At 36.1% G+C, this 219,150-nt stretch overlaps 1 protein-coding gene across 2 annotated transcripts; it reads left to right on the top strand.

The window, feature by feature from the left end:
* The first annotated feature begins 16,742 nt into the window (after positions 1-16,742).
* Positions 16,743-195,517, top strand: FMN1 (formin 1). Of its 2 annotated transcripts, XM_086462891.1 has the most exons (19): positions 16,743-18,657; positions 50,074-50,249; positions 61,658-61,775; positions 71,779-71,811; positions 82,884-82,945; positions 105,522-106,297; positions 107,872-108,022; positions 119,224-119,311; positions 129,145-129,206; positions 129,962-130,050; positions 134,678-134,807; positions 135,893-136,039; positions 139,502-139,561; positions 141,590-141,710; positions 155,384-155,476; positions 178,211-178,262; positions 181,442-181,591; positions 194,304-194,388; positions 195,473-195,517. In XM_086462891.1, the coding sequence occupies exons 1-19, from the start codon at positions 16,743-16,745 to the stop codon at positions 195,515-195,517; spliced, it is 4,353 nt and encodes a 1,450-aa protein (XP_086319017.1). The 2 variants fall into 2 exon arrangements, with proteins under 2 accessions (XP_086319017.1, XP_086319018.1); XM_086462892.1 differs by lacking the exons at positions 16,743-18,657; positions 50,074-50,249; positions 71,779-71,811 and adding an exon at positions 58,179-59,576.
* Positions 195,518-219,150: the final 23,633 nt, after the last annotated feature.

The following is a 219,150-nucleotide window of genomic DNA, read 5'->3' as shown; positions in this document are numbered from 1 at the left end:
GCCAATAAAGAATTTAATAAACACACCAGATGTTAACGAAGCTCAGCAGAACCAAAAGTGATGTTTTCAGGAGGCTGTGAGGCACAGCGACAAAGGTATTTTGTTGCCAGGTTTCTGTGTTAGGAAGGGTCTTAAACGTGGATGGGAATCACAAGACCATTTCTTTCTCCCAATTGTGCCTGTTACTAGAAATATTTTAACCTTAACTCTGTTACTTCCAAATTGTCTCTATTGTTTTCACCTAAGTAAGTTGTTCCAAAGGCCTTTTGCTTCCTTTATGGAGGTGCCTTCCAGAGTGGAGTATTTTCAGTGGAGAATCACAGGAAGATCACTTGTAGAAAAACAACGTTCAGACCGATAACCCAGGTCTTTTTCTTGCTCCATCTAGAATTCTGTCCCTTGAAGTAGCTGGGTATTTTATGACGTAGTTTAGGAAACGGGCTTCTGTTGCGCTTTACCTCGTCAAGCAGACTTGCGGGGAGGGGGTGGGGTGGGTGTCCTTGTCCCTAGCGCCGCCGTTGGAGCGGTGTCCGGTTCGCTCGAGGGCGTCCCGCAGTTACCGCGGGGAGCGGGAGCTGCGCGGCGGGCCGGGCTGCGCTGCCAGGAGAGCGGACTTGGCGGGTTACGCACAGACCGTTTGTGACAAAAGCGAGCAGGCTCCAGCCTCGCCGCGTCGGCTCCCCGGGCACCCACGCTCCGCTGGAGAGTCTGCTTTCCGACGCGTGAGGCGGCAGGCTCAAACGGCGCAGCGCCCGCCCCTACCGGCGGCCAGGCACCCCTCGGCCCGCCGCCTCCCTCCCGCAGGGGGTCGGGCACAGAGGGCCGCCGGCCCGCACGCGCGTGTTCGCGGCGGGGCCGCAGGTGCGGACACTCCGCCGCGGAGCAGCGGCGCAGCCCGAGGATTGGTCAGTTGCCCTGTCAGTCCTCCCGTGTCGCCTCCCCCGACGGGAGGGACCGGTGGGGCGGGCGGGCGCGCGCGCGCGGCGGGGGCTCCGCGCTGGGAATGAGCCGCCAGGCGGAGGCCGGGGCGGCGGCGGCCGAGGGGAGGGGGCGGCCGGGAGCAGCGGGGGGCAGCTGCCGCCGAGCAGCCGCCCCGCACCCCCTGCCCGCCCCTACGCCTGCGGCGGCACCGGGACCCAGCGCTCCGCTCCGCGCAAGGTAATACCGCTCCCTTGGCTTGCCGCCGCTCTCCCCGTCTGCCCCCTTCCCTGCGGTGGCTCCTGTCGCAATCGAATGGATTAAAAAACGAGCGCACTGACTGCGGGGAAGGGAGCTCTCTAGCCCCGTTAGCGCCTCGTCGGCTCGCGCGCCGTTGATGTATAAATAGCCTCTGCGGGGTCACCAGAGCCGGGATCTCTTAGTTCTCTGGCGGTCCTGGGAAAGTCAGTAGCTTTCCTGCCTCCCCCTTTTCTCTCGGCGCTTTTAACGTAAGTTGTCCCTGGGTTGCTTCCCCCCGCCCCAAAATGACCCCTAAATCTGTGTGCGGTTTTTCCTCTGCTCTAACGGATGGGGTAGGCACAGCGGAGTGGAGAATGTAGGTTGTCATAGTTCTGTAGCATTTGATGGATGCAAATGTCTTCATGCTATCAGGAGGGCAGATGAGTGGAAAACACGTGATTAATATTTACAGCGTTCAGACAATCTGTTAGTCTGTATGGTAAAGCTGATGGGAGCCACTGCTGCTGATGAGGCTACTGAGCAGTTACTCTGCGTTAGAACACATTTGTGTGACGACGTTTGCAAATCTCTGTTACGCGGAGGAGAAGGACACATACTGGCATTGTGGAGAAACCCTTTTCTTGCTGTCTGGCACAGCCTCCTTTCTTCAGCTGCGACATCAAATCACATTATGAGACAACTGCTAGAGAGTTGGTCTGGGAACTGTGTATACTTGCTCCTTCCAGCTGTCCCACTGTCTTGTCTTGTGATAACTTGTTTTTCCAAGAGCGTAGCAGAAAACATAATGGGTCCTTACTTTCTTGGAGCTTCACAGAAGATTAATATTTTAAAATTGCTGAGAAATCATAGAGAATTTTGATTAGGTTCCTAATTTTAGTTATTTATTTCCATCCATCCTTTGAATTGTTCATAACAGTTTAATGATTATTTTACTTGTAGAAATGTCTTGTGCAAGTGTTATTAAACCATTATACATTTAAAGATATTTCTGCAAGTAGATCAGTAGTATTGCTATGAAGTTCAGGTAAATCACTTACGCACAACATTCTGAATCTTTCACCTTTCAGGTAGCTTGGCCTCTGCTTGCAGGTGAATTGGCTTGTTTTGGTAAGTCGCAGCAGAAGCAGTTCAGCCGCTTTGGATTAAATGGAGAGAGGAAGAGAGAAAGAAGAAATGCTTTTTGCATTGCTAAAAAACCCAAGCTATCAACCCGTAACATCATTAACGTAATCTGAAGGACTGCGGACAGAATGTCTGAGGATAGAGGGTTGCTGTTTGGGGTGAAATCAAACCATCTTGTGGAGTGTCTCTTTAACAGTGGAAATTAGTTTTGGCTTGAGTGCAGCCTATCTCATTAAAAGTCAAGTGCCGTGAGCGTGCGTGTCCCCTTGTGGTTTTTTTATAGATGTGTATGTAAGGTAGGCAGCAGCTACACAGGCACAAGTGACTTGATCCTGTAGTAAGCAGTGAACAACATGGGAATGTTTCCCTAGTATTTTGCAACTTGTTAGGATAAGACTGAAGTAGAGGCGTGGGTAAAAATGTATTATCTAAGCAGAGGTTATCTTACATAACAGGTATTTCCAGAAAATTTGAAATTTTCCTTTCAATTTCTGTTTTCAGTTTCTCGTATCTGTAGAGTGAACAGTTCCATCTGTCAATCCTTATTCATGTAATTTAAAATGAACTGTTAATACTTTTCAAAGAAGAAAACAATGTGTTACTAGAAGATAATGACAAATTGGAGAAAATCTCACTCTGAGAAAGCTTAGCAACTAGAAACCAAAGACCTTTTCCTTTTCTGGAAGCTATAGCCAGATATCAAATAGGAAATAGGGAAATGGCTGCTTTTCAAAATAAATGCCAAGGTAATGAATGTCAAGTTTACACTGACGTTTGTCAGGATGTAAAAATACGGTGAAGAGCCAGTTCTGTCTGGGATATGAAGAACTACTGGTTTTGTGTGTGTGTGGTTTTTCATTAGTTGTTTGGTTTAGTTTTTTGTTTGTTTGTTTGTTTTAACTAGGAAAAGAGTAATATCCTACTTTTTCTCTGGCAGAAAGAAAAAAAGATAATTTTTCCGCTTTGTTTAAAACCAACTCTTGATGATTTGCCTGTGTAAAGAAGCATGTAATCTTGGGCCTTTACAATATAATTTAACAAGGTGATCCTTTCCGAAGCTTTGATCCTGCTTTAACTTGCACACATAAAAAGTTTGACAGTGGAATCAAGAGTCAAAAGCAGCCTTTATAAATGACCCCAAATGATACTCTCTGGAGAGTGGACAAGAGTAGGAAAAGGAAAGTCAGAACAACCGTAGAGGTCTTTGTTACAGCTCTAGGGTGGGTCGGCTTTTCTGCTCTTTACTACAGTATTTAGGAACTGAATGAGAAAAAGGTTTCCAAATGCCTCTGTGTTTCTCTTTTCAAAAATTAGTTTGCATCCCTTTCTCCTCCCAGTCTTCTGACATCTAAGAACATTTGTCAGCTTTTAATTTTGCTTCAGCTATTTTGGCATGAAATAAATTCTTCTTCTAGCTTTGATTTCATATGACTTTTGAAGTACATAATCCAAATGTATATTCCATTAGCTTTTAGGTATCCCAAAGAGCACCAAAAAGGCAGGAAATTGCCCATCATGGAGTGATCAAATATATATAACTCAATGGAGTCTGAAGCTTACCTGAGTATAAATGGTTTCTGCTGTTTCAGCGTGTTTTATGTATTTATGTATTATTCCTTTACGCCAACTCCTCTTTTGATTATTAGTACACATATCTCATTGCTATTGTTGCTAGTTGTGACCATCCGTGGCTTTTTGCACATACTTGGAGACAGTAGGAGCAAAGACTGCGTTAATATTTTAATGACCGAGCACAACAAGTCGGTCGTTGTGATTTTTGCTGAGTTTTTGATCTGATTGTATGCCTAATGATCAGTTCAGCCTTATTCTGTGACAGTGGAGCCTGTAGAGCCTAGAGCCGCCTGCAATGGGAAATGAGGGAGGTTTTTTCTCTTTTTGCCATGATCATTTAAAGCCTTATGCAATTTCATAACATCTTTCCAGATTATGTCTGTGATTTTGCTTCCTGCTAAGTGTTGCCAGAGTAGAGATCCGGTATGTACAGCAAGTCTCGGCACTTCTGCTGAGAACAGGACAGAAAGCGCGCAAAATATACTGCATGATTTCTTATCCAAGTAGCTGTCGCCTAGTCATATGGATACTGCTTCTTCCCTTTCCATGTAAGGTTGAACCTCTAATTATTAGTTCAGACATTCAGCTTGAGTTTAAAATCCAGTTCTATGTGGTGATAATGGAGGGCTTAGTACCTCCACAAGACCGTATATATTTTGTTGAGTTGGGCCCTTAGAAAATTATGTAAGACCTGTAAATACTTAATATTGAATTGCTTCTGTCCTCTGTTTAAAGAGTCATTAAGTCTTAGAAATTATTTTAAATGGTACTACCAAAATCTTGAAGTAAAAATTGATATTTATTACATCAAGATTTAAGTTGACATTTTTCTCAAAGTCATTCTTTCTATCCTGCTGTATTTTAAGCTTATTACACTGAAATACTGTGTCTTCATGGTTTAATCTTCCTGCTTTTTTCCTATGCAGGTTGTCTTGTTGCTGAAGTTAGAACTGCCTTGGGGGAATCTATGCAACCTGTTCAATCTTAAAACAATTTGAGTTTTATAAATATTTATAAAACATTATTATTGGTAGAAGTGCATTTGCCTGTTGACAGACTTGCTGAATTTAATAAACATTCCATGTATGGTCTTCCATGATAGGGCACCTACCAAGAAAATCACAATGACACAGAAGCAATTAACCATTTTCAAGACTTTTTTTAGTGTTAATTGATTTGCACTTAGGGCCGATTAAAGAGGTTAAACGTTGTATCTATAAAAACTAATACTTAATATATTTATTTGTTTGACAGGCTTTTGGAAAACCTATAATCTCTCCTCTCAGATGGACAGCGATTTGGTTTATAGCTTTTTGTCGATTGTAGTCATATGTCAAAACGTTTAGCTATGTATGAAATGCTGCTAGCAAAAAGTTGCACTGAAGAAGACAAACGCAACCATAGTTCTCTGCTTTAAGACTTCCTTCTTTGAAGTGTTAATATGATCATCACAAGTCATTACATCCCACTTCATCCAGTACAGCCAAGATTTATGAAACTCGAATGATAAATAAAGTTTTTGAAATGACCCAAAATTCCTTAAGGCTAAAGTAATTATAAGATCTCTAAAGTTTGGGAAGGGGAAAAAGTTAAAAATCTTCCTGAGTTTATTATCAAAGTTTGCATAATTTTTTGAAATATTTTAAAATATGCATAGTTAAAATAGGTTTGTTCACTTGTCAAATACATTGTTTCAGAAAATTGTTCTTGACTCCTAAGAACTTAATGTGGGACAGCACCTTTGATCTTTCATTGCAGAAAGATATATTCAAAGCTTGCTGGATTTTATGGAGGGCTGTTCTAAACATAAAATGTTGTTATGAGAGAGGTTTTTAATTGCTGTTATTATTCTTTTAAATTCCATTTCTCTTCGGTCTTCACTACTGAAGCTTCCTTAGAATTTATACCTCCTTCTGTGGTTGGTCCAAACTTTTTGCAGCTGGAATTACTTTCCTTGCTCATGAAGTAGCTCAAAGATTTGGTGTAACATAGCCTTTTAGTTTTCTTCTCCTTTGCTTTTCTTAAATACTGTATTGGGTTTTAAGTTCAGAATACATGGGTATGTGAGATGTGTCTCTGAAAGGGATGTTTATCGAAAGACTTTTGATCTGAAAAGCTGTATACTAAATGCTTCATTTAAATATCGTCATGACACTAACAAGCATGGACATGCAATAATTAAATAAATAGAACTCTGGTGTCTTGGTTTAGTGAAACTAAAGATGCCAAACAATACAAAACAGAAGAAGATGCAGCTCTTCCTGAAGAGTTTGCTGTCCAGATGAGCAATATTAAAGCTTTTGGACGAAGATTAACAAGAAGACAATTCTTTTCTTTAAAAAGTATTTAATTCATGTAGGTTTTCTGTAGAAATATCCTGTACTTGCTGCCAGAAGTGGAAACAAGCTACTATATATCCTGTAAAACGTACCCATTGATAAAATACTAAATAAAAAATGTTTTATTTTATGGGAGATTATGTATCTAGGTTAAAACTGGGAAGAAGTCATGTGTGCAGTTTATGACCCAAGTCTGACGTGTAGAAATATGATCTTGAAAGTTTTTATTATTTTGTTCACTATCAATGCCATTTTTTTTGTTTTACTTTTCCTGATGATGAGTATCTTTCTATTGAAATATGTAATGATTACATTTTAGACATGTGACTAGAGGTCTGTACAAACTGCTTTGGTCTAGTATGGCTTTTTTTTTGTTATTACTTGAAAATTAGCTGACTATTAACTAGTACAGCTTTTCATTAAGACTTCTGTATCCTGAGGCAAAGGATCTTTCTTCTTGCCTGTAATTAATTTTCACATCACTATATGAATTCAGCTGAGTTGTTAGCCACTTGTCTCTGTACACATATCGAGGAATAGTTTTCAATTTTAAGTTACAGGATTTTATTCTGAGTATTCATCTTTGGTACAAAAAGTTGTAGGGGAGGATTATTTGTTTGACTAAGGTGTGTGTATATATATTGCATTAATGCATAATTAATAAGGCACAGAATACCATGTAATGCTGTTGTTGAGGAATAAACCCTGTCTTTATTTTAAAATGGGTTAAAGAGTTCTAACATTGATTTTCATTTCCAGATTTGGCAAAATACTCTTTTCGTACCAACAAGGAGAGTTTGGGGTATTGTTTGTTTGCTTGTTTATAAGTATCTTTTGAATCCCTTTGAATCATAGCGGTTTGTCTGTTTATCCTGTAGATATGGTGACAGCATAAGTCAAGTTGCTGTGATAATATTGTACACGCTACCTTAGCCCTCTGAATTTTGGACAGATATACTCAAGGGATTTTAATTTTCCTTATGTGGTAAGAAATTAAGAAAACATGGTCTGCCGTGTGGTGCGGATGTCTTTGGTCTTCGTTGAGGAAAGTGGAAATTGTTGTTGCTGAGTTGGACTGGCAGACCTAGGCCAGGAGGGCAGCCTCATTCTCTGAAGTGCTGTAGTACTTATTAGCTCCAAGAGCTTCCTTTAGAAGAGAAGATCTAAGGGTCAGTGTTGGTGCTAGAAACAAAATCTGTCTGGTGTTTCCTGTATCATGCAAAATGGAGCTTCTTCCTGCTTCATCTGTCATGTAAAACAAACTTGTTTTTCTGATATTCAATTTAAAAAATCAGCAGGACTGATTACTACCATCTCTACTGAAGTTGTTCAGGCATTTTTCATTATAAGACTGTCTTTTCGTTTATAACGTTGTGACACTTCAGTTATTTCAGCTGCAATTCTCCTTGCCAAATCTTGCCACCTGAAATGTTTCTCCATAGGAAAATCTCAGTAAAAAACTAAGGCAGTTGTTTTTGCAAGGAAAATTGGAGGAATGGGGTGAGAAATGACAAATGTAATTTTGATCATGTTATAATCTATTAAACCTATTTAATATCTCTAAATTCTGTGAGAGTTGCTGTTGCCATCACTTAGAAAAAAAAACTTCCTTATTTATAAGGCTATGAATCTTGGGAATGACATTTTGCTTCAAATCCTGTACGCCAAATATGTCTTTATCTGGAATGCGGTATTTTTAGTGATGCTTCCTTGCAGTTTGCCTCTTCTGCAGTCAGAAAACTGTTCCACTCCAAAGTAAAAAAAACTGGAAGCAAGATGACTGACTCATCAGTTCTCTTGGTTCTTTTCCCTGCTAAGTGCCCAGGAGCAAGCCAGAGAATGTAAAAACCTGAGGGAAGTGCGGGGAGATTTTGTTTGTTTAAAAGCTGTACTACTTGAAATATTCTGTTTCAAACAGGCTCTTACTGTGTTAAGAGTGATTTCTTTGGGCCAAATGTACACATTGCCTCTGCTCTTTCTCTCCTTTAATGTCTGCTGGTTTACTACTTGGTATGTTAAAGACTTTTCACAGTTATGGTATCCATTGCAGAATTTTTTATTGGCAACTTCTTAAAGAGTTAAATGGGAGAGTTTGTGACGGAAATCTCATTTGGTAACTTGTTGCAAATTAGTCAACTTTCTCAAGCAGATTTTGAACACATACATCCTGTGATGTCGTTGAACTCTGCCAACACAGTTTCAGAGTAAGGAGGACATATTATGTGTCATCCTTTTTCTCTTTTTAACTTGCTGACGCAGTTGTGTCAGAAAAAAACAACATATTGCTTTGCTAAATTGAAGTAGGCTACAGAAGGTTGAGAACATTCATGTCAATCTCTTTGTGGGGGTAGAGGTCTTGTTGCTTTCTGTAACTAAAGTTGCAAAAGCTGTATTAGCACAGATAAAATATTAACAGGAAAAAAATCCACTTATACAAATTATTTTGTATGGTTTTTTTTCTGAATTACAGCAGGTTATATTCAGAATGTACTGCAGGTAGAAGACACAAACATGTTACTTGCTATCAGAGTTTGTATTAGCATCCGCCTGTGCTTCCAGTGCACGCACTTTTCTGTTTGCCTAGTCATAATACTGTTTTCTTCTCCAAGAATCAACTCATACTGTAACTAAACTCTTTAAAAGCAGAATTATGTGTCTTCAATCACTAGTAGGTCCATAGAGTTATTTCCTTCTTTGTATTCAAAGTTCAAAACTACACCTGTCAGGAAATTATTTTCTTTTGAAAGTTATTTATGAAAGAAATAATACATTATATTTCTTGCTCAACCTGCAGTTTAATAATAAAACTCTTATCTGGATTTTTTTAAAATAGAAGTTTTAAGTATTACATGCTCTTTTCTTTCTTTCCCTTTCTCTTTTTACTGTAAAAGATAGGAGTGTCATACAGGATGTATGTTATGTATTTGTTATTTATTTGTTTTCCATCTGTATTATTTTTTTCTAGTGTTGAAAAATCCAATGGCAAAAATGTAGTTCAGTGAAATTCTATGATACTTTTAAGTTGGGATTATTTAGAACAACTGGAATGTTGGAACAGCCTACAGAGCTTTTTTAAAAAAAATTTATACTAAGCTATGCCATAAAATGGGCTTGAGGAATTATGGGAATAATCCTATAACATTTTACATATTTCATATCAGGTTTCTAGATATGCTTCATGCTGCTTTTTTTTTTTTTGTTCTTTTTCTGTATTCCTGTGCTCTCTTCTATAATAATGAATTAATAAGCAAAATTCAGTTCAAGTCTTTGACCATCTTAGTATTTCTGTAACCATGAGCAGAAAAGTGTTTTAACTGAGATTTCTATTCTGTGATCTTCATCCAGTATCATTGTTAAAATGTACAACATCACCTTTTAGATAAAATGTGGGTATTATAAAGCCTATAGTTTTCACACTTTTGAAGATAATGCTCTCCATAATCTTGTGTATAGTTTCTTCTTTTGTTAATAAACAGTGATGAATTATTGCTCATAGAATGTGAAGACAGTGCTAAAAATAATTTTATTAACAAAATTGTGAAAGCTCCAATGTATTTTCGTGGCATAGAGGTCACGAGCAAAGAGTAGGGGTATTATTTGTGTGTTACTGTTAGAGATTTCAGCGAGATATTTAGTCTAATTGGAAGACAGGTAAAACACTCTGTGAACTTTAGATCAGGAAATCTAAAAGTTCCTGCTATCTGGAAATTGTATTTCCTTTTCATATATGTTCCATCTATTCTTATCCATGTTACGGTGGTTCTAATATATAAAGGGTACTTTTGTCAATCATTACCCTGCATCCATTTCTGTGACTCCTATTGTGTCGACCATTTCTGCTGCTACCAAGCAATTTACCAAGGCCATCTTGTGGCCTCAGACAGCTGTGTGAGAAAGCAGAAGCATTTGTTTGTGATTCTTTTTCACATATACCATTTTTATGAGGAAGCAGTGGAGTGAAAATGAGACTTTGTAGTAGCGGAGCTTAAGTGTCCTGGTCTGGTCATATGTTGATGTTGTACTTTGGAAATCAGGAAGAAACCATGAATGTGGTTTGATTAGTGGATGATTAAGAGCATAGTTTACCCCTTTATGCATTAAGTTTTGTTGTTTCAAATACTATATAAGCTGCCTGGTCCATCTGTACCGTGCTAGTGGCCATTTAAGAATAGCTTGGAAGATGTATTTGGCTCTAATGCATCAGGAGTGCTGGGTAACCTGCAGTTTCTATTAGTGTTGCAAGAGCACCATTAGTTCATCTAATTAGCTCTAGCTTCTTAATGCTTTGTGAATCAAAAGATTCTGCCTAATATAATTTCCTACAGATCTGAAATGAAGTCTTATATTTGCATACCTTTTAACCATAAGCAATGGGAAAGTTCCTTACAAAACATTAAAATCTGTCATTCCTGCCTACAGTCAAGGCTGATCTAGTAGGAAGAAGTTCTTCATGCTGGTCCTGCCGAAGCTGCCACATGTTGCTACAGAAGCCGTAGTCTCGTAAAGCTATATTGGCTCGTTTTTGTGGCTGTTGGAAGAAAGATGGCGAATTATTTGACCCAATATTTTGCTGGAGGTACAAAGACTGATATGGTAACATACATTGAAAATGTCTTTGAAAATACAGGTTTTGAAAGATACCCTTATGATATTTATTACTCTTTACGCTATCCTTTTAAATTTTTTTCTGCTTTTAAAATAACAATTTTTAAATTCCCTGTTCCTTGGTTGAAAGGCTTATATGCCTTCTCCCCATGTGGCTTTTGGAAAGGGATCACTAACAAGTTAGTGCAGATAGGTGGAGCTAGTTGTAGATCTTCTTGGAGAAGAACTACATGGTTGTAATAGGGAAAAAAGTCATTTATGTCTGGCATTTAACTTAGATAAATTGTATTGGATGTCACTTGACTCAAATCATAGGAGCAATAATCTGAATAAGGGGACTTTCTTGGTAAGAGTACAACTGAAAATATTTGTCTGGATTTGTGATTTTGTAGTGAAGAAAGTCACTGTTTTAAAAATATTTTTATCACTTCAGAAGCTGAACTATTAGTGAAGTCAGTAATTTCGATATAATTCTAGGTTTCTTTCAAACAATTTTTGAGACCAGGTGGTGTAATATATGTATTTTATGTTTGTTTCCCAACGTGACTAATCAAATATAATATAAATGGTGAGCGTAGTTCTAAACCCCAAACTATCATAATTGATTTTTTTCCATCCCTTGTGCACTAAAAAGATAATATGCTTATTTACACCTATTTTAAATGAGACAGTGGTCTATAAAGGACCAGGAACAGGTATGGGGCAGTTTGGCTTTTGAGAATTATTTGTTTCCAGTAAGGCACCATCATATTATTGAGTCCATCCAGAAACTTTTAAAAACTATTTTAATTAACTTTACATGCCATGTGTAGTTTATCTTTTTTTAAGTTATGTTTTTAGATTTCAAGACATTTATGTTTCCTAATCTTCAGATCACAAAGACAGTGTATTCAGAGAGCTGGGTTTCAGATTGTTTCATGGACTTGCTCCTGTGTTGGATTAATTTGAACAGAATGACATAGTCAAAGACTGTAAAACGTGCAAGGCATTTTAACATGCTTTTCTGGTTATTTCCAATTTATTAATCTATTTGTTTGTATAGTTACTACATTTTGCATTTGTGCTTAAACATTGTTTTTGGTATACAAAGCTCTGCATCATGGATTAACAATGACTTTCAACCTTATGTTCTGTCTTATCCCTTTATGTTTCATCTGAATTTGTTGGCAAGACTCTAATATGCTTTAATACTTCCCTTGTGCCATTGCATGAGATCTCAAATTTAATAAAGCAGTTCTCTGTCTGGTGTAGACTCTGTTTCTTATTTCTTAACAACTCTGCTAGTGTAGTTCTGTACTTGCAAAGTGTGGTGTTTTAAGCTACCGTTGCTAACTTTATGTGGTGGTGTTCAGACTATTACACAAATAATTAAATACTCTGATTTTGTGATTATTTTTTTTTTCTTTTTTGGTCACAGTTCAGTAAGTACGAGGTAGACTTACACTTGGGAAGTTCATGTTGTTACAAAACTCGCTTGTTTATGTGTAAGCTGCTGCAAGGAGCTGTAAAATTTTGTTTTCACAAAGAAATAATCACTTTTTATCTTTCTGCTGATAACATTTTTAAGTCGAGTGATAGTTTGAAAGAACCTCAGAGAAACATGAGAGTTTAAGCAGGAGAAGAAAATGATGGAGTTTGTCTCTGTCAAAGAAATTATGCTCAATAAACAAATATTGTAGTTTCGTTTCAGTTTCTTCTAGCTTATGTGGAGGACCCTTCTTCTGTACATGATTTACTACCTTTCCTCTACCATGCTTTTTCTGGTTTGGTGTGTTAATTAGCTAGGTACATGGCACACAAAGTTAGCCATAGCATACTCAGGAACAGATTGCCACCTAATAATCAGACATCGGGGCGAGCTGGGAAAGTAAGGAGTTCCAATTCTTACTCAAAGATCAGGGAAAGGAGGAAGACCATCTACCATGCTAAACAGCAAACAATGTGTCCAGTACAGGGAAGGAACAGCAGCAATAGAGACTTGGCTTTCTAAGAACAGCAAAATGGATGGATGTGTTTGCCTTAGACTTTGAGGAGCACTACGTCTGTGACATTTGTTATTGTTAAACTAAAAAAAATAAATCCAGCAGCAGAGCAAGTTTGCTTCTCAGCCGCCTATTTAACAATTTCGGTTACTCTTTGGATTTTTTAGCTAGCTATCTCTGAGTAGCTGTTTTTCTCCTTAAAATATTTCTTACAACCTGAATCCCACTGCTTTGAAAGCTGCATGAGAGAAAGAGATAGCAACGATGCTGAAGATTGCTTACATTCCTCCACACTATACATTCTGCAGTTAAAATTTTAAGTTGTCTTGGATTAATGTGCATTTTACTTAAAGCTTTGCCTGAATATGGGTTCAATTGACAAAAATTCACTCCCTGTAGTAAGGTTTGCAAATGGAAGTAGGATTCTAAATAGATTGAAAGGTGAACAGAAAAGTTGGGGAACTAGTGTTCTAATTAAGTTTGAAAGTCCTGAACCAGTTTCCCTCCTTAACATAATTCTCCTGATAGTTTCTTACAATGTTTCTGCTTGTAGAGCAGGGAGTTCACTTCTTTGTTTTCTGATGGAAGATTATAAGAAGGCTGAATAAGGTGCTGAAAGGCACTGAAGAGAAAAAGCATTTCTTAGTAAAGAATGTATCTATTAATAGAAATAAGCTTCAGAATGCCACTAAAAAATGCAGCAGTACATGGTATCACGTTATCTTTTAAATCAATTAAAACTTTGATACTGAATATTTTGTTGGCCTAACAGTAACAAAGTGGCTTTTCTGCTATTGCTCATTACTATTACTGGTTTTCTCTAAAACTTAGTTTTAATATGATTTACTTTCAAAGTATGCCTAAATTTTTCATCATAAGGAGGGGGATTAAGTTCTGTTCAAGGTGATTCTACATTTTAATGTGTCAATAAGTGTGCACCAAATGCAGTGTTTAGTTTGGTGTAGCTAAGAGCTCTAATAGGGTGTAGCCTTTAAAACAGGTCTAAGCTGGCACGACAGGTTGCTGTTAAAGATGGTAAGATTAAAAAACTCCCAAACTTCAATAGATTTATTTGTTTCTAACTGAAAAAGAGCTTTTATTTGCAATATGAGCTGTAGCTTTCATTTCAGTAATGTAATGATTCAGAGCTCAGAGTAGATTAGGAAAGCTGCTTGTATTTTGGGAGGAGCATAGCCTAGCAAATTGTGTGGCAGAGGCAAGAGCTAGCTAATTCTCTCTTTTACATGAATATTCTTTTGTCCAAAAAAAAAATTTAAAAGCATGCATGTTACCAAGAGTAATGTACTCTTAAGAATTGAGCTGAGTTGCACCTGATGATATCATAGATGTCATTTGAGGATATTAACTTTGATCATATTATCTGGGTCTATAGTTTCCGTGATGCTATTTCCTTGTAGTCACCTAATTGTATTTCAGTGAGAAAATGCCATGTCAGTTGAGGTGAAACAGAGGAACACACAAAATAATTCGGACTAATTTAACACTAAGTTTTTTCTCTAGATAAAACTGTGAAATACATATAATACAGACTGTCTTATTCCATGTATTAAAAACCAATTCCCTTTCTTCCATTGCTCCTTTCCTTTTATTATTTTCTAAATCAAATGCATTTGCAAGTAACTTTGATGTGATGAATCATACTCCTTAAGTCAATACTAATAGATTTAGTCTCCTTGGGATATCCACCCTTGCTTTACCTGGGTTTTTCCCAGTTCCCTGTTCTTTCTTCTTCCTAGTTTAACAGCCATATGTTGCCAGTGGACCAAAATACTGACTGTGCCATCCATTTCCCTGACTAATAACTCCCTTCAAATTCTGCTCCTCAGTAAAATTTTCCTGTAAGTAAAAACTGACTCAGCATGCATTAGCTGGGACTGCTGAGTATTCAGTTATGGAAATGTCCACAAGTTACCTAGCTCATATTTGTTGGAGCTCACCACAGTAGGTGGCTTGAGGGGCAATTTGGTGCTATGACTAAGCTGGTTTACAGGTAAACTGCTACCATAAGGGCTGTTCCCTACTGCTTGGGTGAAGACTGAGTAGGTTCAAGACTGCTCTTGTGATGAAAAAATGTTCTTTGATGGTTGTTATTTCTGTATGCAGAACCACTCTTGGTTGCATCTGCCAGTGACACACCCTGTGGCTGCATGATCACTCAGTTCTACACTAGAAACGCAGCAGGCTTGCAAAGCTGGAGACAAGAAAGGCTGGAAGTGAGGGTGCTCTTTTTGGCAGTACTTAGCCTTGTCCGTATTACGAACTCCAAACTCAGACAATGAGTTAAAATAAGAATAAAAGATTTTCTGAGATGCTTGTTGGTCTATGAAACAACAAGCCAGTCTTCAACTGAAGTACTGCCTAAAGGTTTTGCACCTTTCCTACCTCTTCCTATACCTGTATGGAATTCTGAAAAGTGCTATGTAACTATTGACTGTTGGTGAACAGAATTAAGAAGATGATCTGACTCTGTTGGAAGTTTGTTGTTACTCTTAGTCCCTCTCCTTAGGATATCTCCTCTGTCTTCAAGAATTGTGTGTGCATATTAAGAGTATTCCTGGGATGAAGAGTGATACTACTCAAAGTAAACAAAGTTTGGAACTATTTAGAGAACATTATAAACATGCAGTGCTTTAACATAATTTAGATTAAAATCACTGCAATAAGTGACTACTTGCTGGTAGAATAGGATGTTTTGGATAAATGCTGCTTGCTTCTTGGAGTTAGAATTCACTAATTATGATAAATTATTGGCATAATTTTATATGTGACTCCCTGCATAATAAAAACTGATACAATTCTTGTATATTGAAAAAATATGTAAAACTGAAATGGGTGACATGGCAATGTGACAGCTTCCTTCTGCTGTATTTATGCTTTGAAAGTTGAAAACTGAAATTCCTGCATTTTTCAACAAAGAGAAACCATGAAGCAGGTGCTCTCCAGCTTTGCAAGCTGCTGGATTTGCTGCTGAGCTTTAGATCTTTCCCTGATGCTTATGCATTTCTTAGTGACTGCAGACTTCCCTACTTTAATTGTGGTAGCAGAGTTCCTTCTGGATAAAAAGCTAATTTAGTGCTCAAATGGAGTAAACCAACTTCTGTCATAATGTATCAAAAGAATGTAAATATATCCAATCGAAAATACAATGTGATGCAAAGAAAAGGAAGTAACAAAGCTCAATAAACCCGCCTGTAGTAGTACAATCACACTATTGTGTGTCAAATCAAAATAGATTTGTATAGTACCTATATGCTAGCCAAAGTAAACAGAACCTTTTCTTTTTTCTTCTTGGAAGTTTTATTGATGTCATGGTAGTTTCACAGATAAATATGAGAAGAAAATGTTTACCTGTTTTGTTTTTCAAATGTTTTCTTGGTAAATAAAGCAGTGAGATCTAATTACATTGTGATGGTGTTATGTTGCTGGTTGTGCTGACTCAGTAAAAAGGCAACATACATGCTTGAATGGTTCTTTTGACTAAACGTTCAACAGCGAGTTAACTTTTAACATAGAGAAGGCAATAGGTTCCAGCATTAAATAGTAAATTCTGTTTGAAATGGGTGTTTTAGTGAACATCTTGTAACCTTATGGAACAGCATTGACTGAGAAGCCTGGAGACAGATGGATGATGTATGAGAGAAGGATTATGACTCCAACTATCAGTCTTAGCAATGCCATCCTTTTTGTGTCAGATTTTTCAAGGTAAAAGATTTGTATCAGAAAATACTGAGAGAATATTGTGCTTCTGCAGGCTTGTTATTTGTCATATTAAATTTGCCATAATCAAGTTTGACAGGCTTCTCTTTATTTTTTCCAGCAGACAATATTATTGTTGAAGATTAGTCAGATGCCTTCCGTCCGTTCCCTACCTCACATGCTTTGTCATGCAAGCTTTGAAACACTTAGCACATAATTTAAACGAATGACTAACTTGGCAAGCATAATGGAAGGCACGCATACTATCCTTCAATTGCACAAACCCATTATGGAGCTTTGTTACGTCAGCTTCTATCTTCCAGATGGAAAAGTCGGAGGATTTACTTACAAGGGCTGTGTAACTCTGGACAGAACCAGTAAACGTTTCTGTAGCTGCTATCAAGTAAGAGAGAGGTTACAGATGGAGCTGAGAGAACAGCCATATGAAAACTTTGGAGATATTATTTTCAAGCAAACTACCACGAAAGACATTCTTATTGAACTGTACAAACTAACTGCTGAAAAGGAAAACCGATTATCCAGTCTGTTGAGATCACATCGTATTCTGGGCCTTGACACAGGACATCAGGAGGGAAAGCGACAGGGTGTTTCTGAAGTCCTGAAACTTAAAGGTGATGATTACTCCAGTTTTACACATCAGCAGGAGTTCTTTCTGGATTCCACAAATAGAAACCATTTGAATCACAAAAAAATGAGGAAATATAGAAGCAAAGAGAGCTTTGAGGAGTTCAGACACTGGAAAAGGGGAAGAAAGACGTATGAACAACATCCATCTTTACTGAGTGCGCAAGACATGCAACTGGGAAGTAAGAAGGTGCTCCCCACAAGATTTCCTACCAGGAGTTTTCCCAGTTCCTTTTCTGCCTCCAGTTGGCTAACAGTAAAAAGTAAGGATGATTTACCAGTAGACAATCGTACACAAACAGAAAGGTGGATGGAAGAGGGGTATTTTCTTGAGAGCAACAAAGCTGTGAAACTGGATGTTGACTTACCAAGTTCTAGCTCAAAAGACAACAACGACATGGTTGCAGTTGAACTAGTGGATAATGGAGAATGCATTCCCGAAGTTACGAAGGTAAAACAGACTATCACCTCGGAAAAGTCATCTCAGGACAGTCTATCTAACAAACTTGAGACATTAAGTAAATCTGCAGCTGCTAAAAGCTTGATGAGTAGCAAGTATACGGAGCCAGTATGCAAGGAGAAATTGGGAATCACAGTTGTTGCAGAAGTACAGGATTCAGAAGCTTGTATTAAAAAAGTTGCCAAACCCTTTGCAGAGTCTTCACCTGATTTTCACAGAGATAAAGAAACCATTTCTCCTGTTCTCACAACAGTACATAATGAGTTTACATCAAGAACTGATGTATACTCCGTAGATGAAGCTGCTGGAGACTCTAAAAACACTGTGCTGCAGGAAAAGGAGCAAGACGGCTCTGGTTTGCAGTACAAAGCAGAGAGAGTGCATATTACTGATGAGTCATGCAACCTTGTGGGAGCAGTCAATAAAGCTCTTCTGAAAGTTATACGGAGCGACAGTTTAGATGAAGCTGCAGAATGGAAGAGACTGCAACAAATTACAAAAGTAGACAGAAACCTACCAGGCTCAATATATGAGAAAAGAACCACGGTATCCCGGGGAAGCAGCAAGCATTTATTTTTGAACCTGCCTGGAAATGAAAATCCTGATATTTCTCAGACAAGTAATAGTCTTAAACTGGAAGAGAAAAGGCTGCATTTACCCACATTAGTAGCAGTGAGTAATGTTTTTAGTAATTCATATCCACTATCTAATACACACAAACAAATGTCACCTATTCCTTCTCCATTATCTTCGAGACTGCCTAGCCCGCAGCTGCATCATCGGATTCTCCCATTACCAACGCAGAACACCGAGGACGAATCTATGTTCAGTGACTATGGCGCTGGGAGACATGGTGATATAAACCTCTCTTTCAGTGATTTGGAGCCACAGTTTTATCTGAAGTTTTCTGAACCTGGAGAATTGGGATATACCTCCAGACAACCAGGCCTACATCAGAATGCAACTGCAGGGCATTTCGAAAAGCGCACTGTACAAGAAAAATTAAGTACTCAGACACAGAACAATTTCTGTCCAGGTCAGTCCTGTTTCATGCATTTTTAAACTAACAGAATTGACTAACCATGGAAGTATTGGAGTGGGTTTTTTTTTTAATACTTGCCTTTAATAATAAATAGTATGTTTGCAATTAAAGTATTTTTCACTACTTAAAGGCTGAATGTAAAGTTGTTTAATTTTTTAAACAAAAATTATAGCTATGGAAGATTTCCTATCAGATGTAGGGTTTTTTGTCAGCTTATATTCAGTCATGTTGTTACTGAATGACCTCTTAACCAAAGTTAATGAAATATTTTTCTATGTAAAATGAAAAAAAAGTTTACATGCTTATTTTCCTGCTTTTCCTGTGCTGTGTTCTAGTTTGTCAAAATATTATGATAACATTTATTATCCGAAATGTTCATTTTGGTTTGTTTGGCTTAACTGATAGAATGTCATATGGGCAAGCTAATTAATGTTGCCTTAAGTATAGGACTGGTGTTTTAACCATTTAGCTACAAGAGGTTGATGTAAATTCTGTAACAACAAAAGCCTTGTTTTTAAAAGGATTGCATGCAGGAGTCATGTTACAATGTATTTGAGTGCAGTGCCTGGGTTTATTTATAAATATATACTGTGAACATAAAAATGCATAAATATAGGGCATGCTGAATAGCTATCTTTGTTAGCTAGAAAATCAGAATCTATACTCTTCATTTTTTCTCTAAGAAACAGGAAGTCTGGAGGACATAATTCTACAGTGGTCTAGATGTGGCTTAGGCTGGTCCCTGTGTGTTATAGGGAGGGCTGACAGTGCAAAGTGACATGATTTCACTATAAAAGGGAAAGGGGTGCTATTTTGCAGCCTTTTCATGAAAAATAGCATAACTTTCTAGTCTCACTTTAAAAGGGAAACTAGAAAAAAATATGGAAAACCCTTGTTGATATCTGTATTTCTTAGATTTACCTGGACTCGAGCCTCTTGTGTGATACATCTTCCTACTCCCTCCCTGCTTCCCTTTAAGGTGTGTTTGGGTCCCTTGCCATACCTTTGGCTGATTCAGCTCACTAAAATGGCAAGAAAATATTCTCTCTCTCTTTTTTCTTTTTCTTTTTTTTTTTTTTTTTTCTTTTCCCCCAGAAGGAGAGGTGTGTAGGGATGTGAAACAATTACCTTAGCCAGAGGACGCTGAATATTGCCTATGAGGCTTGCATTTATGCCTACTACTTCTAGAAGTTGCTTTAGTTCTGCTCAAGACTAAATCAAATTTAGAGTGTTGTTTGGTGAGTTGACAAAGCTGATGCAAGCACTCATTGACAGCAAAAAAGATGGGTGCTGTGCTCTTGTTCTTTCATTCCTTTCTTGGCTCCTGTTGTGCTGTGTTGTCCTACCCCTCTCATTATGTCTTATACTCATCGTACCTTTTGGTGAGCTGGTTTAGCTCACGGAACCAGCAGAAAATGTCACCCCTTTATAAGACTAAAGTAGCACAGCCAGTCTTTGTCTCTGTGCTTTGTATTAGTATTTTTAAAATTAGTTTATCATTTAGGATCATTGGATGTGGAACTGTACCTGTTGTGCTGTGCTCTTGTACTGGTCTTGCCTGGGATAGAGTTAATTTTCTTCATAGTGGCTTGTAGCATGCTGTGTTTTGGATCTGTGATGAAAAAAGTGTTGATAACACAGTAACGTTCTAGCTTGTGCTGAGCAGTGTTTGCCCAGCATCAATCCCTTCTCTGTTTCTGACCACCCCGCCCCGCAACCCACCCCAGTGAATAGACGGTGGGATGTGCCATAGGCTGGGAGGGGACACAAGTGGGCAGATGACCCAAACTAACTCAAGAGGTGTTTCCTGCCATATGATGTCATGCTCAGCTATAAAAGCAGAAAGAGGGGGCTTTGGGGGGAGGTTAATCATCTTTTGCTAGGGAACTGGCAGGGCATCAGTCTACCCAGGGGAGGCAGCGAGTGATTGCTTTTGCATCACTTGTGTTGTTTTCCTTTCTTCCCTCTTCTTCCACTTACCCTTCACTTATTAAACAAATGTTGTTTGTTTGTTTGTTTTATCTTGACCCCCAAGTTTTCTCATTTTTATTTTTCCTTTCCTTTTCCCCCTGTCCTGCTTGGAGTGGGGGGGAAGTGAGTGAGTGACTGTGTGGTGCTTATCTGCCCACAGGGATTAACCCACAACAGCTCTATAAGAAACAAAACAAGAGACATACACACAAATAGCATCTGTTAGCTGAAAATCCTGGCTATTAAGTGGAAGCATCTTTGTGGAGAGAACAAAGTGCAGACAAAACCAGACCTTAGTTCTTGTTTACAGTTACCTTGCGACATTAATACAGATAGAACTACAACTTTCTGAAAGACGTAATACTATTCTGGGTTGGGTTTTTTTTTTTTCATTTTCATGTATGATTGCACATGAGCATTATTCTTGCTGTGTCAGAAAATTTGTAACTTTAAGGAAAAGTTTCCTACTTTGCCGGCATATACAACACTGTAGGTATGTCTTTGGATCTGGGATAATACTACTTTCCATTTTGTTCTGAACTGGGGCTGGAATCATTGGCAGAGCATTGGGAGTACCACTCTTCTGTAAACTGTCATAAGTAATAACTAACTGACCATGGTGCAGTGGGGTAAATGATGACTAAATTTGGAGGTACAATGTAAGTGATGTTAAGATTTACAGCTGTAAATTTGCAGTCCTTATCTGCAGTTTGATCCTTATCAGATTCTTCCCATGTGTGAAGAGGAAATTGCAAGACTAGTGTTTAGATTTGTCTTTAATGGGGTGCTATTGCAAAAGGATTTCTTTCAAATCTAGTCTGTTACTAAGTTGTGTGAGTATCTACAATGAATATTGGAGAATTTTGGTTGACTGTCAGGTTGGTCGAAGGATTTATCTCCTGTCAAAAATGCTGGTCTTACGAATGGCTTTTCAAAGTTGTATTACTGTCACAGTTTGCACTGCTTCACATTGCAAAACATTTGGAGTCTTTTATTACCTGTGTAACTTTGTATTTGGAAAACTTCATGAATGGGTTAAAATATTTTAATTTGTTAGTTTAAATAATGAATTGGACTCATTATAGAGCTCTACACGTACTTTTAATTCTCTATTCTGATTGTTTTAAATCATGATTCTTCACCCTCTTTCTGGATAATTGGAGAATATTCCTCCAGTCAAAACAGACACATATAGCTAAGGCAGAGTGGCTTTATTTCTGTACCTCCACTTTTTCTGCAAGTTCAGTTTCTTTACAGCAAATATTTATGACACAAATCTCATAGTTTCATTATGCAAAGTTCTATCAGTAAATCACCTGAAAGTACAGTTTTCTGGATCTTCCTGATGAAGTACAACTGCTCGCCATGGGAACAGACCACAGCTTTTATCTTAGAAATTAATAGTTAATGGGGAAGAATTTATAGTTCAACAATAATTATTTAGCAATTTTCTCTGTAAGTGGGACTGGGAATTAACATTCCTGTATTTGCAGGTAATAGTTCTGTTTGAATTACCAAAATTGTAAGTAAAAGCTTTAGAATAAATTAAGCCTTTCAAGAAATAAACTGTTCAGCTTCAAGCAGAAAAAACAAAAGTACAAACACAAAAACTTCTCATAAAAAAGACATTTGTTAAATCCTCAGAAAGATACTTCCTGCATTTCTGTAGGAAGTTCTTTCTACTCTAACGTAAAATACATTATGCTTCTGTAGCCCTGGAGAAGCCAAGCTTGTTTTTGAAACAATCCTCTGATCTGAGTATCTGTCTCAGGGAAAGATTTTCTGAGACCTTTTAGTTCCTGACTGTGCTTCTCTCTCAAGTTGTTCACAGTGGTGGAAAAAAATACGGAACAGTATTTTTGCTGCTTTAGTGGGCTGAACAGTTCACTAATCTTCAGATTATTTCTCAAATCATTTTGTTTAATTGACGAGTAAGATGTATTCCCAAGAGTTCCTTGTAATATATTCTGGATGTAATTGTAGCTGCACCTATCCTTGCTGATTATTAAATGGAGAATGTTGTGTTTGCTTGTTACTGCCAATGAGAATTTTATGTCAGTAGTTCACTTTCTGTTAGAAAGTATTGAAAACGAGCATTCTGGCAATTTTATGTAGTTGACAAAATTTATGCACTGCCATTTGAAAACATGCCAGCTGCTAATGGCTATTTCTGGGAGATCCATTTTACAGTCTTAAAATATAATTTATTAAAATATTAAAATAAGTACTTCAACTTCTAAAGGACTTTTTACTATAATATGGATAAATACTTGTATAAGTATTATTCTTAAATTGGTCTAAGATCATGAATCCTCATATTTTAGTCCTCAAAGGTTTCTAAAGGAATGAAAAGCATGAAATTACATTTTTATTTCTGTACTTCAGTTGCTGGTGGCTGGAGAAACAGTTTTCATAACTGTGCTCTGAAGTCTGCCCTGCTCCTTAGGACTTCTAACTGCCAGGTAAAACTGGCTTTTCCCAGTTTTCCTGGGTTCATTTGTGTTTTCAATGTAGACATAGCTTGCTTCCATGTGACCAAGAATACTCTGATTCTACAAATGTAGCAGTTATATAGTCTTCTACATGTCTATTTGTATTTCCAGCATTAAAGTAGCAGGTTGAAGTATCCACATGAGTAAGCCTTAGTTTTTAACTTGTTTGGGTGTATTATCATTAACCTAATCTATCGCACTGCCAGCGCTAGAAGACTTGTAGTTGAAAAATGGGATACAGGCAATGTTTTATCCTAGATATTTAATCAAGGTAGAAAAAATAATGAATATAAAGTTACTATTTGAATTTTATTTTGTCTTTTCCTAACTTAACTAAGCTGAAAAGGGACAAATAAATGCAGTTAAGAGAAATTCAGTAACAAGCCCTTATGATGTGTTGCTGAACCATGACTTGGAAAATGGAATTTCGTATAAACAGAACTCTGTTTGAAGGCTCTTATGACAGGAGACAGATATTATTATATTGTTTTTGATGTTCCTTTTATGAGGAAGGGAAGGGTTTATAAATATCTTCTCTAATTGAAGTGGTTCAGAGAATTGCTAATTAGCATTTTAAAAGCACTATAGTGTTCTGTCCATAACAAGTATGCACTTCGTGAGGTTAGTTTGCATATAGATCACATGGAAACATGATGCATAGTTTCTCACAGGTAATTCACATGAAAGTAGTGCACATGAGCATGTTGCTTCACTAAAAACAGCTTATTCAGAGTGTGCATTCTTTGAAGATGCTGTGAAGGAGTTAAGAATTAAGAGACTAGGGTAAGAACGGAGTTGCATAGAAAGGAAAAGAGAATAAGTCATTGAATCTCAGAATCATTTAGGTTGGAAGGGTCCTCTTATCCATCATCTAGTCCAAACCTGTGCTAAAGCAGGGTCACCTAGACCAGGTTGCTAAGGCCCCTGTCCAGTAGGGTTTTGAATTTCTCCCAAGTTGGCGACTGAACAACTTCTCTAGGCAACCAGTGTCAGTGCTTGGTCACTCTCACAGTAAAAGAGTGTTTTCTTATGTTCAGGTGGCATTATATACATTTTAAGTTGTTCCTGTGATACTGTTAGCCTTTTTTTTTTTTTTTTTTTTTTTTTTTTTTGCTGCAAGGGTGCCTTGCTGGCTCATGTTCAACTTGATGGCCACCAGGACCCCAAGGTCCTTTTCTGCAAAGCTATTTTGCAGCTGATTGTCCCCCAGCATGTACTGGTGCCTGGGGGTGTTCCTCCTCAGATGCAGGGATTTGTACTTCCCCTTGTTGAACTTTGAGGTTCTTGTCAGCCCATTTCTCCAGCCTGCAGAGGTCCGTCTGTATGGCAGCACGACCCTCGTGTGTGTTAGCCACTCTTCTCAGTTTTGTCTCATCAACAGGCTTGCTAAGGATGCACTCTATCCCATTGTCTGGAAAATGCTGAACAGTATTGGCTCTGGAATTGAGTCCTGGGATACACCACTAGTTTCATGCCTAGTTTCAACAGGAATTGATGCCACTGATCACAACTCTCTGGGCCTGGTCATTCAGCCAGTTTTTAATCCATTTCAGTGTCTACTTATTTAACCCACACTTGTCAGCTTGTCTATGATGATGTTATGGAAGACAGCGTCAAATGCTTTACTAAAGTAAAGGCAAACAACATATGCTGTTTGTTCTCGCCTCGTCCACTAAACTAGCTAATAGTCTCATTGTAGAAGGCAATGGGGTTGATCAAGCCTGATTTCCCCTTTGTAAATCCATGCTGACTGTTCCTGATCACCTTCCTGTCCTTCATGTGTTCAAAAATTCTTCACAGGAGGATTTTCTTTATCATCTTCCCAGGGACTGAGGTGAGAATGACTGGCCTGTAGTTCCTTGGATCTTCATTCTTGAAGATAAAAGTGATATTTGCTCTCTTCCAGTCTTCTGGAGCCCCTGCTGATTGCCATGACCATTCGAAGATAATCAAGAGTGGCCTCACAATGGCAATGGCCAGCTCCCATGGCACTTGTCGGTGCAACCTGTTTGACCCCATGGATTTCTGTGCATCCAGTTTGTTTAAATGCCCCCTAACCTAGTCCTCCTCCATCAATGGTAAACCTCGCTTGCTGCAGAGTTTCCCTCTGATCTCAGGAGCCTGGGATTCACGAAGGCAGGTTTTACTGGTAAAGACTGAGGTGAAGAAGGCATTGAGTAGTTCAGTCTTCTTCATGTCATTTGTCACAAGTTCCCCTCCTCTGTTCATCAGTTATTTAATTGAAATTTTTTTGTGGTTTTCCAAACTTCAGTAGTCTTATCACAGTTTTTCTAAACAAAAAGCAAGCTCATATGTGCATCAAATTTATAAGATTAACTACGATAGTGAAGGTCAAAAGTTTGGAATCAAAACTTGAATCATATAAGTCCTGTCAATCTATTTTGATTGTTTAAAGTTACTGCTTTCCTTTTCTGACTAAGAAATGATTCTGGGGATTACAACCTGGATCAATAGTAATGACATTTTATGTTAAATCTATTAGTGTCCTAGTAGAACCAATATAATTTGGTACTGTACACACTTGTGGGGTAGCAGTCGTGAGTTCTGTTTTCCATCAGTGTTTTTCCTGTGGATTATCATATGTGCAAAATTCAATTACTGTGTCAGTGTTGTCAATACCATTAACTTCTATTCCAAGCTTGTTTCTTTTTGCCCATTCTAAAACCTTGATGTGTCCTAATATCTTAGGGGAATTGTGTTACCTAAAGATTCAGTATAGCTAAAATGGGGGTAATGATTTCTGAGACCTTTCTAGATATTGGCTGAATCATAGTAACACCGCTATCCTGACTGCCACTTTGCTCTGTAAGAGAGACATCTTTGATACGGATTTCTGTTGGTCCTTCTGTAGACTGTTGCAGGCTGTATCTAAAATTTTTCAGTTAAGTCTGCATGCCCTTTCTACATCTGTAATCTTGCAAAGTTTGCTGCTAGTATGTCCAACTAAAATCACAGTCAATATATAGCTCTTTAATGGATCTTTTTTTGCCTGTTATTCATCATGTAGTCTATTACGATTTCCTTCAAGGACATCATCGTATTTTCTCTATAGAGTTTTACGACACATGGTAATGATAAAAGATCATTAATACTTTTTCCCAGCAAAGCCCAAATGCTTTTCATAGTAGTGTAAACAATATAAGGAATGCTGCATTGAAACTGTAGATCTATGGCAGTTTGAAGTGAATGTAGACAGGACTGGGAGTTCAAGACAGTCTCTGAGTTAAAAAGACCCTCTGAAGACTGACCTTGATAGATGCTGTGAACAAATAGCTCCTGTTTTAGTTGATTGACTTCCCAGCACAACACACTTAAGCAACAGTTACATTTTCATCTCTCTTTGTAACATGTGACTTTTCAGTCAAAGGCAATCAGTGAGGGGAAACCAAGTGAGTTAAATTGGAATGAGAAAACAGAGACAGCTTAATGTTTTATGCTGGTCATAGATTAACAATTTTCTGTTTCATGGCAGGGAGAAAAGGCCAAAACATTCACACTGGTTTACAGTTTGTGCACTCAGTTTAAGAGACTTACTGTAATGAAATAGACTTTTTTCATTGGTATAAAAAGATTTCTTAAAGTAAAATACTGGCATAATGTGGAAGTTGTCATTTATTAAATCCATATGTATTCTGTTGGCCATTTAAAACAAGTCGATAGAAGTGGTTCAGCTGACATTTTTCTTGATGGATCAAGATGATCTGTAACCTGAGATCAAATTCAAGTATTTACCTCTGTAAGTATAAATGAATAATGTATACAGCAACTTTTAAAAGTTATAATAGCTACTCTTTGGTATTTTGTCTCTGAAAAGGTGACATTGCTCCAGATCCAGCTTGTGAAAGTGGTGAAAAAATCCTGCCTATTCCCTGCTAAAAATGTGCTCTGAAATACATGCAATGAGGATGAATAAAGATGCAATTTATGTGTTTGGTATATCATGTCAGTAAATAATATTTCATGATTTAGATGTGACATTAAATCTATAATAATACATTTAAATAATACTTAGAAGTAGTGAATATTATTTAGGAGTCATAGCGTTAAAATACGCACCTAGTGGTTTAATGATGTACTTGATTGTTTGTGTCAGAGGAATTTTTCTTCAGGATTAGAGTATGACTGCCTTTACATTTAGATTACGGCAGCCTCTCATTTGCTCCCAGTGTTTAGGATTTTTCAGAGCATAGTCAAAGATCTCTTCAGGATTGTGTGCTACATTGCTGTGATCAGTGAAAATAGGACAGAGAAAAGTAGAGAACTGTGGGATGTGTTTTACAGGAGGAATTTTAAAGGCTGAGTGAAATTACTCTTTACCAGAACAAGAGGTAAGGAAGGAAATATAAATAATTCATAGTCCCTCACCTGAGTGACATTCTTGATATACTGCAACTTATAGAGTCCTATGTGATAAAGATTTAGATGCTTTGTAATATTCTACCTTTTTTTAAATTTGTGTTTTGGAAGTGTTAAATGAAAAGTGCTATTTTTTTCATAAGGTTTTCTATTACAATGAAGGGGTATATGGGACATTTTTGTATTTTGGATACAATGATGTTCTCTGAAATAGTCCTAGGTGATCACTTAGCATTTCTTTGCTCTCAGTATGCGATTTACTGATTTTGATTTAGATAATTCAAAACTACAAAGATTAAGAGTATAACTGAGGAATGGTTTAGCTAACGTGTGACCATGTTTACTCTCATTTCTCTTTAGTTTGTTGGAAATTTAAGCTGGAAACACTTCGTGTGTACTTGAAAAGACTGACTTTATGGAGAAGGGTATTCTGAATTACTATTCTATAACTTCTTCAGTGATTTCTGTATTTTTATGAGTACCTTATGAGTAGAAATTATTTCCTGATTGTCATCCTCTGTAAATGGGAACCTCTTACCTCACCAAAACCACTAAATATTTATGAATAGAAAACAGTCCTTATTACATATGCAAACTGAAGTAGATTGGTTCTTGTTCTCTAAGCTTCAGTGTTTCTATTACAGAAACATCAGTGAAAATAACAAAACTGTAGTACAGTACATTCTTACTTCTAAGAATATATGAACTTCCTGATTATTTTTGAGGGAGAAGTTGCAGAAAGGATAAAACTGGTTGTTCGCATTCCTTTTACCTCCAACGCTTTGCATTTTTCAGCAGCTAGGCTCACAGCCCTGACAGCCCCAGGCGGCCTCCCCAGCTGGAGGGGCACACCCTCTATTCCCAAACTGCTCCCTACAGCTTTAGGTGTTATTATCTGCAAAATACCGGGTGCCTCTGTGTGACCTAAGATGTTAATCATGCTTACCCCATATACATAATTTGTATATGGGATCTGGTCCATATTATCAGTGTATTTATAACAAATAGCTTGATTTCCATGTCTGGAGAAACTGAACACTACAGCCACTAAGGCAGACTTGTCTAAAAGCTGCAGAATTTTCTTGAACTTATTATACTAAATGGGGAGTACTAGTCAGCAGAAGTAGTTCCAAATTCTTTGGGAGAATTACTAAGAAAAAAACACCTTCTTTTATTTCATGCAGCACTGAAGTCAGTGTTTTTTCAGCCCCTTGACTAGCATTTTGTTAACATATACTTGAGTCTGATAGTTAATGTTGTTATAATAAGTGAAATCTAAAGCTTTGTTTAGTCCTTTGGTGATGGTAAAAGCTTTGGGTTTTTTCTTCCCTGTGTTAACTTAAGATATATTTATAACTTGTAAAGCTGCTGGCATTGAGCCGTTTCATCTCACAATAATTAAAATCAGGAGGTTATGTTGTCAAAGTTTCTTCTAGAGTATGCATTGCTGTTAGTAACGTAGTTGTCGATATGCTGTAAACTTGAGCAAATTAGTAAACACTAATTTCTGATTCTTCAAAATGTTAAGAAATTTAAGTAGTTAAGTAAGAAAAATTTGTTGAAAACATGTTTTTAAAATAAACACTATTTAATTTTGAACAGCATATATTTTTAAATAAATTTCTATTAAAATGATGTCACAGTTATGTATAAATTTTAAATAGCCATTACAGTTTAAACTTGAGCATATATTTGCTAGCTATACTAATTCATGCCAGTCAGGTTTTTCCTTTTTTTTTTTTTTTTTTTTTTTTTTTTTTTTTTTTTTTTTGGAAAATGCCATCTTTTATAGGAATAAAACTAAAGAAAACCACCCACCTCCCCCCCCCAAATCATCTTTTTTTTTTTTTTTTTTAATCACCCTTCTGAAATTTATTTTCTAGGGGAATAATAAGACCCAGCTGTGGTGCATTGACCCTGACTGGATGCCAGGTGCCCACCAAAGCTACTTTATCACTCCCCCTCCTCAACTGGACAGGGGAGAGAAAAATATAACAGGCTCATGGGTCGAAATAAGGACAGGGAGATCACTCAGCATTTACTATCATGGGCAAAACAGACTCGACTTGGGAAAAAAGTGTAATTTATTACCAATTAACTGAGAGAGGAGTAATGAGAAATAAAACCAAATCTTAAAACACCTTTCCCCCACCCCTCCCTTCTCTGGGCTTAACTTTGTTCACGATTTCTCTCCCTCCTCCCCCTGTGCAGCGTAGGGGTACAGGAAATAGGGGTTGGGGTTAGTTCATCACACTTGTTTCTGCCGCTTCCTCCTCCTCCGGGGGAGGACTCCTCGCATGCTTCCCCTGCTCCAACGTGGGGTCCCTCTCATGGGAGACAGTTCTCCATGACTTCTCCAGCGTGAGTCTTCCCACAGGCTGCAGTTCTTCACAAACTGCTCCAGTGTGGGTCCTTTCCACGGGGTGCAGTCCTTCAGGAACCAACTGCTACAGTGCGGGTTCCCCGTGGGATCACGTCCTGCCAGCAAACCTGCTCCAGCATGGGCTCCTCTTTCCACAGGGCCACCAGTCTTCCCACAGGGTCGCAGCCTCCTTTGGGCACCCACCTACTCCGGCACGGGGGCCCTCCACGGGGTGTAGGCAGTCATCTGCTCCACCGCCCATGGGCTGCAGGGGGACAGCCTGCCTCACCATGGTCTTTACCACAGGCTGCAGGGGAATCTCTGCCCTGGCGCCTGGAGCATCTCCTCCTCCTCCTTCTTTACTGACCTTGATGTCTGCAGAAATGTTTCTCACCTATTTTCACTCCTCTCTCTCTCTGCAATTACTGCTGCGCAATAACTTTTTCACTTTCTTAAACATGTTATCACAGAGGTGATACCACTGTCGCTGATGTGCGATGTTAGTACACACTTCTTTATTTTTTCACTTTTTTTCAAAAATCTCTTCGTTTTTAGCCTTCAGTCTTCTATCTTGTCAACTAATTTATAACCTGAGAGGCAGTGTTCCATTTCAATATTTTTCCTATTTTTTTCCAAATCATGGGGGAAAAAAAAGATATTCCTCATTTTGTGGCTTAGTTTGACAGTCCTGAGGGTTTTTTCTCCAGTGTATAGTGATTAACAAAAGAGGACAAGCCTAATAGCCCAAAGAGCCGTATTTTCCATCTCGTCAAGCACTGAATGTTTGTCCATTCCTTTTCATCAGGGTGACTGGATAACATTTAAACTATTTCACCTTGCAACTTAGACAAAAGATTTGTTTCCATTCTACTTAGATTTTGGTGGCCAGTAAGAACATTGAGTTTAAAGACTTTGTTCAAAGGTTAGCAGAAAATGGGTTATAGTTTGAAGCTATTTCAGTTTTCCAGAATGACATGAACTTAGCGAGAGGTATCTCTTTTGTTAAAGAGCTAGCTTTGTGATAGTTAAGTCCAGTGAGATTACTTTCTTCTGTAACAGCTTCAAAATGAAATGTTCTTTTATCCAGAACAGGCAGAAGTCTGGTGTTTTGTTGTTTTTTGTTTTTTTTTTTCTAAAATTAACTTATATAGTGGTTTTTTTTTTCCTGTCTTCCATGGTATTTTTGGCCATACTCATTTACTTTCAAGTCTTACTTTTTTTTTCCGCTGTGCGTAATCATATTTCAGAGTAGTGCAGATGCTTTGTATGAGAGCCGTCACACAGGGTGAGTTTGCATTGCGTGCCTGGTTCATGCTAGCAACCCACTGCTTTTCCGGTTTGGTCTATGAGACTCACTGAATGGGTACTCACACAGCTCAAAGAGTAGCTGGAGCTTGAACAATTCTTGCGTGGTTACAGTTGCTAAGATATGTCTGTGTCTGTACAGACCTCATACATCTGTCAAAATCTTCATGGCAGGGCTGGCATTACACAGCTTCTCTCACCCCAGAGAGTTACAGTCATTCCACCCTTGTGGCACAGCACAAGGACCTTAAGCTTTCTTCATGTGGGTTAGGTGTGACCATAGACTCAAAGAGGATTTCAGGCTGTGACATAGCCTGGGCTTAAGGCATTAATAATGTGGATGGTCAATGAAGCAGAGCATAAGAGCAGGTTCAATTAACTTTGTAAACTAAGTTACAGCTCTGTCATCAGAGGGTTGAGTTCTCTTATGTGTAACTCTTATTGAAATTGATGTTAAATGTACAAATTGGGTTGACAGCTGGGTGTTTCAGCAGAACAAATGAAAGGTTTCTTGGAATTCAGGTCTGCTTTAGCAGCTTTGGCTGCTAAAAACAACATCTAATGATACTAATATTTAAACAGCCATGGCTTTGAATAGTCATGAAAATATTTCCACTCATCCTTTTTGTGATATACAGCATACTGCTTTGCTTTCTTCCTCAACAATCATCCTTACTACACTCCCACAACCCCTTCATCACTTCTGCTTTATTCCTTTTACTTTTCTCCTTCATGTGATTTACGCTTTCCTACCTGTACCTTTTGAAAGAAGAAACCTCATACTCCAATTGTTCTCAAGGAATTATCTCTGCCACCCATTTCAGTACCCGGGGCAATTACCTGTAAGATCATGAATGAAGTGAAAGGAAGGAATGCTGAATTACCATTACCTCTGAATGCAAGATCTTTGGAATGGATGCAAAAGTGTACAGAATCAGAAAAGCAGAGTTTTAGATGCCCTAGAGTGTCTGAGGCACAGGCACAGAGCTGACAAATCTGACCCGGAATGATCAACTGTGTTAATTTAAGCATCTAACATTAATATAGGCAACTGAATATCAATAATTGTATTGTAAATGATGCTTTTCATTGTAGCAATATTGTTAACTTTCATTAAGCCAAATTAATCAAAATTGGATTTATTCTTCAGAAAAAAAAGAGGTTTTTTTAAAAACCACACCTGAATTTTGGTCTAGAATACATTTTAGTACTTCATAGTCTGTCTTTGTTCATTGTTCTAAAAATTGAACTCTATTTAATTCTGCGTGCTTTCTTCTGGGAACTACCTGTGTTTCCGTGTTACATTTCTAGTTAAGTATAATTTTGTCATTGTCTCTGTGTCAGTGTAGTAAGGCATTTCATTTGACTTTTGACTGTAAAACTTAACAGACTATGTTGGGATTTTCTGGAAAATTATTTTATGGCCCTCAGCCCACTGAAATAGCATCCCCTTTTTTAATCCTGGTAGAAAATTTGATGAAGTGAAACTAATTGTACTTCTTGGTGACAGAAGTGTAGGGCTCAGGAGAACAAACCGCGGAGGTCTTTGGCCGATGTGCAGAATTTGCATAACAGGTTTAGTGTTACAACAGAACTGCAAGCAACAGAAATTAAAGTAAGTTATGACTCTCATTTGGTTCCTTTGGCATCTACATGTTGAAGATGAAAGAATTTTAAAACATAAAGTATACCTTTTGTATGAGTCGGAAATGTAACCAATAGCATTTTGCTGTCACATTCGTATAGCGATGTGCTTTAGCATGGTGGACGTTATAGCTGTGCCCTGAAAGTGAAAAGCACCCTTTTCAAGAATGGTACTGAATGCATGCTTAACTTGAAGCGAGACTGAGAGCAAGTATGTGCTTATGATCGATCTAAATAGGAATGCTTTCCAAAACAAAATTGTATGCTAGATGGCCAACAATTGCTAAATTGTAATTTTATTTTTAAAGTAAATGTAATACTGGCAGCCTTGAGGTTGCTGGATGGCAGTAATGACTGGTATTCATATCTGGTTCGTTAGCATGCCAGTGAAAAATTTCATGTGACAAAAATCCATTTGGCTAATGAACCACCTTTTAATTAAACCTTGAATTTTCAAAAGAATACAGGGTTTTTTTGGGTTTTTTTTGTTTTTTTTGTTTTTTTTTCCTTAGTAATGTAATATAACTGCATGGAACAGTTGCAAAAAGGAATTAAATTACAAAAATATTTTCAAGTGAATTAAGCAGACTACTTGTTTGGTGCTTAGACATCTAAGGCTATGTTTTGCTCTGCCAGACCTGACTGAGGCCAGTAAAAAAGGCCAGGGTACATAACGAAAAATGTTTTCTTCTGTTTTGTAATAGAACCCTTTGGGTTCAAGAAAGCCTTGATAAAGCTAAGATACTTGTAACTTCTTCTGGTGTTTATACAGTTATTTTGATGTGCAAATGTTTTTGTACATGCAGGTAGTATCTTGCAGAGTTACACAATCAGCCACACGCTAAGCCTGAAAAAAATTCTTTCCAAAAAAGCACTTAAAAAAGTTGGCCCCAGACTTGGCTGGTTTTAACGTGTAGATGTGTCACAGTTGAGACTGTGAAATATTGCTTGTCATTTTGACAGATACTTGTTAAAATGTGAGGAAATACAGACTGTGTTAAAAAGAAATTTAGGCAGTAAATACTGATGTAAAGTTCTACCTCTTTTTTTCATCATTTCTGATGAGTAGTTTTAAGATTGCTATAATTAAACAGTCCTTTATGGAATCTTACTGTAAAATGAAGGAAATAAGTGGTGTTAGGAAGTAGCTATTCTAGATAGCATGTTCCCTCATGACTTCTGAAACCTCCTCATTGTACTGTTCTCCTTTCATTCCCCTCTTCTTCACTATCCCAATGGTTCCTCCAGTCCTAGTCACTCTTCGTCACTGTCTATAAAACTAATGTTGCTGTGCCTGAGGATGCATTATCCGGATATCTGACCTGACCTCTCTGAGGGGCAGGAATACTGCTCTAGCCTATGTATATCATTTCATTCTGTTTGGGGAGAAGTGCCGTGAAGAACTGGAGAAAGCACTTACTGAGCAGTAAAAAGGCAGGTGAAATTGAAGGAAATAAAAATGAAGCTATGCACAAAGGAAATACAATTTCACTTTATATATAAAATGAAGCTGGCCATTACCTTTCAGGAATGAGATCTTTGAGTCATGACAGATAGTTCCATGTAAATCTTTCTTGAAAAATCAAAAGCTTTTAAAAAATCAAATTGAATGCTATAAATTTTTAGAAAAGAAATAAAAACCAAAAAACATTTTGCTGCTTTGAAAGATCCTAGTGGTCTTAAGCTTCAAGTATCTTGCAGTTTTCATTTATTTGTCTGAAAAAGCATATAGTAAAACTGGGCCATGATCAGGGAAGGACAACAAGATGCTTTAAAGCACAAAAAAAATTGTCATGTGAGGAATAACAAAATAATCTCTTTGGCCTGGGAAAAAAAAAGAGATAACTGACAAGATTTATGATAGAGATTTTAAACCTGTGAGTGGCTGGAGAGGTTGGATAGGGCTTGATTTTTTTGTTCTCTTTCCAGTACATCAGCTGAAGTGCACCCAAGCATGTTTGTAGGAACCAAGTTCAGAAGAAACAAAATGAAATAGTCCTGCATGCAGCGTGTAGCTGAGCTGTGGAACACTTTGCCAAAGGGTACTGCAGAGTCCAACATTTCCATCAGCACAGGAGACGCCAGGAGTAGAAGTCTGCTGAGGATTACTGAACAGCTTGCCCAAAAACAGTGTCGGAGTTGTGTGTGGTGGGAGGACAGGAGAGTACATGGAAGAAGTATCATGCATACACATTTGTGTGTGCATGTTCTTACACAATTCCTTAGGCATAGGGCTCTGTTAGATGTAGGACACTGAGCTAGTCAGACGTTTGACTCTTATTTTTCTTTCTTTTTTTTTCTTTTTTTGTAAAATTAAAAAAAAAAAAAAGTGTTCCCGGTTAACAGTACTGCTTATACTGATTGTTATCTGCTGTCTTGTTGCAGTGATCTAGTACTGTTTAGGAATGTTTTGCAGTGTGACCTTAATCTGAAAAGAATTCTGTTTCTCAGAAAGGCAATCAGTTCCCAGAAATACTGTTAGGGATAAAATAAAGATTGTTGGACAAATTATTTTGGGGAAATATTTAATTCCATGTAGTTATTATTTCATTTTATATTTTTACATCTGATCCTGGGGAGAAAGGAAAGGGAAAAGCTGAGGCAGTGCAGTTTACCCTTATGAACATTTTACTCACTTTAGATTGTTTTATATTAGACTGTTCTAATATTAGTCAATATATAGTATTGAAAACTTTATCTTGCTGAGAAGCAACACTTATTTTTAAGGAACTATGTATAGCTTTCTTATCATGTAGATCAGAAGTAGTTTATAACTGTTTTCTAAAGTTTTTCTTCGTACTACAGATCTCTCTCTCTTTAATCTCTGGCCAGCTGATCATGTTTCATCTACAATGGGCTTTAGACTTGAGTCTGGAAAAGGTCTGATATTACAATACAAGCATGTCTGTAGGGAAGAATTTCAATCCTGTGGCAAGTCCTAGGTCAGGTAGAAATAAAAGGAGGAACCATTTGCTTTCCTACATTATGCTTTGGTCTGAATAAACTTATTTTACTTAATGTTGTTAATTTTTACTTGAGTTAATAAGCTATGATATGTGTTATCTTATTACACCCACCTACTTCCTGAGTTCTGTACAAATGTTATGTAGCTTGCAGGAGGCAAATATGATTAATACTATTTTCTGAATATTTAATGTAGAACTTCTCCACTGCTCCAGTTATGACAGGAAATTGTGAAGAACGGGACTGCCAAGGCATATGTTGAGCCAGGATTGAAGCTCTTGAAAGATTGTCATAAAATGTATGTTTACTTTCAGTGAATATATGTGATTGCTGTATCTTGACACTCAATCAATACTAACCTGATAGGTCACTCATATGCATCAAAAGGTTGAGAGTAGAATGGATATGGTAACTGTACAGCATCTTGTCCGAATGCAGAATTTTCAGTTGGCAACAATTTTAACAGTTGAAAAAAAGCCACTCGTGGATGTCACTATAAATTAGTCTCTTGAGCTCATAGATGTTATTCATGTAGAGTACATCTCATGTTTACAGAAAAAAACAAGATGCCAGGAAAAGCTTAAATGTAAAGGAAATGGTTTGAAACTTAATTTATTCAAAGAAAGCGAAAATACTTCAAGTGATCTATTATCACTTTCACACCCCCTTGTTTTAATAAGGGAAGGTATCTAAATAGGTGGCATAATTCATTTTCAGAAGTACTGTTCACCTCTGCCTTCTTGTGAAATCTATGAAAGCAGGGAATATTCAACAGCTATGAAAACGGGGAAAAAATTCCAGTGGTTGTGTGTAATGATTAAGTCAGAAATGGTACCAAAGAAAAGGAATAAAGAAATTAATTATTTTTCTGGAAGTTCATTGAGAAAGAAGACAGCCTATGGATTGGTTTTGTTCTAACTGCTTCATTGTCCCATGTTTAATACAGGTAACTCTTGATTACCTGAGGCAAGTGGGGCTTTGGAATGCCTTAGATAAAATAAAAGCATGGATAATAATAAAATAATGTAAAATAGGCTATTCAGTATTACCATTTAAGTTTAATGGAAAGAAGGATGCAAAACAATGTCAGTGACACAGCTCAGATTCTCATACGAGTGCTGACTGGAACTGAGAAAAACACATATTAGTGCTCCATGAATATGGCTATACTGCTTTCCTGACATTTTGGATGAATTGAAGCCCAATTGTGAATCATGGTGTGCCACAGTAAAGATAATCCACGTGTTCAATTGTGAGTTGACTGTGAGTGTATCCAAAAATTGTATCCTATCCAGAATCTTTTTCATTGGTGATTGGATTTGAACATTTGTGAAAACTCAGTTCAGAGGATTTGCAGGACTGGTGATCAGTTCCCTTTGCTTGGTCATCCAATTTTCCTAAGATTGCAAAAGTCAGTATAGGTCTGTCTGTGTCTGTAAGTTTATTTGGTGGCATTTCAAACATCATGATGACAAGATTTAGTTGATAAAAGCATAGCATGGCTTTCGAGTTTCTGTAGGATCATGATGCACTAAAAAGCCATTCAGGGATGCCTGCATTAAAAAAAAAAAAAGCTGAATCTTTTGAAAGTTTGTGTGATGCAGACCAACTTAGGTTCCTCATGACTCAGTCAGTAGTGACAGTGGGTGTACTGATGCCAGACTTGTTTACAAGTGAACCAAAGTAATCTTTCTATTAGCTGCTGCCCTTATGCTGAGATGTCAATACTGAGTATCTGACCATTGCAGAGATGTTCAGTGCTTGCTTTCTGCTCTTGCCTTGGTTAAGCAGAAAAAGTAGGTATAAGTTGTCACAGGACATGTAAAATGGCATAGCTATAGATCTTTGGGAGGTGAATTATCAAATAATTTTAGGTGTCAGACTTGTTTGCTTCTTTTATAATTAGATGTGAATATTAAGTGTCTGCTTTTGCAGAAGAGGATGGAGATTGCTTAATGTGACTCTGAACTGTGTGATCCTACAGTTACATAAATGCATTTTTACTAGTCTTGAACGTAATTTTCACATATTTATTACATTTCAACTTAGATTGAGTGATGAGTGACAGTCTTGTTGACTTTCTACTTGCAGTACTCGCATGGTTAAATGTGTTGACGGGCAAATTCTTAATATCAGGATTGATTTTTATTGCTTATAACCTAAGGAATCTGCCCTCCCAGATAAGTACAGCTGTTTAAGCTGCTTGATTATATATTTTGCCAAGAAAATCTGAGTGGTACTTATGGTAGTTACAGTACACTAAAATCTTCTTAATTGGAATCCTTTCACAGTCTGTTTCTTCTCCTGAATCTCCATCACCTTTCTCTCTCACTGTCTTTTGTCTTATAGCTCTCCCTCTCCTTCTTCCTCTCATCTTAATCCTTGACCCTGGACAAATTTCAGCCAGCTCCTCCATTTACTACTTCCTCTGCTTTGTCTCTCTGTTTGGCATCTTGACTGGCTCGAACACTGTCACTGCCCCATTTCTTCCTGCCTTCTGTTCACTCACATCTCTCGCTCCTTGTACCGAGAAGTTTCAGTGTTTGTTTGGAGACAAATAATGTAGGTCCTTCCCCATTAAAAGCAGATTATTCTTCTCTATCTCTTTCAGTCAGTAGCTGAGCCTGACCTGTGTTACGTTGTTTGAAATAAGTTGCCTCTTTCTTTTTTAAAGCTGTCAATTCTTGTGTACTTTGTTTGCTTAGCATTAAGCGCACTGGTAAGCACAAAATTTTAGTTGATTCTATAGATTAAAGCCTCCCACCTATAAAACTCTGTCACAACTCTATGTGCTAAATTACAGGGTTAGGACATAAAAAGATAGATCTTAAAAAAAAAAAAAAAAAAAGAAAAACAATAATGTTGAAATCCTGCAAAAAATTTTTGACCAACCTTTCTCTTTGATTTGGCAGTTCCTATGTCAATATTTATTTTGGTTTTAAATATTTAATACAGAAGCATATCATTATTATAATTAATTCTATATCTTTCTTCATTGGACAGTATCTGTTATCACTTTCCAGGAAAGCATCAAGCTAAAATGCACTACACTTAGTACCTTTTCATTTCTTCTAGATTGTTGTGTATTAATCATTGCTTATAGGAGTATATACTGAGGACCATTTCTGTAAATTAATAGATAGCATTCCTGCAGATGTGAATTTGGGACTGTCTGTAGTAGGGATAGGACAGGTTACACATTGGGTTGAAGGCACATAAGATGATATTTTGTTATTTTATAAGTATTGCTGTAGACTACAGTTGGAGCTGCTACTGCTGCCTGTCATGTGCTTTCAGTTCTTATAAATTCATCAAACTTCAATAATTTCTGATAAAATTATACATCTTGTGTGCCTATCTTAAATAGAGGTTTTTAAAATATCAGATGAAATTGTTTACCTACTTCCAAGAAACGGGTTGGAGAAAAATGTTGGTTTACAACCAAACAAATTGTTGTATTTAAAAAAATAATTGAAGGAAACTATTAAATTTTTCTGGAATATATTTTTGTCAGGAATATATTTTTAACTTTCCATCAAATGTGGCTAAGTAACGGGACTTCAAAAAGAAAAATCATTTGCACGTGTCATTGAGTCTTATTCTTAGCATTTTTTGATAAATACTACATCTGCAGGGGCCATGCTCCATCCAACCTGCGCCATTTCTTCCCATCACCACAGCCCTAGGCAGTGTACAAGAAGCTGTGACCTTTCTTTAGATGAAAGACAAGAGCTGGAGTAGAAATGGGGAAAGGTAACCAAGAAAAGGAGACAGTGCCTAAGCTCATTCTTGAATTAACAGCTTGGTGATTAACTCCCAGAGGATAGATTGACACTGTGTAGGAATGCAGGAATATCCAAGTGGTGTGGAGTTCAGCAGCTGCGCCTGCAGGAAAATATAATAATTTATGTCTGGAACCAGTACAGCTATATATTATAGCTGTGTACCAGAGTACAGCTGTGCAGGGCTTGTTAAACAGAATGCAAGGCTGCATTGAATAGCTGTACTGGTAGTACTATTTGTTAGTACTATTAGCTATTAGATTAGTAGTTTTGATGCCACTGTCTCAGACATCCTTGCAGTGGGATGTAGAAAATTAGTGTAACAAAACTTTTTGTGGGACCTTACAGAAGAAAACAATCTCACAGATCTCCATGTAAGTGGATTCTCTAAGTTTGTTCTGCCCACTCACAGCATGTTGTCACTCTCACTCAAGATAACGCGTATGTTAAAGCAGTCTGGCCAGCATTACTAAGGAGGTTATAGAGAACAAGAGACACCAGCTGTCAAATCCTCACTACATCTCTTGGGTTCTTCTAGACTGGTAACAAAACAGGTTTTTTATCCCTAAAAAGAGGGTTTTATTACCTCTAAGAATCAACGGTTAGTAAGGCGTGAGCCCTATACCACAAAATCTTCTGTATTTTGTCTGTCGTGCATGTTAAGCTAGGTTGCTGCCCATCATCTTTGTTTCCTAATTTTGGGTATTTTTTGGGCTATCTTGTGTCTTTCTGTTGGATAACAGGCAAAAGAATGTCACATGCAATGCAGTGTTATTCCATGAGGAGGAGAAACAACAGCACAGGCCATGTGGTGTAACTCTTTTGCCATCCTCCACCTGTGATCAGAGTGTAGTTTTCCACTGATGAATCATATGCACCACAGTCTAGATATAAATAACACATTCAGTGTTAATTAGTTTTGTTGCTGTCAGTAGCGTCTCTGGTTATCTATACAGGCTATTCTTTTAATTGTTTCTTCTGGTACTTTTGCACATTTCTATCCATACTTCATTAATTTCAATCTCAGTACTTGTACTAATAACCTTTATGTAATAACATTTGTGCAATGTAGAAGTGACCTCTGCAAATAGATTCATCAATATTAGAGCTTATTTTAGCAGTTTTCAACATTTTAAAGTGTATTGTAAAAGATGTAGATTATTTAAAATCGATCTTATGTCATGTTTTATCACTTATCTAATGACCGAACCAAATCTTGTCTGTGGTGAATTTGTCTTTCTGATAGTCAACAGAAGAGTGAGAGTCAGTGGGTAAGAGGAAATATTCTAAAAAGCACATGAGAAAAGTAATGTAAACACTTGAAGTCATTAAATAGCTTATTAAATTTACTTAACCCGCTGATATTGTGGTCAAGGACTCTTGTAGCCTCTTCTCCTGGCTTGCTGCCTAGAAGATGTTAGCTTTCAGCTGTGTAGCTTTTTGTCTGGATTTTCTATATACCTCTTTATTCTCCTTATTGCACTAGCCGCAGGTTTCTGATCTTTTCAAAGACTACTGCTTGCAAGTCAAATCTTGCTAAACAAAATAAGGAATATAGAGTTTAAACATCTATCTCCTCCTCCACATTCTTTGAGCTCACTGGCTAAAGACACTGTTGTAGAAAGACACAGTGAAACACTCCCCAGGTAGCAGACGGCAATTACGGTATTAGGAATGCTTCAGTTTTTGATAGTTGCCTTGAGTGTAATCTGTATCAAATATGATAGGTATTATGAATGTCTAGAAATTACTTCAAGTAATGAAAGAAACAGTTGTAAACTGTTTTTGGAAAATGATCATTATTTATTTTAGAACCCCACAAGACATTTATCATATGCTTAATACCAAAAGCATATGTGAATTGTTATACATTTGGGCCTTGTGTAGTATGTAATTTTTGTATGTCCACAAAATGCTGACTTGGAAAATGTTATATAATTAATATATGCTGACTGGATATTTAAAGAGATTACTTTGGGTATTATCCCAATCTGGAAGTTACTGTGAGCACTGAAATTCTTTGGCATTAAAAATGAGCATTTCGCTACAAGTTCCTGGCATTGCAGCTCAGAACCTTGGCCTGAACATTGATTGTGGGGTTTGGCTGTGGACACATGAAATTCCTTTGGGAATAGCAAGAGATTCAGAATTTGGACTGAAGTGCCAACTGCTCCCTGTGTTATGTCCTCCTGGGTTTTTTTGTATCTTTGTTTCTTTGCTTATAATGCCAGCTGTGCACACTTGGAGAGTATCCTGCTTGCATCTGAAAGCAAGATTTGGCTGGAAAGTGACAAGGCAGGTCCTGCTCATTATTTGCTGAGAGTAACTAAACTTGTTAAATTTGAGTAGGTGCTGAAGCAGTATGCTGAATGGGGTCACACTACTCAGTAGCTTGGAGGACTGTATCTTGATTCAGCAAATATATTCTGTACTTGTTACTAGAGTTCCTGTTCCTCAGGTTTCTTGAGCATTTGTTGGATGGTTACACAGCATTGAAACTTGAGTATGGTTCTAGTGGAAACTTGAATATGGTTCCTATGAAATATGGTTCCTCCTGGCAACTGTGCTAGGGCACATGGAAAATAAGGAAGTGATTGGTGACAGCCAACGTGGCTTCACTAAGGGCAAGTTGGGCCTGGCAAATTTGGTGGCTTTCTACGATGGGGTTACAGTGATGGTGGATAAGGGAAAAGCAACCAACGTCATCTACCTGGACTTGTGTAAGGCATTCAACACTGTTATGCATAACATCCTTGCCTCTAAACTAGAGAGACATGGATTTGATCGACAGACCACTTGGTGGATCGGGAATTGGACGGATGGTCATACTCAGAGTCATGGTCCACAGCTCGAAGCCCAGGTGGGGGATCAGTGATGAGTGGTGTTCCTCAGGTGTCAATATTGGGACTGATTTAATTTAACAACTTTGTTGGCAACATAGACAGTGGGATTGAGTGCACCCTCAGCAAGTTTAATGATGACACCAAGCCGTGTGGTGCGGTTGACACACTGGAGGGAAGGGGTGCCATCTGAAGGGACCTTGACAGATTGGAGAGGTGGGCCTGTGCAAACGTCATGAAGTTGAACAAGGCCAAGTGCAAGGTCCTGCACCTGGGCTGGGGCAATCCCAAGCACAGATACAGGCTGAGCAATGGGTGGATTGAGAGCTGTCCTGCAGAGAAGGACTTAGTGGTGCTGGTGGATGAAAAACTGAATATAAGCCAGCAATGTGCGCTCGCAGCCCAGAAAGCCAGTGGCATCCTGGGCTGCATTAAAATCAGCGTGGCCAGCAGGTCGAGGGATGGGATTCTCCCCCTCTATGCCTCTCTCATGAGACCCCAACAAGTACTGTGTCCAGCTCTGGAGTCCTCAGTACAAGAAAGACCTGGACCTGTTGGAGCGAGTCCAGAGGAGGACCACGAAGATGATCAGTGGCTGAAGCACCTCCCCTATGAGAACGGGATGAGAGAGTTAGGGTTGTTCAGCCTGGAGAAGAGAAGGCCCTGGGGAGACCTTACACCGGCCTTCAAGGGGGCCTACAGGCAAGGTGGGGAGGGATGCTTTATCAGGGAGTGTAGTGGTAGGATGAGGGGTAATGGTTTCACAGAATCACAGAATGGTGGTGCTTGGAAGGGACCTTTGGAGATTATCTGGTTCAATCCCTCTGCTAAAGCATGCTTATCTAAAACAAATTGCACAGGATTGCATCCAGGCAGGTTTTGAATTCAAGCTGCAAGAAGGTACATTTAGATTAGACATAAGGAAGAAGTTCTTCGCTGTGAGAGTGGTGAGGCACTGGAAGAGGTTTTCCAGAGAAGCTGTGGCTGCTTCCTCCCCAGTGGAAGTGTTCAAGGCCAGGCTGGATGGGGCTTGGAGCAACCTGGTCTAGTGGAAGGTGTCCCTGCCCATGGCAGGGGGTTGGAATGAGATGATCTTTAAGATCCCTTCCAACCCAAACCATTCTGTGATTCTGTCATCTTTCTGCTCATGATCTTGCTCTTTTTTTTTCTTTTTTTTTCCTAATCCGAATTGTACTAGTTCTTTTACACAAAGTTAGTGATAAGTATTCTCATTTTTGCTATTCTGGGTTTTTGTCTAGAATAAACAGACTGAGGTGGTGGAGAAAAGCATATGAAGTATATAAATTACTTTAATGTAAACTCTTAAAAATATTATAACTCAAATTCAATGTCAGCAGTCTAAATGGAAAGTTATTTTAATACAAAATCATGAAATTTATGCAAGTAATTTATAGGATTTGATAGATGTTGCTAATCTTTCTTAGGTTAGTGACCATTCCGAAGCATATTATATTTTGAAAAGCTTTGAGTTGTATTATATGCTCTTGCTTTTGATACATTCTCCATTGAGAAGTTGCACAAATATTTTTTTTCAAGAAAATAAATATTTTTGAATTCTTCCAATTCCTGTTTAGTGGTTGAACACTCAAATTTTCTAAGCCAGAGAGTTTTATCTTCATTGGGTTTTTTTGTTGTTGTTTTTTAATGTTCAAGGTTCATGTCAAGGCTATGGATAATCCTCCTGTGGGACTATACTGTACTTTGAGTTTGCACTTCAGAATAACACACTAATCTTTATTTGCTAGCTAGAGAGGGAGGTCTTAATTTTACTTGGCAATAGATTTCTCTGTTAATAATTGGATGGATTTGAAGAGACTTAAACATTTTTCTCTACTATTAGCAGTACTAAATTGTATTTACTGTTTGCTGGGAGAAATAGGACACAGCCAAAAGACAATTGATTGTTTTGGATATTGGTAGTCCAGGAGCTTCTAGCTCTCTGATTGTAACAAGGGCCCCAGTCCTCAACTGCCATGGCAGGGTGTTGCTGTTCCAGGGCTTTGTTCCTACACTCACTGCTTTTTGGGATTTGGTTAAAAAATTGTACTCGGTACTGTGCCATTCAGGCTTCTTTGTTAGAGCAGTGTAGCAAGTAGCAGGCTTAACGTTTGCTCTTTAAAATCTACAGTTTGTCATAATGCAAAAAAATTCCTTAAATGTCATGTGGAAACACACAATCTTCAGCAAGCATTTTGCTAAACTGCTTATATATGAATCGCCTCATGCTCCAATACAGTTTAAATAGAAATATAGGAAATAGGGGAGAAGATAACAAGAAGTCGCATATGTCTTCGTTCCCAAAGGTAGAATTTAGCATCTTTTTCTAGTTTCTCTAGTCTTGCACTTAACTACAGATTTTCTTAATGTTAAGAGGATTAATTAGTCTGCCTAGTGCACAATGTTAACTTTTCTGGGCAGAAAGCTACATACTGCTTTACATTCTATCCAATACAACAGAAAGAACGGTATTGATACTAAGATTTCTTTTCAGTCTTCTCTTGAGTCTCTAGCAGAGCAAACAGTTTCTTTCTGTTTGCTTCCTTCCCATAAAGGAAATCTGGAAAATGAAAAGGGAAGGAGGAGGGCTCTATCTAGATTTTTTTAATTCTCTTTCAGTTTTTCTTAATTTTCTTCCAATTTACTCCTATTTCTTCAACTTCAAAACAGATATTAACTCCAGAAAAGCAAATCGTATTGTCCTCTGTGTCAGCTACATACATGGGAATATTTGGTACAGAATTTATATGTTTTTACAGAATTAATGTCTTTATGTACTAACAGATCTGAGATATCACAGATGGCATGTGCATGGAACTGTGCAATACCATTTTCCTGCAGATTCTGAAATGGCTGAGACTACTTAAATTGAGATTTATTAAATTGGTATCTGTAGCAAGAAAAAAGAAAAGAGAAATTTTAAACAGGAAAAATCACGAAGCATTTACTGCTTGGTTTATGATTTAGAAAGAAATAGGTCAGGTAAAAGGGATGGATCATGAAATTTGAGGTGCACACAGCAAGAAACAGTTTTGGTGGGATCTGCATATTTTGGATTTCCATATTTTTAAAAAATATGTTGACTCTTCAGCTGAGGTTACCCTCACATTCCACCAAATGCTTCCAATAACATCAGTCAAGCTTAATCCATTTGGGGAAGCGTGCCTTTTGTAAACAAAAGATTGTTTAATGTGCTGTGACTTGCTGATGTAAGACCTTGCAACAGCTAAATCCCTACAGTAATATAATTGTCTTCAGTTAGAATTACTGTAAGCACTCTAAATGTACTTCTGATGTTCAGAGTGTTCAGGTCTGCTGTCAAAATGGTGCCTTTAAATGAGCAACTTTGACACTTAGACTGTTTCAGTTTTGTGGTCCACTTGCTGAATAAATCTAATTGGTTATTTAATTTGTTTGTTTCTAAAACAGACCTAAAACCTTAAAGGTCCATAAAACTTAGCATTCTAAGACTTGTTCTCAAATTCTGTACAAAGACTTAACTTTTATTTTATTTACCTTTGTTTCACTCCTTCCAAGAGGCAAGCAGTGAATACAAGTATCTAACTAACATAAAGTTTTCATTATTCATGCTTCACATATAAAAGTGTTTGTAACATTTAATCAAATAGGCAACAGAATTGTAGATAACATAGGAATCACCATTCAAAAAGAGTAACCACTATATTTTCATCACGTGTGATGTAACAATCTAGAAAGAATGGAGCACAGTTAAAAGATTAATATATAGAATGACCAGTGATCAGGAAACAGAAGCTAAAAAGACACAGTGTAAACATTGGTCTCAGACTTGAGTGTGTTGTGGTTAAGTAAACCGTGTTCCCACAGGGAATGGATATTATGACCCATCCTAATTCCTTCGACTAACAAAAAATAAATGTTTGAGAAGCTGATTTTTTTTTTTCCTCAAGTTCTTTTTCCAAGACAGCTGAAAAAACACAAAGAGGCTTTCTATAGAGAGACTGCCTAGAGAAAACAGACTATGTCCCATAGAAACTGTAGAACTGTGGATTACACAATGGTAACTTAATAGAAATGCATTACATATTAGCTAATACATCTGTTTGCTAATTTAAGAGATTGTTTTTAAAAGACTTTGTATGACAAGAATGTGTCATTTGTACAAAAAGACATGCGTAATTACCTTATAATTATGGAGGTTCAGCATCGGACTAGACAGTTTAGGACATCCTGGATGCACTATTTATTATCACAGTCTGATGATATGACCATGTCTGTATCCCTCAGGTTTCAGTGCCTCATTTGTCTTACCTGTAAATTTGTCAAGATAAAAAAAGTTGTTTACTTACAAAGTCTGCATGGTAAAAATTGACAAGGAAGCATTAAGTACTCCATCTTCCTGCATTTACTTTGCTCAGTCTTCCGTTCCCTTGGGACAATAGGTGGCAGCAAATATGTATTTGGGCAGTCTTCTTTCTACGTGCAGTGTTCATAGGAGGCACTACCTAATTGGTATAAACTGCAAAACCTGGAAGACAGTTTGAATAGCAACTGGACTCTCTTGAAAGTCTTTTTTTGAGAAGGGAAAAAAGAAAAGTTGTCAAATCAGTTAAGTTGGCTAAATGATAAGCATATGCATTTTAAAACTTCCTAAATTTAGCCTATGATTGAATGGAAATATACACATGTTTACATATAAATGGATAAAATATATATAACCTTTTTTTAAAATACACACTCAGATATTTTAAAACATTCATTATAAATTTATGTAGCAAATAAACCTAGTTCAACCACAGTCTCTGAAATTACAGAAACAATCTAAATTTCCTCTTGGTGGATTACACTGGGTTGCCAATTCAAAAACAAACAAACAAACAGTTGTTTCCTGAATAAGTGTAAGTAGCAGTAAAATCCATCTGTTGGAGCTGACAGAATGGTGAACTTAAGGGAAAAATATGGCCAAGTATTTAAGAATTTGCTTAAAAAAGAGATAGTTAAAGTTCTGCTTTCATATTCCACTGTCTGCTGAGGTGGATGGGTCCCTTACCACAGAAGTGGTTGTATGCTAACGGTGCATACAGGTGAGAGAGAACTGGTTCAGGGAAGAATGGGGTCACCAGCTAGCAGGGTAAACTCATAGATAACAGAACATTAAGTAATAATTGGAATAGAGGGTGGAGAATAGAGGCTTGGTAACAAACTTGGGAGCAGTCTGTCAACAGCAAAAATACCATAAATTAATATGATGGTGCATAAAATTAAATTTGGATGAAACATGAATCTCTACAGCTGAGGGAGATACTCATTTTTCTAGTAGCCCAGAAAGCATTTGGCAGGGCCAGTGGTTCTTAGCTGTGCCACAGTTAATTACGGGAAATACTAGCTGCCGCAAGAAGAAATTCTGAATGTGACCTCTTGCTACAACTCTGTATCACATATGAATCAATGAAGATCGTTAGAGTAACCACATTATGGGTAAAATTCACTGCCACATAGGAAGGAGTTTTCTCTTTAGCAGTAGCTGACCTAGAACAGACATCTTGAAAAAGAGGGGACATAGGTAAAAACAATTGTTTCAAACTGTCTGCAGAGTGCAACTGTAGTCAAGCTTTGAAGTATCAGAGGTAATGCTGCATGGGGTGGGCAACCAGTGAATAGGTAATTAAAAACCAAAATGAATTCCCAAAGAGCATTGAATTAAAAATGGTAGTATTTCCGGGGTTTTACTATGTATATTTGCATTTTAATGCTATTTTAATGCTACATTGTTTTATGGAAGCATGTATGGGTTTTATAGGTTATATGACAAGATTCTAACTTTTTTCCAGTGCAAAGTCAGTTGGTACCCACAAAAACTGTAGCATTGGTATGTGACAGAAATCAGGAAAAAGGCTAAAAGCTGGCATGATAGGTTTGCGAGCATGATAGAAATAATGTCCAATTACTTTTAAAATGGTGATTTGTACTTTTTCCTCTCCAGTCACCTGGAACTTTCTTTATATTTTCCACATGTTATAATCATGTAGAGCGGCCAGAGGTAACTGGGCTAATTGTACGGAGCAATAAAGATGAGGTCAAAATTCAACTGATACATTTTACTCAGATTATTATACTACAAAGCATATTTGTATTTTTGAACTTAAAGCTTTCTAAATATCAGAATGACTGCTACAATGACGTAAGGGCCAACAAGAAAAACAGTTTATCAAATATGTGAAAATATACAGAAAAGCAGTGATTCAGAAAGTCAGAAAGCAAGTCTCTCCTTAGATACCTGATCTTAAAGATGGCATATCTGGACCTAAGTATGTCCTAAAATACATGGTCCTGAATATCTTGATATTCATATTATATGCAGTGCATAATTTCAAAAAGTGTCAGGTATGTGTAATGCTCTTTTTGCAGAAATGCTGTCTTTTGATAGAATCACATTTTGAGATTGTGCAAATAAGAAGATGAGTTTATTCACACAGTAGTAACTGATTTGTACTTTGGATTGTTGGCCATTTTTCCAAGTGTTTTACTTTACTATGCTTACTGATACAGTGTGGCACCTAAATTATTTGGAGCTATAAGCTTTCAGAAAGTTTAAAAATCAGCCTATATTTAAGCAAACAGGCCTACAGATTCCAATCCTCATGTCTCGCTTTTTAACATAGTCTTTTAAAATTAGGAAAAATGCAAAAAATGAAAAATAAATTACAATTTTGTAAGTGCAGTTGCTTGTATAAGCTACCATGTGTAGCAGCCAGGAATTGTTCTAGTATCTGAATTTTCCAGTAGAATGTTCCAAGACGCATGTGTTTGTGTGTATGAAAGAGGGTATATACCCTAGGGAATATAAAAAGAAGTGTATATATCCTATAACATGTCAGACATTACACTTTAGAGAACACACTGACTTTGTGGAATTCATTGGTTTTCTCATGGTTAAATTACAGGCTGTCATGCAGCAAAAGACTTATTACTGTTTTGAGGAACTAATAAACCAGTGGTGCTGCAAGGGGAAGGGAGAGTGCTGGGCGGTTGTAGTGCAGGGCATAGAGGCATGTGCTTTTGCCTGTCAGGTTTTGCTCTTACTTCTCCCAATAAATGCATGCCTGTTTGTAACTAAACTGTTCCAAGACTAGGTTGATACTATGTGTAAGGTTACTGGAGCAAGGTAAAGTATCAAGTATCACTTCTGATTGAAGACTGCTTTTTATGCCTTTGGTGTAAGGGAGTAACATGGATTGGTGCAGTCCCCACTAAGGCTATGTTTAGCCAATGTCAAAAAATTTGTCTAATCAGTCTGTTGAGCTCTGAAATATGTGTGTGTAACACACATGTTCAGGAGGGCAAGTAAGAGTGCCTTGGCAGAGGAGGTGAAAACTCAAGCACCTTACATACTGTGTGTGTCCGTTTATGGGGAAAGACAAGCAGCCCACTTTTTTTTTTTTTTTTGCTAGATCTGTCCCACAATTTAAGTACAAAACCATTTTTTTCTGAGTGAAAACAAAGTATGTACCCCATTTATGCCGTTCTGCTTTGTTTTAAACAAACAGGAGAAAAGTAAGTGCCTATGTTGGAAGTGTGTACTAGAATTTCAAAAAGATACAGAACTTTCTATATGCAGGGATTATCTGCAGATGCATACTTATTTTATTTCATTTCACTTCACTTTGGCATTCCAGCAGAGTCTGCTTTAAAGGATGACTTCACTGAACAGCTGACTAATTTGGATGTGGCAAACAGAGATGAAGATACCTGGGTTTTGGATTGCAGATTGGGGCGCTCAAACCCATTTGCTCATTCAAGTGAGAAGGAGAAGATCAACAGAAATGTGTTGCATTTCAGTCTGGAACTGAATGTAAGTAAGGCTCTATTCATGCTATATTGGGTTTCAACAAGCATTTATTATATGCAATTACATTTCTGGTATGCATTTATTTCTGGTATGTCTAAAACCATGTTCCAAAATATCTGACAAACTGCAAGTTTTGGATGTGATACAGTTTTCCAGATGGTTTGTGAATCAATGTGCCTGTAAGCAGCTAAACCCGAGAGCAATACATACAGAAAATTTTTAAATTTTAAATTAGATAAGTAGATTAAGATACATGATGTGTCATTTCTAAACTCATGATGGGCTTTTAATTTAAATTAGTTGTTTTCCGGGAAATGGACTGCAGGAGCTAGGAACTAGGAGACAACAAGGATAAGAATAGGTACTAGGAAGTTTCAAGTTAGCAAGCAGTGTGTGTATGCATGTGTGTGAGTGTGTGCACGCATGTGCGCAGCCCAGAACTGCTGGGAGCCACGCTGTTGCTTCTCAGTGTCTTGGAGCAGCTGAACTGTCACCAGAGTCAGACTGGCCATGAATTGGACAGGAAAAGTTTCTAAAGTTCCTGGGATGTAAGACACTGAAGCTTCATATGGCAATCTGAGAGACTTAAAATGAAACACTTGCTCAATATAGCCCAGCGTAATCTATAGCTGGAAATACTCATATGCTCCCAGGATGAGCAGTAACCAGCCTACAGACAGACATGTTTTGGCAGTAGTTTTCAAAGTGGAAGGAGAAGGGAAGAGAATGTAGTAGAAGAGGAAAGAAGCATGGAAGGGATGGAATGGTTGAAAGGAAATGCTTTAAAAACTGGACAACATAATGCACTTTGTGCAAAGAAACACTAACACAGATTTGTGTAACAGTGACATCTATTGATAGAAATACCAGAATTGACTTAGAAGTACATTTCACATGATTTTAATGATGCTTACACTCACCATTGCTATTCTCTTGAGCTTGTTATAAAATTAGTGTCTTGTCCTAACCTCCTTTTCCTAAAATAATTGATTAAAATGTCAGCGTAGTACTGTGAAGGTATAGCTTTATCTTTGTAATAAAGTTGTTGAGATTAAACCACATCACTGGACAGAGAAGAACTGTGATGTTGTTGTTATTGCTGCTACAAATATATGCTACAACAGGAAGAATCCAGTGCCTGAGGATACCTTGTCTACGTTTACAAAGTCCTTGTATAGAGCAGGAGTTCCAAATTAAAAGCCATTTAAAAACAACAATTTGAGTAAAATAAGAGGCATCTAAGATTAGTAAGCAGTTTGTTTCCATTTTTCTTACTCTTTCTTAAGCAGCATTTTCTGTCTAAAAATCTAATTGACTGCAATATCAAAACTGGAATGATTTCAGTTTCTTGTAGTTAACAAGGAAGAATATTTATTCCACTATTTCTAAAAGATTCAGAACAAAAGCCTCAAATTCTATAAAAACGGGGTGCTTAGCATGATAAGATAGATAATGGCCAAAGACAGGCTGCATGAGTTGCTCTGGTGACAGCAATCCATTCCCAGACATTGTCTTCCCTGTGCACTCCTCAGACCGGAGAGCAAAACAACTGTGGTCAAAAACCGTGCCTGTCTCTGAAGAGCAACTGAAATGGACCAATTTATTTACTCAGTCGCACTACATCCAGTCATGCCATCTACAATCCTTTCTTGCTGTTGGAAGAAGAAGTTTAGCCTGACTGATCAAAAAGTTAGGCATACTGGTTTAAAATGCAGTTATATTCATAATAGTGACAATGTGAAAACCAAAGCTTTTTTATTTTTAGTAGCTCTGCTTTCTATAGATTAGGATCATCCTTACATAAATGTATAATACATTTGTGTATGTGCATATATAGATATACTAGTGCTTGTTTATGTTATTCAAAAGATGTTTCTATGTTTCTATTAGTTGAAAGGAGGCAGATAAAGTAGATGAGGGAGAAAATGAATGAATTCTGTTCTGGCAGGAATTTCAAATGCACAATCTGTATCAGAAGCCTGAAAAAAATTCCTGCATTAGATTTTAAATCTTAGTTGGAGCATGCTGTGTTCTCATTCACAATCCAGCATAGAAAAGATACAGAGATACGGAAGGTAATGAAACAACAGAAACGCAACTCCACCCTAGTCTTTATACAGCATTTCATCTCGCATAAAAAAGCACATAAATGAGATGTGAAAATGCAGCAAAAATAACTATTAGTAGCTAATAATTAGTTAAGAAATTCTGGTAAATTATTTGATGTGACTATGTGGATTTTATTTAATAAAGTTTTTTGTTTAATCTTTGAACTATTATATTGTACTGTAGATGGGGAGCAAAATGCCTGTTGAAATGAAAAGAAGGTGAAAAGAGAGCAACCTAGAAAAGGAAAGCACAAAGGGAAAAGATTAAAAATTCATCTCCATTCTTTGTTACACTAAGTGCCAGCCTTTGTGCCTTAACACACAAAGATCTTGCTCAGTTTACTTACACAGTTTACAGTGATCTTCAAGTCTTTGTTGCTTGTACCTCTGCTTGTTTTAACCAGGACATCATCCAATACATCTCTTCTACAAGCTCTGCCTGAGAACCACCATTGTTTTTTCATATGATGGGTTTTACAGGCTAATTGTTCCATACATTTATTGATTCAACATGCGCGCCTTCAAAAGAGTAAACTGGCTTTCTTAACGTGCTTTCTGGTTTTATAATCATATAACTTTTACAATCTTTTTTTTCAAATTCTCTCAAGTAGTCCATATCTCAATGTCAAGCAGAATTTTTGATGTTAAAAAGCAACTTACATTTCTACAGCCCCCTATATCAAATGTGTCTGTTCTGCACTCATTCTGCTACCATCATGTAATGCTGAATTTTGATAAGAATTATAATATCTAGTAGCCAGTCAATTTCACCTCTGTGCCAAGATAATGGAGCAGATCCTGCTGGAAATTATGCTAGGGCACATGGAGAATGAGGAGGTGATTGGTGACAGTCGACATGGCTTCACCAAGGGAAAATCATGCCTGAAAAATTTGTTGGCTTTCTACGATGGGGTTACAGTGTTGGTGGATAAGGGAAAAGCAGCTGACATCCTCTACCTGGACTTGAGTAAGGTATTCAACACTGTTGTGCATGACATCCTTGTGTCTAAACTAGAGAGACATGGATTTGATGGACGGACCACTTGGTGGATCAGGAATTGCCTGGACAGTTGTACTCGAAGAATCATGGTCAACAGCTGGAAGTCCAAGTGGAGACCAGTGACAAGTGGTTGATATTGGGCCTGGGGTAATTTAACATCTTTGTCAGCGATATGGACAGTGGGATTGAGTGCAACCTCAGCAAGTTTGCAGATGACACCAAGCCATGTGGTGCAGTTGACACACTGGAGGGAAGGGGTGCCATCTGAAGGGACCTTGACAGATTGGAGAGGTGGGCCTGTGCAAACGTCATGAAGTTGAACAAGGCCAAGTGCAAGGTCCTGCACCTGGGTTGGGGCAATCCCAAGCACAGATACAGGCTGAGCGATGGGTGTATTGAGAGCTGTCCTGCAGAGAAGGACTTGGTGGTGCTGGTGGATGAAAAACTGAATATGAGCCAGCAATGTGCGCTCGCAGCTCAGAAAGCCAGTGGCATCCTGGGCTGCATTAAAAGCAGTGTGGCCAGCAGGTCGAGGGATGGGATTCTCCCCCTCTACGCCGCTCTGGTGAGACCCTACCTGCAGTACTATGTTCAGCTCTGGGGCCCCCAGTATGAGAAAGACAGGGCCCCCAGTGTAAGAAAGACTTGGACCTGCTTGAGCAGGTCCAGAGGAGGACCACGAAGATGATCAGGGGGCTGGAGCCCTCCCCTATGAGGACAGGCTGAGAGAGTAGGGGTTGTTCAGCCTGGAGAAGAGAAGGCTCTTACAGCGGCCTTCCAGTACTTAAAGGGGGACAGGGCAGAGAGCAGGTCTGTGTCAGCTAAGCTTCAGATCAGTTCAAACCATCTGAGCCACAACCACAGCCTGCTGCTTCACGGGGCTCTTCTGAAGCCTGACACAATTTGTGCATATTTGATCCTATGATTATTTTCAAGAAATTATGTGAAGCTTTCTTAGTTTAAGGCTCTTTATGTTGAAAAAAAACAGTAGAAAGTTTGATTTCGATACAGTTTAGCCACTTGGTTGTTTTGTACAATGTGTCTTTATGGCCTATTCATGTTTCTCTGGTTTGCTGTTACGGTGATCTGAAAAGGCAATCTGAATAGATAGAGGGCCAGGAAGTCTTGAGCCCTGCTGTATGACAGTGATAGAAATCAGATTACTTTATTCTGGCTTATTGCATGTTTTCTTCAAAGCCAGTTTTAAAACCTACTTCAGGGGAGCTCTTAGACAGCTCAAGAACAGAACTGGAGTGAGTTGTAGGTGTGACTTCTGTCTGTGATGAAATGTAGGTCAGAAAGGGTGTGGATTATTAAATGTACTTTAAACTGTAAGGAATTATTGTCCTTTTGTATAATTAGTGCATTGACTGCCCTGAAAGTTGCTATGACAGGTTTTAGGGGCTTTTCTGAGGCACCAGAGAGTTGTCAGTTTTATTAAGTAGAGAGACTTGTAACATTATCATGACTGATTTTTTTCCTAGAGATTTTGAAGTTGTTTCTTTTTTCAGATGCAGTATTACAGTCTGTTCAGAGAGACTTTCCTTGTAAGATAGATCCACCCAGCATTAAAACACTTCTGCCAACAAGCTGTCTCAGTCTCATTTGCACATCACAATACAATCACAGAATCACAGAACCACCTTCTTGTGGAAAAATATTAAGAGCACATATCAATGTATGTAGTTTACCCAGAAACACACTATTGGATAAGTACCAACGTGTATTTCATTATCGGTTATCCAGTCCCTCAACAGGAGACTGTCCACTGGGATGATCACTAGACTGCGAGAAACAAGTCCTTACAAAGCGTTATTTGAGGCTGGGGGTTTCTGGGCTGCATGGTGAATTTGAGAGGCTGGCTGGCTTCCAGTTTTTAATCATTTCCCCAGGGGCAGATGTAGAGGTGAGCTCCTTTGTTCATCCTAATGCTCAAAAAGCTTAAAAGTTTCTTCTCGCTTCCTAGAGTTCATTATCAAGAGAAGAGGTACATATAAAGCAGCATTAATTTCTGCAGGCTTGTGAGATTACCTCTGGCTGTATAAGGTGTATTTCTTCTTCTGGAGTTATAATTGTTTGGTGTTCAACTCTGGGTTTTCTAGCATCTCAGTACATTGCATAACTTCGGCCTCACACTCAAAGCACCATCTTTTCCACTACTAATTTAATCAGTCTCGTAAATTTTGTTGGGGTGTTGTTTAGACATAAAGTATGGTTTTCCTGCTTTTAAGTCTGCTTTTAAACTAAGCTTTTCATACATACTATTAAAATCTTAAATAGTTATAGTGGCTATTTTCAGTAACCTGCCTATGTACAATGTTCGTAGGACTGTTACAGCTTGGTGACCCTCGATTATTGCAGAGAAGTTTTATTCTAAGTATGAGTTGTCATTAATATAAACAGATAAATAAGTAAGTTGGCATAATCTGAAAAAGTATGTTTAGTTTAAAAGGTACCATGTGGTTGTTCATATAGGTATATTTTTTGTTAGTGAACAACGAACTCTCCTTGAAAAATATGATTCAGTGTTTATCCATCATAAATTAACCAAACCCAAAATAAATAATCAAGGCATAGCCATAGAAATTATCAGGACAATGAACAAGTGGTTGAACATAAAAATAGACATAAATTTAAATGTAGAACACTTTGGTTCAGTAGGGTCACTTTGCCTCAGTTATTTTGTCATAAAATGAAATTTAGAATTGCTGTACATCTCCCTTCAAGAAATCCTGTCTTAGGGGAAACCACCTAAGACAGGTGAGGCAGTTGCCTTCCGCTCGTCCTCTTAACCCTGGGATTGTAAGAGTAGGTTGGCATAGGGAATAATAAAGACTCTGTGTCTCTTTCCTTATGTAGAGCTTCCTTTTGCGGTATTAATTTATATTAAGCCTAGAAAACTAGGGGAGCCATGATCTGTCAGTCCTTGGCACCTGATGATTAAGCATGGCAGAGAAGCAGGTCCCAAGCGTACCCCAGGAAATGGCAGGCAGTCGGGCAGAAGTCATTGTTCTGCGTTAGATCAGAGATAGAGATGGGAACGATTCCAGTGCCCTGTCTATAGGTATGCATGCAACCTGGAACTGAAAAGGTGTCTGTAAGCTTCATCTGAGAACTTACTATTACAGTATGATTTTCAGGGAACTTTATTCCTGCAGTAGCTACCACTGACTTCTGCTGTTGACTTTATGATCGTTTATAGAATATTGAAAAGGTAAACACATGCTTTTTGTACAGTGTACAATTTTAAACATTAACCCAAAAGTTAGATGTGTTGGGATACTTTGTTATTGCTTGTTGTCTGTAATGTTCAGCTTTTCAGTAAATGTTTTTCAGTGATTTGACTTAGTGGTGTGATCTGCAGCTGATTTCCCTGTGAAGGACAGCTTTCCCCAATTGCTTGTTCAAGATTACTCATCACAGCTAAATGGACGACTGTAGAATGACCTTCTAACTTGGGTGCAAAGAAAAGAATAGTATCTTTGAATTTCTAAGCTACTAACGTGGAGATTCGACTAAACAAACTTCTTAAAAGGCCGAGGAATAGGAAGAGTATAAATTCATGCAGATTTGCAGTGTCTGTGGTTCCAAAAATAAGAAAAGGAACAAAAGCAAAGACTTTTGACTGGACTCTGATCTGAATGATACTGACTTTCTGAGTATCAAAGTTGCTTAAGAGTATTTTTCACTTTCTTTATATGTGTGTATGAAAAAAAAAAAAAGTATGTATTATCCCTGACGGCTTCTGTCAATACTGTGTTATAGAGCCTAGAAGACTTCCTTCAATTGTTTTTGCCAGTATTAACCAGAACAAATCCCACCCACGTAGCATTACCGTGGCAATAGGATGAAAGTTATCCGAAAATTGCCCCAGTTTGAAATACTCCAAGCTGGGGTGCAGGGCAGACGGGGAGCCTGCCTGCGTTCTGCAGAGGGGACTGGGCGCTCCCGAGGGCTGGCCGTGTGCCCTGCCCGCCGGCGGCTCCCGGTGGGGCTGCGGCGGAGCCGCCGGGAAGTACCTGTGCGCGGCCGGCAGCGCCGGGCCGGGTTAGGGCAGCCGTAACGTGAAACCAGTCCTGTCGGTTTTTGTTCGTGGCCCCGGAGGCTGGAAATCTGCATTCCAGATGAAACCTGCAGCAAATCGGAAGAGAGCCTCTTTTTTTTCCGCCTCCTTCGGCTTCGGGGGCGCTCCCCGAGGCTGCTGCGGCCGGGCGGGACCCGGGGACCCTGCCCAGGCGCCGGGTGGTGGCACCGGAGCCTTCAGATTCGGTACTTTGGACTTCCGTGGGACGCGTTTTGGGGATTATGGATTTACAAAAGAAGATCTTTACCGAAGCGGAAAGACTATGCAAAAGAGTCCGTCAGGCATTTTCAGCTGAAACCCACTCGCAGCTCCCGTCCTGGGACGAGGAAGTCGCGAAGTGCCGGTGCGGCCGGCTCCGCCCGGGAGCGCTGCGCGGGTAGCTGCTCCGCGGCACGGAGGAAGTGGTGCGGGATCGCCGCCGTCCCGGCAGGAACCATTGGCCGAGTTTCCCACCGAGATTTGGGCGCTGGCACGCTCGTCTGCGACTAAGGGCCCTTTGTGTCGAGGAACCGGTCACCGACGCCGCTCAAAACGTGCTTTACGGTGGGTCCTTGTGCCGCTTCCGAAGCGGAGTCGGGAGGCCCGGCTGCGGCCGCAGCGCTGGGCCGAGCGGCGGGGAGCGGCGGGCCGGGGCCGCTGCCGCTGCGGGGCCGGGCTGGGCCGCCCGGGGCATGCGGCGGGGGGTGCCCTAGCTGCCGGCAGCGCTGCGGGGGCCGGACCCGTCCTGCGCTGCGCGCAGCATGGAAGAGGAGGACGCGGTGCGGGACTGTCGTGAGCCTGCGGACCTGGAGAGTCCAGCGGGAAGCCAACCTGGTCTCTTCACTACATTTTCTGTGAAAACACTTCTTGGGTTTACAACTAACTTCGAATCTGCAGCTTCCGAAGAAGAAACAGTGCTCAAAGCGTTTCGACCTTTGCACACCAATATAAACGCTCTTGCTAACACCTGGCATGAGAGGAATGATAATGATTGTAATGACGACTCAGAAAATGAGCGCGGGGTGAATAGTAGCAGTGGCCAAGCCGAGCCAACGACTTGCAGGCAAGCTGACGCTGACCTGGGACTGGAGTTTGCGGAACAAAATGAGTTACTTCTTCACCATTTAAAGTTTGTACAGACTTCTTTGTCTGAATCTGACAGTGAGGACAAGGATGCTATTCTTGTACAAGGTACTCTGGTTCATGCAACAAGTGATACAGAATCAGACACAGAGAGTAAGGACCTAGACACTGATGAAAACAATACAAGCGAATCTGGGCTAAATAATGTTGGCTTGTCTACTCAGGCTTTGGACAATAACAATGAAAATAAAGAAGAGTCAGAATCAGAAGGGCACAGCAACAATGATGCCACTGTGGGTACAGATGACATTGAGTTACACCCACCAATTTCTAAGCAGCTCCCGAAAGAGCTGGATGGTATTTTGGAGCATGACTCCAATGGAAAACACAGAATGTTAATGGATGAGCAGTTCAGTCGCTTGCTTGCTGCAGGGGAATGCCCTCAGGAACTTCCAGATGAAGAACAAAGACCTTCAGCTGATAATACATCGCTCCAAAAAACTGCACTGGCTGAAAAGACTTTCCAGCTGCCTGCTTTCTTTAGTGGACTACGTGTGAGGAAAAAGGGACTAACCACAGAGGATGGGGAAACTGTTACAGAAATTAAACCAAGGGAGAATGATTTAGCTCTGCTTAAATTACGACAGCCTGTTAAGAAATCCAGTATTACATCAGGTTTGACCACTAAAAAAAAATCGGCTGAACCTAAAGCAAGTCCTACTTTCCTGGAACAACTCTCTCACTTGTTAAACATAGACGTCTCCAAGAATGAAGATAGAACCGAGGACTCTGGTGAGGGATCTGGAGAGACCGAGGATAGTGATGAAGCTCAGGAGATCAAAGCCTCCAGTAGAACAGAACCACGATTTCGCTCTGAGGAAGTAAAATCAAGCCCCGCTGAATCTGCACTGGACGTCTTTAAAGCGTTATTCACACGGCCTCCCAAAAAAGAAACAACTGCAGATACTTCAGAGCTGGAAGCTATAAAACGCAAAATGAGAAATGAAAAAGAGTCCTTGAAAGCTGTATTTGAAAGGTCAAAATCAAAACCTGGGGATGGACCATCAGACAAATCTGTAGGTTGAGTTGCTTTTTCTTCCTAAGATCTGGAAGTAGATGCATAAAAGTAATGTCTTGTTTAAAAATTATTGGTGGGGACTTAAGGTCAAAATGTCAGAGCTGACCTCTTCTTTTGGCAATCTCAAATTTTGGATTCCCAACTGAAGAAATCTTGGGGCTAATTCATCAAAATTCTTGATCATCTGCAGTCATAGCAGAATTCAGTGAGAACAGCATTTCCATTAGAAGTGAGAACTTAAAAATCAGTTTCTGATTTTAACAGATCATCACAAAACAGTTGCCCATATGTTAAATATGGATTTAAATCAGTTTGGTGCTGCAAATATTTACTGTAGTATTATTTAATAGTTTCTCAGTCTCACTCTGTTTTCTTTTATTGAGTTTTTTATTTTTAAAAGTAATACTTTATTTTACCCTTTAGGAATAATTCTATGATAAGAGCTGATACAAGAAGAAGTTATGCATGGTATTCAACTCAAGTTTGTCCAAGACACAGAGTTTTTTTTTTTTTTCTTGCTTGCTTGCATATACCTACCTTTGCAAATACTGATAAGCGTTTAACCTTATCCAGGTATAACTCAGTGGTTCCAATTAGACGACTCAAGTTATGGATTATATAAGAATTTGCAAAGTTAATATTCTTAAGCATATGGCAATTTACTATATTTTTAAGAAATGAAAAAAATATGCCAAGTCTTTATAGAACCATAACGATAAATGAATTTGAATGTGATTTGAAGTCTTTAATTAAATGAGTAACCCTAGGGTTGGGGGAACCCCAACCCAAGATTCTTACAGGTACATTTTTGGCAGATATAATCAGTCCAGAAGATTGTTCTTGTTGGCCAAAGGGGGAGTTACCTGAATGATTAAATTTTTGAGATTGGACCCTAAACCTAAACTACTGAAGTTAATTTGCCGTGTTGGTTGTACTCTCTTTCAAATTTGTATTCTTACAGAAAATTAAAAACTAAAAAAAAATCTTGACTGACACCTGGGTAGACCAATAATACCAGTTTGTAATAAATTACCTACGTGGAGGAGAAAAGAGGTACTAATTGGCTGTGGCATGTACAGCACTTGCAGTCTGTGTGTGCCCTTCCCGTTCCTGACGTGTTTCTTCCTGCTTACACCAGGCCCTGTGCTGTGCTGGCGTAAGCGTTTGTGTGGCTCACAGCAAACCTATTTGGGAAGCTGCCATCACACACCGTGAGGGAGGAAGCACATGAGTCAGCAGGAGTGGCTCTTACAAATGTCTGCTTAACGTCTGGTCTAGTACAAATGTCATTTTCTCAGGGCAAAGCCAGAGTAAAAGGGTCTTGCCTTTCCTTTTTCCTCGCTCATGTGGGCCATTTATGGGGCCACTTTCATAAAGGGTTTTGCTGTTCCTGCAGTATGTCTGTGCAATTTCTTGTGGTAGCATGTTGTATAGCAGATTACAGAAATGTTAGAGATGTAAAAAAAACAACCCCGAACAACCAAACATAAATCTCTAAAAGAATGCTTATTTAATGTTGGTCTCCCCCCATTTAAAGGGTTATTTTAGCATTCCAGTTGACAATGCAGTCCCATTAACAGCTGCAGCAGCACTTTGATGTGGCAGTTATTACGTGGTATGTGGACTGAGCAAGCTGCTGGGGGTGGGGCAGGAATGTCATAAACTAGCTCTGCTTCCAGAAAATTATATTGTCAAATGATGTCTTAGATGAATTGCACTAGTGTTTACTTGTAAGAGGAGCATAGATGGGTCTTTTCGCTCTGAAAAGAAGATACAGGAAAAAAGCTTAGTGTTCTTGACCACCTCTGTGGTTCACCAAAGGACAGACACTTTCCACACTGATGTGAACAGTTTCAGCAAATCACTGTATGTCACATGCATTATGTTATTTTCCTCCTCAAAATTGTATTTCTACGCTGATTTCTTTGTATCCCTTCCAATCATCTGAGCACTGTTGCAGTCAGTAGAATGAGGCAGAAAACCATTCAGGAGTATATATGTAGAGCTGAGCATGGCGGTTGCTGTTTCGTAACCGATTGATACTGCAGACTTTAATTTTTTCTTGCGTAATTTTAACAGCCCGACCTGAGTCCCTCAGAGCAAGATGACAAGACTCCAGGGAGACTCCAGACTGTCTGGCCGCCACCGAAAGCAAAGCATGAAGAAGTAAAAGTAGGATTAAAGTACACAGAAGCAGGTAAAACAAAGAGGTGAAACGTTTGCAGAAATTAGTTTCGGACATATTTAATCTTGTTTAATACAGAGATGGTGATAAGTCACAGTATTTTTTTATCTGGAAAAACAGACCTTATGTTTTGGATGTGTTGTTTACTGTTACTTGTTAAGCATCTGATTTTTAAATATGAATGGCTAAATCTGTGTTGAAATCTAAATGCTTGCCTCTACAAGTTCTTGAGGAAAGGAGTGGGGTTTTTGATAAATTAGGTTATCCATTTCTAATGGAATTCTGTTCAAATGAGCGACAGAATAGTGAGAGGAATGGAAACCTGATTGCCTTTTCCATTGCCCTAGAATGCGGGGAGCAGTGACCTGCTGGACTCTAGGCTGGCTGCAGATTTTCTTTGGGTCGTGTCTGGAATAAAAGTAATAAATACCATTATTTCAACTTGTGTATAAACAGGAATACTCATATCTGCCTAGATCACTTTTATAGCTAGCCATGTGTATTGTCTTATACAAATGTATGAGAGGGTGTGTCTGAAGCACAATGCTAACTAGTTATCAGATAAGCTTTGCACAGAAAAATATTTCTTAAATTTTTGTTATTTAGATAAATACTTACACAATGTATTTACAAGGGAAAAAGTGATTATTGTGGCCATGGCAACTGTGTTTCAGATTTGTATTCTTAAATATAAAACAGGAAGTACTTATTACCGAAGAAATTAGTCATGAACTGTGGAATTGTCTGAAATATCAAAATGAAAGGCAATAGACCACCTGTTCTTTACCTGGAGACTTTAGAAAATACCACCTAGAAAGGATCAAGTGGAATTAAAAACCAAGCTTTTGTACTACCTTGCTGTGAGAAATTGTACAGGGTACTGCTGTATGGTTCTTTCCGGTTCCATCGGATATCCATTTGGCCCTGTATATGGGAGAGAATAAATAGGAGTAGTGGATCTACTGCTTTGTACTGTTTAGCGTATTACTTCTTTCTCCTTATTTCCTCAGTTTTCTCTGCCTTAATCTTTTTTGTAAAGAGGGCATGATACTGGGAGCGTAAAAGTTGTTGGAAGATTCGGAAAAAAAATGGTTCTAATATAGACAGAATTGAATTTACAGTATATCTGATTGGTCTGAGGTGTGGCGGTCTATCACTAGGTGACCAGGACAGGTATTCAGCTGCTGAGGAGGAGTGCGACAGGCTCTTTCTGTTTCTCTTAGGTTCTTATTATAGGCTACATGCCTGCTGTATTTAATTTTACCCAAATAAAAGGGTTTTTTCTCCTAGTGACTGTAATCATCTGTGGCAAAAACATATGCTGAAATAAAGGAAAGGAAACTGAATTAACAAAAGCTCCAGATTCTACTACTTGTAGAGAAATTAGGTCATGCTTTCCTGAAATTTGAATAGGAAGGACAGACTGGCTTAGAGCCCATGTAAATTGTTTCTCTTTTGTTACTGTGATATTTTGGGTGGCGGTGTCATCAACATGTTGATGGTTAGTTTGCTAAGTCAAATTTTTATACAGACCAGATTCTGCAGTTCATTAGTCACTCCAGCGTCTGGCAGAGAGAGGGATTCGAATGAAAACAAACTGCTGGTGAGTCAGCCAGGACGAGACAGAAGCGGTGCTTTTAAAGGAACTAGGCAAAGACTATATTTGCAACATATGTTAAGAGTGCAGTAGAGTTACAGGTGTGCCTTGGTTATTAGCAGGTTTGAGTGTGTTTCAGCTGTTCAGGGGTGCCCAGAAAGCAGTTGTGGCAACAAGGAGACTGTAAAGGTGTTGTAGGTTGCATATGATGGATCAGTTACTTCTGCTTTTCTGAGTACTAGGGTGACTGTTCTAAAGCACTAAGGAGCGAATTTATGCAGTCTCCTGCAAGCAAAGGAAGGTACTGTTCATGAGTAGTGCTGATATAGTTAAAACCCCAGAGTTTGTATTCAGTGTTGGGGGGCGGTGTTTGTGGGTTTTTTTAATGAATATGAAAGTGGCAATACAGCATTATTTCTAAGCTCAGTATCTTCTCTCTGACAGTGGTTGGCACCTTCAAAGTGCATGTGTATACTGGCATTTCCCCTCATGCCCTTTTCCATCCAAAATTCCTTCCCAGCCACCAGTACCATAAGAACTTCTTGTCCATGATGTGGGCTTCTTAAAAATATGACATAAAGCAGGTTAATGATCACTATTAAACTGACTGGTCTCAACCCATCTCAACCTGAAACCCTATTTCATACTGCAGTGTCTTATCTTGACGGCTGAGATCGAATGAAAAATTATTGATTGCAGAATAGAGTTCAAAAATTGTGTGTGGCAGGAATGTTTGATTCCAGTCTTCCTCCACTGATGTTCCTGAATAAATGGTAACATGAAAGTGCTGAAGTGACTTGTTTTAACTTTCAGTCAATGATTTATGTTAGTGTTTTAATTTCTGTGATTAAGAGTTTCATCTCCCAAAACAATAGGAATCTATATACAAACAATACTAACAGTAGGCTGACTTAGGTGATTATTCATTTAGCACAGCTTTATTTTAGGTTTAGCAAAATAAATCTATCACAAGTGTGATCACATCCAAGGATAAATTTGTGGACGTAAGTCTTTTTATTTCTAACAGGGTACAAGAATGTGTACTTATTTTGTGAGGTAGCATAGATTTTTTTCATTTGTCATGAGAAATTAGTATTTAAAGTAATGCTGAAAATTTGAAAGTTGGAATACTACAATTCTGCACCAAGTCTTTGATTTACTTCCTTCATCACCATGCACTATGGCAGCTATGACAGGAAGGTAGGGATATAGAGGGAGAGGATTCCTGGCTTTTTGATCTTTTCTCACCTCCTTGCCATGTTTTTCCTCATTGCTCTTGTTGCCTAGTGGAAGCAAGAAATTCAGGCTTAATTTGGCCTACGCAGCAGACATGACAGTGACTCACAGCAGCTTGGAGGAGTAGCTAAATCCCTCCTGAGGCTCGTAGTCTGGCTTGATGTGTGGGAAACCAACTGAAAAGCAAACGGACATAACAAGGAACATGTGTGTAGGGCTGACTAGGCCTGTTGGAAATATTAGAAGAGAAAGAAGTTAGTGAAGAAATATAACTCTGCAACAGGTTTTTTTCATGCCTTTGATAACATCTTGTGTAGTTATAGTATGGTCACCCCCAACATCCGAATCCTGAGTTGTAGCTTTTCAATTAAAAGGATATTACAATATTTTGGTGTATCTTATGTTCTCTTAATCCTTTAATTTCTTTGTTTCCATAGAGTGACTGCGTTGTCAGCTGGTTCTCTGTAATTAGCACAAGCTGCTTACATGGTTCTCTAGAGAAACTGGAACTTCTTTGAAGTGTGTCAGTCTAAAATGGCTGAAGTCCAGAAAGTCGACAGTACATTACACCACTTATATTCTGGAAGACTAGAAAAAGGGTATTTTAATTTAGAGTTATAGGTTTATTCCATGGAAATCTTTCCCATGTAATCAAAGACATTTCTGTGCATATTTCTCTGGTCCTGAAGTTCTGATCTTCTGTTTTCAGTAAAAGTGTCTTTTTCTTTTTCCTCCCTGGTTCTTAGAGAGATTTCTCCCATCATTTAAATCATTAAATCTGATAGAAGAGTGGATGCACCAGCTATTATGTATGGTGAAAATATCTAGCCAGGTAGAGGAGACATTCATATCTGTATGGAGTGAACTCATCAGTGATACCAGATCACACAGAATCCACATATAATGAATGTTTCAGCTGCTGCGTGTGACTAGATCAGCACTTGCAGCATCTCATGCCCAGCAAAAGGAATTCAGACATAAGTTCTGTTGCTCATAAACTACTTAAGTTTGAAGAACAGTCTCAACATTAAGGTGGTATAGAACCTGTAATTCCTATTTAAAATGTATTTTTAGCCATTAGGATCAAAATAGTTCTCTTACATAGAACAGAGTTTAGTCTTTTGCTTAAGCAAAATGGAAATTTAAAAAGTGGTGAGTGAAGTATTTAACATTCCTGCTGGAAAAAATTGTTTAAAAAAAATCAAGTTGAAACATTAATCCACTTAGTGCTTTTTTCATTATTTTTTTTCTTGCTAATTCAAATATCTGTATTTAACATGAAAAAACCCTGTTCTGTCATAGTCTGTCTATTCATCATCCTTAAATCTGCAGCGAGGTAATGCTGTCTCTATGGTGCCATAATTTCTATAACAGCAGTCTGGGATGCTGTAACCACAATTTTCAGGGTAAATAAGAAAATCGGGAGGTGAGTGAGAGAGCTCTTATTAACAAAAAGTGTCTAAGTAAATGGTGAATAAAATAAAAAGTAATGGCAGAGGTTTATTGCCATTCTCAAACATATTAAAGCCTTGGTACCCTGTGCTCTGGGTTCCCAGCAAGAAAATCACTTCATGGTCATGATGTAAATGCAGAGAATAACCAGCTTATTTGAGAGAAAGAGAGGCATAGCGGTCTGAACAAATTGCTGAGAGATAAGAACATGATTTCTTATCTTTCTTTAACGTAAACTTCCTTTGTGGCCTTGAACAGTTTGTGTTTGTCTCTAAAAGAGACATAATGCTTGATGTTGTTAGTATCCTGAAGGAAGTTATTGTAACAGAGGCTGCTAACAGTTGGTTTCATCTTAAAATAAAAAAAAAAAAAGAAGACATTTTCTGAGCAATTTCAGTTTATTTGATTTCACTGTGGTATTTGGGGTTTAGTTCTGGGATCCTATTATAAAATTTGTTGTAATGAATTAGACAAAGCAGGACTACAGCAAACAGGATTACACATTGGTTGAAGATAGTGTTTTTGTGATTTAATGGTCACTGATCAGTTTGATGTGACCTTAGAGTGCATGTGGGCTGCAGAGAGGTTTTGTAAATTATTTTACTGCATTTATTGTGCAGCATGGCAGGCGTATTTGGGCATGCTGTGTTGGTGTTTCATATTCTGACAAATACACTGGCTTTTATTAAGAAGCCGAGTTTTTTATTACCGGTCAGATTGTTGTAGTCATATCATATTGCTCTAGAGTAACAATGAAATTTTCATCCCTTACTTACACTAACTAAAGCTGTAGTTTTATGAATTTTGGAGGTATTGGGCATAGTGCTGCTTGGAAATATCTACAGTCTCAGACAAATGGGTTGTGCATGTGCTGATCAATACAGCAGCCGCTTTTCCAGTTGTCTTACAGCCGTGTCTGCTAAGATTTACCTACGAAATATTAAAAAAACCCTCAAAGCCAACCAAGCAACAGAAACTTCCTTTGCTTTTCTCACTCCACCTTGTCTAATACTGTCATTCATACTGTGCCTCTTGAGGTAGGAGCAAAAAGATAGGCACCTGTTAATGCTGAAGATTTGTTGTTAAGATGCTTTTATGTTTCATCTCCAGCCCTTTTGTTACCATCTGGAATGGCTTCAGGAAAGTTGTGAGACCTTTCCAAGCTTCAGTTTACCCGTCCGTAAAATTGGGATAAGAATCCTGAACTATTTTTCAAGCCAAATTCAATTAATTTTCTGTTTATAGGCTATTAGCATTAGATAGAAATGCAGAATGGAAAAGAATACTAACTTCCTAAACCTAAAGCTGTGAAAAATTAACACTTATAGTATGATAAGTGTGCCGAAGGCTGTGTGATGAAATGTTCATGCCTTCCTATACACTAAGGATTATATTGTTACAAAGTGAGAGGAAAGAAGAGCTACGCTCTGCTTTTTCAGTAAAAGTCCCTTCTTTATTTCCATTATGCATACTGTCTATAGAAATGTAGTCCTTTTAGGAGACCTATTGTTTTTGAGTCTGGATGCACCTGTTGCAGCAGATGCCTGACAAGGACATGTTTTACAGTATACAAAGCCGTATCTAGATGCATATGTCTGTGTAGCCCTAGGTACCAGCGTGCTTAATAATTCATATCCAGAACAACTTTGGTCTACTCCAAGTAGAAACTTGATTTTTAAACTGCGTTTTTCCTCGTGAGAAGATTAATCTATTATCTGAATATAATGAAGGCAACTTCTGTGAATTATTTCTTTTACTGTAGATTTTATTTTGAACTGCAGGCACCGCTCTGGGTGCTACCAATGTGACGTTGCAAAGGCCCAAAACAGTCCCAGGGTTTTACGAGATGGTTCTTGTTACACAGCTGAAACACAGTGAAAGAGCAATTGTGTACAGCACAAGAAGAATGACTTTGTATTTTATTTCCATGGTTCTATTTCAAAATATATGAGGCCCTTTGTATAACAGCAATGCCTTTGACTTTTATTGAATTCACTTCACTGTTCTCCAGTCTCACTGTCCATGTGATCTGAGGTTCTATTGGCGCAGCATTTGAACATGAGAGACTTAGATACTAGTCTAAACGAAACCCTGAATCTGAACATCCTGGTGCTTTCTGAAAATTAGCACCTGGATTTAGAACTGCTTTTTGGATTTCTTTTGGTTAAATTTGGTATCATCCCTGCCAAGTTTGCCTCTTCTGCTATGGCACAGATATGTACTCTTATCTGTAAAAAAAAGCCAACCCTATTTATTGTACATTTCTTAGTTTTATATATATCCATGTTTTCAGTTTGTCAACAGTTCTAAACTTGAGAATTGCTGAGAATGCATGGGGGAGGTGGTGTGCCTATGTGTATGAATGTGTGGTGTGCCTACACTCACCCACATATCCACCCACACTTGAATAAATATACACTTATGCTGCATGTATAGTATACATGCATTCTCAATGTATGCTTACTATATATAGTATACAGTGATTCTGAAGGTGTTACAGATCTAGAATGAGTGCTTTGTGTTTTAAATCTGTGCTAGATGAAGTAGATAGAGTCATCAAAGAAATTCTGTAATAAATTTGTTCCTCTTGTTTGCCCTTGTTCCTCTTGTTTACCCTGTTGCATTGGTGAATGTGATCCTGTAACAGATTGGTTTTGCAAATATGAAGTAGGATGTTTGTTGAGAAAAAAACCATGTTGAATGTCCCCAGCAGCAGTACCTCTGATGTTGTGTTCCTGGGAGGGTGAAAATGTCAAGTGAAACTATTAATTTCTGCTATCAGGTAAATGAACTGTAGCTGTAACCTCTCACAGGGGAGGAATGAGCAAGTAGATAAGTTACTCAGGTGACTGCGTCTGAATAGTGCTTTATATTGCTTTGCAGTCAGAAAGACTAAGAGCTATTTTCTTCACTTCCATAACAGAGAATCGAGGGTTTGCTGGTTTTTCCTTCAGGAGACTGCTTTTCTGTGGGTATCATTCTGTTGTTCTCAGGGAATTCAATGAGTGTTGTGAAGTTACTTCATTTTTTTGTAATAAGTTAGCTCTTAGATCTTCTGCACTATCTCAATATCCAGACAGTATTTAGATACTGGACTATTGGCTTGTTTGGGACACATTCTCCACGTGTCCCTCTCCATCTGTCTCCCTTCCTCACATCTTCTATATTTCCACCAGAATCTTTAAGGTGCTGAAAAGCATTGAAATTTTAGGCTTGGAGGGTTCTTCTTTCCCTTAAAAGTCTGGGAAAAAAAATTAAGTTGAAGTGAAGGATGTCTGCTCATTTCCCAGCTTGGGGAATTGACATGCTCATATGTGTTGAATTATGGGGCTATAAAAGAGTTCAGGTTCAGTGGGAAGTAAAGATACAAGGACAGGAGTAGATGGAATGGGGTGAGGGAAGAAGGATTAGAATAATGTGTCAAAACTATGTTCAGTATTGTTTTAGCCAATGCCCTATCCCTAAAAATAGGTAATTCTAAGAATTTCTTTGAGCACAAATCAGTTTTAGTTTCCTGGTTCTAAAAGAATGCTTAAATGCAAACCTTGTTTGAATTGGTGTTCAGGTTTAAGGAAGGCTGTCTGTCAACTTTTTGTAAACCTAAGCTTTGGGCTTTCACTGACCAGTCATCTTGTAAAAATGTGTAAGCCACAATTTGTCTGCTTAAAATGTTGCATTCATATAGCATTTCAAATAAATGTCTGTATTTCTCCCAGTGTTACTTCTGTGTGAAAATTTTGCTTTCTAAATGCCATTCCAAGACTGAACAAATAATATATTTTGAAAGTTGCTCATGACTATGTTTATCAGAAGAAAAGCCTGAACATTTGCTGCTTTTTAGGCCTGTAGCCTGTAAAAGCCCGGAAGGTCGCAAGCATGGCCTGTAAAAATAAATATGTAAACAAATAAAAAAAGGTGCAGCAGCGGTGAGTAGAGTCCCTTCTGACACCTGGTGGTTAAAGAGGAAACTAAACTACATGGGGAAATGGAAGGGAAAACAAGACTAGTAAAAGCGAATATTGAAAGTGATGGGACCAAGGGTTACCAAGGAGGGAGAAAAGATTAAGAAACCCTCACTGTTCTGAAATTTAATGAATCAGCTCAATTAAAAGTTAATGATTTCCTTTATGCTACAGGGTGTGGTACATGTGGAGAGGTGGATTGCACTCAAGTTTTCCAGTTTTTGTTCTCTAATTACTTTTAAGTTGTGTTAACATTATTTTGCATGTTTCCACATACTGAGTTTAATGCGTAAAGACCAGCAGTGGTTTTATAGGTCATTTATCTTGAAAGCTTCAACTTTCTACTTGAAGTTTTGAGATCATGGCAGGGAAGGTTCCTAAATTGCTTATGCAAATTTTGAGGAATAACTCGTCTGTTTGAAATGTGAGTTATGGAGATTTCTGTGGGAAAGGTTTTCATATAAGATTTTATTTAAAATTATTCAAGTAGGTAAGTTGTTTTATTATCAGAGAAGAAAAGGGAATTTTCACACAGCAGAGTTTTGGACACAAATAGAATAATACTGAATAATAGTTGAGTGTGTGTGCTTGCTTTTTGCCACTGTTTTGGAGAATAAAATTGCCCTTCACAACATTGTGACCCACTGTATCCAGTATTCGCAAAGCTGTAGGTTAAGTTTTCAGGTCACCAGATTTACCAGTGAATGCTTCTCCCTTTTCTTTTAGAAATGGTGATGAACAGTGCAGCTCGCTCAGTATCATGACAAAGATTTACATCAGCGTGTATTGTGTGTATATTTGTAAACATTATTACTGCTCTGTATTTAGATAATTTCTGTGTGATAATACAAAATGTATGTTAAGCATTTGCATAAATTACATAGGTTGTCAAAAACATCCAGATTTTATTTCATGTTCGGTTTTCTATGCATTCAGGAAAAACATGCATTCTGTAGTGCGTATTTTCTTTGCAAAACAGTGAAGCATGCCTCATGCTTTTACTAATCATTAGTAATATCTTATATGCTTTATTTCTACAACCCTGTGGCGTATGTCATACATTGGCCACTGTTATTGCACAGTCTGTAATTTTTTTGAAAAATGCGTGGTTTAGGAACAACATAAAAGCAAACCAAGGAATTTGTGAAAGCATTCCCACCCCAAACTTGTGTCTTGTAATCAGATTGTATGGAATGAATCTGTCAGAAGAGGCTGATACCTCATACCTTTCTGATCTGCATTGCTCTCCTTGCCTTACCAAGCAACACAAAAAGACAATAATGAGTGAGCACCATTGTTATTTCCAATTGAAAGTCTTGAGGAATGAACAAAATAAATTATTTAATCGTTCTACAGTGTGTGGTATGCAATTCTTTATATACCTTGACTGAGAGCTTTACAGAGATATTTGCAAGTTTGTTTTCATAGTGAGTGGCCTATGGTTAACTAAGGAATGTCCATGGAAGTTTTTACATGGTAGAAGTTTATTTAAATAATTGCTATTTGATTTTTATTTCATTTGATAGACAGTGCCAATATCTAGGAACGCTTAAGAAATTAAGCAGTTCATAAACAGCTGGTAATTTTTTGCTAGACAAAATGATGTAAATGGGAGCTGAGAATACTGACTGAGGTAAATGTTTGTAGTAATGAACAAAAAGTAGGGAGTCTGCCAGACTCCCTGCTAGGATATGTATTTAATGAATGTGAAAATATAAATTCTTCGTGTGAAGCTTAAATACAATCTTACTTATGCTTTTGTCTCTAGCTCACGTAAAGCTTTACAAGGAGGCACCACCAGGTGGGTGGAACAGTGTAATGTTGTCCGTCTGTGTCTAGTCTTTGGTCTCCTTTGTTGCTGTAAAGGCAATATTTACCTTTCCTTGGTGGAATAAAAATGGTAAAGGCAGAAACAGCAGTATCTACCACTGTTTAAGACTAAAAATTTAGTGAAGACTACAGAAGTTCTGTAATACAGGTGAGGAACTGTTTTCAGAATTCTAGCTTACGTTACTTCAGTTTCAGTGGCCTCCAGCCCACTCAAGTGAGTGGAACTTAGGTTGATTTCTTTGACTTTCAGGTCCATCCCACAATACTATGAAATTTTGCAAAGTTAACATTTGAAGTCTGATCAGAATAGCAGCACAATTGGGAACTGGTGTATTACTTTCTCTTCCTCTTTTTTTTTCTTTTTCCCCCTCATTTCTCTTGTCTATGAGCAAACTCCAGGTAAATGTAACCCATTTTAGAGATAATGTACTGTGCCTAATAATTTGGCTGGTTATAATTTGGCAGTGCTTATTCTAGAAATCTTTGAAGCAAAGACTGTAGGTATAGTGAAAATTGAGCTGGAAAAGTTCTTTCTGAGTTGGCGGGCTATGGTCCATTGTGAGGTGTATCTTACATAAAACTGAAGTATTATCTGAATTTAAGCAAAAAGACAAGGTGAAGTGAATTAATAAATTACGAGAAATATTGCAGCAGCAAATTTTTACTGATTTGAATAAATACTGCATATAAAAATGGGTACTGAAGCTTTTTGTACAAGAACTAAGTTTGCGCTGTTTACTAGTTTAGTACTACTCACTTCGGAAGGATTAAAAAGGTGATAGCTTTTTACTTTTCCATAACCTTGATGAGTTTGGACACATACACTGGTCCTTATTCAAAACAAGAGCAGTTTAACACTGCCAAAGAAATACTATAATTCCCATTGAAAACTGTGGGAGGGCTAATCAGATGCTAACTGATAACACCATTAGCAATGAATCAGTAGGGATGTCTTTTGAAGGAAAAGGAGATTTAATTGTGCTTTAAGAAAGGGAATGAATGATAGTAACCTGATTTATGGAAGTTTATTTCAGATATAGCCCTTGCTGTGTCTTTCTGTATTTTCTTGCTCAGTTTTGTATCCCACCAAGAGCAGGACACACAGAGCCCTGGCCATTGTTGGATTTCAAACGAAGCTTACGAAGCTTATTTTGTACAAACTCTTGTGACTTGGCAACTCCTTTTAAGCAGCTCTTTTGCATTACTGAACAATTGTCAAATGTGTGATAACTAACTGAATCTGAGTTGGAACTCAGTTTATTTTAAAAGAGGGTTTTCTGATACTGTTCCTTTTTTTTCTACAATGGCTTGTCACTTCTGCAATTGCTTGCTGAAGTAACAGACATAACTCAATAAGGCTTGTTTCAAAGCATTTTTATATTTGTGTGCATGTGGGAATGAGAGAAAGCTACATCTTTGGGAGGGTCCTTCTGTGACAGCTGAGATAGCAGGGGGGGTTTGTGGTATTTTAGGTGAAGACTTACTAGTTTCATTCTGGTGTCATGAAGGTGGTGAACTTTTGTACTTTTTGTAAATGTGCTGCTTTTTTGTATATTGAGTTTAAATGATCCGGAACTTACATAAAGTACTCTGAAATTTTGGTCTACCTTCTTTGCTAAAATAAATATTTGAATAAAGGCTTTTTAAAGACATCATCAAATGATGAAATAACAACTCCCTAGTGATTAAAACATACTTTCTGAAAAATAAGTTGTTTCAGAGTCCTCCTTTTTGTGTAATGTATTGCCTCAGTGTTTCTAGCCTGTCTTCTCCTTTATTTCTTTAAGTTAAGAAACTGTCATTATACTGGGTATGGATGATCATTATTTGTTTATTCTTTCATCAGTTTCCTGTTCTTCTGCTTTTCAAACAATTACAGTTTGGCAATCTGCTGAGTTAAAGCTTTCTAAAGATTAAGATTTGTTTTCTTTTTTTTTTTTTTTTATCCATTTTTGTAGTTGAGTTAGGAATGCTAGATGTTGTTGTTGAATATTCAGTGTGATTATTTTAAAAGACTTATAAACAAACCTTATGACCAGAGTAAACTCTTGGTGCATTATATCACTGAAGAACAAGTTAGTCCTTAATTCTACCGTGAAACACCATGTAGATGATGATGCAAGTGGACATCATATTAGAAGAAATAAATCCAAAGGACTTTGAAGTCCCGTCCTATTCCCTTTGAAGTTTCATAATGAGAGGCCTCTCATGTTTGTTACAGTTGCATGAATACTTCTTAGGCAATAAGTGTTCAGATTTTTGCATTGATTAAAGCAACCTATATTGGATTTTTTTAGAATTCCCCTGCACATACCATCAATGATCTTAGGGCAAAAAAGTTACATTGTCTGTATAAACTGTCATTAAGTGGACTTCTGAAGAGTCTGGTCTGACAGACTCATGTCTCCCTGACAATTCAATTGCTAGCATTTCCCATTTCCCTCACTCGAAGTAGGCCCTGGCTTAGAGGACTGATGATGCTCTGGAGGTCCTAGAAACACTTAGGTTTGTGGATTTACAGGCCACTCGTGCGTTTTACTGCCTGCTTGGAGGAAGGGCAAATGAGCAAGCTGTTATATTTGCCCATCCCATTAAAATCTCATATTTTTTCCCTCCGTTCCAGTGGAACAAATAAGTGAACAACATGTTTGAATTGTTCATGGAACAGAAAAAGAAAATTCTACTACTCATTTCTACCCTAAAAAGTTGCGGTTCTGAGGTGAAGGAATTTGGGCGTACACAACTTCCTGAGCGCAGCAAACAGTGTTTACTGATTGTACAGATACATGGTTCAGATTTTGAAGGTCTTCTGAGTTTGTAACTAGAAAGATTAGAAGTGTAATTGCTTGAGAGTTCCTCTGTGTTTTAAAGAAGCCAGCTCAAACTAAACCCTCCATTCAATATCCTTAACACTTTGCTATCCTAGCTCAGCTTTCTCTGTAGAAACCGTAAACCCAAACAGGCCCACAGAAGTTCCGGGTGTGTTGCCTGGAGACTGTGTTTATCCTAGAAGGTCAGCATAAATGCTAAAGCTGAACAGTTTGAGCAGTAAATACTGGTGGACTCATTCAGATATCAAGGGCCTAATAATACTAGAATACGGTGCTATTTTAGATATGTGTTTTTTATGGTTGTTAAGGGTAGATTTGAGCAGTCCTGTGTTATACATTTTATTTGCAAGATTAGCTTTGAGGGCCAAAATTTTAGAAAACACAGTGCTGTAAAAATTAGTCCAATGTATTGAATAAATCTTCCTTTGTTTTGGATTATTCTGTGTTAAATTTTAAAACATAGTTATAAAATACAATAGCTATTAAAGAGTATGTGCTTTTTATATAACTTACATCAGGATAACCTTTCTCTATTGCCTTACATTTTCCTCCATATGTAAGTTTTGGTATCTGTCGACTTTTTGGGTTCCAGGTACTTTGGTTTTTAAATTGCTGTTCAAGAGAATGTGAAGAAAACCTTCTGTTTATGCTTTGCTCCAGCAGATGTGATGTATAAATGGTGGTAGGCATTTGTCTACTGTTTTACAATACATGATATTGTTATTTGCACACAGTTGATGTCTGTGATTCTGTAACGAATTCAGTTTCTGCCACCTTAGAGTGTTTTAAGCCCTTTGTTCACCTCTTGTTCGCCTTTATTATTCACCCATTTTTAATTGTTTGGTTTTGCTTCTTCAGCTTTTCCATTGTGCTTCCACAATAATTCTCTTATCTGTGTACATGCTGTGATGCAATTACAGGACAGAGTTGCTTCCTCCTTGCAGTAGGTGTTTAGTTAAAACACAATATAATTTTCTTCTTGCAACCCATTGCTTTAACTGGAGAATTTTAAATGTTGTAGTACCTTATGATAAAGAAATATTATTAAAAAATCCTTGCTTTTAAATCCAGATTTCTTTTCCTAATATACTGATGTCTTTTTAGTCAATGTTATCTTGATATGATCCATATTGCCAACATAGTTTAAAATCATGAGGCAGACTGATACCAAATCTAGAAGTTAGCTAAGAAGAAGGTTATCAGGTTTGCACTGGTTCTGTCTTTGCAATGTTCAATGCTAAAATATTTTTTTAAAATCAGATAAAATACTAAATTATAATTCATTTTTCCTGCAATTCTGTGTAGGCAGAACCAAATATATTATGACTGAAAGTAGAGTTATGGTACTTCATAATACTGAATTTGTCTGTGGGGGGCAGAACAGTGTATCAATACCCATAAATTGGTGTATTATAGTTGGGCTTCAGGAAAAAAAAAAAAAAAAAGGTTATTAATGGAGTACAAAACTGCCACCTAGTGGAAGTGGCTAATTTTACAGTTTCTCAATCTCCAGATTTTCAAGAAATTGGAGATCTTATTTTCTTGTCACCAGAATGTGTAATGAATTTACTCATCATTGAAATTATTCCAGATTTTTTTGTTTTAATCATAATTATATTTATCTATAGCATAGAATAATATTTCAAACAATACTGTTTCAAACAGTTTGATATTGTCAGCAGACTTGCTGAGGGTGCAAACCCTCTGCAAATCTACACACTGCACTTCTTCATAAATGAACTGGAAAAGTGAGGCTTGAAAAGGGGAAGCTTGCAGCTGATACGAAGTTAATAACAGTAATGAAGATAAAACCTGAATGCAAAATTAGCACTCTCTCATCAGAGTGCAACCTTTTTTCATGAGAATTAAAAAAAAAAAAAAAAAAAAAAAAAAAGGTAAAACGATCTAAGATTGAGGTATTATGCAATATTGAAAATTTAGAACCATTAAGATGTGCTCTTGAGGAAAAAATCCTAAATACATGTAGAGAATAATGAACTCTGATCTGATCATTATTCTTTGAGAACAAGACCTTGATGGTAAAACAGATCTTGGGAAATGTCAGCTCAGTGCTTGGTAGTGATTGAAAAGCAACTGAAGTGGTAGGAAGTAGAAGGAAAGAAACAGAAGATAAAATCTAATCATCATAATGCCTTTGTATAAATGTCCACATTTTGAATTTTTTGGGAAACTGTAGTTTTGTCAACTCAGAGAGGGTACAACAGAACTGTAAAAGGTTCAGGGAAGGACGGCAACTTTGATCAACAATATGGAACATGTTGCTTTTGAGGAAAGCCTGTGTAGACTATAATATTCTTTCAACTGGAGAATAATCAGTCAAGGAGGCATATGATGGAGATCTCTAAAATCCTAAGAAACACCAAATGGGTAAATGGTGAACAGTTGTTCACTGTTTCTTCCAGCAGAGGAACTGGAGGCATCAAATGAACCAAACAGGTGCAGATTCAAAATAAACAAAAGGGTCTTTACCTAAAGTGCCATTAATTCTGTGCTGCAGAATGTCTGTTTGCAGGAGTTTTAAAATCAGCAATGCACATTCATGGGAGAGGAATCCACCTGCAAACTATTAAATATGCAAACAACTTTTCTGGTTTACAAAGTTCCTGCATTGCAAATCAGGTTGCTGGAAGAGTGCACTGGAGAAATCCCACTACCTTTTTGCCAGTTCTTAATTTTTTACATGTCAGCAGTGTTTTGGCTACTGAGACAGGACAGTAGGCAAAATAGGCTTCTGGCTTGTCTCAGCAGAGATACAGTTTTGTTCACTGTGAAGCCAAATGGTTTTTATTTCACAGTTGCACTGCTCTGCACTGTGGCAGTTCTCAGTTTACCTTTTCAAGGGCCTGTAGAAATAAGAACAGAAATAGACTTTGCATTGTGCACCCAAACCTCTGTAAGTTAGGAATATGTGACATACGTAATCCCAAAGTAAGATGGTTTGCTTAATTCACTACACTTTGGAGTGTCTTCTGGAAACTGAATCAGTTTCTGGTAAGAACTTCAGCTCCTTTTTTCCAGCATTCTGCTGCTTTAATGGTCTACAATGAGCTTATCTTCCCAAACTAGGTATTTTCTTTTACTTATGTTGCTGGTTTTTCTGCTGTTAGGCTTTAGTGCAGCTATTCTGTAAAATCCGATTGATTGGATAACCCCCAGGTACCTTCACTGGGTAATAACTATTCCCCTGAAAGTGATCTGGATAGAACTTAGAACTTGGAAAAGTGATTTGATCTGGACCACAAGCATCCCTCTGTCCTGCTTCTACGTGAAGAGAGGATCTTCGCGGTTTAATGTTGGTGTAAGTTGTGCACTGGATGCAAAATACGAATGGCAGGTCCTAGAGGCAGAAAGTATGAGTATAAAGGATGAAAGCGCAGAAAAGTAGTAGTGGTGGAGGGAAGGGTTGTTTTGTGATCATTATCGTTCTCATGATAATGAAGTCCAAGTAGAGTTTTCGTCTTATCTTATAGGTCTGTATGATTAGCAAGACTGTGTTGGGTACCTGTCTTATCTACCGACTGTGGCATGGAAATTTAAGTTTGACAGTAAGGAGATTTTTTTTTTTTTTACTATTGCTAACTCATTTATTTTTCCAACAACAACATAGAAAAGGGAAGCCTTGCACTGTCATGTCACCGTGTATCTTTAGTTTTCACCAAGGCCGCTATCCAGCTTCCTGTGTACTTTAACAATTTTCATGTTACTTGAAAAAAAAAAAAAAGCTATTTTGGTGCAACATTTACACTAACCTAGTATTTTAAAATACATTGCTAACTACCAGCAGATGTAACAAATACTTGTATTTATTTAAGACTTTATATTTTATACCGCTTTATCTTGCTAAAAACATGCAGTTTTATGACAGTTTGCGTTAGTTGCAATGGGTTATAATTATTGACTGAAGGAAGCATCAAGACGTGTAAGTAAAGAGTATGCCTGAATGGGCAACAAATTCCATCATTTATTGAATTTTTCTTGGGATGGAGTCCTCTTAAAGGAAAAAGTAGTAAATTAGAAATAGCAAATGAAAATTAAGAGTTAGAGCTGGTTGTAGCTGAATCTCTGCAGTGAGATTGTTTACTTTTTTGCTTTGCCCTGTGTAAATGTCTGACATTTTAAATTGTTTTCTCAATAATGAAATCCTAATTTGCTTGTGGTCATTTTTCAGGATAGGAGCACTTGCTGTCTGATTTGTGTCTGATTTGTTTGTTTCAAAAGTCCTTCAGTAGTATCTGCATTAGGGATATGATTTATGCCCTACAGCCACTGTCTTCCCAGCAGGCTGTTTGGAGACCAGGCAAGGACAACAGGATGTTTGCACAATCAGCCTTCTGTTATCTGGTGTAATCAAAGACTTTAAAACTGCGAAGGTACAACCTCTGTGACATGACACAAACTAGGCCATGTGCTGGGATGGAGTACAGCAAAGAGTCACCTTGTGACACAAGATCAGTTTGGATCTATCCAAAGTAGGGTGTAAAGAAGAGGGATCCAGGCTCTTTTCAGTGGTGCCCAGTGAAGGGCCAGTCTGAGCACACACTGAAACATGGAAGGGTCTGGCAAAAGGTCAGGAAACACTTTCTCACTGGGGGGTGACTGAGCACTGGCACGGGTTGCCCAGAGAGGATGAGGAGGGTGGAGATTTGTGCAAGCATTCAAAAGCTGTCTGGACATGGTCCTGGGCAACCACCTCTAGGGGTGTGGTTGGACCAGATGACCTCCAGTTGTCCCTCCCCAACTCAGCTGTTCTGTGATCTGAAGATTCATTTCTGTGTCTGTCTTGAAGGTCCTCAAGGCATTGCAGCACCAGGAGGTGGGAGGGCATAGGATTCAGTTGCAACCTCACATTTCAGTTGGTTCTGAGACCTATCCACATATGTTCATGGGTCTTAACTAATGAGGCTGGATGAGCTACAATGATTATGTGAGAATCAGGCTGGCTCCACACAGAGCTGTATCAGATTTCTTAAACCCTGGCATAGTTAATTTGTAACCTAGACAAATCACACTGATAATTTAGAATATACAGTATTTCTGGACCGTTTCTGTAGTCTAGATGAAAATGTTTTGCAAGTTAAATGGAATTTAAGGACTCAGTAGTGTTTAAAGCCTGACCTATATTTTTTTTTGCAATACCGTTCCTTCCATTAACATGACATTATTTTTTACTTTGCTTTTGTGATCTTACCATTCTAAGCAGCATCCCAACACCATTGCATAAACTTTATTAGTGTGCTGCCAGTATATTCAGAAACTGATTTTTGGAATTATATGGATGTGATTATTCTTTCTAGTCCAATTCTTCAGTGTTTTAATGATTCAGATTGCCATCTCTGTGTGCAGGATATTTTCTTGAGATGTTGACTATCCATGTAGATTTGTACTAAATTAAGGTGACTTCTAAAAAATTATGAAAAGAATAGACATGTGTTACTTTATATTATATAAAACTGTAATTGTGATGTCATTTTTTTTTTAATTATAATATCTTACACAGAAAAATAAATGTTTGCTTGAGAAAAACTAAAAAGGTACTTTGCTGGATGTCAGCTTCTATCCAATAGATCGTTTCTTCTAGTTAAAAAAGAAATATAATGGTAGAAAGAAACAAAAGAAGCTTATGCTGTAGAATGTCAGTTTATTGCATAGTAGACAATCTATTAAACATGTTACAGTATATCGATTTATGATACCCTTCCTTTTATGCAGTAGCAGTGTTTTGAGTAATGAATTAGGTTTATTAATTCTTATAATCTAGTATTTCTAAGCATATTTTTAGGAAATAAGTAAACCATAAGAGAATTGCTACTCCCTGTCTTGCTTCTGCTTTAGAACAGAGATTAAACAAAGCAATCTTTAGAACAAAGATTAAACAAAACAGTCTCTAGAACTTATTTTGAAGCTTTCAGCTAAGAAAAGTAATGAAAAACATGTGCCAACTTAAATAATTTAAAATGATGGTATGTTGCAAAATGTCTGTCACAAAAATGACATTGTAGATTAATTTTTAAAAAATTATTTAACTTTTTATACTGTGTTAGTTTTCATCCATGGGGGTTCTTTTGTCATTCCCCGACTGCGCAAACATTTGTGCCCAGATAAGAAAATAAGGAACAGAGGGTTGAGAATGGGTAAACACGGTGAAAAATCTGCTTTTGGTACCAGCGTGGGTCTATGCAAGCGTATGTGAACTGTGACTCTCTTACCCAAATCCCAAAGAATGTTAAGCATTGGGCAATCCCACATAGAAAGTAGATCTTTTGTTAAGATAGATCTGTAGATCTGTATCCTTATGTTAGCCAAACTAAGAACTGATTGTTAGCAGCATTTTCAGGACCTGTTGTTGGCTTCAGTTATCATGTGACCATAAAGAGCTAAACTTCAAGTCAAGGATGTTCGTGAGGTTCATGCCCTGGAAACTGAGTGCTGAACCAGCTGAGGTGCCAGAAGGGTCACCACTCTTTCTGGGGACCTGAGGCAGCTGTTTGTTAAGTCCTGTTTAGGTGAATTGATAAGCAGAGACTGTGTCCAGAGGGAATATCAACCAGTCAAAGAATTAACAGCAGAAAATCTGGAATTCTGTAGACCTAACTGGTTGTGATTCCAGCAGAGCAGTCAGGCAATTTTCCTATGCTGGAAAGCTCTAAGTAGTGACCCATTAGAGAGGACAGAGAGTTTAGATAGATACTATCACTAGTTGGAGTCATCCAAGTTTTTTATTTTATGTCTTGTAAAATACCAATTCATTTTCCTTTTTATTTTGTGTATCAGGTCAGTTGCTTGCGTATGGCTTCACCTACATTTGAAAAAAATAGCTTTGCATTAACAGCTTCCATGTCATACAGATTTCAGGGTGATGACCAGGTTATCTTTCCTTTCCTCTTTCCTCTATGTGCTCTCAAGAGAAAAAAAAAGAAGAAAAAAAAAGAAGAAAAAGGAAAAAGCACCTAAGCACTGGGATATTTTACTGATCTGGTGCTTCAGTCCATGCTTTGATGTTCTAATGCTGTTTTATTGATTCTGCTGTTCCAGGGACCATACAAACCTGTTGTGTTAGAGAACACTGACAGTAAAATTTAAAGTCTTTGGACTATTTTCAACCCTTATTTAAAATAGGATTTGATTCCTTTTTTAGTTGAGGAAGCAGAAGCCAAGCCAGGAAACTGGAAATAGACTTTTGTATGAATTTTGATTTGGAAGCAGATAGAGATGGGGCTTTGATGGTCTAAGAAAGAACTCCAGTTGCTTGTTTAGGAGGGCTGTAGCTTCTGGGCCAATGTCTTACAGCAGACAGCCTTCTCTTAAGTCATTACATGGCTGTAATGAAAGGTTCATCTTTCTTTGTCTGGCCAAATGTAGCATAGTGTGGATTGAGGGAAACCATAGTCTGACACCCAGGTTCTAGAGGTCTATTTGATGGATCTACACCATGTAGATTGTAATTAACATTGCAACCATCACTAAACCTGTGTAATCAATGCCCAGCCTCCTCATTTTTTCATTGCCAATTTAAATTTCTCTGGCTTCAAGTTTCATGCTTTCAATTTTGTTGTACCTTTGGATTTTATTACACTCTTGCTGAATGGAAGAGCTGTTTAGTACCCTGTGAAGGTGCGTAAACCCCGATATTAATCTTCATATGGTAGAATTAATACAAAGAATTCATTGTATCTCTTGCTGTTGGGTAATTTTCCAGGTCTTCATTTGTGTTTGTGATTGCTCTTTTATCCAGTTTGCCTGTGTCTAGTGATTGTATGTTTTTACAGTTCAGTTTAAGTCATTGTATTTAACGAATGTTTTGCTGAAATTCAGGGGAGTGGGTATGCATGCATGTGTATGTCATTATATCTTTATCAGCTCTATGTTTATCTGCAAATCTAAGCAAAACAAAAGTTTCCTCTTGTTACTTCAGTCTGATGTATCTTCCCTGCATTTTCCTCTCTCAGCATGGAAGACCTCTTTCCTTTATCCTCTGCTTTCGGAAACACCATGGAAAATCTGGTCATGCGATCTTAGAAAATAATGCTAATTACTGTGTTCAGATTTTCTTTTCCATCACCATTGTTAAAGGTCTTTTATTTGAGAGCCTACATCTGCATTCTGGACCTGCTGGTGTTTTATGAAATATACTATGCCGAAGATGGCACATTGTTTTCTGACTCTAATAGAATGTACTTTTTTATTTTTACAGAGTACCAAGCTGCCATTTTACATTTAAAGAGGGAACACAAAGAAGAAATTGAAACATTAAAGGTATATTTCTGTAATGATTTTTTTTTTCTTTCGCTGACTCTAGTGCATTTTAAAGATTTAAGTAGTGCAAACATACTTTCCATCAAATGTTAAGAATTTGTTTCTTTCTGAAGATTGTTTTCAGTTGACTGCCAACTCAGTTAAAATTAATCTAGTTAAAATCCATACATGCATTCATGTATGATGGCAAGAAGCAGCTTTACATGTTTTCCCTTTGTAGGTTTGCATATTGTTGTACTCTTAATTTCTTTCTTCTAACGCAGCAGTGCAGTACTTTTACATTTGCTTATTATATTAGGACACTGGCATTTAACTACTCACTCTTTCTCAGTGAAACATACTTCTGTAGAAGCAGTTTTCTGTAATTTTAGGCTGAAAAATAAGCATGGTAGATCCATTAGTGAGACTCTCTGACATTTTGTATTCATCACTATTGATGTCTGGTTTTGTAAGTGTAAACTTGACCAACTATCTAGTTGTCAAAATCAGAAATAACAAAGTTTAATATTAGAACTCGCTTTCCCTTGGCATGATTGACTCTGCTAAGCAAAGTGAAACGTTACAAGGAATTGTTTTTATCATAAAAGCAGGAACTTAAATGGTGGTATAACTTAAAGTGAATTTGTTGAGCAGTCCTAGTTTAAAGAAAAACTAACAGTATCTTCCTTTTCTTGCCAGTTGTGATATATTCTTAGGCGTAGCTGCTCTTTGTTCTAATACAGGTCTATATGCTAAATCCTTGGTATGCAAGTCATCAAGTACAAAACATTCTGTATTTTATTTGTCTTCATTAAGGCAAATAGAATGGAAAAAAAACAAAGTTACTAACACAAGAAGTCTGATAATCCAGTATATTGCTCGTTGGCCATGTCATTAGGCAGGTCACATAGCAATCATCAGATTAGTACAAGTACATATTTGTATTACACAGAGTATTTATGTCTTTGTGTCTGCACAAAGGCCAGGACATAATGGGCATAAAACCTGTGAAGTTGAGGAAGCCCAGTGAGGTCTTTGAGTAGACAGGGGTGGAATGATGGTAGCAGCTTGTGGAGTGGACAGGACAGGCAAAGAGTCTCTGCTGTGTGCAGCATCTCTTAAAATTCAGCACAGGGAAATGCATGCTAGCACTAAAGTAAATACAACAGTAATTCACAATACATATTATTAACAACTCTTACAAAGAATAGCGTAACTCCCACACAAGAACATAGATGGATGCAAGGGGAATTTATTCATTTTGAGAGGGTATTTCAGAGAATACGTAGTCTCAGTGAGAGAGAAAAATGTGTTTGTGCATTTCCAGCAGCCGTGGAAACAGTAGAGGTGGAGAAGACAGGTACTGGCAGGCATCCTTGAAAAATCTTACATCTCTCCAATTTCATGTTTTCATTAAAAGAATGTTCATCTTGCACATTTTGTTTTTCATAAGAGTACATCTGAAAGACACTGGAGGAGTACGTGCATTTATTTTCTGCTGATAACTTTGAATGATATAAACATTCTCTTTTAAATCAGATGATTATTTTTTATCTGGATCATTTGAATTATCCTCGAATATCATGTCTTAATGACTAATTGTGTTTATATGTTATATTGTTTAGTAGTAAGGGAGTGAGTGAGTTTCTGGAGTGAGTGGGTTGTTTCCAGAAAAGTGAAATTGTGATGTAACTTTCAGCACCATAAAATCTCACTGTTTTATATATGTATGTAAATATAATTAAAAATGAGCTAAAATGGAAATATTTGCTGTCCATGATTAGTGGAAGACTTAAGCACTCTTAGCAGCAATGTTCTCCAGATCATGTTTTCTTACTGTATTTCATGCAGTTGGTGATTATATTCATGTTTGATACTGTTTTATCTTACACTATGTAGTTCCAAAGGCAAACCAGAAAAGGGAATATGAATGTTTTCTAGGCCTTTTAGGTAATGACAGTGAAATGTAAGGTCTACATCATGATGATCAGAAAAATAATTCATTCAGAAAAATAATACTTAGATGTATTGTATGCAAGACATAATTCAAACAAGATTTTTGGATTTCCGTTTTGGAGTTACTCATAAGTTACTGGAGACTTTGCACATATTTCTGTCTGAAAGTTTATATTCCTGAGATACAATGTGGTTTTTCATTTTACAATGTTGAAGGAGATAAAAACTTTCTATACCAAAGGCCAGTTGAAGCAACTATCTTGTCTCCAGCAGTGACCAGCAGTGGGTGCTTAGAAAACACATATAAGAAAGTGTAAGGGTAGAGCCTTCTTCCTGTGTGGTGCTTTTTGTTTTGATTTGGGGGGAGGTTTTGCAAGTCTCAGTGTCTCCATTGTCTCCTCCTTGTTCCTTGCACTACCACTGCCTCTATGCCCCTTCTTTAACAGTGTGCTGCTTGATTTTTGGACTTCAGCCCAGCCTGGTGTAAGGCATCAGGTTCATAAAAGATGCATAATGACTAAATTACTGAGAAATGTTACACTAGTATACCATTTCCAGCAATTAGTGTTTTAAGGGTTTCCTGAAATGGAGTCTGCACAGAGGTTATGGTATATAGTACTGATGAATAAATTATAGTATCGCATGCTTCTGTGACTTCTGAATGCCATGCCATCTGAGGAGTGTTCCTGTTCTTTTTCTGTATGTCCTTGACAATGAATTCCTTGTACTAGAATGTGACCCATCACAGATGCATCCTTTTTGTATGTACTGTTGTTTTGGAACTCTATTTCTCTTGAATGTGCAGAATGACATGTGAAAATTTCTATATAGTGGCAGAGAAATAAGCTAAAAAACGTTTTGGCTGAAAATATTGAATTCTTATGTTATTAATATGTCCTATGTACAAAGAGTCCTCAGTTATTAATTTTGTGAAGAGAATGTCAAATCTTACTGCAGCATGTTATTTTTTATAGTGGGTGAAATCTGAGAGTCAGATACTGCTGCATAGTCCTGCTGCGTTGGTATATCATAAATTGTTAGTTCTGCTTCTAAGTTTTAGTAGTTTTCTAAATGAAAGGGTGTCATTTCAACCTTTTTTCCCCTCCTTTTTTTATGGCCTGTCTACTTCAAGAGGTTCTTTCTCCTGTGTCCCTGATATTCAAACATTTTAAAGAAAAAAAAAAATTTTCTCTGTATTACTTTGTCTTTAATGTCAAAGGGCCTTTTCCTGGGTTTTAGGATTCATTTAAAAATTACTGCTTTTCCCTGAAATCGCTTCAGTCTGTAATATTTAAATATAACAGCAAAGGGACATGTTTTTTGTTCATTCTTTACATTAATAGCATTTGCAGTGGTAAAAAAGGAATGCATTAGAGAAAGCCAGACATTGTCTGTATACTCCTTTGTGGCTTTTCAGTCTTTGAAGGAAGGGAAAGAGATACTTTAAGATTAAAAAATACGAATTACTACATACTGCTGTACATATGGAACTTTATGTTATAACATTTCATATGGGAACATATAGGGAAGTAAAATTGTGTCACAACTTAATGCAAAACTTGTCTCATTTTGTTCTTTAAGGGTATAACAGAAAAATAAGACGGTAGATATCCCAACTATTGAAAATGCTTGGGTTAAATATGATTTTGCACTGTGCACTGGAGGCACCTACAGACAGAAGTTTCTCTGAACCAGGTTGTTTGCAAACTGATCCACATCCTGTGTCTTGTATTTATGAAGAAGGTTGATCATCATACCTTCTCTGTGAAAGACTGGGAGTGAGACCCTTATTCTTTGTTATTCCTAAAACGTCTAGAAAAATCTTAAGGAGCCCTGGAACTTATGTGTAGGGAAAAGTTCTCAAAAAAGTATTAAACTGTCCTCTGAAGGTGAAAGTAAGCAAAGTTATCCAGAATCTGTCCCTTGAAACCTGCATATAGCTGCGTGTAAGTGTGAGGTCTGTTTACTCTTCAGGAATAGAAAGTGTCCTGTACTTCTGTACTGTTTCTTTTGGAAGTTATTTTTTTCCTTGACTATGTGAATGAATTTCCTAATGGATTTTTATTCTTTAAGATTTGTTATTGCTGTGTTAATTTCCTATAAACTTTATATGGAATACCGAAAGTGCAACCAGAGCTTTACCCACGCCACCAGTTTGAAAGGGTTGGTGCTGATTCTGTAGACAGTTGAAGTTGCAGCGAACATAGCAGTCTGGGAGGATATAAAACAATCACTGGATAGGGAGGGTGAATGAGAGTATTGTGTTTACTTTATGTGGCTGTCTTTATGTTATCACAGAAACTTGAAGCTTTGTTTCTTTATTTGATGTCGCTTGAAAACAATTCTAGTCAAGTAGCATGTATATTAATTAAATTAAGATCACGGTGTTTATTACACCAAGTCAATTATTGATGAATTTGTATCATACCATATTGCATAACAATCAGAATAACTCATAACATCTCTTAATGGGTTGATTAATGTACATAATTAAACTGAATCATTCACATGAAGATAATCCTTAGAAAGGGTAATATAGTAGAAATAAATACGTAGTTTTTACCCATTTACCTTTGAATACTTGTACCAGTTGCTGTGTTCAAAGCATTTCTTGAATTTTTCACCTATTATTTACAAAAAAATTAATGATCTATTTTTAAGGGAAACTATTCTCCACTGTTGATTTTTTTACTCTTCCTTCTCTTGCCGCTAGATGTCAGCTCAGTCGTTCCGAAGTTCCCAAAGCATATCGCAGCTTCTCTATATGTGTGCAAGTTTCATACTCCCTTCTAAACTGTGAGAGTATGTGTGGTGGTCACATCCTGCCCACTGTTTGTGGATCTGGCACATTCTTAGTTTTAGGTCAGAAATTAGCTTGCACATTATGGAGCTAGAATTGAAGTTGCCCAATAGAAAAGTAGTAGCCGTCTTCAGCTTAATAGCGTTTTCCCTACAGCACCAAGTCTGCAGTATCTAGTAACCAATTAAGTAGATGGCAACAATTTAACATTAAATCAAAATATTGTAAATGGACTGCTGTCTTCTGAAAGGAAGGAATTAACTTGAAGGCAACATTCTGATTGAAGTACTTAATAGTGAATCCCACACACAGCTGCACAAGGGTGCACATACTTTTTTTTTTTTTTCTCCCCTGTAAGTTCATTTGATAGAACGAGTAAAAAAGTTAGGCTTTTTCTCTAATTTCTCCTTCTTCCCTTTGGCATAAGGGCACCAAATAGCCCATCATTTTCAGTGGGAAGTTTGATACTGCTTTTGGAAGATGGAATCAAAGTCCTAAGCTGTCCTATAACTGTACCTTATGCATGGATCTTCCTCTCTGATACAGGTTGTTAGGCTTCCACCAACTCACTACATCTTTTACTTGTTCCCAAACTGAGAATAATAATGTCTTTAGCTATTAATCAGAGGTTTGTATAATAGTACTACTATATATTATGTGATGCACATTAAATAATATACTCTATAAGAAATAATAATATATATTTTATAACAATAGGATATAAACTATAGATAGCTTGTAAATTATGCGATAAATAGTATAATAAAATAATACTTCTACCTCTCTTGAAGTATCTCATTGCAAGTTTTAGAAAGAAATACCTGTAGTTGCATCTAACACAGTTGTGACCATATTATTGAAACTTAAGTAATAGTGAACAGTAATGTAGTTGGTGTATAACTGCCTGTGGCATTATGAAAGAGCAGACTGGCCTCATTTAGAGAAGAATGTATCATGGGGTGTTCATTGTGACCTCTGTGGTCTCCTTAGTAATGTTTGCATTTTTGCAGAGGTTTCTAGAGCTGAAATGTAGAAGTGGGTAGAAAGTTGTTTCCTTTTCACAGAACTTGCTTAACTTTGAAAAAAATTTTGTATCATAAATTGAGATTGAAGACCAGTGCCTCAAAGTGCCACAGAAAAAGACTGAAAAATGTGGAAGAAAAAGGAGTATGAAAGGGAAAGTCATAGCACCAGTCAAAATTGTCTGATGATTTCAAAAATACTCATTTTTATTTTGTACGGAGACCACAAAGGCAGAAAAACATTTTCTCAGTTACTGAGTGACGTAATAAAGCTTTACCTGTGTGACGACCTTTCCATTCTTTTACAAATCTGTTTTTACATCTCTCATGCTTTACAAGTCCTTCCCTGGCCCTTTGTCTTTACACTTTCCCATTCGTTTTCTTACATGGTCAGTGTGCTTCAATTTGTGAATGCTCCCATAGCTCTTTGATTATAACATGGGTATAACAAAAGGTGCTGCTTCTCACTGCTAGATTTTGAAATTTGAAATGTGACTGTGAAAGGTGATAGTGAATAGTGTTGAAAGCTGTTGTATGCCATAAGGCTTATCAAAACCCCTCTTTTATAGAAGTGGGTGATTTCACTTTTATTTTGAATTTTAAAATGTCTTTTACTTATAAGTAAAAGTTAAATTTCATTTCAGCCTCAGAAAGAACATCGGAAATTAGGTGCTTTAACACCAAATCAAAACTTTTTAACACATTTGAATTTGTCTAAACCTTCTCTTTTGTGGACAGTCTATTACAACAACCTGGATTTTTTTTTAACAGATCCAACTGAAAAATTTTTGACTTGGGTGCTCTTAGGTGGGGATCTTTGTCATTACTTCCTGGAAAAAATAAATTTTTAAATATTTTTTTCTGCCTCAGTTTTGTGTGCATGTGTGAATCCTTGCATAGGGATTTCACAATTTGTCAGAAGTAACTATGTTTTGAAATCTAATATTGAAATATCGAGGCCAATGACGAACAGTGTTGAAAGCTCTGGTATGCCATATTACTTAACAAAACAACATTTAAGAAGTGGATAATATGCTGACTTTTGGTAGTAACATTTTTCTTCAGGATGTTGAGAGTGTTGTTTTTAACCTTTACAAGATGAAATGCATCTGTAAGGTGGCTAGCTGCTTTGTGTGTTCTTCACTGTATTTTCATGTCCCAGCATGCACAAATAGAAGAAAATCTGTGTCATGTATGCTTCTGTCTGGTGAAGTGGAGCTACAGCTCAAAGGAGCAGCCAAGGTCAGCAAGGGTTTATTAGTCAGTCTTTTCTAATGAGCTGACCAGGCTTTTCAGCATTTCCATGTGGTGTTGCTGATGAAGGTCTCCCAGCTTGTGGTCAATTATTGGTACTACTCTTGCCTAACTTGAAATATTTCAGGCTTTTGTGCTTAGCTGCTAAACGTATGGGTTCACCACTGTGTGTGAACTGTCTGTCTTTATGAATCTTCTTCTTGGCTACTTTTTTTCTCATGAAGGAATTCTCCTTGTTCAGTGTGGACCCTCTGCAGTGCAAGACAGTGAAAATATAAAGATTGAGAAAAGAATTAAAAATCTGAGAAAGAAGAGAGTGAAATCCTGTAAAATTGCATTACAAAACCAATTTCAGTACTTCTAAAGCTCCCAGACAATGGGAGCAAGATTATCTTTGAAGTATGTATTTCCTGAAATAGAAAAATCTCAGCAGGAGAAAAATCACCCTGTAATGAAAAATTTGCATAGCCAGACTAGGGAATGATAGTAAAGGACAAGAGCGATGAAATGGTAGCTTTCTACAGGGTGCATACGAGCATATGAAGAGCTAGCAAGAAGTGCTTTAATCTCTACAGAACCACTTGTTGACAGTTGCATTTTCATTCAGAAAGGAAGCTTGGAACATTTCTTCGTGGTGTATGAAGATATTCCTCAGTTTAGTGCTTAATTATGTTTTAAAAACTTGCACATTATGATTCCTATATTCATTTCATACTCTATAATAATTCTTGATGAAGTTTTAAGTATCCCTGCTGTGCTCTGATACTGACATTAAGCAAAATTCTCCCTCCTCTTCTCCTCCATTGTCTTCCTGTTTTCCAGATTTTTAATGCAACGGGTGCTTTTCATCCTTATTTTCCTTTAATCATAGGTTTCACTGTGATTATTTTCTTATCAGATAGCTCGAATATCAAGGAAGTCTTCTTTTCTTTTGTTGTGTTGGGTTTTTTTCACTGCTACTTGCCTGCCATGTCTTACATTGCTGCTCTATTGTTTTCATCAATACCATTTCACTGTGAGAACTTGGGATTGTTTAGACTTCATGTTAGCTGCAGAATGCTTTTAATTCCACATGTTGATCCAAGGATTCTCCTGTTTATTTAAGAAGTTACCATAGACCTATTCCGTGTATTGGATACAGTGAAAATCTCTTTAACTTTGTTTCAACACATGGACATGGACATGGTATTACATAGTTAAAATGTGCGTAGAGATCAAAATAGTTTATAGCCTTAAAGCTTCAGCAAGACTGAGCTTCTGCTCAAATCTAATCACATTGCAAAACACTCTGCTTAATTAGAGCTAAAATGTTACTCTTTAAAAAAATTCGTTAGAAAACCCTGCATTTATCATAGTTTGTGAAAGTCAATTTATCCCGTCACCTTGAGTAAGTATGTTATGTACTCAGGAGAATAAAGTAGAACACATACAGTGAACATGATAACATTTTATTTTGACAGATTTGGAAGATCTCTGTAACATAGGAAACAATTGTCTACAAGAGAAATGAAATGACATGTGATCATGGGAGTATAAAAGCCACTAAAAATTGAGGAGTATCAATGTTATCTTACCATTTTGATTTTGAAAACAAGTACCCCATGCCTCCTTGCCAAAATGATCTGCTTTTTGAAATTTACTATACCAGATGTTTGTTTGAATCTAATAATTATAAGCCATTTCTCTGAACAAAGTACATAATTTTCTGTAATTTAAAAATACTGGCTCTAATTTTCATGTTTGTAGAACAGGGACAAATTTGGCAAGGATGAATCACTTTCCTGATAGAGGGAAAATCTGTCTGAAATTGGAAGTTAAACTTTTGAAACAAAACTAGGTTTTCTCATATGCAGTAGAGACTTAGACTTTAGCAGCTTCTGACTGCAAATCTAGTCCTAGTACTTACTGCATCTTCTGGTTATGACAAAATTTATAATGTGCCATTTCCACAAAGCCACCGAAGACACTGAAGCTGCCAAAGTTGTTATAAAATAACACTGGAGCAAAACTAAGTTCCATTGATTAATGGGTGCCACAAGTCACTCTTGGTTAGGTGGGGATCACCCTTCCAAGGATGCTTTGAAACTGAAAGCTAGGAGCCTGTCTTCTGACCCTTGTTTTGATGATGAGGCAATGTGAAAGAAAAGTCACTGGAATTTGAAGCAGACTATAAGAGCTGGAAAGATATATGGAGATGTGAGAGGTGGAGCTTTAGGTAGAAAATAGTGAGTAGAGATATTGGGACGAGACTGGCAAGGAGTAGTCTGGAAGTTAAGACAGAAAACTGTAGGAGGTAGATTGCAGAGACTTGGGTCTGGGCATCACGGTGCAGTCTTTACTTAGAAGCAGACAATTTCCCCCAGTGTCTGTCCTAGAATGAATGCAATCTATTCAGTATTTGATTTTATTTTTGTTGGTCAGTGAGTAATACTCTCCCTTGTTTATTAATCAAAATGGGATCTGAATATAGATAGTTTCATAATGGATTTTCCAGTGTCACAAGTTTTAATTTGTCAGGATGTTTCATATGTATAAATTGGATTTTACAACATATATTCAGATAGGCATGTATTATTGTTATTCATATTTTATGCACAGAGATCTAAGGTATAACAAATTTATTGGGATGCTTATGTTTGCATATATGTTCATATCACAGTTCATTTTTAACTAATCTTGCAACTATAAATTGGATCCCAGAGTCTTAGAAAATAAGGTGTATTATTGATTACCACTTGAGAAACACTGACTAAGATGACTTATGACTCATCCTGCAGGAAGTTCGCAGTTTGAGCAAGTATAGAATCTGCTTTTCCAGGTCAGCATTATCATGCCTTTACTGTCATAATGTTGTGTCTCTTCCTGAGGTTCCAGGCTTTGTTCATTATATACCTTTCAACTTCAGCACATACAATGCAGAAATCATAAAGACTTGCAGCTTTTTCATAGTGCCGTTTTTAATTATTGTCTGGAATATTTCCCATCATGTTCACTGAATGAGATACTGGTTCTGTCAAAAGAAAAATTTTCTGCGTCACAGTTCTACATGGAAATACTGATGAAGAGGGAGAAAATTTAAGGTTGCTCGCGCAACCACAGCTGTAATTTTCCCTTTTGAGTGATTGACCAAAGCTGGTTTTTTAACACATTGTTGTATGTGCAGTACTTTCTTCAAATTCTGTAATGGGAACACCTAGAATAATGTGATGATGCATAATTAGCATGTAGTATACATTAGTTTAAAGTAGGTATGTCTTTGACGCAATTACAGTCATTTCCATAATTGATGTTATACTTCTGTTTATCCAGATGGAATCTCTGGAGTTCGTAAGCTGTATCTTAGATAAGTGTACTGGTATCTTTACCTGCTAAGTGTAGCATAAACAGCTCCACAATGTTAAAAAGACTACTAATAAACACAGTGTTGGGTTTTCTTCTACATGTTACCTGATTGGTGAATATTTAAAGACTGTCATCTGTTTTTACCACTAACGTTTATGATAGCATCTGAAGAATTGGAAGCTTCCTAGTCAAACTAAGATAGAAGTCATGAAAGATACTTTGCCTTGACAAAGATATCTGCGGTTTGAATGTTCTCTTTAATCATTGTCATTGAGGCAAGTGTTATACTGTCAATATGAAAAAATCTTTTCTATAATGGCGTAGTGAGGAAAGGAATAGATTTTTATTTTTTTTGGTCCTTCTATAGAAAATGTGTAACTTAATGAAAGCTGTTGTTTTCTGAATGTGAAGCTGAATGTGAAATTAACCTCTGCCTTCATTTCCTTTGCTATGGAGAAATAGGTAGTATTTTTGTAGTATAATATATTTTATGTTGAAGGACGGACTGTTTCACCAAACAATGCATTTGTTTTGATGTGTTGAGATCCCTCTGTATAACACATGAGGAATGTGATAATTGTAAGCATCAGAAAATTACTGTGTATGTGACTCTGTAAAGTAAAATTGAACCTCTGTAGTTATTTTGGTATCTGGTGATAGAAAGGCCCCAGAAAATTAATTTCCCTCCATAGCTAGGAAGTGAATGGCTTGCTAAACCTCGAAATCTTTTAGTTGTTTTCACTGCACGTGTGAACTCTCTGTATACTGGTGGAGAGGCTAGGCATCTCCTCAGTGTAGGTATTCTTAGAATTTTTAGACAAAAATTATGTTCATACAGGGTGAAAATCTTCAGTTTCTAAAAGTGTAGAGTTACTTTGTTTTATTCTCATAGCAAACTCATAGCGCTATTTGGCTGAATATTTCCTATTGAAAACTAGTATTCATTGTTGCCCATTATCCTCCTATACATACGTAACTTTATCTTTGCTTGCTGTTTTTCATGTGCTGTACTTACACTGCTTTTTGCTTCGACTTTTACTTCAACCAAATAATTGGTTGCAACTTAGCAGAATGTGATATATATCATTACTTTCCTGTGTAGTGACAAAGCTTTCTTATAATGGCTTAATCTTGGAGTCTGGTTGCCAAAGAAATTAGTTTTTTAGACTGTGAAGCAATGTTGACAGTATAGTCTGCTTTCCTCTCCACCCCCTCCCCGAAAGAAAAGGAAGAAAAGAGAAGAAAAACAAGGTTGCATTACAATTCTGGCAACATCAGCCACACTAATAAAATCAAATTCAATGTTGTTTTACGACTTAGAATTTATGTGACTGCACAGGATCAAAGGATTTGTATCCCACTGGACTGCAAGGTCTATAGTTCATGGCAAAAAAACTCATCAAAAAGAACATTTTAGTAGTAAGGCTTTTCATTTTAATCAGCCACAGTAATAAAAAAGCTGTTAGGTGTCCAAAAACATTCTCCCAAGATCAGAGACAACTTGCTCTCTACTACAATCAGTTTTCTTATTGGATCCATACTACCTCTGTAGTTTTTGTCATTGAAACTTCATCTTCAACTTGTTTTCAGCCATTTTTTGCATTGTTTTCACATTTTACATGCCAAATCATTATATATATCAGTAAAAGTAATGATTCATATAATTTCCCTGGCAAATGAGAACTACTGTAACTTCTTTAAAGTAAATGGTCATCAAAACAAGTGATTAAAATAGATTAAAATAGAATTTTAAATATCAGTCTATTTTTTTATATATTGTATTTTAAAATATTTGAATAGCATTTTTTTTTCTGCTTGGATATAATCTTCTGAACGTGACCACAAAGCATAGGTGTTAGTATTTTTATACCTATACAGACATAGAAACCTAGGCTGTCCTAAGACTAAGGTAGCAACTGCAAGTAAGAAGCAGAATAGGGAAGGAGCTACAATGTTTGTGACAGGGAAGACTGTTGACTAGAAATGAGCTGTCATGAGCTGTGTATTATATAGCAAAATTCTCCAAGTGAGTTAATTTGTGTAATCTAAAATGGCTGGATGGTAGTTATGAACAGGGAAAGTACTGAGGGGAGAGTATGTGTACGTGCAGGAAACAAAGCCTAGATTAATGTAATTTTACAGAAACATTTACAGGGCAGACACAAGGCAATCAGGATGAAGGAAGCAAACTTTAAGGCAACCTGGAAATCACTCTGTGAGGAGCATGGAAAAGAGGACAGACCACAAGGTCCACAAATATGGAAGAGAAAATGCTGAAGCTTAGAAGAATATAGGATTGTGTGCAGTCCATAATGCAAGGGGTGGTTTGTATCTTGTGCGGAATACATGGTCCTGGTCGTGAAACAGCTACAGATTCTTGTGTTGTAGATCTGCTTTGCATGGCTGGTCATACTCTTCCTATAGTGACAAACGCGGAGGTGTGTTCGTTACCTTTATGCTTATATGGTCACTGAAAGCTTAGCACTAGTGTGAAAGAATGAGCTGATTCAATTCCCATTCCCACTATAATCCATTGTCAGCAGACTTACTTAATAAATTCCAGTTGTGGATTTTTTTTTTTAAACTTATGGTACATATTTTATTTTAAAAAACCTGAAACCACCCTGCTATTTCTTATTTATTGCCTTTATAGAGCCACTAGACTCGATATGTACAAATGCAGTGGCCAAAAGCTTGCAGATCTTCTGACAGGCACTTCTCATTGGAGACAGGCACACAGGCTTTGTGACTGGAAGGGTGGTAGCCTGGCTATTATTGATTCTGGGTCCTGGAACATGGTAAAGAGCAGAAAGAGAAGACAGAAAGCATATATAAAGAATCAAATTGGTAAAGAATGGGATTTCATTTAGGAGAAGAATCATTTTATAGTAATATAATAAAAGTGAAGCGTGACAACAAGCCTATAATGAATACAGTCATTTCAGTGACATGTTTCCCATGTAGTATACAGTTGAATATGCATAGAAAATGAAATAGGAAAGAGGAAGGGGAAACCAGCACTGGGAATTGCTAGGAAATGGGTTCAGGGAGCCAAGCAAAGGGGTAATACGACTGACATACTATACAGAGGGAGGAGAATGAACAGTAGCTGAAGATGTTAATAAATGTTTCTTAATTTTGTGTGCAGAACTGAGTCTATAGAAAAGAAGTATTCAAAATGTGTTATAAATGGAAAAAAAAAAAAAAGTCTGAAGTGACATGAAGAACATGTTACTGACTACATCAAGGATAGTTTTGAGTGAAACTGGAACAATGAACTGGAAGAATATTAGAAACATATAAACATACAAGAAAATGTAAGAATATGTTAATTTAAATACTCACTATAAAAATGCCATGCTTGATTTGAATGTTTTTGCAGTAAATAGGGTAGATATTATTATAATACCTTCAGTTTCTCATTGATTTTTGGTAGTCTGATAAGTGCAGTTTGCTGGTTTTGAAGTTTTTCTAACAAGGAATAATAAATACCAGAAATAACAGCAGATGGAGTACAACACATAGTGCATTTCTCAAAAATAATTTTTCCTTAGGTTGCCTTTGAATACCTACTTGCATTGAGTATATTACTTCCTCATACATTCATTCAGTTGATTCATTTACCTGTTTGGTTTTTTGAAGTTAATCTTGGTTAGATGGTGTTTCTTCCAGACAGGACAAGGAAAAAGATGAAATGAAGTGTATCATACCAGGTATTTCAATACAATCAAAAAGGTGAGAGAGGGAAGAAGTATTAAAACTTCTTTACCATCTCCTTCCCTTTATACCAGTCTAGAAATACAAGTTTTTACTTTATGTTGTGTTTATCTGGATTGGTGGCACAGGAAGGAGAAATTAATGGGTGAATCAACCTGGAATTTTGAATGACATCACATTGTTCTTTCTGGTAGATAATTCACATGACTTGTGCAGTTATACTGACAGTCCTTTTTTACATTAGTCAGACCTTGTATAAACTAATATACATGAGTCAGCTGGTGTAAACACAAGTCTTGTAAAGGTTGGACACATTAACTGCATCAAGCTTTCCGTCTTCTGTTACACTTTCTGTAACAACTTCCTTAAGCTCACAGTAATGTGCATTTTATATTGAAACAGAGCTTTTAACAACTTCACTCGTTATATGAATATGCGTTGTTTAAATATAGCAATCTGTTAAGTATGGCTATAAAATATTAAGGAAGGAAGGAAATTGTTATGGAAGATGCATTCTGAGCCATTGTAAATGCGTAAGTGATATACTCAAATACTTAATTATTAAAATTTTTAGTATAGGATATGCAACTTGATCATCTAGGTTTCCTTGTCATAAATAGAGATTTTGACTCTTCTATTTTAAGTAGTTCAGCTATTAAAGATCTGCTTTTTATGCAATTTAATACAGTGTTGAATAATTGTGTAACTTAGTTGTTGGAAGAATAACTTTTTTTTTTTTTTTTTAATGTGTAGTCAAGTAGCTACATGCTTGGTGTCTATTTATACGTTTTACTTAAGTGTAGTAACCTGAGATTGAGGACCTCTTCATGGTATAGCCTTGTAGAAATGGTAATTGTTCAAAGAATCACAAATCAATCTTTACAAGTAATTGCAGATGTTGCTAAATCAGAAGTTGTGTTTCATAACTTATCAAACATGATATGTATTTTCATGGTAAATCTTTGAATTATCAAACTTGAAGTGAATTAGTGCTTAAAATGCTACGTGAATTTTAAGCCATTTATAGTCCTATATATAAGTAGCCATGCACATGATATTTTTTTTAAAATTCTGTATGTTGCCATGTAACGGGGTATATTTTAATGATGTCTATACCAATAATTTTGTACTCCAAAATTACTGGCTATAAGGCTGTGTTTCCTTCTTAACTACCCAAATGCCAATAATTGTTAAATAACTATGTATTCAAAAATATATAGAAAAACAATGTTCTGTATACCCGCTATAGTCAAATTTCCTCCCAGCTGCTTTTGCTACATTTCCTCTATAAAACTATGTATTTAATGTTTTTAAATTAGAAAGAGAATTGGGCTCTGTATACATAGCCTATACAAATATTTAGAGTTTTGGGAATGTTAGAGAATTGTCAATCATTTGGCTTACTTTTTCCTCTGAGGTGTAAGAATAAACTTCACTGCGTACCATTGAAAATGGTGATATACCGTATGTAACTGATTATATTTGTTGAGGTATTTGTTGGAGAGGAATTTTGATTTTTGTGTAAATTGGCAGAGGTTTGTTTTTTTTTCATTGAGAAACCCTTTGCTAAATCTCTGATTGTTTTTAAAATTTAAAACAAATGTATGTTTTTTCAAGAACAGAGATTTAACAAAAAAAGAACTTTTTTCTTTGTCAACACAATACAACAATAAAAAGCATGAGCTCTTCCAAAAACTGAAGATGAAATTACTTAGAATAAATAAAACCAAAAAATCAGAGGCTGGCTGGGAAAAAATTGTTTTTCCTCTCTTTTCTGTGTTTTCTATGCACAGTACTTTGATGGTCAAAATACTATTAAGAAAAAAAAGCTGTAAAGTCTATAAAAATAATTTTCATCGGCACCTCCAGAATTCTTAGACTTTTTCATTTCTTTCTCTCTTCTTTTGTTTTTAACACCCCCACCCCCTGAGCATTTCCACTTCTAGAAACCATATTCTTAGATAAGTATCTGCTTTGTTTCCATTTTTTTCATTTTCATGACTTGGCGTAAGTAAATAATTAGATGTAACAATCAGAGTATAAAGTCAGAGAAGGGAATAAAATCGAGCTCACTTTCTCTCTACTATGTTGTTTTTCCAGGCTAATTAGAGTAAAAACTAGTAAAAGTGTGTGTTTCTCAGTTAAAGAAGAGGTCCATCTCTGATATACAGAGAACAGCTTTGTTCATTAAAGACGTGCCATTTTTACACAGTGCTTTTCAGAGTAGAATTACACTGTAAACACTAGTCAAAAATGTTATGCATTAACAGTAAAGCATTAACTTGCTAGTTTCAAAGCCAAAAGTTCTGCATATTGCTTGTTCTGAACAGTGTTTCAGAGAACGTTTTGTTTAGTCTTACTGTTACACTTCGTAGAGTTTTTTAAACATTTATGGTGCAAATAAGTGTTGATAAGTCAAGGTTGCATTTAATTGACTATATAGACTATAATGGACCATATTGACTGTATTAAATGAGACTGTAGTCTTTCCGTCACCTATGAGAGCACAGAGAAAAGCTGTCACATTGGTCTTGAGATTTATCTGTGTCAATCCATATTATCTTTTCAAAGACATTTAAACAACCTGGAGGTTACATTCTGAATGAGAGGATTTAGTCTTTTTCTTTTGTGATTAATGGCATGCTCTATCATCTGAGACTGTAATGGATAGTGGAAGCAGGGTACACTGATTCAATTTTTGGGCTTTTTCTTCCTTTGAACATATGCTTCATACGTTCCTGAGTCTCACGGGACCAAGGCTGAGCTGTTGGCATTATTTCAGAAAATAGATCTTGCCTTTTTTCTCTATGTTGTGTCAAATCACTCAGCAGGTGCAAAAAGGAAGTCACGGGAGTCACATGGCAGAGGGCTGGGTGTAAGGGGAAGAGACAGGAGGACATCGGAAAGCCATTCCAAAAACTCTTCCCGTTTACAGTGTATCAGTATTTTGGATATTTGCATAATCATCTTTGTATCATGGCAATATCGCGTGTTTTAGTAAGAGGAATGATTTTTTTTTTTTTTAGAGGTGGCTTCTATTTTACCCATTAAGAGTAGTATATTTTTAGGAAGAGAGTGATACAGGTGTTCTAAGCTTATATGTAAACATCTGTGTTTAAGAGGACTGGGTCAGCTGGGATCATTTGCTCTGATGAGGTGATTTTAATCAAGGAAAATGGATCATGCCCATTCCAATGGGAGACACCAGAGATACCTTGAGAAATTAAAGAAACTCATTTGTGAGTACAACTGTACCAGTGAGGCTTGAATAGCAAATAGATGTGGACCTTATTTAGTCAGAATCAGAGGTGCAAAAACTCTGAAACCTGAGTTCCAAGCAAGGTCAGATTGGGAAGCAAAATAAGACTTACCAGGAGGGTGAAGCAGAGAGCCTAGGGAAGAATGGAGAAAGAGTTACATCAGCCAGGAAGGCTAGTTCTAGAGGTCAGAAAAACACAGGATTAAAAGGACAGTTGGCAACACTCAAGCTGAATTACGTCTTGCAAAGCAAATTTAAGGGTACAGTGGAAGTATTCTTCAGCAGCAGAAACAGAAAGAAACTAAGGAAACAAGGGGGGCATTATCCAGTAAGTGTGAGGTGGAGACAAAAGGCAATATAGATTGAACCTAGAAAATTAATACAAATGAGCTGCCCCGAATTTCAATAGCAGTGATCATGAACACAGGGACGGCATTTTCCCTTAACTGAACGTATGCACAGCTTTTAGTAGCTGAACAGAGCACAAGGATTGCTTGTTCGCATATGACATTTCTATTTATATATTTTTAATACGGAGTTGTTGACTCATGATCACTTTGTGATATGCTGACCTTCGCAGATCCTTTTCCCCGAGAATTGCCGTACTACTGATCCATCCCTTCAGTGGCAATGTACGCTGCAGTCCTCTGTTTTTGAATTGTAGCATGTTTTTTCATACCACTTCCTTGTGTGATAAATTTATTATGAATTCTGAATTCTAACAGTGTTCTTCACCATACTAGCGTAGCATTGTTTTCATATTTAATATTGACAATGAATGCAAGAAAAATTGTTCTGAGGTAAGACAATTCTTTTTCAGTAGCATATTGCTGTGTGGATTAAGCTTAAGATACTCAGGAGGTATTTTCAAGTTTATGATTAAAATCTGATTTCAGGACATTAAGGCTTTTACAGTGAGTATGTTTATATACTTAACATTTTCTTTTGAGGTGGTCATATAAAGAGGAGATAGTAATAAGGTTTTGTGGAAACATACCTGCCTCTAATCTGATATTTGTAACAGTACTCTGGAGAAAATATATCTCTGCTGTCATAAAAATTTAGGAAGCTGTAAGTATCAAGTCTGTATGTGCATGTGTGTGTACAGGAGAGGGGGGAATATGTGATAAAAGCTAGATAATGTCACTGACTGGCTGACAAGAGTCATTGACACAATGAGAAGCCAGAGATCCTCTATGTCCCAAGGCCTGAGGGCTTAATTTGTTATATTGTCTGAAAGAGTGGATTAATGCTGCAAGAAAGTGAAATGGTCAGCAGAGTAGAAAAAAGTGTTCCTTGCGCTAGTTTGTTGCGTGTTGAATCTGCATGTATAATCCCAATTTCTTATATGAATTGTGTTGAGAAGTGGGCAACCAGGCTTCTAAACAAGTCAGCAGAGTGGCAAATGCATTTTTCAGATGAAAAAAAATGTTTTCCTATATGTCTAAAGCGTGCTGATGAACATCTCCCAAATTGTTCTTCTTAATGTCTTGCTTCATTTTATACAGAAATTTATACATTTTACTCTGATAGGTTTCCAAGTCCTCTGCCCTTTCTCAGAATAAATCGTGCTCATTCATGCTGCATAGGGTGGCTTTCTAAGCTTTAGTTTACAGCTTTTCTCCCATGTCTTCAGTCCCTCCAGCCTTTTTCCCACACCTTCCCTCCCTCAGACATCTTGTTTCCTGCGGCATTTTCTTTTTTTTCCGTTTCATTCTGCTTAAAATAGCTGTAACCAAACTATTATATTCTGATGATAGCCTTCGGTCATTGTTCATCTTAACAGCAGTTCCCAAAGACTCTAGGAGTCTGGTGCATGATGTGACATGAAAACAGACTCTGTATATTGCCAATATGTTAGCAATAATTGCTGACATATTCGGTAACAAGATACTGAACAATTTGAACAGTATCTATCCAGCCAAATAATTTGAACTGTATCTATTCAGATCCCTATAGATTTGAATTTAGCTAAAAATTGGTTCTTCCTGGAAGCCACAGTATTATTTTCCATTTGAAATTGTGAGATGGAAGTAGTTGTATTATATTACTTTTCAGTATGTTAGATTTGTGTATAATCATGTGAAGTGTAAAAAGATTCCGTTGTTCCTACCCTTTGTTTTATGAATTGTAAGGAAGAAAAGATTTGGCTGGATATGTACTGTATCACCAATTGCTGTAGCAAAATTTAGTGATTTATCCTTATAATAAAAATACTAACTATAAATTCGATATATAATGCATCAGAAGTAGGATTCTGAACCACTGCAAATCCCACAAGTTTTAACGAACAACCTATTTGTAAAGTCAGAAATCATCTTGTGTAACAAATGGTTGTATTGACGAGAAGGTTACATGAAAATTTATTTTAGTTTAAACTTAGTTTAATTATTTCAGTTGATTAGATAATTTAGTTTTACTTTGGGTTCTCCATAGGCTCCTTCAAGATTTGTGTATTGAGGTCTAGTGATTATCAGTAAGCATTCTGCAGCCTGAATTCTGAGATTTCATTCTAACAGGCAGTACCACGTAAAAAGTTTTAAGCCACAGACAAATGAAATTTGTATTTTTTTTTTAAATTATTTTTAGTTATTGACTTACATTCAGGAGTCAAAGGTGCCTAAGTTTAGTACACACTGGTTTTCTTTATTATTTAATAGTACATGTTGATAAGACATGTAACTAGTCCTTAGTGGTATAATAAAGAAAATGTAATAGACTTTGTACATACTTGTCGTGCTACATGACAGAAAGAGAATCTTTAAATTCTGCTTGTTTAGAATGACTGGATGCTGTTTGATCGCCGTTTGATTTGTTATAAGATTTTTAGAGCATTTCATCTCTTTTGAAGAAATATTTGCCAGGAATCAGATGTTTATTAAGAATATGTATGTATTGTTTGTGTTTGTGTGTATATATATATATATATATATATATATATATAGTATGTATGAATAGCCATATTCTTGAAAATTTTATTGAAAATACTATCATAGTTATATAAACTGAAAGGATTTCAATATTACTTATTTTGGTGAACAAGATTTGTTTTGAGATGTAAGGTAATTAAAAGAAAAACTTGCTTTATTACCTACTGCTCTTTTATATTGCAGTCAGTGGGGTAAAATTGATCTTTTTCATTGGTGAGATATTCAACACAGATTCCCAATGTGCTGTTTTTGTTAAACTTGCTTTTCTTTTTTGTGCTTAGTAATTTTAGCTTTAATTCTTGTTTATGTTAATAGTTTTATTATTTTTATTAACACAAAATAATTCTGAAAATGTGAAAGAATGGAAAGCAACTATAACCTGAAATATAATTTAGAGTTTAAATCACCAATTTTATATCGTAAATTAAAGATTGAAGATCTGTAGTTGAAAAGGTGCGTAATACTAACACAGTTGCTTTTATGCCCAGTTAAATGTAATAAGTAGTTTTGTTAAATACTGTGCCTGTTTTACAGTGTGTTTTTAAGGTGACTTCAGATTTACAGCTGGGAAAAATGTTGAAAGTTCAAAGTAAATTGTTCTGTCAGGGAGTTTTTGATGTCAAATAGGGGCAAAATACTATGATAAACAAAATAGCTAAATTCCCTGAGGCAAACTTACTTCGTTACCTCATTTATGGATCAGTATTCTCAGTATAAAAAGAAAAGTGATTGCTCTGGAGCAATTCAGGTGGCAGAAAATCTTGTGATAGTTGAACTGAATAATGAAGCTGAGCGACAACAAACTTTGATAGAGTAAAAGTAGGAAAAGCAAAAAAGCCAAGCAAAAAATGTTGTATTTGTTTTACATATTAGTCCTAATTCTTCTATAAAACTAATAGAAATTGGGTTGTTTCCAATACAAATCTCTGTTTGATTATCTTTGCAAGACTTTAAACTTGATTTCCCACCTTCACACTTGCCAGTTAAGAAAAGGAGCATTTTGTGTCCAATATTTTCAGATTGTTTACTTTGGACTTGTTCTCAACAAATCGATTAAAACACAAGGTGATCATGCTGCTATAAGAAATAGCATAGTGTTTGCATATCTATTCAAGCTTCTTTGTACGACATAAAATTAGAGTATATTACGCTGCTGTATTTGCCATACTGAGCTACACATGCACGACCTGGATGCATATTAATTAATGCTGTAAACTGTTAACCCTGACCTAGTACTCGAGTTGGAATGATAAGTGGGGAGTGCTATGTTCACTTCTGACCAGCACTGTGTGGGCATTTTCTACATGTAAATTGCTGTGCCTGCAGAAATTTGGGAAAATCACAGCTGCTTCTGTTGGCTTCCCTTTGTACAGACCATGGAAAATGCTCTTTCAGGAGTCATTGCCTTGCAAAGAAACGAGATAACACCAGTCAGCTGCCTGATAGTAACATGGCATAACAGAAGATAGCTTGTAGGGATTTAATAATCTGGAATAGCAGTATTGGATCAGATTATTTGCAGGAGATATTTCTGTGTCAAATGTTTTGTATTTTTCTGACATATGGTAAGAAAAGTGGGGGGTTTTCTTCCTTACTTACATCTATTCTTGAAAGATTGCGATTTGCTTCTACCTCAGTGAAATCCTCTTGATCCTCTTTGTTCTAAGATTTCTTTTCCTGAATTGTAGGTTAAAATGTATCTGATAGAAATGAAGTTTTAGTCTAATAGTAAAGATAAATTTGAAGGAGAATTTACATGTTCCTCTGTGAATGTAATTGATGAGAACACTTTTAATAGATTGAGAAAGTGTTTTAGTTTATTTAATGTTTTATCTGGGAGGAATTTCAGCATCTGTTGTGTTTTATGTATTTTTTACTTCCTAACATGTTACTATATATATGACATATTTATTAAATGAAGTAGTCAATAAAGTACAAGTTGTTAAGTACAATCCCATTCGAAAAACATACCTTTTTTCCATAATGAACTATTAATTATTGCATTCAGCAATTAAAAAATAGTAAGTCTGCCTAAAGACAAAGTGCAAGTTAGAATTTGCTAAATTGGTGTTCTGCATATTTACTTATAAGATATGTTTTGCTGAAACACACACTACTTAAGTTTCTATAAAAATTAGTAATTGTCTAATTATGTAATAGCTTGCAATAAAGCCATTTAGAACTGGAAAAGTGAGGTGTTTCTGTCCTTGCTTAAAGTGAGAACATAGTCTAAATATGAAGCTTTTACTAACTGCGAAGTAAACCCTTTGGAGAAATATTTGCACTAAGGGATTTTTTTTTTGTTGCTGTTCTGCAGTCTCAGTTTGAACTCAGGGTATTCCATATTCGTGGAGAACATGCTGTATCAACTGCTCAGCTTGAGGAAACGATTGCACATCTGAAGAATGAACTTGATAATAAATTAAACAGAAGAAATGAAAAAGCAAAGGATATTGGTGTTTCTACTGAAGATGATAACCCACCAAAGACGTACCGAAATGTATGTATTCAGACTGACAGAGAAACTTTCATAAAGCCCAGTGAAGAAGAAAACAGAGCTGTGAAAAGTAACCAAATAGTACCCAAAAAGCTTAATATTTCTTCTTTGTCGCATAGTATTTCTGCCCAAAGTGAAAATAAGGACAATTCCAATGTACAGTCTTCAGAAAGTGTTATATCTTGTCAACCAAAACAAATGCCGCCTCCACCGCCACCACCACCACCACCTCCTCCTCCCCTTCCTGATTCTTCACTACCAGGTTTAGTTCCTCCACCACCACCTTTGCCAACAGGTCCGACTTCACTGACATCTCAGTTTGGATCTGGTCCACCACTGCCGCCTCCGCTTTCTGAAGGCTGTAGGAGTTTTCAAGCACCACCACCACCGCCACCACCACCACTTCCAGGGCTGGGACCTCCTGTTCCTCCTCCACTGCCTGGGTCTGGGTTACCTCCACCCCCTCCACCTCCTGGGCCTGGGTTCTTTTTTAATAGCACTTTATCTTCAAACCAAGGTCCTCGAAAACCTGCCATTGAACCCAGCCGTCCCATGAAGCCTTTGTATTGGACACGGATACAGTTACAAGGTAGCAGGTAAAATATGTTTATTTGGACTCTTGTTGCTACTTGTAGACCATGATTCAAGGGTATGTATGCTATTTAAGACTTAATAACAAAAAATTAGCAGTCTAGGAATGTGTCACAAAATCAGTGTAGAGGCATGGAATTTACGTGTGTTAAGAAAAAAAATTGAATCAGTTCTAGAAGTCTAAAAATAGATCATAAAAATTATTTTAAAATATTAAATCTAAATTAAAATTGTATGCATTATAAATGAAAATTATGTGCATTATATTTTTGTGGTCTGCACTAGAACTGGAAACTTCTTCAAGGGTTTGCTGCTCAGATCAGCAGCTATCCAGGACTTCTTGTTGCAAAGCCAGAAAGAATCCTTCATTCTTCCGTGTGGCTGACACTACGGCTAATATAAGGGAAAGTGAAGCTGCAGAGCTCTAAGCATGTCCTGTGACGCAGAATGTGCTGCATCAGCAGATGCTAATGGAAAAGTTAGAGTTCTTTGAACATTCATGATAGTAAATGTACAGTTGAGTATTAAGTAGGAAGAATCCTAAATTTGAAAAAGAAATTAATTAGTTTTGGTTCCCCTTAAATTAGTAGGGAAAATTACATTTTGTTGCATGTTGCATCTAATGGAAGTATGTTTAGTGATGTCAGCCATTTGTATTTTATAGGGGTTTTCATCACTTTTTTATTGCAAATAATTTCACTGCCTTTTAGTGACATCTGCTGGAAGACATGGGCTCACCTTCTACTGATAGACAGGGAGGACCGCTCAGAAGTTTTTTCCCACATATATATGTTCCTGAAGCATTGAAATTTTGAAACAAGGCTCATTGAGAATTGAAGTGCTGTGTTTGCAGCACTGCAGCCTTTCCCCCAAATCCAGATAAAATTAGAGGATTATGTAAACAAGTTCCAAAGTGTTACAAAACTAAGTCTGGTCTTAGAAAGCAAAAAAAGAAGGAAAGATAATTCACATTTAAAATTTACGGTTGGTTGAATGGAGCAGAATATTGATTAGTCTCCTAAAATATAGGCCACATAATCACTCTAAGTTTCTCAAAATTGCAACAAGGATAAATATGAGCTTACAACATCTGCAGCTAACGTAAAGTGAATCAAGTCCTGTACAAACGACAAATATGCTTGAATAAATTTTCTTCTCTATTTGTTGATATTGTTTATTTTTACAGGTCTAAATAGATTACTGGGAGTTTCTCAAATAGATGTTGTTGAAATACTCCTAATCAGGGTCGAACTGGCAGAAATCTGTCAAGATGCATTTGCATAAGCTGCAGTTGTAATATTTGGTTGTTGTACAAAAACTGTACAATACAAATAAAGCATATTGATGGTCTAGCAGGCATGGATAATAAATAGCTAAACTTTTTGGTACAGCCTTCTGCAAAACATTTTGACTCCTTACAAGAGCAAGGTATAGGGAAGGAATGCTGTTTGTATAGCAGCAGTGCATGTTGCTTTGAGTTTTAAATCTGTTACGGATTTTCATCTATTATGGTTAGATCCAATAAGGTTTTTCATAAATGTTTATTGGTAATTTTTTTTTATTACCTTTCCCTTTATAGGAAAACTGCTATGCCAACATTATGGGAATCACTAGAAGAACCTGATATACTTGATACTACCGAGTTCGAATATTTATTCTCCAAAGACACCACTCAGGAAAAAAGAAAACCATTATCAGAGACTTACGAAAAAAAAACCAAGGCCAAAAAGGTATCTGTTGTTTCTTTGTATTTGCTTTTTTGTGTCACTGTTCAGTTTTACATTTTAAGAAAACTTCCCTTTGTATTTATTGTTGAATGAACAGATAATACATTTGTAAATCTCATTTTAAAGCAACATAGGTGGATTGCTGATTCAACTCTTGCTTGTGAATGTGGAGTTATTATTTACCTTGGAAGACTTCTTGCTTTTGAAAATGGAAGTTCCACATCCTAGTGAGGCAGAAAAAATATTGTATAGGAGAGCTGAATGGAAGTTCTAATACGTATCTAAAAGTGCCAGTATTTCAGGCCATGTCTGCCCTTGACCTGATTTATAATTAAAGGCTGTCATTAAGTTACTCTTCCAAACCTCTTAACCATTGAGATTAATTTTACTGGAAAAATAAAGTGTAAAGCAAGATAGGACTGTTAGATATTTTGAATAAGGAATGCTAAAAACTTTTTTTCTGGTATAGCTAAAGAGCTGTGTCAGGAAGGGACAAGACAATTGTGTCTTTAATGGCCAGAAGTTTATGCAGTAGCTGTCATTACCGCAGGGCAGGTGTCTGCCTCCATGATCCGTAACAGAGAGAGCTTGTACTTGTCAATTACTATGTGCAGATAGGACAAAGAAATGACGTTAGTATTTGCTGCAGGAGAAATTTTAGGCTGAATAATAATCGATACTATTTTCCTAAAACAATGCGGATATATATTAGAAACCAATATAAATATATACTATATTGTAAATGTGTTTGAGTTTGCCTGCTTGGAACCACAAGAGGGCACTTTGTACGTGATCAATGCTATCTACCTTTTTCAGTTTTATGATCCATATAATGTGATATATACACACATAGATACATACCAGCACAATCAGATATTTCAAAACGTCTTTGATCATGAACTTCCTGTATTGTGTCTTTGCACAATAGTTAATGAGAAATGTAAATAAGGGTATAGTATTTATAAAATTAATACTCATGTGATGCAAAAAATGAGAAATGGAAAATGGGGCCAGGATGGGGGCATGCTGGCATTTGTAAACACACCCTAAAGAAATTATTGCTTGTTGCAGTCCTTCAAACATTAGATTGAAGTTGGACATGGATATCTCTGTGAAAAATACTTTATTTGACAAATACTTCAAGTGCATGTGGCATGCAGTACTCAGCTGTATCTGCAAATCCCATTAGTTCCCATTTCTTATGCCCTCTCTCAAAAATTTGTTTTTACATTTCATTAACTTACCTCTTTCAGAAATAATTATTTAATAAGAAGTACAGGTTTCTAAAGAACTTTGAAGAAGAATTTAACCAATGTAACTTTAATAGGGAAATAACATGCATGGATAGTTACCTTTGTATTTCAAAGTCTCAGCAGTTGGTTCACTCACTCAATAGGTGAATATACCTATTTCTCCTGGTGTTTGACAGTAAACCGGATAGACAATTAGACCTGTATTCTGAAAGAAGTAATTGCATTATTGTTTTTCCTAGCTGCTTTGTAAACTAACTTATTTGCTACAGCAGCACGTTTTTTTAATGATCTCTCTTAACTTTATCCAAAATTGTATTGGATAATAATTACTCTGTACAATATAGAAAATAACGGTGTAATAGTAAGTACTATTTCTTGTGAGAAACCAATGTGTTCTCTTACAAAGTTATCTTCTTTATGTCACTGTTTTGATATTAAGTGTAAAATTATTGTAAGACTAGGGATATATTTCCTGAAATTAATGAAATGAAAAAAGTTCCTTTAAAGTATTGTGTGAAAATACAAAAATAAATCCCCTAAGAGATAAATTAAGAGTTATATTTATTACTGTGTCTTTAGTTTGGTAAAACTTAGAGATTATGATCATGGTGTTAGAAACCATGGGAATTGTAGGGCTTGCTGTGAAAATGTCAAAAACTCATAGACAACAATATTAAACTTTATGTCTTTCAAGTTATAGAATGGTCAATTTAAAAATAAATTGGTTGATTTAAAAATTAAAAATAACTCTGCTGTGAGAATTCAAATGAAATTTGAATTTAATTGAATATAGAAGCATTTTCTTATTGTATATCCTGTCTTTCCACTTTTGTCTCTTAAATGACTCGTAGTAGCAGTTAAAAATTCTACAGACAGTTGGTCCTCTTAGATTGTCCTGTGTTTTTCTTTCTCTCTCTGAAAGCCCAAGAGTCTGCAGGCTGGCTCCAATGGATCAGTCTTGGCGGGCTGCATGAGATACAGTAGTACAGAGGCATTTTGTTTAGCTATAGGAGGGTTTATTAGTAGATAGTAACAGAAAGCTCCTGTAGATTGATGTAAAACCATCAGTTCTGCTGGCTTCATTTGTGCTTCCTCATTCTTCTCGCCTCTCAACATTTCTTGCTTTGTTTTCTGACAATTATATTTATCTGCTGGGGTTTTTAACAATGATCTTTTTCTTTTCTTCGGTACAGAAATTTGTGCTTGTCTGGTCTTAAGAATGCTGCAAGTGTCACGATGTATGGAGTTGTATAGTCTGGTTAAAAGTGCTCTCTACAGACATTAAGACACACATATGAATCTTATGAGGTTCCTCATATATTATAATTTTTAGCTGATGCTGTGTCATTTTGTATTGCTTTGTAAATTCCTTTCTCATGTTCAGTAAAAAAGCCTTCCAGAGCAAGATATAGGTAGAGCAATAGAACCTGGAGTAGTAGTTTGTGTTTGGAACAGGTAAGCTATTTTATTTAATAGTATGTGCTGACCTATTCACTGCATTAAATCTCTTCTCTGCACAAACTTTGTCCTATTTCATACCATCTTATACAAACTAAGTTTCCCCTGCTTGATGTTTACACAAATGACAGACTAATAAGTGGTGCAGAATTGCTTATTAAAACATGATTACTTAATGCTTTTCTCCTTGAATGAGAATTACATCAGTGCCTCACAGTCAAGTTCGTTGTGTAATTGGAAGAAAGATTCAAATGTCTTTCAAATTAGAGGGGAATTGTTTCTCATTTAAGTGGGTCTCCTTTATAAAACTAAGGAGACTTTAACAATTAGTGGCCTGTTGAATTGTGACCGCTTTGCCATCTATTTATATTTCTCTTCTAGTTCCAAATAAAATACTGTTCAGTTTATTCTCATAATTATTATTTGTGTGAAACCAGTCAGAATAATGTATGCTTAGCCTGAAATAAGTGCTTCTATGGAAAGCATCACATTAAGCCTATAGAAATTTCACTTTATCCGTTTCTTACCCATTTGTCCACGTAGTAGACACCTTATGGCAACACAGATTAAAATATTCACTGTATGCTGTGCTTTTGTTCCTTACAGCTGATAGACATCTGCCATTTTCAGCCAGAAATATCTAAATCTTGTCCTACATAAATGGAATGGATGGTCTGTTTTGCAGTACCATTTGGCAAGTTATGCTCAGAAGGGAAACTTCTGAGTATATGTTTATATTCAGAGAGAGAGAGAGAGAGAGAGACTCATATATATGTAAAATCTACTTACAATATAATAAATAATTTATAAAATAAGCATTTATAATATAGAATATATTTGTAGTCATACTTAGTGTCAAAGTAGGAGAATACATTGAGGATTCTGTGGACGTCCGTGCTTTGGTATTTTCACTTATGACCTGGATAATGGAATATTAATTCTGCAGCCACCATGTAGTTGTGAGAGGCTTCAAATCTACTTGAGCAGATCCTTTAGGAAGCTTTCATGTATCAGAGATATGGTCTAAAATACAGGGATAAGCACAAAGCTAATAGAGTTAACCACAGTTAAGGATATTCAGATACATAAAAATAAGAGGAGGTACAACTGACCAACTAACTAGGTAATAGTTTAGTAGAAAGGATCTTGGGATTATAACGGCTCACAAGAGGAACATGAATTGTCACATCATGGTACTACTAAAAATGGAAGACAAAACTCTAACAGATCAATAGAAGTACGGCTTGCAAGACAATCTATTCAGCCATGTCTCAGTTAAGAGCTGCATCTAGATCTAGGTGCTACAGCCCTTCATTAAAAATGTTTATTAACTGTCAAGAGTCAAGAAGAGTGAGACTGATGAAAAGTGTAAAAGGAGTCTCTGAGGAAGAAATTTGATTACTATGATTGTTTAGTCTGGAAGAGAGAAGGACACAGTGTCATCAAGTGCATGCAGCTTCTGCAAAGAAAAATTATGCAAAGCTTTCTAAGAGTAAGGATACCGAAGGAATGCAGAACGATTTTGGCTAGGGAAATTATGTTTCTGTATTGGGAAATCTTTAAGAAAATTTGTTTAGAATGATGCACATGTAGTTGTTTCCGTCTTGAAGTGCAGAAATGCTTTGGATAGCACTTTGGGTGCCTTTCCAACGTTATAATTCTGTTACTCAATTAAAAAGCATGAAGTCCACTTTCTGTCCATTGACTTAGGGATGGAAACAGCCGACTATCCTGTTTTCCAGAGTGGAAGCACTTTGATGATTCCCAGATTCGTTGCTTTTGTGCCTGCCTGCCAGAAAATTGCTTATTGATTGAGTTACACTAGTTTTTAGAGACTATTATCCTGACATGAGGATGAAATTATTAGAATTTTAAATTGAACTGTTAAAAAAAATAGGTATTCTAACAAGTATGTGGGGGGAAAAAAAGGAAGGGAAGTTCCAGCAGCAGTGGTAATATAATTTGTTAAAGGACTGCATAGAGGGTAATTTTATGTATTTTTAGGCATATGATAACAACTTTTGGAAAAATGTAGTACGTTCACTTGATAGTGATTCAATGTAAAACTAATACAGTTTAAATGAAGGTCAGATACACCTTTCTGGTACATTTACATATTCTTGAAGTTTGTTGTGGTAATGCTTAACTGGGCTTAGAAGCTCTGCAAAGTGTGTGGCTGCTCATGCTTCTTCAATCATGCACTCCTTTGGAAAATTTAGCAGCTTTGGAAGAACCTCGTAATCTTTTTCCAACCCTACATCCTCTGAAATATTTCAGGAAACCCTTACTCTTGTGCGTTTATCTGCTCCGCATATATGCAATCTTGTAAGTAAAAAGTTCTATAGTATTATGTAGGCAGTGATTAAAATAAATACTCTAGTTTTCTAGTTATGTCTTGAGAGTAGAATATATCTTTTCTGGATGGGGTGAATTTGCTGTCTAGATTAATATATTAGTTATGTCCCAGTAATAGAGCAAAATAGTGTGTAATATATTTAAGAATTAATAAATATAATTCTTTACTCATAAGAATGCTTTTGAAATGTAAGGCTAAACGCATTATAATCTTATATGAGGTAATACAATGCAGTGATTTTTCAGATGTGATATCTGTGAAATGGAAAACAGACTATTAGTTGCATCCTGATTTTCCCAGAGACTCTAGATGGATAACTAATCTATAGTGGGATTTATTTCCTACAATAGTTCTGAAGTGGTTGAATTTGCAGCAGGCAAAGTTGAAGTTACTGGACAAAAATAAAGAAGTTCATTAGCACCTGAATATGAATCAAATAAATTTCTCTCTGGTTTTGGCTAATACGGTTAGCTTAATCTAGATATGTAAATCACTGGTATGATGCAGCTTGGCAATATACATTGGATCTGAAAGTATTTATGCCATGTAAGGTGTTGTGGTCTTTAGTTAAGCTTTTCAAATGCACGTAGTTGGTCCCACTTTCAAAATTGCTTAGAAGTTAACAGCTTCTTGGAAATTTTGAAAATTCTTGGAAATCACAGGTTATTTTAGTACATACTTCGATTTAGGTATTGAGTCTATTGGACATTTAGACTTTAAATGCCTTTTGAATACGACATATTTGTAACTCCTATTTTTAAAGTATCACTGACATGCTTGTGAAAATGTAACTTAATCTAGACTGTTTTCATCGTAATTTCTATATTTTCTTACACTTAGATTTCAGTTGTAGCATTCTGGACATATGATTTCTGTACCTATTGTACTAACACTCATTAAAGCATTTGTCTAGGAATGTATGTTTTATTTGAAAAATATATTGTAAGTTATATTTGTGAAATTGTAAATGGACTTCAACTATAAAGTTATATGTATCAGAAATGTTCAACTGTAAGTAGATTCAGTACAGTACCATTAAGGTCCATAGCTGTTTATGAAAATAATGAGTACTGAAACCAGTTAGCATATTAGAACTCTAACCAATTTTTCTGGGGAAAAACAAACAAAGAAACAAACCAAACCAAATATCGCTTGTTTTCTAAAGAACTCAGCTTTCAATAGATAAAAATAAAACTTGAAGGACTCTGAAAGTCTTCCATAGATGTTTCTGTGTCAGATGAAGAACCAAAATTTTACATGCAAACAATTGTGCTTTCATTCATTCTAAACCATTAACATTTCTGGTCTGTACAGATCCATGCAAGCTGATAGGCACATGTAATTATTTTCAAGCCATAGGTTCTCCCTTTCCTGTTTGCAGAACCGAAATATGTTCTTGTAATACCAAATAGAAGAAAGGCAAAACTAGGACATATATTTTGGAATGAAATACAAAACATGATTCATTATTAAGCTGTGATACCCTGTAAGCCTGAAAAAGAGGTAATTTAGGAAAGAACATTCTTTTGCTGTGATTTATTCCATATGCGTTCTGTAGCTTCATCACTGGACTTACACATATTTTGAAGTTGCATTAGTTTTTCCAGTATATTTGAGCACTTATTAGGAACTTATCCTCAAAAACTCAAGTATCCTCAAAAACTCAAGTATGCTTCTATACTTTTTCAAGAAGCAGGATAGTTGGATGTTTGTGATGCCACTCTGTCTTCATCCTACAAAAAAAAAAAAAGAGTAAATGTCAAGTAATTTGTGTCAGGTGTATGCTCCAAATGAAAGTCCATCAATCATTTTTGGCCCTTTAGTGCAATGATTATCATTTCAAAGACACAGGAGGACATTAAAGATAATGGCTTTTCTGTTGTCTATTATCTCTAACAGACTTCATATAATTATTAACATGTGTTCTCATTTAAGAAGAGTGTCAATATTTTGAGTGAATTGCATTTTTTTAACAGAAAGGGATATGTCTGTCAGCAAGTTTTTTGTCCATCTGACTAAATGAGGAATTACAATTAATGAATTTTGTGTTTCCGCAAGAAGGGCAGATATTGCAGAAAACGTTGGAAGCTTTGCAGGATTGAAACACAATGACTGCCTTCAGCTGTCTGCATAAGATAATAAACAGTGTTCAAACTTGAGTAGAAGTAGTAAAACTCTAGTGCGTGCTCTTCTGAGGCACTCTCACTTTCTTTTTATTTTTTGTGCCGTACTGAGAAGAATGAATATGGCATTTCCTTGTTTACCACAAAGCTGTGAAGTCATGTAGGATATGGAAAGTATTGATAAAGGGTAAATATCTACTTTGTGGCTGTGTTTTGTTTTTACAGTTTTGATAGGATTAAAGATACTGAAATAACTTCCTTACTAGCTCATTTCTTACCTCTTATTTTATCCTGAGAAATTGCTATTTGCTTGTCCTTTAGCAAAAGGCTAAAAATAGCGGGGGGTTTTCATCCAATAGGATTGCAAATAGAATTACGTGTCTCCTAAAATATTTTAAAAAAATATTTAAAAAATATAAAGCTATGATTCATCCATGTTAAATAATAATTAAAAAAACACAGTTAAATTTGGCTCTCCTTTGAGTAGGAATAGAAGAGATAATGTCTAGTCTTAGCTTCTGAGATTTCATTGGTAACTCTTAGGGTGTTTATGTCGAATGTCTTGAGGGGCGTACTTAGTTACTTCTTGTGCAGGATACTCTTCCTCTGTTTGAAGAGGGTTTCAGCAGACTTCTTACAGGTCCAGGCTGTTGACTTCAGCATAAAAATTAATGAGTGGGAATGGAGGGAAACACCGTGATATGTAGGACAGCTTTTTAGCTTATGGTTTCTCTCAATAAATTTAAATATTATGGAAAGAATCCATGCACCAGCAGGAGGAAGGATTTAGCTTTTAATCACTAAAGTAAACTGAATCTGTTCAGATTTCAGCACCAGTAAGTGTCCTGGACAGAACGTAGACATTACAGTTAGACAAAACAGTGAAGTCTGTTGTGTAATATTTAATGAAATACATTTCTGGCTACATTAGAGAAATACCTTTTAATGGGAATGACAGAATAATTGATGAATGTATTCAAGGTTCAGTATGTCTCCACTTTTAAATTAGATGATAAATATTTGAAAGGAGTAGAAGGGACACTTGCATACAGCAAATCAACTAACTTAATAACATTTAAAAATAGTCAGGGAACACCACATAGAGCAAATAATGTTATGGATCAGTGAACTGAATGAATTGTCATTAAGCCAGAAGATGCTGCATCCATTACAGTCATATATTCATAGTCTGGAGGAGTGGCAGACAGCTGGCAAACCCTGCCAGCTGGCATAGCAGCATCAGCTGGCGTCAGCTGGATTTTAGCTGCTTACCTGTCACTGCCAGCTACAAGCAAGTCCCAATATGCTGAGAGGTGATCAGTGATTTGTCTTTTAAAAGCATAGACTAAATAGTTCAATACAGTCTTTACAAACTTCCGTTTTATTTGCCTTACGGTTTTTAAAAAATGCTGATTTTTGTGTGTCTCCTTTCCATCTGGACTTCACACACATATTTAATTCCCTGTCAGTGACTTCCCCAGAATAACTCTAATTCGGGAAAAAATTAAGATCTCTGAAAACGTGTTCTCTGTGTTACTACTGATTATATATTTTTGTTGCAAAAATCTTTCAAGTTACACTTTGGATCTAAACATCTAAAAGCAATACTTAGCATTACAGCTGTGATTTTAGAGTAGTTTTAGGCCCAATTTAAGCTATTCTGTTGTCTTGTTGCTCTATTTTTGCTCTCTAATGGATAAAATATTAGCCTTCAGTTACGCATTTCAGTTAGTTGAAGCTATTTCAGGTAGTCGGAGTCTAGTTTGATGCCTGGTAATTGTGACCATGTGTACATTTGTCTCAAATGCTTGTGAACATACAGTTAGTTGGCCATCTTAAAATGTGAATCTCTGGTTTAGCTTTTAAAATTATACAGGGTCTTTAAAATTTTTTTCACTAATCTTTTAAGGAGGAAGTCTTGCTTAGCAATGTGAGCTAGTTTGATCATATCTGGAGAATGTATTAGCACTTAGAAATACTTTAATAGAATGATTTCAAATGTCATATTGTCTACAGCAGATATAGTCTGGAAAGGTTTTGCCTCAAACTAGGCATGTCTAATGGGATTTATGACAACCTATGAATTTGCCCCTGAACAAGGTCAACTTCGAGGTCAGTGAATGCTATACAAATTGCATACTTCTCAAGGCTGTAATTATCCCTGTAAGAAGTTAATGTGCTGCGAAGTTCAGCATATTCATGTAAAGCTTCAGAAATGACCATGATACGCTGAACAGTTACTTACATTTGCTCTGAAAAATCACAGTCAACAGGATGTGATGCTTACAGGGTATTCATTTATGGTAACTTGTAGCCAAATCATCTTGTCTGCTTGTGTAGTCAGGAGATAAAGAGCCTGAATTCTTTCTCGTTTGAAGAAAACACTTTGAATGGTATTGCTTTCTTAATATCGGGCAAACGTGCTTTACATATAGGCTGAAAAAACCTCTCAGGATAAATTTTATTTCCCATTTTGGCAGAAATATGCAACATCTACTTTAACATAACTTCGTTAAATATTGAGTCCCTACAACAGGGACATAAAATATCTGTCAGATCTTTGTTGAAGGCAACATGTCTTCCAATTTGTTTATCTATTGTCCAATTTCAGCAGTCTATAAAGAAGAACTAACATTGGATTTTCAAGTGAAAATGTTACTATCATTTCTCTTTTTCCTGTGTTTTTCAACAACAAATCTACTTTTATGTAGGTGAATGACTAAGTAGTTGAACAGTTAAATATTCCTAAATCCCATAAAACTTAGGTAAGAAAAGTTTGTTCGAGTTAGTGTAAATTTGGTCAGTCTGTAAAGTGAGCATCTATAGGAATATTACAGGGATAAGGGATAACAATTACTTAAAGTTTTTAATATTATTAATTATCCAAATATTAGTGTCACCCAACTATTAAAATTAAATTTGGACACATAGATCAAATATTGTTCAGATACTAGGAACATAAATTTAGGGAAAACTTAGTTATTAGGGGAAACTTAGCTATTAGTTTTGATTTTACATATGAGTTAGTAATTTAAATAGTATTTGTTCATCAACACTATGAAGTAAGCCAGATGCTTGGATCTGAACATTCTTACTTTGAAGAACTTAATGTCTGTATTGCATTTTCAGATGTGCTGCTGTCATATCTTCCTTATGACATAAATCAAAATCACAAATACCAACAGTCCGAACGTTGTGGGAAGTTTGTTTTTGACATTTCTGACATCTGAACTACACTTCTAGAATTCTGATTGTTTACTTTTCATTACTCTATTTATGGACTGATCCACATTGGTATCACTAATTTCAACCAGCCAAAATAACTTCCTCAAAGTTTCCTTTCTTCCTTTTTCTTCTCTTTCCCACCCGACATCTGAAAAGATTACAATCTGAATGTCAGTATATTATACTAACAAGTGTCTGTCAACCAAATTGTGAACAAAATCCTCAAATCCTTGTGAAGTGTCAAGGTGTGGAAGAAGCGCACTCGGACAAGAATGAAAGAAATCCTTTCAGTAGTCCCTAGTGTTCCAGAAAGAGTGTTGATAGGGCATAAGAAGACAATTTTCCAATTCTCCTTGGTCAGGAATTGATCCTTTGTCAAAAAGACTTAAATGTTCACAGTGAAATATAAACTAGCAGACAAACTAAGGAGCTTGTGATATACTCAGTGTGTCTTAAATAGTTCTGACCTTATCACCTTAAGAAGGGGGAAAAAGTATATTCCAGAATAAATATTTTATGTGCCTTTTTTTTTCTTCTTAATAGCATCCTACAAGTAAGAGGTGATGTTCTTTACTAGACCTGGTGAGAATTCAAGCTTACATTTATCAGCTGTTTGTTAAGTTGCAGAGCATAAAGATGAAGGTCTCACTACCACATTTAAATAATAAAAAGGTTTGATGTTTGGGGGGACATTGAGTTGAATTCACAAATTAACTTCTGTCATTAATGTGAGTGAATCATTCGTAGAGTGTTCATTTTATCTCAGATCATTTTGCATCATCTTTCTAGATTATCAAATTGTTGGATGGAAAACGGTCTCAAACTGTAGGAATTTTAATATCCAGTTTGCACCTGGAGATGAAGGATATTCAACAAGGTAAGTGTTTCTTACACTTAATGTATCATATCGGCATGGACATTTTCTCATAGCCCCCTTCAGAGAATTTCGTATATTACAGAATGTGCTTTGAATGCAGTCCTCCTTAAGTTATCAGGAGAATCATTCTTCCATTATTTTCCAGTGTATATAAAAGTTTCACCTAAATAATCAGAATTGAATGTAGGTACAACTCCTTCTGTACTGTTTCAATTTGCATATCATTTTCAGTACAGTGTTTTCTCAAAACTGTTTCTTATCCCTCCCCTACAGTTCCCTCTTTTTTCTTAAGTCCTCCACTGACAAAAATTAAATGGAGGGCTTATATATAAATCTTTTGGGCTTCAAACATGCAGTCAGTATTTCTTGAATGTTTAAATTTTTCATTAGCAGTATAAAAGCACATCAGTTTGGGAGCACATCCCAAACTGATGCAGCTACCACATAGCAATCAGAAAGATGATTACTGGATGGCATTTTTCAAAGTGTAGGGCTACTCAGTGTATAAATTCCATTATTGCTAGAAATTATTTGTTTGCCAATACAACTGTAGAGAAACACAGATTTTCAGAACACTGGGGTAATTCAGATTCTGCTTATGTTCTGGATTTAAAAAGATATTGTTTAAGAATATTGTTTATTTCTTTTTCACATTAAAAAAAGGAAAATATTCACCATTTAAAACACAACTGCTGGAAGAATTCAAGTTAATGTCTCCTTTCTGCTATTGTTTTCCCTCCATCACATGCAAATACTGGGTAGGGTGTTGAGATGCTGCTGGCATTGATTATTATTAATTTCAGAAGAGCCTTTGAGCATCTAGCACTTTAAAAGCACAAGGGCTTACAGATGTCTCTTGGGATGGAGGGAAACAACAAAAAGAAGGAATAACTTTGTGCCTGCCAGTATTGTGTGAAAGGTATCAGAATGTGATGTGATGGAAAAAAACTGCTGTTACTAAAGGTCTGAATAATTTGCTGGCAGGAATTATGACAGAATAGGGTAGGATAGCAGCTGTATTATAAATACTGGGTAGTATTCTTAAATATCTTCAAAGATGTTTTCATGACTTTTTGTTTTCCATGCCATGATGTTCTACTAAAATAGAACATCTGTCTGTCTGTCTATCTGTCGTTTGCTGTGCTTCTATAGCTTTTGAAACCCTCTGGACAATTTATACCAAATTTAAGAGAAAATAATGCCAAATGTTTGGGTATGTATACACTAGCATTTTAGCTTGGATTAGCAGTGCACTTTTTAGTCAAATCTACCAGTTGTCCCCTTTGCAGTGTTTGCATTGCAGAGCAATGTAGAGCAGTCTCAGAGTGCACAAACATCCTTCAGAATCAAATTAAGTGAGAAGATGCGCTTTAGGAGCACACCAGCAGTCTCCACCTATAGCAGGCTTTAAATTCTGCAGGATCAGATGAGAGGTAGTTAAAACTCCCTGAAATGTGTATAGTGTGAGCACTGGATCCCCAGTACCAACTGTTGCTGTCTACAAATCCATTTCGAAAGACTTCACTACTTGCAGTTGTAGACATAGCTAATGTAGTCCTACACGTTTAATGAAAATTTGAGTATTGGTAGAAGAGAGACACCAAAACAAGTGCTGTCACTGAAGGAAAGTTTATAACTCATCACCCTCTCTATTCTGAGGTAGCAAATGACTGGCCTGTCACCACATGTGTTGCTCAAGGCGGCAATAAGATATGCTGCCTCTTGCTTATGGAAACAGCTAGGAGATACAAACAGGATTTGGGAATGCTGTTAGTGGAACTTTTTTTAAAATATATTAACAAACAGGATGAGAGATTCTAATCAAGGTCTGTGTGCAGAGACTATCTGGGGAAAAAAAAACACAACAGTTCACGAAACTCTGGGAGAGCATCTGTTCTGTAGAGAGGATCTTTAGAAATGCATAGTGCAATGAAGACAACAGTAGAATTATGCTTGTTTCTCTTTTAGTGTGTGTTTATCCCCTAGTATTTTGTTTAATTTAAATCTGTGTGCAGTCCTGTCTATCAGCAGACAAATTCTTTGAAGACCGCTATAGACATACTGGATGAAAAAAATATCATAATAAGCTAAATAGCTCATGACAACACCTAACCAAAAAGCGTAGGATCATGGGGTGATGAATGTCAAAGTTCTTTTTTTTAAACAAAGTGAATTTACGTGAGAAAGAAACATGAAAATTACTCTAAGAAACATGAAAATTAAGCACTCATCCCTTTTTCCAAGCCAATTTCCATTGCATAGTTCAGTATGTGGAAGACAGGGAAGAGAAAAGTTAATGATCTTTGGCAGCTTGCAACAAAAAGTGGAGAAACTTGAAGAAAATCAAAGTCAAAATGGAGGAAAAAAAAAAAAGGTGTCTAATTTTATTTCAATTTTTTCTGACCGTGTTTGTTGAAAAGCCACGTACAAATGAATTTACTGTCTGTGTATAGTGAACTGGTTACTCTGCCTTAAGTACCAGAATACAGAAATACAGATGTAGAAAAACTGTACTCAAATGAACTGCCCTATGCATACAGATGCATGCAAAATTGTAGAGAAGACAAAACAAGAGTAATCACAAGAAAAATTACACCCTTCTTTAAAGTAGTGTGAGATTGCTGCATCTAGAGGATTACCCTCTCAAATTAAAGTAAATAGCTTGGCAGCATAGTCTGTAGACAGCTTAGCAGTGCAAAACAAGCAAGTGACCATATCTGGCACCCAGATGTTTCACTTTGCATTTGATAATAAGCCAGCTACCACACTTCAGGAAGGGAATCTCCCACACATGTTTGAGAAAGTGAAGTTCATCCTTTGCAGATAAGTTTAAATTCATGCTGTATCTGAGTATGGCCTAGGGAGAAGACAATGTAAAACTGAATAATTATTTTGGCTACTGTTGGTATTCTGTGATGCAGAGGGAAAGTTAATACTATGGTGCTGCACCTGTCCTAGTACTGAGCTTTTTGGTAGGTGGAAGAGGAGAAGAAATCCTGGGTGCTGTAATGTTCTGAGAACACTAGCAAATTTTATTGGTGAATCTAGTTCTGAAGAGAGTAATATAGTTTCTGATTAGACCGCTATAAATATTCATTTCCTGAGCAGAAGAAGAAGACAGAAAGTCTGTCTGTCTTAATGTGCTATATAGGATCTGTGTTTGTATTTAAAAATCAAATAGCAATAATCAAATTGTTCATAGCTTTGACATGATTTTCAAGGCGTCTTCTCTGCATTTTTTTAAAACCTTTCTAAAGAAAAGATGAGGACTAGTGGGGATCAGCTGTTAGGTAAGGAACATGCTTTAAGACTACACACTTAGAGAAGTTATCTCCATTTTGTATCAATGCACTTCTGTCTTTGCCTGTCACTGTTCACCTGAAATATTACAGCTTGAGAGACAGGCTTGTGGCTCAAGACTTCTTGTGTGGCTTTGCTGTTGAAATATTACAACTCACTCCACAGTGAGGTGTTTCAGTGCTGTTTGTAATGGGAAATGCTGATTATGACAGTATGCAAAGACCCTCTGTGGGCACCGGTCCCAACTTTTTACAGGATAACATTCCAGCCGCTCAGGCAGTTCCCAGTGTAGTAGCTAGCAACAGCAGTATACTGGAAAACACGTAATAATACTCTTTGCAGCCTATGTCATCTGTGCTGGCTCCTCATAAGCTACTGAGATCTTTGTTCAAGAGTAAACTGGCAAAATTGTGGCGCAGCCCAGATGAAAAAAGAAGTTTTAGTTACAGAAAAAAGGATGCAGAGAAAATGTAAAAGCCCATGTCCAAAAGAGTGATTCTCCCAAATCCCTCCCTACCTCCATAATACCTACATTTTGCCACTGAATTTTTGGGACACCAGAAATTCTGCTTCTGTACGTTGCTGGAAATAGTTAGCTGTCTAATGTCCCTGATTTCCATCAGGAAGCATAAACTAGGTGATCTCATAGTTGGTGTATTTTCCTTGGGACCAAATCTGAGATGCAGTAGATCACACCAGATGCACACTTTATAGCTTATTGCACTCTATGTGGCAATAAAGTGCCATACTACTCTACTAGAACAGCCGCAGGCTTTGCTAGTACATTTACCAAGGCAAGGGTTTAACACTATAGCACTGCAATGCTGACAGAACTTAGCCTATGTGGCAAGAGGGTGAATTTAACGCTGTTCCTTGGCATTGAGACTACTTTTAATGCTAATTTAGGTGGGGTTTTTTTTGTTTCCTAGATTTTAAGCAAGTAAATATAATGTCTGAGAGTCCATTTATTAAATCAGAGTGGCACTGGTCAACCTGTAGTAGCATGTATGGGGACTTGGTATGTTTATTGTGCATTTGGAACATTTTTGTGTTCACCAACAGAGTAAATTTTCTATGCAGGGGCACATTAAGCTTTGAAAAAATTAGAGAAATATATCTGATCATACTTAGATGGGATAGATTAGAATGGATTTTGTTAAAAGGCTTGGGTCACACCATCTGCTTTTGTAGATTCACTTTCATTGTTGGTGGTTTTTTTGATTGCTCCTTGGTTGTGGAATATACTTTTATTATAGTGTCACAGTAATGATATTCTGATGGCAAGTAATGCAAATAACTGTCATGCCATTATGCATCAATTTTTTTTTTTGCGTGGCATTGTAGGAGGAGACCAACTTTCTAGAAAGGACACAGTTATACTATTGTACAATGTCATCAACCGGTTGAAAAGTGTTTGATTGGTCTTCTCCAACTTTGTGATTTACCCTCCATTGTCCACATATTAGAGTAAATAATTGGAAGAATGTGAGCAGCAGATTAGCTTACCCAGACTGATGATCAGTCCAATAATCATTCTAGTTCTATATTATCTTTCTAATCATCCAGGGATTTCTATGTGGTCTTCCTCTAAAGAGAGGCCATAGAAGTTATATAAATAGGTTGCATTGTCTCAGTGCAATTTATGGTGTATGGCACATGTAAATTTTAGAGAACGGTATCATTGATAACCAGGCACTTTTCATAGCATCTGAAAGACTACATTTTATATGTATAAGGCGAACTATTCCAAAGCAACTCTAATCTGCAGACCTCAGTGTGCTCAGAATTTCTGAATCGCAGTTTGTGTTTTAGTTATATCATGCAGCACAAATAGTTTCACAGCTCCTTTCTCTATTATATTTTGGAAATACTTCTGGTTAAACGCTTTGGAATATTTCTTACTTGCACTATATGAAAAGAGTTTTGTTCGGGTTTCAACTAAAATACTTTGCAAGATGGAAGTATAGATTATAAAAGTTTAAAAACTGTTGTTCCAAAGTTGTGTGACTTTTCCGCCTACACAGAATGTTACATGTATGCACTCTATATATATACTGTATATTATGCATGAAGTATAGAGATAGCTGCATACCCATCTTAGAAGATGGGAAACAATTTTCTTTAAAAGTTTTTTTCTTTGTTCTGGAAAATTCACAACATATGTTTTTGTGAATCTGCCTTGGGCGTCCAGCCTGATGTGAGTAGGTTAACACTAGTGCCAGAGTCTTTTGCTTGTGACTTCTTGCAGCAGTTGAGCTTTCTTAGTCTTCTGAATCTATGTTGTACCCATGGTGCTTCTTTGTAATGTATATTTTAATATTTTTTGTCTTGCGCAATAGTTAAATCCTGGAGAAAGCCTTTAAACAGTTTAGAACATATCAATTTCTCAGAAGTAAACCAGAGTGATTTGGATATTTTAGGCAGTTTTGCCAAGTAGGGAGTTGTATTTAACAATCATTGTCATTTTTTAGTTGACTAGATCAGTCACAATCTAATTTAGATTTCCCAGTGACAGACTTCATGTTCCAATGAAGTCAAGCCTTACTCAGCAGAATGTACTACATAAAACAATAATGTGCTTCCAGATCAAATAAATGTACCTTTGGCAAATTCTTTTTATTTAAATAACATATTTTGATTTTATCATTAGGGAGCAGTTAAGGTGAGTGTTTCATATTTCATAGTTTAATTGTCACATTAAGTGGTTTGATACTGCTGAGTATATGTAAGCTCTGTCAGCAGGAATTAAATCCTGATTTTGCCAAAATGTGTTTAGTAGGAGTGAGGCTGTATATCAGAGTCAGCCTTAAGACTGTTGGTATTTAAGCTGGTTAAGAAGAGAGGAGTATCATTTTCATACTTAACCTCTTAAGTTCTACAGTTGTATGTAGACTGCACACAGTATGCTTTAAATTCTCAGCTGTTCTTTGGTTTACATTTTTCAAGTGGTAAAACAGAGCATGTGAAAAATATGTACAGCAGGGAATCTGTTTTTTACAGTTAGATTCATTTTTAAAAAGCAAGTCTGTTATAAAAAGCTTTGGTACAAGTTTATATTCGAAGCAATACTCTTAGTATGTGAAATGTAGTTGGCAAGTATTTTTATGTGTGCCTGTTAGTTTGAATGCATGATGCTGATCTGTTTTTTGTCCTAGCTGACGGTTATTATATCCTAATGGGTGCAACCCTGCACTAATGATCCTTGTGTATATAAATTCTTCTTGTTGTGAGCAGACACCATACGCCACATAAAAATGTTTGCCTCAATTTCCCTGCAAAAAAGGATCTCAGAAACCAGACTTGGCCAAGTAACAGATTTTTTAAAGGTAGAGGAACCCAATAAAATTACCAGCTTTTCACAGCATGAGTCTACTTCCTTTCAACATATTGTGAGGTGTAGGTGAAATATTCTAACTGAACTGACAGTGTAAGGAAGACAGCTAACTAGAAAGCAAGATAAAAGTAAAAACCACCGATGATGATTGATATTGTAATAGCTATTAATTGTTTTGGAGCCTCTTTTGTAGATTTATGATACTTCATCTATATTACTTACACTTACGTGAGTCTTGGTATAATGAGAGTCAATGCGATAAAGTATCATTGTTAAATTCACTGCATCAGGAAGAGCATTTTGTAAAACTTATCATGGTTTTTATTCATTTTAATAATGTTAATATACGTGTGATTAAAACTGGGTTTTGTTTTTCACAGAAAAATTAAGAAGCTTTTGTTCCTTGTAACTAAGTAAAAAGTAAATAATTAGTTTCTTTGATCTGGTGTAATGGGGTTTTTTCAGCTGCCCCAATTCAAGTTAATTTGCACAACATACTGTGAATGTATTGCACATGCCATATTTTAAAAATATGAAGAACACTAAGACACCTGTGATTTTGGGGATTTCTTCCAGCTTTTCAAAATCAATGCTCTTTTTAAAAAAAATTGACCAATCTTCATAATTTTACATGTTTTCATTTTTGTCTTCTGCTCCAAGCGCGTGTGGCATTAAGTTCTATCAGTGTGAATAAAAAAAGATATAAGGACAAAGATGTTAAATACCTAAAGATGAAATAAAGGAGTGTGTGTGGATTTTGGCAGTACTTCTGACTTTCTGGGAGTGTGTCTCTACATACATTAACATCCTAAGATGACCAGCTATCATTGACTTGAGTAATAAAGCTAGATTTTTAACTGCAGCCTGTCTGCATAGACATTGACAACAATAGCAGGATAGGTTGTATAGCAAGTAAATCAGAAAATATTTTCTTGGTACTTTTATACAATCACATATTTGTCTAAAAGAGAAAACAATTCGTGTTAATGTCTCTTAACACTGATTATTATTAGTTCTGTTAAAAATGTGGTCCTTTATCAGGACCATATTTTATTAGTTTAATTTCAAACATTTGGTTTATCATGTCACTTCAAAACAATGCTGATTTGTTAGAACTGGGGTTGAGTACAGAAACATGGGTAAGAAAATACAGCATTAAAAATCACTTTGTAGTTTTGGGGCCTTTTCTGTGACAAATCTCTGACTGAAAATTCCAGTTATATGTGCAAATCTTGATGTTCTTGTTAAAGTGTTCTTTTTTCAAACTACTTTCTGTCATTTTAATAGTTCTGTACCTGAAAAAATCTACTATTAGTTGTATGTTTTGCATTTCTAGTGCGACTGCAAATTACCTTCAATAAGTTGCTTTTCTAGATAAGTCTAGACAATTTTTTCCTTGTAAGCAGATCTTGGAATATTCCAAAATAAGATGAAACCACAAGGGGAAGTTTTTGAACTCAATATATGTATTTTAAAATCTTAACAATTAAATATATTAAACTGTGAAACCAATTTTCCAATAGATTTTCCAATCTCTTAGGTTCTTTTTTGACATTTCATTGGATAATACAGAAGATAATGCAACTCCAACTGATGGAACTATCCTGGAAGAGCCAAGAGATGATCTCATAGATTCAATCCCTAATGATTTTTCTTTAAACAAAGATTTTTGTCAAGCTCAGTTGTTCAGGCTTGATATTTGGTTACACTCTTGAGCTTTTTTTGAATCTTTCCAATAGGACAAAATTACTTTTTTTCACTGATACTGTCTTCTTCCGTATAATTCTTTACTTCTAACCAAGGTGTAATGTCAACAGATGGAATCATAATTGACAGGCAAAATTTTAAAGCATTCTAAATGTCGTTGGACCTTTTAATAAAATTAATTAGCCTGCCACAGAGAAAATTTACTAGCCTGCTGGTTAATTTCACAATGTAAAATCATGGGGTAGGTGGAAGAGCAGGCGAAAGCTTATTACTTTTAAATAATTATTTAAAGATGTGCGCCTTGGCCCTTTCAGTCATGGATTGCAAATGCAGCAAGAGCTTTTAAAATCTTCTAAATTCGCAAGCAATCAGGTTTCCTTTGAAGAAGTATAATACAGTTGAAATTAAAAGTTGTCAGGTACTAGCTAATGATGAGTCACTGGTTATGTGGAAAATTGGTAGAAGCCTTAAGCTTGATTCATTTGGGATTAATGTTCCCAGTAACATTTAAACAGAAGTCAGGAGTTCAGAAATTGTGCCCCGTCCCATTATGAATCTTGATGAAATGCTGGTTTCAGAAAAATTAAACATCCAAAGTGCATCTCTTCGCTTACTGCAATTTAACAGTGGAGAGCATTAGAAAGTGCTGTGAACCAATCCTATTTCATTTTCAGAAGAGTCCAAATACATTGTCTGAATTGTAATGTCATTTGCAAATGTTGGAAACACCTAATGCCGTACATTCCAAACGTAGTAATATTTGGAACTAAGATAGGAAACATTTTGAGACTTTTCGTTTTTGGTAATGAGGCAAAATTAGTCATTGCAGAGTATACTTTACATGTCTCTGTGTGATATTTGAAAGTATTTATCTGAAAATTGTCATGTGGGTAGTTTTCTAGTGGATAAAACTAACTCAAACATTAGCTGCTCTATGGAGATACCTTAAAAATCTGTAGCACAATCTTTTTGTGCTTGCAAATTTGCAACTTGCAAATCTTGGAAGTTGGTTTGCCTATCTGCTTCCCAAGATTGCTAGCCCCAAGACAAGGAGATCTCACTGTTTTCGTATCTCCCTGGTCTCCCATGCACATAGAGAGACCTGAATATCCTAACTCTCAATTCCTTCCTATCTAGCCTTCTAAGCTACAACGAAATCTGTGCTGTTCATTGTCTGGTATCAGTTCTCATGTTCTCCTGCCTGACCAGCTACGCAATCAGCTGGGTCCCTGGCAGGTCCTGTTTGACTGCCAAGTATACTGTAGGGGAAAAATAGAACTCCATTCTCCTGAGACAGTTTATAGTTAGTTCTTGTGTGAGTGCTGTGACTTGAAGTCAGAACAAAAATAAAATGCAGAAAATAATAAAATATTAGCTGAATACAAATGTGTCCTTTAGCTAGGTCAGATCTCTTTAGTACATTTCTCAGGAAACAGAATTGAAATCTTAAGTATGTTTTCTAGCATCTAATTTGTGATTGTATTCTATACAGCTATACTGTGTGTTGATGACTCTGTAGTAGATCTGGAAACACTGGAAGCACTCTATGAAAATGTAAGTAAGCTGGAGTAAAGCTGTGGTTAATCACCATAGTATTTCAGACACAGAGTAAGTAAAGCTTTATTTTATGTTGTCATTTTAGACTAGAGACATTATGTAGAAAAAGTCTTTAGGGAATTTAACAGTAATAAAATAGGTAACATAAAATAGCCATTGACATGCTTATTTCTCTTACTGGCTTCGTTCTTAAATCTCAGAAATTTAAAACAGTGGAGTGCCTTTGGAATCGGGTTAAAATGTAACAAAAGGCATAGCAGTGTTCTTTCCTGAACAGCCTGAAAAATACTGTCCTTACTTAAGGCCTATGTTATGCTAACATGATGAATTTTTCTCATTCAAGATCTAAGTGGCTAGAACAGTTAACTCAGGCTACTGCATTGCTGTCCTTACCAAAGTTGCTCTGTAGACTAAGTATATAACCTTCACGAACTGTGTGACTGAAGGAGCATGAAAGAATATGTTTGCACTTGACTGTAGAGATGTCACACCTAGCTCTCTGGCCTAAACTGCGTGAAGCATCCTATAGCAATATTTGCAGTGCTGTGCTCTACAAGGATGCCCTGCTTTGTGGCTGTTGGTAGTAAATGGCACTGCAAGGCACTGAAGGAATTTATCATGGATCTTTACGCCTGACTCTTTTGCATAGTCTAAATGTTTCCCAATAAAAAATGTAATTGTTACTTGCAGACAAACAGGTAAATTAGTAATTTATTAATTTGTTATTAATTACTTTATGTTAATTCACTCAGAGAGCACAAAAGGATGAACTGGAGAAAATCAAGCAATATTATCAGACTTCAAAAGAGGAGGAACTGAAGCTTCTGGATAAACCAGAACAGTAAGTTTACCTTTTTGGTAATATTGTTAATATAGTATAATCCTTTGCTGATATGTTAAAAGGAATCTTGATACGTAATTTTTAGTAGCTAATTTTCAAGGCATGTTGTAAAGTTTGCATTTATCACATGACTTCTTTCAGACATGACAGATTTAACTATGTCAACTTGGACCACCAGAACTCATAAAATATGTAGCCTTGAATCAATGGAAATTTCTGTTCTCATTCTCACATTTGTAAAAGGCTTATCCTTCCCTTAGAGCTTTTAGGGCTAAATTAATGTGTTATAAAGCTGGGCTAGACTCGTTTTGCTTGTTGATTATTTGAAAGAGCTATACAAACAGACAGTTTTGGTGCATCCTGTGACAAAGACACAATGTACGCTCTGGTCATGCTGATTGAAGACCTACAAGGCTGATTCCACAGTTCTTCTGCAACTGTAGTGGGCAGTGACAACTGTTAGGATCACAAACTTAAGTGTTGTATCTTCTGTTGTAATAAACTGCACACCAATGTGAAAAATCACAAGAATCTGTGAGCAGCATGGTAATCCTGAATTTTATTTTAGAGTATAGATTTGATTTCAGATTTTGGCCTACCAGTGGTATTTGTCTTCTGCTAGTTTGCTACTTTTCATTTCATACTCCCATCCTCCTCTTCTAATTACAGAGCAATTTCCTGCCCTGAGGCTTCTCTGCCATCTTGCTTCCTTTTCCCTCTTGTCTGTTTTTGTCTTTTCTGCTGTTTTTAGCATGAGAAAGAGTAGGAGGAGGAAGAACTAAAACAGTAGAAATAATATATGATTGGTTGATATCAGAGGTATTATATTTTCATACCTTTTATTCCCATTAAAATGTTAGTGGTGAAGAGCAGATTTTTTTTTCTCTTTCTCCTAACACAAGCAGCTAATACTCATTTGTGACTGTCCACTGGGGAATAGGTTAATGTTGGGAGATGAGGCTATCACACTCTTTATTAAGAGTGGCTGTAATTCCTGAGTAAGGCTTAAGAAGATAAATATCTGTGAAGTGTATATACTAACTTCTTCTTGCATCCCATATCCATGGCTTTCATTGCATTGGATTAGGGCGTAAGAATACATTGTGTGACTAGCTGATGTTTTCCAGAGCTTGAATCTTTGGCAATCTGCTTGCTGTATGTCTGAGTGAAATAAATATTAATGCATTTTGTGTTCTGGTGGACACAAATCTTGTAGAGTTAGAAAAGGTTGTCTGTTTTTGTGAGTTATAGTGGGGAGAGGTTGGTCTTAATGAAACGAAGGTTGGATTTATGCTATCATTTTTCCATAAGTAAAAGTAAAGAACTGGAAATAAAGCAGTTACACCTGATCTTTCGGGGTGAAATAGTAGTGTTAAAGACAAAAGCTACTTTTTATGAATTACTATTCTTTTTGTTCTCTCTGCAAGTCTTAATTATCCCTATTATTAAACTACATAGGTTAAGAAAACTAGCTTTTAAAAATGTTGCCTCAAGGGGGAAACAATTTGCTGATGATCCGTTTGTGTAAGTTTTATTGGACCTTCAAAATAATGTCCTTTCTGAAAATTCAGGAGATCAGAGGTGTTTTGTTGTTTAAGTCAGCCTCCAAGTCAACCTAAATGCAGAATTGGAGATTTGTTGGAACTGTACTATGCATATTAACTCCGTTAAAGGGTAAAGACAGAAAAGTGCTAAATTCTATGTGTGATTAAAAATATTTCCTACAAGGTGTAAACCTTATGTATTTTCTTTAATGAGGAGCAGAAGCAAAGTGCAAACTAAACCATTTATCAAACAGTAGCAAATACAAGCAATAGGCATTCTTGTAATGAAAACATTGACATGAATTCACTGAAGTCTAAAGAAAACCTTTGCCATTTTTAAACGCTTGGATTCCCAGACAAATTGAAAGCTTCACTGGTATCACTGATGCGCTCCTGCACATATGATTTAGATTTGTTTTGCTAGCATATTAAATTTGCTATTGTTGGCACAAGCTGTAAGTATGACAGCAACGTGACAATACCCCCCTAAATTATGCTTCATGATAGTAGTTGTTAAAATGCTAATATTCATTAACATGGTAAAGATTTATATGCACAATTGGCCACAGTTTATGGCTTTACTAGCAAGGTACAGATGCTTTAGCTAGTTTCAAAGACCCTTTTAATTGTGACATAATCTCTGTGAAGTCCTCTCTACTGTGAAAGAAATACTGATGAAGGAAATAGTAGCAGAATATGGTACTGAGCTTTCCTGTTTTGTTTCTAGATTGAATTCAGGAAGTAGTGAGCTATTGATAATTGCTGTCCAAGTAATGCCATTTGCTTCTTTTCGAAGACCAATTTGCTTTGACTTCAGTTTAAATCCTGCTGGCTTACTTAGAAGCTTGCAGGATTAGGTACACCTTTTTCCCCAAAAATTATTTCCAAATTTTATATTCTTAAATGTGGATAAATGTGATTAGTTTGCCTCCATGGAATCAGCCGTCTTTGTCTAACTTCTGAAAGAATGTTCTGTTACAGTAACAACATGGTATTATGCCTGGCTTGAAAGTACTCTCAAGTCATTTACTACAAGATTCTGGTAGGATAGAAGAGTTCTCAAGTAAATGCATTTTTTTATTTACAGTTTCTGCAGGAGAGGAGTAAAATGGATCTCACAGAGATGAATAACAAATTTTCTGTGTTTACTTTGGGCCATAAGGACTATAGCAATGAGAAGCCCATCAAAAAGCTATGTCACAGTCATGTCGTCGTTACTTTAAGTCAAAATCATACTTTTCTCAGACTAAAATTACAAAAATGACTGTACTAAGAATATTCATTTCTCTCCAAAAGTTTTTGTCCACCTGAATTGGTGGTTTATCTTTGATAACCATGGATTCATTCATTTGTGTTTAGTAACTACATTTGTAGTCACTAAGATTCCTTTTTGTGACAGATTTCAGTTGTAAGTGTTCTGTCTGGATATATGCATTGAATACTTTGAATTCCAAAATCTGGAGGCATTTTTTTCTTACGCTGATGCTCTTTTAACTCTTGGCACAGTTATGTTGTATTCCGATGACCAGCAGTGTAGGAGATAGTTCCCTTTTCAAGGGAAGGCAAGAATATGTGTCATTTGGCTTTTTAAATTTAAACTTTTAAAATGTATGTATGTTGGAACTTTAGTGAAGCAGTTTGGGGTTTTCTTTCTTTTGTTTCTCACACAAAGTGCAAAGTATCCTCTTTTTTTCCTGGCAATACCATTCATTCCCAATAGGAAGCATTTTTATTAATACCAGCTTGGCATTTCTTTTTTTCCCCACTGCTTAAGTGTAAGAGCCAAGGCGGGCCTCCTCAATCCTTCTCTCACAATAGACTTTTTCATCAGGCAAGAAAGAAGAAGAAGGAAAAAAATTATATTCCAATTAAAACGTAGTGTTTCACACAAGCCACAGGTGGATTTTGCTGATTTTTAGACAGCCACTCTTCAGCAAAGCATTGCATGCATGAGAAATTTGTAAAGCAGATTTGAAGATACTATTTATTATGAAAAAGAAATAATTTGGAGAAATCAGATGTATTGGCTTAAATAATTAAAATAAATTTAATAAAAATTCAAGCTAATAATGGTTCACAGAATTTCCCATAATTCAGTGAAGTAGAAAAACCTTTACAGCATTGCGTTAAGGGTATCTAAGGATGTCTGCAGACAGGAGATTAGAAGAATGTTTCTAAAGTGATACTGGAGCAAAAGGCAGCTTATTTCTGGGTTTCAAGAAAGCACGTGTATCTCTGAAATACTAGACTCAAAACCCACAAAGCTTCTTGGGTTATTTAGCCAAGCTCTTACATTTTGAATTGAAGAAGAGAAAAGGGAGGACTTACTTATGCCTTTGGGATGCTTTCATTTTGTGATATCCGAACTGGAGTTGCTGAATATGCTTCTATTTATTTTTATTTACCAAAGACTTAAAGGAAGAAAGCCGGAATAGACTTATGAGGAAAGTGTATATATGAGGACAGATAAAGAAGAGAAAAAGAGTTAGTAACTTTGCAGAACAGTGACTGAAGAGAGATATAATCTGCAAGTATTTTAGAGCTAAATACACGGCTAGGTGCATTTCCATAAAACATACTGCTGTATAAGTGGAAGTGTGGTGCAAATTAGTAAAAGAAAATTGAGGCTAAGCATCAGAAGAAATTTCTTGGCAGACGTTTTATATTATGAAATAATCTTGTAGGAATATGTTGAGTTTGGTATTGCTGGGCACATTTTTAAGAGAAGCAAAAACACATGAGTGAAAACAGTAAACAAACAGCATTTCTCTAGCTCTTTTTTTTTTTTCTTTTTTCTTTTTTTTTAAACTTACATAGGTTTATGATTCTTCTGTTTATTACTATGCAACTGTGATAGTGGGTTAATGGATAACTGTGATAACAAGGTCTTGCCTTGTTCTTGATGTAGTAGGGTTTCTTAACACATTGAGCATCAAGAATACAACAATTATAAATTACCAGATTTGATTCAAAGAAAGTAGGAAGGATTGCATGTATATTTCATGATACTACAGCTTGGATCCGTTATGTACCCCACAGATAAGAAATGTAAAGATTCATTAATACTCTTTTTTTTCCCACAGATTTTTATATGAGTTATCTCAGATCCCAAACTTCACAGAACGAGCTCAGTGTATTATCTTCCAGTCAGTTTTCTCTGAAGGGATAACATCAGTGCACCGGAAAGTTGATATCATAACTCGTGTTTCCAAGGTAAGTCCTAGTGAAAGCTAAGTAGAAACAAATATATTTTAGAGTATTCGTGCTTCTTTTTTTACCGTAAGTGATGAACCTTAAGTCTGATTATTGGCTTTTCAGGAAAATAAAAATATATTAAATATTTTAGCTGCTTATAAGAACAAAAGGAGGAGGAAAGAGGGAAGGTGAATTGTGTGTGATGCTCTGGGCTCTATGTAGGATTTTTTTTTTTTTTTTTGAATGGTAGGGTTTTATTACTTTGCACATTAGGTAGAGTAACAGATAATCTCCATAAAATAGAAGTTAAGTATCAGACTGGCTTAGCACAGGGCCTTGCAAACTTACGTTTTTTTGCACATCACTGTTGAAGACATAGCAATAGATGCCTGTCATGCTCATTAGCTTATTGCTTTCCCCTGGTGTTTATATATTTCTGTTAACCCTGACACAGCAGAATTTTTAGTACCTTACAAAGGTTTACTTTCTATACTATAAATGTCTAAAAACAAGACTCTGAATTTATAACAAATAAAACCTGAAAAGTAGAATTTATTAGTTCTCCACTGTGTTTCTAGATTTCTTTTCTCTTTTGAGGCATAGTAATTTAATCCTTAGCCCTGATATATCTGCATTAAGTATGGATCCAGAAATGTGAATTTCCAGAGCATCAAGGTCGATAAGAAGCAGACTGAATATGACAGGCTGAGTCTAACTTAGTGGCAGCAAAAATAGCACATCTCCATTTAACTGTGCATTATGCAAACTCATGATAAACCACCTCACCTGAAGATTTTTAAAGGCTACTGAGAATGTTTAGTAATCTTCTTCCATTAATCTTTTTAACATCTACGTAGTATATGATGCCATATAATTTGCTTTGTATGGATCAAGTGAAACAATATTTTAGGCAGATACAGTCTAATAAATGCTTCTCTTAAATGTTTGATTCTTGTACCAGCTTTAGCTTCCTTTCCCTACAGGGGTAAAAACACACAAGAAACAAAACAGCGAGCAAAAATAAAATTTAAAAAAGTTTTTTTTATGTCAGCAATTAGACTTTTTGTGCTAACAGAGGTTACAGACTCGTATCCATTTTCCAGGCTTTGCTGAACATGGCAAGTGTAAAGGAAATTTTAGGTTTGATTCTGGCTTTTGGAAATTATATGAATGGCGGGAATAGGACCCGAGGTCAAGCTGATGGATTTGGTTTGGAAATACTCCCCAAACTAAAGGATGTCAAAAGCAGAGTAAGTACTAATTTTTACTTAAAAGATAATTTTTCTCAAGTGATCTTTCTTTGTTCTACCATCTGCATCAAAAATTAATCTTTTCTTATTTCTTACCATTCTTGCTTGAAAGAGCAAGGAACTTTGTACCATTTTCTTGCTTTTTTCTCCCAACTTTTCACCTCCTTCTTCTGCACAAGTGCATATTTCCATAATCTCTGATTTCTCCTGTTCAGTACTGCTAGGGTAATTAGCGTATGTGAGAACTTCTGTGTGTCTCTTTCTCTGGTAGAGACTTAATTACAGTAGGGTAAAGAGAAGTGAGAGAGCACAGACTGCTGAAGTCTTCTCCAGTAAATGTCCACATTCATTTTTCTTGCTCTTAAGATAGCTCTATGTGAGTAAAAATGTTTTAAAAATCAGGTGTAAAATCAAAATATCAATAAAAGTTCAGTGTAGTATATACACAAAGGCATGATAGGTAAAGAATATAAATATATAATATACAGGATTTTAATCCTTTTCAAAGAGGTGTGTCAGACCCAACAAGATGTTTTCAGTCTTTGTTTTTGAACTGGAAGTTAAATAGGTGTAGAGCATGAATTCTGAATGGCATGCATGAGAAAATGCTCATAGGTGGCAGTAAATTATTTTGTCAAAAATTGAGAACCACTAGCATGTTTTTGATTAGTCATGCTAGGATCAAAGTCAGGCTCAAAGAAACTATGGACACCTTTTGAGATGAGGTTCCTTTTGTTCCTTATTTGAGTAGGGCAGAGGAGGAGGTGCTAGGTAATGCAGGCAATGGAAACACTGCTCAAAGTCGTTCTTTGCCAAAGCATACCTAGACACCATATGGATATATGAAGCAGCAGAGAACAGGAGGTATTTTCTGCTGATGCTGGTATGGATTTGGAGGGTGAGAAGAAAACCTGTTCTTTCATGTTCTCTTCTCCGATGTGAAGTGCTGTCTTGAATTATAAGAAAGGCAGATTTTAAGCTTTTGTTCCCAGTTATACTTCATGTATGTAGGAGTGCGTTTGTGAGACAGGTGATGCCATCTTGTAAATACTATCATTAACAAAATGTACAAACACATTTACTGAATCGTTCAGTGAGCAACTGTATTAAGAAAGTTTTTCCAATGGATTTGAGTCCAAAGAAGAGCAGCAAGGTGGTGAAGGGTCTAGAGAGCAAGTTGTATAAGGAGCAGCTGAGGGAACTGGGGTTGTTTAGTCTGGAGAAAAGGAGTCTGAGAGGAGACCTTATCGCTCTGTACAAGTACCTGAAAGGAGGCTGTAGTGAGGTGGGTGTTGGTCTTTTCTCCCAAGTAACAGGCGATAGGACAAGAGGAAACAGCGTCAAGTTGCGCCAGGGGAGGTTTAGATTGGATATTAGGAAAAATGTCTTCGCCAAAAGGGTTGTCAAGCACTGGAACAGGCTGCCCAGGGAAGTGCTTGAGTCACCATCCCTGGAGGTATTTAAAACATGTAGATAGGGCACTTCGGGACATGGTTTAGTGATGGACTTGGCAGTGTTAGGTCAACGGTTGGACTTGATCATCTTAAAGGTCTTTTCCAACCTAAATGATTCTATGATTCTATGATTCTAATTCTTGCTTTCGTTCTCACTGCAATGGTTCAGCTGTTCCCTATAAGCACTTTTCTTCCAGTCCTACTCCATGGACAAGACACAGTACAAGCTGCAGCTAAACTAGAACCAGGCCAAGTTTCCGAGTATTCAGGTGTTCATTAGTTGGCCAGCTGCTGTGAAGAGCAATGTAAAACAACTGAGCTTTGCCTGACTTTTCTCAGTTGAAGTACTAATTTTAGTCTCACTCTTCCATCTAACCATAAACTTGTAAGAATTTAATTATCTCTGGGACTTTCCAGTTTGGCTGAATTTAGCCAGCACATTCCAAAATTATGAGTTATGAAAAGGAGTGACAGATATACAGTATAATTGCATAAGACTTGTTCCTCAGCAAAACAAGCTAAAAAACTACAGCATTTACAGTTTCCTGGTAGCCAAAATATATTATTAGTTTAGACTAGTCTCCAAAATGCATAAAAACTCAAAAGGGGTTGGCTGCTACAGGCAGACATGAAACCTCAGAGGTAATTGGTAGACTGTATTTGTAAGGAAGAAGAATGCAGGGTCTTATATATGTGTCCTGTTATTCCCTTTTGGGGAATCGCCAGCAAGCAGTATTACGTCTAGGTAAGCTGAATTCCAGGAGCTAAGGTAAAGAGTCAGTGTTAAGTAGCTCTTACTTCGTATAAAAGTCATCTATTGTCACATGAGCCTAGAAAGTTACTTGATACAGAGATTTTTTTAAAAATGTTGCTCACCAATTCAAAATCTCTGTGTTTTGTCTTCTGCAAAGACTCTTTAAACCAAAGTAATAGGTTTGATAGTTTAGCATATAGAAAATATAATAACAGGTGTATTTTACTCTAAAAGGGTGATCAAATGTTCCTGAGTCACTTCAGTTCCTTTTTTTGTCATGTGACCTGCCAGCAATGTCTTCTAAAACCATTACGCAAGCAGAGTGGCTTTGTCTGCATGACAGCAATGACTTGCTTAGTTAGGAATTTTGCTGGTGTATGATATTAATAAAGTCTAATGTGCTGCAGGCTCCAATATAGGCGAGGCAGCTCCATACAGGAAATCAGACATTGTTCACATACAAATGTTTGTCCTGATACCTGTCAATGTACAATATGAAAACACATCCAAAAAAGCTTCAAAGGCATTCCAGATATAATTTCCTATATTATGATTCTTTTATGTTGTTGAACGGTACCCCATAACATATAAGTCGCAGTTTTACACTTTCCGTTTAGTTCATCTGGCCTATGCTGACCCAATGACATGTAATGAAATAAAATGGTGTTGTGTACAGTTGTTGTATGCAAGACCATGGAAATGGTGATTCCACAAAGTGAGTATTAAAATTCATGTTTATAAGGCAACAGAGCATGAAATATACTTGTTAGGTACATGCTGTCTGGTTGTATATTTCAAGTAAAATATGAAAAGATATCTATGCCTCTTTCAGATCTTCATTATAGTTTAATTGAGACTAGAGGAATCAAGAAATTCAGCTCACCCTAATATATCTGAGGTGACCGTAATATTTAGTTAATACTATATTCAAGAATAATATTACTAATTAATGTTATTATTCAAGTTAATATTCAGTAATGCCTTGTATTATCAAAAAACGATAGGAGGACAGCTTCTCCCAATGGATGTTTTCTTACCTGGTATTTAGAACCAAAAGAAGCTCTGGGTCCTGTGGTGGTATGATTAAGCCCATGGTTTTTTGGTCAATAATGCTGGGGCTGAAGATATTGTAAATCCTATTTCTCACAGCAATATAAACTAATAATATATTTATTTTGAAATAGAGTAAATTTTCACTCACTTGAAGCAGTGTTAATCACACACATTTTTAATAATATACTTATTTTTTCCTAGGATAATGGTATTAATCTTGTGGATTATGTCGTCATATATTACCTACGCCATTGTGATAAGGTAAAAGATTCATTTGCTGTATCAGCCTCTCCAATAGTAGGTATCTTTCAGACATTGTAAAAGGGTTTATATTAGCTTTTTGAAAATCTGAACACAGTAGCTCTGATGGAAAAGTAAAATTAATTTCTTTTGCATTCTTACAATAGTTGTGGGCCTCAATAGGTCTGAAGTATGGTATAGGTTTTATGATAAGGCTTTGCAAAATTTTACACTAACAGTTGAGCTAACCACTGCAGGCAATTGCCTGTGACTGTTGCAGACCAGACAGGTGGTCCCTGTCTTCTGACAGAATGCAAGGATAGGTTGGTATTTTAAGAGGTGAGTCAGCTGGTGGGAATGAAGTTAGAGGTTGAAAATGTGGCAAGAGGTGAGGTTGCTGCTTTGAGTGAGTTACATTTTTGAGGCTTTTTGATAGATGTCAGCAGTGCCCGAAGGTTTTGAGTGGAAAATTTGAACTACTGTCTTTTAAATGAAAATGTCACTGTTACTTGGTTTTAAGTATGTAATTGCTCATTTTTGAGATTAAAAAGATGCTTATACCTCATCTTTGAATCTAAGGCTACTGTAATTTTTCACAGCCCTCTGTCTAGTTGAATACAAATAATTTTTTCTTCTTTTTTTTTTTTTTAATTCTTCAGTAAGGGTGTTGAATTGATGAGTTAGTAGTCATGAGTGTTTTTTCCAGCAGTAAGACTAAAGTAAGTGAAGACATTTCCTACCCATGGCAGGGGGGGTTGGACTAGATGATCTTTAAAGGTCCCCTTCCAACCCAAACTGTTCTATGATTCTGTGGTCGCTAATGCTGAAGGGTCTGTGTCAGAAGCCTGTGGAACAGCTCCTGGGACTGCTAAAAAAGGAGATAAAAAAATAGCAGATGTGTAGATCTGTACTTCTTTTCCTTCTTCCTTACATTTTTTTGAGCAGGGAAAAATGTGTCATTACTTTAACCTAATTACCCATCTTGTAAAAAGCCTCATAACAAAAGTAACTTTATCTAGCCCGTAATGTTTCTTAGTTCTCAGGGTATTGACATATATATTCTTTTATCCTTTTTTAATAATACTGAAGCTAATGCTTTCTAATTAATTCATTTAAATATTTAATATTTCTGCAAACTTTCTACTATACTGTAATTTTACTTCAGGGAATTTTATGAAACAAAAGAGTTTATCTTCCTTGGGGGGGAAATGGACACAATGATAGTTTCGTCCATTGTACCTTTTTCCCCCTAAATATTCATAATAACAAAATCATGTTTTCCCTGTTCACAAAATGATTAGTTCTCCAACCTATGAGTTTTCCTTTATTACAGACTGAAATCTGTGCACAGGTAGTATTTTAAACTCACTAGTATATTCTTATACACAGCAATGTCATATTAATACCATCTTTATACTTGTAACTCTCCACTGGTAATACTGCTTTGAAACTTAGGAGGTTTTTTTGGTTTGATTTGGTTTCCTTCTGATTTTTTTTTCTCTTGCTGTGGTAAAAATAAGGTATATACTTATGAGTTCCATGCAGACATTAACCCGTGTGATTTATTTAGCTGCATAAACTTTCAACTGTATAATTTTATCTGTATAAAATACTTCAGACAATATATAAATATTGTCTTCAATTTATGCTTGTAAAGTGTGTGTGTGTATTTAATGAATTGGGAGAGAGCGAAACCACAAACCTTTGGCTTAAGATCACTTGTTGCATTAAAATAGGCATTCATGTTATCTGTTTAAGAAACTTATGATCCCTTATCTAAACCTTTATTGATATAAAATTAACTGAAGTGTTGTGAGCTCAATGTTGTTGAGCACAGTTTGCTTTACAACATCTAAAAGGAAGTTTTGACAAAATGGTCAGGATTTCGTCTTGAATGCTATATATGTTGTTTTAGCAAGAATGATTTGAAATATGTTATTTTTGCAGTTTTATAGTAGTGTTTCATAGATGACGTTTCAAAAAAAGTAATTTATTTCACTGCAAATGCATTCAATTTTCAGTGGCCTGTTTGTTTGTTTGTTTGTTTAGGAAGCAGGAACAGACAAGAGTATTTTTCCTTTACCAGAACCACAGGATTTTTTCCAGGCCTCCCAAGTTAAGTTTGAAGACCTAATAAAAGATTTAAGGAAACTGAAGAGAGATCTAGAAGGTAACTGGGAACTTTCCCATTTGTTCTACTAACAACAAAGTGCCATTTTAATGTGACCTTTATGAGGTTTTCTTATTGCTAATTAGGTTTATGGTGTTGATTCATTTAGAGTTTTTACACTGTGGCACAAATTACTCACATAAATTAGAAAGAAAAAGAAAGTCAAACTCATGACAATAAAAATGAAAGTAAAGATACTGAAAAGTAATTTTCCTGTTTACAATGGAAAGGCCCCTAAAGAAATCTTTCTGAAATTTTCTTTAGTTATGTGTGCATTTTCCTCTGGCTTCTCCAGAACTGTGTGTTTAACTGTGGATATCTGTTAGTTCCATAACATAAATACTTTCTTCAGTACTTGTATAACAACAATTTAACAGCTACAAGAAAGAGCTGAATACTATTAATGTAGAAATAAAACACAGCTTGCCAAGGCACAGCAAAGGGAAATGGAAAGCTCCAGCTCAAAATATTTTCACCCTGGGACATAAAATAAACATTTAAAAATGTTTATTATAAAAAGGGGCTCAGAAACCCAACTCATCTATCAATCAAGGTACTGAGTGGAAATAAAGTAGGAAGAGTTGCTCTCTAAGCGTTCCAAGCAGTTTCATTTTTATTTTGTGCTTCATATAACTTTCTAAAATAAATCCGGCAAATGATGACTGAATATTTTAAGCCTGTCTTTTTTTGTTAAGAGAAAGTTGCTACTTTTACTAAAGCAGTTTTCTGTAGAAAATGGAGTTTAGGGAGAGAATCTGCATAAAAGACTATAAAAACATCCATTTATCCGTTTACATCTCTGCGTCAAAATGCAAGGGTTCTTTTAGAGTTGGACAAGATGATTGTTATTATTTTTTTTCAATGTAAGGCAATGAAAACAGTTACAGAATAATTTATCCTTACAGTTAGAAATTGCTGGATTAGGTCCCTGCCATCTTTAGGATAGTTTCAAAGGTTCACAGTGGTAGGAAAGTATCAGTTGTTGTTTGTTCGACCCGGGCATAAGTGAGTGCTCTATCTCCTCTCATCGCTTGGCCCTGTAAACCCCTTGGCCTGCCCTCTTTTGGGCTAGTTTGTGCAGAAACATGATCTGTGTTTGATCTTGTACTTTTTCAGCATGTAGTCCTGCTGTCATGCATCTTAGTCTTGCAGGATCCGCATTGAGGCTGTGACATTCACGTCATTACTTGTTCTACATTGCAAAGACACAGACAGCAAGTAGGAAAAGCTAAATACTAACTTACTCTTAAAATAAAAACTGCAGCTTTCTTGTAATCACTAATTTCTATTTTCTAAAACAAATTTTCTTACGTATTTATAGAAAATCTGGAGAAATTGTTATTTTGAGGTTGTAAAGATGTATTTGAAACCCAGCCAAACCAATTAACATATGAAGTTAATGGCAGCAAAGTTTTGAAACAAAAAAGGTTGTGGAAATGTTTTCAGATTTTTTTTTTTTTTTTTTTTTAATAGCAGAATATTTTAGTTTATCAGAAGTTTTTATCAGAATTACACGGCAGAATTCTAACATGCATTCCTGCGATTAGTTTCTCTTATATTTAAACAAAGAAACAATTGCTTATGTAAAAATGTATCTCTTTCAAACGTTACCTTTCAAATTTTTTTCTTCAGATAATGCTGAAGTTTATTTTTAAATGAAAATTTTAATTGAAGAGGTTATAATTTTAACATGTACAACAAAGATTTGATGAGTCTCTGTAGTTTATTGTAGCCATTAAAAAGTTGTGGCTGCTGGCAGAATACCAGTGAAAGTCTAAAGCTGAAACAGATGTGACTAGCAGAAACCAAGTCCAAAGAAGCGTCGGGCCCAGCTATCCAGACAGGCGCGGCCCTTCAGATGTAAATAATTTGAACAATATTAACTGGGGCTGCCTGTGTCATAGTGTACATTGAATTTATTTCACAGATTGGTTGGCTAAGGTAGTCTTAAAGAGATTATCTTGCAAGTGGGATGAGACAAAGGTAATAAATGAAAGAGGAGTTTTCTTGTGTGCCATTAGGGAAGGACTAATATTCCTGTTAGTGACATACTTTTTTTTTCCTGAGATTTGTACAGCGTTATTAAAAAAAAAAGATAAATACCACCTCTTGTGCCTGAAATGGCAATTTTGATAGACATGTTTCAAAATAGTTGTCACCTAGTATTTAAAACTATTTTTAGTAGTTTATCAAGGCTTTGATGTGTCTTTCTAACATGGATATTAATATAGGAAAGATTGAGTTATCATGAATGGCGTGTCTTAATGGTGTAAACCTCTGGTTTGAAATACCTAGACATGGTGGAACCAAAAGTTCAAATCTAGATGGAGCACAAACCCTTTCATCCTTTTCAGATAAACAGATTGAGTTCCATACAATTTGCTATTTTGAAGTCTTTCAGATTAGACTTTAAAGGGACAGACTAACTTTAGTCTAAAGGGATTAGACTGAAGTTTGACTCAAAAATTCAAACAAATTTTTGGACAACCTTAATCCAAAAGGTTTTTGACACATATTCCAGAACAAACTTGGTAATCATGAGCATTTTTAGGTTAAAAAGAATGATAAACAGAAATATGCATTTAATATAGGCTTTTAAGGGGAAAGAAGTGCAAAAAAATGCAATATTAAATAGTGAGATGAAAATTTTAGAGTGAAATCTGGTTCCACTTTAAAATCACAGGAAAAAGAAATGTTTTCTATAATCTCAAGGTTTTAATCCAGGTCTGTATAGTCTGTGTATTTCCAAGTTTATCAAACATTACGTAGTAGCATAAGCAGATACATTTATTCATTTAACAGGTATTAGCTTTCCAGTTAATTTGTATATTTATGAAAAAAAAACCTTTTTGCTTTGCATCAATATCTTAAGATTGTAAGATATATATCTTATTCCTTGTCTAGGGCAATGATTTCCACTTTTTCCTTCCCTATGAGCAAACATGATTTCCCTTCTAGTCTAGACAATGCCACTTGATTGGTATTCTTCTGGAATAAGCACAGAATGTTTGAAATGTAGAATCATAAGAAGATTTTTAGAAAGCAAGCAGCTTTACCGAAGAACAATAGGCTTGTATAAGTTTTACCATGAACCTTTTATTCATCTCTCTCCAAAGCTGAACAGTCTTAATTATTCAAAATTAATTGCACTGTAGATTTTTTCCATCTGTCATACTCATTGCTGTTCTTTACAGTATAGTTTGTAAAATTTTAAAACGCTGCTCCATTAGTTAAAAGAAAGCAATATTCCCTTGTAATGTTCATTATAACTTTTTAGTATTCTTGACCTAACAACTGAAAGAGCAAAGGTTGAGTGGTTAAAAATGGAAACCAAGGTAGGTCCACTCTGAATACTTTCAAGAGTCTCACCTTTATATTAAATTCTCATAATTAATTAGATTTCCTATGAGATTGTAACATTCTGATCCCATGGAAAATCCACATACCTTTTGCTTTCACCTTTCATGGCTACCAGTAGAGACACTAGTTGCCATTTTCATACTAATATTTTTTCAGTACTGTATTTATGTTTTAAATTTTTACTAACTGAATATGTACATAGGTGTTTACACACACACATACATGACTGAAAGGAAATAATTTAATCTCGAATACAAACAAGACTTCATGGATCAGCTACCTATAATAATCGGTTGGATTTCGGTATTCCGGGAGACATGGTTTCAAATTGGGGCCATCTTAACCTAATTGTTGATAGATCTGTATCTTGCATACGTGTGTTAGCCCCAACTTTTCCACATTTAAGTAGTGGAACTTCATCAAAACTTCAGCTTATGGTAACCCCATTTTATAAAGTTGTGTAATCCTTATAAAAAGATTAAAAGGGAAGCAAGTAAAACTATGAAACTACGCATGAAAAGTTGAGAAATGACGATGTTCCATTGTCTGTTTTCACTTTTTTTTTTTATACAGAAGCATTACAAATATCTTAAAATCATAGAGAAATGCAAGTTGGTATATATATATATATATATATATATATATATATATATTCTTTTTCACGGAAACAGATCCAGTGCACTGGATGTGACTAGCATGGTGTTGCTGTACCAATACCAGCATTATAGCTAATTAACCCTGTGTCTTAGGGTGGTTGACTAGACCAGACTAAACTGCTGCATCTACATTGCTCTCATTGAGTGACTCTTCAGGGAGCTCTGTATCACATTATATTGAAAACTGTTACGAAACTAAGACAAGAACGGAAGAGAATTTAGAAACGAGAAATGGATGGAAATTGTAAAGGGTCATTCATTCTTGATTCTTGCAGCCACTGTCACTATAAACAGAGACAATGAGGAAGCTGCAAAAAGAAAAAGTAATGAGTTCATATTCATTTAAGACTAGAACCCTCTGATTTTCCAGATTTAAAATACTTAACAACATCTGCTTTTGTCAAGGATTACGAGGGAATATATTTACCCATAGGAAAATATACAATAGCAGAAAAGTTTAATCAGTATTATTTACAAGAAATTAATTTAAAGTTCTTAAGTGTGTGTTCCCATCAGAGTCCTCAAACTGAGTTAAAGGCTTTTGCAACAAAATGTCTGCTAATTAACTATAAATCATTTTTGTTCTAGAGATTAATTGGTGTTTCCAATTAATGGATTGAGACATTTCCAGCTTTTGTTGGATTTCTATGTAAGCACAGGTGAAGAAATTGAATGTGTTATTATTTATTCAGATGGAATTATGTATTTAGTTCATACATAATATGGCCTTAGATAAAGTCTGTTTTATGGAATAGAATTTTAGTATAATCAAGATACAATAGCCATTAATAGGGCAACGATTACAATGTTGAGAGGTTTTGTCTGTTGTTTGATTTGCTTTATAGACAATAAGGTTACTGGATCACATCATGAAAATTCTAAATATTACGTCAGTTTGAGGTTAACTTCCTAAATAGACCAATAGATATTTCTCAGTAAAAGGTGATTGTTTATTCATTACAGGGGGACAGTATTAATAAAAGTATCAAAGGCCCTTTTCTAAAATATTTTCAACCAATTGAAGCCTTGGTCTAATTTAAATGACATGTTTTGTCTCATTTAAATGACATGCTTTAAGTCAATTTAAAAGTGGAGTTTTGACATCTGGGTCACATACATGTTCTAGAAAAATTTTCCCAGCAGGAGCAGAGAAGTTTTATAATACTTTCCAGGAACTGATCACTTTAGTTTTCTTCATGTTAATTATACTTTTAAATTTTAAAATGGACCTTAAAATTTTGGAAGGATAGGCAAATGGAAATTTGAACTGGGTGGTGGGACACGAGGAGCCAAATAGGTGCATGTGTTACTGCTTTAGACGTTAGCATAAATGAAGAACGTTGTTTGTACCTGGTGAGTATTGCTATAATTTTGCACTGTCCAACATTTACATGATATATTTTGAGGCAACGCAGAATGGTGTAATGAAAAGAGCAAAGCACAGCTTCATACCAGAAAAGTTATTTTGTTTTCAGTTGACAAAATGACACAGTCTCTTCCTTCTCATAGTTTCTGACCACTTTTTGAATAGTCCCTTGCCTCATCCTCATCAGGATGAGATGTATTTCAGTTTGTTTTGATTTGGCAAAAATACAACACAGGCATTAAAAAGCACATTTTGTGTGTGTGCATTGGATTCTATTGTACAATAAAACTAACATTTTGACAGTGTTCCATTGGTGATATTCGTACACGAATACTTTAAGTGGAAATGTTCCTATGTGGATCATTTCTTAGAATTCCATTAGATTTTCTAGTTTGTGATAATAGAGAATAGTATGGAATGGTTTTAATAAGATTCGGAAATATAATAGAGGAGCAAAGCAATGATGTTCTAGAAGAGCTTATTCGCTGGAAGCAGATGTCTGCATGTGTGCACAAAGACGAGGGAGAAAGCTTTCTGATGGTTAAACAATGGCATGCTGTTAACTTTTTCTTTTATATTTTTTCCTTTGGCTAAAGAATCTGCGGAAATTTCTTGTTAAAAATCATTCTGCAAATGTTAAGATTCTAAAACAAATCTTGGAAATACCACGGTTATGATTTTCTGTACACTTTTCTGTGTGCCCTTTTATATAAATAAATAAATGTGTATGTGTGTGTTACGTAGTTACGTAGTATATGTCTGGGAGCAGGTAGTGTATATCTGGGAACAGGACTAATATTGTCCCTATTGGTGTATGTAATGTATAATAAATTATGTAGTTTGGAGGGTGTGTAATACTTGCGTTGAGAGGAACAGTGACTTCATATTTATGGACCTCATCAGCGTTTACTCTTTGAGGGAGTATGCAGTAATATGCTTAGTATTTACTGCCAATGATCAAAGATTGAAAGTACATTAATTTAGACAGTGGAATACAAACTAATAGTAGTGAGGCTAATTAGCACTTTGAGAAGTGTTCTTGGTAATATTGCAGGTAGTTTATGAATTTACATGATTTTAAATCTAAGTAGGATGCTCTAGCTGAACTGAAGCCATAAACTTGGTAGACGAATTAATTAGGTGGAACTTTATGATCTGTCTTGCACAGAAAATCAGAGATCCAGCAGTACAGAGGGAAACAGGAGATCACTTCTCCAGCCTCTACAATTTCACCTCATAAACATACTGTTTCAGCCGTTGCCCAGCAATTCTCTTCTGTCTGATCCCTTGTTCAGTACACGAGGTAATAATGTGTTTGTGTGTTTGAAATGTCTTTTTTTCCTAGCACTGTAAAAATCTTAGCTTATCTGATTTAAAAATACTATTACTGCTTCTTAAAAATTTTGTCTTCCTCTAAATTAGCCAGGCAAGACTCTTCGATTTCAAAATATTCATATTTTGTACTGTTCAGACAGAAGAGAAATGTTCCGGTTTCTCAGTGGGTTCTGCTAGTGCACATTTCTACACTCCTGACAGATCTTAATGATGCGCGGGGGTCTGTATGTTTGGATCTTGACACTAAACCAAAACTTTCTACTAATAATGTGTGCTGGAATCACTCAAGGAATCTTACAAAGACTTGACTGGAAAATTATGAAGGTTTAGTCATTATATTCATTTATATGTGCCGTTCAGTCATTTGCAGTATGTTTCTCTGCTGAAGGGCGCATTGAATGTAAACTACCATTTCAGAGAGAATACATTAACCAGAGTCTCAGATACGTTGCTATGGTGTGAAAAATATTTAGTTTTACGAGCAATCTTTGTTCGCTTTGTGTTAAATGTATTCTTAGGAAACAATCTTAACAGAAAAGTTTTTAAATTATTTATATAAAAAGTTGATACCTTTTGACAAAATGAGGAGCAAAACCAATTTTTCTTCTTGGTTAGTTGAAACTAATATAGGCCTGACAGATCCTCTGCATGCCATCACATACTGTAAAAGTTCAAAATGTTGTTAAACTTAACCAAAACAAACAAAAACCCCTCACAAATCTTAAATCTGAGAGACAAAGCCAGAATATCCTATCAAACTTGTGAGAATTGCCAAGGTGTCTGACTCTTGGCTTCCATTAAAACTCCATTAGAACAGGTGAACTTTACAGGGTGTTTTGTCTGCCACCAATTCAGTTTTTTCACTTTTCACAGCTTAGGACTTATCACTGAAATGTTTTTCTGTCTCATTTATATGTGAGACCTTGAGCACTTAAACAGATCCTTGTTTTTGTGTGTCACAAGGAAAATATATTTCAAACAGACAGAGATCAGACTGTTTAAAGTTTTACCTATCAGTGTCTATCCTCTGAAATGGCTTTTTAAGAAAACGAATTATTAATGAATGAAGGAAATAATTGTACATAGAAGCACATTTCTTCTAAATTAGCTGAAAATAACTTCACAGAACAATAACTATGCAAGCAATTAATAGGTTAGAAAGATGTGTTTTGTTTTATGTGTGCTAACATTTTTTTGCGTTAAATTGTTGACCTTTATTTAAGACAATAAAAACAAAGCTTAAGAATAGAGTACCAACACAATTTGATCCTCTTCTACATTTTTCTCAGATACTTTTGTCTCAGAAAACCTCACACCCCACTTCATGGCATTTTCCTCTATTTGATTCAAGCGCTTCTGTATTCATTGACCCAACTCTGTCTAGGGTGTTGTGCTTGAAACTTTGGATTTTGCCGTCATTGAGATGTGTACTGATTATCAGTGTGTGTCCAAAAATGCAAATAAAATATAGTCTGTGAAACTTTTCTGGGTCAGTTGCAGCATAACCACTTGCAGTTAGAAGTTGTCAGAATTCTTATACTGTACTCCAGAGGAATCAAAATAAATCTCTTCCCTTCTCCTCCACATTTATTTAAAATTCTATCTGAAAAGAAACATTTGCTTACAAGGTTATAAATAAGCACATGTAATAAAGATTGTACTAAAGCTAACATTCTTATGTGCATACCTGCAGTATATATGTATCTAAGTTGCATGTAATAACAAGAGAATATAACCAAATCCTGCAACAGTGTTGAATGGGTCAACATGCATCTCCTGTAACATTTTGTTTAACTTGGAAAACTGTTTGCAAGTAAAAAAATGTAATAAAGCAAAACCACACAAACTGAATGATAAGCAAGTTATGTAGCACTTGCTGAATAATTTAAATTTATGCATTTTGTCTGAAGTATATTAGATTATTATTATTTGGGTGTATAGCCCCAAGTAGTATAACAGGCTTCTGCACTGTAAAAAATCGTGGATGCTCTCATGCAGAAATTTGGGGTTATTTAGTGCTACATTGAATTCACTTGCACTATGGTTTCAAATCCCCTTTGAAACAGAAAAGGTGAGGGTTCTAAAAAAGAATTATCAAGTAGTGACCCTCCTGTCAAAGATAAGCCTGCATTATAACAGGAAAATAAAAGAGCAAGCTTGGCAGTATAACCTGCTAGAGTCTGAACAGATGGGGGGGTGGGGGTGGGGGTGTTTAGCAGCTTGCACAGTGGCATAACTCATGGGGGATAGTGTCAGTGACAGGTTTATAGGAATTCGTGGTGTTGGTACTTCATTTCACTGTCAGGACGATTTCTGTAAATGCTACTGGTGGGTTCTGGTGAGTAAATAGTTAGTAATTTACTGTTATCAACATTAAACTATTTCTGGTTTTGCGTTTACTTTAAAAATGGTGCTTAAAAAAATTCCAAATCATGTCTGATTGACACTGAAGTGCTCTTTACATGAAAGTTTGTTTATGGGCAGTGATTCTTTTGACAGATTTACAAGTGTCTGTGGAGTTTTAAAAGACTATTGCCCAATAGGCATTAAGTGAGAGACATTCTATTTTGTAAATATTTTTCACTTATATTGGGGATTTTTAAAGAACTTTTTGAGCCAAGTACTGCATTAAATCTGAAGACAGTGGCAAGCTGATAATCAGCAGTTTCCAGCTTTTTTTCATGTTTTGCTAATGGTTTCCATTTCTGTGGCCAAGATTTGCAGTGGGTGAAGCATGATCTACATCCAACAATTTGTAAGGGCTTTCAAGTACTATTGCACACTCGTATTTTCTTTTTTTGCAATAACTCATTTAGAAATAAACAATTTTCGAAGTAGCGTATCACATTTAACTTCACGAGCATACAATGCATACCAAGAAAATGAACCAAAAGTTTATTGCAGTAACTGAGAAATTGCATCTGTTTGAACTCAGTAATGCTGAAGCAGGTTCTTTATTTTCTCAAGTGATTATTTTGGATTGAGATGGTGAGAGGAGAAGTGTACATATGCTGTGCTTGCTGTCAGATTTCTCAGAATTCCTTTAGATTTGTCAGAATTTCAGAAAAAAAAAAATTCCAAAGGAAGCTTTTCAGAAGTTATTTCAAAGAAGGAATGCATAGTTGGATCCTTTACCTCATCGTCATTCTAATAAAAATTTGCTAAAATAATTTTCTTTTAGAATGGAAAGGGTTTCTATTGTAGTCAATATGAGAACAAAATATAAAAAAATCATGTAATGTTCCCTCACACATGTTCCAGCATTTTTAGCAAAGAAAATTAAAGCAACTGATGGAACAGGACTTCTCAGTTTTAATTTTTTTGTATAATGTTTGGCATGACGTGGTAATTTTATATATTTTTAAACAGTATATTTCAAGTAAATTTTTGAGTAAACAAACAAGTAGAAAAGAACTTCTGTAACAGGAAATACAATGAATGTTAGTTACCAGAAACCTTTATGTTATGTTGTATAGAACTGCGGCGGGTCATAGAGTTGTATGGTAGCCTTTCACCAATGCTACAAATCTAGGTTGACAAAGACCAGCTGACTTTAATATGTAGAATTACAACTGCCATTTTAATCAAAATCTTTGATTCAGCCTTGTCATGAAAATCTTTTTCCTCTTCTAAGTGTGTCTTTATTTGTATCTGATTTGTGATTCTTTTGAACACACTTCCACCATTGTTTGCCATATCTATCCACAGCAAATTTGATGATGATCCAACGTTCTTAAGCCTAAAAGATAGTTGGTCCTAGCCATCATTTTCTTATAGATATTGGACAAAGAATCGTTATTCTGCATGGGACATTTCGTTATTGAAGGGGAGACTGAAACTGGAGAAATTTCGGCAGGAATACAAAACTTTTGAGACTGCAGTTCCAGCTGAAGTTCATGACTGCCTTCAGCCAGTGACACCATACCTATGTGATGTGTCTGATTTTTAACATTAGCAAGTAAATAAATTCAAGTTTTATTCAAATATTTCAGTGCAATTGACTTTAAACAGAATTAGTTAACCTTCAGTTGCCCAGATACTTTTTTGATTGTAGACCAAAAGTATAGGTTATTAAGTGAAGTATAACCTAAATTCAGAGGCAGTTAAAGGAGGATTAAGCAGTATAGTGCAAATACGTTGCTTTTGCAATTAACAGATTTTCACTTTGTCACCCTTGTTCTTGATTCCTTTAGCTCAAAACTAAAATGGTCTCAGAGCCCTTCAGTCTGTTTTGGCACTTCTCCAAAACAAGTTCAGGAAGTAAACTGGTAGATTTAAGTTTTAGATAAATACCATCAGCAGAGAGAATCATCCAAAGGTCTCTTTTTAAGGCTTTCCAATAATCTAAATTCTTAAGAGTCTGCCAGCATTTACTTGACTTCTTTCGTCTCTTCTAGTTTCATTGTTTCAAGATGGCTTAAGCAATGCGAACTAGTATCTCATCTCATTTCATCTTGTCTCAAACTTTTAAAGTTTTAATCAGCACCCCTTATTCACTTATTCTATGTCATCTGTCTCATTTGCTCTCCTCTTCCGTGCCTTTCTTCTTACTCTTCCTCTCTCCTCATGCCAAATGTGCATCTTCTTGTAAAGGATGTTAGAATTCTTCTTAAGAATTCACTACCCAAATCAGCTGTTTCTCTGTACACTGGTACTTCTTCTTGTTGATATTTTCCTATAGCTTTTGTCATCTGATTACAGTTAATGATAATCATCTTTATTATTTATTTTTTTTTTAATTGAAGGGGGTTTGTATGTGCTTTCTTTTTAATTGAGAAACAATTAATCTTATTCTTGGTCATTTAAATATTTACGTGGGACATATCTGAGTAACCTTCCTGAATTTTGTGTTATTAAAGCTTGTAGAAAGCATCTAGGAAGCTTTCAATACTCCAGACAGGGCATTAGCAACACCATATGTTTGGGAAAACACCTTTCTAGAATATGTTTAGATACTACTGTATATAAGCTTATTATTATAATACATATTCATAGTCATCTACTTCTGTATAGATTTATACAAATTTATTTATGTAAGATTATTATAAAATAATTATTGGCTTGCAATCTTTGTAATAATCATATGCATTTTATAATCACTGTGTACCAAATGCCTGAACGTGATCTGTGTGCTAATACTTTTACACTTTTGTCATTCTATATTTATCTAAAATAATTTCTAAATATCACCTTATATAATTTTCTGTACATTTGTTTAAGCACAAAGAAAAAGCACAAACCTGTAGGTGCTACTTTGTCCAAACTTCCAGTCAGAAACTTGACAGTACTGTCTCAAGTTATCTTTTCCCCTATACAATTCTAATATGTCTCTCTTCTTCCAAAGTAAAGTGTTAAAATTTGCTTGAATAGCTTTAGAAATCTTCTTCTAATTCTACAAACAAAAATGTTAAATATACATAAATTTCATTCAGTGTATGATAACAGTCATGGAAAGTTCAAGTTTTGAATGGTAAGAGGCGTGTATCGTAAGAAAATAATCTTTGTAAGTTGTATAAACTTCCCTGATTTCTGATTTGTTTTCTTTAATTTATTAAAGACACGTAACTGAGCAGCTAATAAAAGACTTTCTTTCCCAATGTGTTATGTTTAAATTAACACTCCATTCGGCCTACTATCCGACATACAAACAAATATCCATTAACTTCACTCTGAACAGTTTCAAAGGTCTGTCTTATGCTACAGGTTGCAAGACTAGCTTAGACTGTAGCCCAGGACAAAAGCTCTGGAGCTCCCCAATAATGTCATAGTCCACAACTTATGTGAGTTGTGGAGGGATGCTACATTAAAATATACACTTAGGTGGGGACAGGTATCTTTTCAGCATTTTTCTGTAACAACTGTCCAAATGTATTTCTGATTTCAAATTATTGAAAAGCTGTCTTTTTCAGTAAGTCCTGGTGGTCCAAGAGTATTATAGGCACACTGCTAGTTGTACAATAAAATGTATGCATCTGTTTTCAACATTACATTGGCTTCTTTCACTGCACTGTAAACTTGCATTAATGTGACACTTTAATTACAAATTATCAACTATTTCCACAGGTTTGTATTAATTTTTGCTGCAATAAGTTGAATTGTGTAATGGTGGTAGCAACATAGTGTGAAATGCAGCCAAAATGTAACTCTTGGGTTTAACTCCAAAATAAATGTCCATCTAAATTTAGCTTCTGGTGAATGAAGAGTTGTGGGGGAAAAAAAATCTTATAGTAGTTTATAAATTCACTTGCTAAATGGAAGGTAATTGCATTTTGATTTCTAACAGTCTCATTTCATCTTTAATGTGGAATGCTGGAATCTACGAAGTTTACTAGAAGTTCTAGGAATGTTGAAATTCATTGGTGAATAACCTGGAGTTTTTAGAAATTGGCATGGCATCAGGTGTTAAAATAACAGAGACTGAATAGTAAACAAATTGCAGTTAGATGTTTAACTTTCTTACAGTCTTCTACTATTTCAATATTTGAATACTATTGTATACTATTTGAATACTTAAGTAAAGCTGAATTTCTGCATCTGTGTTAGGAAATGTGCTTGAGTATAGGGTGCTGGGCATTGACTCGTTAAAATCAGTCCAGATACAAGGCATCCTCCACTCACCACAGAAGCAAAGTTTGGAGCTTTAAATGCCATCTAGAATTTGTGTGTGAGGCAAGCTGTTTTGGTGGCAAGTCTCAGCACATGGCTGGAGTTTTGGGATGAAGTCATTACTAATTAGAAATTCCACTCTTTAAACACATATAGAATTTTCTATTTGGTATGCTACACTGGTATTGATATTTTTTATTTTAATGTAGTTGCTGGATTCCTTAGTGCTTATTTATTTGCATTTCCTCTAAACAGTCTAGGTGACTAATTTAGGTGTAGGCTTCTACAGTGTTGATGTGTACTTCTGGTAGACAAATTATGCCACAAATGTCTCTCAACTTCTTTTGTAGCCTCTGAAAAGCAGATGAAGTTAGTTTGTAGAGAGTCTTCTGAAGAGCATCTCCAGCCCTTCAAGGAGAAATTAGAGGAATTCTTCCAGAAAGGTAACCACATTTGAAAAAACCAAAACAAACCAAAAATTAGTGACAAATACTGTAGAGCTTTAAAAAGTTATACATAATGTAACCTGCATTAAATGTCTCTTGCCTCTGAAAATTCCTACTGTCTGTTATGGATTATGTTTGTAATGTGCCTAATAATAATGGTTACACAGATCTCAGACATTACTCATCCAATGTGATTGTTCCCTTGATCTCACCTATTTCCTATTGATTCTTTTCTTCTTTGTTCTTTATCATTATTTGTGGGCAAAATGAAAAAGATATTCACCATAGACCAAATTTATCATCAGTAATATAAAGCGTAAAGTTTATAAAAGACTAGAATAAAAAATACCCTTCTAGAGAAAGTCAACATTATATACATGAAGTAATGGCATCTTTTATCGATATTAGGGGATTATGAACTAATGACTAATTCAGCTTTAAAGATTTTGTCTTGTGTGAGACAGAAATAGGCATAAGGAAGTGATTTACCAGGGTAGAGCCTGGAGACAACAGGGGTGAGATCCAAGGTACAATTTGATCATCAGTTTGAGACAACGTAAACACAGGTTGCTGTTGTTGAAAAAAACTATCCCACTCTCTCCTGTTTCCCAGACTATGTGTTCCCAGTCACCTGCTTCTGCCAGCACCGTTGTCTCTGGACCTGTGCAAAATAGATAAGGGAATAGATTATTACTCCCACCGCCCCACCCCCAGGTTGTAGGAGTACAGACTATTTGGGTAAGCAGAGTAAGTGCTGCATTTCTGATGACTAGATTAAGAATTGTTAGAGAGTTAAATATTACCAAAGGGCTAGTATTTCTCCCAGAACTCATGAACAGTTTAACAATTTAATGTTTGAGGAGTCAAATGAATTATCTGAATCTACTAATTCAGGCAGAATGTTTACTATTAGTGATCATTCAGATTGTTATAATAATTTATTAATTCACTTAATCCTTTTTATAAAGATTGTCCTAATGGCTTTTTATTAACTTTATTTCATTAAGCCATCTTATTAAATACTTTGATTAGTGAAAACAGGATATTTTAAAAGCAGCAGTCCCTGTTAAATTGTACTGTTAAATAATCTAATATTCTTCTTCACTCTTCTCCCAGGCCATAGAGCTCAATGGATATATTTATTTGATATATTTTTTTCTTTTTGTTACAAGTATCTTTGGACAGTACTAAAGCTGCAAATTTCTTGCCACAGAACTCGTAAACCAAAAAAATAATAATGGAATCTTTATGTGACTGCAGAATAGTTGTATTTACAACTTATTTAATTGGAAATTTTCACTTACAGTTTGACAATACCATCAAGATTGAGAAAGTACCATATATATTTCTACAGAACCATTCTGATCTCCAGCATGCTTCTTGATCTTGCTTGCCAAAGTATTGTAGCAGATCAGTGTAATTGTATCTTGTATAGATTAATTGATTCATTGTGCTCTATTAATTAACCTGTTAGAGTGGCTCAGAAGTGAACAGTCTGTATTCTTTCATCAGTACTGGCCAGAAATGCATCAGAGCAGTCAAAATGATAGACTCAGGTACAGATCTGGACCATAATTAAATTTTGCCCAGGCCTTGACAAGACCCTAAACAAATGGTGTCTTCCACAATCATATCACAGATTCTGTAATTCTTAGAGCACCCTGGGTCTCTTGAGGATTGTTGTGGTCAGTCTGGGAGGCAGCTAAGCACCACAGAGCTGCTCACTCTCTCCCCCTCGGTGAGGTGGCAAAGAGGGTCAGAAGGATAAGAGAGAGAAAACCCATGGGTTGAGGTAAAGACAATTTAATAGGGAAAGCAAAAGCTGAGTGCACAAGCAAAGCAAAATAAGGAGTTCATTCGCTACTTCCCATCAGTAGGCAGGTGTTCAGCCATTTCCGGGAAAGCAGGACTTCATCACGTGTAACTACTACTTAGGAAGACAAATACCATAACGCTGAACTTCCCCCCGCTTCCTCCTTCTCCTTCCAGATTTATCGCTGAGCATGATGATAAGCATATGGTGTGGGTTATCCCTGTGGTCGATTTGGCCAATTGTCCCAGCTGTGACCCCTCCCAACTTCTTGTGCACCCCCAGCCTACTTTTTGGGGATCAGCATTAGAAACAGAGAAGGCCTTGATGCTGCTCAAGCACTGTTCAGCAATAGCTAAAACATGGGTGTTATCAGTACTGTTTGCATCACAAATCCAATACACAGCATGGTACGAGCAGCTATGAAGAAAGTTAACTCCATCCCAGCTAAAACCAGCAGAAGGAGCAGCAAATGCATATCACTACAGTCCCAAAAGATAAAGGCAACACAGTACCTGGTTTCTGCTGCAAAGCTGAGCTGCCTTACTTTCTGACGAGTAGAATATGATAAAAATACCCAGTTGATCATGAAAGAAGACTAGTTCTGCTTTAGAGAAAATTGCAATTTAATTTTGCATTGTCATTTAAAATAGGAAAACATTATTCCTCCAAACATTTGCCCTGTTTATGCCTGTTGATGTGGAAATTGAGGTATATTTATATTTGTCAGCGTAACAGAAAATTTTATCCTTATATTTGTGAACAATGTCTATATTTTACAAAAAAAAAAAAAAGAGAGGATGTGTTCCTGCACAGTGTCCTGGAACAATGAGGGTTTTATATAAAATTATTAAGTTTATTGGACACTTTTTAGCATTTGGGTTTTTTTTGTATTCTAGAAAGAGCAAAACCACATGGATTACTTACTTTTTCTTATGTTTCTTACTTTTTTCATATGTTATCTTGTTCTCCTTTTGCTTTATAATATGTTTTATTGTATCTAATCATACACATTTAATTTTGTCTAATTTAACTTCTCATCTTTTGACATTTGTGCTTCATCTACCTTTTCTGTGATGAGTTGTCAGATCCTGTAATTATTGACCTTATTTCTCCTTCAGTCACCTGATTGATCTGAATCCTTATAATAGGTGGGTTGTACTTTCTGTGGCATTAGAATGGAAATCCTATAAACATCTACACTGAAGATAGGTAAAAATAATACAGAAACCAGTCTTGATTTATGGTACTAGAATAGGCATTGGACAAATGTCAAACTCAGAGGTTCAGTTTAGATAAGAGTCTGGAAACTCAGCTGCTTCTCTAAAATAAGGAGTTAACTGATAATACTGAGCATCCATTAAGCATCTGCTTCCAGTTTTGTTTGTTTAAAAAAGAGTTGTGGCTGGTTTAAGCAAATGTAAGAAAAAATTGTCTGTTATCTTTCTGCCAGCTCACAGCAAGTATCCAAAGCTCAGATGCTTTTCTAAAACTTCTGGCTTGAAAATAGGGTTGGATCTCATAGACATTCAGGTTTTTCTTACACACACAATTTCTCATCATTTCTAGTCAATGCTAAGTTGGAAATATTGCAAGAAAAAAACATATTGATTTGCTCAAACTGAACTGTTTACATTTCCTAATTACAATTAATACCAATTAAATCTAATACTTGCTGTGTTGTAACAAAAAACACTGAGAGTGTTATGGAGACTGACATTCTAAAATGCTAGAGGGGATAAACTGTACTTCTGCTGATGTCAGTGCTGTTTTGTGTAACTGGATGTAACGTAGCCTAGTGCCTTCAACAGGGAATTAGGTGCCAGAACCTTTAGGTTCTGTTCCCAGTTTAGCTACTTGACATGTGATGCTAGAATAGTTGGTTAATCTCTTTTTCAGAAAGCGCTTCACTTTTCTAGTACACAGAATGTTGAATAATGATTCTTGCTATTTTTTGTAGTGAAAGATAATCTTTGTCAAGTATTTTGTGATTCCCACATGAAAGATGCATAAACTGTGTTAATACTTCATTAGCCGTATTTGATATTCCTGTGCTTTTTGAAAAAGGCTTAGATTATTCTCAAAACGGAAATAATCTTTAGTAGATTTAATTAAATTATATGCAACAAATTATATTTTGTTTACTATAATATGGAGAACTAAGAATTACTGTAATTTAGTATATACTTACTGTATTTCCACTGGAATTACTGTATGGGTGTTTTTCAGAAATAAGTTCATAATGTTTTCCATTTATCATTTGAATTGCCATGATATGCAAAAAGGACTTTGAAATCATAAAATTAATGGTTGGTTTGGAATGCTCCTTAATGCATGAAATTCTTGATCAGAATTTCTTAGCTTCATATCAAAAGAGGATTTTTCTTCTATCTCACACACGAAAAAAAAAATCAGAATAGTTAGGTGAATATGCCAAAGATGCAAAATACTCTATTTTGTAAAGGAGAAAACAAAGAGTTTTGTTACTGCAGCTATGAAGCTCACTAGAAGGGCTGCTGGCCAGTAGCCATTGATGTTAGTTTTTCGTGATTTTTTTTTTTTTATTCTTTTTGTGCCTTCTCTCAGGAATAATACAAACCAGAAAGTAAATGACATACAGGAGTAGGCGACTAGCCTTAATAAAACTTATTTCTTACTTTGCCACTTGACTATTTCATATCGTTTGTCCATTTTAATAAATATGGAAATGCATAACACGGATTCATGCAGGATCTTGCAAAATCTGATCTCAAATTCCCATTCATTAGTTCCAGGTCAGAAAGTATGTAAAAACTTTAATCTGGGCTTGATTTCCTTCCTCACATACTAGAATGTGCAAATCAAAAGGCTTTACGCTTCATAGCAGTTAGCATAGGAAGAGCATAGCTGCCTCTCTTCATGTCTCTAAGAATAAAGCATGCTGATGGTGAAGACTTTGCTATTAAAGGAATTCATTTAGTTTACAACAGAGCCTGGGAAGCAAATAGCCTGATGTCAAGACAGTGCAGTTTTTGAAAACTGTTAATAGTGGAAAGCAAAGCTATTTGGGAAAGGCACGTGATACACTGAAGTGTCCAAGGTAACAGGCAAGATAGAGAGGGAGGGATTTGTCAAATAGAATAGATCTGTTGAGATTAGTCCCATAGTAAAAGAAATTGTCCTGTGTTTAGAATTCTAGCCTAGCGCTCGGGAAACATTGGTTAAATTCATTGCTTTGCTACAATTGCTGTATGTCTTACACTGTATAAAAGATCAACACTGTGCAGTCATGGGACTGTACAATAGAAAAATAGAGTCATAAACCAAGCAGCATTATGTCAGGAGGTTGTGCATTTTTCAGACAAGGTTAGCAACCACATGGAAAACATCAGTAAATCTGATTTTTACTGCTGAGTGATTTCTTCTTAATAATTTTAGCCAGGCTGCAGTAGCTACCTGGACATGCACCCAGTCTACTGCTCCTTTTAGTGTATTTCTGGTGCAGAACAGGAGCTTTGATCCACATTTCCTGTTGGAATGCACTATAGATGATTGTTGAGGTAGTCCAGTGGGAAAGAAAATAAGAAATAAATTCTATTAAGGCTAGCCCCCTTCACTTGTATGCTAACTACTTTCTGTTTTATATTATTCTTGGGGGGGGATTATACCAACAAATTAAGAAATGTCATGAAAAAACAACATCTAACTGTTCAGATCAGAAGCTCCGACCAAAACTGCTATGCTCTCTGACATGGGAATGGGAAAGAGAAACCTGGGATCTCGTGTGATTCCATAACATACCTGGCTACCTAAAAAGGCAGAGGTAGCTCCTGGCCTTTTCAAGTGTGTGAAGCAATTTCACATGAATTGTTTGATCTAGGTTACTGCAACTACATAAAGAATTGTTACTGCCTTTCACATGTATGTCTCCATGCCTTTCTGCCTCTCTATCAGTTCCACCTTCATAACTTTATTTCCAGAAAAATAATTTTTTCTATTGAAGTTATGATTCTCATTGAATACTGCAATTCTGCATTTCCTTACAAATTTGTTCATCAGTAAGAAGATGAAATACTGATTACTTGGAATCACTGGGGTTTAGATCACAGAGTTCTAAGTGAAACCAATTATTTTAACCAAATAATTGAAACTGTAAATAATTTAGATCTTGATTTCAAGCTAGCATCCAGGTAGATATTTGTATTATTGTTGGTTTTCATTCCTAATATTGCTACTCAAATAATTTTATTATCACATCTTAAATTTATTTTCAGCCAACTTTACTTGTTTCTGTTTTCTTCTTCAATAGTACATAAAATACCATCTTATAATAGCTTTCATATAAGAAATTTATGGCACTAACTTTCCTTTAACTGTGCTGTAGTGTATTTCAGCTGGCAGATTTTCAGTTTCTTGTTGATTTTTTCCTACTTCTTCCTAGGTATATAAATATTCCATCTTAAATGTTGTGCTGTAGGTCCTCATACATGGTGATGTATTCCCTTCATCTGTTAGCACCTGTTGTATTAACCCAGGGCAAGCAACCTTCCTTTCTTAGTTTATTCCCCTGTACATATTTTGAGTGTATGAGGATGATAGTATCATTTCTTATATTACAGCAAAAGAAGTCTTTCCACTCAAAGCTCTACTGCTTTTCAATCAAAGCAATCTGTGAAATATAAAGCAGGATGCTAACGTCGTTAATAGTAGTGAATCAGAAGTCAAGAGTGCTCCAAGACACTATTATCAGTACCATTTTCACAATACAATAATATTTCTTATTTCTTTGTTACTGTCAACAGGACATACCTTTATAAATTTAAATACAGGCAAATATTAGGAAGAAATTTACATTGGCACTTATTTCCTTTAATAGTCTGACAACATTACACTGTAGTCTTTAAAACAGACATAGAGATTATGTTTTAAGTCCTTATTCATAGCAGTTTGGTAGAGTTTGCCTGTAATGACTTCCCAAAATTATCAGAACCCCTTGAGAAATGTTTAAAATTCTTGCTTCTCTGCAATAAAAATATAGATTTTTTCCCCAAGAAGGATATTAACAAAATGAAAGAGAAATACTCTAAAACTACATGAAACTAAGTCACATACGCATCTTCCCACTGGTGTTGTACTCCTCTACCTTAACTACATACCAGATTGTGGGAGTTGTGTTCCATTTTATTTGTAAAGCTCTTGAATGCTTTAATGATGAGTAAGTGAAGCAAGAAAATCAAGAATAATCTTTAAGAGCACCGAATGTCAGTAACAGCTACCTTTTAAAATATTGTGTGTAAACAACAGCAGAAGAGCAATAGCACTTACAAGTATCTTACAATTGTCCTGATACTGTTACCTGCAATTATGAAGCTGCTTCTGTCAACCAGAAAACATATCTCAGTAAAGATAACCAGTTCTACAAGACATCAGGCTCTCTTGCAGATTCTGTCCAGTCTGCATATCAAATACTGATTCTTCCTTTTGTGAACAAACTATACAAATATGAGGACTTTTAACTTCAAGCTTTATTTTCTATTCTACTTATCATAAGTCTTTTTTTTCCCTTCATTTATTTTCACTGAGATGTTTTATTATCTCTGTCACACATAGGCAGTTCTCACATTAAACAGTGTGGGAGGATATTTATGTCCAGTGTCAAACATGAAAAATATGTCATACTTCCTTGCAGTGATAATGTTTGCTTAAAACTTTTTATCCTTCCCAGCAATGACATTACAGACCAGGCAAAGTTTGTGTTTAGATCTGGAACGCTGCTTTATATGCCAGCAGCAGAGTTACTTTAATCTTTCAAACTGTTTGTGACACTCATAACTGTTTTCATCACTCAAAGATTGTTGTATTTAAACAGATGAAAGAGTGATTTGCATAAATTGGCATGAGTCTGCAAAGCACAGAACCTTATTGCTGTGGTACTCTGAGCTTGTATAGTTAGACAATAGCCTCAGTCCATAAGACACCAAATAAGGTGTCCTGGAATGTGATTGCATCCATATGCCTCTAACTAATGCAATATTGACAGTGAGCTGATTCAAAGAACAAGAATTTGCTCTGAAATGAATGTTTCTTCTTACACTACCAGAAGAATAACCAGCGTCAAAGTCTTGAAAATTAATGTTAATTAAAACTATGACTTTTCAGGAAATTTTCAACTGATTATTTTTGAAACAGATAAACATCAAATTGCTATAATCAGTTCCACTGTATCATGATGTACAATGAAAATTGTACTCCATTAGAATGTGTAATATGAATGTATTTAGAAGGACTTGTAGTGAAAAAAGCAATGTAGTTCTCTCTTAGAAGTCAAGGAAAAAATCTTTTAGAGACAACAGTTCCTTCCAGCTTCTTTTCAATTTGGTTGTGTTATACTGAATTACTGTGGCTGCTGCAAAGTCACTGGCATTTCATGACACAGAAGGATTTCCTATTAATAGCAACTGAGAGACATAATGAATGTTAGTGTTGATAACCTTGATTTAATTAAAAAACAAAAAAGTTGTATATGATAGTTACAAAATCTGTACCTAGAATTACTTTTTTTTTTTTTAGTATAAGCACTATCAGCCATTTTGAGTCTAACATTCTCTTTGAAGTCTCATTTAAACCATTAATTTCTGTTCAATTCCACTGGATTTCTTCCAGTGCCTATATCATAGGCTTATAGGGAAACAGAATCATAAGTTATATATGTTGGATTTACACAGGGATGCTGTTAAGCTGTTCTTTTAGTCCAGCTTCTTTCTTCTTCTTACTGTATTCTTACGAATTTCCTGCATGATTTCCTATTTATCTACTTCTACATTCTAATGGAGTGTAATCCTCCAATTAAGCTTGGGGATTCTCTGTCCTAAGAACTGCCCAATTACAGGTAAGGAAGGAACCCCTGACGTGGAAAGATTAAACAATCTTGAACATAAATATGCCTTATCCAACTCTAAGTCAATGCTGGGTCAGGCCCTTTGTGCAAAACTCAAGGTAAGGAAACACATTATAAACTTTTACCGATGAACTGTATCAGTAACTGTATAGATAATCAAACCAAATACATTTTGTACAGCAGTTTTTCATTGTCCTTTCTTCTTGTGTCATTCCTTGTACTGCAGTCAGCTCTGCTAGCATGCAGTTTATCTGGATTTCTCTGCTATTGGCATCCTTGTCTTACCCTATTTGTGCTGATATTCAAAGTCAGTGAACTAATAGAATTTAAATCCCTGTCGAAACTTTCCTTGGCAGGAAATCAGGATGCTCATTGATTCAGTACTTTAGATTATGTATCCTATGAGAAGGTGGTTACATATATGGAAGATATTACTGCAAGGAAAGAGCAGAGTCAAGAATTGGAAAGGATTGGGTAGAAGAAATTACTGCACTTAATAAATAACAAAAGGCCCAAACACACTTGCTCTCAAAAGATTTTAATACCTACCATCACATTGGTCACTCTCAATTTATGTTTGTCCCCTGTACTCTGTAATTTCACACCGTAGTCTTTGGATTAAGCTTGGAAATACCCTTCACTGCTACCATAATGCAAACTAATTCTGACAACAACATGCTGAATCTGATGTGCATCTATGTAGAATTTCTCTGTAGACATTTGTAGTTTCGGTATGTTGATAACTTTTCTCAATTATGTTTTGTACCTGTGCAAAACTCATGAATACTCTGGTTTAATGCTTTTGAGCATGATTGATAAAAACACGAGGTGCTGCAAATTCCATCAGGAAATTTGAGCTCGCTGAGTTTGGTTCTGTTATGGTATAAATTGTGTTTTCCTTTTTTAACCAATGATAACAGGTAAAACCTGTAGGCTAGACAGGAAATAGCCATCAGAAGGAAGCTTCTTTCTAAGAAAAAAAAGATAAATAAATTTGACACTCAAACTTGTTGAACAGGATGTAGCAGGACCATTTGTTTTGAGAACAAAAATAACAATCACAATGTTCATAGGGCAGTTCTCAGAAATTTGAAGCTAGTTAAAAGACAAAGCACCAGGTTGCCACTAAGCTCTTAAAATTGGAGAATGACAGAGTAAAAACATATGGATGATACAATCTTGTAAGATTACAGCTATGATAAAAGACAGACTTCTCCTAAATGTAAGAGAAGTCTGATTTCACGTCATCATTCAACCTCACCTGCAACTTGTTCTGTGATATCTTTGTGCCTAAATACTCCAGATGCCAGGGCAAGATATTTAAAACTGTACCTTTGTCCTGTGAAGAGCCCTTACAGTGCTGCTTTGTGAACACCTTGACAGAGGTGGAGAAATCAGTAGTTTTATTTCTCTTGAGAGATGTATGTATGGAATTGATTGGAACAGTACTTCTTTCATGGCATGTAAATCAATTCAAACTTTTTAGCATCAGGATTTTTCAGCTCTCTAAATTTTGTCTCAAGTCAGCTATTTTGAAAGTGTCTAAAAAATATTTCTTAAAGGGCTTCTTTTCAGACACTCTATAGCATATTTTAGGATAGAGCTACTTGTAACAACTGTGTGTATAAAGTCTTTCATCTTGAGAATGCCTTAAAATCTGAAAATTCTATCCACAAACTGTTGCCATCTCTGGAACGGAACATGGTATCAAATGGGGTCCTAGTGCCCTAGGACAGGCAGGGATACCTGACTAGACACCACAGTGTAGCTTCTGTGACCAAGAAGAAAACTTTAAATGTCAAAGCATATAGTGCTAAAAGGAAAAACTGCTCTATAAAATGTATTTGGTTTGATCATCTATAGAGTTATTGGTACAGTTCATCAGTAAATGTTTGTAATGTGTTTCCTTACCTTGAGTTTTGCACAAAGGGCCTGACCCAGCATTGACTTAGAGTTGAATAAGGCATATTTATGTTTAAGATTGTTTAATCTTTCCACGTCAGGGGTTCTTTCCTTACCTGTAATTGGGCAGTTCTTAGGACAGAGAATCCCCAAGCTTAATTAGGAAAGCTGACTCTACATTTCTGTTTGAAATAATGGTAGGGGATCTTTGACTTGCCTGCCTTTTAAATGCTAGTCATTTTTCATTTTAGTGTAATTTATTATTGGTTTGGTTTTAATGTGAATGAAGGAAATAGTCTCAAGATATAAAATTTCTTTTTAAATTTAACATTTTGTATCTTTTCAAAAAATATTGTAAAATGAGTTGTCCTGTTAAATATTTGATATAAAGAATGTTCTGCCATTATACATGCAGATGCATCAAATGCCAAAGTATATTGTCTACTCTCATATGATTTTGTAAGTCCACTCAAGACTTTCATGTTCTAATAGAGAAAAAAACAAAGAGGCATTATGCTCATTATGACTGGGTTATTAAAGCAGAATGAATTTAGATACAAATTATATTGGTATCGTTTGTGTTAATTATAATTCTCAGAAATAGTTTTGGTGGGTTTTAATAGATATATTGACAATCTAATGAATAATATATATTCAAAATTCTAGTCACAAAACTTCAACTATGACTACAATTATATTTAGCTCTTCTACAAGTAGGTCAGTTGGAATTGCCTCCATTTTTTTAGGATTTCAGTTAAATGATCATTATCATGTATTTCTATTCTTCTGTCTGCCTTTTGCATGGACCTACTATTATTATTGAGTAAAAGCCATTTCCAAGAGCTAGGAGGTACCTCATAAACAATAAGGTAATAATAAAAGCCCAGAGGTACAGTGAGCAGAAAGTCTGCAGTGATGGGCTTAGCTGCTGCACTCACATTCACTGGTCTTGTTATGTAATGCTCGTATTCTCTTCTTTCCTTTTACATGAGGATAAACATGAACATGTAAAAATGTTTACATCCACTGTGGGGGAAAAAAAATCTGGATACTCCCAGCATGGAGTTCAACAGAAAATAAGCAAGCTATAAAAAACCAAAATAGATCAGGTAGATGCAGTAATACTTTTTATTATTATTATTTTTCCAGTCTTAATTAGGCTATCATGAAATTTTTTTCTTTTGTATACTCTCATTTCTGTCATCATGGTAGTATCTCAGTGCTTTCTAGGAATGAATTAAATGGCCTGACTAATGTGTCACACATGCTTTACTTTTCCCATCATCCTTTTCCCATAAGGAGAATAGTAGAGTTTGTATTTAGAAATTTAGAGATCCTTTTATAAAATGTCTTCTTCTATGTGTTTAGAACAAAAAAGGCAAGCTCCGAAAAAATAGATGCCTTGTATTTGAATACAGTTTGGTGTTTCTTCTAAAAACATTGATTAAAAGAATCCTAACAAAATACTTTTCAAAGTTAGTATCCTCTATCTTATTTGTGGCAAGAAGGAGAAATATTGCAGGTCCAAGTTTGCCTCTTATTTTATGTTTTGTTTCAAATTACAGGCCTTTCAAACTAGTAGCTAGATAAATTTTCCTGCATAAATCTAAGTTGTAGAAGAACTTTGAGTTAAATGCAAGAATTCAATACATTAGTAGTATGAAATCGTTTGACAAATATTTGTGATTTTGTAGAGGAAATGACTACTTTTTTGTTTAGCAAATTATTGAGCCTAGATTATGATATATATTTCTTAACAGTCTATTGTAACTATTCGTGTAGCGTGTATGTAGTCCTACACAGGTGATTTTTCTAATCATGTGTTCTGGAAGTAGAAGTTAAATTACACGTGCTTTTTCATAAAGACAGAAGTGATTTTTGAGCAATGTAATTTCTTTATTTTGTACTTGTTCCTTCTTGTGTAATTCTACCTATTTAAATTTCATATTTCTAAAGCTGAATCTTAGGAATCATACTGAATATGAATCTACAAACAGGAAGTTTATTGATTAAAAATTCAGAGTTTTATTGAAAGATTTTTTTCTTTCCTGTATAAGGCGTACTTTTTTTTTTTTTCTTAAACAAGATCCCAATAGGTGTTCCCCGAATTCAGTTTTGATTCAGGTATGGTAAAGACTAAAATATTGAACTTTAGAGGCAAAACTATTCAAACTATTTAGAGGTTCAGTGATGTTACAGATAAATGTGGAGAAGATTGCTGTATGCTTTGTTATACCTGATCTGTAGTTGTATAAGTTTTCAAAATAAGGGGTGCTCATTTGGCACATTTCACATCACTAAAATGCAGTTATGGATGTTAAAAAAAAAAAAAAAAAAAGGCAAAATCTACCCTAATATTTCACCTTACTTTTAAATGTGACTATCCAATATCAATGCTTAGATTTAATTTGATTTTCATTTTGAATTGATTTACCCTTAAATATGGGTAGCTGTGCATTTGAGAATCAGTTTGGGCTTGAAATTCTTCTCCCACATCCTGTCTATACAGCTGAACAAAAAGGGGAAGGTGACTGTCATACTTCCAAACGGCACATTTTTAGAAGGTCAGAATGATTAAATTCGTTCTCAATAATGTAGTTTTTCTGTTCATGCTTTTTATTGACAGTCTTTGTTTCTTAAAGAACCTTCATTGCTTTTTTTATTTAAACAGAAACGTAGCAAAGAAACAGATGTGTCCCATATAAAATATGCAATAAATCTTGTCTCACAAATTCTTTGCTCTGAACTTTCTGACAGAAACTGTCAAATATCCACTTTAATTCTAGTATAAAATGTTCGCTTTGTGTCATGGCGCCAGCCACCATATGCTGGAATAAAGTCAGTAACCAGCAATAAAAAAAGGCAACATACACACCTTTGAAACAGTACAAGCAATCAACAGTGAGAAAGGTCTATATAAATCTATGGAGAATTAATCTCAGCTTTGCCACTATCCTGCTGTGCATTTACAATGAGACTTTGCTCCCGACCACCAGAAGTGGCTTACTTTGCAGGAGTGTATCCTAATGAGGGGAAAACAAAGCAGCAGCTTTTAACCCCCCACCCCCATCCTTTGGATCACCTAGAAGAGCATGTCCTAGTGTGTTCAAACATGTGGGGCCACTACACATTACGTATTGCTGTACTTTAGCTGATCATGTGAAACCAATCTTGACTGAGCTCAATCAGCAGAAATTACTTTAGCTTCATAAATTATTGTTATCATTCCACAGGAGGAGGCGATGCTATGGCTTTCCTATCCTAAAAGTTTTCAGGCCACAAATTTCACAAGCTTTTCTGAAAGTAGTTTAATTATATTTGTATAATTATTAATTATTTTCCCACCAGCTTAGCTGCTGGTTCACCATCAAATTAACTTTTTTTTTAAATATCCTTATGGTTTTGAGGAGACCTCCTGCTTCTTATTGGTAATAATAATCATTCAACTATTTAAAAGTATATGCTGATTCTTGAAATTTTTACTTCTGCTTACAACAGGAGATTGTAGTTACAGATAATCTGGATAGTTAATTTTCCCAAACACAGAACAAATTGGATTTAGCCTTGTTCTGTTTGAAAGGATTATAACTCATATTTCAGTTCCATAAACTGTTTAGATACATGTAGTCATCACAAAGATTGGTCTTGGAATTAGACCACAACATTATAAGAGTTTATTAAAAAGAAAATTAGAATTTGAATATATTTCTACAGTGTTTAAGGACTAACAGAGTTTAAAAAATATTTATTCTCTGGAACCACAAGTGTGGGAGATTAATGGCTTGATAGAATTTTAACAGAATGCAGTTTCAAAGAATTTAATCAGAATAAATTGAAAAATGTAATGCTAATTCTTGCTTTGTAATTAATAACTCCAGAACACAGGAAAGTAAGACTAATATTAGTCCTAATTTTAATGAAACAATTACCTTTTTGTGTAGAAGCAAACTGAAGAAATAGTTTTAATTTAAAAAATCTACTCTTACAGAATACAATGGAAGCATCGTACTAAGAAACACATACATTTTAAGAAATATAGGACTTTGTGAAAATAAATATAAAAAAAATTTTCTTCATAGTTAGTTCTAGTGTTCTGGTAAAATGCCCTTCAGCACGTTTTCTGGCACGTTTATAGACAGCATTATCACTTTTAAAAGAAAACGTAATTCCCTAGGGTTTTTATTACCTATGATAATAAACACTTTCTTGAATGTGTTGCTTGAGTGTGTTGTGCTGGTGTTGCGTTCCTTTGTGTGTGTACAAATGTCTACAATTTGTTATAGTTTACTAACTAAAAAATATGGTATCTTTTATAATGTTTAACAATTTCTGTATGGTAAATGTAATTAATTAATCCTTGCCCAGTACCTAAGATATAGGCTGGTAACTAATATTCCTAATTACTTATAGGGAAATTTGTTTGTTGAGCAGCTTTCCAAGACTGCACAGAGACTCTGTATGATAGAAACTTTTGTACATTTTCGTCATTGGATGTGGGTTTCTTAGTTAAAAACAATTTTTATACCACTGCAAAGGAAAATAAACTTGTAAGGACTGTTTCAGGGAAGCATAATTAAGACCTCATGGCAGCAAGTGTTCTGAAGATTGTTTTGAAAGGATTTAAGATGTCTATACCAGTATTTAAACCATCTAAAATAATTGCATAGCCAAATCCCATGTTCAAAATGTGATATTTTCTAATTTAGAGAAGAGGTAAAGGAAACAAGGCTTATGTGATCACACTGCCTGTTGATTGTGTCACTGTCAATAATTTGTAATGCATTGGTCAATTTTGACCAAATGTGACAGAGTTAGAGATCGTAAGATATTAAGCTCCTAAAATCTCAATAAAGATATGTGGCTAAATAGACAAGAGTGACCCTATTAGCCTTCCAGGGAGAGAAAGGCTGTATCATGAACTCAACCCTTAATTAAACATTAATGAATCCATCTAACTCTAAAATACAGGTCCACAGTAGGCCAAGTTTCATTGATTCCATTGCTCCCAGATCTTCTTGCTTAACTGATACCATAGAAGAAAGATCTCTTGATGAGTGTGGAATCATTTGTTGTGGGGATTTTTTGTGTTCTAACATACTGGAGTAGAAAACAGTATTAGACGTGCGATGAAATATTTACATGTAATTTCCAGGCTGTCTGAATTCCATGAGTTCATAAAGCCTACTGATTAGAAGTTAGTAACTAGCTAAAAGCTAATCGAGTAATACATATTAGAAAAATCAGTTGCTAGGAATCTGTACATAGAACACTTAAGTTCTTTTGTTATTTCTGAAATACAAAGTTTTTATAAGAGAATAAAGCTCCTGCGTGAGAATGGTGGATGGTAGCCATGTGAAATAATTTGCAGTCATGCTGAGTATATATTTTTTCAAATTTGACATGGATTAAAATACAATAAAAACCAAAATAAAACGGAAAGTTTTACACTGTATGTATTCTCTGCTTTTGCTAAGTTTACATATGAAGTCAGTTCTTAAGTTAAGAATTATTTTGTATAGAACTAACTGAAAAGTAATATTAATTCTCAAAAGAGTTATATTAAAAGTAACTCAATATAATAATGTAGAAATAGCATAAAATTCGGGTTTTATGTATAGCTCTAGATAGATAAATTTTTCTCGAGTATCTCTGTTCCTAGAACAGGATACACACCTCCTCTAGAATTTCTGAGACTTCATAATTTACTAAAAACTTTAAGGTTATTGAGAAAGCTTATTCAGTAATTAGAATGAAAAGTATAAATGTCTGACATTACAAAATTAATTTTTACTTCCAGTACCTAATTTCTGAGAACTTTTATACCTATTGCTGTATTTATTACAGTTTGATAATGAAAAAAAAAGGGAAATAGAGATTATCAGTTTCCTGATTTTACTTTCTTTTGCATTCATATGTGTATTTTCATGAACACTCGTTTATTTGCACTTGGCATTTGTTGATTTGTTTAAAACACTCTATTAATTTGATTTCCATTCCTTTAAAATTCGCATTTCAAGAAAGCAGATTCTGGCAGTGTCAAGTAATTAAATGTATTTTCCTATGTTATAGTATGCAAATTATTAATTTATAACATTTGCAATGGATTCTATGCATTTGCAATGCCGTTTTATGCAGGGCCTTAAGTTTTTATAGACAGTAAGGTAACACTAATAATAAACAGGTTAAATGGATGTTGATGATACTTATGAACCCTTTATATAAATTGTTAGCTACATAGAATTGGCTTTGCTATCTCCCGCTAAACAATAAAACCTGATACTGCGTTGAAAACTACAGATTGATTAACATGTTGAGTCAAGAGGCTGGATGCCTTGGCTGTAGTAAAAAAATAACTATAGACTTGATTTTTATGCAAAACTGTCCAAATGATCCAATGGATGTAAATCTTATGATTCATCTACCATGATTTTTCTATATGGCTATGTGCTCTGACCCCTACTGGGTCTGACTGGGATGGAGTTAATATTCTTCATAGCAGCCAGTATGGGGATGTGTTTTGGCTAAAACAGTGTTGATAACACAGGAGTGTTTTGGCTGTTACTGAGCAGCTCTTGCACATTGTCAAGGCTTTCTCTTCTTCTCATTCTGTCCCCCCATTAGGTAGACCAGGGATGGGCAAGAGTTGGAAGGGTCGCAGTCTGGGTAGCTTGACTCAAACTGACCAGAGGGATATTCCATGCGTGTAATGTCATGCTCAGCAATAAAAAGAGAGGGGAAAGGGTTTTGGGAGAGGTAGTCATTGCTCCAAAAATGACTGGGCATCAGTCTGCTTCTGGGAGGTGGTGAGTGATTGCCATTGCAACACTTGTTTTTTTTCTTCCCCTTTTCTTCGTTTACTGAACTGTCTTTATCTTGACCCATAAGTTTTTCTCACTTTTGCTCTTCCTATTTTCTTCTCCGTCCTGCTGCAGGGGAAGAGGGACAAGTGAGCAAGTGGCTGTGTGGTGCACAGCTACTGGCTGGGGTCAACCCACCATGACTATAAAATAATAATCCTGAGGAAAGCACACTTTCATTAGATAGTTCTTTGCATCTCAAAGAACTGCCATGTGCTAGCAAGTGCACCCCTGTGAAAATTTTGTTTTCCATATTATTACTTGTATTCCAGTAAATTTTGAGTAAAAGATTTCTTAAAAATTAAGTCTTATTGGAAAGATTCACTGATAACAGCTCTATCAAAATCAAAACCAAAGATGACTGAATTCATCCCACTGTTGAGCCTGCTGTTCTTTGTACTGCTATAGTGTCTAGGAGTTTAAGCATGTCCAGAATTTTGTACAAAAACAGAGAACATCTGTATTGCTTTTAATGATCCTCTCTAGTCTTTTTACCCACCTAGAAGACCACCTTTGAGTTTTTTCTCCCACTAGTCCCTGCATAGTCCCTGATTAAAGAGAGTTGTTAAAACATTTCCCTTGTATGACAATTGTACTTTAGGGTGGAGATACATATAGTATACTTTTAGCTGTAGAGTCTTCTGAGTTCAGCTTCTCATATCCAAGTCTATAAGCAATGCATAATTTGTAAGAGATTTGGATCTCTGTTATTGTATGGTGATACGTCTTCATCCTTTAAAAAGACCAAGAAAATAAGGTCTGTTGTTGCTTGTTCACCTTACTTGGTAATGTCATAGAATGCGACGTTTGACACTTTGGAAAAGATAACCCAGCTGAACCTCTCTAGGGATATATTTTTCTTCCCAACCCTTGATTAAGGGGCTAGTTTTAGGACAGGTTTCATCTTTTGACTACCTTTCAGCATGACTACTTAAGAGGGTTTAGTCTTGACTAATAAGGAAGGTGAGTTCTTGTGAGCCTAGAAAATGTCATAATAACCTTTTGTCACTAGTCTAGCAGCCCCTGTCCAGACTCTATAAAGTTCAGAGAGGGATGTCATTAGGGGATTTGTTTTGGGTTTTGTGGTTTTGTTTTTTCTGTTGGTTGGTTGGTTTTAGGATTGTTTTGGGTTTTTTTTTTTTTTTTATCTAAGCCTTATTCTGGATTCTGTCTTAATCTTAACTGTGGTTGGATGGAAGACATGAGTCAGAAAAGACCTATTTCCTTCCTTGGGGCAAAAAAAATCAAATACCTTGTTTTAGGGTGGTTTTTTTTTTCCCCAACAGAAAAACCTATCATTTACCAGACTCTAAAAGTTCATGAAGCATACATTTTTGAACCACATGAACTCAGCCTTGGAATATAAAACTAAGAGTTCTGATGTCTCCATCCTAACTGCTAGTTGTCTGACTGTTCTCATAATTTTGAAGATTATCATTGCTCTGGAATGCTTGGAAAAGTTATAACAAGTTATGCATCAGATTTTTGCATTCTGAAAATAGTAAGATACTGAAAAATAAAACGGCTGTGATGGGTACAACTAGATCAGTAGACTCATCTGAATTATTCTTCTTACATGCATTCATATATTAAGGTCAGAGAGAAATACCAGAAATTTTTCCTAGTCAGACTCAGTAAGTGTTAAAAACTTTCACTAGAGAGGCAGAAGTAACTGTGAGAGTTTTGTGCAGTTGTGTCAACCCATTTTCCTTCTTTGTCCTCCCCTCTTAGAGCATTCTGTGCTTGCCTCTATTAGTTACTGACCTCCAACTTTCAATCTGTGCCAGTATTTAATATTTTCTTTCCTTTGTTCTTTGGAGAACTATTTCATAGTAGCCTGATGCACGAAGAGGTCTTCGTTCTGTTGTAACTGGAAGCTACTATGCATATATTAGATGCATTAAAAATGAATATTTTCTGGTTCTTTCTCATTCTGAAAATAGTGTTTGGCATGCTGTTCCATCCTCAGCAAGTGGAATATGTAGAAGAAATAAGTTGGGGGTTTTTTTCCACCATTTGGCTCTAGTACTGTTTTCCTTTTAGCACTGTTACCAGATCATGACTCTTCAAATGCTTCCTGCTGCATTTCAGTAAAAGGAAGTAACCAGAAATAGGTTCATAAGAGAAATTCGTAAGACCATAGTCCATGTATTCCTTTATTCTTTGAGCTAGGTACAGATGGCAAGATGAATAAGACTAGTGGCTGGTCTTCAGAGTCTATAGCTGTCTGTATTACAAAAGACTATTCTTACAGCAAATTAGAACTGCGTATTTTGTAAACACCTGTTTTCCTTTCAAAGCCCTTGTCCGTAGAAAGACACAGAAATTTGTAATTGATCCTGGCTTTCATATCTGTATTCAAAGAAGATATATTGATTAAGATTGCTTGTCATAGGACAGGATCTGATACTTTATTCAGGATATAGACTAATCCAAACAGTAGAACATATTAAGAACTTGCATTTAGATCTGAGGCCAGATGGCAAACTTTACATCTGACAGTTCCCTGTAATTTTCAAAGCTGGTCAAGCCTTATGACTCCAAGGCCAGACAGAAGAGTGTCTCTATACCACATGTAGTTTATGGAAGTGATATGCAGTAATCTGTATACATGTAATGCCGAACATCTATTGCTACATTATGGAATAATTTGGTGCAGTAAGATCAGATCAGCAGATTGAAGCAGCAGAGGCTGAGGCCAGTGTGTTTACAGTAGAGATTTAAGCTTTGAATTAGATTTATCTGGGGTGTACATCTCCACCTCTGTTTCAGTGCTGTCTGAATGCTCAAGCATATTTTGGTTGTTTTGTGCCTATTTAAGTATTGGAGTGCATTTGCAGTGGGACTTCCTGTTTACTTTCCTCCTAATGGAAATTAGTTTGGTAGGGCTGTTACTACGTTCTTATCTTAAGGAAACCGAGGAAACTGAAATCAAGCATGTGGTCTAAGGATGAAAAAATTATATGATCCCACTTCAGCAAAAGGAAATTTTAAGGGAGAAAAGGTAGTGTTGCCAGAGAAATAAAGAGAAAGAAGTTCTTTCATTTATGTAATTTATTTTAATTGCCTTCAGTAATTCCACAAATTAAGACAAGGTTTGATATCTTGGCTGTGGGGCTTTGAGTACTCTGTTAAAGAAAATACAATGTTTCATGGAAACCTTTACTGACAGGATTGATAGTGTTAGTTATTGCAAGTTGTGGAGGGGGAGAAAAGAGCGGGATATTACAAATTCTGAGTGGAATATTACTTAGAAATTGTATGCAAGATTAGAGAATTGGCCTGGTTTCTTGTTTACACATTATGTAGTATTTATAACTCCTGTTTACTTAGAATTTGTTGCATAAAGTTGTTAATTTGTTTTCTTAACAAGTCCCAACATCCTAATTTCAAATAAATGCTTTTAAATAGTTCCTTGGCAGCCATGCTTATAGTTAAAAATATGGAAAATACTCTTTGTTATATAATAGTTATTTTCTTCTTTCCTCTTTTCTCTTGTATTGGCACACAAACACTGTTACATTAATGTAAACTTTGTGTATTCCTCCCTAGAAGTCACACCTTTCTTCTACTTTCTGTAATGAATTAAAATTTCTTTCCTCTGTCTTCCCTTATTCTGTTCTTACAAGATTAAAAGTCAGTAAGTCAGGTCTTGTCACCTAACTATAAACGTATAAGCATGCTGCCTTGTTAGTTATTGCGTTCTTGTTCATGTGCAGGGACCTGAGGCTATTCAGTTGCTGTTGTAGCTGTGAATGTGGCTTTGTTGGGAAATGTGCCTTGTTAACAATTTTTCATCTCCTTAACTAGAAAGAAATTATTAATGTAATCATAAAGTGTACAATTTTATACACAGATCAGCTTTTAACCATCTTTGTTTTTCTGTACGTGGTTAATTTTGTATGATGATGAACCATCAGAGTTCCAACCTACATTTTCTACTTTTAATGATATAAAATGAAAGAGCTGTAGAAGTAACGAATTAAGTATAGTAGGTTAACTTCAGCTGAATTTCTCAGGAGCCTGAGATGAACGCAATAAATCAAAGCTGCCCTATCTATTTCAATTTCAGCTGTCTGGCCACCAAGATTTGAGGTGGAGAATTTAATTATATAGAATTAATAATTTTTCTTGCAAAGGGCGCACAACATTGTTTCTGGCTTTTGCCATACTGAAATGATCTGAATAAGTATCCCCAACACACTTGCCCAATGTAGGTAAACATATGAGTTGAAATTAATTTGTTTTGTTAACACCAAATGTTCTGAAGTAGTCCAGTTTTTAAATTATTTTAACTGTCTTAGTACAAACCTCTGTGTCGGTAGCCTTATAATGAAATGGAGTCATTCAGGATCAATTTCTCAATGGCCTTGCCTGTGAACTCAAGTTTGTAACTGGATTTCAACCAGCACAAAAATACAGTTTTTATCTTTGTATAAAGAAGTGTCTGAATTTTGTTTATTTAACACTTGCACTTACAGGATTATTCTAGCATGGAATAGGAATAACTTTTCCATGTTAGTATTGTTTTACATGTGTGGCATTCTGCCACAGAAGAAGTTGCTCCACTGCATTAAGAATAACTGATCAACATTTTGTGAAAAAAATTGTGCTTTTGCTTGAGTATCCAGCTCAGGAAACATTTTCAGAAGTAGCGGATGCCTATCCATTGAAAATCAAATTCTTTTAAGTAGTTGGTGTGAGCATTCTGTAACAGAGAGACACAGATTCACTAACCATATTTCAAACTCCTGGCTGGTTTTTCAAAAAAATCATGTACATACCATACATTTAAAACAGTACATGTGTTTTCACTTTCCAGCTTCCTGAACAAAATGTGATAGCTATATGGAACAGTTGGTGTTAACTATGTTTGGTACCTGTTCAATTCCAATTGAATTTCCAATTATTTGTGCTGCAAAAACAGGTTTAAATTTATAAGTTCTGGTCTGCAACAAGAAAGAAACATACACAAGTTAATGTTCTTTTTTAAAAAATCTGAAAGTCAAGTTCAATGATTTGCTTTCTATTCAGATTAATGTCTAACAGTATATATTATTGTATGGCTTTTAAATGACTTTTCAATTCCAATACACTTTATTGATACATTAGAAGCATTCATTTAGGTACAAGAAATAAATAAAAATTGAAAATTAGCAATTTATCACTTTTTTTATATTTAGTATACCACCCATCCAATTTTGAATGCAAGAAATGTTTAATATGTGGGATCTCTAAAACAGTAAGGCAGTAATTTATATCTTTGAAATGTTTTTCATTGTCAGCTAAAGAAGAACGTGAAAAAGAAGAGAGTAGCTTGGAAAATGCACAAAAATGGTAAGGTTTTTACTAGTGTTTTCTAGCAGTTTATTTTGGTCAAAGATGTTATTGATCTTAGGAATTACGTTAAATAGGAAAAAGGATTTGTACTTCAAAGAAGTAATATGCTTTCTGAAAAGTTCTTATGTAGTCTTCCAGGAAAATGTTCAGTTGAGTTTTTAGCCAAACAATGTACTGTGTTTGAGGTTTTAATTACTGTCAACATTGAACTGAATGGGAGTTTTGCAGAATATTGTAGTAACTGATTAACTACTTAATGTAGTAAAACTCTATTTCATCATCACTGAATGTTTTCAGCACTTAGGCTATTGAATGCAGTATACTAAGAAACCAGTGAAATCCTAATGTTTTTATTGCTTGAATATCTGTGCCTTACTTAGGCCAGAGGCAAAATAGGGGGAAAAGTGAGATAAATTGATTTATAGATAGATATAAAATATTTAATAAGTTAGTATTACTAATAAATTTTGTTTACCAAACTATACTTTTGTGAGAGTCAAGGATCTACCTTTAACCTTGTTTGTGTTAGCTATGGAACTGCCATAAATCAACAGAGGTAAAGTAATTTTTACTTCGTATCAATATTTTTTCTTCATGGTCACTAAAGGCAGATCTGTGGTAATTTGGATTTTTATGTTACTTTTCTGAGTCCAGAGTCACTCCACCTAACTGAGACACCTAGGTTAGTCTTCTTAGACAGTCAGGAAAAGAGAGGCACCTCCCAAATGCAGTTCAAGTCTTAGGTGTGAACTGTTCCCATTTACTTGCAGAAGGTGCATAAATGGGCTGATTTATTGCCTGAGATCAGCTGGGGCTTTGCCTCTTCATTTCATTTGTACAAGGATGGATGGCTGGCTTGCTCCCTTTCTACCTAGCTACAAACCTACCTTTTGTGGCACAAGGTCTTTCATATTCTACCCGCTTTGTAGCCTTTCTGGAGCAGAGTAGACTCTCCAGAGTATGGAGATACACTTAATTTGCAACTGACTTAAGCAGTTAGTTGTGTGATACAGAGTTTGGGTTTTTCAATTCCTAACTAAAGGTTCAGTATTTTAAATTGCTGCTAAAAAGGTCTGTTACTTTTGAATGTCAGAAGGCAGTGCAGGAAGCTGGATTAAGCTGGGTGAAAGCAAAATGATGCTACAGGGGGAAGGGCTGAAGATGAAACATGAAGAGGGGATGAGGAGTAAGTGTCAGGGTGAAGGCAGAGTGAGGGTGTGCAGGATTTCAGAATCCTGGAGCTTGCAGAGACAACTCTATCAGCTACAGCTGGGGTGGAGAAGAAGGGTCTTGTTAAGAAGAGAACATGATGCTACCAGGGCTGCTGTTACATAAAGCAAACCTGAGAAAAGAGTTTCTGGTCTTGCTGTTCCTGGCTCAGCTATTGCAGTCAAGGGGTATGAAGAGCTGAGGAAAATTTGACCCAAGTGAATAGAATGGAAATGACATTGCCCAGTAGACATAAACTGTTTTAACCATTTGATTATGACTAAAGTTTATGACTAAAATACTACTAAAAACCATTTTGAAATCCCAGAATGGTTTACATAAACATTTAAAGCTGTATTTTTTCTTTATTTATTGATTTTATCCTTTTAGTGTTACTACAGGACCCTTCAACTCTGAATATTATGGGCTTATTCATACTTATTTCATTGTGATTCCATTACCGTGGATTACCAATTAACTTGAAACAGAGTTACACGTTTCATACAAAACCTGTGTAAGAAATGTAAAAGGTTAAGATTGTCATATAAGAGGATTTTAAAAACTATTCTATCAATAGCTCACCTTGAGCAATATGTGATATTCTTCAGCATGTCCTAGAAACTGTATCCAAAAGTATCAAAAAAACCCAGAGCATATTGGCTTGTGTGGCTAAAATCCAAACTTCTTTACTTTGGGAAGCAGCTTAAGTATATATTCCTTTATTTTCCTGGGGTAACTTCTGTATTTTTTGGTGGTTACTTTATATTCTTCAAGCCTAGCTAAAAGCTTGAATCTCAACCTACATCAAAAAACCTTGACCCTAACCTTGGCAATTCTGTATGAAAACATGCAATGTGGGCTATGCAAATGCAAGTATAAGTTCAGTAAGAAATATTTGCTGAAGCTACATCTGTTGAATAGTTGGGGACTCCTTACAAGTTTGTAAAATACCTCGTATTTATTTTCTTTTCAAGATTTACACTTCCTGTGTTCTAGATTTTGGACCTATTGGCAACTATAAAGAAGAATATAACTTTGTTTTGCTTAAATAAAATCAATGTCTTAAGAATGAGTTATTTTGAAATACGTTGTTAACTTTCTTTTTAGATTACAGTGTTATTTTTAATAAGTATCACCAAATTTTTCAGGATTGTTACATCTACTTTGCAGAGAAAAATGATTCAACCTTTACAAAAGTGAACATACTTTTGTTTTGTTTAGATAAATACCTAGTCATGTGAATCTTTCCATTTTGTCTATACAATGCAATATCATAAAGGTTAAAAATGTACAATCAATTAAAATACTATCAGAAGTATCGTCTATAAGAAAAGTCTGCTTTGAAAATACCCAGCTGTATAGAATTCAGTAGCCACATTACAAAATAAAAATACAGAGCATGAAAATATTGGCGATATATTTTCATAAAATTAATTATCTGCTTATTGACACATGTGGAAGGACATGATTTATTTTCAGTAAAATCTTTGCAAACTGGCTATTGGCACTGTCTGTGGCTTTTTTGTGGCTGCTTCCAATTCACCCTAAGTACTTGAAGGTTATTTTTGACCAAGCCTGGAGATTTTTTCCTGGCTTGGCATGTGACTCTTCCATAGTCCTTCAATAAAGATAAATGGGGGGGTAAGATCTTCATGGAGTGTTGCAGAATAAAGTTATAGATGTAATATAGCATTTTCTGAAATGCAAGAAGTTAGATTGAATGCCCGTGATTTGCCTATGTGACAGATCTCTATGATGGTTCATGCATCTGTAAGTTATCCTCCTGGGAATGAGGTAGGTGTTGGAAGGTTAGTTACACTCAGCATGAATTACTGCTGATTTCCAAGGCTAAGGAGGAGTTACGGTAATTACCAGCCTTGACTACTGGATCAGGAACCAGCCCTCAGAGAAACTGTCTCCCCAGTGGGCTTATATGTTGACAGGTTTTTTTCCTCCCTCCCTCGTAGCTTTGAAGAAACAGTGGGATACTTTGGGCTAAAGCCAAAGCCTGGTGAGAAGGAGATCACACCAAACTACGTTTTCACGGTGTGGTACGAATTCTGCAGTGACTTCAAGACCATTTGGAAACGAGAGAGCAAAAGCATTTCCAAGGAACGGTAAGGTTCTAATAAAGTCATTAGTACCATTTTAGATGTCTGGGAAACTGTTCCTTCTCAAACCCAACAAATTATACTCCTATATTTCACAGGCGTCATTGTTTTCTTTCAGATCTAATGGGCATCAAGGAAAGATTATTCCCTCAGGGTGCATAGGAAAATTCACCAAAGGCATGCTGTCCCCACAAAAAGATAAACACATATAATCTGATAAATTACACTTTTGTAACCCCTTCCAATTACTAGCTAGTAAAATGAAAGGGGAGCTGTGCTAATTTGTAACAGATTGCTTCTCTGTGCATTTTCATGTTGAACTAGCCTAAATGAGGCGATATTGCTGTCGCAGACAGTACAGACAAATAAAAGTGAATGCTTTTCCAGTTAATATACTGCACTTGCATCAAAGGGAAGCCCCAGAGATTCAGGCCACACTTAGCACAGTGTCGAAGCCCCACACTGAATTTACAGCACTGCTTCTGACTTTTGGTGTCCTGCTGAGGACATCAAACTACTTGCCGCTAGATCTTACCACAGTCTCCTGATTTTATTAGTTAGAGAAAAAAAACAACAACAAAAAAAAACAACCAGAAGAAAAAACAAACTGAAAACCTTTAATTATTTTCTTGATTTTCTTAAAGAAGCTTAAAATCTTTTACAAAGAAAAATCAATTCCACTACAAGCACACCATGCTTACCATATCTCAATTCACTTTAAAAGACCTAAAGAGTGGGAATGTGGTCATGCTTTGGAAAAGAATGGGTTAATCAGCATGAAATATAAATCCAGGTGCTTATTCCAAATTGACACAGATTTAAAGAAAAATGTCTTTTAAAAGTATCAGCAAAAGTAGTAAACTCATTTACACTTACATTTTTCATTTTGCTACAAATCAGTGGGGCTTTTCGGTTCATGTAGAAGTAGATTTTTAAAGGACAACATGTAAAAATTATAAATTCCCAATTATCAACCTTATCAACATTGTTTACAGATATTACAGGTTTTGAACACTTGAAAGTTGTAGCTTTTTGTATTGATAGATTGATTTTTAGAAGCTGAAAACTGCGAATGTTTACAAATTTACTCTTATTTCCTTGCATCTAGATCAATATGCAGATTTGTTTTACACATTAAAAACTGTGTAAAATAAACAGTCACTGCAGATAAAGATCATCTCAGGGGTATATTTTCTGCTGAATCATGACTTATTTTTGTAACAACAGCAGTTAGGAAGACTAGAAATTAACTACCCAAGGAAAAAAACCACCCAGACTGTACATCCATTCCTTTTTATGTAATTAGCACCTTGCTGATGGCATACAATGATCCCTTCAAAGAAATTGATTTAAAATACCTTGTAAATGTTTTGACACTACATAACTTCTTAACTTTCTTAATACAGTATTCAAGAAATCTTTGTAAGTGCGTGCTATATTTTGAGGTGAGATGAGAATGTCTCATGTTTTAATAGTTACACAAATAAAATGTACAAATAAAAATACAGTACAAATATTTCATCAGCTCCTTTGGATACCTTTATTCCTATTCATAAATGTAAAGCAATACCAGTAGAATGCAGAGCACCAGTTACTATAACAAGTAATAATAAATTCTATAATAAACTTCAAAGTGCTGACACTTTCTGGATTCTATAGACTGTTTTTCAGAGTTCACTTCAAATTATTTTTACAAAGTTTCATTAATTTCAAAATGACAATTCATTGTCCTTTACATTTAACGTTTGGGTGATTCATCAAGACAATGAGCTGCTGAAATGAGGAGCCTTGTGTAATAAGTAAATTAGAATGACAGGAGAACTGTTTACATCATCCTAAATTGTTTTGTAATGTGCTACTGAAAAGAAGAACATCATGACATCAGTAGATTAGAATGATGGAAAAGCTATTTTCTTCACCTGAAAATGTCCTGTAAAGTCATGACCATTTAAAGTTTCTGTTTTACAAAGTATGAGACAAACAGTTGATGAGCTGCTGTCCAAAAGAGTTTGAAAGCAAGCTAAGAGTCATTGTGCACATTGGTGACTAAAAACCTTAGTATGACAGGAATGAACAGCTGTCTTCCTTAACTGGCTAATTAATTGGATGCACTTTTTGTTTTGCATTTTTAAAGACTGTAATTTAATTTAAAAAAACAACAACAACAACAACAAACAACGGTTTATCATGAAGCGATTCTTTGGTTTTGAAGGAAATTTTAAAGAGGAAGAATTGGCAGTGTAAGTCAATATTTTCAAACTTCAATTCTGAAACTGAAGCATTGATAAACTTATGTGAACACATTTACAATTGGATTACCCTTCAAATTTCAGGAGGAACAGCAGAAACTCAGCATAAAATGTGTCTGAATTATCTAATCACAAAGATAACTAAAATTGGATTTCATTGTTTACATTTATGTAGCAATGTTAATATTGGATTATAATTTTTCTCTCAAGAAATATGGTTCAGAAAGTTCAAAATTTAATTAAAATATGCAGAATTACCATTATGCAAAGGTGTAGTTAAAATTGTATTAGCTTAAAATTAATAGTAGTAAAAATAGGTCAAAAGATCTGTTTCCAAAATTAAAATTTTATACTGCAAACTAACTGCTTTGCATTGTATAACAGACAACTTTAAACTCGCTGAATTTCAGGGGGAAAAAAAGTGTACCGCCTTGAACTAAATGACAGCCTCAGCTGCAAGATCCTGTTTTGTCTAAAAACTACTTGGCTCCCAAATGTAACACAACTGTAGAAATCTAATTAGATTTCTATGGGACTTTTCTTAAAGTAAAGGAAACACTTTAACTGAGCTGCCCTGCATTTAACCTACCATGAAAATAAATTAACTGCCTGCAAAATATAGTTGAATCATTGTCTCTTTCCTGGACAAAATTTGCGCACCATTTAGGAATGCAAGACAGAGTTACAGATAGATAACAAACCTAGATAGATACGATACGATTTAAGATATGATATGATATGTGATATGATAAATAAATGACTTTAGAGATAAAATGAAGAAAATTTTCAAAACCATATTCCTGATAGGAATATGATGACAGTTTTCTTTCAGACATAGTATTCCCTTTGATACCAGCATGCAACTACAGTACAATAAAATTCACTTTGCCTCTTCAGCTCTTACAAACAGCTTAATGTAAATGCACCATAATCTCAGCAAACATTGGGGAATTTGTTTTGTTTTGCATCAAAACCCAGTTTCATTGTTGACAACTTTATAATTTAGTATGTCTGTGCATCTAGGTACATCAACTGCTGTTATGCTTTTATGCTCTTCATAAAATTTTGAGATGAGAACTGAATTGAAGACTAAAACAAAGGTGTATTTTTTTTTGGCAACAGGGCACTTACACTACAGTAGATTGCATATGATTTCACTCTCACTTCCTTAGATTACTAATTTTATTTGCAGTGGACATGTCTATGAATTCAGAATAAACCAAATATATGTTTATAACAACTTAAATACATTATATATATGTATGAATGCCTGTCTATAGTCTATTAAAGCATTCAAGCTCTGTTAAAGCATATTTTAAGAGGATATCCTGGCCAAGTCTGAATATAGGGAAAAAGTATAAATACAGAAAAAATACTAGTAGTTTGTAGTGAGTAGTTTCATCACAAACTGTGATTATGTGGTTTGCAAAACAAATGGGACAAGGATTATCACTGTGTGTTTATGGGTGTTACCCTTTAAATATGAAATAATTAAATACAAAAGGAATTATTGCTGTTAATTTGACCCACTGCTTACATTGCAAAGATAAGATTGCTACAATAGTTACCATACTGGATTAAGCCATCCCTTTCAGACTGAACATACATACACATTTTATAGGTCAGAATTCAGAAAAGAAAAAGAGAACCAAAGTTTCTCTCAATAGCTGGAGAAGACATAATCATTATTTAGTGAACACAATTATATACTTCATATTAAAGAGAGGAAAAAAGTCCTATTTTTAATGGTACCTTTTATAAAAGGTCCTTTTTTTAAAATGCTTTCTTTGTTCTTGAATTTCATATTTAGCACAAAGCAAGTTGATGGTTTCAGCTTAATCTTGTGAAAAAAGACATAGTGATTTTTTTTTGCCACAAAGGCAAGAACAGGTTTGAAAAGCAGAAGCTCTCACTGTAGCAGTGTAGGTAGCTAATGGTAAAAAGATGAAAATGTCCTAACAAAAGAAAAAACACTGAGCAGTGCCCAACTAATTTTTATTTATTATAGTAAATTGGAGTTGGCTGTAGCTTTCTGCCCAGCTCTTCCACATATTGAATACAGAATTAATTGTATTCATTGCCCTCTATTTCTGCACAGGAAAAGAATAAGTCTGGAGAGTCCTTGTTTGTAACACCACATGGTCATAGGAGATAATACGAAAACTGCAAAATCTCTTAGCTGCTGGCCAATACAATATTTAATATTTTTAAACATTGTTTAAGCTAATTAGGAGACTATCATGTGCCTAACAAATGACTGAAATTTGACAGAAACAGTTGCCACAGAGGAACTAGTGGATTATATTTTCTTTTTCGATATCACAGGTGGAGAAATAATCTTTGGTTCAAGACATTGTATCTATTTTAGAAGACCAGATTTATTTTATAGTTTGATTTAAAAAGTGAATTTCTCTTTCATCTATTGTGCATCATTTATATGTTACCTAAGATAATGGGAGTCGCTGAGAGTCTAGGTTTGCAGCCATTTTGATCTATTTGTACTATGGTAGAACACTCTGTCCTAAGCATTAGTCAAACACTCCAAAATAGGGCATCATGCAGGTGTCATACGATCTGCATGTATGATAAAAGCCAAAAGATGAGTGTAATGTTGTTTATTTCATTTGATATTAAACTAATGATCTAATAAGGCAAATTGATATCACAACAGAAATGAGTTTTAAGGAAATATTTGAAATATGTTCGTTAGGATCATTGGGTGTCTGTGGATTTGTGCTGGGAGTTCCTTGTGCACATAATTGCAGCATCGGGGTAAAGGCAACATATTTGTGAGAAAATTTGATCAATGTCCCCTACACATTACTAAGCTGGAGGCTAGTGGTTCGTTGTCATATAAAAGCTTTTGGAATGAGTTTTAAGTTAATTGTGCTTCAGTGAAGGAGGAGAAGAAGGTGACATTCTACAGGTCTACGTTCCACATGCATTTTAAGTAGATTTTAGATGGCCAGTGTCTATACCAGAAAGGTAGGGTTGAAGTAGCTGGTACATGAATTAATGAAGAGTTGTACCAGATTGTTTAGCAATGCAGAGGGAAAAGGAAGGATTTTTACATGCTTCTAAGGTTAAGGTGTAGCTATGGGGCAAATTGAGGAGATAATTACAGATTACGGGCCTGTACTGCAAAACAGAAATGTCTATTTCCTGTAGAGCATGTATCAAGGCTCTTGCTCTTGGGAAAAAAAAAAAAAGCATTTCTTTTTAGGTGGCATTAGCAAAGCACTATACAACAAAACAGAAAACATCACTGAATCATTATATGAATCTACAGTTACCCATATGAAGTTATTCTCCCTTCCTCTCCAAAAGAATGTGGTAGAGCTGGGAGAGGTAAGAATAAGAATGATCAGGTATAGCTTCTGCATAAGGAACCATTTAAATAAAGGGGAATTCTTTGGCTTGGGAAGGACCATGCTGAAAAGGTTATGATAGGGATCTGTACAAGCATGAAGGTTGAATGGGAAATAGTCATTACATACCTCATCTAAAACTACAGTTGAAGAGCATCAAATGGAATTAGCAAGTGGCTGGTACAAGCCGAATGCAGTGATGCCTCTTTACAGAAGGCATACTTAATCTTTTGAGCACTTTGCCACAAGAAGTCACAGATGCCAAAAGCTTGCCTTGCTTCCAAATGGTGGCAGCACAAATTTGTATTAGAAAAATCCATGAAGGACTAACCTATGAAGAGAGTTTCCAGCTGCGAAAGTATTCTGGTGAATTATCACTGTATGCTTTGGCTGTCCTTATATGCTCCTGGGTGTCTGCTAGTGGCCAGCTCAGATGGACTGAAGCGTTTTTTTGATACAAATTGGTGTAGCCTTTTCCTTCCTATTGGTTTTTCTTATGGACCAGGTTTCCTAAAGGCACAAAAATAGATTTTTTTTTTCTTGTGACTACAGAGCTAAAATTTCTCACCCACTTTATAAAGATAATCAAAACACTGTCAGTAGATCCATAAAAAATAGAAATCTATCAAGTGTACTAGCAGTTTGAGATTTGGAGACAAATTCCACTGACAACATACGTTTTACTGTATTTGTACTGATTTAGTTGGTGAACATTTATTCAAAATGCAATTTGAAGATTTGATCAATAATGACAAAGTATTTTCCAGAAGATTTAAGCCTAGAGGCTTGATCAGGCAATTGTATTGTACAACACAGTAATAGAAGTGGACAATGTTCAAACTTCACAGTTTGTTATAAGGCTCCTAATTGTGAAGCTAACCAAGACCTCTATAAAATCACAGAATCATAGAATCATTTAGGTTGGAAAAGACCCTTAAGATCATTGAGTCCAACCATTAGCCTAGCACTGCCAAGTCCACCACTAAACCATGTCCTCATCTGTCAGGCCAGGTAATACACGGGCATTTGTCTCCTAAAATTTTGAGACTGAACTGTAGCCTGTTATGTTGCATGGGCTAACAGTGTTTTCAGGAAACGGTGCCGTTACTAAAAGATTAGTTTATGGGCTGCATACAGAAATTATTATATGACTGAGAGCAGTAAGGCATGTAACACATGAAAGGAATTTGAGCCATGGGGATATTTCTTAGTCTCTCAAGGGGAGTCACTGTTCAACTGTGTTAAGGACCTGGGCTGGATATGTAGCTTGGCTCTAGGTTGAAAAGTTGATGTTGACTGGAACTACCTCTGCTTGTTCATCTCCACCCATATCTGAAGATCTGCTTTGCACAACAATTCCTGTGCCAACACGGTCTTATGGGAGAAGTTTGAATGCTCAGGTGGCATATAATTGTCATTCCCAGCTATTTCATAACCCACAGCTATCCACATAACCCACCAGCTGCATGGAAGGAGCTGTAGAAGTGAAGAGAATGGATTATTCCAGAACATGAAGAGGCTAAGAGAGAATCAGAAAATTTGGTCTCTGTCTTTGTACAATGGCAGAGCCTGAACACACATGAGTAGCAACTAGCTTGTTTAGAAGGGATTCTAGTTTTCCTAACTGGGGGCTTTAGAGCATGGAGCATGCCAGCTCACACCTTCTTCTGTCTGACTTGAATGGGAAGCAGGGGTAAAAATGATAATGAGTTTATCTGGTTAGTCCCTGGCTTGATATCTTTTCCTGTAAGGAGGAAGAACATTGTCATGAGCTTATGAAGGAAAGTTTTAATAAATACGGGTTTATGATTAGATTTAGCTTCTGTGTCCCTAGTTACAAAATAAAAATAATAATTTTGAATAAAAATAATGTAGTTATTTTTCACTAATATCTCCTAAGTTGAGGCCTGACTTGCATCCAATTTACAGGGCAAGACACCACCTGACACATAGAGGCATTCCCATTGCTCATAGTAAAGATTTATGTGCAGTATTGGAGTCATGGTTCTCCTATTTAGAAATACATTGTTTTGATAATTTCATTCAATTTTGCATTCCATATTACAGTTGATTTCCATATACAGTTTTCCATATTACAGTTGACAACACATCTTCTTTATTTACTAAGGTGTATTGACCTCTTTTGCTTGCTGCTGAAGGACAGTAACTTTTCCTTTGAACACATCCATGTTGCAGCTGGTCAGATTTCAAGGCTTAACCGACCTGCGTTCTGTCATCTTTTGTCCTCGTGTTATTGCTTGCTAAATTAGCACCTGCACACCTTTTGTCTCTGTGTTGTGATTCAGCTATTCTACCGTCCTTTCTGGTCTTTGTCTTCTGCAGTGCTCTCTGTTCAAAAGTGTCCTTGTCAATATTTTTCTAGTGTGTTTTACTGCACACTTCTATCCCTTCTTGCTTTGCTGTTTTAGATATACTTCTGTTGACTTTTCTATTCCCATTTCTTCCTCCTTGATTTCACATCTATTAGATTCAGTCCCAGTTTCTCATCCATGAAATATCTAAAACACAGCTAGACTAGCGTGTCCATCTATGCTATTTTGTACTGATAGAGGAATTAAAAAAAAAAAATCTTTTTATGAAGTCCATTCCTTTGCACATCTCCAAACTCCCCCTCATGGTCATGCCTCTGTAAATGTCCAGTTCGTGTGAGCTGCTCCCCTGCACATTAATTCACACGACAAAAACTCAGACAGGGTATAGACTGGTTGGTGGGGTGCCTAGTTCATGTTGTTCAGCCTACACCTATAAGTTGTAAATTGTGGAGCTCTATCTCAGGGCTTGTTTTTCTACTGTTTCTTCCAAGATAAGGAGATACACATTAATTGAACTTCCCTAAGCTGAAGAATTTACCAGTCCCAATTATCTTTCCAGCTGAGAACTGCGATTGTTTAACCTCGAGAAAAGAAGGCTCAGGGGAGATCTTACTGCTCTCTACAAGTACCTGAAAGGACTTTGTAGTGAGGTGGGCTTCGATCTCTTCTCCCAAGTAACAAGTGACAGGACAAGAGGAAGTGGCCTTAAGTTGCGCCAGGAGAGGTTTAGATTGGACATTAGGAAAAATGTCTTCACCAAAAGGGTTGTCAAGCACTGGAACAGGCTGCCCAGGGAAGTGGTTGAGCCACGATCCCTGGAGGTGTAAACACTTAAGTAATGAATGAGCTTAAGTAACAAGATGAAGTGAGTAAATGGTTTGAGACAATACTTTGTAAATCTCACCCCCTAAGCAGTGCCAGTGTCACTAAGACACTAATTCTAGTAAATCTACAGTAAATGTTTTAGTAAAGTATTTCAAAGTCCTCTTTAGATGTTTTGTTGGCCCTTATACTGAACACAAGACTTAAGTGGATTTCACATATTCCCTCAACTTCTTTTCTATTCCACCTGGTTTCTATAAAGTATAAATTTTAAAATTGGCCACCTTCATTATCATCTAATATAAATGCAATTACTCACAAGGAAGAAGGGAAATTTAACAGAATAATTATTTCCCTTGTATTTTGACATTCTATCACTTTGCTTTTGTTTTACTTCAAACAGACTTTAATTGCTGAACAATTAAAAGTAGTCATGGAAGTTTATACTTTTATAAGAAGGATTTAAACAATTTACATCTATATAAATTCTCATAAATTAAAATTAATGTCTTACCTTTATAATACATTCAATAGTTTATTTTAAGTTAACTAAAAATAATAGTATGTTGTGTAGTGTATCTGCATATTGGTTAATAGCATAATACATAGGTCTAAGAAAAGATCAGAAGATAATTGTTTAGTTCTATCCTTTTGAATGTACTTCATATGTAATTTTGTTCGTTCTGTACCTTTTTCATCTCTAATTTTACTTCTAACTTTAATATACTTCCAATTTTTGGCATTTTAATGAAAAGCTTTTCAAACAAAGTTATGCTATTATATGATTTATGCAAATAGGAAATTATTTCTATTTGTGCTAAGGAAAAGTGTTAGAAAAAAGATAGATTGAACAGAGAAGAGGAATACCTAAGTTGAATTAACTGAGTTTGTCTAGTTACTAATCATTCTTTAAGTATATGATTTGTTTGGTTTTACTTATCTGTTTCAGTAACAGACTTAGTCAAGTGTTGGGCATACATTCAGCTTTAGATCATAGAATAGTTTGGGCTTGAAGGGACCTCTAAAGGCCATCTAGTCTAAACCCCCTGCAGTAAGCAGGGACATCTTCAGCTAGATCAGGTTGCTCAGAGCTCCGTCCAACCTGAGCTTGAATGTTTCTGGGGATGGGGCTTCTACCACCTCTCTGGGCAGTCTGCACCAGTGTTTCACCATCCTCATTGTAAAAAATTTCTTCCTTGTATCTAGTTTAAATCCGCTCTCTTTTAGTTTAAAACCATTACTCCTTATCACAACAGTCCCTGCTAAAAAGATTGCCCCCTCCTTTCCTGCAGGCCCCCTTTAAGCACTGGAAGGCTGCTAGAAGGTCTCTCCGGAGCCTTCCCTTTTCCAGGCTGAATAACCCCAGCTCTCTCAGCCTGTCCTCACAGGGGAGGTGCTCCAGTCCCTGATCATCTTTGTGGCCTTCCTCTGGTCCTGCTCCATCAGGTCCATGTCTTTACTGTGCTGGGGACTCCAGAGCTGCACGCGGGTAAAGAATATTGTGTGTGTTTGTAAGTTTTGATGGAAGGCTGTCATAGCTAACGATTAAAATCATGTGTTCATATCTAGGGCTTTTTAATGAAAGTAAAATAATGGAAAAAAATGACGATTAGACTTCTGCTGTTAGCCAATTTTATGATGTTGAATTTGATAGTTTTTATACTATTTCATCTTCCTTATTTCAAGGATAGTGCTTCCAAACAGAATAGCCAGTTGTGGTATCCTGTCCATGTTTAACAAAGAATTATTTTTATTTATAAGGCACCTTTACAACATGGGTGCTTCACTGATGTAACTACTTTCTCAAAATTGAGCCATCTGCTTTTAAAAAATCCCAAAGAGTTACATTCCTTTTAAATTATGCACGTAGGTTTCTGATAATGCCTGGTAATCTTATCAGTCATATGTTAGCAAAGTGATGGCTTTTTTTCCTAGGAGGCCAAAGTGTAATACATAACTAGTCTGTCATTTTTATGTGCCATATATCATATGATTCAAATCATGTTAGCAATGGTTTATTTTTATTCTGTATTCCAAACTATGCATTCTATTTTAAAAAATCCAGGTTTCATGGAAATTGTGCAAATATGGAATAAAATACACAGAGCCTCAGTCAGTGAGAGCCATAGTTTTGTTTTTAAGTCTAGAAGTTTATAATCGCAATAATTCTCTCTTCAGATGAAAATACAGACACTAAGTGGTTAAAAACTATTCTGAAAAGACTCCTAGGACCAAAGAGAACATGGGCAAAAAGAAAATGCGCTCAAAACAGGGAATAGTTTATAACTTGATCTCTTGGTGTGATTCTGCTGAACCCGAATACTGTCACTTGAAATACATCATCTTCACATAAACTTTGTAGTTTTGAGTAATAGCATGCTGTCCAGTGGGTGCTATTGTCCATCATTAAGAAGTAAACTGTGCTGATTAACAAAATTGTAAAAAGATGGGATGGTATGTTGCCGCTTAGTTGTTTACCTGTAGAAACACAGAACACTAATTAAGTTTTAAAAAGACTTCAGATAAATTTAAAAACATACAGAATAATAATTTCATATTTATGTATGAGGGTGTACTTACAGCTTGAATCAATGTTGTAGCTAAACAGTGTTGAAAATAAGTTTACTTGAAAGTAGTGTAACTGTTTCCTCCTGTTCTTGAGCACTGGAAAGTAAGACAGCACCAAGAACTACCCAGTAGATGCTTCTAAAATACATTGCTTAGAGAAGTAATTTTAGTTTCCAGCACTGAGCATTGATAAACTTAATAATAAACTTATGAACGTGTTTTATATTTTTTTAAAAAATCTAGTTTGCTGCTAGTGTTACAGCAAGGAAGTACACATCAGTAATTGCAGCTATAATCCACTTTCCTTTTCGCTTTTCTTCCAAAATTCCTCAAAAATTGAGTGTGTCGAAAGTGGTTTGAACTGGACGTGGTATTTTAAATACTTTTTGACTGGCCATAGCAATTATTTCTGCCAGTGGAAAAAATTAAATAGGAGAAGAAAGTACAATTTTTCAGTTCAAGAGTGCCAAGAAATGTGTTGTTTCTAGTAAAAGACTGATTTGGTGAGCATTAGTGAAAATTGGTTTGCTGAGTTCTCCTTGCTTATTAAAATTCACTCAAAACCTCTTTCTCTCTGCATTTTGCATATAGAATTGTAAAGTAGATGTTCACAGCATCAGCATTTTAAAGGCACTGATAGCTGGGCAGATTCAGAGAGACAAGGGTCCTGTATGCAAGACCCTAAGAGCAAAAAGCAAGAAACAGAGGAATCAGATCTGTGTTCTTCTTTCCCCTGAAAGTAGCGCTTTCAGTAGACTGGTCTGTAGCTGCACACAAGACAGGTTTAACTACCCCGAGACAAGAGCCCCTTCTAACTTGCCTCTCCTTCTATTACCGCATCAGTGAGGCTGGTCAGTCAATTCATGTAAAGCAACGGGGAAAATTTTAAGGAGAAACTGGCAGATGCTTTTATTTCAAGGTTTTCAGAGGAAATACAATGTGTAGCCTGGCAAATGGCCTACTAAAATAGTATATTCTATATGTACAACAGATTGAGCCAGCTACTGGGTTTTTTCAGAGGAGTATCTTCTTGCCTTGACACTGCAGCTTTTTTGGTGGGAAAGATGCTCCATAAAGCCCAGGTACTTCATAAAACCCAGATCTTGCAAGAACAGAGACATCATTTGCCTGCTGACATATTCAGTGAGCAATACAGGCAGACTGTCCTTTTGCTTTTGATTTTCTCTGTTTAAAAATGTACTTTGATCTACTTTTGGTACTTTGTTAAGTGCCTTTGAATAATAATAGTTTGGGCTAATATGCCTAAAAACAGTTAGTGGTGGTGGTTCTTACAGATAAAGAGTATATACCAACAAGAGCCAGAACACTTTTAATTTCTTTGACTCTATCAATGTCTTTTCTATGTGTTTTGTTTCAGAATTAAAGTGGCTCAGCAATCAGTAAGCAAGTTAACTGCAGAGAAGAAAGTTGAAACGAAGAAAATCAATCCTACAGCCAGCCTGGTATGATGTGTTTCTCAGTATGACATTCCGAAAGGTTTTTGTGACACTACTTTTGTCATTCAAATTGATGGCAGGTTTCTGCTGTTGTTGAAGGGTGACATAGTATGCTTAGTTTGAATGTAGGAGTGATTTTCTTCCCGAGGAGAAATTTTAAGCTTATGCACTATGATAGTCCAACAGTTAATTTTAAAACTGAGTTTAGTTGCACCTAAGCATGGCTCTGCTGTTTTAGATAACAAAATATGATAAGAGCTGCTTTTCTGTTTTCTTCCCTGCTTTAACTGAAGTCTCTTGTATTTTCTTCCATGCTCCGTAGTGCATTGAGGATCACTGCGTATGTTTGTCCAACAGCTGAGCATCTGGGTTTTTTCCAAACCTTACAAAATCTTGTCTGTTCTGTTGAATAGTGGTAGAAGGGATTAAATGCCCATTTTTTTCCTTGCTGTTTCCCAGTTTTTTAATACAACACAAAAAGAGGATTAATAATTTGCACTGTAGATAAAAGCTTTTTTGTCTATGTACAAGACACGTAGGTTAGATCAGCATTTCTCAAACTGTAGGAAGCAAGAGACTAAGGAAGGGAATGTACATGAAGGAATCAGTATATTATTTCCATTCCCAGCAGACCATATCAGTTGCAGGACAGGCGGCAGAGGTATGAATGACTATGCTTGCGTGGGAAGAGGTCATTAAACAGCAGAATCTAGCTAATGCTAAATTAGAGCCTTTATGTCAGCAGAAACCACTCCAGACAAGAGAAGGTATTAGATTTACGTGAATTTGAAATGTATCTCGTTTTCTCTAGCTGCACTGGTCTTCACAGAGCTGCGTGTTTTTAAAGCTACACGGTATTTGAAGAGTGTGTACCTAAAGCAAGTTCAGTTTTTCTACAGTAAATAATGAACTGGTTCTGAGCCTTCCTTGAGTGCTCTAGGTGTTAATTTTTTTTTTAATTAAAGAAAACTCTAATCTACTGCGGCTTGTTTAGTACTTCTGAGTCTTCTAGACCAAATGATCACTGCAACTTGAAAGGAAATGGAAAATTATAGACAAAAATGACAATAGAACTCTCTTTCTTTAACAGAAAGAAAGACTACGTCAGAAGGAAGCCAACGTGACTGCCAACTGAAAGCAGAAAGATGAAAATGATAGTGTGACTTCATACCTTGCATGATGCTTTACTATGCCCATGGCCCAGGGAGCACCTTATCTTAGATACTGACTTCTGCTTTGCTGATCTGTTCCAAGACAATCCACTAAAGACTTTTCAGTTCCTTCACAGGGGTTTGCACATTCAGTGGAGGGAATTCTAAGAAGGTATTTACATGGGAAGTCATAATTATTTTCTGTAACTCTTCCTTACATTGCTTAAAATGCATCTGGTTCTTAATGGTTATTTAAAGCACTCTGTTCATCATGCTTTAATATGGAGGAGCTAAAGTGTGCATTTTGGATGCTGAATTAAGTAATGGCTAACAACCTGTAGGTTATTTACAGGGCTTTGTGTAGATAAGAACAAATATGCTATTCAGCTTACAAAAGACTATTACATCATTTTTGTTACTTCAGCAGTAACTGAAGTAAAATTGACTTATTCTAAATAATTTTACAGTGTCTAAGTATTGGATGCATCTTTCTAAAACTGATTAAATGTAATTATAGATTTATGCTGTATTTTACTATAAATATTTTTATAGAAGCTTCAGCTTATGCCATACATTGAAATGGAAACAATATTTTGCACATGAAAAGGAATAGCTTCAAATTCTTTGTTTTATGATTAATGGCATAACTGGTTCATTATTTTTATGGTTTTAACCTAATATTTCCTAAATTTTGAGCTTCAAAACAAAAATTATTAAAATGTATATTTTTATTTCAGAATATATTGAAAATATCAATTCCGTAAAATGATGGTTTTATTAGTCATTATTCATTGAACTAAAATACAACAATATGTCTCAGTGAAGTTACACATTTGCCATTAAATCTTTGGCTTTCAATTCTATTGAAAGCTTTCTTTTAAACAGTGAATATCTCACTCGTAAAATATATTATGCAGCCTGCTCATGTTCCCCTATATTTGTATGAAGAATGTGTCCAACATACATACATATATATATATATAATATTTAATAAGTAAAACTTGAGGAAGAAATAAAAGAGTCTTGCTGTCCTCCTGTAACATTATAACCATTGCCCGCAAAGTAGCAGAGCCTGGAAAAACCCCTACAGAATACCCACTGTTATTTGAAGATTCTTACTGCATTTTAAGGATTGGGATTCTTTAAGCAGAAGGTAATTTAAGGTAAAACAGAAAAGTGACTTTTAAATACAAGTAGGTAACAACCTATAAATAGGAACAACAAACTGGAGAAAACATGCTTCTGCTTGCTGTCCATAAGCGAGAAATCCCCTTATTTATGATAATCGTGTCTGAAGTTGGTTACGAATAGAAATTAGGTGAAGCAAAAAAAGTACAAAAAGTTGATAGGGGGAAGGTATTAGTCCTTTGCATAGAAGCTGGAAAGAATATACATGAGACAGACATGGGTTAGCCATACAGCAAATTAGGTAGAGAAACTGTGTAGAAACCTAAGGCAAAGTCATCCCTAGAAGCATATGCTTATTACGGAAAACAGCAATTGTGGAGTCCCCCATTCATGAATTAACTTGAAGATTTCTTATATTGCAGGTTTCTTAAATGACTCTCTCTCTTATTCCTGCATAAATAAAAATAAGGGAATCAAGATTCCCTTGTATGTTTTGGAGTTTCTAGCTGCTGCAGATATACTCAAGATGTGTAAGCATAATTCTATGAAAACAGTCAATAATATACCAGCAAAAATAATCTGATTTGTAGTTTAACTATTCCCATTGCAGAGAAGTAAATTCCAAAGATTCAAGTTTTCTGTCTTCCACCAAATAGGTAAAGTCTATTTGTTTCCAATATTATTAGTGATAAACAACAGGAGCAATAATGCTTATAAAAGCCAAAGAACAACAGCAAGCAAGGCAATTCTGGTGAGTGTTTAAGCAAACAAGTGTTGAGTTTTGATATAATTTTCTGTCTATCATGAAGATAGTGTATATTGCCATTTGACTTGATCAGGAATTTTTCAATTAAATGTTTTACTTGAAATATTAGTCAATAAGAGTAGCACTGTTTGCGAAAAAGGATTGGTCTTGAAAATTCTCATTAGAAATATATTATGGAAAAAAGTTTTTACATTATTGAAATATCCTGTTTCAAAATTTCTAAATGTGGTTTCATTTTTCAGTTCAAATACCCTTTTCATTTTGAAATGTTGAAAAATGTATATGTAAAGGGATTAAAGTTAACGTTATTGATGTAAAGTATTCTTTGATCAGATTTATAATTCTTTTTTCTGATTTCAATTTGCTAAAGTTTTCAGAATTTAGGCTATTTTTTCAGAAGATTCAGAAACTTATATAGCACAGAGACATTGTTTCTTCCTCATCTTCAATTGTACTGATTTTCATCTCAAGACAGAGATTCTGATTCCAGCTTCACCCATGAATTAAATCCTCTACTCCTAGTTAAACTATTTTAAAGTGAAAAGAAGAATTCACCCAGACTGTTTGATTCATTCTCTTAATCAAGACTTTAAGACTCTTGGGTGGAATTCATCAGCTAAATATCACACCTACACTCCTAGTGACACCCAGAAGTGTCTTCAGACAGTGATTGAAGTTACAGCGGAACACCTGCTGGCCTTAACTAAATTTTGTGTTCAAGAAGAGATACTAACAGCTGTTACTTATCTATGTAAGTTGTGTAATTATGAAATATTTAGACATTACTAACAAGTGGGCATCAACCAGCATTCATCTTGGGGTCACCAAGTGTCACCAAAAGTTGTGTTTTAAGCTTACATTTAGTTTGGTGCCTGACTTTACCCCAAGCTTTCTAGTTTGGGGGAGTAAAAGGAGAGGAGAAAAAAAATAAAAGATGGAACAGGACAGAGGTGTCTGCTACATGTCTACGTTGCTGTCAAGGAAGTAATAGTGAAGAGTGGACGAAATTAAGCCAAGCAGCAATAGCTGGATAGTTACAGTTTCCCGGGCTATATAATTTAAAATACCTCTACACTACACAGAAGTCACTTCTATGACCACAAAGTAGATGTGGCTTGAGGGATCTTTTTCTGTTTTTTTGTTTTGTTTTCACCTATTATTGCCAAGCTTCTCACAGTCTGTAAAGCAAAGCACTATTAAAACTCATATTACTAAGTAGATGCTTATTGCCCAGGAAAATTATATACATTACTGATTTATAAATCAAATTATTAGGAAGAATTCAGATTAGATGAGTAAGTATCAGTAATTTGTGAAGTGCTCTTTACCTTATTTACAACATTACCACTTACTGATTTTAAAATGAAAGACCTTTTGGTATCTTTCAGATATTTTGACTATATAAATTATATTTTCATTATGTTTTTGTTAATCTATGAAAACTACCCGTGTGTTTTGCCATGACTAACCCATGTAAATGTCTTATCATGTGCTTTATTATAGGGTTGTAAATGTATAGTTGAATATTATGCTTTTGTATTAAACTTAGAAATTTTTTACAGGAAAACAGCAACTGTATGATCTTCAGTTTCTGTACATATAGAAAATTAGAGTAGAATGGATAGAATATTCAGAAAGCAGGGAGGAAAATAATTGAACATCTTAAGCAGATCTAGGAAGGACAAAGTTTACATAGGTTTTCAGCCTTTCTGAATTGCTGAGGGTATCTCCTTCAATCAAATACAAAGAGCCAGGGTATCTCTGACTGGTCTAATTTTTTTCTACATGAAACATGAATAAAGTATTTCATTTTCATATGATGTACAGGGTTCTTAATGCCCTGATTTTCCAGAAAATTGTTAGCAATTTCTTTCATAGATCTGAACATCTTAGCTAGCTCGTGAATATGGGGCAGTAGAAGACTGTGCGTTTACTTATTTAGCAATACTATTTCTTCATTGCTTCAGGTCAATATCTTAAAAATGGATGCCTTAATCTTGTGTGGGTGTGGAATTTCAGAAACACCCATACGAGTTAAAAGTTCATCTCATTACAGCATTGATGTGTTTTTTGAAAATCCATCTCCTTAATCTGTGTTTAGGCACAAGTCTAAGCTTATAATTTCAGAAAATCCTATCCACCTAGTTTTTGCTCATTCTTGGCCTTTTCTTGATCTTGTTCAATATTGTTATGGTTCTTGCTCTTTTTTTTTTCCTTTTTTTTTTTTTTTAATGCCTTTAGAATTTATTAATGCCAGTTAGTGAATTAGTGAATTTCAGGATTTGCGGTCTGGAGAGTTCTCTTTGGCATTCTTCTTTTGAAGATAAGCCTATATATTTGCATATAAATGTAAAGAAAATATAAAAGAAAGTTAAGAGGTAGCTTGAATAGTCAGTAAGTTGCTTCAAAGGGAGAAAACACGGGGAACTAAATGGTTCCTTCAACCAGCAAGGAAAAATACAACAAAAACAGTATAAAAATTAAAACCAGATAAATTAAAATTAGCAATAAATTCCAAACTATTAGTAATGAGGCTAGTTATCCACTGGAAGAAGTTAGCAAAGATAGTTGTGGTTTCTCTATTTTCTGATGCTTTCAAATCAGGATGGATCATCTTTCTGAAAGGTTTGTGTAGTCAAATACAGCTTATTGGACTCAGTTCAGATGTACCTACGTGGCATCCCATATGCATTGACTCACCAGTTCAGATAGCTCCTCTAGACAGAAAAATGGAAGAATAAGTGTATCAAAAGACCTAAAAAGTCTTTTTTATCAGCTGTAATGAAATATTTTTATCCAAGCTAGAAGAGCTCTTTGTTGTGATTTTAAATTTAAAATATCACAAATAGTGTGGTGTAGAACAACACAATGCAGGAAACCATTGTCAAATTATAAACGTTTGCATTTCAAATGATTAATCAATTAATATCTGTCTGATGCATCTTGTGGTATTTACAAGGTAGCAAATTTATATGCTCTGGAATTCAGCAGTGTTTTAAAGATTCCCAGGCTAGGTCTGAGAAAACTGGCATTTTAGATTGCACTATGTGAAGTCCCAGAATCACAGAAACCTTAGTTCCTTAGTATTTGTCAAAGGTTTGAGCATATGCAAGGGGTTTTACTTCAGGTACAGCTAACGTGATTCAAAACTTAAATACAGTCTCTCCTTTTAGTGAGTTATTAGATATGACTTGTTAATATCATTACCGAACACTTCCACTGCTCAACAGGGTTTGAACCATAACAATTTTATGCAATTTTTTAGAGATCTAAAGTTTAAAAGCTATGCAAGCAAAATTGGTAGAACTCTTCAAAAATACTTGGGTTTGCAAGTTTCTTTCAAAATGCCTGCAAGAACTTTTCTTTCTTGTTTTCTTTTGTTGGGTTTTTTTTACAGCTTTTTCAATTGAAAAAAAAAAAAAAAACCCTCTTAGAAAATTACTAAAATGGATGTTAGTTTTTTTCCACTTGTTGAAAATGTGGTACACCTAAAGTCTGTAATATTTTCAGTAAATTTGGCAAGCTTCAACTGCCTTTAAATGATTTTGATTTGATACCTCATAGAATTCAAGCTTTTAAATTAGGGCCTCTTTGTAAAATGTAACCACTGGGTATAAGAGAACATTTGTTCTAAGAAGCAATGAAGTAAAAATGCTGAACTGATAACTTAGACCCAGAATGCACCACCTTCCTGGGAAGACATTATCAAGTAACATAAGCTTTCCCATAATGTAGAACATTGTTGCATTTCCTGTGGTTTGTTTCTGCCAGATGCCATCTCAGAATAAAGTAAAGGCAGCGTATGAATTCATATATGAACTTCATTCTGTGCCAGTGCTCTTGCATTTATTGCTCATGTGATTATTTAATATGAACAGAATCCAAATATATTCTTACTCTGATATTGTGCTGTGACCAAAATGTTGACTACAAAAACTGTTGGAAGAGAGATCCATTAACAGAGTCCCGACAGGCAGTTGTATTTCAGATTTCTCAGTGTTGTCTGCTGGGAACCTTCATGTTTTCCTAGAGGTAAGAAGAGTTTAGCTGCCATGCCATCTGAGTTCTTAGCCGTTCCTAATCATAAACAGGTACTTGCAGCTTAGGGCCAAATTCTATAATCGCTGGTAACTCTTGTCTTCACTGCAATCAGGAGTTAAGTGGGGCACAAAATAATCCTAACGAAGGCAGGTGGGGTGTTTTTGTGATACCCATTAAACTGTAATCTATTTGATAAGCTCAAAGTCCCAAAAAGTACTGACACAGTCTAAGATTCATGTACTATATTGACTCTGACACACAGCATCCTTACAGGCTAAGCTCCAGTGACTTTAGAAAGAGGAGCTGTAATATCTGTTCACTGCTTGATAGTGTTTCTTTAATGGTTTTTTGAATCTTCAACAAGATGATTTTTTGTGAATTACACATTTGAAAAGTTTAAATGGTACATTTTCTCTGACTTCTCCCAGAGGGACCAAGCTTGTAGTTCAGTATTTTAACTTTCTCATTTGGCATTCTGTAAATACCTTCCATTGTAGCTGGGAAATGCTTATCTTGAGCAACTATCCACAGACAGTATATTATAGAAACTGCAAAAACTGTGTAGAGATCAAAGAATATAGCACTATTTCCTACTGCTTGGAGCCTCGATAGTCAGCAAACGAACATATATATTGTATAGTACCTGATGCTTATTTCTTAGTTGTAAAGTAGTTTAAGGAATGTATTGCCATTAGCAGCTAATCACTGTAAGCTGGATAAAAGCCATCATGTTTTTCTTATGTCTTATTTTTTTCTCTTCATTAGAGTTTCTGTGGTGTGGGTATCCTTTATATTTCAGGGGGAAAGATACCATTTTGTAATGAATCAAAACAAGATCACAGTTCTAGACTTCTTCATATCTGACAGGAAGGTGATTTCTTTTCATTCCACATAAAAACAATACTTTTTTTCTGATCCCTTTTCATTCAGTTATTCATTTTGTGTTACAGTCCAATGTGTTTTAGAAGGGTTGTAAAGAAATTAGAAGGTTCAGCTTGAATCTCATTCGTTAAAGATTCCCTGTAATGTTCAAATGCAGCAAACTGGCCTGAGGAACTCATCCCCTATCACCATTTTTCCTCAGCAATTCATATAATGCCCCACACTCCTCCTTTTATTAACAGTAAAGTCATGTAGTTACCAAACTGGTTGCTAAAGGTCCAAGAAAAACTCAACCATTGAGTGAGGAGAGGTCAGTTACGTTCCAAACCACAATAAGGACTTAGGTGGCTTTATTGCGCACAAGTTGAGCCTTAGGTAATTCACCTAAGTTGAACACAACTCAGTTTCAAAGAGTTAGACAATCAATACAGTGTTTTCATGCATTTCTGTTACTTACCATTTTACATCAAGAATGCCTATCTCTCTGCCTGAGTAGGAGGCAGAACTTGTGCATGCAGTTACATAATCACCTTCTGCTTGATTCCAGACCAGAAGTATGTGTGATGTGGCAGATGTAGCTGAGTGTTTTGGCATTACGTTTTGTACATATTTTCCATCACTTATCCAGGGGCCAAGTAAAAAGACTCAGTAACATACCTAAAATGAAAATGTTGGTAAAAAAAAGCCCCTGAAACAATATAAAGCTCACTATTTCTTTCTAGTGGATTTTTGTTTGAGGAAGTCCATCCTCAGGTAACATCGTATTGAAGTGTTTGGTTTTGTTTGTTTGTTTTAATTAAAAGATGATATTATATCAGATAATCAAGCCAGCTTGTCTTGGACAAGCTTCTGTGGGGGTTTGGTGATAGTCAAGTGAAGTAACCTGTGTGCATGCTCAGCAGGTCCACTTACAACTACTGTAGTCTGAACACCATTTCATCTGCATATAGCTTGGAAAAGGGAGAGACTTGAGAGGGAAATTTAATCAATTTTTCAGGTGTCAAGTTCAGAAAAGCTATGTCAAATGAAATGCATTCTTGTCATATTGCACTGGTTTTGAAACGTTGATGATACCTGTTGCAAAGGAGAAGACTCATGCTCCATGTCAGATGGGCTCGGATAAGGACTTTTTACAGAGAGCTGGTAATAGTACTATTTCTTATAGGAGCTCTCAGCAAAGCTGCAAATGCCCAGCTAATCACTGGCAATATATTGCCCAGGAGAAACAGAATTATTTTTATAGTTTTTAGAAAATATATGTTTATTATAACAACACTGTACTTTTGGGGTATATCAGCCTTGAGAAGAAAAGCTGCCCCTGTCATTGTACTCAGCTATCACTCTCTGTACAAGCCAAAAGCTTTGCCATAGTCAGAAGTTATAGAAAGCAAAAATGGAGGAATCAGATTTGGCCTCTGGAAAGTGTTTTCAGTAGGATTACAGTATGATTTTCAACTTTCATTTAGTTATTTTGAATTTTTTTTTGTTTTCCTGTCCAATCATTTTGAGTTGAATAGTTGCACTGTTGAACATTATTGTTGTTGGTACTCTTCCCTCCCTTCTCTCCATATGACTCAAAACCATCAAAATACAGGCTTCTCTGGCTGGTTACCTTCTCTTTGAAGATGTAGCAAAATAGCAAATTTTCTTACAATGCTATTAATGTTCTCTGTGTACCTAGCAAGTTTCACAGACATAACAGGATTTAAGTCTCTCGTGCCCATATGGGATTTGCTTTGATAAAGTCATTTTGCTTGAATGTTCACACACACATCCAGCAGTTATATATTTGCTGTCATTTGAATTGAGCTCAGCTTTGCATTTTTCATCCCACAAAATATACAGCAAAAGTAATGGAATATTAGTATGGTTTAGGATTTTTGTTTTTCAGGAATCAAACTACTTTGGGTAGTTCTTGACTAAATATGTTATAAATGTCTTAAAAGAATAAGCTAAATAGATTCAGGTGCTTTTTTTCCCCCTTCGCATTGTAATTATATACGTGTGTGTGTGTATGTGTGTGTGTTTCTACTATGTATCTGAAAGTTTAATTTTCTCAAAAAACAAGATGTGCACATGATTAACTTTGTAAAAGTTACTGTGGTGGAATGGAGTATTTATTTTTAAACTAAATTCCTAAGCAACCTTTGACTGTAAATAAAGAACTATATTTTCCTCCTCAGTATTTTTGTTCATTTTATCAATTGTATTTTTGTACAGAAAATATATTGTTGATATACTGTAGGTTTGAATAATTCTGTCTAAATAACGTTTTTTATGTACAATGCTTTACTGATCCAGTTAATATTCCAGGTTCAGTGGGCTTGTTAAAAAGATACACAATATTTTGAGGGTCTGTAAAGAATTCAAATATGTAGCTTACTGATGTAAACTTCTTGAAGGTATTTTAATAAATGTTGGGGGGGGGTTTACATCTGAACCAACTTTCACACACATCTGGGGATTTCCTTTAGTTCTCATGCCACTTGTGACAACTTGTCACATTATTAGTGTTTGGGCTAATATTTGGGCTTCATTATCTGAGGAGAAAAAAAATCTATAAATTACATTATAATTTTATCTGTATTTTATTGTTACTTGTATTACTCTAGACTGATAGCCTAGGAAACCTTACTGTGAATCATCAGAGACATTTTTTCCAGTTTCTCTACAGTCAGAATAGAAAACAATTACAATTTAAGTATAAAATTATGCAGTAATTTCATCCAGCAACTGACCATTGGAGGAGTACAGAAACGGGAAGCATCTTCACCAGGATGCTCAGCAACTCTCCAATGTATCTTTTAGTCAGTTTTGAAGGAGTTTTTGGCATCACACATCACAGAAATTTAGAATAGAGAGTGTGTGATTTGGCTGTAGATGTTTCTGAGAGCAGCATTAGTGTGTTTGAAAGTCATTATCCTTATCCAGAGGTTGAAGTGATCATGTCAACAGAGAGTAAGAGCAAAGATACACTATGAAGGACCTTGAAAATCGTAACAAACTACTCAGGTTAAAAGAGGGAGTCAGTCGAGATACTCAGCAAATCTACAGCAGCATGATCAAACTAATGGGGTTTAGTCTGAAAAGTTGCATTTCTCATCACAGAAGAGACTACTGCATTGAGACTGGAGAAGACAAGAACCTGAGCAAGCATTTCAGCTACATAAACGAATTGAAGATTGCAGATAGAAATAATCACCAAGACATAGACATTAACCAAATATGAACTGAGTGCAATTGCTTGCAATCAATTTTCTGTAGAAGAGGAGGGGCCACACAGGTATTGGGAAGACATGCTAGATGCTCAAATACCACAATGATGAGCATGGTAGAAATACCTAGACTGAATAGTTAAGCAAGTATGTAGTGAGTTAGATCATCCTCATTAAAATTAGCTAAGCCAAAGCAATCCAACTTAGAGACAGTTGCTCTCTTTTCCTTCTCTTATTATTTATTGTCTAGTTTCTTGATCCTTTAAGACAATAAAATGCTGTGCTGAAGAGACACATGTTGAAGATGTTACAAGCTTTTTTGCTTCCCTAGATGTCAGATGACAGATTGTTTTCCTTTATCCACAGGAACAACTGAATTAGTGTTCATTAAGAACCTAAATTTGACCCTCGTGTCCAAAAGAAGTGTTGAAGTCCTGAAGTTCTTGAACTGTCCTTATGCTTCTTGGAATGCAGGATTTTTTCAACAGCTCACAAGATCTAGCCAAAAAGCAGTATTTGCCATAGTGCTGTGCCAGTTATTCTGAGGGGGAAATACCACATGCAGGGAAGCAAATAAATCAGATAAAGTAAATTTATTTCCAAGAATAAAACTACATAATAACACCAAAGTTGGATAGAAATCCAAAATAGTGAGACCAATCCCGAAATTCTAAAATAAACGCTACTCTTCTGAACATACAAAGCTCTCATCAGACATAAACCTTATTTTCTATGCTGTAGAATTCTTCATTATTTAATTGTTAGTGTATCTCAGCTCCAGGGTTATTGAAAAGAGTTATTTCATCAATACAAAATTAATTTATAATAGACTACTGTTAAGTACTATAATATAAATGGTCTGGTTCTGATTAATAGGCAGATTAGATTAATACAATTAAATAATTTCAGAGATGCACTGTTTCATATCTGTAAGGATTACAGATGTTTTTCCATGGGTTAAAGCTGGAAATAAAAGCAGGCAATTCCTAAGTTATTTTATTTATAAAGTTACATATATATATGCATATGTATATTTTTATATATATACACACATGTAATACAAGCTATGCTATTTATATGGCAAAAGAAATTGATCCAGTCATAGATCTAGTATCTGTGTTTCAGTACTACATAATGAAATTTTCATGCATTCATTAGTTCAGGAAAGGATAGTTAGGACAAAATATTAAAAGCTGGAATACTGTAGTTACTCAAATAATTTAAAAGCAAATGAGCTGATAACTAGTATTTGAGATGTGCTTGTCAGAAAACTTTAATCAAAGCAGACTGGTGATTTCTATGTGTAACCTCTTTCATGAGACACATCCCAAGGTGCTTTGCAAAATAATGAAATTAGCAATGCAAATATTGATGAATACACTAGGTCAAACAAAGCAATCCTTGGTCTTGAGAGTGCCACTACCATGAGTCAATAAGCCAAGGGATTCCAGATGCAAGAAAAGTACAAGCCACAAAGCCAGCCAATTAGGATATCTGTCTTTCACTTTGTGCTCTGTTTTTGGGAAGGATGAAAAAAAAGTTCAAACCAGTTTGCAAGTCCTGGTTTTGCTTTCTACATAATTGCTGCATTTCATTGTGTCTATTTGCTCTAGGTTTTTTACATCCTACAAGCAATCTTTGGCACATTTATAAATGTGCCAAATCTTTTCTGTAAGACAGTGGATGAACAGGTGTATGGGCTTCAGAGGTTTCTGGTTTCCATATAGGATAGCTATTGTATGGACTGCAGCGGGAAGAAATACTGTTCTTGTATAGGTAACTCCCCCACACTTAGGAAAAGTTAGAATTTTTCAAGTCTTACAGTATTGTTTTATCTATCCCTGACAAGAGAAACTAAAGCTCCACAGATCACAGCTGAAGACAGGCTCAAAAGAAATGAGTGGTGATTTAACTTTTACAACTTATTCTTTCTGAGTGAAACTTGTTTAGGCATGCTGGGCCTTCATGAAAACCCTCTGCAGCTTCTTAAAAAGAATGTGAGGGGTGAGTGAGGAATAATTTTTTCAATCACAGTGTGTTATAAGACTTCTTTCTTTTTTTTTTCTCTTGCATTGTTTCCTTTTTGTAAATTTTTCTGTCTTCCTCTTTTTTGCTCCTTGTTTAAGAAACCATTGCTAGTTTCATGTGCATTTATCCAGCTCCAACGTTTGTTCATTGCTAATAATGAAATTTATTCAAACTGTAAATTCCAGGACTGCAATGATTAGGCCATTTGAAATGTCTCCATTAATTGATCTCCAAATTTCTCAGCCAGATTATTGGTCATACTTGTAAGTATTTCTACTAATACTTACAAATTTTTATTTCAGACGCTATCAGTCACAGTCAGGCACAAAAACCTACCACACGATTCATAACTAGTCAAAATAGTGCCAATCAACCATTGAGAATTCTACAAATACATAATTAGCTGAGCAGTAAAATTTGAAATTAACTTGTTGTGAAAAGCTTGACCCACAAATGGCCATATAAAGTGAGCTCCAAAGGACTATGTGTGTGAGTTAAAGGAAACATTTTTAGATTTTGATGTCTGTACTTTATATCTTTCACTTCTCTTATTAACCTCAGAAAATGGCAACATGATGATCTTTGAAAATGCTCTTTGCCAATCTCACTTGCAGCATCTGCAGCAGTATTTTGGGCTGTTGATTGGTTATGAACTAAACAGAAGTGTGCTGCCCCCATTTATTTTTTTTTACTTTGACCATCTTTGATTTCCATTGAAGTATTGATGAAGACACTTCTGAAGTTATCTTTATTGCTTACGTACAATAGCATATTTTTGGAAGTTTCCACAATATCGCAAGAATATGTCTTCTTTCTACTCATTGCTTTCTGTTTGGTGATGCTACCATGGAAAAAAACATTATGGGACCATATGCCACATCCTGACAACAAAAAACGCTTTGAGATTTTAAAAGAAGTTTCCCATCTCTTCCAGTCTAAAGTGTCTTCTAAAATATCAAACCAAATACATCTGCAAGCCTATTGTGAAACTATTACAATAATAAAAAATGTGAAGGGAAATCAGAGTTTCCAGAAGCTGAGAAAAGAGTTAAGATTCTTAAAAAAAGAACTTGCATGTGAATCTAAAGATCCTATTTAAAGCCAGGCAGAAAATCTGGATATTTTCCAAAAGCAAGAGTCAACATAAACTTGCATCACACTGTGATGCTAGCGTGTCCTTTCCTTTAAGCAGCATTGAACAGCTGAGAATTATTCACCTTACTTTAGCAGACATTTTTTGAGAGAAAAGGGGCAAAGGCAATATTAATTTTTAAGTAATGTGAGCACAAGAAATTTGATGCCAAACTGCCCTTTTTGCTCCTGGGATTGTGTTGAGCTAATTCCCAAGGCATCCTTCTGAAAATGTATCCTTTGGACTGAAAAAAAAAAAAAAGGGCAAAAACCACCCTCTTGGACCCTACTGTTTTAGTTCCCTGTGTGAATCTTCTGGTTTGATTTAGGAATGTGCTGCTTGGTTCCCATGTGCATTGTTGTTGTACTATTTACTTTGGAAGGAAAAGTGAGTATATGGTTCACGCCTTAACCTTGTCAAGCTTCCCCCTTACCAACTTGAACTGACACCAAACAAATTCTGAAAGGAAAGGCCACAGCCAAAATTAATCATAAACATTAACCATAAAATATTACTCTTGACCCTACCAAGGGGCAGACCTCTAGGAATAACATCCTGCTCCTTAAGAAAATAACATCCCTCTCCAACCGAGAGGAGCAGACGGTCTCATCTATGCATGACGGACGTGCTGACCTGTGCCTTGGGGAGCAACATCCGATTTCAACTCAGAGGGTAATAAGCACTCCAGGCCTTACACAGCCCCACATACAAGCTTTGGCAGCTTGTACTGCCTGCATAAAACAAGTCCTTTCCAAGGTTGTGCTGTGAGGTTAGGTTTTTATGCAAAGCCAAACAGACTAAGGCTGAAGCTGGCAAAATTAGAGCTGCCACCCCAGCTTCCAGGCTGTTTTGATCTGGATGAAAACCGTATATGTACTTCACATCATTGTACCAATGACAAGCCCTGAGGAAATGTGACAGTCTGTAGCTCCTTTGTAACATTTCACTTTAATAGATTCTGTGCTTAGTTTATTCATAGAGGGACAATACACAAATTGGAGAACCTATTTCACTAGCTATCAGGCAGTATGTTGTTCAGCAGCAAATAGAATTAATTAAGCCTCTGAAATCTGAAAATCCAGAACCAAAACTTGTTGCCCAATACTAATTATATTTGGAAAAGAAGTAATAGATCAAAGAACAGCTTTATTGCAAGTCACTGGAGATGAGACTAAGGTGCCTAAATCACGCAAGACCTGCAACACTGAATGAAGTGTTTCCCAAATATCACAAAAAATCTAGGCATGGAGCAACAAACCAGATTTGTTCTCGGGAGATGTTTGTGGTACTGACACTGACAGTGAGAGAATTCAGCAGCAAGCTGTTGAATGTGTGTTGAGGATGCCCTGCAGATATATCTCTGATACTGCACCCCTCCCTGAATTCCTTCTCTTGCCAGCAAGAACAAGATAGAAGTAGCACCAAACCCCACTTTGCAGGGGTTCCCCTCAGCATCAACCTTCTCCTCACCGAGTGGTTTTGGTCTTCCTTTTTCCAATGTGTCAGCTCCAGATGGAAGCCAAGCTGCTGTTGGGGCAAGCAGGTTAAGTGGGAAGAGAACTCAGGAGAGAATAGGATAGGATGTCATTCCTAAATGTCAGTGCGCTCAGCAATGATGTGATGTAATTGTTATAGAAGATTAAAGGAAAATTTTCCTGATAAATTTCGATTTTCCCTGTGCTGGGACAGAAAGCAGGATTTGTCTAACCCATTGAATGATGCTTATTACAAATAAACCTCAAGCTTTTGCAATTAAATTATTGCTGGTTACCATGTTTGTGAGGTTAAAACTTATCTGGGATTTCTATGCTACACTGAAGTGCAGCTATGACCCCAGTAAGTGAATACGACAGATTTAATAGAGATGGCAGAGGTTACTGCAGTGTCATCTGCTGGATAAATGCCTTGAGGTGAGTGAACATTTTCACAGGAATTGATCTGTACTTGATTTGTACTTGCGTAGTCTGTTCATATCTAACAAATATAAACTGTACTCTACCCAGGTGGCTTATTTCTGACAAAATACAGAATACACTCCTCCTTTCACACTAATGCAAATACATCTCTCCTGTTAATAATAAGCTATTTATACATATTCTGACAGCAGACTAGACCTCATCTTTGAGATCAGTACCTGACGCTCATATTTCTTCCCTCTTGCCCTCTGTTTCTTTCCACCATCCATCATACTGACTCTTACTTCCTATCCTCTCCTGTGAAATAGACACTACCTTCTTTTTTCACCAACAGTGAAACAGATCAAGGTGGTTCTATGTGTTGGTAAAGATAAATGTCGAGGCTAAAATCTTTCCTCGTGTGGCTTCCATTAAATTTCATTGGGTAGCATTTGCACACCTTTCAACTCTGATGCACAAAGGCTAGTGTTGCAAAAGATTTTCGAGCCTCATAACATCATGCATTTTTAGGAAACCAGTGCTTCTGCATGCCTCTTAATTGAAATCAAATGCCATTTAAACCTCCCTATATTTTGTGACTTAGCTGTCCAGTTTTTTCAAATAGCCCCTTCTCTAATGGTACAAGGTGGTATGTTATGCCAAGGAGAGGACTGACAAAATGTGCCTTGGAATTATGCAAACAGTATTTCAATGTAATTGTGATAAATAAAGATGATAGACTACATTGAAGATGTTTTAGCCCCAGACATGTAGCAAATGTAAGGAAGAAAAGATGTGAAGATGCATTTGAACCTAAGGCAATTCTCATTGGAAGAATTTTTTGCTTAACCCAGCTTCTTTCTTGGGGTGAAGTAATGGGAAATCTTCTCACTTGTCATGGTTGTGTGACAGGGAGAGAATGTTAATTATCATGTATCTGTGTATGACATTTTTTCTTAGTAATGAACTAAAATATTCAATTCTGAAGGAAGGAATTTTTATTTTAGTTTACAAAAGAATTTGTTGCAAGAATTAAACTTGTTGGTACAGGAGTAAGGAGGCTGCCGACTTCTGGTAGTCCATCAACACTGCCAGTTTAGAAGGACCTGCCAGGGTAGCTGTTCTCTCAGCTGGCTGAGTGGTGGCAGTTTCATCAGCAGACAAAGTTCAGAATTTCCTTCAGAGGAAAACTGACTTTTTGAACTTTCAGACTACTGGGCAGAGCAGAGTGAAAACAATTGTTTAGAGACATCATGCCTGGATCTGAGGGACAAATGGCCCTGAAATATGCCAGAGAATTATGATAAGACACTCAGGCTGCATACCAGGATTTTTTTCTATTTGTTTCTTTTTAATCATTGTTCTTGCTCTACCATTTGTTCTCAGTCTCACTCGCTTTTCATAATTTCTCAGTAAAAGTGAATATACAAGATATTCTGCTAGAAACCTGAGGCCACTTAATAAGCAGCCGTAAGCTGAGTTCAACTCACATTCACAGAGCAATGGCCTCCTTGAACATGAAAATCCAAACTGAAGACAAATTGGATGCCTCTTGGATCTTATGGTTTCTCAGAGGCTTCCACTAGGGTCCATTCAGTGGCAGCTCTCCTTTTAAAGCATGTTCTGTACAAAAAGAATCCTAAAAGCAACTTAATGGTGAAATTAAAGATCTACATAGATTACACTCCCAATGCAAGGGAACGGATTAACTTAACTTTCAGCTCTTGCTGCTTAATGTTGGTTTAATATATTGTCTTGACTTTTAATAAGGTTATTGAAAGATAAAAGCATATAAGGAGCTGTGCCACAGATGCGACAGTCAGAACTTCATATGCAAAATAAAAAGAGACATTATAATAAAAAGAAAATTGAATGTTGCTTGTATAAAATCTGGCTTTGTTTTGATGCATAAAACAGCAAACACTGTTCCACACTGAGGTTTTCAAGAATGTCTTAAGTATACAACGCTTCTGATGCCACCCCAGTTGCCTATATATAGATCTGTCTTGTGTAAAGAATTTAAAAAGCATTAGAATGGAGAAATCAAAGAGACAATAAATTTTAAACCAATCTTATTGTCTGCAGCCTAAAGTGTTATTAAGATCAAAGTGGAGCAAACATCTGGCATTTGCCTTTTTGCAAAAATTAGATCAAATTACCTACCATAGGATTTAGATCCATTCAGTAAGTTCATTCCATTGTACACATAGTTTTCTTTTTCCTTTTTATTTGCTAGATCTAACACCCAAATTCTAGCCTTTTCATTCATTTGGAGTTGAAAGAAATTAGCAACAAAAATGGAAATGTATATTCCTCATGAACATCTGTTTCCTAAGGAATATTCAAGGTCCTTCAGATACTTAGAAGAAAGGTTCAGCTAGCCTTCATCTTTGCCATTAAGTGTAATTGTCTAGAAATAAACTTTACTGAGTACCCACAACATTGTTCCCCTCCTTGAAAAATAATTTCTTCATGCCTAATGTTGTAATTATTGTCATTGTTGACTTTATTCTATACTAATCACTCAGAAAGCATGTTGTTAAGGCGCTCGGCACACTGGCGCATACTTTTATTATAAACTTATCAAATGTACATTTTTTAGGCTTCTAAATATATCTAATTTCTAGGCTTTTGATACCTTCGTTTAGAGAGATAGATACATGTACGTTACATCTATATAGCAAAATTTTTTAATTCTCTGAATAGAAGAATACACTGATACAAAGCTAAGATTGAGGATATGTCTCTCTTCTTAAATACAAAACCCCTCTGCCTTTATACCTCAACAAACTCATTACAAAACATAGAAATTCAGTAAAGTTTCATTTAAAAGAAAAACAATATTAAGGTCTTCAAATTGATCATTAGCTAAATCAAACAAACTTAACAGTGCTCTGTAGAGATGCTGTGCAATAACTATAAAATTATGATTAATTATTTTGAGTGTTGCTGTCCCAGATGAGCTGTAACTGACACATTAATTCTTTCCAATTGCTTTTTTGGTGGAATCCATATTGATATGACTAGGCAGAAGGATAAGATATAGCTCTCAATTATTCTAGAGAGAGACAGAAATACTATTTTAACCTTTATTCTTTTGATCTCTTGTAATATGAATTGGAATATGGCTGTTTCCATAAGGCATTCTTTAAAACAGAAATGCAAACATGGCAATTTCAAATTTTATTTGCAGAACTTTTATTGGGAGTCAGTGTAACTTCTCCATTTGATTCATCCCCAAGCTATGTGATTTACATCTGTATCACAGTAAGGAGGAGTTATTGCTTATCACAACTTAGAAGTTTGGGGGTTTTAATGCACTCCCAAACATCCTTCTTTTATGTCAGTATACAATTTCATCTTCATATCTTGCTCCTTGATCACTCAAAAAAGGCAGATTATTAATTTTATTTTCAATAATTCTAGAAAATAATAGGAAAGGGAGCATGTTACAGTTAAAATTTCTGTACTCCTCCCCCCAGACCCATAAAAGCTAGAGGAGGAATTCAGGCAGTCAGAAGCCACACGTTGTCAAAGGGCACCTTAAAGTCATCAGCTACATTCCCAGGCAGGTAGTGCAGACAGTCTTCAGATGTTTTTATGAAGCTGCATTACAAGGTAGCATCAAAAATCTGCACTGGGATTTGTTGTGATACCTGTGCATTGCTGGGCATTGGCATTTCTGGTTTCAGTTTCAACTGGTTGAAAAAGAAAAATAAACAAGGTGTCTGAATCACGTTACAGTTAATCTTTTTGATATTTTAAGGCCAAGATCTGATGGTTATGAAAAATATGTACCTATATTATCTCCAGTGTTTTGAGTATATCCAAATACACATTTTTTTCACTCCTTGAAATTTTCAGTGGTGCAGCTCACCCCTTCAGAAGCCTTTGGTTAGTGCAACCATCCAGGCAAGCAGAACAACTCAGAAAAAATTTTGGACCACCTTCTGCCAATATTGACTGCTGTATTTCAGCAATTAATGAAGTGATTGCTAAGGCAGGTTTGGAGTTATTTGGAGCAAATAAGATGTGTGTTTTTAAAAAGAAAAGAAAGATTGTAAGGGGATCATTGGATTAAGCAAACCATCATTCTTGTCTCAGTCTTCTGCCCATGACTTGGTGCTTCTCCTTCAGGAAACCTTTCAGAACTAACAACTCAAGGTTTACTTTTTTTTCCCCCCACCCCTCAGGAGAAGGTAAATTACAAGGTTAAATTACTGCATCATATTTGCAAACGCAATGTCCCTCTTCCCAGCCAGCCACCGCTGCCGCTGACAGGCAGCTGGAGCAGAGCCATGATGCCGTCTGTTCCACTGACCCATCCAGGACGCACCATACCTACTGTGCGCATATGTTGCTCAGATGTCTTGCACATGCTCAGCAAATCTGAGATGCTCTTGATGCCTCAGCCCTATAATGTGTGTGAATCGACTGCACAACACATGGATGGCAGAGGACACACAGAAATCCCAAACAGAACTCTAACCTACCTCACTGGGAAGAAGGAAAAAATAGTCTTATTTCTATCTGTGTCCCTGAAAGCTGATTAAGGTGTGTGAATTCTCTCTTTGGTATCTTCTTTTGATCAGTGTAACCATCTATAAAGTGAACAGGACTTCGCAGTGGACACATCTTCAATTCAAAGCTAGTATGTAGGTCAAATGTGAATTATAATGAATGTCTGAGCTTGTTAGCATATAAATAGTAAGACCATAGTACTACAGAGTACTAGAAAGGTAAGTCCAGGAGGTTTTTCTCTTTAAATATTCAAATAAAGAGATAGATAGATAGATAGATAGAGATGCGCATCTTTTCAAGGAATCTTATTCTGTCCAACTGTGCCCGTATCTCAGACCAGAAAAAGTCAATTGCCTTCCAAAAATAATGATTTTAATGTTATTAACTTTTCAGTAAATTTTAGAAGCACAAAGAGGCTAGAAGAGAAGGAAGACTAAACTAAAAAACCTTTAAAAAGACCTCAAACAACCAGTACTACTAGACTGCCCAGCTCCATATTTGCATGAAGGAAGAACACACACGATCTTACCAGCGCCCAGCTTTTCAGAGCTGGAAATGGGACATCTGACACTTTTCTCTGGTTATCTGTGTGTGCCACGAGAAAACCCTACATGCTGCTCCCTCATTCAACTGTATATCTGATTATGTCATTCATTCCTTTGAACTAATAGGCGTACCTCTGGAAATCACTGGGCTTATATCACTGCTCAGAAGTTTATGTGCAACCAAAGACCGTTCCCGGCCTGGTTCAGTGAGGTGGGAGTCCCTGTCAGAGCAGCTTTCTTCACAAGGGCCGACAATGCCACCACTACTGCAGACAGCAGGATTGCATAGGCATCCGCAATGATTGACTCAGTCTATTCATGCATTTCACAAGGTGGCAGGTTGGAAAGGTAAAATTTATACCACTACTGCCTATCACCCACCGGCAGGGTGGAAAGCTCGAAGAAACCTGTTCTCTGTGGTTGCAGTCCTTCCTCAACCCTGGCCTTGCTCAAGCGCTGCCAGCAGGGACAAATCTTTCTTTTTCATTTATTTTTCATCTTCTTTGTCCCTATTTACAACTTGCAACATGCTGTAGTGGAAAGGTCTTCCTTACTCTTATTTTTTCTAAAGATGGGAGTAAACTGCTAGCTAGACACAAAACTGAGATAAGGTGTAAGGCAGGCACGCTGACTCCAATTTTAACTCTACAACAATTCAAGGCTGATTTATATTTTGAACCGTCACTCTATGGTTTACAAGGGGAAAAGTGTGAGCAAAGATTGAGATTTTTGCTTCTATAAATTGTGGAAGGGTGAGGGGGAAGTGACAGATCTCATTTAAAAACCTTATTGAAGTAGCCGTGTTGAATGATGGTGCCATTGCTTGTCTCTGCGTCTCATTGTCATAATGTAAGCCCTTTTATAATTAGAAGAAACCACAGAAGTCAAAGTAAAGTACAACAGATCCAGAAAGAGCTGGAAACTCAAGGAAGAAATAAAAAAAAAAAACAAACAACAATAGACATGGGCTGGAGAAGATATTTTATTTATTTGTTACTAGTAGTTAAAATGACGTACAAAATGCTGGGAAGAAAAAAACTCCAATTCTATTCAGTTACAAAATAATTAAAACTTCATTTTAAACCAAGTTTTGCTTTGTGAGACTGAGCATGAAAATACTGCAGCCTTAGGTTATATAGTCCATTGTTTTTAGAATAAAGCAGACATTTAAATACATATTGCGGTTGATATTAAATATCTCGTATAATTGTAAGTTAGCAGAACTTTCTTAGTCTCAGGCAATAAGTAGCAATTCATAGAAGTTCTTTGTATAAAATTTACATATTGGGGGGATCTGCCTCAAGGGGAGTTCCATCGTGATCTATGCACAGGCTGTTTTGCAACATAAAGATTTGCAAAACTTATCAATTTTCCTTCAGAATGCTAGCCTAATCTTAAATAAAGGGGTCAGTAATGTCAGAAACATTGCTTAATGGCTAAGGGTTTCAGGACATAACAGTCACTGTAAAAGTCAATGGGAGATTTGCTGTCAACTTCACGTGAAGAAAAAAATTCGTTCTTAAGGTGTTCCCATTTCTTGAACAGAAACCCTAGCTAGTACAAAACTTTCAGCAACGACTGAGATTGGCCTTTGCCCCTGCAAACCAACTCAAAAAAAGTAATTTAAAGAAAACAACCCCTGCCTATTATCAATGAAAGAGGATTTGTATTAATAATAACATTAAATATCCATATCTTTCTGTTTAACTATTCACATTCCACACAGTGGAAATCTACTTCCTGTAATTCCAGATTTTAAAATTGGGTTTTAAAATCCATGAAGAAATGTGTCAAACCTGCTGAGTGAGAGTACACCAGATGAAATGCATTTTAATAATATCAATCAACGAGTTGCAGTCTCTCAATCTTACAAACGCAGACCTCACAGCAGTGGATTTTACAGTAAAAATACATTAATTGCAGAGATGCAGGATATCGCCAATAACTGCATGATGCATTGTGTAACAGCTGGGGCATCTAGTATAGCAAGGGCGCACAGGATGCATCTGTGACATGCCACTCACTGTCTGTTTTTCCCTTTAGACATGTTAGTAAGAGCAGAAGTGTCTTCCTCAGTGTTCAGTCAGCAGAAATGCTGTCAAGGTAATCACTTTGTGGCTGAGAGAGGCGTCTGGTGTGAGAGAGACCAGTCACACCAACAGTGGATACTAGAGAGTATTGCTGCTGAGTGGGGAAACTGAGTCCTGGACTATCCAAGCCCCATCATAAAACTAATGTGGACCTAGGTCCCATTTCACCCACGTTGGTGATGCCAGGGTTGCTTTCAGGCCCGGTACTGACTTTGGCATAGGAACACGCCTGTCCTTCGGTACCGTGCTGGACAGGACTGGCTGTCGGGCCCCGCAGGCACGGGCACCGGCACAGGCAGGAAGGTGTGCAGCACCCCATGAGCTTTTCAGCATCCAGCTGGAAAGCACCCTTGCAAAGCCAGCCCCTGGGACAGCATGAGCAGGCTGCACACCATGGGGTACAAGACGCAGCCAGCAAGACAACCCCCAGCCTTCCCATCGAGAGCCCAGGAAAGCAAGGGCAACATGCCTGGAAGAGCCACCTTTCGAGTCTGATGGCCCAGGGTCCACCTCACTAAACCAACTTCTTTTGCAGGACCTGTGCTCTTGCCAAATCCTACAGCCCCGATCAAGTTTAAGCTCTTAATCCTGAAGGAAAGAAAAGGCAGGATAACCTCACAGGTGAGATTCATTGAGCTGTTGAAAGTAGTGTGTCCCCTTTTATGTTTTTTTTTCCCCCAAATGTGGGGGGCAGTTAGCCCTTAATTTTCAGGAAACTCTCTTTACTTAGTCCAAATCCAGTTTAAATACAAGTCTGTGGTAAAAGATATAAAAAGAGGATTATTGCTGGCAAAGTTCTGCATCTCTTTTTCAACAAACTGCATGCCTGTGGCAAAGCTAAAATAACAATAACAATGCAATATTTACTAGTCATGAATGTCGTGTCTTTTGTCTCTTGTGTGGTTACTGCATTTGCAGTCACATGATGCTTGTTTTAATTTTTGCTTTGCTCTTTATGTACTAAATTACTGCCATTCTGTACTTGATCTTGGTTAGCAAGATTTTTGTGCTGTGGTTATGTATGGTTTTTATGTATGTGTGTGAAAAAGAGAAGGAGAGAGTTCAGATACACACAATAGAGCACGCATACTCATTGTATGTATGTATGTATAGATACCAATGACTAAAAGATACTGCATAAACACATATATGTAGCTATGAAGAATAACTGATATCAGAAACACAAGATACCGAATGGATCTAGTGGCACAAGAATGGGTTTTGACTGATTTAGAGAGCCATTATAATTCAGAAGTATATTTATAGCCTTGTATATAGTTTCTCTTTAATTTATGTAATATATGACTAGGTATATAAATTAAAGCAAAACGTAAACAGAATATCTCTTCCTCTGTCTCTTCCTACTTATGTATC

The sequence above is a fragment of the Leptosomus discolor genome, chromosome 3 (assembly GCF_034619465.1).
Source record: "Leptosomus discolor isolate bLepDis1 chromosome 3, bLepDis1.hap2, whole genome shotgun sequence".
Taxonomy (NCBI): domain Eukaryota; kingdom Metazoa; phylum Chordata; class Aves; order Leptosomiformes; family Leptosomidae; genus Leptosomus; species Leptosomus discolor.
The sequence above is the reverse complement of the archived record's forward strand: the minus strand, read 5'-3'. Positions and strand labels throughout refer to the sequence as shown.

Coding starts and splice junctions, on each gene's coding strand:
- FMN1 (XM_086462891.1), top strand. CDS start 16,743: ATGACTAACTTGGCAAGCATAATGGAAGGCACGCATACTATCCTTCAA. Junction 129,207..129,961: donor TGGAAGCACTCTATGAAAAT/GTAAGTAAGCTG, acceptor TAATTCACTCAG/AGAGCACAAAAGGATGAACT. Junction 178,263..181,441: donor TTGGAAAATGCACAAAAATG/GTAAGGTTTTTA, acceptor CCTCCCTCGTAG/CTTTGAAGAAACAGTGGGAT.